We start from the raw sequence: 249057 nt of genomic DNA, 5'->3' as shown, positions 1-249057 counted from the left end.
AGAAAAATATTTGTATTGCTATTGATCCGATATGCATCTGCAACATTTAAATGTAAATTAAATGTTGTAATATCCACCAAGTATCTTCAAAGAGTTGGTGGATGTTGTTGCTGTGGGCAGGAAGGATGATCTCCAGTATCAATCATTCTTCTAAAGACAGTGTTGCTGTCATGACATGCTAACACTTCAATATCCCCGTTGCAGACACAATATCCCACAATCACAAGTCTTGGATGACACCATAAGTTGTTGTAATGACCTGGTAAATGAATCTCATCTGCCTCTACTGCTGCTCCCTTGTAAATATCTCTCTGGCTGTTTGGTTTTAAAGCTGGGCAGAAAGATGTTGGGTTTGGGGATATGATTCTTGCCCATTACAAACTATGGAAGACATTTTCTCTGCTCTGTATGAACAAAGTCTTCTTTTCAAGTCTCATGAGATTTGTTGTTGTAGTTAGTTCACTATTTGAGCTTTTGACATAATGATTAGCGTCTCCCGGTCTAAAAAATAAACCTAAAAAAGTATTGCCATGGATACGCATCATACCAACTGCCCAAAACTAAAAGAGAAAGAGCAAAAAACCTCCAACTGTATGTCATCCAAAACCAGAGGGGACAACTGTCCTAAGATGCAATGACTCAACAAAAAATAACCATGAACAAAAATCTACAGAAAGAATAAATCAGAGCCACCCTAACACTATATAACCCATCCCAATTCCAATATGGGGGGTAGGAAGGTGAGGAGGAGGATGATGGTGGAGGTTGGTTGGTCAGTGTGGTAGAGTTCTCAAACACTCACATCATTCCAAAGATGAAGGGAAACTCTGATGTCACAACTAGAGTCCTGCTTGTGATGTCATCAGCTCTGTATGTATCTAACAAACTTCTACATTCTTGTCATTGCTTGCTGCACTACTGACAAGTTCAGACGTTCGCAAAGCGCTTTCAAAGTTGAACATTGAGATCGTTTGCAGATCAAAAAGGATTTGAACAAACATTGTTTTTTCCAACATGTCGAACCAAAGGCCACATTCCTCCAACGGTGAGATGAGACCCCAGCATGGAGCATGGAGAGCTGGACAGAATCTGCAAGGCTGGACTGAGAACAGAACGCCTCCCATTGAGTTACAGAGAGAGATCCAGAGACTTGGCTCTCTTTTGGAAAAGGAGAGGGCAAGATGGTTTAAGGAGAACCAAAAGCTAGTCTACGTGCAAAGAGAACTGGAGAATACAAAAGCTGAGTTACAAGGGCAGAAAAGACTCAAGGAGATGAAGAGAGAACTACTGACAGGAGAAGAGTTTTCCGATTCACAGTCTCTCAGACGAGCTATAGTCACTTCTAGGGTGCACAGCGACATAAAACACAAGACGAAAAGGCTGCTGCAGAAGGAATTAGAGCAATTGAAGGTAGTTCATATTGTTGGTGAGGAAGCATTCAGGTCACAAATCCAGGCAGAAAAAGAGAAAAGTGACGTCCTCCAACAAGAGCTGGACCAAATCAAGACTCACTACGAGGAGCTTCAATGGAAACATGAAGCTGCAGGTGAGGGGAACCTGCAGGTCGACATGCAGATGTTTTATTAAGAAAAAAAATCAAGCCTGAGCAAAAGCTCCTTGAAAACCTGAGAGCTGAGAAGGACGATCTCCAAGAAAAAATGTCCAAGGAGATTGTCTGCCTGCAGGAAACAGAACCGTCTGTAGAGTGAGCTGATGCTGTATAAGATTCATACCAAGAATTAAACAGGAGGAATGAAGCAGATGTTTCTGCCCTGTGAGAGAAAGCAGAAGTTTATCAGTATGAGGTGAATTGTGAGAAAGAAGCCAATTTGGAAAGAGCCAAGAATGACCATCATCTTATCAATGCACTTAGAGCTGAAAAGAACAATCTGCATCAGAAAATGGCACTAGAGTTCCCTTTCCTGCAGCAGCGGAAAGAGCAGAGTTCACTGGAGCGTACTGGTTTTATCTGGGACACATGGAAGGTCGGGTGGATGCGCAAGGACGGAGGGAGTCGTAATCGCACCGCTGCGGGGCCAGCGAGTGCCAGTATCTAATGGCCCGATGAACCTAGGAGACGACTTTCTGGACATAGACTTGAGGGGAACGTCGTGTGTGGACAGCCATACCTTCTGTCCCACGGAGTACGTCGGTGCAGGAGTCCTTCACCGGTCAGCGAGCCTTTTATTAGTAGCGGATGTGTTGAGAGCGGTGATAGTATCCTTCCAGACCTTACGCACCTTGCGGATGTGATGTTGGACCGACGTGACCGAGGTGTCCGATTCGTCAGAAGGGAGCAGTGGCGGCTGGTAGCCCAGGACTATTTCAAAAAGTGAAAAACCAGTGGCAGCGGAAATGTGACTTATGTGCGTACTCTGCCCAGTGAAGGTGTTGGGCCCAGTCATTGGGGTTGGAGGAGGTGAGACATCGCAGGGTGGTCTCAAGCTCCTGGTTCATGCGTTCTGTCTGTCCATTGGTTTGGAGATGGTATCCGGAACTGAGGGCCACTTTAGCCCCCAAGGCGGAGCAGAACTGACGCCAGACCTGAGAAACAAACTGGGGCCCACGATCGGAAAGGATTTCCTGTGGAATCCCATGGCGTTTGAAAACATGTTTAAAGAGAAGCTTAGCGGTCTGAGCAGCGGTGGTTAATTTTCTGAGTGGGATGAGATGACAAGCCTTGGAGAAACGGTCAATTATAGTGAAGATGGTGGTCATACCTTTAGAGATGGGGAGTCCAGTAACAAAATCAACTGCGACGTGGGACCACGGACGTTTGGGTATGGGTAAAGGCTGTAACAGGCCTGCAGGAGGTTGGTTAGATGACTTGTTACGTGCGCAGACGGCGCAGGCAGACATATTCTTTGACGTCCTTGTGGATGGACTCCCACCAGAATCTGCGATTCATCAGTCCTATAGTGCGACTGATGCCGGGATGAGCCGAGAACTTGGAGGCATGAATCCAATGTAGAAAGCGGGAGCGGACTGCGGAGGGAACATAAAATTTACCTGGTGGGCAGGACTCCGGAGGAGGTTCAGCACGCTGTGCTTGGCGGATTATATCCTCCATCTCCCAGGTGACCACGCCTATGGTGCAGCTGGGAGGAAGGATGGAAGCGGGGGCATCCTCCGAGTCATCAGGGGAGTAGACTCGGGACAGCGCGTCAGGCTCGACATTCTTGGACCCTGGGCGATAGGAGATTGAGAGGTTAAACCGCGAGAAGAACAGGGACCAGCGTGACTGGCGCGGGTTAGATCTCTTGGCCGTCTGGAGGTAGGACAGGTTTTTGTGGTCTGTCCATACGATTATGGGGTATTCTGCTCCCTCAAGCCAATGACGCCACTCCTCCAGCGCCAGCTTGATGGCGAGCAACTATCTGCAACGTTATAATTCTTCTCGGCGGGGCAAAGCCTGCGGGAGAAGAAGGCCCAAGGATGCAGTTTATGGTCTTGGTTGGTCGTTTGGGATAGGACAGCACCAACCCCAGTATCAGAGGCATCAACCTCGACTACAAATTGCTTACTGGGGTCGGGCTGAATGAGAACAGGGGCTCTAGCGAACCGAGACTTGAGCTCCACAAAAGCTGCCTCGGCTTGTGGGGTCCAGCTAAAAACCCATTTAGTGGAGGTAAGAGCTGTCAGGGGGGGAAGCAGTCTGGCTGTAGTTCCGGATAAACCTTCTATAAAAGTTGGCGAAACCAAGGAAACGGAGCTGTTTTCGGGTCTCAGGCTGGGGCCAGTCCAGAACTGCCTTAACCTTATCCTCCGCTGCTCTTACCTGCCCGCTCTCGAGGACTAATCCCAGGAAGGTGACAGACGGAAGATGGAACTCGCACTTTTCTGCTTTAACATATAGTTTGTTCTCTAGTAGCCTTTGTAGCACCAGGCGGACATGCTTCTGGTGCTCAACGAGGGACTTGGAATATATTAATATGTCGTCTATATAATATAGACGAACACAAAAACGTTGATGAAATCTCTGAGGACATCATTTACTAGCGCTTGGAAAAAGGATGGTGCGTTGGATAACCCAAAGGGCATAACCAGATACTCGTAGTGGCCCATAGGGGTCTTAAACGCGGTTTTCCATTCATCACCTTCTCTAATCCGGAGCAGATGATAAGCGTTCCTGAGGTCTAACTTAGAGAAAATGGTTGCTCCCTGGACGGGCTCGAAAGCTGGGGAGAGCAGAGGTAGCGGGTACTTATTCTTAATGGTGATCTGGTTGAGTCCTCTATAATCAATGCAAGGTCTTAGGGAACCGTCCTTCTTTCTAACAAAGAAGAAGCCGGCCCCCAGCGGGGAGGAAGAGGTGCGTATGATGCCAGCAGTCAGAGACTGGTTGATGTAATCCTCCATAGTCTGTCGCTCGGCTCTGGAGATGTTATAAAGCCTACTGTTAGGTATGGGAGCCCCAGGCAGGAGGTCGATGGCGCAGTCGTAGGGTCTGTGAGGTGGCAGAGAGAGAGCCTTGTCTTTACTGAAAATCATTATTAGGTCGTGGTACTCACTAGGTATGTCGGAGACATCTGGGGGATCTCCATCTGCAGGGGTTGGACTCGAGCTCTGCACAGGAACGGCGGAACGGAGACATGTGGAGTGGCACCTGGTGGCCCAGGAACCAATCTTGCCCTCCACCCAATCAATTTGGGGGTTGTGAGTGAACAACCAGTTAAAGCCTAAGACTATGGGTGAGCTGGATGTAGGGAAAACATAGAAAATTATTTCTTCAGTGTGATTACCAGAAATTAGCAGGCGCAGAGGTTTGGTCCGGTGGGTGACTTGGGGTAGGTTCCTCCCATCCAAGGCTGAGACTCGTAGAGGGACAGGTAACAGTTCTACCTCGACAGAGAACTGGTGCACTACGTCAGTGCTAATCAAATTCTGTTCACACCCAGAGTCAATGAGAGCCGATAAGGACAGTGAGTCATGGTGGTGAAATGGGGTGACCGGTATGATGAGGCGGGGTTTAGTTGAAGTGGGTTCCGGCAGTTTCCCCGCTCTCACTGCCGGACCTGTGGGTTTAAACGAATGGGACAGTTTGCGATAATGTGATTAGGTTCCCTGCAGTAAAGGCAGAGCCTTGAGCGCATCCTCCTCTGGCGCTCCTCAGGTGTGAGTCTGGCGTTTCCCAGTTGCATGGGCTCGGGCTCGTGAGCGGGAGGAGGAGGAGGTAGCAACTGCTGGACGGTCGAGCGATTTCCGGCTCGGGAAACACGAGGAGGTGAGCCTTGGCGGATTCGTTCCCGTGCCCTGGCACGGATACGATTATCTAATCTTATGGCTAGGTTGATGAAATCGTTCAATAACTGTGGTTCGTCTAATGTGGCTAGCTCGTCCTTTATTTGCTCACTCAAACCGTGGAAAAAGGCACTTTTGAGTGCGGCGGCGTTCCAGCCTGAAGCGGCGGCTTTGATCCTGAAATCTATAGCGAAGTCAGAGACACTTTTCCTGCCCTGCTTGAGACCATGCAGTTCCCTGGAAGCTGCCGTCTTTTCGGTTTCTTGACAGAAAACCTGCTTAAATTCTGCTAGGAACTCAGGGTATGTACATCCATAATTGGATGCCTCGGAGAATCGGGCTTCAGCCCACTCTAGGGCTCGGCCCGTCAGCAGGGACAATAGATATGATATTTTAGCGTTGTCGTGGGGAAAACTCTGTGGCGAATGGTTAAATACTATTGTGCATTGAAGAATAAATCCCTGAATCTTGCTTAAGTCACCTGTAAACCTCTCGGGAGTTGCCGGTGTTATGCCCAGAAAAGCCCCCCTGCCCAAATTTGCACCCCCTGTCGCGGGAGCGCGCATCGCTCTAAGCTCTCGCATATTGACGAGGAAACGGATAAAAATATGACCGAAGAGGAAATTTTTAAGATATTTGTAACATTATCACGTTTCCTAACCATGTAATCCCTAATACGGTGGGTTTTATTTCGCAAATTATTTGAAATAAATACGGTTTTTACACTTTTATTGACACATATGAGTCGAACTTTTTTTCAGTCCGTGTCTGTTGTAAACGTTCTCCGCAAATGGTTTGAAATTCTCTGCTTTGTCTTTTGATATCATAATAGCTCAAAAGCATTACAACAGAGACCCATTATGTAGAACATTTTATATCATGCTTCACTTCTAGTCTGTTAATGTAGGAGGAAATGCAACTTAATTTATGAGCCTGAAAATATTGGCATCCGTCTTGTTGATATGAAACTTATAGCATTAGCTCAGAGAACAAGTGTAATTACGTAGAAGAGATTAAATCATTTCAACTCTTTATTTCCCCCAATTAGCACAGGGATGCATGTTTTGGCAATATAGATTTTGAGCCTGCCACAATATGCATCCCTTCTTTATTCCCCACAAATATTATCCTATCGATATAAAACATGTACCAGCAGTTCTTGGAACTACTCAGATTATGTAGAAAAAAATATTTCACTATTAACTCTTGAATTCTTTAAATTAGCACAGGGATGCATTTTTGGACAATATGGATTTCCAGCCTGCCAAAATATGCATCCCATATCTATTCCCCTCAAATATTATCCAATTGATTTAAAACTTATACCAGCATTTCTTGGAGCTACTCTCATTATGTAGAAATAGTTATTTCATTCTTAACTCTTGAATTCTTCAAATTAGCGCAGGGGTGCGTTTTGGGCAAATTTCCAGCCTGCCAAAATATGCACCCCTCTCTATTCCCTTCAAATATTATCCTATTGATTTAAAACTTATACCAGCATTTCTTGGAGCTACTCTCATTATGTAGAAATAGTTATTTCATTCTTAACTCTTTAATTCTTCAAATTAGCACAGGGGTGCGTTTTTGGGCAAATTTCCAGCCTGCCAAAATATGCACCCCTCTCTATTCCCTTCAAATATTATCCTATTGATTTAAAACTTATACCAGCATTTCTTGGAGCTACTCTCATTATGTAGAAATAGTTATTTCATTCTTAACTCTTTAATTCTTCAAATTAGCACAGGGGTGCGTTTTTGGGCAAATTTCCAGCCTGCCAAAATATGCACCCCTCTCTATTCCCTTCAAATATTATCCTATTGATTTAAAACTTATACCAGCATTTCTTGGAGCTACTCTCATTATGTAGAAATAGTTATTTCATTCTTAACTCTTTAATTCTTCAAATTAGCACAGGGGTGCGTTTTTGGGCAAATTTCCAGCCTGCCAAAATATGCACCCCTCTCTATTCCCTTCAAATATTATCCTATTGATTTAAAACTTATACCAGCATTTCTTGGAGCTACTCTCATTATGTAGAAATAGTTATTTCATTCTTAACTCTTTAATTCTTCAAATTAGCACAGGGGTGCGTTTTTGGGCAAATTTCCAGCCTGCCAAAATATGCACCCCTCTCTATTCCCTTCAAATATTATCCTATTGATTTAAAACTTATACCAGCATTTCTTGGAGCTACTCTCATTATGTAGAAATAGTTATTTCATTCTTAACTCTTTAATTCTTCAAATTAGCACAGGGGTGCGTTTTTGGGCAAATTTCCAGCCTGCCAAAATATGCACCCCTCTCTATTCCCTTCAAATATTATCCTATTGATTTAAAACTTATACCAGCATTTCTTGGAGCTACCCTCTGCAGCACAGACGAAGAGCGCAGAGAGAAAAAAAAGCGACAGAGCGGCGAATCAGAGGGAAAAAAAAGAAATTACAAAAAAACGTCATATTTTGGCAGGCTGGAAATCAATATTGCCCAAAAATGCATCCCTGTGCCAACTTTGAGAAATAAAGAGTTAAGAGTGAAATAACTTTTTCTACATAATGAGGGTAGCTCCAAGAACTGCTGTTATAAGTTTTAAATCAATAGGATAATATTTGAGGGGAATAGATAAGGGATGCATATTTTGGCAGGCTGGAAATTTTCCCAAAAACGCACCACTGTGCTAATTTGAAGAATTAGAGAGTTAAGAGTGAAATAACTTTTTCTACATAATGAGGGTAGCTCCAAGAACTGCTGTTATAAGTTTTAAATCAATAGGATAATATTTGAGGGGAATAGATAAGGGATGCATATTTTGGCAGGCTGGAAATTTGCCCAAAAACGCACCCCTGTGCTAATTTGAAGAATTAGAGAGTTAAGAGTGAAATAACTTTTTATACATAATGAGGGTAGCTCCAAGAACTGCTGTTATAAGTTTTAAATCAATAGGATAATATTTGAAGGGAATAGAGAGGGGTGCATATTTTGGCAGGCTGGAAATCCATATTGCCCAAAAATGCATCCCTGTGCTAACTTTGAGAAATAAAGAGTTAAGAATGAAATAACTATTTCTACATAATGAGAGTAGCTCCAAGAAATGCTGGTATAAGTTTTAAATCAATAGGATAATATTTGAAGGGAATAGAGAGGGGTGCATATTTTGGCAGGCTGGAAATTTGCCCAAAAACGCACCCCTGTGCTAATTTGAAGAATTAAAGAGTTAAGAATGAAATAACTATTTCTACATAATGAGAGTAGCTCCAAGAACTGCTGTTATAAGTTTTAAATCAATAGGATAATATTTGAGGGGAATAGATAAGGGATGCATATTTTGGCAGGCTGGAAATTTGCCCAAAAACGCACCCCTGTGCTAATTTGAAGAATTAGAGAGTTAAGAGTGAAATAACTTTTTATACATAATGAGGGTAGCTCCAAGAACTGCTGTTATAAGTTTTAAATCAATAGGATAATATTTGAAGGGAATAGAGAGGGGTGCATATTTTGGCAGGCTGGAAATCCATATTGCCCAAAAATGCATCCCTGTGCTAACTTTGAGAAATAAAGAGTTAAGAATGAAATAACTATTTCTACATAATGAGAGTAGCTCCAAGAAATGCTGGTATAAGTTTTAAATCAATAGGATAATATTTGAAGGGAATAGAGAGGGGTGCATATTTTGGCAGGCTGGAAATTTGCCCAAAAACGCACCCCTGTGCTAATTTGAAGAATTAAAGAGTTAAGAATGAAATAACTATTTCTACATAATGAGAGTAGCTCCAAGAAATGCTGGTATAAGTTTTAAATCAATAGGATAATATTTGAAGGGAATAGAGAGGGGTGCATATTTTGGCAGGCTGGAAATTTGCCCAAAAACGCACCCCTGTGCTAATTTGAAGAATTAAAGAGTTAAGAATGAAATAACTATTTCTACATAATGAGAGTAGCTCCAAGAAATGCTGGTATAAGTTTTAAATCAATAGGATAATATTTGAAGGGAATAGAGAGGGGTGCATATTTTGGCAGGCTGGAAATTTGCCCAAAAACGCACCCCTGCGCTAATTTGAAGAATTAAAGAGTTAAGAATGAAATAACTATTTCTACATAATGAGAGTAGCTCCAAGAAATGCTGGTATAAGTTTTAAATCAATTGGATAATATTTGAGGGGAATAGATATGGGATGCATATTTTGGCAGGCTGGAAATCCATATTGTCCAAAAATGCATCCCTGTGCTAATTTAAAGAATTCAAGAGTTAATAGTGAAATATTTTTTTCTACATAATTTGAGTAGTTCCAAGAACTGCTGGTACATGTTTTATATCGATAGGATAATATTTGTGGGGAATAAAGAAGGGATGCATATTGTGGCAGGCTCAAAATCTATATTGCCAAAACATGCATCCCTGTGCTAATTGGGGGAAATAAAGAGTTGAAATGATTTAATCTCTTCTACGTAATTACACTTGTTCTCTGAGCTAATGCTATAAGTTTCATATCAACAAGACGGATGCCAATATTTTCAGGCTCATAAATTAAGTTGCATTTCCTCCTACATTAACAGACTAGAAGTGAAGCATGATATAAAATGTTCTACATAATGGGTCTCTGTTGTAATGCTTTTGAGCTATTATGATATCAAAAGACAAAGCAGAGAATTTCAAACCATTTGCGGAGAACGTTTACAACAGACACGGACTGAAAAAAAGTTCGACTCATATGTGTCAATAAAAGTGTAAAAACCGTATTTATTTCAAATAATTTGCGAAATAAAACCCACCGTATTAGGGATTACATGGTTAGGAAACGTGATAATGTTACAAATATCTTAAAAATTTCCTCTTCGGTCATATTTTTATCCGTTTCCTCGTCAATATGCGAGAGCTTAGAGCGATGCGCGCTCCCGCGACAGGGGGTGCAAATTTGGGCAGGGGGGCTTTTCTGGGCATAACACCGGGCGGATTTCTGAAAACTCGGAGTGGCCAGGTGGATCCGGAGTCGCTGGTGGAGCCGACGAGGAAGTGGAGGAATGATTAGAACCCTGTTGAGCCGAGTTCTGTAGAAAAGTAGAAAGTTCAGTTAATTGCCGTTTAGTTTCGGCTTGGCGGTTTCCCAGCTCTCTCAGAGCTGCGTCGTGGGACTGAATTAATGCCTGTTGATCTGAAATCGCCCTTCTGATTGTGTCTGCCGAGGTCGTGAATGGGCCTGAGTGTTCTGTCATGTTGGTATTAATCTTTCGAACCCACATGCAAGAACACAACCAGAAGAGACGAAATAAAAGTACAATTATGGTTTATTGGAGTCAGGGGAAGAATGGAGAATACTGGAGCGGAGGACCAGGTCGTCTTACTGCCGATGAGAGGCACAAGGTTAGAAACTGAGCGGAGATTTGTTGTCCAGAAATAATCAGAGAATGCTTACTTGAGAAGGATGGAGTGATCGGCTTGGGTTTGTGCGAGTATGGCTCGTTAGAGAGCGGACAGTGATAATTAGCGGCCGGAGTTGCGGTGTAGGTTCCGGTTCTTGTAATCCTTTCTCTCCGGTTAGGTTCGGACGTGGGTCTCCTGACCCGGAACGCTCCGAAGGGGAATCCACCGGAGAAGGATCCACGAAGAGGGGAAGACGAACCCATGAGGGGTGGCGTCTGACCGGTAACACCGGTAGCGTCGGGGGAAGACACAGGAGGTAGGTGATCCACAGCGGGGAAACAGACTCACACAACACTCGGGATGAACTGGTCTCTTGGGAACAACGAAGAGACGGCTGGATAATCGAGGTAAGCTAACACTCAAGCGATGAGAAGGAGCGGAGCTGCTGCTTATATCCAGGATCCACGCCCTCTAAACGAGCTGCAGGTGTGCGCCCAGGTTGAACCCCGCCGCTTCCCAGGGGTAGCACATGGGTGACATCTCGTGGGTGTCCGAGGAATAGCGGCTCAGAGACCAGTGATAAAATAAAACTAAAACTAACGAAAACAAACCAAGAAACAAAAAAGGGGAAAAAAACACAGACCCTGACAAAGACAACAAGCAGAAATATTTAAAACACACTTCAGTAACAGTCGTTAGGGGCCGAGTTTGTCGACAAAAACAAGTACGATTATTTGACATCTTACTTTTCCCACTACTCAAATCATCCCAGTATCAAATTACACTGCTGCGACAAAGTACGAGTTTATTTTAAGGCTGTTTCTACATCTTTGCCAGGGTTCTCAGATTCTACACACATATGCAGGCCGGTCCGCGTTTGTGTGTAGTGGCTAAAACGCTAAGCTAGTGTCTTGATCTGTGGGCAGGCTTGGCGTTTCTCTGAGTGTATCTGAAGGTGACATGTAAATGTGTGGTGAGACATTGGAACAATGGTGTCATTGTGCATGCTGCACTTTGAGTGGAGAACTTTTTGGATGACAGACAGACGGCCTCACTCTCTGGTCATGAATTGCTCACAGAGTGACATGGTTTGTGTGTTATATAATGGGCTGTATGCTGGGTCCTCAAATGGTACATATGTGTTGTTTTGCATAGGGAGTCTGTAGTTAATGGTGGCCATGGTAAGCATCTTGGATCTCCTTTCTCTCCAGATCCCCACCTACGTTGTAGCATCTTCCCAGGTCTTGAGGTCTCTTTTAGACTCTTTTAGATATTATTTCCATGTTATTTTTATACCTTATCTTTTCCCCTCCTGATGTATGTATTGCTGTCATAAAACTTGGTAGAACTTGTTTCATGAGGCGTGACTTGTTTAATGTGACATTCCGCTAACGTCGAAAAAACGATTTCGCAATTGCAGTGTTTCCGCTAAATAAGAAACGCAATTGAAATCACACGTGAATAAATTTGTTCACACAATAAGTCATTAAAAAACATGCCGCGTCATCCTCCTCCTCCCATTTCCTGTCGCCTTGTTTGTCTTTTCCTGCAGTAGTAACATCCACTTGTTGATCACATAACCTGTGTGACGCAAAAAGAAAAATAGCATTTCTGTTGCATTTTTGTGAACTGCAGTAATTTTGATATGGCCACTAGAACCATTTCTTCCTAGCGCAAAAACATTATATCAATGGAAGAGTAGCTAGTGATGGTAGGAAGACCAGCCTCCTCCAGGATGTTTGTGTGTCTCTCCTCCCGGATAATCTTGATAACTTTCCAGAGATACCTCTGATGAAATGTCACAAATGCCTGAAGTCTTTCCAGGATGCTAGACCAGAAATTTTTTGACCTGGCAATGGGTATTTTGGTTTTCAAAAACCCTTTTCTTGAGTCATATTACATATTAGTAGAGCAAGTAAATCTCTTCATACAGATTGTATTCACCTGTATAGGGGTGTAGTATGGCATGTATTTCTGAAGATTGTGTGTATATTATTGTTTTTTGAGCATTGCTGATTGGATTTAGACTGAGAGTGCTCCAGGTAGATGTTTCCTTTTTGGAGCGATTGTCTGGTCTGCTTCTGATTGGCTGGTCTGTGCAGGTGTTGAGCTGAAGACGACATGCAGCCAAAACCTTGCCAACATCCAAGGGAAAGAAAAAGGATAATGAAGTGCTTGTTATCTATTTTTTGATCAATCTCTAGAGACTCAAAAAATACCTTGCAATATGATAACTGACAACTCTTTTTTTTTTTTACTTGCCTTTTGACCTTTTTTGCTCCTTCCACACTTCACATTTGAGAGTTTTGTCTCATGGCTTCAATTGTTTTACTGTTTTCCAATGAAAAATTGTTGTGACAATAATTTCTATATCAAACCAGAATGAAAGTCAAAATTACCCAATTCACCCAAACATGCAACACAAACATATCTATCAATGCCAAGAAAGCTGTTAGCACAGAGCTAAACAAGAAAACGTATCCAGCCCTTTGTGTGCAGGGTTTTCTTAAACACACCGCTGTTGAGTGTTATATGTCTACATCCAGCATGATTTGAATATAAAGATTTGAATAAAGGCAGCAACTGTCCATTTATCGAGATTGCTCAGTTCATTATTGTACGTGGAGCAGCGATGAGCAAGTCGACAGGCTGCTGCCAGGGCTTTCTACATTATGTGTTTGACTACGAAACGCCAAAAACTCTGATTATTCCCAGCATACGTGTTGGATTTGTCTTCAGGTTCACGCAGTTCTTGGTGCTGCTGTATGTGGTGGGGTAAGTCTGAAACTTAAAAAAAAAAAAACAATAGCCATACTTTTTATGATTTTATGAGCTTAACCATGGCTGCTGCCTGCTGCAGGTATGTGTGTGTGGTGCAGAAAGCGTACCAGGAGACAGACTCTGTCATCAGTACTGTCACGACTAAAGTGAAGGGCTTTGCCTTTACCAACATCTCCGACATGGAGCCTCGTTTTTGGGATGTGGTGGATTACAACATCCCCCCACAGGTATCTGGAATGTTCCGGGCTCTGCCTGAAGTTTTGCTACAAAATGACTGTGATTAGAGTCTGGGACCTCTGTCCAACAGGGAGATGGTTCATTCTTTGTGTTGACGAACGTGGTCATGACCCCCGGGCAAACCCAGTCACGCTGTGCTGAGGTAGGACTAGATGTTTAGAGTGTTTAAATGTATTAACAAGCAGAGCATGTTCTAACTGTGTCATTATCAGTAATGTGATGAAGGATACTGGGTTTTTCTCCCTCATTGCACTTCAGGTACTTTCATCTCTATAATCATGTGTACAGTGTTCTTCAAACTTTTGCATGATTTCCATGTAATTCATTTCTATTTGAACTGGTTGGCCTTTTTTGGTCATCAGGACTCAGTATATCAGGTCATGGAAATCCCAAGTATTAATGTTCTGCCAATCTGTGTTACCCTGTCAAACTTTCCCACCATCTCAACAATCTGGTGTTTGGTGTGAGTTCTATTGAAAACTGCTTTCACCACATGTATGAGTTTACAGATACTTAAGGCGAGAGCCATCGTACTCACATATATACTCTTTCCCTAAGTGTTTCTTGAGATAACGAGTATATTTCTCTTTTTTTTTTAGATTAACTCCTCATCTCAATAAAACCATTGGGAAATTAAGTTAACTGGAAACTCAAGATTAACTTAACTAGATAACGTTTTCTAGATAATGTTTTCTCTCGTTATCTCGAGAAAACAGGAAATTAACTTGCTATCTGGCAAAAACCATCAGAAAATGAACTTGTCTTCTCAAGAAAACAGGAAATGAACTCGTTACTTTGAGAAAACCATTGGGAAATGAACTCCTTATCTCAAGAAAACGGAAAATTAACTAGAGAAAACTGCAGGGAAAAGGTCATGTTATATTATGTTGCGGTGCAAAATCAACGTCAGCCTAGAGATCTGTCTTCTTATCCCCCCTTAGAGGAGACAGGCATGGAAAACCATAAATGAACTCTAATAAAGTAAAACAAAACTTTAGCATTATCTTTGTAAATTTCCTTTCCAGCTTCCAAACCCTTTCACTACCTGTGAGGACGACTGTGACTGTGTGGAGGGATACAATGATCCTCGGGGGAATGGTACGCCTCAGTCCCAAATATATCCTCATACACCAGCTTTAAAAAGCATCACATCATGCACCATGACGATCCTTTTCCCTCAGGTATACGGACAGGACTGTGTGAAAACTATTCCTCCATTGTCAAGACCTGTGAGGTTCTCTCCTGGTGTCCCCTGGAAATAGACACCAAACTGCCCAAGTGAGAGCCGACATAATACTGCAGGATTTATAGGACGGTTTACGGATTTTAAGACAAGGCTAACCGTGCCGTTTTCCCTGCCTAACAGGCGAGCACTTCTGGCGGAGGCTGAAAACTTCACTGTGCTGATCAAAAATAGCATCACCTACCCAAAGTTCAACTTTCACAAGTGAGCATGCTGCATCTGAATGTAGAAAGAGAAAAAGTCCTGCAGGAAGCGGTTTTATTGAGTGCGATTTTAGCAAAAATGCTTGTCTTCCCTCCTCCAGAAGAAACATACTGTCTCACATTAACTCCACGTATCTGAAGACGTGCGAGTTCAACCGCAAAACAGACCCCGACTGTCCCATCTTCCGCCTGAAGCACATCGTCTCTGAGGCCGGAGAGGACTTCCAGGACATGGCTGTGAAGGTACTAAGAATAATTACCACTGACAGTGGATTCAAATGTATTAATTCCCGCTAACTTTTCACTTTTTTATCATGCCACAAACTCTAATTTCAATGGATTTCAATGCAGTTTTCCATAATAGACCAAAACAAAGAAGTGCATAAGTATGAAAAGAAAGGAAAACAGACAAAAGTCTGAAAGACGACCTTGACACTTTGGGTAGAGATCCACCTTCCAGCGGGACCACAACCCTAAACATGCAGCCAGATCTGCAACGCAGTTATTTAAATCAAATTTGTGTTAGAATGTCCCAGTCAAAGTCTGGACATAAGTCCACTTCATAACATGTGGCAACACAAAGAAAAAAAACAGACTTGTTCCCTGATTCTCTCCATCCAGCGTCAGCCTCCAGATGTGCTGTGCTGGTAAATGCATCTGCTAAAGCTCTGCTGCTGTCACTGCAGCAAAAGACTAAGTGATTGTCTCTGTGTTTGTGTTTTTTATATACATTTAATTTTTTTACCACCAGGCTGTAAGGAAAAAATTTCCCTAAAGGAACAACAGTAAAGTGGTAGAAGTGTTTTTGATGCGTTGCATGTTTTAAAGGGCGGTGTCCTGGGTATTCTTATTGACTGGAGCTGCAACCTGGACTGGTGGGGAAGGAAGTGTTATCCCAAGTACACCTTCCGCAGGCTGGACAACAAACATCCAGACAACAATGTGGCCCCAGGGTACAACTTCAGGTGAATCTGGTTTCCATTGACACCTTTTTTTTTTTCCTGAAAAGAACAAACGTTGGGTAAACAAACTAATAAAACCCATTTCTTTAGATTTGCAAAGTACTACAGGACGGCAGAGGGAGAGGAAGTAAGAACGTTGATCAAAGCGTACGGGATCCGTTTTGACGTCATTGTGTTTGGAACTGTGAGGCTCAGTAGATTGTGAGATTAGAAGGACTCTTGAGTAACTTTGCTTCTGTTCACTTTCAACTGATTTGGATGAATTTGTGTTGCTGCAGGCGGGAAAATTTGGAATTGTACCAACCATAGTGAACCTGGGCGCAGCTTTGTCCTTTCTGAGTTTGGTGAGTGAAGATGTGTGTTGCTGCTCCCAGAAATGGATGACAAGCAGAATGTGAGCATCTTTATATGTCCCCATTAGGTTCCCATGGTTGCAGACTGGTTCATGTTGACCTGCATGAAGAAGAGAGATCTTTATAGCAGACAGAAATCAACCTATCTGGTTGAGGAATCTGAGGTCGAATCGGTGAGACATGTCCTCTCATACTTTAGTGTGCGCTTCCCAAACTTTTCAGCCTCTAACCATGAAAAAAGCAGTGATAGAAACATGGTGTGACTATTTCAGTTAGCTGGAGTATTTCATTTATCCTCCTGACTACCAGTAGTTCATTTTTGTCCTCTGTAGAGGACATTTCTAAACTTGAATATCTCCGACCCCCTGCATTCTGCTGAATTAATTCCTTTTGGTATCTGGAAAGGACATTTAGGGCTTTTCAATGATACCACATGTGGGACTTTTGTACGTACCTTTTTCTAATTCATAAACATGGCGTTCATCAGTAATAACACATTTTATGGGAAGAGACAAAGTAAGTGCATAAAACCTTTTATTACCTTACAAAGACTGTGGAATTAAAAAAAAAATGGTGATGGGACAATATTTTTTCCTGGTAGTCAGGAGGATTATTGTTCTTAAAATGGTTAAATAAGAACATGTACACATACTGAAAAATCTGTGGAACATCTTAAAGCGGCAGTATCAAGTAAAATCAACTTTTTTTAGCTTTACATCATGTTATAATGTTATTCCCTCATCAAAAACAAACCTGAAGTGTTGCTTTGATTCTTTCATGTTTGAGAAATCCTTTACTCTCCCATGGCAACCACTCTGAAAACACGTTGTGTAACTGAGTGTTGCCTTTTAGAAAAAAAACATAGAAATTTCTGAGTTTCAAAAGTCAGATTTTTTACTTTTGAAATAGAAATTTCCACAGTTTTTCTACAAAAGTTTCAAGATTAATTGATTAATTTCTAAATTTCTTTGGTGTAAATTTCTTCTCTTTTTTTTCTTCCTACAATGGCTGCTACAGAACCAGCTGCCATTATACCAGCTTCATTTTTAGCGTATTACTCTTGCTTTTGTTCACATAGTTAGAATTGTAAATATTCACACAATAATAATAATAATAATAATAATAATAATAATAATAATTTTAAGCTTCACCATGTGATGTTTTCCAACCACTAAATAAATAGTGGTTATGAGTGTTGATACTTAAAGTATGAATCACTTTTAACATCTGATTTATTTTCTTTCTTTCTTTTTCTGAATCCAGGCATCAATGAGCACAACGTATGGAACCCAGTAGCAGCCCAAAGTCAGCATGAGAATACATTTTCTTCACATAATTTCATTGTATCCCTAAAAATGTCACAAATAGACTGTTAGAAGCCTTAAATAAAACTGTTCACGTGTGTAAAGGGAAAGCTGGTGATTTTTGTGCTCCATCTCCCTCTTGACCCTGCAACAATAAAGCAAGAATAAATAAATGATGAAATGTTGTTTTCAAAAGATTCTTTAAAATCTTTTACATCTTTTTAAAACTGTGTTGCATTCAGAATTCAAATCAGGTTGTAGAGTGCCCCAAATATACTTCACATTCAGGTATTAATAAACAGAACTCAAAACCATTTTCTCTGTAAAGAAGATTCAGCAGTGTGTACATATTCATTTATTTATTTTTTTTATTTTGACGTATGTACATCTTTGTGTGTTTGAACAGAGCATATGAAAAGGTTTTATTATATGATTCAATTTTACTCTTCAGCCAAAGTTTTTTTTTCTTTTCTTTTTTTAAAATTAAGATAAGGATTTCACAATCTGCAGAGTCATTTATTAATCAGTAACATTGTTCTGATGTAATTCCTCCTGTCAGATGTAGTTGTTAAAATTTCAAGGCATGCCTCTACTGGTCAGGATCAAGAGTTCTCTGTTAATTAAAATAACATTAAAAAGGTCCAACATTTTACTCAATCTATCTTGATCACTTCTAAAGCAGCGTGACTAGAGGGCAAAATTTCTGGGATTCTACAGTAAACACATTGGGTACAAAAAACAAAATAAAGTAAATAATCAGAAAGCAGACATTACAGAAATTATGATAAATTAAAAATAGTCAATGACCTACAACGTTCATATGTGTTCACAGCTTTTGTGTTTGTACTCTTTGAGATAGTGGATAAATAGTTCAAATTTCTTAATCAAAACTGTAAAAAATAAAAAAAAAGTTTAAAGATGATGAAAACTTAAATTTGTGAGTATTAAAGTTCCCAAATGTAATAATTAGATTAATTGTCTGTTTTCTGTCCGCGTTCACATTCTTTCCATGAAATCCAAAAATTAAATGTTCATTATTATTTACCTACCTATTGGGGAGACTCCGCCGCACCGCACGGGGGCGGTATAATACTACCGGACAACACAAGAAGCTTCAGAGTAAGCTAGCAAACAGCTGGGAAGGGAGGCAGGAGAAAAAGGGAGAAGTAACGTCCTTCCTTCTCGTTGTTTCGCTTCTTTAGTTGATAATTGAATGTTTTTCTGGAAGTTCGTTTAGTAGCTGTCTTCAATTAGCAAGCAGCTAGCATGTCAGCGGTGTTACAGTGGGAGCTAAGCTAACAGCTGGGCAGCTCAGTTCTTGGAACTTGTTAGCATCGATGAGGGAAGCTAACCCCGCCTTCATAGTGGTAAACAAGGCTCCCCACCTCGTCCTGAGTTAGCTGGCCTCCTAACAACGACAGAAGCCTGCAGAATGACAGGTGAGACAAACACACCTGATAGCAACACTCTTTTATATGAACCAAGTTTTAGCTCTTTAATGGGCTCTTCAGTTTTTAAGGTTTTCTGGAGCCTTTTTTTTTGAAGGGAAACTAACACGGTTGCTTTTCTCAGAGGATGCCATCCTGCTGAATGTACCCGTTATTCGGCAGCTGTACCACTGGGACTGTGGCTTAGCCTGCTCCAGGATGGTTCTGAAGTAAGTTTTTTTTATTATGCTTTATACTTATTAGTCACTGAACACATCAGAGACCTAACGGAGCTGTCCTACTGGAAAAATGTTGAATGTAAAACTGAAACCGCCTCAGGGTTGCCAGTACTAACAAAGTCAGTCATTTTTCCGTGAAACCCGGGGTTTTGTCTGACAGGTACGTGCACCCCGTGAGTGATGAGGAGTTCCAGAGAACCTGCTGGGAGCTGCAGCTGACGGAGAGCGTGTGGACCATTGACCTGGCCTACCTCATGTGTCATCTAGGGGTCAAACACTGCTTTTGCACACAGACTCTTGGTGTAGATAAAGGCTTTAAAAATCAGGTATGCTCCAGAATCTGAGCGCACACTCTAATTTCTCTATAATCTGTGCACGAATGAATGTCTTCTGGTATGGTCCACAGTCTTTCTACAAGAAGCATTTCGATACAGAGGAAGACCGGGTGAACAGACTGTTCCTCAAGGCGGAAAGCAAAGGTGTGGTGGTGAAGAAATGGTGAGTTTTCTGTTTGTTATTCTCTCTTCAAGACCTTTGTATGTGACTTATTTATTTTTTACATATTTGTTAAAACTGTCACTGTGTTGTGTCTGACAGATAATCTTTGAAACAAATTGAGCTCCTCAGCTTTCTCCGAGAGCTAACTACAGAAATTCGGAAAGAACCAGTCAGAGGCAGGAGGAGGGTTTTAACAAGAATAACATTCAAGTATTGCTACATCTTCTCCCCCGTCAGCAGAGCCTACCATGAAAGCTGAGGTTAGTTAGCGTAGCCACTGATAACGGTGGAGAAAGTGTTTCTTTCTCCACCGTTAGCTGCACATTGAGCAGCTCATACATGAGCACTATTGACAGCGCTAAGACCCACCTCCAGACTGGTTGTTGTTGACTGGAAGCAGTGCATTTCTGTCAGAACATGGTGACATTTTAGCAAATGTAAAAAAATAAATAAAAAATTTAAAAAGTAGTAAAAATAAAATATGAGGGATAACAGCTAATTTCTTTTATTTATTTATTTGGATCCCTCAAAATGTAGAAGTTTGCCATATGAAAATGGCTATAAAATATTACATAAATGATGTGTTAAGTTGTTAAATCTGTCTATATTCATAGAGGAACCTGAAAAAGCATTTCTGATTCATCATCGTTTATTTGTGGTGCTTGTTAGAAAGCAGCCAGTGATGCTCAGCAAGATTTTCACTGTTATTCCAAAACAAATTTAAAATTACAGAGCTGATATTTTAAACTGTCTTATAGGAGGACTTATATGTGAGAAAATTCCCAACCCAGTGTGTTCTGTGACTAGATTGTTCAAAACAATTAAAACAAAAAAGTAAACTGTAGGTTTAATGTCACACCTCAAAGGAGTTACGAGTTTGTTTGTTTTTTCCTTCAGTAACCATATACACACCGAAGAGTGTTAGTACTGCTGCGTTTCTAGCTAGAAAATATCAGATTTTCAGTTTCCTATCTGGTTGTTCATCATATTCTGTTGAGTCTAAAGCTTCTCTCTCCATTCCCAGTTGCGCTGCCAATAGATCAAGTTTTGCTTTTATTTCTGTTTTTTTTCTAGTTCAGTAACCATTCAGGAAATCCAGTCTCATCTGGAGCAGGGTCACGTGGCCATCGTGCTGGTCAACGCCGTTGTCCTGACGTGCGAGTCGTGCTCTTCGCCCGTCAAATACTGCTGCTTCCTGCCTGTGGGGCAGAAGTGTTTCTGTAGGAAGCCGGAGTACCAGGGTCACTTTGTGGTCGTGTGTGGCTTCAACAGGACCTCCGGCTGCGTCTTCTACAACAACCCGGCATACAACGACCGTGAGTGACCTAGTTTGTCCAGTAGGGGACGGCGGTTTCACAGTTCAGAGTCGGTTCATGCTTAGTTTTCCCCAGACGTTGATAAGACTTACCAAAAACTGCTGCTTCCTCCTTGTGTGAAACGGTATAGAACAGTTTAACTTCTAAAATCCGACTTTTTTATTTTCTCAGGCGGCATTTAAGAAATGCTCATTTTCATTTTCATTCACCTTTTGCTACCCAGTTATGATTTGGTTAATAGAAAAATGAATGGACAGATCAGCTCTACACTGTAGTGATAAGTCAAGCAGAAAGGAGCCGAGCAAACATTCACTAGAGAAATGTTACTGCTTTTAGGCCAAAAAAGTTAGTTTTACTTTAAAATTTTATTGATATAATTGATTACTAAAATAATCATTAGTTGCAGCCCTCATATCATTATTCAAACTAACACCAACTCCTACTAAGACTTATTGTTTTTAACCTCCGTGTGTGTGTGTGTGTGTGTGTGTGTGTGTGTGTGTGTGTGTGTGTGTGTGTGTGTGTGTGTGTGTGTGTGTGTGTGTGTGTGTGTGTGTGTGTGTGTGTGTGTCTGTGTGTCTGTGTGTCATGTATTTAATATGTGTGGGGACCATTTTCCTGACACATTAGGTTTTGGGGACACACTGTTCCTTGTGGGGACCGCAGCCTGGTCCCCACAAGGGGAGATGCTGTTTTTGGGTTAGGAGTTGGGTTGAGGACTGAGGTGTAAACTGAATTTTGATTAGGGTTAGGTATGTAATGGTTAGGGTAAGGTTTAGGCTGGAGAAATGAATGGAAGTCAATGGAAGGTCCCCACAAAGAGCTTGACAAACGTGTGTGTGTGTTGTCCAGGTGTGTGTTGCACCAGCGTCGGTAACTTCGAGGAGGCCAGGCGGAGCTACGGAACAGATGAGGACATCCTCTTCATCTTCAAACAGAGCTGATGGACAACGATAACGACCTTGGCTCTTCATCATCAGCCTGACTGCAGCAGCTCCCAGGTCTAGTGGCGCCACCTCTGTTCTGCTGGCAGAACTTCAGCCAGCTTCTTTTTTTTTTCCCCTCACGCTTCACACCTCAACAGTTCACCCCACTGATGGATGTAAATGTTCACAAGCCAAAACCTCTTCATCTCAGATGGATTATTTTTCTACTCCGCTGCGTAAAACGACCAGGTGGAATTTTACCATTTTAATTTTGACACCTACAGCCGTTCTCACTCAGCGGTTCAGTCGAGCTGTTAAAACTCCTCAGAGTTTGGAGGAATTATGTGGGAAAAACAGGGCGTCAAATGTGAATTACCAGGGACTGACATGCACATTATTCAGGGCTTCTCTTCATGACTGACAGTATTGTGCATTTACTCTACTTGTTGTGTTTGTTATTGATGTGAAGCTGCTCACCTTTAACCCCCTCTGCCCTCCAGCCTCGCCTCTACCTGCCTTTTAGGAAGACCCCACCGCTCTCTTTTCATCCACAAGAGTGTAGGAACAGGGAAAACGGAGCGTGGCGGTGTATTGATCGTCTCAGGTATTCAACGCTCTGAAGCGTACCAGCACTGGATCAACACAGTGTGTTCTGTCTGCCGGACTCCGCGTGACACCCAGAGACAAAGGTTTGTCAGGTTCACCAACTTTACTGGAGAAACGACACGAGTCGAAGCGATTTGTCTCGGGTCGATGTCAATCGGTCGGATGGATTCTATTAACTCTAGGTGATTTTCCTCATTGCCTCTCAGTTTTATTTTATTTTTATTTTAAGTTGCGGTAATGTATATACATCTTTGCACTACATTGTTTTGTTTGGGGGTTTTTTCATACCAGACTCGATTGTGTTATTTAAAAGCGAATCTTTTTCTAGTGCTACAAAATGTCCGCGCCGTCTGCTTGTGCTCTCTGGTGAAAACAAACGGCACGTTTTAAAACCACAATCTTTATTTTTTTTAAAACATAGAACTGCATTTATTATGAGGTAATTAAAAGATTTCAACACATGCTGCATTCACTGTCTCTTAAGTGAGTCGATAAATATCTTAAAGGGGCGGTGTTATGTAAAATTCACTTTGATGGTTACGTCATCAAAAACATGCCTGGAGTGTTGCTGATTATTTCATGCATTTTGAGAAATCCTTTGATCTCCCGTGGCAACCAACCAGTCAGCTGGGCAAGACAGATGAATGACTTCCTGAAGGTGGAGCTTCAGGAAGAGCAGGACTTTTTAAAAGACAGAGGCTCAATTTCAAAGTCAAATTTCTTTTAAATCACATTTGACATTTATACATATTTTTTATAGCAACTGACGGTAGCAGTTACTTGGTTCTGCTATAAAATGACACTATATGCCTGGAAAACATAACACTGCCCCTTTAAAAATAATAATTTTTGCCTAACTAAAAGAATAAATTATGAAAAGATTTAAGTGTTTTTTTTAGTCCAACCTAAGTGGACCCTTTAATTTATTTATTACCAGCTTTCAGTTAATTTACCACACAGTTGCATATGTTGTAACCAGGGTGCCTTTACTTGCTATCAGAAGTGACTGCATTAAATCTTCAAGCAAATTTTTACTGAACAGTCACTTGTTCATAGAGGATGCTGCTCTGTGAGGAAATGCGTTCTACTCCTTTATTATTTTGGGTTTAAAGTCAGGTCTTACAGCCTCTCCCAGTTTTTCTGCGTACTCTGCATACCGCCCAGTCATCTGCAAAATAAAGTACAAGAATCAGAATCATGTCTTTAAATTTAAAGACATTTAGATTTATTACAGACAGATATACTCATAATGTCTTAGTGATACTTTTATTTTTCTTTTTTTTGTAGCGTAAGTGACCTTTAATAAAATGTTATGCTGGAAAAAGGCAGCCGGAAGACTCCGTCTCCATATGTGGCTCATCCACTTGCCTCCTACCCCACCTGCAGCCTGTATTGTTCATTTTGATGATTATGACTTTCATCTAATTTAAATCCAACACCTGGACGATCAGGAAATTAAAACATCACCAAAAGATTCTGATTAATAAAATCTTAAAGCCATGTTTTAGCTATGTTGAAAGCTGCTGATGGTTAATTACAATCTCTACAAATTGGGAAAATTACAAAATATCACTGCTAAAAAATCCCAAAAACTCCCTGTTGAGTGCTGCAACCAAGCATATAATTGAAAAGTTGGGTGGATGGATGAAGTGCGAAAGAAATGGGTATATAACTACAACCTCCAGAAAATTGGGATGCATCATGTACATGGATTGCCTATGAGGTAAGTTTGTCCAGGACTTTACAACCATTAGTGGTCTTCTGGAAGGAGGCTGGACTTCTCTTGTTTCTGATCAAATTTTGGATGAGATGTGAAACAGGAGAAGTTCATTTCCCTTCTGTTTTAGCTCTTGGGGTTGAAACGTCTGACATGACCAACGGTGCAAACCTCTACCAGTTTTTTTTTTTAGCTTGCTTCCCTCTCCTGAACAGTTTTGTGGCGATCAGGGTTCTGAATTTATCATATCGTTTATTATTTATCATGATAAATTTTGATTTAGATAAAATTCCAATAACTGAAGTTTAAAACACCGTAAACTTGTCATTATTGTCTGGATTGTTATATATTTTTTTACTATTTGTCCTCATTGTACAATAAAGGCGTATCATTAAATATCAATAAAATTGAAAGCATGATTGTTACGGTTTCCAGATTAGTGATATAAATCACACGTCCTAATGTGACCGGAATCCTAAGGAAGCGTATTAAACATGGGAATGTTTTTCAACCATATTTGTGTTTGTGAGGCTTTGACTGCTGTGTCACTTTTGTTATCACAATAGTACCACAGAATAACTATAAAACTTTTAAGTCCGTATCGCCCACTCCTAACTGAGATGCTGATTTCATTTTCCAGCAGATTCCAGCTCCGGGGTAAAGTTCTGATCACACAGCTACTGAGAGCACTGTAATATGTTTTTCTACAAGTGACGCCTCTCTATTAAAAGTTTATTTATTAGTGTGACATAATCAAATTGAGAAATTGAATTGTAAGTTCTTGTTAACTAAGCCATAATCATCAAAAATTAACAGGAAAAAAAGTCTGAAATACATCAATCTGAATGACCATTTTAACACGACTTTCACTTTTTGTCACTTCCTGCAGTGAATTATTAAACTAAAAATCGACAACTCTGAATGAGATTGAATGTTTACCTTAAAGCTCCATTTGTCGCTGACTTGTCTGTTGAGATTCAGATCCAGCTCCACCACCAGCAGACCGTCACGGGTCCTGGAGAGGCCTGGGGTGCGACTGCCGTCAGGACCAGCCACATAACTGGACCCATAGAAGTGACCAAAGTCATGGTGAGCTGGAAGAAAAAGCACAAGAGCTGTTGTTGTTACCATCTTATAAACGTTTCTTTTGTGGGGGGGGGGGTTTCACATTTTGTCAGGTTACAAACACAAACTTTACTGTATTTTAATGGGATTTTTATGTTTTAGGTTATGCTTTGGGTTGGTTTATGACATAAATTCAAACTAAATTATACTGAGTGGAATAAAACAAAATGTGAAAAGGTTAAAGGGATATAAATACTTTGGCTAGACTTGTGATAAAGTTTCAGCTTCCTGCTATAAGGTTACAACAAACATTCAAGGCAGCTGCTATAACTACTTCATGTTGCTGAAATGTTATGAAAAAACACAAAAACATAAATTTGAGAGAAGAACTGTGTACCTTTCTTTCCATCCCCAGATGTGAATTCACTTTTGAAGTGTTCCTGTTGAAAACATATTTTCCTACATGATTAAATCTGTTCTGCTGACTCCACATCAGCTGATGTTGCAGAAACTCACCGTCCCAACACGGTTGATGGCACACGTAAAGCAGTGATTGGCTATCGCTGCGTTCCTGGCCTCGATTGGCCACATGGGCTCACTGTGGAGGACAAACACAGCTTTCTGTACACAGAGGCAATCAGTGGCAACAACAAAGAACAAACTCAGCTTGCAAATGTCATTAAAGCTGCACAACAGGACTTGTATATATACTGTATATAAAATGTTTAAAAAATGTCTCTATATGTCACATTAGACAGATAATATGTGGAACAAAATCAAGCTAGTCCACCTCCTGCCTGAGCTGCTACTGCCGTCTGAAGAGATGCACCACTCCCAGTCAACAACCAATCAGAGCCAGGAGGCGGGTCTTAGCGCTGTCAATCTACGTTGTGTACTCAATGTGCTACTGACAGAGAAACAACTTGCCATCCCACTAATAAGTGAGAGATTACTCTGAAGAAAATCAACCAGTTTGAGACCTAACCTCAATGAAAATTTGTATTTGTAATTAAGTTACCATTTTTATGACATTTGTTTTTTCATACGTTTAAAATAAACATTTTATCTTCATTGACATCAAAACATGTGGGAAGGCTAAAATAGATGCTTGGAAGAACAACTCACAGAGCAGTAGAAACTTGTAGTCAAATAATTATTTAGAAATTTCCTTTTTTTTTCTCTCTCTCTCTCTCTCTTCCTGTTTCCTACCTGAGAGCTCCAACGGTGGCAGAGGGGTTGAAGATGATCTCCGCTCCGTTCATGCTATACATGAACCAGTTGAGTGGGTGGTGACGCCCGTAGCAGATGTTCACAGCGAGCTTCCCAAACTGCGTCTGGAACACCGTGTGGCCCGTGTCGCCCTCCATGTAGTACGTGGACTAAGGGTGAGGAGCGAAACTCAGTGTTCTGCTGCGCTCCACAGCTGCAGAGCAGCTCATGGTGTGCCTGCTGCTGCTGCTAACCTCATTAAAGTCTCCAACCCTGGGAATGTGGTTCTTCCGACTCTTTCCCAGCACGTTTCCTGAGTTGGAGATCACCACTGCTGTGTTCCACAAAGTGCTGTGCAGCTCCTCTCGCTCAAGAATTGGGGAGATAACCACCATGTTGTATTTTTTGGCCAGCTAGTGGGCAGGATGGGAAAGAGCAGTCAGGGTTGTGCGTCGTATTACCTTGGCGCCAGCGATGTTGGGTTATCTCACCTCCTGGCAGAACCGAGTGGTGTTCCCTTCCTCTGCAGACTCTGCAAACTCCGTCCACGGCTCTTTCTCCCGGGTGCAGAAAGCAAACGGCATGGCTGCGAACACAAAGACCTGGTTCATGTGTCATGAATGGGTTTACAAACACTTACTGGTCTATTAGAATAAAGTTAGTTCCAGTCGGTTAACTAATAACGTCCACTAAGACCTTCTTTTAGTGTTGTAGTCTGGCATCCAGCAGAGGGCGCCGCTGGTCATCCTTAGGCGGAGCCAGTGGATACAGGAATAAAGATGGCGGGGCCATACCAGAACGGGAAAGAGAAACAATCCAAACAGAATTCGGTGTGGGATCCAAATTACGTTTTATGAGGTTTTGTTTTGAAAAATATAAACACTTGCCTTAAGTTTACAACTAAACAGCGCCAATTTGGCCAAACTGCATGGATAATGCAGAAAAACTGATGGAAAAAACATACCACTAAGTGAGGTGAGTTTTCAGGGCTGTCATGAACCAACGCTGTTGAATTAAACTTTAATATAAAAAAATATATATATATGTTTGTTAAAACTGTCAACATGCCATGCCAGTATGGTATGAGACAGATAAGCCTTCTCCCAGTGCCAACCTGAAGCAACCAATCAGAGCCAGGAGTTGGGTCTTTCAATCCCCTCCTCGTCCCCTGGTTTCTCTGTCAGCACGACCACCTATGACCCTGTTTTCCTTTAACGGTAAGTTGTTTCTCCACCATTAACACATTTAGCAAAGAGAACATGAGGTTGATTGACAGCGCTAAGACCCTCCTCCTGGCTCTGATTGGTTGTTTTTGGTCGTGAGCGGTGCGTCTCTTCCCATGACTAGTTCAGGGAAGAAATTGATCTTATCACAAAATATCTGTCTTGTACCTTGCTGTCACGACATTGTGACAGTGAACAAATATGAAATAAACATTTTTGTAAAGTAAAAGTTACATACAGCTGTTTTAATGCTCTTCATGGAGCGAAGTCTTTAGCATTCCTTCAAGAGTAACCACAGATGGCACTTCTATGTGTTACACTTTATTATTGTCCTGTTATGCTGTTTAAATAAGTAAAAGCTTAAGAATGTCAGAAAACCACAATTTTTCTATTTATTCAGTCAGTGTTTAATACAGCTAGCACAAAATAATGTTTTGTTCTTTTTTTAAATTCAGAATATAAAATATGTTGCCCTTCATCAACAGTCAGCTCTGTTACAACAGAAAACTCAACCCTTTAAGAAAATTGCCATTTACTAATTAGTCATCAGTCAATCGATAAGCTCAATCAGCTTTAGATGAACTCGGTGATCAACAGCTTGCATCGCTGGCCATGAGTGTATCAACTGTGTGAACTCACTCCAGGTCTCCTGGAAGCAGATGATGTTAACGCCACACATGGCGGCTACCTCCACGATTTCCCCGATGCGACTGTGCATGGCGCCGACCTGCGAGCAGCAGAGAGGATTTCATGTGTGTAATCCAGCATATTCCACACCTGATCACTGAAAAACGGATCTTCCAGCCATGGCTGCGTCTGAATCTGAAACGTGTGGTGCTGACCTGGTCCAGGATCGGGGCGTCGGTGGGCAGGGCGATGCGGTGCTGAACCAGGCCCACTCGGACTCTTCTGGGCGGCCTCAGCTGCTCCTGCGCCGCGTCAAACTTGTAGCCTTTCAGCTCAAACTGGCGCTCGGCTGCAGCTCCCACAGCGCAGGATGGGAGAGCCAACTTTCTGTGAAAATATCAGATTCTTGCCTGAGCCCAGCAGGGAAGCACGGTGGCGGCAGCATCATGCTGCACAGAAAGGCTCTTGAGTTGGAATGGTTGATTGGAACATTAACCCAGGCTAAAGGAAAGGAGTTTCTTTGACGAAAACGTCACTTGAGCTCAGAGAAAAATGTTCTCCCTCTTGGCATCACAGAAATCTGACACGACTTGATGCCAGAAAAAACTTAGAAAAGACAAAGCTGGTTAGAAACACTTCCTAATTATTCTGATGGAGCTTGGTTGGATCTGCCAAGAAAACTGGGAAATTATACTTTTAAAGATGTCCAGTTGACAATAATGGAGCATAAAGGTACATAGAGGGTTTGCAGGTCCAATATGCCAAAAATATCACAAGTTAAACAAAACGTTGGGAGAACCAGGATAAGATTTGACTCGTACTTCATGAATCTACAGCTGACTTTAGGGACACGGCAATCGAAAGTGAATTCTGACGTTTAGGGTTGAATTTGAGCATTAAAAGAAAAAGCTGGACCAAATAATATTTTGTGGACATATTGTATTATTTTTAACTAACATAAAAGGTCTTAAAAACTCTTCATCCAGAGCATGATTTGTCTGACATGATGGAAGATTCACTGCAGTGTTATTTAAAAATAGTTGGGTTTTTTATTATTATTTTTAAAAACCCAAATTGAATCGTTCTGAAATAAAATGAGCGGCGCAGACAGATTTGGTACAGATGTGTTGAAAAGTCTTGAAAATGTTTGAAAAATCTCATTAAAATTCATTGGTGGAACAAATGTTACGAATAACCAGTGATTTGTATAGTGGATTATCTTTGATGCTGTGGGCTTGTTCTACTTTCATATATATATATATATAAAAAAAAAAAAATTCCCTTCTCACCCTCCGCGGGTGGTCTGTTTCATCCTCTGAGCTCGGGTCCTCTACCAGAGGCCTGGGAGCTTGAGGGTTCTGCGCAGTATCTTGGCTGTGCCTAGAACTGCACATTTCTGGACTGAGATGTCTGATGTTGTTCCTGGGATCTGTTTGAGCCACTGCTCCAGTTTCCAGTTCCTCCCTGAGGCCCTGGTATTTCTCCAATTTCTCATGCTCCTTTTTCCTGATGTTGTAATCACTTGGTATTGCTACATCCACCACAACGGCTTTCCTCTGTTCTTTATCCACCACCACAATGTCCGGTTGGTTCGCCATTACCATCTTGTCTGTCTGGATCTGGAAGTCCCACAGGATCTTAGCTCGGTCATTCTCCACCACCTTTGGGGGTCTTCCCCACTTTGATCTCGGGGCCTCCAGTCCATATTCTGCACAGATGTTCCTGTACACTACGCCCGCCACTTGGTTATGTCGTTCCATGTACGCTTTCCCTGCCATCATCTTGCACCCTGCTATTATGTGCTGGATATATATATATATATATATATATATATATATATATATATATATATATATATATATATATATATATATATGACACTATAGCTTATCCTGACTCGGCAGATGGAAAATACCATTAAATCAACACAAACAAGAGGTCTCACTTTGACATAAATTGCATTTGGTGCATTTTTGGTTGAAACGTCTGTTTTCTTCACTCTTTATACCCATTAGTGTGTAGAGGAGGCAGAAATTGTACTTGGCTCAGATTAAAGTTACTTCAAGTAATATTACTCAAGTAGGAGCCAAAACTGTGGTGGACTAAAAACTACTTTTTAAAAAAAGTTACTTTAGTAAATGTAACTAGCCGCCTCTGTTATGCTTCTTTCCTGTTGGTGGGAGAGGTACTAAGTAACTAGCAGGGAGATTTTGTTAAAACAATTATTATGCTAATATGGGGCTATTCCCTCTTAGTGATATTTTTTTAGAAGAAACTCACTGTGAAATTATGCAGCTTCAACAAAAGAGTTTTTGCACGTTTTTACCAACGGTGCCAACAAATGAGTTCATATCATTCGCCTACTTATGATTTAATATTATTTGAACGTTTTAAGTCTTCATTCTCCCTTTGTGTTGTTTCGCAGCTCTGATGGGCCTGACCAAAGTCCGGCCTGCAGAATAATAATTTACCAGCAACAAGCGGAAAGTTAAAATCACAGCTCTATTAGCAACATGAACAAAAATGCAATAAACGAAGAACTCACGGTGTGTCTCTCCCGAACAGGATACGTTTCACTTCCGCCAGCTCGGCCTCCGGAAGGTGGGACTCCAGAGATTTCTCCAGCGACTCAAACTCACATGCGGACATTTTTGCGACTTCTTTGCGCTTGCACCTCCTCGGCAGCGCCTCGTGTCCTGCGGTTACTGTCTCTGTTTGCTCGTGTTTCACTCGTTGCGCAGCTTATCTATGTTTCCCCAGCAGCAGCCTCTGACTGAGGGCAGCCGCCCGCAGCTGGTCATTGACCGGAGAACTGGAGGCGCGGACAGGGGCGTCTCTAGAAGGTTTTGGAAAGGGGTGGCAGGATGGGGGCCACTGATAATCTTGGTGTGGCTCAGCCAAAAATAAAAGCTAGAATATTTGGGTGTTTATTTACATTCGTTGCTATGATGAAACGGTTTATTTCTGTCTCTTTTTTTTTTTTTTTTTGCTTTAAAATAATAGTCTGAAAATTTATGTTCTTCAAATTGTGTTTAGCAGCATGTTGACAATAAATAATAATAATAAATCACAATATTCCTTCCTAAAACCTATATTATGGGCAATATTCTTTGTTTTCTTGATATGCAAAGCTGGTGCAGACATATTTAAAATGATTTAAAGCTGCAGTGAGAGAAAAAATGAGACGACCAGAAAAGTTTCCTCCCATTTCACAGACCTGCTCTACTTGCTGCTGGTCAGTCACATTACTCTGAATGGATGACACTGAGATTCACTGGACATTAGTCTCTTATTGTCATGACACGACAACAAGGAGACGCATCAACGTGGAGCCAGGCGTTCATTTTAACAGCAGCAGAAATTAAAAAGTATGCATAAATTGAGAGGGAGATCAGAAAACTTTCATATATTACAGTGATTGGACAGTGTGAGATGTGCTGAGTTTTGGAAAAACTCAGCACATCACACACTTCTTTGAATTCACCTCTTCTTTTTCTTCACAAAGCTCCAGTCTTGTAAGGAGAGTGAATCTAACAGTGAATCTAACAGAGTGAATCTTGAAAGCAAAATAGACATTAGACTTTGGTTGGTGTTAATATAAACGTCTTTCATCATCTAAATCGGTACATTACATGTTGGTTGACAGAGCCGATTACTGACAGTGGAAACATTTCTTTAACCTGTTGGCTTTGATTAATAACATGCTGTGAGATAGTTCACTTTTTGATGTGAAAACCAACAAGCTAAGGAACAATAAGGCATTCATTAAGTAGTCAAGGAAATGATAAATATTCAAGATTTCTTATTCCTGACAGTTGAGATGTTTTTACTCCTTTGTGTCCGCGCTCTTCTGACCTTTCTCTCTGTCTCCTTGTTGGGATTTGATAGTTTCTTCAGCAGTTCTGCAATAAAAAAAAACAGATGTCACAAAATTATTTGGCCAGCAGGGGGACCTAATGAGCCGCTAGTAGTTTTCATCACCTGTAAACTCAGGGTGGCTCTTGGTGTTGTTCAGGAGAGAGACATATCTGCAACCCCCCAATTCTTCACTTCCTTCTAGGAACAAAATGAAACCATAAACACCCATAGAAGTGAGCTGCTGCCCTTCTGCATCACGTGACTTCAAAAACAAACAGAAACGTGCAGTATTTCATTTCAGGATGAAACCTCTAATCCTAATTCTGTTTGTGTTCTCGATCTAATGCCGATGGAATCTGATAAGTCTGCTCAGACTTGATCCAGCTTTGAGAAAGCTTTGCAGATCTGAGCAGTTGTTCCTTTGAGGATGCGCTGATGGACGGAGCAGGCGAGGCGGACTCACGGCAGACCCGCAGGAGGACGTAGAGCCGCCTGGCTGCCAGCACGCTGCTGGCCGGGGCCCCGCTGTGCTGCAGCGGCTCCAGGTTCATCACGCGGCCCCCGCTGTCCATCAGCTCCACGCGCTCTGCGGAGGGAAGGTTCGGCTGAGGACCATCCGAAAATGTTTCAAATATTAAGTTCAGGTTAACGAAATATACGACTGTCAGGTACAGGTTTATGCGGACACGTTATAGCATCACCTGTAGTGATGCTGTAACTCCTCTTGATAGACTGAAATGACTTACCAACTGACTGTTAGGAGGGTGGGGGGGGGACACTTTTCATGGCTTCTTTATCCTGGTCCCTCTTCGTTTTTTTTTTGTGGCTTTTTTCCCATCTAGCATGCCTAGGTGGGCCCCATATGGGGAAAGGGGGGTAGACCATATGGGTTTGTCAGCGGGTTCCACGGTGGCCCTACATGGGTTTTCCCATGTAGGATCACAGCCTACATGGGCCCTAAATGGGAAAACCCATGTGGGCCCACCACCATGAGGGGCCCATGTAGGCTGTGATCCTACATGGGAAAACCCATGTAGGGCCACCGTGGAACCCGCTGACAAACCCATATGGGACCCATATGGTCTGCCCTCCTTTCTCCCATATGGGGCCCACCTAGGCATGCTGGCGGGGTTTTTTGTTTGTTTTCTGTCCCTGAGAGCTTTCTGCCTCTCCATCTGTAGCTCTCTGTCATATACAATGCTCTATTACCGTTGTAGTAAGAAACAGAAAGGAAAGTTTCGCAAAAAGAAAAAGAAATCTGAAATTTTGATACTAATCTCAGAAATTTTCTTGAAAAAGTATAGAATCAGGAATTTCTTGTTTCTTTCAAGAACATTTCTGAAATTATACTAACTTCTTTTTTTTTTTCAGGAAATGTCCGACTTTTCAAATTCAGAAATGTCCAGATTTTTTCTAGAAAATGTCTGCGATCCATCGCTCAGATGGAAGAATCTGTCAACAGGTCAGCTTCTGTTAGTTGCACTTTCAAAGTCCAGACACAAATCTCCTTGAAAACTTGTGTCAAGACTTAGAAATTGATGTTTTCAGACGCTCTCCACCCAAGCTTCCTGAGTTTCTGCTATTTTGCATTATTAGCAGAATTCAGTCTCTAGCAGTGCTGGTATAAACAAACTCCACAGACCTGGAGCTGTAACTGCAGTAAAATAAGATTCTGTTGACTCAGGGAACCAACCACAAATTTTCTAATATGTATAATTTTTCTTCATCATTTAACAGGTGTTTGTTTTACACATTAATCCCAACAGTATGCACTGAAGATTTTGGCTGTAACATGAGAAAATAGAAAAAGCCCAAAGAGTACAAAAACTACTGCCTGAATGAAAATGAAAGTTAAAAACAGAAGTTTATTTGGTTAAATGTTCATGTTAAATAGTTAAATTTAGAGCCATGACTGACCCGTTCAGTTACCTTTGAAGTCCAGACCACACTTTTCCTTCAGGTGATGAATGAAGTTGACCAGTTTACAGTTTAGGTTTAACATTTCCATCCTGCCGTCTGCCAAGATAAGCTCCTTCGTCAAACCACTTACAGCAGAAATCAACAATGGCTCAAAATGAGTGTAGGGAATGTTCTGACCTCCAAACAGGACAGTGACAAACATCCTCCAGCGCCGACTGTGTTTCGGCTCCACAGCTCCAACTCAACCAAGAGCTGAAATGTAACCCAGAGTCCAGGACGTTTGGAGAAACAGACACCAAATCCACACATAAGACCCTTCCCTCTTGTGGTGTCTACTTTTTATTTCCTACAAAGTCAGTGCTAAATTGAATGAATGTGCCAGCTAACCACACACACGCACACACTTCTTTGAATTCACCTCTTCTTTTTCTTCACAAAGCTCCAGTCTTGTAAATCAGGAGACAAAGACCTGCTGATGCTCGTGTCCATGGAGTCTCTAGAGAGTCTAGCTCTCTGCGTCTCACCAATGTTTACTGGACAGTGATGCCAAGACTGAGGGAAAAAATGGACTTTATAGTTTCACTGCTTGCTGGGTAAAGAGTCCGTATAGCATTACAACAGTCCTAAACTACGGCGTGTCTGGTGTAGATCACTTCCAGTTCCGAGGAACCAAACCTTTCTCCTGACCTGAGATGATCCTAGCACACAGATGCTGTTCAGCAGAAGGCCCAGCAGAGGCTATGCTTCCTCATCGTCTGCTCTGCCATGATTCAGTAAGTTCTGTGTTTGTACAGTCTGGTTTGGTTCATCCATAAAACATTCCAGGACCAGACTGCAGGACCAGGTGTACAGAGAGGATATTTTTCCCTTTCCTTCCTTCCAGAACTTGGGCCTACAGGGTGCTATTTGCAAAAACTAGTAAACGGAAGTCAATTGTTTCTGTTTGTGTGCGCAAAGTAAGGAGGTAATTCAGCCATTTGGTTCAGGCATGTTGGACCAGAGACGGATCTTAAAGCTGCATCATCGGCCCTATGGAGGCCCGGAGCTGAATACCAGCTCTATAGACTCCATAGACAATGACTGTGAAATCATGGTCAGTAAAGCAGGTCTGTACTTTTGGCAGAATGGGTCAGTATCATGTCCTACTTGAAAATGAAAATAATGCTTGTCAGCAGAGGGAAGCTCCACTCTTCCTCCAGATTCAGGTACCTTGGATTCTAAATAAACCGACAAAAATGTTTTTTTTGTTTGTGTTTTATTTTTATTTGAAAATAGGACTTTGGATTACTGTAAAATAATCCAGTCTCTATTCTCTTTAGTCCAGGTAAGACACTTTGCCTCTGGTTGGGGAGTGGCTTATGAAGAATCCCTCAGTTGGATCTGTGTCCCATGTTGTGGCTTTTGAACAAGGTGGATCCTGTTTTGGTCTTTTCTACACTTTAGCTTAGATGTTATTTTTCCCTGATACATAAAACCTCTAAAAAGAGGGTGTACTTTCTTTTTATCATGACTCGATGTCATCAGCATGGTATCGGTATCGGCCGATATTAGCTGTAGAATTGTGAAGACTTCACAAATTTGCAGTTTGAGTGTTGTCACTGTCTCAGAGAGAGCAGATGTCATGAATAAATTTGACATTAGACATGATGCAGGTTGAAGGCATTGCATCATTTTCAGCCTCCTTTTTAGCATTTGCATTTGGTAACAGGATAAATGGACAAAGATAACGGAGTACTTTAACTCCTCAGTAGAGAAAGTCATATAGTCTCAGTAAGAAAGTATAGGAATATATCGATTATCGGCCAAGTATATCGGCATATCGTATATCAAAATCCAATATTGTGCATCTCTACTCTACGTACCTTATGTTCATGCACCCTAACAAAAAGAAAGAACCACTAACCAGTTTATTTTGTATTCCTGTGTGTAAGGCTACTGTATTAATAAGTTTAATATTGACAATGTGGCGTTCTGATGCAAACTGTCAGATGATCCAGCTGAGGAGATTCTGCAGGTCAGCAGCAGAGCATGACGTCTCAAAGGACTTGATGAATGACTTATAGAAGAAAAAAGTCCTAAAGATCCCGGAGAAGCTTTCAAAAAGAAGAGGGAACCTGAACCCACAGGGGAGATGTGATAAAAGCTGGGAAAATAAAGAAGTCCAGAGATAGTTGGAGGCCCTAACTAACCGTTTCCCAGCATAGGCAAGCGAAGAGCTCTGACTCAGTTTGTTGGGCTTCCAAATCTGATATGAAACATGTTCCAGATAAAAGGCAGGAAAGCCTGGAGCTGCACTGAATAATGCGTGGGATCACTTTGGGGCCATTGTAGCGTTTAGTTACTCTTTTGTCAGAGCATCTATTTAAAGGCAGGACTTTTATGCAAACCTACACACAAGAACAATATAACAGTGGTTCTTCTGGAACAAACCCATCACGACGTGTTTGTTCAAGTTGCAAGACACTCAGAGTGTAACACATTCGAAATGCAATCGTTTATAATGATAAATTACTTTTTTTATTTTACATCTGAATAAATTTTTACAACACGTCAAAGCCTCATTGAGCAAACACTAACATCAGTTTCCATTTCAGCATTCCATTATCCCATTTCCCCCCCTTTGGCTTTAACCCTCCTGTTGTCCTCATTTTCTGTATATGAGGAAAACATATAGAGATCTCGGGTCATTTTGACCCGAGGACAAAATAAGGAGAAGGATACCAGTCTGAACTGTTGGAAACCCTGAGGTGCAAAATAAAACTGGACGTCTGTGACTCAGTGACAAATGTTGGCATTGATGAAGGCAAAAGTACAGAAAAGGTGAAATTCATGTGTAGCCCTATATATTCTTATTTCGTAAGTTTTGAAAAGCGATATTTTCCACAGACGGCTCGAGAAAGTTTAACAGCCCGGGTTGGGTCAGGTAGTTTAAACGAGACAAAGTGCATTTTCAACAACCACAACTTATTTGTAAAGTAAATACAAAAGCGTTTTGTCGGTCTCGTTTGCTAAAACGAACCTTTTCTGACTGCGAGAGGACCTTGAGGTTGAAGACGGATGTGTCAGCTGCTTCATCGATTTAAATCATTGTCCTCTGTGTTGGAGGCGAAGAGGCAGTTTGAGCGCTCCAGACCACAAGCGGTGCTTTATAGACTCTTCCCTCCGGCTTACATAAAAACAGTCAGTGTGTTTAATTTATCTCTGTGACATTTATTGCCTGTTATCCGTTATCACCGCTCCCATCTCCTCTCCAATCCCCGGAGGACATTTGATCGCTCGGCTCCTGAATTAGTTCCCCCTCATCCTTCCTGTGTATTTGTCAGGACACTCTTTGTGGCTCGCAAAAGCAATTCTTCCTGTTCTGGTTGGCGAAGAGCGGCGAAACCTGCGTCGAGCCGATGTTCCGTTTGCCTTTATCCTCCAGACTTTCTGCTCCCGCATGGCCATGCTCTCGTTCCCCAAAGCCCAGATGGCGGGTCAGTGGGATATCAGTCTGCCTGAGGGCTTGCAGTGTACACATCCCAGCTTGAGGACAATTGGAGATGATGACTGACAGAGGAAGGTGAGAGACCGCCACCAGGCCGCCCCCTACAGGAGAGATGCTAGTGGGGCGGCTGCTGAAGTCTTCACCGCTGCTGCTCCTGCTGAGCTCGGTAAAGAGGTCCAACTTGAGGCCGTTGGCCTTGAGTCTGATGGAGTCCGTGATGGTGGTGTGTGTGGAGTTGCGCTCACTGCCGCTGCTGTCCAGCACCGGATGCCAGCCCAGGATGTGGCGCCGGATGATTTTTCGGAAGGTCCGCCTGAACTCTTGGATGCGGTAGGCGTAGATGAAGGGGTTGATGACGGAGTTGGCGTGGGAAAGGATGATGGCCAAGTACATGATCCAAATAGGAGGGCGCTGGCACTCGGGGCAGAACAGGGTGAAGCAGTTGATGATGTGCAGAGGCAGCCAGCAGATGGCAAACAGCCCAACAATGATGGCCAGAGACTTGGCAGCCTGGATCTCCTTTTGCAAAGTGGAGCGCGACTTTTCTCCACGAAAGGCCTCCAATTCAATAAGCTTGAGCTGGTGGCGAGCTGCCATGAAGATGCACAGGTAGATGGCTAGCATCAGCAGGAGGGGGATTAGTACACAAGCAAAGAAGTTGAAGTAAACCATGTACTCCATGTTCACTACCGCCTCAAACAGGCACTTCATCTGGCCAGGTCGGCAGGTCTCGTTGTCGCTGTTGTTGGTCTCGGTACTGTTGGACAACTTGTGCCAGCCCATCATGGGGGTCAGACCAATGATGATTGACAGAGCCCAGCAAAAGGCGATGGTGCCTCGAGCCCGCTGGCTTGTCACCAAGCTGTTGTACCTGCAGAAAGAGAAAGTGCAAACATTAAGCATAAGTTTCAACTGTCTGGTCCTATGATGTCAACCAGCAGTGTGACAAGATCTCATGGCAGGACATGATGCATTGCTAAAAATTAGTCACACCTTTTTAAGATATTTAGCCTTTTATTCGGTTGGATTGTAACCAGGTTGTAAGTACAGCTTCAAAATGCAAACAAAAGAGATAAAAATAGATTTGGCACCAAACAGTGACGGAAACATCTGAAGACCATCTGTCATTTTCATAGATCACAATTCACACACCAGAGCACTTGGTGCAGACATGCAAACGTTTTCAACTTTTAACTCAATCAAAAAAAAGATTCCCATGAGAACATTTGAGCATTGTTTCAGAACTGCACACCGTACTCAATGCATCTCGCTAAGCAGGAGCTGGTCACTTCAATTAGAGAAATGTTCACTGATTTAAAAACTTTGGCTGAAGTGGCGCTTATAGTTCCAGTCTCCAGTGAAGTTGTAACCTTGTGGGCCTCAAGGATAAAATCAAAACAGTCATAAGAAGTTCAAAATGTCTGCGGCAAAAGTCCAAGGCCTTGTGACAACAGCTTTGAAAGTCTGAAAAGTTTGCTTAAATTTGGCTTCCACAACTTTTTCCACAAGGTATTCTCTCTCTCTCTCTCTCTCTCTCTCTCTCTCTCTCTCTCTCTCTCTCTCTCTCTCTCTCTCTCTGTCTCTTTCTATCTGTCTCTCTCTCATGATGCAATGACGGCAAAGGCAAAATGGCTTTCTATCTTTGAGGTAAGTGGCACAAGTAAGACTTCAAAAATTGGATGGAGTAAAACAGCTGACCCAAATGGTTTTAGAACAGAAAAGGAGGATTCGATGGGGTGTCCGTGGAGACAGAAGTAAACCTTTCATCCAGATTCCTAGTTGAAAATGTATATATTGTCAGATTTCTGACTGTTAAAAGTTGCTGGTCTTTGACTACCTCCTAAGACTCAACATTCAATATGACTGCAAATCAAACTTAGAGAAAGCTGGCGGTATGAAACATGTTCATTACAAAAACACAAAATCCTACCAAGTATTCTTGTCGAGTTTCTAGTGCAGATATCTTTACACACTTTAAATAAGAAAAACTTTTCAGCGAGATATAGGAGATTGTTTTAAGTCAATATTTCTTTGACATTAATAAAAAGTACTAGTTTCAGATATGTTTCACTTCTAACAAGTAGCTTGTCTTGCTGAAAATCTACTTGTAAGTTTGTTTTATTTTATTTAAAGTGTGCTAAGATGTTTGAACTAGAAACTAGACCAAAAATTGTTTTTTTTTTGCAGTGTTAGCATGTCAGACATAGCATTCCATAGCATTAGGCCGGTGACACACACACACTGCTCAACCTTAATCTGCCAATATATTCCTGCAGTCTTTAAATTCTACAGGAATCATCAGCCTGTGTAGCGCACCTAGCAACGCAACACCTAGCAACGGAACACTTAGCAACGCAACACCAAACCATAGCTCTTTTTCAGACATCCTTAACTTGAGTGTGAAATGTTTCTGAGTGTTGACAGAGTCAAAGACAAAGGCAACATTTGATTACACAACCACAGAAGTACCAGCCTTTCAAAAGAGACACACATTTTGAGTTAACTGTTGGATGCTAACGCTGCTACAGTTAGCATCTGCTTTGTAGCTTCCTGTCGGTGCTAAACGAAATATTTTTGTTTAAAAAATATAGAAAACTTCCCAAAATATAAACTAATTAGACGGGTTAAATTTGAAATGAATAATTTTACACATAATTGAGATTCATCAAACGTTTCTTTTACTGTCAGTTTGATAACACAAAAAGGAAGTGTATCTTTTTTTTTTTTTGTATTAAGGGCACTTGAAAATATAAGATAAAAAATAATTTTTCATGTGAAAGCTTACAGCTCACTCATATCAAAAAGACAACAATGGCTGGATTCATTGTTAAAGCCCTCAACAGAATAGCAGGCTGTGTGCCTCAAATAAAAGTTTCTTAAGGGATGATGTGAACAAACTGCAAAGTCATCCTATCTGAGGCTTAATTAAACACAGACATGGATAATATATAAACAGCACTTTTGCCTGATTTATTGTTTACTTATTCTTCCTGTATAAGCACCTCTTCTCCCGGAAACCAATCTAAGAGACAAAGATAAACTACAACGTTTTGCGGGATTCCTCAAAGGAAGGAGTCTATTTTGAGTTAGCCTGTTGTGCAGTGTGGGAGAGCAGCTGAGATTGTTTCTATCACATTCTTGAGATGTTAAAGTGCAAAAGGTTAATGCTGCAAAAACAAGCCCCCAGAGCCCCCCCGTCCCGCCAGGGATGCACAAAATAACACAGAGGAGCCCTCACGTAGAGCATCCTCAGCAGGAGGAAGAGGCTGTGTGAAAACAGTCTGTGTGAGTCAGTGGGACAGGAAGGCAGAGCGCTTCAATGCGTCGCTGAGGTCAGGCTGATTGTTTCAGGGTGACGCCACAGCATGAGGTAAGGCATGACCTCAGGGAGCTAAAAGGCTGGTAGCCACACCGATAGCGCAGAGCGGAGGGAAACACGGCAGGCAGGACGCCTGATCGGGTTTTTACAGTGGAGCCTAATCGCTGGGGGGGATTAGTGTCTGTATAAGCAATCATTGCAATATTTAACTGATTGCTCCAAGGGGACATGGTCCCACGGGAAACTCCAATTTTGGAGACACTTATACGGCCAAAACCCTCTGGTACAAATGGCTCATCTTTATATACAGGAATTAAATTTATACTCCAGCCGTGAGGCTTCTGCTGTTTGGAGTAAAGAAAGCCTTCAGAGGAACCAGAGAAACAAAAGGCTGTCAGGTTTAGATAAAACACTAAGTCTTCATCATTCCCAGACTATAGAAATAGTGGGGAAATTATTCTTTAAACAGAGAGAAATTTTTCTTTTTGGTTTTTAATTAAAGCAAGATTCCTTATCTGTCCTCATGTACCATTCCGCTCTAATAATCGGGTTGATTTTGCAGTAAAAATAAGAAAACTTTTAAATTATGTGAATTTTGACAACAGGAACATTTTCCACTGTCCTGGAACATTTTGAGCACCATCCATCCATCCATCAATTTTCTTTACACCCCTGTCCCTTAGTGGTGTCAGGAGGGTTGCTGGTGCCCATCTCCAGCTAACGTTCCGGGCGATAGGCGGGGTCACCCTGGACAGGTCACCAGTCTGTCGCAGGGCAACACAGAGACACACAGGACAAACAACCATGCACACACACACTCACACCTAGGGACAATTTGGAGAGACCAATTAACCTGACAGTTAATATTTTTGGACTGTGGGAGGAAGCCGGAGTACCCGGAGAAAACCCACGCATGCACAGGGAGAACATGCAAAGACCGGGGCCGGGAATCGAACCCAGAACCGTGTTGCTGCAAGGCTACAGCTCTACCAACTGCGCCACTGTGCAGCCCCATTTTGAGCACCATCTGTCTGAAATATACTTGACAGATTAAACATAAATTAAGTCCAGAAAAAGTCACTGAGTCGGATGTAAAACTTTATTTATATTGTTTGTTAAACTGCTTTGAGAGGCTTTACTCATCAAATATCTGTGAATGGATCAAATCAAGTACACATTTTCACAATTAAAATAATATGCTTAACTTAAAACTTACTCAGCAATTTGAGTATGTGCACACTTCTATGAGCCAGAATACAACAAATTATAACACGCTCTGCAGATAAACTGAGCATATTAATACATAATGCTGGGTTCAAAAAACAGCTGGCTGTAAGAGGGAAAGTTTTATGTTAATATCCAGAATATTGTTTACTTTTCGCTTAACTTGCTCATGAGAACTTCCTTATGATTCTCCAAACTGGGATCTCTGTGTCTGCTATCAGCTGGAGGTAAAACACTGACTTCTCATAAACAAACCTCTAACCCCCTTTAATAGAAACAAACAAACTACTCCATTGTTAATGACAGCTGACCAGAGGCTAGATTTCACAATTATCTAATAGAAAAAGAGCTACTTCTGTCACCAGGTAGGGTTTCAAATCTGGCACTATCAGTAAGTTTTGGGTTTTGATTTCATTTTTGTGAGAAAACTGTTTGTAAAAATCGCCAGATTTGATCTTGTCCCTTATGCAGGGATTTACAAGAGTTTGTGCTGATATTCCTCCTTATATTTTAGTAATGTATTAAAATTGAAGAAGTCTAGATGCATTATCATTGGTGAGGAAATACCAAAGTGCTCAGCTTCCTGTCTTGATTCAGCCGGTGTTGCATTAAATCATGTTGTGTCACGGCTGCTAAGCAACATAACGCCGAGGTGGAGGCTAGGCAGCTAGCTGAAGGCTACAGCTTCTCTGCAATGCTCTCTGCCTTCGCAGGACCCCTCTTCCGTAGACCGGGTCGTTTCTCAAGCCCATGAAAGAATAAGCTTGAAAGGATGCAGACCCTGAATTGGAACACAAAGCTCTAGTGGTCTGGAACACTCATTTTTATATATTTTTTTTTGCATCTCTTTTTTGTCTGCGTCTTTTCTTTGTTGTATTTGTTTTTCTCGTGTTTGCTGCGCGTTTGCACCGTAGTATTTTAACGATTCTGTATTTTAGTTCTGCTGGGGTCCATATGGTTATGTGTATTTGTTATAAGTTGCATTGTGATCCCTGTTATGTGTAGAGTGTTATGGGGTTCCCCAGTCTGACTCTGCTGACTTCCACTCACATGTGATGGACCTGTCATGTGGGCGAGGGATCAGGGGAGCGGGAGGACCAGGACCGATGCTGACCTGACAGAACACCGGAAGAGCGGAGAGTTCAGTGTGTTAGCAGTGAAGCTATTCAGTTGAGTGTAACGGTTTGTTAGAGGCGCAGCAGCTCGCTCTTGTTTCTAATAAAACCTGTTGGCGTCATTACAGTATTTACAGTACAACACTTTAAAAAGTAATTACAGGACTGAAAAGGTAAATGTCCAGTAAAATACTGGTAGCCTATCTACAGACGCCAGCTTTTTTTATTTTTTATTTATTTTTTTTTTACCGTTTTTCTGAAATAACAGTAAAAAAAAAAAAAAAAAAAAAAAAAACTACCTACCAGTATTTTTTTTATTTTTTATTTTTTTATCGTTCTTTCAGAAAAACGGTATTTTACCGTTCAAAAAACAGTAACCTACTGGCAGCTACAGACGCCAGTATTTGACCGTTCTTTCACAGTATCTATACTAGCGGTTCTCAACGTGGGCGGTACCGCCCCCCAGGGGGCGTTCAGAGGACGGCAGGGGGCGCTGGCGGACATTTTTACAAGAGGGGGGCGCTGGGATGCCTTTGGGGGGCGTTTGGTCGAAGGTAAACTTTACACCTTAAATCCACAACAATACCAGTTTAGACTTTGAGCAACTTGGTAAAACTGTATTGTGTAACATTAAATCATGCTTGGCTGCAACTGTATCGATGGCAGCTCTTCTTCTTCTATTCAGTGTTTGTAGCTTCATGGCGCAGCTCCGCTCCGCATCAGTTCAGCGTTACACCGGCTGATGACGCTGCTGTGATTCACTTTGTCTGGTATTTATGTAGGCTACATATGTTTTGGCAGTTCTGTGATCATGTCAAAGCAGCAATTTATATTAAAAAGTGTTTTATTTCCGTTTGAAAGCTGCCTGCTACCATGGAAGGACAACAGAAAATCGCTCTTATAAACATGTAATTACTAAAATCACGACTTTGTATCCCTCAAAAAAATGAACACATTTAAATAAATAAATCCTTCCATGGGTGATACCACGATAGAGAGCGTTCATTTTATAGCGTTAACACCGGTGCTGTAAGTGGTCCGACATGAACGATAGAACATTAGAACGACAGATAGATAGAACAACACAGCACTTTTAAATTTCAATAATCAGAATACCGAAATTGTTTCCGTTGTTTTAAAAGGTTTATGTCAGACTGCCTTTCCCGCATCGATGTTTCCCGACCGCCCTGCACTTTAGGGGGTAAAAAAAAAACAAAAAAAAAACGACGCGCACATTGCGCAAAATTCTGAAACGGGAGAAGCGGGCAAAACGTAGCGACAAATGGCATAAAAACAGAGAATCCGACGCTGAACAGTGAAAAATCAACACATGATGTGAAAAACATGACGATTAAGCGGCGCAGCAGGTGATGAATGAATATTACTGATGATCAATAAACAATAAAATAAATCTAGCAACAGGAAAGAAACTAAAGTGGACATAGAAATAAACCAAGAGAGGATAATACTAATCAAAGGAAACTAAATGGAAATGAATGAAGAACAAAATGCAAGAATAAACTAAGAAACTAAAGTAAATACAGAGGAATACGCTGGTATGGCAAGACCTTTCGAGCAATAATTAATACAGAGGAATGTATGGCAAGAATAAACTGACACTATTTCCAGATAAAAGGTAAAATAATATTGTTGAAGTGCCATGGGCAGGGGCGCAACTACACATTATTCAGGTGGATGCGAAAACATAAATCGGCACAACCCCACGAAGGAGCGTAGAAACATACGCTCCCCCCCAACCCCCCTCCTCCAGACGCCGATACGTTTAGGGCAAAACTCGCTACATTTACCCCGTTATGTGCGCGACGTGAAGGAGCGTAAGGGGCGCTGAAGTGTCCGGGAAAACATAATCGGTGCGCCGATTCAAAACATCTACAATAATGATAGTAACATTAATAATAAAATAATTGTCAGTGCAAGTAGCCTATACAAATTCTTTGTTGGGGGGGGGGGGGGGGGTGAGGGACCTGGATAAAGGCTTAGGGGGGCGCTGGGCCGAAAAAGGTTGAGAAACACTGATCTATACCGTACTTTGCATTGACGGTAAATTACTGTCAGGATTAATTACGGCACAGCTGCATTCACAGTAAACTTCTGGCGTCTATAGCTGCCAGTATTTGACTGTAAATTTACAGGACTATAGTTCTTTGAGTGTAGAAGCTAAACAGACACACTACACCGGTGACTAACCAACAGGATTGTCCTCTGGTGCGCAGCGCTCACCTGAGTGGTAACTTGATGGCGACGTAGCGGTCGATGGCGATGGCGAGCAGGCTGAAGATGGAGTTCTGGGTGAGGACCAGGACGAAGCACGCTATGAACAGGCAGCCGTAGAAGTAGGAGCAGAATCCCGTGCTGATGACGATGGCGAACGGGATGGCCAGGACTCCCACGGCGATGTCAGCTACGGCCAGCGACACCACGAAGCAGTTGGTGATGTTCTGGAGGTTGCTGTTGAGGAAAACTGCCCAGCAGACCAGCACGTTCCCCAGGACGGAGAACACGGCGATCAGCAGCTCCAGGACGATGTAGAGAATGCTCTCACTGGTGAGCATGGTGACACGGGACGAGAGGTCGCTGATGAGGAGGGAGGGAACCGCTCAACGTCCATAGCTGCAGCCTGCCGGATTCCGAACCCCCTCACCTCCACGGCTTACAGAAGCATCCAAAAGAAAAAGAAAAAAATCTCCAGCAAGGGCAAGTTCACATCTGGACAGCTGAAAAACTGATGTTTAATCCAGCTTCACACGAGGCTCTCTCTAATCCACATAAAAAAATCAATAAAAATAAAAAGTTCCTCTTCTGTCTCTGTTTCAACTCCTTCCCATCAGCGCGCTGCTTTTCCAGGAATCCTGGAAGGGCTGAGAGGCATCATGGGAACATCATGCTGCTGGAGATAAAAGATTGACAGAAAACAGAAAGAGGAAGTGCTGTTACTCTACAGGAAGTCACTTTAAATACTGATAATGAGCGTAAGGGCAAAAACAGACATCAAGTTCCCTGAAAATGAAATGAGCAGTATGCTGCTCATAAAGCATCAAAGCTAGCTGAATGTAAAACATTCATATATAACCACTAACAGCATTTCGGAAAACTTTTGATAGAACCAGTCTGACAACATGAAGTAGACCAAAGGCTCTGGAAAGACTCAAAACCAGATGAAAGTCTATCAGTCTGGAAAATCATCCAGAAGTGTTGGGACTCCAGAAACTACAATAAGAGCCATTCACAAGATTCACAGAAATGCTCTGATAAAAACGACTTAACTACTAACAGGAGCTCATCCATAGCTCGGCCAGAACGTCACAAACCCAGAGAAACATCCAAATGATCAATCAGACTCAGACTGGGTCAAACGTGCTGAAGCCAAAACCTCTGCAAAGAGAAAAGGATGCATCTGTCCATCAGACTTGTTGAAAAGTGTGTGTCCCTTTAAATTTGGTATCAAGCTAAGACAGAAGGACGCCATGCAGACAAACATGGTGGTCATACTGTGATGGTGTTGAGCTGCTTTGCTGCTTCAGGACTTGATGCAAAAGCAAACCAGGAACTACGTCTCTGACTCAAACCTAATACAAAAAAAACCTAAGGTTTTCAGTTGGACTAGTCAAAGTCTAGGCTTACACTGCTTCAAAACAACTCATATTAGAAAACACTCCAACATGGCTAAATTAAAGCAATTCTGCACACATGAAACATGAGATTTAATAGCGTAGTTGGGTTATTTTTTCCACATGTGATAAGATATCATTTGAAAAGTGAATTTTCTATTTACTCAGTTTATCTGCGTTCTAAAGGTTTTGTTTGATGATCTAAAAACGTTTAGCAAAATCAGAGGAACCACGGAGGGCAGCAGGTCCTGTGTGTGCAGACATAAATATGGTAAAATCTCAAATACGGTTTTTGAAACTAACTGTAGTTTTGACATTGACATCCAGAAACACATCGGTCTCCGTTAACAGCTCTGTTTGCATGCATGTTGCTGGGCTGGTGGTTTCTAGAGCAGCAACGTGAGAGCAGTTTGAATTAAAAAAACATCTATATTCAGTAAATATGAAGTTCTTTCTGGTCAATGACCATTTATGATATTAATTTTAGGTTTAAAATGACAACACTGACTTTAACCAATTCTGTTTTTTTTTAATTGGACCATTTCACATAAAAGTTATCTGATAAATAAATCAGGTTTGAATTCAGCAGAAGGTGAAAGAATAACAAGATTAAACAAGTTTACATCAAATTCCTAACATCAGAATATGATTTTAATTAAGCTAAATCCAAAATGTATCTGAATACTCTATGTTGTGTATGTAGCTGATTAATGCATTTATAGACCAACAATGGTGGGAATTATTTTTTGATGCATTTAAGTATTCGAAAAAATCTTATTTTTTGTGTACTGAACTATGTGAGTGATTCCTTTCGTGCATCTCTAACATTCATAAAGTATTGATAATAGTACAGTTTCTAATTGACATTTTACTATTCACTCACATACTTCAAAACAAGCATGAAAAATATTTAAAAATGAATTGTCGCACTTCTTCACACGTATTTAGAATTTCAAAATATCTTTGTCACATAATTGGATCATATTATTAGAGGAAATGACTAGAACAGTACCAAACTCACTTTTAAAGCTACAGTACATTCATTTTACAGATAGAGCAATATAAAATCATCTCCTCTTAAAATCTCTGCTAACCCAGTTGATGCAATGCAGGCTCAGAAAGTGGCAGGTAATTTTCCCCTTTTTTTTTCTTTTTTTTTTGCAGATTTTTCAGATTCGAAGCGAATATTTTCAGCTTTGTGAGTGCAGTGCAGTGTGATTTACATCGGCTCATACGGTTAGCTAACGCTTGTTTATGCAGATGGGGAAGTGATGGAGGTGACAGAGGGGAAGCTGCTTCCTGCTGCACAGACAAAGGCTCAGTCTGTTGGTCGAAACGCTGCAACGCGCTGCGAAAGGTTGCCACCGAGGAAAAATTCCCCAAGATAAATCAACATTTTGTTCAGTGAAATGATTGTAGAGATATGTGTTTCTACAGATAAATGTGTGTGATGCCACCTTCTCTGAAGATATTTTCAATATTAATTTGTAAACTAAGTTATTATCTCTGGACCTAAAGAGCCTAGACATCTAGAGTCAGCATACAGCTGCAGTGATTACAGCTGGAAACCAGAGATCAGGCTGAACTCTGACCTGATCCTTCAGGTTGCCTGATTCTTCAGGTCAGAGTTCAGAACCGGTGGGTATGTGAGGGCGGCCAAGACCAAGCAGAACCTCCATGTTGTCCAATAAGCATTGCAGAACCCTATAACATCTGAGCCTATCACTGGAACAAAAGGTAAAGCGGTCTTTACACCCAGGTGTTATCCTGTACCATGTCTCAACTATCAGCCAGACTGAGCTGGACTTTACACAGGTTGCCGTTAACAACAGCAGACAGCTGTGTTTAAAGTTGTGCTTTGCCATAAGGCACCATGATGATGAATGACATTACAACACAGTCAGTGGCTGCGTTTCCATTCACCCACTCCTTCAGAATTTTGTAATTTGGCATTTCAAAAATAAACTTGCTTAATGGAAACATGTTAATTAAAAAAAAACTCCCTCTTTAATAAAAAGTTTTGCTGCTATAATGAGGTGGGTTTTTGACCATCAAAATTGGCTTATTTTGCAAAAGTGTTTTTTTTAAATCATCTCACGAATCATGTGATCAACAACTGGATGTTGCCACTGGCGCAAACCACAAAGAAGAAGATGGGGAAGTAGTTGGAGGATGATGACGCTGCATTTTTGGTTTTTGGCTCATCACGTGAACAAACTTATTCGCCTGAGATTTTAATTGTGTTTCTTCTTTATTGGAACCACTGCAATTGTGAAATTGTGTCATTAGTTAAATGTTGACAAAGTTTTGCACATACGATGTAAATCGCACGGTGGCGCTGAAGAGAGAGAGAGGGTCCAAGCGAATGTTTTACGTTTTATGTTATTTGTCGAAAGTTTTCCTCCAGCTAAGGTGATCGCTTGGGTGCGTGGCCACATGTTGTTTACCAGATACTAGCAACAGGTTAACGTCATTCTGATCCACCGTCATTTTGAATGTCATTTTGCATAATTTTCCCGTCCTGATCACAAGAGTGTATTTGCTTCGATTGAGCCAGAGTCCTTTATCATAAGTTTTAAAAACAAATACGAAAACGCAAGTTAGGCTCATCGTGACTTATTAGCACCAGAACCTACTCAGTGCTGTTGGACTGGAGTCACTGCACCAATTTTGTTGTGGAGAGACACACTGTGTTGACAACCAGGACCTGCGATTGTTCCCAGATTGAACGTGTGTGAGAATCAGCACGGTTCTGATTCCGGGTGTGGAGGGTCTGTCAGAACAGCTGAAGAAGAGGAAACAACAGATCCTGAATGACTGACGCCCCATTCTGCATTTGATAACTACAACGTGGTCACATGACCTTTCCACAAAAAGTCTAGCTTGCCTAAAATAAATTCTGGGTGCATTTACAGTGGAGGCAGATAAGAGCATGCACCATTAATCACATTTCAGATGGCTGTGTGAACAGAACCCATTAGCTCAGCAGAGTCTGACAGCTGGTCACAGACATCCAGCTTCTGCTAATCAGAGTCTGGGAGGGGAAAAAAAACGTCTGATGCCACGCTGAGCTCGAAAGTTTGGGGGGGGGCATAACTTCCTTTAAAGATTAACAGACCTAATATCACCCCAAAAATCTAGAATAAATATGTCACTTAAAGGCTAATAGTGAAGTCAGAGAATTAAATGTCTCATCCAGCCCTTTAATATCCATGGCAACCATTTAGCTGTGCAAAATACCTAAGTGGATCTAGTGCTGCCTTTGAGGATGAAGCTCCTCAAGCTTCTGCCTCACAGAGCCTCACAGAGCATCTCCTGAGATGTGAGGAAACTTGGTCACCGGCAGTAGAAAAAGTAACTAAGCCTGTCAACAAAGATTTCATGGATAAGACACGTCTTGATGGAAAATCCGCTACTTATTTTACTATGTGACATGCAAATATGTTTTCCTACTTCTTAATAATGTGCTCTCATAACATTTTTTTTTTCTTTTTACTGTCAGTAAATTCACAGAGAAACAAAACTAACATTAAAATGAGAAACTCTTCATTGCTGTGTAAGTAAGCACAGTTATAAAGCAATAATCAACGGAGGATCAGGATATTTATTTCCCCACCACACAGCACTTGTGAGTAAAGTGAATTCATGGAGTCGTCCGGACGCTGACTTCTTCCCCATCTGTCAGAAAAAAATGACAAAACATTCAGCAGGGAACATTTACTAACTGTGTTTGTTTGTTCAGTTCCTGACTCGAGTGCGTGGGGACATTTGGTTTCCATCCGTCGGAGCAGGATTTTGCTCACATCTGCGTTAACGCGACTACGTTTCATGGATCCTCGATGGGTTCAGTTTGAAGCAAAGTGGCTGTTATCAGAATGCAGGATCTGAGTCATGGAGGATAATTAATAGAGGGCGTAATTAGACTCCTGGATATCTGCAAGCCGCCTGTTTCAGACAGTTGCTGTTTTTACAGAGCCGTTTCCCTCGGAGGGAAAGCTCCTTTAGGTTTTCAAAGATAACAGCTGCACTGGAACTCAAAGGTCTTTGCTCTCCCAGTCAGACTTTTCCCTCTGGGTTGGATAAGACATCATTTCTACAGACTTGTTATTTTGGAAGTTTGTTTATCCGTTTGTATTTTTATTCTTTTGGACTTGCAGACAAGATTCTTGTTGATTTTAGGTCTCTTATGGTATTAAGCAACATCACAATGGATTGAATGAAAGTACGTTCCAGCCTCAGCAGTGTGAAGCAAACAAAAAACTTTTTTTTTTAAATCTCAGAGGACAATAATGAGAGTTATGAATATCTGAAACGCCAGTGACAGTCCCATGACAGCGATGTTTCCTACCGAATTAAACTGACCTAAAATGGAGCTACAGAGTTCAGCGGAGACACTCCAGGGACTGTCACTGAGGCAGAGCTTACCCACCTGAAAGGTCCGAGTCTGGTACCACTAGGAGACCGCAAGCAATGACTTTAGAGCTCTCAGATTCACTGGCTTGATGTCTCTCAACCATAAAGATGAAGCAACCACTGACAAGGTGGAATAACTCTAAACGTAAAGTAAAATGATGTAAAGCGTGCTCAGTTGTCTTGTTGCTGAAATGTGCAATAGAAAAAAACTTGATGAAAATGGACATGTGTTCACATTAAAGGGTCATTTTTATGTGTTTTCCAGCCATATAGTGTCACTTTATAGCATAATCAAGTAACTATGTTACCTTCAGTTGTTATAAGAATGCTACATATATCAAATATGACTTTAAAGAAATTTGACTTCGTAATTTAACATCTTGAAATGATTAACCCTTTAGCAACGCTTTTACCAGAGTTTCACTGAGCAGTAGCTCCTATGATGAGCTCAGCTCCACCAGGCGTTTGCTAATTGCTGCTGGCTAGTCTGAAGAAGCTTCATCCTCAAAGGTACCACTCAGTCCACCCAGGCATTCTGCACAGCTGAGTGGTTGCCATGGTGATTCAAGGATGCACTTTCCACATTTTTTTTTTTTTTTTAGAGGGGGTTAATTATTGTTTATTTCACTGGTCCAGATAGAACAAAAGTGAACACGGGTCGCTGGGTTTGTGGTCCCACTTCCAATGAAAGAAAAAAAAAGTCAAAAAGGTCATCAATAAATAAATAAAATTTCTGCCTTACATTTTTCATTTGAAGATATCTTTGTAAAATAAAAAAACTAAATAATAAAATGTATCTCTGTTTATCTTTCTCCTGTTTTAAACGTGGGCATGGTGTCTGTGTGTCGGCTAGATGCCATCATGAAGACAGAAAAACAGAGAGCTGTTTATCAACCTTCAGGTGTTCTCCTGAATCGAAGGTCCATCAACCTACGTTTTACTTTGCAGAGAGGCGATCTGGCCGCCGTAATGTAACAGCCAAAAAAACTGCATTTTGTGGACTTTTTAAAAAATTTAAAAATGTTTCACATAACCCCCAATGTCTGGGATCGCTTCGTCTTGGGGATCTGGATGTATAAGCAACAGAAACGTGTGTAGGCAGGGCACCAATACTGGCATTAGCCCAGGCACCCATTATCTCCTAAATCCGGCCCTGGATCCGGTCACAGGATAAACATAGCAATAAACAAGACAAATATCTTCATAAAACACCTAATGAGTCTCAGCAATGACAAAGCCTAGTGCAATAAATGGAACCAATGAATGGCACAAGGGAGAGTAATAAATGAATTATAAAAGCGGATAAAACTGGAACTAGAAATGTTAGATAAAATAATATTTAAAAAACAACAATTATATTAACCGTAAAAAAATAAAAATACTGACTAAAACCACGTTCTGTTTTTATCCATTTTATGCTTTATTAAAGGAAACTGGCCAACAGCACGTCATGTTATATAAATTGATAAAGTAAAAAGTTCAGTCGCTGGTGTGTCCAAATATTTCTAGATTGGAGCCACTCCGGTTCCAGTCGCATGCGCACACATGCAGAGCCCGGAGCGCAGAGCAGCTGTGGCCCCTGAACAGATGCTCATCATCACTGCGGGCTTTACGGACTGAAGCGCCTCAAATTCCTGCGTGTTTTTCACCTCACAGGTGAGGCGGGGGAGAGAAAACCCCCCCAAAAAAACACGCACTACACGCATCTCCCGCAAACTTTCAGAGAGGACACATCATCACGCTGAGCTGCTTCTACATCCACATTCATAACCAGATCATTCAGCGTAGAGATAATATCTATAGAGCTAAATGACGGAAACATATTTTAATTTGACTTACCGGAGCTTCACCGCGTTCAGAGAGCAAATGGGAGACTCGCTTCAAAAGAAAATTAAAAAATAAAAATAAAAACTGTGAGAGGAGAGTTGCGGCTCAGAGTGACATGCAGCAGATGAGTCCAGGAAATAAATTAAATACCAAGAAGAAGAAGAAGAAGAAGAAGGAGAAGAAGAAGGAACGGTCCGTGTTTCCGCCTTCCTGTGTAGAAGTTGCTCTCGTGCCTCAGTGAATGTAGCGACTTAAAGATGAGAATAGCGCCTTTCCTCTGCTTTGTCTCTCACCCTCCCCTCCCTCACTAAAACATTTTTTGCAGAATTGTGGCCGTTTCCTCTCCGGGGGCGGATCACGTAGAAAGCATTGTAAAGATGATGGTAACCCCCCCCCACACACACACACACACACAACACACACACCTCCCACTACTACTGACCCAGCTGACACGCGCAGTGGCGCTGCTTCTCTCTACATTCAGGTGCATCTCAGTAAAAAGTTCATTTATTTTAGGAATCCAGCGCAAAAAGTGAAACTCACATCTTTATATTTATTCATTACAAATTTAGTTTCACTTTTTTTTTTCAATTACATGAGACTAAGAGAACATGATTTAAATGCATAAATGTTACTGACTGTGCAGAGTCACTCACCCTTCACCAAGAGAGTAAACCACAGTTGTGGTAAGTTTAGTGGAAGGAAAAACGTCTGTCTGAAAAAAAAAATCCATGTATAAACGTAGCTTTGAGATGATAAAAGCAAAACTCATGAACATCATCGCATGAACAAGCTTATTCACATGTGATTGTAACTTCAACTGGAGGTCAGACTTCTTATGAAGAGCACAGTCATTGGACACTGTTCCCTCACCTGAATGTGGGTCACAGGAGGTGGGGCATGCTGGAGAGTGCCTGATGGCCAGGAGTTTACCCACTGAGTCCGGCCGGGCACAGCCCAAAGAGGAGACGTGGGTTCCCCTCCCAACGGGCTCACCACTTGTTTGAGGGGCCAATGGAGTCGGGTGCAAGGTGTGGTGACTGAGGGTTGGATGATCCACTACCCGGCTCTCAGGACATGGAAATGCCTCCTGTCTGGTTGGGAAGGAGCCTGAGCTGGTATGTGAGGTTGTGAGGTTCCAGCTAGAAACATTCGGTCTCATCTCAACGCATGGTTCTGGCTCTGGAACCGGTCTCCTTGAGAGGAGACCAGTCTTCCACTCTGGAGTTGAGAAAATGAGGGAAAAATGGAGCCATAGATCGATAGGTGAATCGGAGCAGAGGCTGCAGGAGAGAGGAGCCAGCTGAGGTGGATAAGGCATCTGGCTAGGTCCCTCCTGGACGCCTCCCTGGTGAGGTGTTCCAGGCATGTCACACCAGGAGGAGGCCCCGGGGAAGACCCAGGAGCTGGAGGGACTATGTTTCTCAGCTGGGCTGGGAATGCCTTGGGATTCCCCTGGAGGAGCTGGAACAAGTGGCTGGGGAGAGGGAAGTTTGGACCTCTGTTCTTAGGCTGCTGCCCCCGCGACTCCGGATAAGCAGAAGAAGATGGATGGATGGCATTTAGATCGTTTTATGTCAATATTCTGTAACCACCATATTTCTTTACTTACTGTTGACCAGGAACTATTTTAGAAGGATAACAGCCCCTGGGCTGGAGCCAGTTTTGGTGCCCCATCAAAAAAAAATAAAAAATCAAACCTGATTTAAATGAAATAGGCATCACCAGGTTTAAAATGTCCCAAGTCACATGGCTCCATTTTGGTCCCATTATAAGTTTAGAGTTTTCAAATATTGTTGCCCTCCTAAAATAATGAGCCAGGTCTTTTTTAATTTTGCCCAAAAGTTATATATATATATATATATATATATATATATATAAAGGACTTCCTTTTTATTGCCAGAAGATGATTTGGGCAAAAAAGAAAAAAAAAAAGGAAAAAATAAAGGGAAATAAAAAAAAAACCATTTGGCAAAAAACAAAACACTTGTGCCGTTATTATAAAAAAAGTGACGATGTCAGAGTATTGTATACATAAATAAAAATGTAACGATATTAAAACAACACACCTCGTATGACTTTGGGAAGTGTGTTACCATGTTCTATGACTTTTATATACATTACATAGTAAAACATGCTAAATGTTTGGGGCCCTGGGGCCACAGCTCTTTCCAAATCCAGGACACTCTGACCCATCCCACGTTGGCAACAAATAAAACAGAATAAAGATGGCAAAAAAGTACTTTTCAACGTTCTTTTATAACTACAGGAGAAAAAGCAACATAAAACAACAACAGAACATTTTCTTACAGACTCAAAGTGTGCCCTTAATACTGTAGCTTAGTGGCTTTTACACTCGCACAAACACTCAGCTCTGATTCTTTCAGCTTTAACTTTCACAAATGTAATGTTCAGTAATACATGTACATGACCGGAAAGAAAAAAACAAATCAACAGAAGGCAACGTGGGAAACAAAGGAGGCAAAACTAGAGCAGGTTCAGTGGAAATCTCAAATGGATTCTTCAAGTAAACTAACACAACTGTAGTGTGACGACCTGTCAGGATCCACCTCCCTGTTCAGAACAATACGCCGTAAAGGGAATCATTAAAGTTCCCCGAGCCGTGCGACACGCCCATCACGGACGGCTGCTGCGTCGCGGGGAGCTGGAATGTGCTTCCTCGCTTTTGCCAGCTGTCTGCTCCCTCCTCAGCAGGCCTGGGCCTCAGAGTTCATCAATCACCCCACGTCGGCACATGCTGGACCTCGTTAAAAAAAAAAAGGAGTCCCAGCACCAATAAAGCGTGATCAGACACATTCTGCTTCAAGGAGGCTTCAAATCTCACAGATTCCTGTCAGGAGCAGTAAAACACCGGTGGTGGAATTAAAATACGTTGCAATAAACTTTAGAGTTTAGACTGATAATCAGCACCACGTTGTCTCACACACACACACACACACACACACACACACACACACACACACACACACACACACACACACACACACACACACACACACACACACACACACACACACACACACACACACACACACACACACTTCAACCCGACTCCCCCCACTCCTCCTCACTCATGAAAAAAAGCCAATTCCTTCCAACGCCAGTAAATAACTCACTCCATCTTGTACGTGGAGCAGAAGCAGCCATTGTTGAAGGCTCTTGTGCTATCTTTAAATCTCTGAATGTCTAAAGCAGATGTACGCTCCGCTGCGATGAGACCTGGCAAGCGCCGCAGCCTCCACATCCGACAGGCAAAAATAGTGCTTTTCCTTGTTGCTATTGATACCGCTGGCGAAGTCGGACTGAAACCATGTAGTCACCCTTTTTTTAATATCAGGGAGACAGATGAGTTGTTTTTATGATGGCGTATTAGAGATGTTGTAGATAGAAGTGACCTCTTCTCTTTTTTCTACCAAAAATCCCTAATTTTGAGATTGATCTCAGAAAATTTCTAGAAAGAAACCGTGGACATTTCTGAGTTTGTAGAAAGTTTTCAGGCAAGTTTGACTTTTCAAACTATGAAATTTCTAAGTTTTTCTAGAATAATAATCAGAAAAAAATATTTTTTCTAGCAAACTTTCAACTTTTCAAACAAATCTTTGTTTTTTTTGTTGTTTTTTTAAAAAAAGAAAATTTCTGAAATTAATCCCAAAAAAAATCCTCGTCTTTCAACTTTTCAAGCAGATTTTCTAGAAAATTTCAGTGATTAATCTAAACATTTTCTTGTTTTTTTCATAGCAAAATCTTCAGACATTTCCTTGCTTTTTCTAGAAATTTTCTGAGATTAATCTAAAAATTTCAGAGTTTTTCCTAGCAAACTTTTGACTTGTGCATCTCAGAAATGTCCTTGTTTTTTGTTTTTTTTTCCCTAGAAAATGTAAGAACTTTTATGGCGGAAATGTACACATCTTTTATCTTTTTCTATTTACGCAGGCCTTAATACTCAGTCACAGATTTCAACCTCAACACAACAAACGTCAGTTTCTTAATAAGGCGAAAGTCGAGGCCCAGCAGGTTTCAGGAACGTCCTTCAAAATCTGGTGTCCGACTGTCAGTAGCGCAGGCCTCGGCTAAACTCTTAAGGCAAGAACGTTAGTGTGGCATACAAAAAAAAAAAAAAAAAAAAAAAAGAAAAAAGCTTATCTCAGTGCAGCTACTTGCTGTGTGTGCAATAACTTCATAGATAGGTAAGACACTCAAGTAATGACTTCATGAAAACGCTGCAAATAAATAAAAGAATAACTGCATGTGAGGCACAGGCAGCACACAGCAGTCAGACGGCCTGACAAAACGGCTGCAGGCTGGATTTCGAGTGAATAAACGGCATTTACGCAGCATCACGAGTGTGGATTAGTTATGCTAAGAAAAGACACAAACATTAAAAAAACGAAGAAGAAAAAAAATCAGAATGGATTATACAGACACTTTGTTTCATTTAGAAGCACAAGAAACATCTTGTTCAGAGAAGAATTTGACATTTGGGCGGTTTAATCGCTATCCGGGATTAGATCAGTCTGCAGTGTGAGGTTACGGCCAGTTGATAACTTACACGACCTCTGCAGCTACAACACGACTCTGCCAAAGAGAAACACACAACCATCTGCAAAACTGCACCTCCATCGCTGACTTTACGAAGTCAGAGCCTCACATCAAGAAAAACTGTCCATCCCTCTCCATCTAGAACAAGCTGGGATTTCTCAGACTACAAAACAAAACATGTTATTAATCATTAGAGGCGCTGGTATGCAGATTTTTTAATTTCCTTTGGCTCGAGTCGGGCGTTTACGCCAAGCCTGGCGCCGAACCTCGCATTAAAAACACACAAACAAAACGCAGATAATCCCTTCCAACTATTAGGAAAGAAAAACGTGCATCAATCCAAACGACTCAAAGACTTTTCCCTCAAACTCGAGGCCTGATTTTTCCACAGAAGGCATTCTGCTGAGGACGGCACTCTGCTCACGCTTTGGTTCTGAAGAAACGACGCCGTGTGCCGAGTGAGAAGAGTGGAACCGCAACACAGACATTTTACACAGAAGTCAGGATATTTATGCAACTTTAAATGAATATGAATCAACTTTCACAGATCTATAAAGACAGAGTTAGTGTGGTTTAAACTGGGTGATGGAGCTGGAGAACCTAACGTCACTTTATCCTGGTTAAAATAGGCGAAAACAAAAACAATTACAAGTCTATGATACTTATTTGGCAACTTCACAAAGCGACACAGAGCTCATTTCCTGGTTTTCCTGCATTAAACTCACAGGCACTTTGTCCACTGAAACAAAGGCGTCTGCATCGAACTGTCATGTCTGGAAGACTTGGTGCAAAACAAGTCCAAAGTGTTTCCAAAAGGAATATTTTTTTTAAATTAGGCAACCAACCAGCCCTGCTGCGGGATGGTGTAAAAAAAAACAAAACAAAAAAAAAACACACATGAAACGTAAACTCTCTGCTTAATGTTCCGACCAAACGAAAGAAATGTTGAGAATTTCCGAGTGAATTTAGGTTGGAAAAACTTCCTCATAAACATCGCTGAAACAAAAACAACAGAAGCCGAAACAGAAGGCACTGACATTTTTCTTTTGCGGCTCCCGATCCACGGATCGTCTGGACTTGTCCCAGCAGATCGAGCGGATTCTGCTCAGATCCGGCTTCGACCGGTCACTTCTCATGGCTTACTAGTGTAACGGTAAACGTGTGATCGGGCCCCAGCTGCTTGAGCTCTAAGCTCAGCTAATAGCTAATAGCGTGCGGCGGGATTGGGCCGGTGAGGTGTAACAGATGCAGACGGAGTGGTCGCCGGGCGCATCGCCGCGGCTGTGATTGTGCTGCTGCAATTGTTAGGCGGGCGACGCGCTGCGGTCGGGAGTCAGGTCTCGAAGTACTTGTAGATGGCGGTGACGTATGTCATGACGCTCTGCCAGTCGGGCCGCTCCGTGTGGACCATGTCATTGATGTCCTGCAACAGACAAGGAGGCGCTTTGAAAAAGACGTAGGTGGACGGAAAGCGTGGCCCTTAAAGGCGACAGATCAAGACTAGAGATTAGTTTGGGGTTTGTTTTTGTTGCATTTAGTGGTTAAAACCATATCCGCCCTGCAGGCGAGGTTACCAGGCAACTAAGTTTTCTGTTGCACCTGTTTCCGTGCAACAGCAGCGTCTGGACGAGGATTTCTTTATCTCTAGGTAAAGCTTTCTCTCCACTTGTTAGAGAAGGATCTGCTAACTGAAAACTGTGGGTAGATCCATATCTCTAGAGGACTTCTTGCACTTTGTTGCAGCAGAATGCAAAGCAGAAACCATTTTCATCAACTTACAACAATGTTTATAGTTGAGAAATTGTTTCAAATCTAACTTTGGGGTCCGATGCTCAACTTGAACATCCAAAAGACAGAGGTGGAGAAATGAGGTCAATCATTTTAAAAGCGGAAGAGGATTAGGGCCACTAAAAAAAAAAAAAAAAATCTCAGAGTTCTGATTTTGTTTTCCTTTGAATTCTGATTATAATCGCAGAATAAGTTCTGTTTAAAAAAAAGAAATGTTTCAAGTCAATTCAGCAGCTTTTTTCTCTGTCGGATTGATATCAGAAACATATAAAGGCATCTCTTCTTTTTATAAAGATTACACACTGTCCCTGGGAAAAATACACCACACTAAAAAACAAAAAAAAGCTATGGGTGGATTTGCAGTAACAGTTCGTCTGCAGAGCTTACCAATGTGCATTTGATGCCGACGCTCTCTGCAGCCTGGAAAGCTAACGTGAAGTTTCTCCTCTGAGGAGAGAAAGGGAGACATCTTTAGGTCACAAGTACAAGTGTAGAAATGAAGCCGTGTACAGGGAGCGCTGCTTGCCTTGTCCTGGCTGCTGAGCTCCTGGTATGGGATGTGTGCGGGCAGGTAGGTGTGTAGCAAGGCGCAGAAGGCCAGGCCGTCATTCCAACTGCTGCTGAAGTTGGTGATGTCGATGTTCTGGGAAAAAGGCGCGGCAGTTAAACAGTGCCGCTTTCAGCGTTATTCTGGACACGTTATTCTCATAACTGGAAACGTTCAGGATTTATTGACAGAAAACAGCAACTCGATCTGAACGGCAAAGGCAGAATTCATCCGCCAACGATCATCGTCTCGACCTTAAAAAAAAAAACAAACAAAAAAAAAAACGGAAAAATAAAATCCTCCAGCAAACATTCGCTGACGTTCGGCGTGACCGCACGCTTCAATCTCCTCGACATCACAACCCATCACCCTCTGGCTCATTGGTGTTTTGTCAGTTTGTTACTTGCAGGATGTGCTTAATGTTGCACACTTCCTGGAGAGGACGCAGGAAGCCATGGTAACCGTGACCTGTGTCCCTTCAATGTGGAAGAAAACTACTCTTGTGACAACTTCCCAGGCATTTTCTGAGTCACATAATCAAACCTGTTTACTACTGAGGCAAACCTGCTGCCAGTTCTCCATCTATACCAACAAACAAAAATATCTTGGAAACACAATAATCACCTTTTCACTTTTTTATCAAATTACTACCAAGAAATGTCGATCTATTTTAGGTAGAGGCGCAAACAATTAATCGACTTACAATTAATTGTCGATTAATGGTTTATTAGATTGAAATTAGTTCCAATCGATTAACTATGGTCCGTTTAGACCTGTTTTTATTGTTGCAGTGTGGCCACCATCCAGCAGAGGGCGCCCCTGGTCATCCTTAAGCTGAGTCAGCTGATGTAGAAACAAAGATGGCGGGTCCATACCAGAACGGGAAGGAGAAACTGTTAATTCAGTCAGTATTTAATACAGCTGACACAAAATAATGTTAATGTTAAAATTGAATTAGTTTTTTTAAATTCAGTATATTATGAAAAATGTAATCTTATGTTATGCAAAGTCTATGGGTCCTCTTCATACAAGAGAAAACTCTGATTTTCATGAAAATGGCCTCCAATCAATTCAAGCAACTTTAGGTGAACTCATCAATCGATAACTTACATCTCTAATTTTACTGGGATTTTGTTTGTGAGAGACAAACAAAAAACCGTGGAGTGGATGAAGAAAAACTTAAAAAGCGCAACATGCATTTAGATTCAGACCTCTGAATCAACAACACGTTTTACTGCCATTACAGCTGCCAGAAGTACAACAAACAACTTTTCACATCTAGAATTAAGTTCCAGGTTTTTTTTTTTCTCCTCAAAACGCCGCCAAACTGTCAAGATGAAAGAAGAGTGTCAACTTTCAGCGATGTGTCGATTGCCACAGCTTTTGCATACATAGATGTTGATAAAAGTTCAAGTTAACAAAGATCCAGATTTAGAAACTATAAAACCAGTGACGTGGGGAAGTGACGTAATGGAAAGATGATAAGAGTCTGCCACAGATGCAAGAGAAAAGCACTGCATATCTTATTTTACTTGATCTCTTCTTTTTGTTAATAATCTTTTAATTTTTTGGCTGACAGCAGATACACACAAAAAGAAAGAGTCGTCACTGGTGGCTTTTTGGGCAGGAATAAGAATTTAGCTACCGAAGGTGCAATAACTTGACTTGTGTTTGGCTTCAAGCAGCTTTCTCTGGAGAAACCTGACAGTTTTCTCCAACATTCTCCTTGTAAGCAGACTATTTAACAACCTGTGGGGTTTGAGTTCAGTTGTGCTGTTTGTGAGTTTCCCCAAACCATCTGAACTTATTTATTTAATGCTGTTTTATGGTGTTTTCACTCCTGACAGTTTGGTAGAATTGGTTCGATTGGGGACATTTGTTCCATTATCAGTTGGTCTGATTCTCTTTAACATTGCACTGCGTCAAAAGACCAAGGACCTTTGGAAATACTGTTCCCCTCCTTGCCTGTGGTGGCGCTGCAGCAAAAACTACTGAAGGAAATGACATGAAAACCTCTGAAGAAGACACTGAGCGCAACTTCCTCCTTCACAAAATGTGAACAAAAATGGAGAAGCGTCACATTTCAGCGGTTGTAGGATTTGTCTGTTGTTGTTGGTTAAAGGCTATGAGCCAGCTCTCCGCCCAGAGCAAGAAATACACGTTTGTTTTGGTTGAATTTACCCAGAATTCCCTGTGCCGTAGTCCACGTCCTGGTTTTGACTCGGTCTCCGCACGGTCCGCTTGGCGTTCACATATACGTTGGTACTGCGCCAAAGTTCACTTCAACCGAACTGAGACCAAGGTTTTTAGGCAGAGTTCACTTTTTTGATCCGCATCAGAGTTCGACTACGCGTTCACACCTCCCCAAACGAACCAGACTTTAAAGGTAGACAAACTGGAGTTTGATTGAAGCGGAACAAACAGGGATGGTGTGAATGCACCCTCCGTTTAGATCAGGATGGTTCTCATACCTGATAACCTTCGGTCTTTTTTTGGCACCACTTGAGCAAAGCGTTTCTCTTGGAGCCTCCATACTCCCTGGCCAGTGCCGACAGCGGGTCCTTTCTCTCCTCTCTGTTAGAGAAACAGACAAGAGACTCATAAGCAGGGAAATGATTTCAAGGTCAAAAAGGGCAAACGTCTTCAGCTTTCCTTCGTTTTTTGTGATTTGGGTACAATGCTTCTGCACTTATCAGGTGATGTCACGCAGTCGAGGAACGTCTGAGACAGGACAGATACAGGAACTTCCTACAACCTTCTCGTTTAGCACAAAATGTGACGGTACCTCAGGCGGCTGCGGGTGGTGGGCGTGACGGAGGCGGTGGGGGACGAGGAGGAGAGGGAGAGGGGGGAGGAAGCAGAGCTCATGGCCATGAGGGAGGTGGAGGAGGCTCCATCCGACGCCGACATGTCCCTCTTCATCTCCTCACTGCTCCTCCGCGACACTACGGGACACAGATTACAGCTTGGATTCAAACGGATCTGCTCTGAAATGGCACATCAACTCTGACCAACGTCTCCAACCTGAGATGGCCTTGGTGGAGTCGATGTTGGAGACCCTCTGCAGGACGGGAGGCGGTCGGCTGGTCGGGGCTCCCCTGAGGAGGTGCTCAGCTGTGGGGACATGACAACATCGACACCGCTGAGCGACAGCATGACGAACTTCCTCCCAAAAAGTGGATGTAACCGGGGACATGGGGAGGATGGAGGGGGGTCAGCTAAGAGCCACATTCCAGTCCCTGTGAGTTCAGGGAATACCGACGCACGAGGCCGCCTCCCTCACCAAGAAAACAATAAATCACTGAAAGAGTAAACAAACATTGGAAACTATGGCCAAGATTGCACGTTCGCAGAAAACACTTGAGCTCGCTGCAGTTAAGAGTAGACAGAGTGGACGAAGGGGACAGAGTGGACGGAGGGGACAGAGTGGACGGAGTCGTCCCCTCTCATCGTCCGCCCTAATCCTTACAAATCCCGACTGAAGCCTCGGGAGAAAAGCGATCCCGTTTGTATCTTAGACAAGAGGGATCAAGCTATTCAGACTTGTTTCCATGACGACATACGACGTGACGCTACTTGACATCACAGTATTTAGTGCTTTTTCACATTTGCACCTGCAGCGCCTTGCAAAGGTATTCACACTCGTCACATTTTTTCACACTATCAGCTTAACAGCTAAACACTTATTCAGGTCTCGTTCATGGCTTTGTCTCGTTCACATCGAGTGAATAGTGAGCATGGACTGCCATTTGTAGTCGTACCATAGACTTTGATTAAGTCATTCAAGCATATAAACACAATTAGATTATAACTATTCTAGCTGCTGCGTTTTATTTTGTCACTTTTCTAAAATAATGACCCAAGTCATTTTTTGCTAAAAGTGATTTTTTTTGGGTCTAAATTATCTTTTGGCAAAAAAAAAAAAGAAAAAAAAAGAAGACACAGGCCATTATTTTAGGAAGCTAATTTAATGCATGCTAAACTCTTCAGCTTTTTATTGGATAAATGTTTAGAAAATGATGCATTGTTTTTCTTCCACTTCACAAGTGCAAAAAAAAACTTGAGAAGTCTTTTTTTTTTTTGCTGTATTGAAAAACTTAAATATTTTTTTGCTGTATCCTAAAAGTTTAAAAAATGTTTCTTGCTGCAACAAAAAAACTTAAATTGTGAAAAAGTTGAACAATTTTTGCCGCTCGTTTTGAAAGTGAAACTTGTATTTCAGTAATTCATTTCATGTCCTTTCCATAATTATGGGTCACAGATGGTTAAAAATCCAAAATTTAGAGTCTCAAAAACATTTGAATATTACATAAAATAAATTAACTACTGCAGAGTCTCTGAAGGTGTTGGTGTGGAGAAGAATTTTACATAAAAATGACTACAGGATGGAGAGCGTTTTTACCTGGTATGGTCATGTCTGTGTAGCTGGGTCTCTTGTCAGTCAACGATGAGAGTGGTTTGGTCGCCGCTATGGACCCAGCAATGGAGTGTCTCTGAAACAGCAACACATGCACTTTAGTAGATTTACAGGGTTGCCAAGAATAGAAGTGGACCGATTACAAAGATCAGATATCCATCCAGAATGAAGTAAATGTTAGAGCCATGAATAGGAAATATTTAACTTATTTGTATGATGGTTTGTTTTTTATTTCATCATATTTAGTTAAGAAGATTCATATTTGTTCAGGCCATTTTTATTGTGAAATTTTGTTTTATTTTGAAAGGCTTACTTCCTGTCGGACCGTATATTGTATTAGAAAAACTATTGACGGATTGATTAGACACAGACGGATTACCTATACATGGTGCAATACAGTTTTTGACTGTAAACTGTGTATTTTTTGGGAAAAATGAATTGTAAAACTGATTTAACGTCATTTTTGTATTTGCATTTTTTTTTACAGATGAAGAACTTTTTTGTTAAATTCACGGTTTGCAAGAGTCCTTTACTTCCAGTGTCTAAGAAATGACACAGATATTGGATCTGTTGCCATAACAGTAAAGATCACTGAAAGCTACAAAAAAAGCTGTGCTGTTCAAGTGAATCTTGCAAAGTCACATTTATCCACTTATCTTTATGTATATTTGAGTTTGTATGTAAAAAAATTTCACTCATGCAAATATGAAAAATCATAATTTCAAACTTTAGGATTTTTTTTTTAATCAGACCACTCCCACAGAGTCTGAATATGAGAAAATGAAATAAGACCCTGAAATAAAAACGTTAATAAATAATGACGTTTCTTAAATAAATACAAATAAGTCTATGAAATAATAAAAATAACAAAGTGTTGGAAAATAAAATGCCATAAATAATTGATAAAATAAACTTTTCCCAAATAGGACAAATTTATTTATTTATTTGGAGTATTTATTAATTATCAACCATATTTATTTACTTAATTTTGAATGAAATATTTATCATTTTTATTATTATTTAATATAATTTTTCATTATATAACCAAACACCAAACATGATTTACAAATTGTTTGCAGAGATAGAGTTTATATATTCAGTAACTAATAACTATATAATTGAAATAAAGGACCAGTCGGTATATTTGTGAAGCCGTAAAGAAGCTGTTGTAATGTCAACACTATAGTAATCCCATCTTTGTTTTCAGCACCTGCATGGGTGAAACAGCAGCAGCTGGAGGCGTCTTCATGGGGCTGGGGCTGAGGGGGGTCCGAGGTAACGGGGGAGCGGAAGCAGTCGGAGCGGAGGCAGTCAGACCGGAGGCAGTCAGAGCGGAGGCAGTCGGAGCGACGGCGGCGCCGTTAGAGGGCGGGCCTACAAAAACACATAGAGGATGGCAAAAAAAAAAAAAGAAAAAAAAAGAAAAATCTATGAAAGAAGAAAAAGATCAAAATAACTTATAGACATGACATAAGATTCCACCCCACCTCTCTTTGGCAGCAAAATGTCTCCAGAAGGGAGATGACTACCGTTAGGTTTAGTTGTCAATACAACACGCTAAATCTTAAATGTACGCCAAATATATAAAAGAAAAAGGGACGCAGAGCTTTGCTACTAATTGTCAACACTAAAAGAACAAGATAACAAGGTCAGGAAAAAGTTTTAATCATAAAAAAAAAAATAGTGATGCAGAGGAAAGTGGTCTGACTTTCATAACCGTTGTATGTAGATGTGATGTGGAACTCTGTGTGTCTCGGCTCGGTTAAAAAATAAAGAAAACTCTACGCCAACTCTGACAAATCATCAGTAGAAAAACTAATCCACCACTGCAGTGTTAGATTAGCCAAAAGCTGCAGTAGCTAATCTACCACAGCGACCACTTTTTAACAATCGTAAAATAAACATCAAGTCTATAACATAAAACCGACTGAATGTTCTGTTCTTTGTATAGGGGTTTTGAATCTTGAGACATATAGTGGCATTGTTGTGAGTTGCAATGGCAACGTTAGATGATTGTGTCGGTCGGACTAAATGAGGAAAACGGAGCAGGTTCAGTAGCCGCGGTACCTTGTGAGGCGCTGTCGAAGCTCTTGATGAGCGTCTTCACGGTGGGCGACGGCTCTGAGGAGGTGGACGACCTCCGACTCAGACCCATCCCCTGTCTGAGGGCCGCCAGGTCCCGCTCCACCGCATTCATGTAGTTGTACACTCGGCCTCTCTCCTCCTCTTGCCTGGAAAACCAACAGGGCTCAGCTCAATGCACACACACACACACACACACACACACACACAAGCACTTTGAAAAACAGAAGTGAATGTGACAAAGCAGTCAGACAGATATGATTACAATGGCCACTCCTAGAAAGATTTCATAGTGATGGCCAGACTGGGCCGGTAAAAATTTTACATAAAAATGATTATGGAAGATAATCAACAACATAAAAATGTATTTTTTTTTTAAATCTGACTGTTTTCTAATTCTGTGTCCATCTATGGGTCAAAACCCAAATAGATAACCAATGATTATTAGGTATATGTCATTTATGTGGTAAGCATGTGCAAATTATCACATGTGAATGTTGAAGAATTTTAATTAATACGAGTTGCAAGAGCATTTCATTTATTAATTTGAATTTTTCTGTGTTATAGGATTTGTAAACCTGCACTTAATCCACACTTGAAAGCCTGCCTCAGATTTATTTGGTAGATTTGAGTTTTAAGACTAGATATGCAAAAACATCATCAGGCAAAAAAAATTTTAATAAATCAGAGAAACAATCTGATACAGAAAAACAGCACTGAAATGAATTAAGCTAATTAATTTAAATTAAACAGATAATTTAACAGAGATTAAAGTCAGAATGTATTTTTTTTAGTGACCCTAATCCTAATGTTTATTTTTAATTTACTTATTTTATTTTATTTTCCTTTTAAGTCCTAATCAAAGAAAATCACTATTTGCCTCTCTATGACTTGAACATGGGGGTCAGCGGGTGGCCAACATTTTTCAAGAAGAGGCTCTGGCCCCCCCTGACCCCTTTTCTGTGAGCGCCACTACTTGATGGATCACTGTGAGGAGTTTTAGGTGCTGAGCTTGTCAGCCCGTTGGACTTACTTGCGGCTCTTGACCTCGTCCAGCTCCTTGCTCAGCTTCTCGTTCTTCTCCTGCGCCTCCTGCAGGCGGCGCCGCAGGTCTCCTATCTCCTCCTGCGCCTCGGACTTGATGTCATTAGCGATGACCACGGCTGTCTGCAGATCGGCCTGGAACTGGCGCCACTCCATCGACTCCTCCTGCACGCAACACACACGACAGGATAAAGGAGCCGAGCGCCGGAGTCAATATTTACACGATTCATGGAGCTCAGATGAATTCTCTTCACGTCTTTCTGTGTCAACGCTGAACAAAGCAGATGAGATCACAGTTCAAAGCTCCAGAGTGTTATCATTGAATCAAAACTGACTTTTTTTGATGTATTTTTATGAGCACTGGCACCAAGCTTCATTTACTTAATTAAGTTAATATTTCCACTAAAGTTAGCTGATATTATTAATGTATTTGAATATAAACAGTCTGATAACGCCCTAATGAATACGTTCACCAGGTGAAAAATATTTTATTGCTTCTTATTTGAGAGATTTAACTCCGTTTGTCCACAACTGCAGAAGTATTTCTGCCAGCATTTCAAGCTGTTAAATCAATACAATGTAAAACTGATATGTGAAACTTTCGCATCTCGTGAAGCATAAAAACCTTGGAAATGTTTTCCCAAAAAGCCATCGGGGAATAATTTGCTGTTTAAGGATCAAACTTTGTGTTTACCCTGAGTCTGCGATGAAGAGTCTTGATCTCTCTCTCCATGTCATGCTTCTGGTCTTGCAGCTTTTTCACAGAGTCTGAAATAAAAACAAAAACATACTTTTTACTAAAGCCTACAAGGACATCAGAAATGCTATCAAGTCCAATAGTTTTCAGAGCATATTTACAGTAAAAAGTTTTAAAGTCCATAAAATCAAGCTGGTGTGCATTTCTCACAGTATTCTCTAGATACCTACAGTCTGACGCGAGGCCACTTACTCTCCAGGTCCGAGATGATGAGGTTGTCATGGAGCTTCAGGGCTCGGTGCTGCTCCACTTCGTCCTCCAGCTCAAAGATGGTCTCCTTCATGTCGCCGATCTCCGTCTCCTTCTCCTGCAGCTCCACGCGCCGCTTCTCTAGAGCGCCCTCCTGCTCAGCGATCCGCCGCTGCGCCTGGTCCTGGAAGCCCCTGTACTCACTGTCCAGCTGCAGGAAGAGCAGAAGCCTTGGTCAAAAATACCTAAAAATCATTTTCATTGTGATATTCATACCTCTTGTTATTTTTTTTGTTTGTTTTTTTAAAATTTTTTCACTTTACAATCACAATCCCTAAAGTATTTTATTGGAATTTCATGTAATTAACTAATAGAAAGTAGTATTTATGTTATAAATAAAACACACACACACACAAATCCATAGATAACCGATTATAAAGTCTCTGAAAACAGAACTGCTGTTCAAACAACTATTAATAATTAGAAGAGAAATTACCATTTTAACTCATCATGCGATTAATTGATTATTTGCTTTCTGGCCCCTCCACTGTGGCGCTAATAAAACCAGATAAGATCGACCCCATATGTGTTCCCTGACCTTTAACCTCGAGCTCTCTAACCTTGCTGAAGGTCTCCTGCAGCCGGCCGAGCTCGCCGTGCGCCCGCTCCAGTTCCTCCTGCGTCTTGGCCGCCTTGGCCTCCGCCTCCTCCTTCCCCAGCCGCACGCCCTCCAGCAGCTGGCAGATGTCGTTCTTGTCGCCGGCCGTGTGCAGCGAGTACAGCTCCACCACCCGCTGCCTCTCCTGCTCCAGCTGCGCCCGGCAGCGGCCCAGCTCGGCCTGGTCACTGCTCACCGCCGCCTTGTACTCGTCCAGCGCCGCCTCCAGCGCCGCCCGGTCCTGCCGCTCCGACTCCACGATGCGTTCCATCTGGTGGTTGCGCTCCTTCAGCGCGCCGATCATCTCCTGCGCCTCGGCATTGTCCTGCTCGGCCATCTTGAGCGTGTTGGACAGGTGCTGCTGCACGCCCAGCAGCTGCTCCCTCTCGAAGCGGGCGTTGTCGGCCAGGTCGCCATAGCGCTGCTCCAGCTCCAGGTAGCGGCCGCTCTTGATGTCCTCCTCCAGCGTGTAGGCGACGTGGTGCTCGTCCAGCAGCGAGCGCAGGTACTCGATCTGCCTGCCGTACAGCTCCAGCTTGTCGCTCTGCTGGCACAGCGAGTCCATAAGGATGACCTTCTCCTCGCCGAGCCGCTCGTTCTCCCCGTTCAGCTCCTGGGTGATCTGCTGCAGGTCGGCCAGCTCCTGCAGCGTGGCCTGCAGCTCCTCCGCCGTGCTGTGCTGGTTCTCCTCCATCTGGTGGATGCGCTCCGTCAGGCAGGCCACCGACACCTCGCTGGTGTCGCCGCTGCTGCCTCTGCGCGAGCGCGCCACCACTGCACCCGGGGCGCACTCCGACTCGGACGAGGAGGACGCCCCCGAGGGGGCGTCCAGGGCGTCGTCGCTGGACGTGACGGCCTGGTAGACCTCGCTGGACTCACTGTCCAGGTTGTCTACTGAGCCGCCGTGCTGGTGACCCGTCAGCAGGTCCTCCAGGGAGCCGGGCGCCGAGCCCTCCACCGAGGACGTCAGCGCGCCGGCGCTGGCCGTGTCGCCGTGCGCGCCGCTGGCCGACAAGTCTGGGCTCAGGGAGGACGGATAGCTGAAGAGCTTGTCGGTTCCGTCCAGCCGCTGCTCCAGGGAGAAGCCCAGCGCGTTGAGCCGGTCCTTCAGCATGCGGTTCTCGCTCTTCAGCAGGTTCAGCTCCTCTCGGATGGTTCGGTTTTGCTCTTGCAGGAGGATCAGAGTGGACTCCACGTCAGCGGCAGTGATGGCCGACACCTGGGGCTTCTCTTTCTCCCCGGCCTCCTCTTCCTCCTGCTCCTGGGGTGTCGCCTCCTTCCCCCCCAGGCCCAACTGCGCCCTCATGTCCCTCAGCTCGCTGCGAAGGTGGAGGATCTCCACGTCTTTGCTGTTAGCCAGACCCACCAGATCTTTCACTTTGGCTTCCAGAGCGACCTTATCGCTGATCTGACCGTCTGATTTGGACTTGCTCATGCGGCCGTCTGATTCGGCCACCGTCTGGCTCCGGGAGCGTTTTCCTGAGGCTACATCCCCCGACACGCTGCCCAACACCGATTGCTTCTTAGCAGCTGAACCTCTTGAAGTCCGAAGGCGATCTCGTGAAGAATTTGGTTCCTTGGAAGCCGTTGATGTTGTACGCTTGGACAGAGACCCTTTGAAGATAGAAAGGAAAAGACGTGAAACTTGTACTACAGGCAATCAGAGGCAGGATTGTGCATTTCTGTGACTTTTTGCTGACGATGACTACCCAGGATTTCCCCAGTGATGGGGTCGCTAGGGGAGTCATTCAGGGGTCCGTTGTGTTTCTGGGTTAAAAAAAATCTTTCAAATTCACAGGAAATTTGAAAACCTGACTAGGTAATAATGAATTATCAGATGACATTATTGAAGGGGCAGTATTATGTGTTTTCCAGGCACATTGTTACATTTTATAGCTCAATCAAGCAACTACATTTATTTCAGTTATTATAAAAATGCTATATATATATACCAAACATGATTTGAAAGAAGTTTGACTTCCTAATTTAATGACTTGGAATTGGGTATCTGTCTCTTTAAGAAGCTCCAGTTCCTTCTGAAACTCCACCTTCAGGAAGTCATAACAACATGGCTCCTCTACCAACCCTTTAACAACGTTTTTACCAGCTTTAATCTGAGAAGCATTCATTATACTGGCCCTTGTATTGACTGTGGGATACCTGATGTAGTTTTTGGCTTGCTTTCTTGGTTGGTAGAGCTACTTCCAATGGAGCCAGTCTTCTTGGTCTTAGTGACGGGATTCCCTCCAGCCATGGCCGCTAAAAGATCATCATTGCTTTTCACCTGAAAGAACAAAACCAACACTGTCACACACAAAGAAAGAAAAAAATACAAAACAATGATGCTAAATGGAGACAAGTTTCACCTTATTCAGAGGTGCAGCAGTGACACTTTTTGCTGAGGACTTTCCGGCGCCGGCAGCCTCCGATTTCCCTCGTTCCCCGCTGACCTTACTCGCCGCTGGCCGGGCCGACTTCTTCATACTGAGTTCTCTGATGCCGACACATTTACAGCTCAAGCTGAAACAAAAGGAAAGTGGGAGGAGAGAGCTGGAGTCAAAGACTGCCTGGAGAGTGGCAGCTCTAGTTTTCCATCAGAAAGAAATTCTGACGAAATCCCCCACAGCTACGCCCACTGTTATTTACGATCTCCTCCCCCGAAATACGGAACTGGTAAAAGTGGTTATACCTGTACAAATGAATATATTTTCAAAAATGAGTAGAAATTGAGATGTGCAAAGTGTAATTGGTATTCAGCTCCTTTTACTCTGACACGTCTAGGATTGAAACAGTTAATTGGATTAATTATGATGAACAGATTATTGAAATAATCATCAATGAATTTAGCAACTAATTAATCAATAACTGTAGTACACAGAGAAAAAAAGGCCATTTGCTGAAAGAACAAAGCACTCAAAGCAGTAAATGAAATTACACACACACACACACACACACACACACACACACACACACACACACACACACACACACACACACACACACACGCGCTTGTTATTGCAGTTTAAGAAATAAACATTTTATTGCCTATCTAAAAGAGGATTTGTAGTAGTTTAATTATATATTTTAATGCATTGCAAAAAATGCTGAAATGAATAATTACCAGAATATGCCAATTTTTTATCTGGCTCGTTGTCAGAATGATCAACAGATCAATGAGTAAAATAATTGGTTGTTGCAGCCGTAGATCCTTCCAATTAAGAAACGGTGGTGGCAACATCATGCTGTGGGGTAGCTGTTTATCAGTAGTTTTCAGATTGTTGTTCTTTTAAAAGTTTTATAATCGCCACTTTCCTTCCACCTTGAAATGATTCTTTACTTTGTTTTGGCCTGTTAAGTAAAATCCTGACAATGGCCTTGAACTCTGTGGTTGTGACAAGCCTGCTGCAATTAATCGATAAGTTCGTTTTAACTTATCAATTAATGATAAATTAAAACGAACGAAAACAAAAATTTGAAATCATTTGAATAATTTTAAATTTTTCACTGTCGTCTCTTTCTACCAAAAACAGGATGAGAAACATCTCAACTAGCCCCCCTTTGTTGGAGGACAATTCTGTCTACAGTAGCGGTTCTCAACGTGGGCGGTACCGCCCCCCAGGGGGCGTTCAGAGGCCGGCAGGGGGCGCTGGCGGACATTTTTACAAAAGGGGGGCGCTGGCGGACATTTTTACAAAAGGGGGGTGCTGGGATGCCTTTGGGGGGCGTTTGGTCGAAGGTAAACTTTACACCTTAAATCCACAACAATACCAGTTTAGACTTTGAGCAACTTGGTAAAACTGTATTGTGTAACATTAAATCATGCTTGGCTGCAACTGTATCGATGGCAGCTCTTCTTCTTCTATTCAGTGTTTGTAGCTTCATGGCGCAGCTCCGCTCCGCATCAGTTCAGCGTTACACCGGCTGATGACGCTGCTGTGATTCACTTTGTCTGGTATTTATGTAGGCTACGTTTTGGCAGTTCTGTGATCATGTCAAAGCAGCAATTTATATTAAAAAGTGTTTTATTTCCGTTTGAAAGCTGCCTGCTACCATGGAAGGACAACAGAAAATCGCTCTTAATTACTAAAATCACGATACCTTCACTTTGTATCCCTCTGAAAAATGAACCCATTTAAATAAAGAAATCCCTCCATGGGTGATACCACGATAGAGATATCACCCATGTGTTAACGCTATCGTTAACATATGGGTGTTAACGATAGCGTTAACCGGGTGTTAACGCTAACGATAGCGTTAACACCGGTGCTGTAAGTGGTCCGACGTGAACCGGGTCTGATGGAACAACGGTACCACAGCACTTTAAAATTTCAATAATCAGAATGCCGTAATTGTTTCCGTTGTTTTAAAAGTTTTATGTCAGTCTGCCTTTTCACCAAAGATATGTTTCCCGACCGCCCTGCATCTTAGGGAGTTAAAAAAAAAAAAAAAAAAAACGACGCGCACATTGCGCAAAACTCTGAAACGTGAGAAGCGGGCAAAACGTAGCGACAAAAGGCATAAAAACAGAGAATCCGACGCTGAACCGTGAAAAATCAACACATGATGTGAAAAACATGACGATTAAGCGGCGCAGCAGGTGATGAATGAATATTACTGATGATCAATAAACAATAAAATAAATCTAGCAACAGGAAAGAAACTAAAGTGAACATAGCAATAAACCAAGAGAGGATAATACTAATGAAATGAAACTAAATGGAAATGAATGAAAAACAAAATGCAAGAATAAACTAAGAAACTAAAGTAAATACGGAGAAATAAACTGGTATGGCAAGACCTTTCGAGCAATAATTAATACAGAGGAATGTATGGCAAAAATAAACAGACATTATTTCCAGATAAAAGGTAAAATAATATTGTTGAAGTGCCATGGGCAGGGGCGCAACTACACATTATTCAGGTAGATGCGAAAACATAAATCGGCACAACCCCACGAAGGAGCGTAGAAACATACGCTCCCCCCCAACCCCCCTCCTCCAGACGCCGATACGTTTAGGGCAAAACTCGCTACATTTACCCCGTTATGTGTGCGACGTGAAGGAGCGTAAGGGGCGCTGAAGTGTCCGGGAAAACATAATCGGTGCGCCGATTCAAAACATCTACAATAATGATAGTAACATTAATAATAAAATAATTGTCAGTGCAAAGTAGCCTACAAATTTTTTGGTGGGGGGCGGTGAGGGACCTGGATAAGGGCTAGGGGGGCGCTGGGCCGAAAAAGGTTGAGAAACACTGGTCTACAGAGACTTCAAAATTAATTTGTTTTATTGTTTTGTTTGTTTATTTTGGATATTTAATATGTCTTCAAGCTCCAGTGTTAATTGTTCATTAGAATTTAAAGTTTTTTTATCACAAAATTATTACATCATTGAAATTATAGTACTTTAGAAATTATCTCAAAACAATAACGTTATGGTTTATCACTGTAACTTTATTATTATTTATCGTCCAGCAGAACGTGTCATCACAACAGGCCTTATTGTAACATCACTGACTTTACTTAAACCAGCAGCGTTTTATTTCAGTCACTCCAGTGATTATCTGAAGCTGGTGATATAAACTGCTTCCATTCAAATCTAATCATTTAATGTTTGTGGGCCGAGCAGAATTATCTTAATTAGTTTGCCTTTATAGGAGGATGATTTGTTGTCTGACAGCTGCAGGAGACTTCCCCAGACCTCCACCAGATGGCTCTCGTGTGTTTGTCAAGTTGATTCAGTTCAGACTGTCAGCTGCATTACCAATCACACAGAGTAAAGGAACCTCCAAGTAGTTACTGTTCAAAATGTCGGAAGAAGTCAGATTGAAACCTAGCTGTTTCAAAGAAAAGAAAAAGAGGGAGTAAAGCATTTCTCTGGTGTGTCTTCTAAAAGATCAGCAGAACCAAATAAGGAAATCCAGATTCCTCCACAGATCAAACGGAACGCTGAAAGCAGCGAGGCTGGCAGCGAGTTTAAGAAGGCAAAAACAAAAAACCCCCGACTGATTTTCATCTGACAGCCAAGGAGTGAGGAATTTATCCATGTCATTATTTTGAAACCTTTAGAAGCTGAAATGCTCCTAATGACAGTTTGAACTGGGCAAATCGAGCAATTAGGCTTCATTAGAAATGTGCTATAGTTTAGCAACACATGATTCGAATCAAACGCCTGGACGGAGGGCTTTTCATTTCTCCAATAAACCCAGTTTATCTGGCGGTGAGCAAGGTGCTGATTTTGGCTGGAGCTGTTCAACATGTGCAACAAAAAAACCCCCACAAAAAACAAAAACAAAAAAAAAACTGAAACGCTGAAAGTTATTCTCGGTTGCTGATGTCACAAAAGGAACAAAAGTAAACCAGGACACAACAGAAGACAAAGAAGATCAACGTAAAATGTTTCAGCGTTCCCTCAAGATGAAAAGCTGAGCTGAAATGATTTATTTAACGGAGGAAACTCAGCTACCATCTACATGTGAGTCAGTGCTGCTGTTTCCCCCTCAACAAAAATTGTTTGTTTGGACAGAAATATAAATGAGACAAGCACTAAATCAGAAAGACAGGAAGCTGGCCCACTTATCCCAGCGAGGCCACCAATGTTGTGGCAATTCTGCGAATCAACCCTTTTTACTGAATGCAGGAATGAATCTGCCATTTTCTTGCCAACTTTCTCTCCCAACAGATTCAGAAATAATTTTAGCAGATAAAAGCACCTTTCTTAAAAACCACAAGCAGTGATGGATTTCAGATGTGTCTCCGAAGTCCAGGTGCTTCCTGCTTTTAATACTCAAAACTATTCAGTCATAAGAGTTGTTCTTTTGTGGAGGGCTCTTTTAGACATATAGCTGAAGATTTCAACACTCACTTGAATGATTTAACAAAAAATACCAGGAAAGAATATTATGCTTCAGAGAACCTCGTGTTGGGAGACTGGTCATCCCTTGTCTTTATCCCCAATTACTATATTTGGGCCGTTATGGACAAATGACTGCCGGCTCCATTTCTGTTTGTAGAAATGAAGTGAAGGATTTGTTGGGTGAGACCAGGAGGAGATATTCAGGAAAAACAATTACAACGCTGGCAAATTCCAGTCTTAAGACTTTAGAAAGATCAACAGCTGAAACACTGCAGCCCTGGCTTTCAGTGAGGACTTGAGAGTCAAGTTTGCTGTAATCTTTTACAATCTTGGGATTCAAGCCAAAAAAGCGTTCCTCACAATAAAGGGTTAAAACTACAACAGAAAGCTTATAAAATAGATCTACAAAGTCTTAGAAACAAAGGAAATCATGACGTCCATTTATTTTACTCTAAATCAAAAAAGAAAATAAGGTAGGAAAAAGTGAGCCGGACACATCTAATGTAAAATGCAGCTGCTACAGTAGCTTTTCCTCATAGCCTCTTGGTTCACAACACAGCCAGTCATCATCATTGTCATGTTTGTTTCTTTACAGCCTCCTCTGTCTTTGTGCGTCTAATTGCTCCACTTGTGTTTACAGTTATGCTTCTACGCCTGCAATTATCTTCAAGTTCATTCGCAAGTTTGGCAGAAAAGCGAGGTACTGACATGTGCACTGAACAAGGAGCCAGTTCTCTGAATAGCTGAATGTGTGTCAAGGCAGATGTCTGAAATGGAGAGCTGTTAGCTGGAGCGCGGCCCTTTTGATTTGGCCTGAAAAGACGTGGGAGCGATCGCTGGGGACCAACAGAGCAGATAAATGAGGCGCAGTGAGCAGGCGTTTCCCTTCCCACACTGCAAAACGCTCCGCTCTCTCTCTCTCTACCCTGCAGGGCTAGGCCATCGACACAAAGCTTTGCATGGAAAAATATTTATTTATGCAAGTATGTGTAAATGCACAACCACATGCATGTACTGAGGAATCTACCAGTCTGATATTCGTGATTACTTAAACGTCAAAAGGTCCCCAACTATCAACTAAGGATGCACCGATCCACTTTTTTCACTTCCGATACCAATACTGATATCTGAGGTTTGAAAGACATTGCTGAACTGACTTAAGCAATTTTTTTTAAACACCAACATAAATGTACTGAATTACAAATTAATTTGATAACACTGCACCAGTACAGCAAACTTACATTCACCAATAGAGACAAAAGCTCGGTCAAACATGTAAAAACAACACAACTTTAATTTGTTCAGCAAACCATCATCCTCCTACCACTTCCTGTCATCTTCTTTGTCGTTTTCTCCAGTAGTAACATCTGGCTGTTGATCATGTCATGCGAAAAAAGTTGCAGTTTTGTGAAATGCAGCTATTTAGATATGACTGAAAAAATGAATTAATTGTAGTGCAAAAACTTTTAATCAAAAAACGTACTTTTATTTTCAAAATTGCAGCGATTCCATTGAGCGAATTCATTTTCATACTTTCAATTTGTGCAATTTTACGGCTAATGTAAAAATAAGTAATAATAAAAAAAAACAGGTCAACTACCTTGGTCAAACATAAGAAATAAACTGCAACAAACATTCTTTCAAATGGTTCAGAAAGTGCAATTAGAAATTCTAAATATAATGTCAAAATAAATAATAAAGCATAGTCGCTCAGAGCACAAAGCATAGAATTCGACTGAATAGATCTGCTCTTATGAATCGGACACAGTCACCAATACCAGATCTAGAATTTCTGACAATATTGGTACCGATACAGATATTAATATCAGATTGGTGCATCTCTACTATCGACTAACATGATTTTATTTCCGTAGTAGGATTAGTTGCATGCGCTAAAGGTGGGTAACCAGTAAGCTATCTAAAGGCCAGTGTTTGTGGTCAGAAGAACACACGCACGCACGCACGCACGCACGGACGCACACACTTGACCTAATTTAGATCAATAGTACCTGATCCAAGTATTAATGAATGCGATGGACCCGGTTCAAGACTTCCAAAGCAACAAGAGAGAGCACTGTTCTCTTACAGACAGCTGAACAAAAGCATGGGACTGGGGGAAAAGAGGGAATAAAACAGCCCAGGAGGAGGAGGTGGGAGTAGTGTTCATGCTTTCACTGCGGGAGGCATGCCCTGGCCATAACATCAGCTTCCTGTGGTGGCGTCTCCCTCCCCGAAAAAATAAAAAAATTAAATAATTCAAGCTTCAATTCTACAGGGGCGACTGCACAAGGACAAGAAGGCACCGGTCTGCCTGAGACAGAGCAGACGTCCAAGACTGAATTTACATGCCGTTATTAACAGGAGGGGCTGGAATGTCATGTTTCTACTTGCAACGTAGCCTCGAGTCACGAGACAGCCGCTGGTGTTTTACTGCCTTACGGCTGGAGCTTAAGGACGTCTGGGGAATATGAAAAGTATTCACATTTCACAACTTTCATGTTTCGAAATGATGCACGATCACCAAAATGTTTCACAAATAAAATCTGAAGAGTGCAGTGTGTATTTGCATTCAGACCCTCTAACCCTGACACCCTTTAATGAAATCATGTGAAATCATAATACAAGGATTGTATTATTCAGAGAAGCAGCCAAGAGCTCCATGGTAATTGTGGAGGAGATGCAGAAATCTATAGCTCAGGTGGGAGAATTTAAAGCACATCTTTCAGTACATTCCAAAAAAAAAAAAATCTTGCAAATTTATCAAAGAATGGCTTGAGATGAATACAGTAGTGTTTAAACGTTATCTTCTGCAAGTGTAGTCCAAGTGTGTATTGTGGAGAGCAAATAATTTAAAGTATAAATTATTTATACTTTAAGCACTGCAAAGGAACTGGATAGTAGGAGAGGGTTTCTGCAATAAGTTTCATCTCTACATCAGGTAGGCGTCTATAGGCCACCAATAAGACACCGTTGAGTTTTCTGAGGTACCAGTGAAACCTTTGCATTGGCAACATAAACATTAGAAGAACCACAGCAAACAGTTAGCCGTCAAGCTAACAGCATATCACCTAAATGCATAGACATGTTCTTCACCAATGCATTCGTTATGTGTAAAGGCAACAGGGTCACTCTTCATAGGGAAAAGCTGTTTAAGGAGAAGCTGTTTAAGATGAAGGATATAACCTCACTAGCTAGTTAGATAGCTCTACTGTGAGGCAGGAGTTAAACTTCCTGTTTAGTTTTATACTTTCTAAATAAAAGCACGAAGCAAGACACGTAGACAAAAAACCCTTATAAACTTATTCTGTATATGTGATAATTACAGCCAATCTAAGTATTAACTAAAATGAAAGCTTACATAAAGACGCGTGGTTCGACTTTAGGCAAAGCAAGCAACAAACTTCGAATAAAGTTGAAGCTAAAGCTGCTTTCACAGCAGAGGTCAACAAAGAGTTCAACCTACCAGTCCGCACTCAAGTTCTAAAAGCATAAATATGCACATGGAGAAGCTAAGTGACAGCGGCGCACACTTATTTTGAAGTTCTTAAGCGTTAGCTTCAAAATAAATTGGCTACCTTGACAGCTGAATTAAGAGCCACACCAATAGATAGAACGACTTTCTTTCTTAAAACAAAAATATACGAACATGGAAATGTAGTGTTTTTGTGACGTTTGTTGCATTTTACAGAAGGGACGTGGCTGTTTTTTTGAGCGAGTTACGGAGAACTTTAGGTTGTTAATGCTAACATTATGCTAACAGTGTTAGCATAGCCTGGGTGAAAAAGACAGCCTTCTTGTTAGCAAACTGACCAAAACAAAGACCCTACCTTTGGTTCTCCTATTTCTTCCAACTTAACGAATTGATTAAAGCCCGACGAAGATCCATTTGCAGCTGGAGCTGACAGTCCACGGATCCCACCGCTTGTGAAGGCAGCATCGGTGCTTCGGCTCTTCTTTCTTTCAGGAGGATCCTCTCTCCGCCTGCCTGCCTCCTTCCCTCCCTCCGGGTCCCTGGTTTCATCCGCTCAGCATCACACTGCACAGGACGGACTCTCAAACATCATCATGAAATCTGACACAGTGCTTTTGTAATAGTTAAAACAATTGAGCCACTTACCAAGAAATGTTCAACCAACCAACTAAAATAAGAATAATAATACTTAGAACTAGAACAACTACAGTAAAATTTATTTTAAAGTGTTAAAAAAAATTCCATAACTGAGGAAAAGGGTTGATGAAGGCATTCTGGACACTTGAAAACTTTATGTAATAAAAATAAAAAATAAATTATATATATATATATATATATATATATATATATATATACATTTCATTTACAATCTGAAACGATACAATTTCACATAAAAATTAAGGAAATTTGTGTTTTTCTGTTTCTTTGTTGTAATAATTTTTGTGATGACATTAACTAGCATTAGAAAGGCAGTTCCAACAGTTTTTGGAGAAGGCAGCGGTAGGTTTGTGGCAGCATCTCCTTCTCAAAATATATTTGTCATCATTAAGGGCTAAAAAAATATAATTCCAGAAACATAGAGATGTAAATCTGCAACCAGAAGTAGTCCCTTATCTCTACTATTGGTGACCGAACTCTATCCACCAGAATGCCACTGCCCTGACCAGCAGAGTGGGGTTCATCAGAGACAAACTCCAGTACTTGAGAGTGGATAGGACGGAATAGCCGGTCTGTAATCCTGACCTCAGCCCCACTGAACACTGGTGAGATCAGCTCGGCAGTGCTGTTCATGCCAGACTGACCAACATAACCACAACTGGCTTACTTGCAAACAAATGCTGATTGAGGAATGAGAATTTCAAACTCTAGAATTGCACCAGTCATGGTGGCAGCATGTTGGAGTAGCTCTGTTAGTTCTTATTTGTTGACTTTTCTTAATGATTTGTTTTTCTTTGATGAATTGCATGTTTCTCCATTTGTTCTCTCTAGTTTTGGATGCTGTGTAGCTGGAAGGATTTTTGGCCTAACTTTTTTTTTTTTCCACTTTCAGACAATTATGATGCGCAGCTGTGGCAACACTGTATTGTTTTTTACAACGAAAGGCAGTTGATTAGGATGTCAAAATCCCAAATATTATGAACTATAACCTCAAATCTCATTGAAGGCAAAAATGAATCTTTATGGATGCAGAGCAGGACCAAAGAGCAGAGAGAAGAACGTTCAAACCATGTCTTCCATCAGTCATAATGGGCAAAGATCATTATTAAAGAGCAGCAGCAAAAGCAAATGAGGTGGATTAGCAGTGCTCCCCAATAACTGATGGTGTCATCTAAGAAGTTAATGTGGAATATTGTACTTTAATAATTCAGCAGCATTTTACTTGGGGGTGAGAAGGGGAGGTCTTGAGGACATCCATTCATTAAAGTTAAATGCATCAAATATTTTTGAAAACTTTGTACTGGGATTTTAAGATGGTGGGAAAGCTGACAAACCGTTCAGGAGGAAAAGGTTGACACTTAGGTGGTTTTTTTATGAGTTCACCCAGATATTTTACACAACACGTGGATGCATTTATTGATTTAGACACCTGCAAAATAAAAAAAGTTTTGAAGATTTTATTTACATAAATCAAATATATGGTACAAGGAAATCCTAAGCATCACTAAGAATTATTGCTTGTTTAACATGAATCAAAAGCTTTTAAGATTACAGTTTGTGTTTGACTAGTTGTAAAGATTTTAATTTTTTTCCCCCACAGACTTCTGAGAGAACTGCTAGTGAGGCTGGGTGTGAGTGAAGTGCTGCGCTTCGATTGTCCTACAGATAAACAGTGTTTTCAGAAAATGCCGTTATTTCTACAACTGTGGCAGACTATGAAGGAGGAATGCAACACAAGAAGTTCAGCTTGCTGACACAATCTAAAAAAAAAAAAGAAAGGTGAACAGTTCTGAAATGCAGGTCATTGACATTACACACAGCATAGTATACATTCCATGTTAGGCAGGGTAAAGAGTTAGGGTAGATTTCCTAGAATGACTTTCCTTTCAAAAAAACAAAAAGAAAAAACCCCCCAAAAACACTCATAGCCACCCTGTAGCTCATCTGGGAAAACAAACCAAGAAACAAAAATTCACAGAAAACAAAAAACGTCGACCGGTTGACTCAACATGCCTGCATGTTGAGTGCTGCCTACAGCTTTAGTCTCTGTACAAAATTTAGACGGTGTAAACATAAGGAGGACAGAAAAGCTAAATTGGTCATCAGAATGGGAAGGTTGGCACAGGTGAATTTAAACTGTTTGGATGGGTGGGGGTGTAGGGAAGATATATATAGATATATATAGATATATACACACAAGAAAAATATGTCTCTTCATCAAACCATCCACAGCCAGAAATAAATCTTATAAAAATCCAGAAACAGCAAAAAAAAAAAAAAAAAAGAAAAAGAAAAAAACTCCAGTGTGAATATGGAGATAATGTGCACACAGACAGAAGAGGGCATCAGAAGAACAAAGCACAGGAAATATTGCTTCTTCAGACTTAAATTAAAATAAAAAAATAAAGGAATGATATATTCCACGTATAGATGTTTAAGGGAAGTCTTTTTTATGACACAGCAGGTTGACGTAAACAGACCACAAGCTTAGCTCCCAAAGAAATGGCTTTGACTGCGGTGGTTGTTTCCAGTTTTAACAGAGGATGATGGCGCCTCCTGGTGGCTAACGGAAGTAGGGGCATTCTTCCTCAGAGCGGGGTAGTTACGGCCCAGGTTTGTCGTGTTCCTGTCATACTTCCGTAGAGAAGAGGAGGCTTTGCCGCTTGCTGTCGGGGGCAGGAATGCTCTCCAGCTGGAGGAAATAAAGTAGGACCTGAACCTTCAAAAAGAAACACAAGGAGACGGTCACGCAAATATTCCTAACCGTACGGTGACATGGTTTGATGTTTCGGAATGGGCTTTACCTGAGCCATGACCTCAAGAGACCAGCTGTCGTTCATGGAGATGGGCTGGGAGCTGGATGGGAGTTTACTGTCTTTTTCCGAAGGTCGAAGCAAAGTGGGACCGAAAACAGTAGCCAGGTTGTGCAACGACATCTTGTTGATGCTCTCGTTTTCAGCCACCCTGTACAAACAAAGCCATCATCGGGTTTAGAGACACAAACACATCCCAGTTTGTAATTCCATTGGTTTTCAAAGTAATTAGTAATTTTTTTTTATTAAAAAAAAGACAAAAAGAGTTAAAAAGAAAGAAATAATTAAATAAAACCCACTTTTCTGACAACAAATTGCCTTTTGAGTCACTAAAACAAGATGTTACCACTTTATCTGAATGACGACACTGTTAAGGTACATCTGTCACACTCTGTCTGAAAAATCTATGGATTGTTTTCTTGACAATTATTTAAAATGAGAATATGTTGATTCAATCAAACAATCAATTTTATTTATACCACTAGGTAGATTTGGTTTCAGTGAGGTGAGTCAGCCTTCTTGCCAGACAGAAACCTTTACATCGACACAACAATAAAAATAAATATAACATACTTTAAAAATTAAACTTTAAAATATTAAAAAGCATAAAAAAACCCTCAAAATACAGAATCTTTATTAGGACAATATAAAAAAAATAAAAATAGTACTAGCAACACAAAAAATAACCCAAATGAGGCACGTTTGCTACACTCATCAAAAACAGTCACTTCTGGAATCACTGTTGTTTGTGAGCATAAAGTTTATCAGGTTACTTTCTTTCCAGCAGTTTTAACCTTTTATGTAACCCCCATACAAAATATCTATTAATGTCTGCAAAATGACTGCTCATGTTAGTGCGGTGCAGTTAAATCTTCATTTAAAAATCATGATCTGATTATGGGGGGAAAAAAAGGTGAGACACGCTAATGTAAAGTAGGATATTTATGATGAACATGGAGGCATTTGTCTGCACTTCAGAGTAACAATTCAATTACATTCACATTCAAAAATACTTTATTGACCCTAAAGGCAAATGCTTGTCAAAAATGGGGCAGAAGTCCCATGCTTATTTATTTATTAGGTTTATTTGGTGTTTATTTGGTAATACAACAGAGCCTCTCCTAGTAACCCTAAGTAGTTTGCTAAAAAAAAAAAGGCTCCTTCACATTTTTGTTGTAAATAAAAGTGATTATACTGGCATGTATTCTTTAGTACAGATTGAGGAATAAGTAAAGACACAGAAGATAAGGCTTAATTTTCAGTCATTTATTTACCTCTTCAGGTGATCCAGCAGAAAGATGAATGTCACCAGATTTGGCTCTGGCAGCGACAGCAGCAGGTTGAGCATGCAGCTCTCCTTAGCCACGCTGTCTGAGAGAGCTGCAAGACAGAAGCAAAGGTGGATTCGCTGCCGTCAGAACACAAACTTATCTAAGAGCGACAAAACGAGAGTGGTGAAAACGTAACAAGGTGACGACTGACCAATCCCTCCGGCAAAGTTGGGATACAGCTCGTCGGTGAAGAGAGGCTCCGGAAGCTCGCGGAAATACAGCTTCAGTGTTCCAGCGATGGCGTTCACGTCCATCTCCCTCATCATCACGCACACGTCCTTATTGTCTGCGGAACGCACAAGAAAAGCTGCAACTTGACCTACTTACAATTCGTTGTAGTGTAAAAGAATACTTCTTCTTATCCCGCCACAATGTCTGTATGACAAATCAAACTAACTTGAGTCAAAAGCGGCTTTCAAGGCCTGGATGTCGGTAGCAACACCGGACACTCTGTATATCCCCACTTCGTCCATCCCACGTCTCTCGATCTCCTCCACACACTGGCGAACGATGAGCGGGACTTTGGAGCGTTCCCGCCTAATCACAACAGAGATGTACGAAAAACCCAAAGCTTTACGAGGCAGATTATAAAAATATAGCAAATGTCTTTTAATTTGTGTATGTTGAGTCACTGACGTGGAAGATCAGCTGACGGATTGGATGAATTTATCCTTAAAGTGAAGATTATCAGTTTGTTTTTAATTTGCCTCGTCAAAATTTTGTGTTTGTTTCTGTGTTTTATGTAATGTCCTTTTGTGAAACCTCAAAATTGTTGAGGAGACAAAAGACAAAATTTGAATTTTGTCTTTTGTAAAAGACAAATTGCTTGTGTCTTAAAGTCTTTTTTTGTGATGTTTGTAAAAGTATGATTTACTGTAACATTTGACGTGTGGACCCCAGGAAGACTAGTCTCTACTGTAGTAGAGTCTGATGGGGATCCTCTCAAATATACAAACTGAAAATCATCTGAACATCATATTAGAAACCTACTTTGTGACTACGTGGATTTTCACTCCGAAGACTCCAGACTGTTTCCGTGACGGCATTCGCTTCAAGCTGAACTCCCTGCTGGTGAACCTCATCGACAGCTTCACCTCGATCTACATCGGGTCGGAGACAGAAGCAGCTGATGACAATTTGGTAACATGAGATTAACCGCCTGAAAGCAGACCTGAGTAACTTCCACTGATCTCCATTCACAGAGGCCACAGAAAATCAGTAAGACCATCAATTTTTATATAAGGAGTCATTTCTTATAATAAACCCTAATTTAATTTACCGTAGCTTCTTATAGCTAACTGTAACAACGCCTTGGTTACTGGTCAAACATTGCTGCTATGTCAAGATATTTCCCTCTTAGCTACTTCAAGGTTATTCTAAGCAATCTCAAGATTTAAATCATGACGATTTAAAATAACATGATTTTATTATTACTGCAATTGTCTAAATTGCAGTAATAATAAGGCCCACATTCAAAGTCAACTCCAGCTTTGCCTAATCCTCATCTGGAATGCAACTTACCCCATTCATGGCAATCACTGTCCTCTGCCAGTCTTTATTCTGCAGAGTTTGAGGATCCAGCTACGAAAAGAGGAACAAAACGGATTTATTCTATGAGATTAGGATTAGCTCATTTTAAATTAAATTCTGATCAAAATTCAAATTCAGTTTGTGAATGGTGTGATAAACCCTGAAACGTGACATTTGTCTTAAAAGTGATGCATAAATAATTAAAAAAACTCCTGCATTGGTTTCACTAGATCTCACTGCTGCATTCAACATAGCTGGTCATTACATACTGACTATCAGATAAATTGGCAGAGTTGTCTAATGTTGTGCTAAACTGGTTCATATGTTAACTGGTGAACTGGGACTACTTTGTGCCATTTAGTAATTGTAAATCTGAGCAAACAAAGATCCTATTTGGGATTCCTCAAGGCTCCAGTCTCGGAACGTTAACATTCAAAATATGCATTATCCTTGACATAACTCTGGTTATGGAGTACTACATCATAATAAATAAATTTATGAGTCTTTACAAAGTTTTTAACCTTGTGTTACCAAGAGCAGTACGGTAGAGGAAGCAAAGATTAAATATTCCTTCAATTTTAAAGATCTCTCAGATCTTTAATATTTTTTGAAATTTCTTTTTTGATGTGATGCTCAGTCCCTTTACATTCCTCTTTAAACATTTTGTAAAATCTTGTGCATAAATAGTACAATGCAGACGCAGTAATCTTGCCCTTTTCTTCGCTGGCAGAGGATTTCAAAGTATACAGAGGTTTTAGAAAGTGTGTTTGGTTCGAAGACATTTTCTGTCAAAATGTTCCTTCAGTTTAAAATCATGTTTCATGAAATGCAAGAGCAGAAGATGGACCAACTACAGTTGTTTTGTGGAGTAGAGTTATTCTACGAATTAGTGCTGACCAGATAGCCAGATTAATTAATCAGTTGCTTTAACAGTTGTTGTTACTCTATCTAGAGTAAAACAGCAAAAAGGTGTAATGTTAGGTGCAAAAAAAAAAACCCACGCAAACTCTAGGAAAAACATACATGGAAGTAATTCTATATTTTCCTTTGGCCTATGGATCAAGATTAAGATAAATGCATTGTGCAAATAAAATTATGACTGTCATAATCAATATGTTGTATAGTTTTTTACACCAGTATGAAAAAGGTTTGAACAAAATTGATTAGCTCATGTTACACAAAAAAAAAAAAAATCTTGTATTAATAATGTGGTACAATGGAACCAATCACTCAATCTCACAACGATCCATGCATTGATATGGCATGGGTCGCCCTGGGGTGTAATTTAGCCATGGGAATGTAAATGATGAGTAATCAGGAGAATCGCTAATGAGAGACCATCATGTCTCTGTTGCTAAGCTCTCTGCCTGCGCAATGTGGCAGATGTTCTTTCACCCAAGAAACCTTCAAATCTCATTTCAATAATCCGTTGCCCACAGAAAAAAAATCTATTCACTTACATAACATAAAAAAAAAAAAAATCAATCAGTGGCGATACAGAGCTCTCGGCTCAACCTCAAAGATAATCAAACCCAGGAAATAAAAAAAACACAACGTTGATGAAGGTCAAACAGGAAATAACTAGTCACCCTCCACAGTAATAATATACCCCACCTCCAGATGTTTACCTTTGGTTTGAGCAAACTATTGCGGACCCTGTCCCACAGGCGCGCCCCTGAACCAGGGGGTTTCCTCACCGCCGGGTCTCCCTCATTTTCAAATCTACCGATAGCCCAGTCCAAGCTTTCCTCTTTGTTCAGATTACTCTCGCGCAACTTTTCTGGCATTGCCGTTTTACGCTTAGTCTCCAACTGACCAACAAGAAAGCGGTACTTCCCTAAAAAACTCAACTAGTCCGTAAACCGTAGCGCTAACAGGAGCAGAAAGGCCTTAATCCCTGAATAACAAGCCATCGATTTGGTCTTGATGAACTGCAATTGTCTTCCTGGATTCTTGACACGACTTTCAGTGGCATCCTCTTGTCCAGCTGGCGTTGGACTCTTGCTTCTTTCAGCAAAGCAACACACAGCTGAGCAGCCTGGCCAACAACGCTCGCCTCTGTGTCGTTCTACTTCCCAGATGGATTTGTAGGATTAAGGAGGAGAATCCCCTCCCACCCCTTCTTACCAACGTGCTTTCGCCTGCTGCTGTGAAGACTTCTGGCTGGAGAAATCTCAGGTAGCTGAACAGGATCCTCTTAGAACAAGCGCGTATTAGTATGAGTGACCTTTGACCCTTGAGCACGTGCCCCATCTCTAAGAGATCTAAAGAACTGCAGTCTTAGCTTATGATTGCAAAGTGACAAAATGTAAAAATGTTCAACAGGTTTGAACAATTTTGCCAAAGAACTGTAGATGCAATCAAGTTAGGGCAAAAAAGGCCCTTTATTGAATTGTTTATCATTTATCATGATGGGTTTTTTTTCATGTTAAGTATTTTGAGCTATCATTTTCACAATTAATGTTTAAAATCCCCCAATCTCCGTACTGTAGACATTGTTATTTTTACTGTTTTCTTCACTGTTTGTTCAATGAGTATATCAATACATTGGGTAATATGATCAAGTGCAGTTGCTGTGTGCAGGTTATAGTGATGTAAATCACAATTCTTTGACTGGTGTCCTAAAGAAGCGTGTTACAAATGGGAATGTTGTTTTAAGAGCAGCTTTTGCATTTGCGGTTCTAAGATTGCAGTGAAAAAGAAGCAATAAATAGTTTTTATCATCACTTTTACTGTTGTCCTAATAGTACCACAAAATATGGTAATGAAAAGTTCCTTTTCGCCCTGCGTCCCGCGTAGGCTCCTCCCCCTGGAGGCTCTCCTGTGGTTTGATCCACCTGTCCCCAGCAGGAAAATCCCTTCGTCGGCTGATCAACAAGCATCCACTATCTCTTCCTTCAGCAGAGCGATGCCAGCAGCTACAATTGGTCGGCCCAAAGTCTTATCCAGCCTCTGTCACAACACCCAATCAGGAGGCCGAGCGCCGCTGACCCGGCATCAGCCTCTTTACTCACTTCTTCTAAAGCAGCAAAAGGCCCTTGAAGGGGGGATTAGCCGACAAAGACACCAACGTAGAGCAACTGCCATCTCTAGACTGGAGCAGGGTCATCCACAGTGCGGACCGGGGGCCATTTTGCAGCCCCTCTGGATGATTTTGTGCGGTCCCCCGACCACAGTTTAAATATAACCTATAACCACAGGCGGTTAATACAGATGGACAATTTTTTTTTTACTACTTTTAGATCGACAGATTTAACAGAAGTAAAAAAATGTTTGGTACAACAAGTTTCTTATTCATTGACCAGATGACAAAAGTTTCAGTGTGAGAAGAAGCTGTACAGAAATAATATTTATTCCTCTGGAGTTAATGCTGCCAATGAGGTACATCTTATTTGTTTTGTTTGTATTTTATTATGTAATTCCTATCTGTATTTGGTGAACTAACATAAGGTTTTGTTTCCTCTCTTAGTTATGACAGCATTTTTTTCAGCATTGTTAAGGCATGTTGTCCAAAATAAATGTCTGTTGATACCCAAAAACGATGCTGAGCCTTGACGGAACCTGAGAGAAGTAACGCTGTATATTTATTCTTATCTCAAAAGTTTTCAATACTGTTTATTTATTAGGATCCCGATTCAGTTTCCACAGTAGTGGTTACTAATCTTCTGGGAATCCAGCTGAGAAAACACAAAAATATTCATACAACACCCAAGATCAGTTCATATAATCTGCGCAAGATTAATCAGAAATCACATTTTACAAATTACACACATAAACCTAGGTTTAAAAAAAAAGATAAAAATAAAAATAGGATTTCAGTGATCTTTTAAAAAAAAATTTGCTTTTTAAATCTCTTATCTTTTAAGGTAATTTATTCAATTCCTAAATTGATTTATATACAACAGACTTTGGTACAAAAAGTTTGTCTTCTCGCAGTTTACAATCTGCTTTGTCTGGTAAAATGATTATTTATCTGATCAGAATAAATAAACTTTTTATGAAATGATTAAGGTCTTCATGTTAATATGACTTTGTTTATACATATGAGTAAATCAACTTATGATTCCTGACGTCTCCAAAAATCCAACTGGAAGAAACCAGCGCAGTCTGAATCCCCAGCTACACCCCAAGTACATCGCTGAAACTGCTTCCTGTAACTCGCATCACGCTCTCCTACCTTTATTTGTCCTTTGGCCACAATCTTATCCGTCATCTCTCCCTCCTCTTTGCTCTGCTTGGTTTTGGCGCAGCACTTCTCGTAGCACAGCAGCCTCAGGGTCTGAGAACCCTCCAACTCGATCTCAAACTCCTTACAGTGGAAACAGTACAAATCAAATTATGTAAACCTTATCCCCTTTCATGATGCTTATGTAAATGACTGATCTAGCTATGCATTTCTGAAAAGCAGCCTCACCTCGTTCCAGTTAGGCTCTGTGGAGTCTCTGTGCACACGGGTCTTGGCTTTGTTGACAAAGTAGCCGTAGGAGTCCACCTCCAGCGAGCAGTACAGATCTAAAAGCAGAACAGCGTCAAAATGAAACTAAAGCACTAAGGATCTCTGTTACTCATCTGGCTGAGACACACACTACACCACGTGTGTCAAACTCAAGGCGCAGGGGGCCAAATCTGCCCCACCATAATGTTTTATGTGGGCCTCTATCCTCTATAGGGATGCTTAAGTTACAGATGGAAATATCTCAGTAGTTAGTGATTCAATTCAGAAATGATTTCTAGCTCCAAAATCTATTTTTCTATTAAAACGGTCTAGAGATTCTTTTTAAATTATGTCATCGACAAGAGGAAAAGACAGTGTAAACAAACAGAACATTAACTTAAAGAGGAAGTATTACGTGTTTCCCAGCCACATAGTGCCATTTTATAGCCATGGCACTATAAAATGCCATGGCTATAAAATGGTAACATAGTTACCTTCACTAATGAAGGTAACTATGTTAGTTATAAAAAGGCTGCATATACCGAATATGATTTAAAAGAACATTTACTTCCTAATTTAACACCTTGAAATTGGGACTGTGTCTCCTTAAGAAACTCCTGCTCTTTCTTAAACTCCGCCTTCAGGAAGTGGCCACAACATGGCTCCTCTATTAACCCTTTGACAACATTTTTACCAACGTTTCACTGAGAAGTAGCTCCTATAATGAACTCAAATGATGTGCCATCCCACCAGGAGTTTGCTAATTGCTGGACAACATGGTTGAAAAACGTATCACGATATGTGCATTTCATATTAAATATGAAATGCAAATATCACACAGTTGATATCACTGTGTCATATCAACAATTATCAAATTGTTGATATCAATAATTGTTTTTTTGTTTTAAATATCTGAAACACTGCCAAACTTCTATCATCACCTTTCTTGTTCTATCCAGTTTTCACTTCACATTGTTGTTTTTCATTTTTAAGCAGTTATGATAACTTGAAACTGCTGCCGTGCAAGTTACTTAACAGATTGTTGCTAGGCAACCAAAGAGTGATTGAGTTCGTTGATGCCACCAACTTTGCTTAGCTAGTCATGAGAAATTGAACAGATAAAACCTTTCTACTTTCTACATCCCCCAGAACGCAGTTCTGGATTACTGTTCAGTGAATGTTCTATATATTGAGTATTGAATATTATATCCAATGTATTATCTATTCATACTGATACATTCTGGCATAACACATGATCTTGACATGACCCAAAATAAAATACGTTTGCTGCCTCTGTGCTACACTGTTTCAGGGAAGTGTCTCTGAGGCAGCATGATGCCTCTGGACGAACAACAATCTCTGTTCCTGTCTTGTTTTTACGCGTCTACTCTCAGTCTCACTGTCTCTGTAGATCAAGGTTTGTGTCAAACAGCATCTCTGACACAAACACTTTACATCACCAATAGCCTTTGTGATATAAAGTGTAAAGCGGGGCAGTTATGTGAGAGGCCACAGACATATCTAAGGCAGCTTGTACACAGCGTTCCTGACTAATCCCACTTGTTCCTCTCCCAGCTGGCAGCTGCACAGAGAGCAACACGGAAAGCAAAAATCATCAGGGATCATGATCTCTGATCAAATACACAAGATAAGGACTGCTTACTTAAGCTTTGTTTGAGTCCAGTGGCAGAGTGGACGATGACGTTCAGGAAGCCGTACAAACCAGAGGATTCGTCATCTGTGCAGGAGGAGTTTAAGTCAACGACAGAAATACAAAACGTTGTTTATTCAAATAAACTGGATGAAAAGCGGCAAAGTGGGTACCTCACCTTCCTTATTCATGGTCATTGGGATAGAGTGAACAGTTTGGAGCTTCACACATGAGTTTGTGAGCATCTGCAGCTCCAGAGAGGTCAAGGAGAAGCTCTTAAAGCCTGAAAGACGCCATTTTGGGGCGAGAGAGAGAAGTGAGATCACAGCTGCTAAAGACAAAGGGGGAAAAAAAGTTTGAAAAACAGAATGAAACTTACACTTCTTCTGCTGCTCGCGAATTATCTCCCTCCACTCTGCCCGCTCGTAATCAGAGGAGATCAGAAATGTGAATCCCTGAAAGACAAAAAGCAGGAGAAATAATTGTCACGGCTCCATTCTGTAATTCTTAGCCTTCAACAACAGAGGGCAGCAGAAGCCAAACTTAAAAAGTTGTCACCTGAAATCATTATCAGATAAACACAATGGTGTTTTAAAACCCAGTCAGTTGCTGCTTTCCTTACAAATGCAGCTACTGACTGTAGAATATAAACTTTGTCTATATTCTTCTAATGTTGAAAAAAATAACATTTCGAAATTGCGGTGTTTCCATTAAATAAGAAATGAAAATATAAATGAACTTGTTCGCACAAGTCATTAAAAATCGTGGTGGCAGCAGAAATAAACAGTCAAATGATATATATTCATAATTCAGCCACAGCTGTAAGCCAGTCAGAGGAGACCTTGACGTCTTATTTAGGCATTGGAGCTACAAGCCCCGCCTACTTGGAAGTAGCTACTAATGAGCTTTTTGGGGAAATTGTAGTCAGAAATTTTACAGTAGAGCTGAGGATTCATCACGTTGGAATGACACACGACTTTTATGAATTGTGTGATGCAGTGAGAGCTCTGGTGGAGCCAGCTGCACATTGTCCAAAAACCCCCCAAAACAAACCGTCATCCTCCTTCCACTTCCTGTCGTCTTCTTCAACATTTCTGCCAGTAGACTCGTGTGTTGCAAAAAGATTTGTTCCTGTTGCAGCTTTGTGAAATTCAACTTTGCGCAAAAATTTTTTTTATCAAAAAAAAGTTTGTTTTAATTGGTGCAAAGTCATGGTTAGTGGGTTAGTAGTTAGTGTGACTCACTTTGCCGTTTCTGTTGGCCACTCTGAACGCCATGTTGGGGGACATGAGCAGCAGCAGTGACTCTTGCTCAGACAACTTCTTCTTCAGCCGCTCTATAACTTTGGCTCCTTTCGTCGTCCTCTACAGATAACAAAAAAAAAGGAATAGAGTTATCTAGACAGGGTCACAGACTTGATGCTTTGCTCTAGTCACTGGGTGCTGTTTAAGTTCTTCATGCTATTTTTGAATGCTTTGTTCCTGTTGGTGTTTTTATTGTTTTTGGGTTGAATTATCCTCACCCTCTCTCTCTGGATTTCATTCTTGATCTGGGAAATCTTGATCTTCATCGCATCAATCTCCTCGTCCTGGACCAGAGGGATGGGACTGGACTCACAGTCATCAATGGTTTGGAAGGTCACGTCGGCCAGCGGGATGTACCATTTGCAGTCATACTGTTGCCCTTTTCTTTAAGACAACAAACATATTAAAACTTCTCAAGGCTCTCCATCAAGGTAATGTGTTTCTATGTCTCATTAAATGTGTTTTGAACTAATGCCTCAGTTATAATCTTACACTTTCCAATGCAAAAAAAATTGAAATAATAATGACAAAGCTTATATTAGGATTTTGGAAGGAAAAAAAACAGAAAATCACTTATCTTGATTAGGACCGATTAATCTTTAGCAACTTAGGCTTTTTAATATGAGAGATGCATTAAAAGATGCACTTAAACAAGTCAATTTCTTTTCAAAAACAAAGAAAATAGACATTTTATTTCTAAAAAACCAATAACACACCATTTCTTTGATGAACACTTGACTGTTTGTAGCAAAGAAAGAATTTGCAGCAAAAAAAAATCTTCTAACAACACGTGGATCATTCCTTTCTGCTCGACTTAACATCAGTAGTACAGTGTAGAGCTGATCTGGTGATTATTTTTTGGGATTAACTGATTAATAATTGGTGCTTTACATGGTTGTTGTTTTTTTCTTGTTTTGTTTTTTTTAACAGGATTTGAGCCAGGTGGAGCTAAAACGATGTCACTTGAAGAGTTCTGGGTCAATGTTTTTCTTGTTGAACTTAAATGTAACGTGTATACTTTTGTAAAGTTGTGGCTTAGTTACTGCTTTGGCTGTTGTTCTTTCAGCAAAGTGCCTTTTTCTTTATTGAGTCTGTATACTCCAGTTAATTCATCAATAACAAAATCAGTTGATTACTTCTAGACTCCATTCTTAGCATTTAACCCGATTAATCGTTTCAGGCCTGATTATGAGCGTCTCTGAGCATGACTCACCCTGCAGCCTGTTTCTTCAGCTTGGTGCAGAGCAGCAGGTCGGTGAAGAGGAAGACGTGACGGAGTTTCCTGGACCCTTCCACCAGCTCCACCATGAAGCGATCCCTCAGCAGCTGCCGGTTCTGCCACAGAAAAACACCAAATCAGTCGTGGACAACAAACCTCCATGTGTTTCAACAGAATTTTGAGTGAGAAAGGGACACAGATTGTTCATAACTGTGAAATAAAATGCAGGACAGAGGAAACAGGTTTATGTTTTTTTGCAAGAAAAATGGGGTGAAGGTTGTGATTGGAATAGCTAAAAAATAGCTCAATTTTCAAGCCTGGCCACAGATTCTCAAGTGGATTTAGATCTGAACTTTGACTGGAATAATCTGGCAGATTAGTGCAGAAGTAGAAAAATATGGTTTTCTGACTATTCCAACATCAGAACAGAAATTAACCCTTTGAAATTGGGCCTCTGTATCTTGAAAAATGTGTGTTCTTTCTGAAACACCGCCTTCAGGAAGTCATCACAACATGGCTTCTCTTTCAATCCTTCAACAACGTTTTTACCAGCATTCTAAGAAGTAGCTCCTATAATGAGCTCAGCTGATACGACATTCTAACAGGCGTTTGCCATTTGCTGCTGGCTAGTCTGAAGGTAGCCAAGTGGAGAATATGCGTGGGAGTGGGGCCCTGTGGGGAGGAAGAGTAGGAACTTTTAAACTGCAGTTCTAAGGAGGAGCTGCGTACCGAAGGTGGAGCTAGGTCCAACTAGGGGTTTTGCACAGCTGAATGGTTGCCATGGGAGATAAAAGGAATTCTCAAACATTCATGAACAAATCAAGTCAACACTCCCGGTATGTTTTTGAGCAGTGAATAACATTACAACATGACAGAAAGCTCAAGTTGATTTTACATGATACTGCCCCTTTGTAAGGAGAGTCTGTATTCAATGACAGACTTAAGTATTTAACATTCTATTCAAAGTCAAACCAAACAGTCTGAGGTTCAAGGCGGATGTGATGGAATTGAGCTTTTATCCTGCAAGAGCGTGCACCTAAATTCTTCCAGTGCCCTCTGACCCCTGTGCTGAGGCACTGCTCATGCGAGTGCGCCTCCCCACACCAACAACAACTGCAGAAAAACAGGGAAAGCTCTGCGGCATGTTTTTCCTTTGCCGTGCTCCGCACGTTCCAGCTCAACTCGGCCTCATTCCAAACACTATGGTGAGAGAATCAAGCGCATCCAGCGGCAGAGTCCTGCTTTTAAAGTGCCGCGCCAGGGTTACTTCCGCTTATTGTTTTTGGGGACGCAAACGTGACCGCAAGTCAATAATAATTCCGAAGGAAAAAAAAACAATTAGGAGCCATCGCTGCACGAGATGTCAAGCTTTAAACACTGAGTGTCTGTTTTGTTTTTTGTTTTTTCTGCACAAGTAATGAGACACCGAGCGCTGGGGAATGCACAAGAGGAAAAGTTAAATAAACTCTTATGGTTTTAATGGTTGGGGTAATTACAGGCACTTACAGTGCAAAAACATTAGCAGAGATACAAACTTAGCCAACAGCTCGTCATTTGCCACAACCACCTCATAATTTTCAAGCAAATTGTCAAGGCTTGGCTTGTTATCAGTAAATCTCTTGGTAGTGTTTCAGGCTTCCTTAGACAACATGCAAAAGACTTTTCTTAGGAACTTTAAATCCTATTCTTCTGGGCAGGACAAGTTCCCAGGAAAGAACAGAGGAAGTTCCCAATCAGACCATCTGAATCCAAGCAATAAGATGTGTGCTCCACAAAAGGGAGTGGAAAAGGCAGTCAGGAAACACAGACAAGTCAGCACGCCCACCCAGTGCAAAAGGTTGCTCCGTCCGACAGCCTGTGGTCGATAAGGCAACATGCTGGTGATTTCTGGGAAGCACATTTGACACCACAGCAGGGAAGGATGGGAGTGAGCGCGGCGCGAAGAACGGCTGATTTTTCTGGTTGTGCGACACAGAGACCTCTTAGCCTCCAGTGTTTGTGCTGCTTCCTGAACGGTCTGCTTGTTTTCGCAACAGGCGTTCAGACCAGTGAGTCAGCAGCGGCCTGACTCACCCTGCTGTCTTACTGTGCCTTCCAGACACCTTGTGCTCTCAGCTTTTTTACCGTCAACTGTCAGGGCAGGGAGGAAATTATAGGTGTGATCCTGAAATCCACAAGGAGGATTTATCTTTTTTTTTATTCTTATTTTTTCCAAATAAAATGCGGGACGGTAAACCTGAAAGTCACATGGGGAATTATTACACATCTCCTCCCCCCCTCTAATGGGTCTGTCTTTTTCTGGATGTGCTATCCTGACATGATACATTTACAGTAGAAATCAGACAGTTTCACGTTTAGCTCAGTGAGGATTAAATGAAGTGGACTTTCATCATTTGGGAAAGTCCATATGATGATGTCATCATATTAATTTATAATATTACAGTTAAAAGGAGGAACAGCTGTTGATCCATTTTAAGGTGCCATCGTTTTTTAATTTAATGCATGGGGATGAATGTCTTTCTGCTTCACATCCAGGGGCACGGTAAGGGGGGAAAGTTAGGACAATTCCAACGGTCCCTGACCAATAGGGGGCCACCATAAAATAGTATTTTCTTTCTTCATAGAAATAGGGGAAAAAAATGGGGCCCTGTCAATTACAAAATTAATTGTGTCATGTTTTTTTAAATTGTTTTTAGAAGTAAATGTTACCACTCCCAGACCAAAAAGCACACGTCCATATTTGCACTGAACACCCCTTTGATCTGCATAAAATGGTTCGTTCCTGCTTAGCGCTTGACGGTGTTCAGCAAAAGTTAGAAGACAAGGACGACTGCTGTAGTTACTATGCTGCCTATAAAAATTATAAAGTGAGGTTTTCAAAGAGAGAGAGAGAAAAAAGACAAGAGTGTCAATTTTTAGCCCCGTTTTTCTCCAACAGAGGTGAGTAGACTGAGAGATTATCAACCATTTAGCATAGTTAGCTTAGCTACAGACTTACTGTTTGCCTCCATTTCTCTAGCATTTAATGAACGAAAGGAAACAAATTACCAACATATCCATATATTTAACTTGTACCTTTTACCACACTTAACAACAGATGAATCAGTCAGCAGCAGTTCTAACCCTGATACCAGCATAACCCCTCTCCTATCCCAGTGAAAAAGGTGAGCAACATTGTGTTCAGTGATGAGCTAGTTAGCTTCATTCCATCGAGTGATAGGGTTTTCTCTCACTTTGCCCTTTTTAGAATTATACAACTAAAACAACATATTTAGTACTGACAAATTCAAACAATCTTTATAAAATAATAATAAAAAAAACAGACTCCTGTCTGGACTGAAGCCAGTCCTACCTTGACTTGCATTTAAATTACAGAAATATATTCCCACATAGATTATTTATGCTGTAGTTATATACGTCGCACTTGTCTATAAGCCACACTTTTGGGGGATTTTTGTGATTGGCAGTTGAAGCCAATATGACTTCATCACATCTGCAGAAAAGAAATCCTTTTTGCAGATACGATCCTAATGCAACCAAAATGGATCCCATCAACACCTTGACTGCCCCTAGAAATTTGTGACAAAGGGCAACCTTTGGAGAGTTCAACTCTCACCGGATATTACTCTTTTTATGTTTCTCCAATCCAAACGGTTTGCAAATTCAACTTTTAAAGAAATTACCTTTTTTGAGGACAATTTACATTGGTCAATAACCCCAATTTACATGATTTTAGAAATTTGGGGGGGGGGAGCCGGAGCACCCGGAGAAAACCCCCTCTAACACAAGAAGAACATACAAACGTCCTTAGAAAGAGGTACTTGGTTAAGAACTAAGATCTCTTTTAGGTGAAGATGCAGCGCTAACCACTGCATCACCATGTTGGTTCAAGATATGAGATGTATTTTGAGGTTTTGGAAATGGTTCAGGACTGACATGAACAATTCAGTCTTTCCTTCATTTTCTTTTTCTCTTGTCCACTGATCATTGCTTCAGATGGTTGGCCCCAAAGACTTCAACTCATTCACCTTTAATACAACTATACTATATACACAACAGTAAACTGTTCTTCTAAAACCAGGACTGGTTCTCTAAAACAATCACCTTGCTTTTCTCACCACAAATACATTTTTTTGTTTGTTTCTACAATCTGAACCGTTCGCAAATTAAATTTTCTAGTAATGAATACTGCCTTTCTTGAGGACAGTTTACATTGGTTAATCACCCTAATTTATATGGTTTTGGAAATCTAGGGGGAACCGGAGCACCCGGAGAAAACCCACACTAACACTGGGAAAACATACAAACTCCCACAGAAAGAGGCACTTGGTTAAGAACTAAGTTCTTTTTTAGGTGAAGATGCCGCCCATTTTCTTTTTTCTTTTTTTGTCTAAAATATGAGATGTGTTTTGAGGTCTTGGAAACAGTTCAGAACTTACCTGGACACTTTTTGCTAATTGCTTGTTTTAGAGGTTTTCTTGTTTCTCTTCAATTTTTGTTGCTTCTTGAGGCTCAAAGTGTGTCGCATTGTTTTCCACACTGAAGATGTTTCTTCAGAGACGCCTCCACTGGTTCAGGATCTTGGCTTTCCCTTTTCTCTGACAGAGTTTACACACACAGGTCTGTCACTTCCATGGTTTCGGGATCAAGGATGCTTGAATCTCTCAGCATCTCATTTACAAAGTCAACATCTGCTTCATACCTCCCGTTTAATTCTTGGTATGAAATCTTATACAGCTCCAGCTCACTCTGCAGACGGTTCTCTGTTTCCTGCAGGCAGGCAATCTCCTTGGACATTTTTTCTAGGAGATCGTCCTTCTCAGCTCTCAGGTTTTCATGTAGCTTTTGCTCGTGCTTGATTTTTTTCTTCTTAAAACATCTGCATGTCGACCTACAGGTTCCCCTCACCTGCAGCTTCATGTTTCCATTGAAGCTCCTTGTAGTGAGTCTTGATTTGGTCCAGCTCTTGCTGGAGGACGTCACTTTTCTCTTTTTCTGCCTGGATTTTTGACCTGAATGCTTCCTCACCAACAATATGAACTACCTTCAATTGCTCAAATTCCTTCTGCAGCAGCCTTTTCGTCTTGTGTTTTATGTCGCTGTTTACCCTGGAAGTGATTATAGCTCGTCTGAGAGACTCTGAATCGGAAAACTCTTCTCCTGTCAGTAGTTCTCTCTTCATCTCCTTGAGTCTTTTCCGTCCTTGTAACTCAGCTTTTGTATTCTCCAGTTCTCTTTGCACGTAGACTAGCTTTTGGTTCTCCTCAAACCATCTTGCTCTCTCCTTTTCCAAAAGAGAGCCACGTCTCTGGATCTCTCTCTGTAACTCAATGGGAAGCTTTCTGTTCTCAGTCCAGCCTTGCAGATTTTGTCCAGCTCTCCATGCTCCATGCTGGGGTCTCATCTGACCGTTGGAGGAATGTGGCCTTTGGTTCGACATGTTGGGCAAAACAATGTTTGTTAAAATCCGTTTTGATCCGCAAACGATCTCAATGTTCAACTTTGAAAGAGCTTTGCGAACGTCTGACCTTGTCAGTAGTGCAGCAAGCAATGACAAGAATGTAGAAGTTTGTTACATACATACAGAGCTGATGACATCACAAGCAGGACTCTAGTTGTGACATCACAGAGTTTCCCTTCATCTTTGGAATGATGATGTGAGTGTTTGAGAACTCTACCACACTGACCAACCAACCTCCACCATCCTCCTCCTCCTCACCTTTCTACCCCCCATACTGGAATTGGGATGGGTTATATAGTGTTAGGGTGGCTCTGATTTATTCTTTCTGTAGATTTTTGTTCATGGTTATTTTTTATTGAGGCATTGCATCTTAGGACAGTTGTCCCCTCTGGTTTTGGATGACATACAGTTGGAGGTTTTTTGCTCTTTCTCTTTTAGTTTTGGGCAGTTGGTATGATGCGCATCTAAGGCAAGACTTTTTTACATTTATTTTTACGACTGGGATATGTTAAACATTATTTCAAAAGCTCAAATAGTGAACTAAATACTGCCACCTGTACTACAAGTGCAAATCTCATGATCTCTGATTAACTGATTAACTTTTAAACTCAGCTTTCGGAATTATAGAAGCAACATCTCAAGACGTGGCCAGTTGCTGGGTTAGTTCTGATGTTTTGTGGGGGGTTTTATGTTGGGTTGACTGAGATTAAATGGTAGTCTTACAATAAGAAGAAAGATCTCGGGGGCGCTGTGGAACCGCGAGCCAAGATGGCAGCTTAAAGTGGATGCTCCGTCTGGCCTGCATCAAAACTTTGAAAAAACCCAGGATTAGAAACATAAACTGGATCCGAAAATGTCAAAATCGACCACTCTCAAGAACAGTGATATTTTCACACGAAAACGAGGTTCCCAAAAACCAGCTAAAGCTGATATTTTGGTAACAGATCAAGACAAAGATGAAACTACTAGCACTAATAGCATGTGTGACTTTAGCACGGTGCTAGCTGAACTTCAGTTGTTGCATTCAGAGTTAGGTGGATATGAAATCAAACTGGACAGCATAGATAACCGTATGGGTGAAATGACGAAGTCCATCGCCTCTTTGGAGAAAATGTTGCCGCTAATGCTACTCGACTGGAGGAGGCTGAAAACAGAATCATTTTGGCGGAGGAACTTTTAGAAACTAGTACGACTAATCTTGCCAAAGCCCTTAAGTGAATATCCTTCTTGGAAGCCAAGACCGACGACCCGGAGAATCGAGGCCGAAGGAAGAACATGCGTCTTTTTGGCCTCCGGGAGAGCGCTGAGGGTCATCGGCCATTGCTGGACTTAATACAGGAGATGCTGCTGCACTGGCTGGAGACTGATAGATCATTCACCATTGAGAGGGGCCACCGCACCCTGACACCTCCAAAACTGAACCAGCACAAAGCCGTCCTCATCCGTTTCCTGAATTTCCAAGATCGCGATTTTGTTTTCCTTTTTTTCATTCAGGATCTTTCAGCAGAGACCATCCGACAGCGAGCCGAGTTCGATAACATCAGGAAAGCTTTTGCTGAAAAAGGAATGTTTCGTGGGTTTCAGACTAATACATTGGAAAATGAGGATCCTCCACAACGGGAAGATACAGCTGTTTTCATCTCCTAAAGAAGCCGGGGATTTCATCCGCACACACGTTGGATAGGACTGACTCTTAGTGAGCGGTTCAGTTCCTGAACTACAGTATATTAGCTGCTCATAATTGATAGCTACACTTCTATACCTCAGCTGACATAATTATCCAGTTTATCTTTGACGTATCTATAAGTCACAGGCAGCTACGGAGTGAATTTCTTTCTCTTTTCTTTATTGTTATGCAAGACATTTACATTTGTTAGTATAAAGCTTTTACAAATACTTGTGTACTTGCCGGCTGTGTATGTCACATTAATACGAAATATTTTTGGTTAAGCGCCTACTCTCATAAGAGGGAATATATATGGCTACATATGGGTTTGCTGACACCACTGTTGCTTTTGAAGTTGGGTTTCATAGTGAAGTTGCTCCCCTTATTAGTGGATTAGCATAAACTCCAATTTATTAGTCTGAGTTAGGGAGGGAGGACTTTGAGTGTTATGTGTCATTTTCAGGGTTTTCTTTTCTCATTTAGTTATTTTATTCAAATATATGTATGTTATGTAATAGGAGGAGATTTTAGACTTAAATACTAACAATGACCAAATGAAGCAGAGTGAATTGTTGCGTTTGAAAACTGAATATAATAAATTATCTTATGTGGTTAAAGCAATCTTATGACCAAGGAGAGAAAGTTGTTAAACTCTTGGCATGGAGAATTAAGAGAAAATACAAAGTGAAAGAGCAATTAATAGTATTAAGACCTCCTCTGGTCTTCCTCTGGTCTTATCCTCCTCCTCACAGAAGAGACAAAAAAGGAGTTGGACATAAATTTAACAATTGAAGAAATTTCACAGACCACACAGAGCATCAATAGTGGAAAAGCTCCTGGGCTTGATGGCTTCCCCATTGAATTCTACAAAACTTTCAAAGACAAACTTATAGTCCCTCTCTTCAACATGTATGAAGAAGCATTTAGAATTGAAGTTCTCCCACCCACTGAGAAAAGCAATGATCACATTGATCTTAAAACCTGTTAAACATCCTTAAGAATGGTCTTCATTTAGACCAATGATGGGGGTAGACACTAAAATATTTTGTAAAGTCTTAGCAAAAAGATTCAACCCCTTCATCTCACATTTAGTTCATAACGATCAAAACGGCTTTGTACCAAAACGTTAAAGGTTTCACAATATAAGAAGAATTCTAAACATAATTCATGAGAAACTCACCTCTCCCTTTTTAACGGTCATGGACTGCCTGCGTGGGGTGATCTCTTCATTAATACTGGACAAAAAGTTCTGAGAGATGCGGAGGGCATCCTGTAACAACGGGTAATCTGGATGACCGGAGGGCGTGTGCTTCAGCAGGTCCTAAAGGCCAAAACAGAAAAATTGAAGGAATTCAGTTTTGAAAAGGATTCCCCCGTGCAAAATTGTGGTTTCAATTACTGACTTACATGGAGAACAAGAGTGCTGCGCGTCACCTTGTCCACAGGTTTGTAGAGGAGAGCTATGGATGAAGAGTCATCACAGTGAACAAAAAAAAAAAAAATGGATTCCAGTACCAGGAAAGTTGATATTTCATCTAACTCATTACTCACTTTCCAGAGAATATTTAGCAGACTGGTCTTTGCATTCCTTTGTGCTTTTAACCTTGAGATTCTGAGATAAGAGGGAGAACAAAAAAACAAACACCTTGATTAATCCATAGCGAGCTTGACTGACTGCAGCTGCTGAAAACGACTAGAGAAAACTGCCCCGTCATCACTTGTCTCAGGCAGCAAAGCCCCGAACGCCACGGCCCCGCTGCACATACCTCAGATATCTGTGCAAACTGTGCGTTGGCCTGGCAGCACTTGTCTGCTGTATCCACGGCAACCTTATAGTTGTCCACGAAGGCCCGGTACACCCCGAGCTGGCTGGCCTGCGGTGAACACAGAGAGAGACTCGCACGTTACTAAAGGGCACTGGTGAGCGCAGCACACCATGCGTCGCTTAGCCGACCCAGCTGATTCTGATTCAGCGTTGCCTGCCATTTATAAACCCCTTTACATGTGTGCCTTTAATCTTTTGTCTTCGCCGAGGTAGCTCAACCTCCTACGGAGCCCTGAGCACTCCTTTACTGCTCGTAATGTGGCGAAGCGGCTCTTTAATCTGGCCGGGGGACGCCTCCAGGAAGTCTACTCGGATCAGACGTGAGTTTCAACGAGATCCACACAAAAAAGTTACAATTAGAGCCAGAGACCATCACCTTTCCACTCGGCAAGTTTTCTGCTCTTTAAGCAATCATTAGCGATCAAAGTTATGACATTTAAGCAGAGCTGTAATTAGTTTGTTGAAAGTTGCTCACGTGCTAAACGGTGGTCTCTTTGATGGAAAACCCACACGCTATGCCGGGCTTCTCCTTACTTGACGCAGAGTGTTCTTACAAGGTTAAAATCACATGGGTTTTTTCGGGGGGAGGGGCGGTTGGAGCTGTAAGTAAATGTTGATCAAATGCAACTAAAAAAAGGATGATTGTTGCAAAAATTTACTCATACCAGCCATTTTCCCACCAGCTTCCTTTATTTCTGTTTTTGTTTTTTTTATCGTTAGCCTCAACTTCCTTCAAGTTGGATCAAAGTGAGTGGAAAAACACGTTTTGCATGTCGAAGCATTGTCAAGACACGTTGACTTATCTCCTGGATGTCATCAACCATGGCAAAAAAATAAATATAAGGCGCTACTTCCTCTGACTTTTACAAGGACTCAAGAGAGCAACACAACTGATTCTGGTGTAGTGAAATCAAAACCAAACCAGTGTACCAGCTTCTGGAAGAGGTCGCCCACACACTGCTGGTGGCTCCAGTCTTGGACTCGGGGCAGCAGAGCGTCATAGAAGTCCTTGTGGATCTCGTGGAGCTCAGGCACGTTGAAGAAGATGGTCTCTATCTCCTGGATGGTCAGCATGGGCTGGGAGGTGGTGGCTGCCGCCTTCAGAGGCTTCATGGGCTACAAGAGGCAACCACAAGCTATCAGATCTAAACAATTTAAATTTCAATTGACGAAACTCTAAAATACTGTACTTCAAATCACTCATTTATTAACTTTTTGAAGCTTTGACTGATATGTGTTTTTGTTTCTTTGAATGCAGAAAATATTTATGATACATTTCTTATTGCTCATGTACTAAGCAATAATAATTTATGCTTCAGTATTTTCTGAAGCATAAATTATATTCTAAATGATTTCTGTCAATTTTATTTTATTAATCTAATAGCAGTGCAAAATGTGTTCTGGTTTTTGCAAGCAGGCTAATTTTCTGGAAACATTGTCATGAGAATTTTTATTTTACACCGTTCATTTTTCTACTTGATTTTTATCTTCAATTAAATAATTGCTCTTGTGATTTGTAATTATTGTGTTTTTTTTGTTTTTTTTCTCCCAAACTTGAAATACATTTTAGGGGAAAATCTGTTCATTTTAAATGTTAAATCTGTGCTGTTGATATCCAGCAGGGTAAAAAATAACTTTTTAGACAAACAAATATTGGTATTTTCAGAGCAAGTAGAATGTAACTGAACATTTTTTTTCTTCCATAATTAGACTTTCGGTCTTGTTCAGACAGTGATCCCATGTCTGGATCTGCCCAGGCGTGGATCGTCTCACACAAGAGTTGCAGCCCAAATTAGATTCATCTTGCACAATTCCTTCTAGGTATTTAAATGTTTTAAGTCAGTGATTAATCAAACAGACAATAGATGCCTAATATATTTCTTTAAAAAGCTAAAACAAATACCTAAAAAGGCATTATGCTGTGAAAACGGAACTGACAACTCAAAGATTCCTTCTGTTTTCACTGGGATGTGCTAAATCCTGAAAGAAATTACTTCAGACAGACACAATGTGAGTAAATATAACATTCAGATTACAGCAGATGATTTTATTTACTAATAAATAAAAAAAACATCCATATTATCATGGCCCTATGTGAAAAAGTTACCATACCCTCCTCCACTGGTTAAGCCATGTGATTAGCCACATTTTAATCTTCAGTTTCCCAAGCCACACGTTGGCCTGTTTTACTTCTAAACCTGTTTGAACAAGAAATCCGTTATATGGAAACTTGTTTGACAACATGGAGTGAGCTAAAAAGGAAACACATCACATCCTGATCTAAAGAAATTCAAGAACTGATAAGGAAAAAAGGGTCTTATTTCCAAATGGTTACAAAGCCATTTCTTTGTAACTTTGGGAGCAGTAGGGAGGCCTTCCTTGGAATGGCTGGTTGCCATGGTTACTCCAATGAGGCATTGATACTCATCCAGGAAGTTACAAAAACCCCACAACAGGTTAGAGTTCACGATTCAATCAGTTATAAAAACACATTAGACCTGTTGTTGTCCACTAAGGACACTAAAACCACATTTTAGTTATAGGCTGAGCCAGACATTAAAAAGGGTTTACAGGGGCGGTAGCCCAGGTGGCTCAAAAAACGTTTTTTGTGTATACATTTAATGTTTTACAAATATTACACCTCACATTAAAGTCATGGGCTTGTTTCATATTGAGTTTTTTTTTATTTTGGATTTTTATTCATTTAAACTACACTCAAATATTTGAAAATTGGAGCCATCTGCTAGCCATCATCACACAATTTTTTTTTTTTTAGAATTGTGTGATTTTTTCTTTAATTCTGACTTATGAATGGAAAAGTAAAAAAAAAACCTTAGCTATATGCCTTTTACCTGAGCACCTTAAATATTTGTCATGTTTATAGAAACAATCACATTAAGGCAGCAGAAAATGATTCAAAAATCTAAAAAGCGCATTATATCAATTATCTAAACTGTGTCTAATTATTCTTATCTCTTAGTACTTATTAGAACATTTTAACAATTAATTATTAATTTAAGCTTAAAAATGTATTATTCTCTCCGTAGTTTCAACAGCTAGTGACAAGTCGTGACCAATCATTCTGAAAATCTGACCGGACAATATTTGGCTGCATCTCCAGTGGATATTATGGTTGTTTCAGAATGTGATCAATGACATCTCAGCATAAAGAGTCGTTACATACAATCAGCAGGGCCTCCAGGTGGCTGAGGTACGTTTCCTCGCTGGCCAGGATCCCAGACAGAACCCACTTCCTCATCTCCTGCCCCTTTTCCTGTTCCAGCTCCACCTGATACAAACATGAAATGGTGGGGAAGGAAAAAAAACAAAACCTTGTGAGATATGAAAGCATTTTTAATTTTCAATCAAGATGAATAATAACAACAACTTGAAATGCAAAATAAGCTTTAAAAGCTTGCTCACAAGCAGAAAACCTTAACTAGCTGTTGGGCAATGTGGGAACTGGATTCGTGATCGCACTCTGTAGGAGTTTTACATTCCAGGAGGCCAGCAGACACTCCTCACCTCTTAAAAAAGACAAATGTTTGTTTTCCCTCTCTCCACAAGGGGTTGTTTGAAGCGGGTCAAAGATATCGCTCATTTCAGTTGGAATAACTCTTTCAGTAATAACTCTGTTGTTGTGTGTACTGGAATGAAAAAGAAGCCCAGCCCCCTCCTCCCCCACCCGCCACCATCATTTAGGCTTTGAAAATCACATCAGAAGAGAAGAATACCTCAGATATGAGAGGAACAGAGCAAAAAAATGGGGAGGGATGTTAGTTTTTTTATTTATTTATTTTTTTCCCCAACATCTGTTTGGCTACAGTGTGTTTGCTGACTATGTGCGGCCTTTTCACCGACGCCCCGCTTCACAATGAAAAGCATTCCCCCATCTGGCAGCTACATGCTGCTCTGCATTTAATTGGTGGCATGTGGGTGCATCGGCTGGCACTTTTTTTTTTATTTCTGCTTTTATACAGCAGCTCAGCTATTAAACAGAGAATACTGCAATGTAAACATATATGAAGTACTTTCATTGCCATTTTAATTTGCCATTCTGACACCTTTTAATTCAGCAATTAAATCTGATGTAAGCAAATTTATTTGGACCGCGTCAGAAATAACCCATTAGATGTGATTTAACTGAGCTTGCTGCAGCAATTGTGACAAACTAAATGGATCCATTTATGATCAGACAGATTTGTTCATATCATTCACCAAAAATGAATCTGAAATAACACAAAGAATCAACTTTTACATATATCTATATTTACTTAAATTTAAGCAAATCTCATAATAAAATTAGTTAGTAAGTTACAGACATCTTAAAGGTGTAGTGTGGGTTCAACAAGGTGCAATGTTGATACCTCTTGAACCTTTTTACATTTTCTACAACCAGAAATGTTGCAGGTTTTAACAGATTCATTCTGAAAAATCCAACACAAAGCAGGAGTGAGCATGTATCATACTGCTCATCCTTTATTGTGGATTGTGATTCCTTATCTTATCTAAAAAATTTTGATTTATCATCATTGATTTATCATGATAAATTTCAGTTATTGATGGTAAATAAAAAAAAAACAAAACTGGCGGTATGATGGGAAATGTTATTTTTGATATTTTCTCCATGTTTGATGAGAACATCAATAAATATAAGCACATTAACAAAAAAAGACTAAATGATGTTACTGTGTGAGCAGTTTCTTAAAGTGGTGTCCTAAAGAATCCTGTTGTAAACTTTAATATTTTTCAAAAACGATAATTGTGTTTGTGCCATTATGAATGCTGTGTCACGCAGTCACAGCCAAGAGGCTACTTTAAAGTCATAATTAGGGTTTAAAATCATAATCTTCATTGCTATCACAGTAGCAATGATGGCAATGGCAGAGTCACAGTGGAAGAGTTTAGTTTAAAGCATAGTGTGTTAACACAAGGGATGCACGATATATCGGCATTAACATTGGTTTTGGCCAATGTTAGCCATTTATTGACATATCGGTATCAGTTCAATAAGTTAAACTGGGCCGATACAACTGATGTTTATTTCCATATTGCTGATGTTCGTGTATGAGTTTCAGGAGTTAGAGGGGGATGATTGTGAGACAAATGCACGCCACACTTTTCAGATTTTTATTTTTGGACCATATGAAAAGCATGTCTTCTTTTTTTTCCCCACTTGCCATTCAAGTACTACTTTCTGTGTCAAATAAAAATCCATGTAAAACCTTTTATTTGTGATAATACTGTGACAACATTTGCAGTAATGTTTATTCTACAGGTTAATTTCTTAAAAACTGTCAAGCCCTAAATAAAAATTAATAATAAATAAACAAAAGAATGTTTATGGAGGGCCTATTTCAGCTTTTTCTCTTTGAATATTTAATCTGAGAACCTGCTGGGTGATTGGTGTAAAAGTTGTGGGAAATGGTCAAGCAGACAACAAGACACATCATAAACCGTTTGAAAGATAGCATACTTTTAAGCAAAAAAAAAAGAAAAAAAAGAAGAAGAAACGGTTAACATAGACAGCAGAAAAAGCAAAGCAACAACTTTTATGCTCAGTAGGAAGAAGCGCAGATAATGACTATTGTGGACTGGAGCGTGGACAGAGGACACCGAAGGACAATGCAGCGACAAAGAGGGGGAAGCGGGGGAGCAAGAGATGACGGGAATGTGTCAGAGTTGTCGATCACAAAAACTTTACCGACTGCGTGGACTCCAGAGAACCGGACGACTGCGTGTCCCGGCTGTTCCGGTTCTTGGAGCGGAGCCGCGGCGAGGAGGACGGCGAGCCGCTGAAGGACAGAGTCTCGTGGCGAGGCGGGTGCTCCTCGGAATGCTCCAGGTCGTAGCCATAAGATGGAGGGTTTTCCATGTCTAGGGGAAAATGGGCAGACAAAGCACAATAGTCACATGATGAGCTGGAGATGCTGCTAGGTCATGGAGTTAACACAGACACACATTATTATGGGCAAGGCATCAAGCCGGAGCACCACTTCCAGCTGGAATGAGAATCGTAAAGTCACTGCAGGATGACATCTGTCCTGAACCTGGAATATTTGCCCATTCTTCTTTGGAAAACGGCTCAGTCAAATGAGACAGAGAGTGTTGGAGGAACAATTCTCTGTGCTTCTACAGTTTTTTTTAACTCATTCTACTGCAGCTCTGACCAAATGTTTAAGGTTGTGGTCTTGAAGGTGAACCTCCATCCAAGCCTCAAGTATTTATTAACCTCTAACAGGTTTTCATCCAGCTTTGTCCTGCATATAGCACCTTCCATATCCCCTTCACCTCTGACCAGGTGAAAACAAAGCATCCACAGAGCATGATGCTGGTGCCTTCATGTTTCCCTGGGGCTGCAAATTTCTTGTGACACAAAAAAGATAAATTAATGTTGGTCTCATTTGCGAGGCTAACCTATTTGTGGCATGAAAACAAGTAGGTTAGCCTATACAAATGAAATTAATTCATAAGTCATAATTCAATTTCAGCATTTTGAGACACTCACAATTTTGAGATTAAAATGAATAATTTATGTCATTAAAAGTCATAATTATGAGATTAAAGTTATAATTTTCAGAATCAAAGTTCCAACTTTGAGATAAAATGTCACAATTTTGACTTTCTATCTTAAAATTATGACTTTGAAAGTCAAAATTGTAGTTTTGAATCTCATAATTATAACTTTTACTCCATGATTCAAAGGTCCCATAATAAAAATAATAAATTTGAAAATTATGACTTCTAAACCCGTGATTTTAATCTTAAAACTGGAAATGATGACTTTAAAGCGCATACTTATGGGCTTCCATACATTTGACCAGAGCTCCTTGTTCCACATGCTTGCTGCGTTACCATGTGACTTATGGCTGCTTTGGGTGGTCCGGTTAGCTTTGTGTGACTTTACAAAACCATGCAATGGTCCTGTCACTGTTGTAATTTGCCATGAAGATATGAAGTGCACTAAATTCACATTCATGTGTGGCAGATGTTAGCATGTACAACATTGAAACTCCCTAATTACTGATAATATCAATATTTGTGTTATTTATTTTTCAGATTTCACCCTAAAGAATGAGGTAAACTGAGCTGTGTGCAGAAAAATCGAGTTAAAATACAAAAAAAGTGAAGAAAACTCCTCACCTGGACTACAGTAGTCATTATGATGTGAACAGCTGACGATAAACTCTCAGCATTAAGCTCTTCTGTTTTCATATTAAATCCTTTGTTAACCTCCATAAACCTGCGACCGACTTAAATCCAGCCTGTCCCAGTGAGCAAGGTGAAGCCAATGGGTGGATAAACAAGTGAAAAGGCAAGGCAAACACACGTGCCCTGCTGGATATACACACAGACCCCCTTCATCCACGTTTTTTTTGTTTTTTTTGTGAACAAACGAGATCTTCTATCTTGGTGTGATATTTACTCATAATTCACATATTTAGAGAAGTCTCAAAACTCACACAACAACAGATTTCTTTCGGAATCCTGTTTAAAAAAAATAAAAAATAGGCTAAATGCAGAGCCGAGTGTGGGTCGTGTTGCAACACAAACGCTTGCAGCCAGCCTGGGCTGGAAAAACATGTTGGGGATATACGTGACACTTGTCAGTGGGTCTTTCTAAGATGAGCAGCCTTCTGCATACTGTAATTACCGTCAGACACTCCGACTCACCAACATGTATAATCATCATCGCCTTGTTGTCAAGGACTTGGCAGCTCACTTATAGAATAGAAAAGCATCTAAAACCGTAGTCCAAAGAAAGAGGACGTCTGTCGTACTGTTGGACAGAGTATTTTAAGGAGGCCGCAAATTTGGTTCACCGCAGCACAAAAACAGGAAAATAAAGGATTACGGAAACAGGAGGAAGACGGAGCCATGTCACCCTGGAGAACCCTGCAAAAACACAGAATCCTACCGAGTATTTTTGGTCTAGTGCAAACGTCTTTTGTACACTTGAAATGAGACCATCTTATGAAATTAACTTATAAGTACCTTTTCAGCAGGAAATACAAGTTTGTTTCGAGTCAATAATTCCTTAATATTGATGGAAAATTAGTAGCTCCATTGGCAGATTATTTCATGAATAACAGGAAAAAATTTCTTGTCCCGTAAAGGAAATGATCTGCCAATGGAACTAGAACTTTTTCATCAATATTAAGAAATGATTGACTTAAACAAACTCGTATTTCTTGTTGAACAGTTGCTTATAAGTTAGTTTCATCTTATTTTGAGTGTATTAAGATATAGAAACTAGACTAAAAGTACTCAGAGAGATTTCGTGTTTTTGCTGTGAATCCAAAAGGACGAAAGTCAACAAACACCCAACCTCATGAGGCAAAGGTGGAAAAAAAAACCCCACCAATGTAGTTCAAGCAGCTTCCTAGTCAATACCAGCAGCACATCCTCCTCTAGGTAACTGTCAGAACCTCTTTAGTACCAGAAGTACATCCGGAGGAGGATTTCAAAGCGTGTTCTTACACCCCGGAACCTGGTCGTTTCTTTCTCACATGGAAACAGGTTTCAAACACGGCGCTCACTTGGCTGCGGCCGGTGTGAGAAAGCCGACATCACAATAGACCCTCAGCCAGAGCAGTTGTTGTAGCGATCACAAGGACGCCTACTGAGGAAATGTCCAGGCAGGTCTGCCCGGAAAATTCAGTAATTCATTTTGCTCCAGAGAGGAAACAGGCTTTCTACACAAGGTCATCTCTGCACAAACAGCCCCTCACTCCTGCTCCTAACACATCCCCTCCTGAAGTCACGGCCATTATGTGTTTACAGAGCACCCCCCTACACACACACATGCACGCACACACATACTTTGAAGGGCATGCGTAGCTTAACTACAGTAATAAATGGCTTTTGAAGCAGTTTAACACGCTGTTTTACAACTTTCCCCCCAGTACGCCTCAGACAGCAGTAGCTGGTTGTGGTTTCAGAGCAATCTCTCACAAAACTATTCTCAGTCGTCTTTACTGCCAACTCAAAGGGTGATCCACAAGGTTATGTATTTGGAACAATCTTATGAGCGCTGACAAACATAGTCTCTTCTTGACAAGAGGTTGTTGTTTCTGCACAGAATTTACTCATGAATTTGGTTTGAATCTAATGTTGCTAACATTCAATCTCAAACCCAAAATTTGACACCAGTTCTAAACGGTGCCGAGAGAAATTTGATGTTTTTAAATCTAAGAAATCTTGATGGTGGTAATATTAATATTACATCACAAGCATGCAATACCTTAATAATCTAAACAGGATTGTTGGGATACTAAGATCAAGTCAAAAATGAGACGCTAATTTAAGATTAGCCTAATTTTGTTTAGCAATATACATAAACTCAAAAAGAAATTGATTAAACTGATTTTTTTCTCTCTCATGTCTGCCTCCCATCTCCTCCTATGACATAGTGAACTACTTAGCGAACAGTAAGTGGTGCGTACACCATGGAGGAGCTTTGCGGTCTGTAATCCATGGACGCACACAATTACTGTTTCAAAAGATTTGTAAAGGCTCTCCAAACTCTTCAGGTGAGTAACAAAGTTCTGGTGACTGGCAGAGTAAGAAAATGCAGTAACACAAGTAGGCTACATGTTCGCCTTAGCTTGCAGATAAAAGCTACATTAGTTAAGCTAATTTTGCTAGTAAGTACTACAGTAAATATCACTGATATTTATGGTAGTATTACACAGAGGAGGGTGGAGTACTGAAAATTTGTAGTTGAGTAGCAGTTGTAATGTACTCATATTGTTTCTGATTTAGACAGGAACGAGGTGAGAGCTAATTCTAAGCTTGTGTCATAGCGACTCCATCGCAACTATCACGACAGTTAGTTACAGATACCTACCAAGATGGCTGTCAGCTACAAAGGTCCTGGAAGTGTGTCGCCACATGAGAACTGTGTATACAATATACACACCTGCTCATCTCATTTTAGTCCTTGCATTCTAATGAAGGTTAAAGAGAATGCAGCGTTGCTTCCTGGTGTTTCAGATTTGTGTTTCCTCGACCTAAAATGCTTCCTTTCTATTTTACATAACAGGCTCATCTGCCTTCAATGGATTTGCTGTAAATCAGTCAACACATACATACAGAATAAAGCCAATATAATGTTCACAGATATAATCCCCTTTAGAGGATTAAAGAATTGAACAGCTCCTTAACACCGCGGTGGACCCACTGTAACAGGACAGCCCTCCGTTTGCGTGACCTCAAAGTATTAGGCGAAAAGCTGGTGGGTGGTGAAGATGGCTGTGATAACCGTGACATGTCTGCCCAAATACCCAACTATGCGCAGCTTAAAATCCTTTCAAGCTCTGCAATCGAAACGTAATAAATACATTCTAATGACGTTACATAAGACTTAACAGCTGTGGGTTTGAGCCGTGCAGAGCGGGGGATCACAGAGGAGCCGCTTTTGCTTTGGACCGTCACTGAACTCTAATTCTGTTTTTCAAGAATTTAATTTAAACCTATTCCAATGAATCAGGTATATATTGCAACATCTGATTTTCCTTTTGTTTACCTTACTGACACCCAGACTTAAAAATAGACGCAGAGAAATATACAAACCCCTCTGCCAAACAAAGTGGGTCCGAACTCTCGAGCCTTGCTTCTGAGAACAATTAGTCACCGTGAAGTACTTTTCCTTCCTGCAGCATGTGAACAAGAGACCCGTTCAGAACAGCAACAAAAGTCCTGTAGGACCCTCATGACAAAGCAAAGCCACGGTGAAGCCCTGATCCTAATCCATACAGATGAATTACGATAAAACAGATAGAGGGGCAGCGACAGATGTGCAGCAGAGATAAAGTTGCCAGTACCACAGCTTCTCCATCACCCTAAATAATTAAGTAACCCTTTTTTACTAAAACACGGCCTTTGAGAGACTCAAATTTTCTGTTTTTACTCGTATTAAAACCAACAGCTTGTGCTTAGCTTTAAAATGAGATTAGCATGAAAGCTGTTTCAGACCACAGCAGCGATCTGAAGGTTATTACAGTTAACTAAAACTAACCAAATAACCAAAACTGAAATAGTGAAAACATTTTCGCTAACTGAAATAAATAAAAACGGTAATTAATGGGGGAAAACTAACTGGAACTATATCAAGTTTTTAAAACTAACTAAACATACTGAAATTACAGATAGGATGTTACATCAATTATTTCAGTATGTTTTAGTTAGTTTTATAAACGCACAATGCCGTTAGTTTTTTTCCCCATTAATTATCGTTTTCACTTATTTCAGTGAACACAAATGTTTTCTCAATTTCAGTTTTTGTCATAACATTCGTTTTAGTTAATTATAATCATCTTGGTCAGCAGTCAGCAAATTACGATAATCCATACTCCCCTTGGCGGTGCTCATAGTCCACACAAAAAACCCCACAATAATTCAACAATAATTGAATAACTTCTTTTAAAACAGTATTTTTTGTTGAGTATTCATAACCCAATCGATGTATATTCACAATACTTTGACTTTTTTAATTTTGCACCTAAAAATTAAGTAACGTATGAAAAACTAAAACTACTAATAAAAACCAAACAATATTTAACTAATAATTGCTAAAAACTAGCAGAAAACCTCTTAAAAACTCAAACTAAGTAAATTAGACAAAAAGTTGCACGAAAATAAAACTAAACTATAATGAAAAACCCAAAACTATTATAACCCTGGTGTAGGATCTGCTGATGAATGCTGGAGGACAAGAGAGTCAAAAGCTGCAGTATAATATCTGCTCACTGATTTAACATAGACCACAGGGGGAAAATATCAATTTTGTTCGACTAATGGCATCAATTTCAGACACCAGTTCCCAAGAGTAACAACCCAACGGAGCAAAAAGGTCGATGGATTGAGCCCAGCTGGAACCAGAATAGCAGCATCTATGTTCCCCCCACCCGGCCCGGTTCACCAATAGGAAAACCAGAATGCAGCCCAAACTCGTGAGAGAACAGAGACGAGTGCGACGCAAACTCCTCACTCCCCGCTGTGGACATATTGACCGTCCCGTGCAGAGGACAAGCTGGCTGATGGACGGAAATTTGATCACAAGTCCCTATGAATAAACAAGGTCTGATTTATGCAGCTCAGAAAAGGCCTGAAAATGAAATTTAAGCCTTCAGAACTCACAGGAGAGAAGAAATGTCCAGTGAAGGACGCCGTCTCCGTCTGAAAAGTAGAACACTTTCATATAATAACCTGCAGAAGGCTCAGTAAGAGCCACGGCTTTATGAGTCCGGAAAATGGATTCTCATCTGGATTGTGGCAGACGGGAACAGCGGGAAAATCATGTCGGAGACACAGAAAACATGAAGCAAGGTGCTCAAAATATTACATTTCAGCCTAAATGCAAAGCACTTTGGAGGAAATAACAACACAGCACATCATTCTGAAACCCCCATCCTCCCTCCCCCTCACCTCCAGTGGTGTTAACATCAGCTGTAAAGATGCCTTTCCTCAGAGAAGCTGGTGAGAGTTTATGGAAATATGGATGGAGCTGAAGAATCCTTGGGGGAAAAAAAAACCTACTAAAACTTCCAAAAGACCTCAAGACTTAGTGGAATGATTTAGATCAAGCAACATTTTTGTGTTAAAATGGTCTAGTCAAAGTCTAGACTTAAATCCAACAACAAATCTTTGGCAGAAGTTGGAAAATATCAGATACTAATGTCTTCAAACTATAACTTTTGCTTTTTAGTAACATAGGATTATAAAAAATGTTTATCAAAATATAAATTTCTGTATTTATCCGTCTTCTGCTGTGGAAAAGAAAAAAACCATCTCAGGAATGATCCACATGACCTAAAGTTGTTCTGATCAGGATATTCTGCATGGACTATGCTGGAGTGTTCTCACACCTGGTAGCTCTGTGGACTCAGTTTGATTGTGGATAAAAGTTGCAACATGTGTTACATTTTCGGTTTTGTGGCTCTCTTTCACACTGCATTGTGTTAAATGAAACAAACTATTTAAAAAAAAAAAGAAAAAGCTGATCCCCTCCTCTCCTCTGGTGGCGCTGCTCCAAGAATCTTTGAAGGAAATGACACAAAAACCTCTCAAGAAGACATGAGAGCAACTTCCTTCTTCACAAAATGTTAACAAAAATGGAGTAGCGTCAGATTTTAGCAGTTGTCTCTTCTGACTTTGACAAAAAAGCCACAAGTCACTTCTCCCGGTAGCACTAGACTCTCTTGTTTGTTTTCGTTATATTTACCCAGAATGCCTTGCTTTGTCCACTTCCTGCTTTTAGAGTAGTCTCCGGTGAACTTAGCGTTCACATTTTGCACCAGAGTTCACTTCAACCGAACAAAAGTTTGCTTTTATGATTTAAAAAAAAGCAAACTTCCCAAAATAAACTTTTTAGACAAATAAACTGGAGTTGGATTAAAACGGTTGGTGAGAATGCTCCCTTGACTTTTACATGTAAACTTTGTAAAAGCTAATTTTGCCTCCTCCTGTAACCAGGCCTTCTGACATGCCAAATCCAGACACAAGCTGTGTGTCTTCAGGCAGAGTGTAACAATGTTGCACCCTGTGGCTTACGTAAGGCATCGGCTGAACTACAAGGCCCTCTGCACCAGAGTTCTGCTGAGGTCCACCAGCACATGGTTCAGATTCACTGTGAGAAAACCTAAAATTATCACCAGCCATTGAGCGGTGAGGATCAGAACTGAGCAGCAGCCCAGCTCCGTGCAGCTACTAATCAGGGTACATTGAAATAGCTCAGGGTGGTCAGACTTCAGCTCATAACACACCACATTAAAAGAAAACAGTGCCTGATAGCCGCTGCAATCTGGAAAAATAAACAGAAGTGTGCAAAAGGAATGTCATAAACAGGAATCAATCTTACTGAACTCACTTTCTGAATTCATCATTTGCATTAGAAGCGGCACAGTTACGTCAAACATTTTGTTTAAATTCTAATCGACAGATGACATCGCTGTTTTGACGTGAGCGGAGACAAGAAGAAATCGGCGACCTCTTGGTTCACTGAAATATTCATGTGAATGTCTAAGAGGGATTAAATATTAGTGAACGAAGCTCACCTGATGTGCTTCAATGTGATTGACTCTGTTATAATCTGCCTGGAGACAGAGAATTTAACGCAGTGTTTCATTTACCAGAGCACCGGGCCAGGACTGGATTAATGAAAACATTTCAGATTTACTTTGCTTAAGAATACAAGACTCCACAAAATCTGTGCAAAGGTTTCTGGATGTTATATGAGCTTCATTAAGTCAGGAGTTCACTTGTTAATAGAGATCCGACATTGACATTGGAAATCGGTCCAATATCATCCAAAGAAATAAGTATCTGATTGTATTAGCCTGCAGCTAAAATCTCCGACCAATTGGTTATTAATTTATGGGTCCGCTAGAAGACCCCTTATGATGGACAAACTTTGGACTTGGTTTTTCCTCGCCCAGACGCGTGTCACCGGGGCCCCACTTTGGAGGTGGGGCACGATGGCGAGCGCCTGGTGGCCGGGCTTTTACCCATGGAGCCCGGCCGGGCTCAGCCCGAAGAGGAGACGTGGGTCCCCCTTCCGATGGGCTCACCACCTGTCGGAGGGGCCAAAGGGATTGGGTGCATTGTGCTTCGGGCGGCAGCAGAGGGACCCTGGCGGTCTGATCCTCGGCTGCAGAAGCTGGCTCTTGGGACGTGGAACGTCACCTCTCTGGTGGGGAAGGAACCGGAGCTAGTGTGCGAGGCTGAGAGGTTCCGGCTAGAAATAGTTGACCTCACCTCGACACATGGCTCTGGTTGTGGAACTAGTCTCCTTGAAAGGATGCCTCCTGGACGCCTCCCTGGTGAGGTGTTCCGGGCACGTCCCACCGGGAGGAGGCCTCGGGGAAGACCCAGGGCACGGTGGAGGGATTATGTCTCTCAACTGGCCTGGGAACGCCTTGGGATTCCCCCCGAGGAGCTGGAAGAAGTTTTCTGGGGAGAGGGAAGTCTGGGCCTCCCTTTTGAAGCTGCTGCCCCTGCGACCCGACCCCGGATAAGCGGAAGAAAATGTATGTATGGATGTATGGATGGATCCGTTATTCTCAAGCCTGTTATTGACTATTGTTCTCTGTTTGAGTAACATCACTTGATCAAACCCTTTCTAACATTTCACACTACAGAGCATCTTTGGTCAGAGGCCTCTTCAGACTCAGTGCAGTGCAGGCTGCTGCAGATCATCACCATCTTCAATAAGTCTTTGAAGAATCTTAATGAATAACTTACAACAACATTTAATTTCCCTTTGGGATAAATTAAAGTCTTTTTGAATTTGAATCTGAATAAGTAATAAGAGCATTTATGTTTTGTGCTGATATCATATCGGTTCAATATGGGTAATCGGCCAATACTCAAAACTGCAAGTTATCAGTTTATTTGAAATTGATGTATTTCCATTAAGCAAATGGAGACGCAGCCATCTTCCATTGTTTGGAAGATGGAGCAAAACACAGGAAGATGTTAGAGGCTGTGTGAGGCTTGCAGCCGGGGTAGAGGTTCAGGTAACTACAGTGAACTGTGAGCTAAATACACATACACACCACACTTTTCAGATTTTTGTTTGTAAACAAAGTGGGAGAACCATGCATCGTATGTCTCTGATTTCTTGATTATGCGCTGCATTGTGCCAGTCAGTCGCATAAAATCACAACAGAAGACATTTAACTTTGCGCTCGTGATGAAATGTCAAAAAGTTTATAAAATTTCAAAAACAATAATAAGTTAGCATATCTAGCAGAATACATTTCTGTTTGTATTCATTGCCAACTGAGTTGCTTTGAGTTCAAAGTTTAGCCAAAAATATAAAACTCGTAGCATCACACAAACAAACAAGCTCCACAGGTCAGGCTCCCTACAATGGAGGTGAACTCATAGAGCACTTAACATTTCATTAACCACTTCCCCCCACACCCCACAAGCAGCTGAGACATTCCATAAACACTTGGACTGCCAGCCTGCAGCACAGAGGGCCCTTTGAGCAAGGGGACCGAGGGAGGGGAGCCCAGCCCGCAGGTCCAGAGGGCCGAGGCTGAGCACGAGGGACTGGAGCCCTGCAGTCCTCCGAAAACATGCCACACATTTGTTTTCCCTCCAGATCATCTACGGAGAGTCGTACGTTACGCTGCGTATGTGAACGGTGTGAGATGAACAGCATCGTTCAGAATCAAGAGTCCCAACGAGCATTTCTGTTGTGCTTTCTGATCAACAACGGGAACACAAAGACTATTCATGCCTTCCACTGCCAGAGCAGCTGGGGAGGCCTGGTCTGGTGTACTGATGAGCTGCCAGCTTCTGAGCACTGAAAAGGAGAACAGGTGCCTTACTTTCACACAAATGCAGAGTTGCCCTGTTGGACTTCCTCTTGTACGCCCACGTTTACTTTAGGAAAGGGAGAGGCTGAATTCTTTGGCTCCCCACCCTCTGACCCCCCGCCCCGACCGCTGGAGCTCAGGCGTTCACATCCAGGTAACAACGACAGGTCTGTCTGGGCTTCCACGAGGGACATCAAATATCCACGAGTCTGCAGTTAACTGGGTTTGATGGCGCAAGTCTTGCTGAGGCGGCAAATTGAGCCAGCCTCCGGTCTGAAGCAGACAGACAGTGTCCCAGACAGACGCGCTTACAGGCCAAACCCGCGCAGCATACTGACCAAGGCGCTCCCGGATAAATGCATCCGAAAAGACAAATTGGTGTTTTTATTTTATTTTTTGTGGGGATTATTATTAACCTAATGGGAGGTTTTGCATCCCATTTTTTCCGACTGCATCTTTTACGCATTATATTAAAGCTGCAGTAACGTTTGTGAAATTTTTATTTTATTTAATTATTTAAATTATTTTTTATTTTTCTACGCCGTTAACATATTGAGCAGCAAGTACATTAGATTGATTGACAGCGTTAAGACCTGCCTTTTGGCTCTGATTGGTTGCTTTTGGTCAGGAGTCGTGCATTTCTTCAGATGGTAACAGCAGCTCAGGGAGGGGCTGGAGGAGATAGATCTTTTAACATCTCATTTGTCTTATGTTATAGAGTCTCAACATGAAGATAGTTTTAACAAATATGCACAAAACCCCCCCACATTTTTTATAAAAGTTACAAACGTACAGCTTTAACCCTGAGAGAGCCGAGACCCTTCCTCAGCCGCGGCAGAACTCCTTAAGAGCCACAGCCACGACTGTGTCGTGATGATAATTAATTATGGCAAAAATAACCCATCAGAGGGATGGCCTCTTTAAAGGTCTACCGCCAATCAGCAGCTACATTCACAGCTGGGGTTGGCAATTGACCTAGATAACCAGAAAGCAGGAGACAACGCTCATTTCTACCATTCTCAGGGTAAAAGTCTGCTGAAGTGTGTCAGTTCCACAGTCGGGCCATTTTGGGAAGACAAGAGGAAAATAAAGTCAAGAGACACCAGGACAAGCATGGCTTTGTCTGCAGCAACAGGAAGACGTAGCCAACGGTAAAAAAACAAAAAACAATCACACGTTTTTGATGAAGACAGAAAAAGCCCCCACACCAGATGCGCAGTGAATCATCTGCGCATCAGGAAGCCATGTCACTTCTGTCTGGTGCAGTGTGGATTATCAACAGCAAAAACCCTCATCTAGTCATCTGTGTTTACTATTAACATCAGTTTAAAGGGGCAGTATTATGTATTTTCTGGGCACATAGTGCCAATTTGTAGCACAATCAAGTAACTATGATAAGTTCAGTTATCACTTCATAATTTAACACCTTGAAATTGGACCGCTGTCTCTTTAAAAACTTCTGCCCTTTTCTGAAACTCTGCCTTAAGGAAGTCATCACAACATGGCTCCTCTATTAACCCTTTAACAACATTTTTACCAGAGTTCCACTGAGAAGTAGCTCCTATAATGAGCTCAGCAGATACGTAGTTCCACCAGGTATTTTCCAATTGCACCTGGCTAGTCTGAAGGAGCTGAGAGGGGGATTCATGGGAGATGGCTGCTCTGTGAGGTGGGAGCTCGGAAACTTGTGGACCGCAGCTACAAGGAGGAGCTGCGTCTCGAAGGCGGGGCTAGGTCCCTCCAGGTGTTTTGCCCCAGAGTAAAGGATTAAAGGATTTCTCAAATATGCATGAACAAATTAAAGCAACACTCCAGGTGTGTTTTTGATGATGGAATGACATTTTAACATGACGCAAATCTCAAAAAAGTTGTTTTTAAATAATTCTCTTCCTTTAAACTAAATGAAGTTTAGAATATTCCAGGAGTACACCTCACGTTTTCTGTTTTTGTTACATTACAACAAACATGAACGCATTCCGCTGTAATTTTACATGACAGACCAACATTAAACTGGACATTTTTGGAAAGTGGAAGAAAAACAATACATGGTTTTAATGGGGTTTTTTCTCCAAAATAAAACAAAATAACATAAAAAAAATTGTAGGGATTCAGTCCCCCTGAGTCAGTGCCTTGACCTGAGTTAGACTGGCTGGAGGCTGCAAGCCTAATCTTTTCCCGTGGACTTTTACTCGTCCGTTTTAACACATGACTATGCTCTGGTTCCATGTTAAGGTTTGTTTTCTTCCAGGAAGCTGAACGTCTGCTCCAGCCTCAACTCTTTCGCAGTTTAGCAGCATGTTTTCTTCCTACACCACACTATTTATCTCCATCTTCCCATCAACTCTGACCAGCTGTCATGTGCATCCACCACCCATACTTTTGCTTTATGGAGGGATTGTCCAGCACTGGTTTTCCACCACACATCCAGTTTTAGATGAGGAGCAGAAACATAAATATTGTCTCATGTGCCTTTGTGTTCTATAAAGTCTAGATTTGTAGAGAGTTTGACTTAACAGATGTGATTTCAGCAGAACCCTAACCTATTTGTGTGTTTTGGAATATTTAAAGCTGTACCCGTCACAATAAACAATACGTGAATTAATCATATGATGAATTAAAATAAGCACAATAACTTCCATTTGGACAACAATCATCAGAGAGATTGCTGCAAAGCCGCCATTTTGAGAAACGTTGCAAACATTTGACACCCAGTATGAAGTAGTTAGCCTGCACTTCCTGGCATTTTTTCCTGTTTTCTCTGTCTAAGCTGAATGACTATTACGTTTTGAAATACAATTGTTAATTGTTGCTCCATTCGTTTTGGTTTATTTTGAATATTTAAAATGTCTTCCAGTTTAAGTGTTATATGTTCTTTAGAAATGTAAATTTGTTTGATCTTTCAGTGGGTGCACTCGCATTATTATTATTAATCCATTTTTAGTATTATATTAGTTGAGAATGACAATGTTTATCATTTATTGCAACAATTCCTACGACAGGTCCAGCAAAATTTGTTATTGTGACAGGTGATTCGCAGCTTATTTCACTGTTTGCAACTGTCCAATATATGAGACTTAAAAGCATGATTACAGCACTGAGAGTTTATTTTGCATCATTTAACGATAAGTGCAACCAAAATCAACTATTCCAAATGCTGCTTACAAAGCCACGAAGCCACAAACAAAGAGCAGTTTCTCCAAAAAAACAAACAAACAAAAAGAAAAACCTAACCTCCAGCCTGAATCCTAATCCAGCAGTGTGCACCCTAATGTTGTTACAAAATCACAAAGTAAATCCAGACTTCTGGTAATCCACAGAGCAAGGTCCACATGAGACAGCTGTGCCATTATGTCACAAACCCGGAACAAAAGCTGCGAGGCCGGGATGCGAGACAGGGCAACTCAGTGTGTGTGTGTGTGCGTGTGTGTGTGGGGAAGAGTACGACACATCACAGAAAGTGTGGAAGCAGAGATTTTTTTTTTAACACAGGGAAGGTCGACTAACTGGTGACAGGATGAGCCGTTGCCTGCTGTAACAGCTGTGAGCGTTCAGTCCCACTGCTGACCATAGAAATGGTAGACAAAAGAAAACTATCACAGCCACTCAATGCCAGATGTATTTCACACTCCTCATCACTATGACAACTGAGAGAAGTTTGCTTTATAGACCAATCAAGTTAATTTTGTGCAAACTTTCCTCCTCCTTCTACAGTATTTGAAATGAAATGTCTAATAAACGATCTCAACATAGTCACGCAAGCATCACGCTAGTTTACACTTAATGCTGATTATGTCACTGAATATCTACCCTGTTGGTCACATGTTCTGAGTCAAGAAGCTTTAGGCTGACCAAAAAAAAAACCACTATCTTGCTCATCTGTTTAACCCAATCCTCAGTGGATCGCTTTCACACTGAAACAGTCACTTACCCATTTCCGTCTTCTAATATAAGCAAGGCGGTGCCCAGATCACATCCACAGTGGGCAGTGGGTGGCTTCAGCCAGTGACAACACATCCGTGTGAAATTCTCACCTTAAAGATGCTAACCAGAGGTGTTTTCTTTCTAACAGCAAAAAAAAAAAAGCCTGAGCATTTGGAGGATGGCTTTTGGATTGATGGATTCCTACGTAGACACAAAACAACCAGAAAATCTGACTAAGTGAGGGTGTTGGACTTCAGCTAAATGTCTGGCTTAAACAAACTTTTTCAAAGGAGGGAAACCTTCCATCAAGACTAAAAAGCCACTTTCCTTATCGCGATTAACACGGTTATATTGTTACCGTGCCAATACCTCCCCTTAATGACTGATTCCTCTATTGTGTTCACACATCTCACCAGGAAACGTTACCAGAGACCTCAGCGATGGAGGTAGATGCTCCGACTCCAAAAGACAAGAAAAGAACCACAAGATTATCTCCATTTATGTTTCAAAAGGATAACCTTCTCTGATGCCCTGTGCTAACTTGAAAGCACAGGGCATCAGATAAGCTCTATTGGTTGATGTAGTTAGTTCTAAACAAAACATGGAGGAAGTTCTTGCTTTGATGCAGTTCATGACCAGGGAAGTGAAATTTGGAGGCATCAGTATTTGACAAATAAAAAAAGTTTGGTTCAAATCTCTGGCATATTAACTGAAGAATCACAAGGACCTAAAGTCACTTCTGCTCCATTATCATCTTCTGCTAATAGACCCACTGTAGTACAGAGATAAGGCTCTGACTGGCTCTGATTAGTGATCAGCAGGTCAATTATGGAAAAATTTTCCTCCTCCCAACACATTAAGGCAAGAGTTCCTATCATATTTGGTTTGAAGTTTATTTTTAATAGTATTTAATAGTAGGGTGCACCGATTACCGATCTTTACAAAGTCCGACCTGCTGAATCCGATTTTGTCCGATACCCATTTTTTTTGTCTGAATGTAGCTAAATATAGCAAGAAAGTTGCTGACTTGGCAGCATTGGGGTGGCTATTGTTAACCACAAACATGCAGACCTGAGCTGGTGGGCATGTCTGTCAGTCAAACGTTCTCTCAAAGCAAAGCAAAAGAGAACATCGGCTGATTTTTAGACCTTTTCAAAGGTAGCAAGATTGGTGGAAAAGTGGCTTCACATACAAGTATCGGCTGATCACCAATGTCCCAACATTAAGGAAATTGGGGCAGATTTATTGGTGCACCCCTATCTAATAATTCAATCAAAATCATCATCAGCAGGCCAGACTATGAGGAATACCAGATTCCATATTAGGCAGGTGAGGCCTGATTGATGCATTTCTACTTTTGTGTTTTAACTTCTGAGAACTAAAAAAGTCAGAGAATGTGTGTGTGTTCTGCAGCGACCTACCGAGATCTCCTTGAACACTGTTGTCATGGGAGGTCCTGCTGGATGTGGTGGAGTCCCCATCACTGGGCCACATGTGGCCCCTCTTACGGACCCCGACGATGGAGGGGACGCCATGCTGCTTCAGACATTTCTGGGACAGAGGGGTAGGCGGGCTGCCACTGTCGATGGACAGCTGGGAGTATTGGGAGGGAGAGCGGCTCTTCTCCCTGAACATAGGGTAGGTGGTCGGGCTGGGAGACACTTGGCTGGACTGGCCGGAGGAGAAGTCCTCCTCGCTGGAGGTCAGGTTCTCGTTGGAGCTGCAGTCCGGTGTGTAGCCGCCCCCGACATCGTCAAAGCTCCCGGGAGAGTAGGAGCGCCTTGGCCAGGTGAGGTGAGGATCCTCGTCCATGCTGCGGTCCCTTATGTGGATCACCCGAGTGTCCCCTTCACCCATCATTCCTCCGACGTACACGCTGGTGTACGGCTGGCACTCCACCGGCTGTCTGTCCGACCTCCCCTCAGCGGACCTGATTGCCCCATCTGTCAGGAAGTGTGGGCTGACCTCTGGGTCGTCAGGAGACCCATTGAAGCTCCCTTCAGTGGACCTGCCTCTCTGAACAGGCTTGGCAAGGTCCCCCGCAGAAGACAGGTTGCCCGGCAGGGAATGCAGGGACCTCTTCCGCTCCATCTGCATGGCCTGGCTGCCCAGGGTGCTGATCTTATCCGAGACCTCCTTGTCGTTCACCCTGACCAGGCCTCGCTCGTGGTGGTACTCCATGTTCACATAGAAGGGCTTGTCCTGGCTCACTATCACGGACAACCCCTTGCTGTCTCCGGCTGTGTGAGAGTTGGCTCTCCTGATGCGCTCGAAGTTGGACCTCAGGGCCGCCACAGACCCTGTGCCAACTGGGAAGTCAGGGGGCTCGGAGTCCTGGCGAACAGGTGACATCCTTTCTTTCTGTTTCGCCAAACACAAACCATCCACCACCTCCTCTGGATGTCCAGTGTTCCTCTGAGTCTTGCAGGAGCCTCTCTGCTTCTGCTCATCTGTCAGTGCCTCTTCAGTGTAGGACCTCCTGTTTTCTGACCCACCGCTGGACAGATCTCTGTCATTTGTTGATGGCATCTTTTTAAACCCCCATCTCTGTCCATCGTAGGATTTCCTTTCTTTAGCCAGAAGAGTCTGAAGGTAGATCATCCGAAAACGCTCTTTATTGACTTCTTTCTCCAAGTGCCGGATGGAGGACTTGCATTTGTCCAGCTCCTGTTCAATATGCCCCAGCGAGCCAAGGTCCATTTTAGGCGGATCAGACTCAGGGAACTGGGCTCTCCATGCCTCCACAAACCCCAACGGTTCCACCATTGTGAAGACTCGTATATAAACGCCTCAATCTACCAATAACAGAGAGAAACGCCAATCTACAGCTTCTACTGGGCCAGAGTGTTTACAACTCACAGCTTCCATAGTTTAGCAGCACATTAAGAAAAAGATAAAGTCATGCAGAAATCACGGGTGCGATCTCATTACCGCCAAGTCCAACACATGTGAGTTTCTCCCAGTTTTCTAGCTCGATCCCGAGAGGAGGCAGTGCGGTCTCTGGAGATCTTCTGTCTGCCTCTGGGTCTGGTGTCAGACTGACTCGCAGCTCTCTGCTGTTTGGTCGCAGCTCAAAGAGGAGGGGCCACTGAAAGCCCGTTCAGATTTATGCCTCAAACACATAAAAGACGAGCTTTAATCGCCATGGGCTGTTTTCTAACTGTGAACAGTTAGAGCTAAGGGGCAAAACACGTTGGGAGCATGTCAAGTCAAGTTAAAATAGTAAATTTGACTCGGCTTGCGTTAAACAGGAGAAACACTTAAAGTGAAAAGTGGCTTCGAATGGCCACAGTCCAGGTCAGGTGGGTAGAGAAAGAAAAAACGAACCTTTCATGTTCCTCAAACTAAATATGTCTCTGGGTCGTTCTAATCTTTTCCTCTTTTCCAGTAGCTCCAGACATGTGAGTTTAGTCAGCAGCCGTGCACTTTCAGTTGTGTGTTGTGAAAACTCCGCTTAATCCCCGCTACCGTTTATATCTGTCCAGTGTGGCTGTCTCGTGAACACATCGCCACCTTACGGTTCAATCTGAGTCAACTGCTGCGTTAAAATGCAATCCCAACTTTTCAGTTTTCACGCTCGAAATGGTTTGTAGAATAATTATGTTTATGTATAAACGACGCTTAAAATGCTGTACGGTTAGAGGCATCCGATTCGGCACTCGAATTAAGGGCTATTTCATTACTCTTAGTGAATCTGAAAAACCTTTCATTTGGTCTAGTCAGGTGAGCTCCAGAAAGTTATCAATGGAGTGGACAAATGGGGGATTCTTTTACTCTTGGGGTAGCACAACAAAACTAAAAGTCATAAAAGAAGTGAACGGGAGTTAGATAAATGTATAAATAAGTACAAACTGACTATTACGTTTGCGCTTTCTGGATTTTGGAGCATTCAAGCTGGGCCCACGGGGAAAAAAGCTGTAAGATACCCTAATTTTTGCTTCCGAAATTACAAACCACGGTTAGGTAAATACTAAGCGGGTTTAGTATGAATTAATAGTTCGAGTTCGAAGAAGGTCAAAGATAGTGAGTTGTAAGCGTAGCTGCGACTTCGATGTTATCTTCAGGATCATATTGATGTTTAGTGTAAGATTTCAACACTCAAATACATCCGAAATATTCTATTTCTGTGCCTTGCTATATATTTTGTAAATAAATAAATAAATTATTAATAATAATAATAATAATAATAATAATACATGTTTTTAAATACATTTTGTTTGGCATTAAGTCAAAGAGATAATAGAAAACCCAATTTTATTGAACTAACCAATACGGCACTTCCTGTTAGCAACCAAGTCATGACGCCTGTACGGTATCCATGGAGCATATGACAACAGTTTGTGCTATTTTTTATTGACTTAGCAATTCGGAAACGCGTGAAAAGGACCAAAAAAATCTGATTTGTTAGTCGGTGCCGACGTTACCAGAAAACCTTTAAATAATCTTTTGTGTTGGTCAGGCCAGCTAGGCTAACTTTGTTATCGACAGGGGGCTTTTTTACGTTAGCGTTAGCTGGTTAGCTCGCTAATCCACACCACGAAGAGCTCATCTAACTAGGAATCACACATCAAAACTCCAACTATGAGCGAACAACTGAAATTCATCGTTCAACAACTGAACATGGAGCCATTCAGGAAAAATTTTAACCTCATCACATTTGATTCTCTAGAGCCTATGCAGCTACTGCAGATTTTAAACGATGTTCTGGCTGAAATAGACCCGAAGGTAAACGGACTGTGTAACGTTTGTGTCCGTTTGTGAATTAATCGTTTATATTTAACATCTTTGATTGGTCTTATTATTTATGTAGCAAGCCATGGATATCCGAGAAGAAATGCCTGAACAAACGGTGAAGAGGATGTCATCACTGCTGGGGATGCTGAAATACAAACCTCCTGGGAACCTCTCTGACGTGTGAGCGTTGTTACCATCAATCCATATTAATCATTATTTGCGCCTTGGAAAATTATTCATACCTCTAGAACTTCTTAACACTTTTTTTTATCAAGTTGCAACTTGTAGTTTGTGAAGCATAAATAAAAGAATATGTGATTCTTAGATAAGATTTATTTATTTATTTACAAGAACATCTGGAAACTATTGCATATATCAGTGCCAGCTTTACTCTGATATAGCTCTAAATAAATTAAATCAAATTGTTAAAGTCTACACTCACTTCAGTGAAGATGCCCAACATTTTCAGTCTCAATTTGTGCAAAGACTTGCTTTTACAAAGACAAACATGAGACTGGGAAAAATGTTTAGGCAATTGCAGAAAAAGGTAGTCCTGCAAAGTCCTAACACATTGGACTGAGTAAAAAACACAACACATTTTTAATTTGTAACAACATATTTTTAAAGTCTTGTATCATTTTCCTTCCACCTTCCAATGAAGCACTATTTTCTATTGGTCTACCATGTAAAACCCCCAAGGAAATACTACATAAATGTTTGTTCAAGGGTGTGAATACTTTTGCAAGGCACTTTTATGTTTTTTTTCATTTGGTGTTATCTTAAAATGTTAATAGTACAATAAAAAAAATATATATGGCTTGACAATATGGCTGAAAAACATACATAAGCATTTCATATCAGTTGATATTGATAACTATTAGTTTTTGTGTGTGTGTTAATATATGAAATACTGCCCAATTGTTGGTGTGAACTTTCCTATTTTATCCAGTTTTTACTCCACATAATTTATTCTGCAGCAGTTATGAGGCAACATGAAATTGCTGCTGCACAAGTCAAGAAGTGAGAGAATTAGTCGATGCCACCAACTTTGCTTAGCTCTCTGTGAGGAGTTGTGCAGTTAAAACCTTTCCTCTGCCTACATCCCCCAGAATGTAGTGCAGTTCTGGATCAGAGTTCAGTGAATATTCTGCATATATAATATGGAATATTCTATTGATCAAGTGTCTATTGGATATATTGATTTATTGTTCAGCCCTACTAAAAACTGAACTAAAACAAACAACAACAAAAAATTCTAACAATTATTCTAACAAGTTAGAATAATTATTGCTTATCACAATCTGTCAACAGGCGTTATTGCTGTAATCATGTGACATTAGAGAATTTGTTATTGGTCTTTTTTTTTTTTTGTCAATTAAATCCAAACCTATATTTTACATTTTCATTTCCTTGCATGTGATATAATAAGAATCTTATTTTTTTCATGTCTGCCTTTGCAATTTGTCCCCTTTAGTTGTTCATAATCCATGTTACACCCTTATATATACTGAGCACATTTCTATTTGCGCCTTTACAATAGATGGAATTCGGACCATAGCTTTTATTATTTCATGTTTTATCTTTGATTTAATGCAGTAAGGCTTTTCCCTTCCTTATACAGAAGCAGCTTCAGACAGGGTCTTGTGACTGGCAGCAAACCTGTGGTTCATCCAATCCTCCACTGGTTACTGCAGAAGGTCCCGGAGCTGAAGAAGAGGGCTTACCTGGCCCGTTTTCTGGTGAAGCTGGAGGTGCCCGCTGAGTTTTTGCAGGATGATATCATCAACGACACCTATCATCAGGTGTGTTGTGCAGCTCCGTAGCAGTCACCATGTCATTTTTTGTGTTTTGGAGACGCAAGTGGATCTAAAGCAAACAGTCTGTGTTCACAGTATGAAGAGCTGGTGGAAGGATTTAAGACATACCATAAGGAGTGTGAGCATCTGAGGAATTCAGGCTTCTCCACGGCGGAAATCAGAAGGGTAAAAAAAAAAAAATCCTGTTGACAGTTTATTAATAGCGCTTGATGTTAAGCTGTGCTGTGTAAAAAAAAATTGAGGAAAACAAGAGGGTTTTTTTAATCTGCTGAATGTAAAGTATTAACACCAGTTGAACTTTGACAAACAATAATCCCAATCGTCAATGTATTTTGTTGGGACGTCATGTGATTTCCCCACTAAAAGTAGTGCATTGCAACTAACAATTATTTTAGTAATCGATTACTCTGTTTATTATTTTGACGATTCATCAATTAAGCAGAGAAAAATTGCACGTTATGCAGATTTTTTTAATGTAAGCCTTTTTTATGCATTATTAGAAATGCATTAAAATATGAATTTCTGAAGAATTAATGACTTTTTTTTAACAAGAAACATAACATTTTACAGACTAAAATGTAACAACGCAGCATTCCTCTAGTGAACACCTGATCATTTGTAGTGAAGGATGCATCTGGAGCAGGACAAAAATACTTCCTAATATCAACATTTGAGAACTCAAGCTGTTTCTGCTTGACTTAGAATCAGCGCAGGGCGAGCTGTTGATTCATTTTTGGATTCATTGTTTAATCGCTGGATTGCAAAAGGTGCTAAAAGAAGTTTTTTAAACATTTTTGAACCAGGTGAATCTAAATCTGTGCCACATGAGGAGGTTTGGGTTAAATATGTTTACAGATGAAGCTTCTTTTATCTTAAATTTAAAAAAATATATATATATTTTTTGTACAGTTTTGGCTTGATTACTGCTCTGAGTGTGTTGTTCTTCAAGCAAATGGCTTTTTTTGTTTTTATACTCCAGGTAACAATTAACATATTACTAAATTGGTTGACAATTATTTCAATTGTCAACCAATCTGATTAATCGTTTTAGCCCTACATAGTAATGGAATAGAAGGAAGAAGATTCACTGATTTTTAAGTGTTTTGGAGATAAAAATCTAAAAAGTGTGGCTTGAATTTGCGTTTAGTACCACTAAGTATTTCGCAAAGCAACATTGTAACTTACAAGTTTTCCATTGCAACATGAAATATGAAAAAGTTCAACTTGTGTCCATACTTTTAAACAGACTGTGAACCAGTGACATTAATTCCACTAATGCTTGCTTCAGTAGATTCACTGACATGATTTTTTTTGGTTTCTGCTTCAACAGGATATCAGTGCCATGGAGGAAGAAAAAGATCAACTCCTTAAACGTGTGGAGAGGCTGAAGAGGAGGGTAAGGCAGACTGTTTGCTTTAGTAAAGTCTGGAAGGCTTTAGATTCATCTCCGAATAACAACATCACCTCAGACATAGTATATTATCAGCTCCTATTTTGGACTCAAGAGGCTTCTGACAAGCTGTTTAACTGTTTTAACGAGACCGAGAAGTAATGAGGTGTTGAGTTAACTTGTCTTGCTTACGGACTCTGCCAGAAAGGTGAAATCTGACTCTGACAGAGGTGCCGATTTGTGTCATGAACATTGTCGCCTCCATAACTTGCTGCTCCCACTAGGTGGAGTCAGTGTCCAACCATCAGCGAATGTTGGAGCAGGCCAGGCAGCTGCGAGTGGAGAAGGAGAGAGAGGAGTCACTCACTCATCAGAAGCAAGAGCAGAAGAACCAGGTGAAGCCTTTAGATCACTTTAAGTTTATCTACACTTTAAATATATCTGCATGGGACAACACAGATGTGCAGCATAGTGTTTGTTTCAGTAGTTGTACTCTAAAGGAATGAAGAGGAGGGTAAGGCAGACTGTTTGCCTTACCCACATACCACGTACATAATTAATTTAAGATTAAATCATTGGAAACAGCGTCCATTCCAGAGGTTTACAAGTTTTACAAACCGAGCAACTTATGTTAATTACTTTCAGTTGAGAGAGAAAGAGAGAATTTATTAGCAGTAAATTTGCTGATCTTTAATTTAATTTCCCTATATGCCAAAAATTAACTTCTACAGCTTCTTTAATCTACATGTGTCTTTAATGCGTTTTTAGGTATGTATATACATTTAGGACATTTCTTAGCTTATGTGTGACAACTATAAATAACTGTTCCCTTTTTTAGTGGACACCTGATAGAGGTTAGGGGTGTATCGTTTATCATTTATCTTGAAAATGTTGTAACATGACAGGAATTTTGATCAGTCACGATCAATTTCAACTCCCAGTTATTGGGAGTACATAAAAACAAAACAAAGTTGATTCTTGTATTATCGCAAATGTTATTTTTTGCTGTTTATTCCACAAAACCCTCAGTTGATATCAATAAAGTGTTTGCAGTTCAGTGATATAAATCTCAATTTTCTTTTTAGGTAAGTGGTGTCCTGGAGAAGCCCGTTGTAAATGTAATTAATGTATCTTGGAGACTTAACAAACAGTCACTCTACTTAGGGGTTTAAAAGCACTCCGTGGTCAGCAGTTGTGAAAACGACTCCAATTCAACAGTATTTAATGCAGCCAACTTTCAGGTTAGATGTTACAGTTTCTGCTCGGGTTCTGACTGTTTTCTGACAGCATCAGAATCCGTTGTAATAGGGAACCAAGCAACTCTCACTTTTCACCACACATTCAGTTTATGTTTTACTGATTAGGAATTAAAATGTTATTTTGAGGACACTTCCTGTCACATTACTGAAACTCTGTAACCTTGTCTGTACTTTGTTTTCTCACACGATGTCATTTGACTAATAAAACCCCCCCCAAAAACTTCAAGTTATTGCTGCACAAGTTAAAATACTTTTACAGCACCTGCAGTTAAAATTTTCTCACAATTTGGCCAGACACGAAGAACAACAAAATCAAACTTGTACCAGATAAAATCTCCTCATAAATAGCAACCAGTTTCTTTGTGATTTAAACAGTAAAAATATTAAGAAAGAAAAAGTCTGTCCTTGTGTTCTCTTCCACTGGGTCTCTAATAAGTATCCGCACATTAATTCAATCTAGACTTAGATTACATTTCCAGATAAAACATTGTTAACTTTGTTATCTGTATCTGTTGATATATATATATAAATATATATATATTTTTTTTTGCTTCAGAATAATTTGTTTCAAAGTTACATATATGCTTCAAAGAGCAGCGAAAAAGCCAGCTGGAATTTATTTACGTTTTGTTCTCTCAAGATTTTTAGGTTATGTGGCTCCAGAACGTGACATACTCCCCTTAAAGTAAAATACTATAATAGTTCCATAATACTCACACAGAGGTCCAACCATGCTCTCTTCTCATATGCAGTAGATTTATACGCAAGTCATAATATTTAAAATATCGTTTATCTGAGAGCCTGTTGTGTTTTGCCTTCGCAGTGGACTGATTTATTTGGAATTTGAAAGGGGAAAATGCATCCAGTTCATTCAGCAGCATCCTACCTATCGTTCATTGTTTTTGTGTGATCAGCTGTTTCAGGCCGAGCAGAGACTCCTGAGGTTACAGCAACAGTTGAAGGATTTGCGTCAAGCAGCAGCGGACGCCCACCCAGAGAGTGAGTAGCCCCGTGACCCCGCCGCCTCCGGGAGCTGGGCGGGGTGTATGAGGACAGACGGGTGTCTCTCAGCTAACATGTTTGCTGAGAGACAAACATGTTGTCTCTCAGCAAATTATATTGATTATATTGATATTTGATGTGCTATAATAGATCCTATTTAGCTGCTATGTTGACTTTTTCTGGCCTTTTTAAGCTGCAGGAGAGATTTACACATTCACAGTTTCTAAACTGCAGATGAAGATCAGGCTGCTTTGTTAAAATAACTTAGCAGGAATCCTGCATGTGCATCTTTACAAACAATTGTCATTGACGAAACATTTGTCAATGAATTTAGTAATCGATTAATCGCTAACTGGAGTATACAGACATATAATTGGCTGAAAGAGCAATATACTCAGAGCAATAATCAAACCAAAATTGTACAAAAAAATGTATATATTTTGCATTTGATTTGGAAAAACTTTTGTCGGTAAATGAAAAAAGCCCAAGTCTCTTCTCGCAACATAGCTTTAACTTCACCTGGTTCAAATTCAGTAAAAACAAAAACTCCTATTGAGCGACCTTTGACCCCAACCCTAATCCAAAATATGGGTTAGCTCTACCCTGTGCCGATGTTAAGTCAAGCTGAAAGCATTTAGTTTCAGAGGTATTTTTTTAGTTGTCCCTTGCTACAAATGATCACGTGTTCACTAAGGGAATGTAATTTTAGTCAACAACATGTTTATTTTCTTCATTTGAAATTAACTATTTGTTTATTCACATCTTTTACTGTTGAGTTGAGTTTGACTTTATTTGAACGCAGTGTTACAAAAGAATAAAGTATTGTATTTTATTTCTAATATTGCATAAAAATTGAAAATCAGGTTAACATCCAAAAAATAATGTAGAGATGAACAATTATTTTTGCGATCGATTAATATTTTGATTATTCTAACGATTATTCTGATGATTAATCAATAACTAAAACAGTCGTTTTGTTGCAGCGCTTTTATTTTTGACTTTATGTTATTTAATCAGTACGGTTGTTTGCTAGTGAACGCTGCATTCCAAGTTTCCCTCAATTAAATATATACTAGTCAGTCCCAGTGACCGTTTCACCAACGGTTTATGCCCATGTGCTTTCTGGGTTAAAATCAATCGAGAAAAGCAACCTCCCACCCCCCCAAACAGTTTCAACCTTCAAACATTCCCCCCTGCCCCGGCAGCACAGGTGATAAACGTGTAACACTTCTTCTGTTACAAACTGACTCCGGCCCCCCACCAGAGAAGGGAAAAGTTATGGGGACCACTGCTCTAAAGTATTAAAAATAAAACCTCTGTGTCTTTCAGGCTTGATGAAGCGACTTGAAGAAGAAATAAAGATCAACTCCTACATGGTCACCGAAAAACTTCCCAAGGAGCTGGAGGGCCTGAGGCGCACAGTGCAGTACATGCAGAAAGTGTCGTCAGAGCCTGCAATGGGCCAGGCTGACCTCCAGGAAATGGAGGGCAAGGTCTGCATGTGATTTCTAATGGCTTCAACGTGCGGATGTAGTCAATACTCAACTTTCTTTAACGTTCACTGTCACAGATTAAAGAAGTCGACTCTCAGATAAACCAGCTGATTGAAAAGAAGATGATGAGAAATGACCCCATGGACGACAAACTCACCCTCTATAGGCAACAGGTGCTGGTTGACAACACTTTTTAGATGTCTTTTATTTTTGGCCTATTTTGTTCCAGTAGATTGTTACTTTACAGTTAAATGTCATAAAATATCCCATCTGTAAAGGTTCTCTTCAGAAAAAAATATCAGTTATTCATATGCTTTTAAAATTTTATATATTATACACTGAGTTACAAAAAAATATTTTTTGGAAGCTGTCTATTTTTTTTATTGAATTAGGACTATTTTGTACCACTGAATCCAAAAATAACATTTTTTTCAATCAGGCCAGGTTTTTATTCTAATTTAATTTAGAGAAATTTGATTTTGACTAAATTGATTACATATTTGTGACATCATCAGTTAATTTCTGTTAATAATTCTCACAAAAAAAAGGTTTTGGGATAATAAAAATACTTGTTTTCTAAATTGAATGAATAATAAACACTGATCAGGGTAAGTACATGTGAAGTGAATGTTACGTCTCCGTCTCTTTTCTGTCCTGATGGAGTCTCTCCTCCTGCTCATCTCTCATTGATCCAGATCATCAGGAAACCGATCCAGATGTGAGAACAAGTCATGCATTTTGACCCTTATGTTGCTCCATAGTTCATAAAGTTGACCTGATTGAGCAAAACCAATGTGATTTTTGGATTCAGCTCATCAAAATGACCCTAAAACAGTTTTTAAAAAACAGACAATTTTTTGGCTGATGACCATTGTTATTAGTAAAATATCTAATAATGTTTATTTCTTTGTTTCTTTTTGTTTTCAGTGTTGTGACAACTATCAGATCATTTCAAAATTAAATATATTCTTTTCAGTTACAGCATAACAAAATCATTTCCTATACTGTGCCTTTAATCTATTCTTGTAGTGTTAGAGCTTATGCTATAGCTAGCTTGTATTGTAGGCCTGTTTTCCCTCCAAATAAAGCCAGTCAGGACACCTCTACTGAATGAAAATATCTAATACAGTAGATTTTGCCCCTTCATTACTTCAGGTCTTCGTAGTTTTGGTTGATTCGTATGTGTTTTTATTAGCTTGGAGACATAACAAACTGGTTTCCTTCATAAGGATTTAAAAGCACTGTGTGGTAGTCCCAGTCTCCTTTCACAACAGGAAAATACAGTGTACAACAGAGACTATATTTAATAAAACTTATATCTTATTAACATTCAGGTTCCAATATTGCAATTTCTGCTCAGCCTCTGACCTGTACAGTTATTCTGATCTCAATCAGACCTACACAATCACAGACATGATTGTGTAGGTCTAATTTTTTATCCACATAAATTGCCAGTGTTTAACTCCAAACATATAATCTGTTACACCACATGAATTCTTCTGGTTCATCTAGTTAATTTTCTCACAAAAAGTTGTCCTCTGAAAGTCCAGTCAAGCTAAAGCTACAGAAAGTGTTTTCTTACCTGATGAACATTGCTCTTAGAAACAACACTTGTAGTCAGTTTACTCCCTACTTGACCTGCACAGGTTGTTTTTTCCCTTAAATTCAAGAATTCGATTGTTTCCATATCTGTGTTTACTTCCACTGAGCTCATGTTTCCTGAGTAGCTCATGTTTTGTTTCAAAAAAACAAGCTGGTCATATCCTTTTTTGTGTGTCAACCACAAGCTACCATGCAACCTACTTAACTGCCCAAAGGTGGTTTTGACAACAGCAATAGAGAGTGACAGGCTTGAACGCAGCATCACCATCAGAAGGCTCTTTCTGTTTCTGAAAAGTCCATTTTGAATTACTTATCTGCCAAGGAAACCGATGGAAAAATGAAATCTTGCTTATTTTTGTCATTATTTTTATCATTATTTTTATTTTTTTTTAGTGCAGGGATTGTTTGGGAACAAATTGACCCAGAGTTTGAAAAGTCTCTAAACAAAAACCTCTGTTTGACTCCATGTAAACTCCTTGTTATGTTTGTTTATCCGATGCAACATGTCTCTTATAGGCCTCTATCATCATTCGGAAGAAGGAGTCAAAGGCAGAGGAGCTCCAGGAAGCGAGGGAGGAGCTGGCCGCCGCGGAGAAGGAGCTGAAGCAGAGGAGCAGCCAGGGACAAGGCTCAAACGGGGAAGAAGTCATCCGCGGTGACGAGGTAACGGTTCTGTCGGTTGCAGCCGTCACAGAGATTGGGCATCTCTGAGTTTCAGCGAAGCTGCATTGATGCTTCCAGGCTGGACGTCTGGGAATGTTTCTGTCAGAAACCGAAAGGCGAAAAGGACATTTCGCTTTCAGCTTTATCAAAGTGCGTTGAAGATTAGTAAAGCACTGAAAACTCGAGAGGCTATTTCTGTCCTTATCCAAACACAGACAGGCTCACTGTCTAACATTACTTATCCCTTTCTTTTTTTCCCACTCTTCCCCCACATTCCCATGTGAGCCATAAATAGAACACAAAAGGGAGAATATCCAGAACAAGGAACTGTGCTGGACAAACTTCCTGAGAGTTGGCCTTTTTCCTTTATCTCCACTCTAACAAATCTTCTGTCAAAGTCATCTCTGACAAGTGAAGCGGAGCTTGGTTACAGAAACATTAGTCTTTATTTATATTTTATGTTCAGGATGTACCCGCTAACCCCTCCTGTTGCACAGCTTGATAGCAGGGTCTCTTTTAAACTTTCATGACAAGTCTGTCCGAAAGTCTTTGCGCACAGTTAAAGAGCTGACCGTACGTGGTTCTGTGTTAGTGGAGAAATGCTGATGGTTTTTAGTGGGGCAGCGTTTGACACGTACGTGGCTGCGGGATGAGAACTGTGATTTCTGCAGAGGTGAGTTTCAAAACTTGGCTTTACAAGGAAAGCAACAGTAAAACATTTACTGTTGCACATCAGTTATAGAAACAGTGAAATATCAGTGGAAAAATTACTTTGAGCATGTTTATTCTCCTCAGGAAGAGGAGGGGAAAGTTGTCCACGTAGCAAAAAATCCTTTTGTGACAGAAAAAATTAGATTAGATCTTCTAGAAAATGTAGGGCTTTTTCTTAAAGCTGCAGTATGTAACTTTTATTAAAAATATATATGTTTTTTACATATTTGTTCAAACTCTCACCATGTCGTTACAGTTTTTTATGAGACAGATAATCTGTAAAAAGATTGATCTCCTCCACCTCCTCCCTTAGCCACTGTTGATTTTCTTTTAAAGAAATGCTAAGCTCCCAACCAAAATCAACCAATCAGAGGCGGGAGGGGGAGTTTAGCACTGACTGTCATACTTATGTGAGTGCTGGTAAATGTGCTAATGGCAGAGAAACTACTTATTGTCACAGAAAAACTGTTCATCTGCTCTCATTGGTGAGATTTGTGGTTGTAGTACAGGTGGCAGTAGTTAGTTCACTATTTGAGCTTTTGAGATAATGATTAGCGTCTCCCAGTTGGAAAAAAAAAACTAAAAAAGTATTGCCATGGATACGCATCATACCAACTGCCCAAAACTAAAAGAGAGAGCAAAAAACTTCCAACTGTATGTCATCCAAAACCAGAGGGGACAACTGTCCTAAGATGCAATGCCTCAACAAAAAATAATCATGAACAAAAATCTACAGAAAGAATAAATCAGAGCCACCCTAACACTATATAACCCATCCCAATTCCAATATGGGGGCTAGGAAGGTGAGGAGGAGGATGATGGGGGGAGGTTGGTTGGTCAGTGTGGTAGAGTTCTCAAACACTCACATCATCATTCCAAAGATGAAGGGAAACTCTGTGACGTCACAACTGGAGTCCTGCTTGTGATGTCATCAGCTATGTAACAAACTTCTACATTCTTGTCATTGCTTGCTGCACTACTTACAAGTTCAGATGTTCGCAAACCACTTTCAAATTTGAACATTGAGATCGTTTGCAGATCAAAACGGATTTTAACAAACATTGTTTTGTCCAACATGTCGAACCAAAGGCCACATTCCTCCAACTGTGAGATGAGACCCCAGCATGGAGCATGGAGAGCTGGACAGTATCTGCAAGGCTGGACTGAGAACAGAAAGCTTCCCATTGAGTTACAGAGAGAAATCCAGAGACTTGGCTCTTTTTTGGAAAAGGAGAGAGCAAGATGGTTTGAGGAGAACCAAAAGCTAGTCTACGTGCAAAGAGAACTGGAGAATACAAAAGCTGAGTTACAAGGGCAGAAAAGACTCAAGGAGATGAAGAGAGAACTACTGACAGGAGAAGAGTTTTCCGATTCAGAGTCTCTCAGACGAGCTATAATCACTTCCAGGGTGCACAGCGACATAAAACACAAGACGAAAAGGCTGCTGCAGAAGGAATTAGAGCAATTGAAGGTAGTTCATATTGTTGGTGAGGAAGCATTCAGATCACAAATCCAGACAGAAAAAGAGAAAAGTGACGTCCTCCAACAAGAGCTGGACCAAATCAAGACTCACTACAAGGAGCTTCAATGGAAACATGAAGCTGCAGGTGAGGGGAACCTGTAGGTCGACATGCAGATGTTTTGTTAAGAAAAAATCAAACATGAGATAAAGCTCCTTGAAAACCTGAGAGCTGAGAAGGACGATCTCCAAGAAAAAATGTCCAAGGAGATTGTCTGCCTGCGGGAAACAGAACCGTCTGCAGAGTGAGCTGATGCTCTATAAGATTTCATACCAAGAATTAAACAGGAGGAATGAAGCAGATGTTTCTGCCCTGTGAGAGAAAGCAGAAGTTTATCAGTATGAGGTGAATTGTGAGAAAGAAGCTAATTTTGTAAAGAGCCAAGAACGACCATCATCTTATCAATGCACTTAGAGCTGAAAAGAACAATCTGCATCAGAAAATGGCACTAGAGTTCTCTTTCCTGCAGCAGCAATCTACAAACTCCCCTTGATTTCCAAAAACCATGTAAATTAGGGTGAATGACCAATGTAGATTGTCCTCAAGAAAGGTAGTATTAATTTCTAGAAAATTTAATTTACGAACAGTTCAGATCAGAGAAACAAACAAAAAAAGAGCCATTTGTGGTGATAAAAGCAAGGTGATTGTTTTAGAGGACCAGTCCTGATCCTCTAAAACCAGGACTGATTTTAGAGGACTGTCTGGACTAACTTCAGTACAGACAGGAGGCTTTTTTTAAAATTATTTTATAAAAATTGTTTGAATTTCTGTCAGTAATATATATGTTTGTTGTGTAATTCTAAAAAGGGCAAAGTGAGAGAAAACCCTATCACTCGATGGAATGAAGCTACCTAGCTCGTCACTGAACACAATGTTGCTCACCTTTTTCACTGGGACAGGAGAGGGGTTATGCTGGTATCGGGGTTAGAACTGCTGCTGACTGGCTCATCTGTGTGGTAAAAGGTACAAGTACAAGCCAAGGATATGTTAGTAATTTTTTTCCAATTATTTTTTTTTTTGGGGTATGGCCTGGGAACGCCTTACCCCAAGGCGTTCCCAGGCCATCCAAGAGACATAGCCCCTCCAGCTTTTCCTGGGTCTTCCCCGAGGCCTCCTCCCGGTGGGACGTGCCCAGAACACCTCACCAGGGGAGGCATCCTGACCAGATGCCCGAGCCACCTCAACTGGCTCCTCTCGACGTGGAGGAGCAGCGGCTCTACTCTGAGTCACTCCCGGATGACCAAGCTTCTCACCCTATCTCTAAGGGAGAGCCCAGCCACCCTGCGGAGGAAACCCATTTCGGCCGCTTGTATCCGTGATCTCGTTCTTTCGGTCATGACCCAAAGCTCATGACCATAAATGAGGGTGGGAACGTAGATCGACCGGTAAATCGAGAGCTTCGCTTTTTGACTCAGCTCTCTCTTCACCACGACGGACCGGTACAGCGCCCGCTTCACGGCAGACGCTGCTCCAATCCGCCAGTCAATCTCCCTCTCCCTTCTTCCCTCATTCGTGAGCAAGATCCCCAGATACTTAAACTCCTCCACTTGAGGCAGGACGACCCCCCTGATCCAGATAAGGCACTCTACCCTTTTCCAGCTCAAGACCATGGCCTCGGATTTGGAGGCACTGAGCCTCATCCCGGCCTCTTCACACTCGGCTGCAAACCGCTCCAGTGAGAGCTGCAGATCACAATCTGATGAAGCCAACAGTACCACATCATCCGCAAAAAGCAGAGATGCGATTCTAAGGCCACCAAAACGGATCCCCTCAACACCTCTGCTGCGCCTAGAAATTCTGTCCATGAAGGTAATGGACAGAAGGGAGGCCCAGACTTCCTTTTCCCCAGCCACTTCTTCCAGCTCCTCCAGGGGAACCCCAAGGGTTCCCAGGCCAGCCGAGAGACATAGTCCCTCCACCGTGTCCTGGGTCTTCCCCGAGGCCTAACACAATTTCAACTAATGTGTGAAAAATATTGTTTTTATGAAAGTTACTTCCTGCAGCTTTAATAAGTCAGCTATCTTTTGCAAGGACACACATTCATATTTCACAATCAGTAGACTGAAATGGGCAGATTAAAACTAACTTGGACTACAAGTGGAAGCTGTTTGTAGAGACAAAGAGTTCCTTGAAGCGTTGCATGAATGAAGTTGGTGGAAAATGTTTGGTCAGACTCTGCTTATCAGACTGCTGTGTCACTTTGGGAAATCAGCCGTGGTGGAGATGATCACTTTATCAGAGGTATTTTCCATTCTGACGACTGTGTGCCATCACATTCCTCCAGCCAACTGCATGGACCCTATGAGGGCCAAGGCTGCATCTGTTCAGTGATGTTTGACCAGTAACAGGAAGCTAGTCTCAAACGAGATGCATCGTCAGCTGTTTAAATCTGTGTCACAATGTTTTTTATAGTAAAATGGAGAACCTGAAAGGTATGGAATCTGATCAAAAATATTCTATTCTGTATTAGTGGAGTGGTTTGCCAAATCCCTTTTCACACTTTTGTGACTTTACAAACACACACTTAACTTTTTCTTTATAAAGAAGCAATATTATGTAAAATAATTTTTTTTTTAGTTTTACATCATGTTACAAAGTTATTCCCTGCTGAGATCATCATACAAGCTACTTCACAGTGCAACGCTGGTTTAAAAAAAACCAAAAAAAACTGTTAAATGGTTTACAGAGGAGCCATGTTGTGAGGACTTTTTGAAAGCGGAGCTTTTTAAAGAGACAGAGGACCAGTTTTAAGGAGTTAAATTAGGAATTTGAATTTCTTTTAAGTCACATTTGGTATGGAAGCCATTTTTGTAACAACTGAAGTTAACATAGTTACTTGATTGTGCTATAAAACAGCAATATATGTCTGGAAAACACATAATACCGCCCCTTTAATCTTATGTAAAATAAAAATCTGAAAGGTGTGGTGTGCATTTGTAATTAGCCCCCTTAACTCTGATAACTGTTAGCATCACCTAATTAGTTAACAAGGTTCAGCTGTGTGTACAGACTGTTGTACACACAGGTTGTTGCTAGGTAACCATAGTGAGTAATTTAGTTGATGCCACCCACCTGTATTAGCTCGCTGTGGGAAGTTGCAACTAAAGCTTTTAATCTTCCTCCATCCCCCAGAATGCTGTGTGGTTGGGGATCGGAGTTCAGTGAAATTATTAAACATTCTTTCAGACGTATTATGTGTTGATGTTGATCACGTGTCTATCAAGACACGTATTGTTTGTTATTGATTTTTTTTTCCCAACCCTAGATCAAAGGCCCACTCAAAGTCCTGACCTAATGCCGACATAGAATCTATGGCAGGGCATTCACAGCTGTTCATCAGAAGTGACTGACCCTGAGCTATTTTACAACGAATAACCCAAAAAAAGAAAAATGCGAGTCTTTACAAGTGCGAAGCTGCAGGAGACATGCGTGCATGCGTAGACGTTCCTGTAAATGTTTTCACGGGACACCGTGGGTGTGAATGAGCCGCATGTCCGAGTTACGACCACCAGCTGAGCTGCAGTCCAGTTTCACAGCAGTTGTTGTGTTTGGGGACACAATGTCGTGCGGACACCATGCTGGATTAGTCCGCCGCGCTAACCCCTCTCACCGCCCGCGTCTGCCCTTGACGTCCCAAAATACGCAAAAGAATAAACGTGCATGCACAACTGCACGCAGCCGGCCATTCCTCTCACACACACACACAGTTCTGGCTACATGGATGCCCACGGGACTCAAAGCACATTCTGTGATTTCTGGGGCTGTTCTCCCGTGTCTGTGGTCATTTATAGCTGCTCTTCATTGTGGAGGAGTTTCAGTGCGTCCCGGCAGACTGCGGCTTGGAGACTGACCGAATATCCACTCCAAACATGTTGTTTCGTTTGATGGAGATTTTTGCTGTCCTCGGGTGACCGTAAACCTCCAGAACGTGAGACGGATCCCCCCCGCTCCTTCTGCCCCTCTGTAGTTCTCTAATCCCTTCAGTTCCTCCTGAGGCCTTCCACTATCTCAGCTGTTGTCAGCTTCATCCTGTATTTTCCATACAGACAGTGGATGTTTCTGGTAGTGTTGCCATATTCATTCTTTTTATATTCTTAGAGTTGGGCTTATCACAATAATGAATAAATCAATTAACCGCACAATAAATTAAAATGAGCTCGATAATTTCCAGTTGAACAACAATCGTCCCCTAATATGTTTTGAAATGCAATTTTAGTTACAGAGACTCATAATCATAATCCGTTTGAATTATTGATTTTTTGGTTGTTTTTCCAGTTCCAGTGTTAAATATTCTTCAGAAATAAAATGTTTACGTGTTTATCTATAAGTGGGTATTCTTGCATTAATATGCAATTATTGTTATTATTATTATTATTATTATTATTATTAGTTGAAAATGTTCTCCAAATGACAAAATTATCATTTGTTGCAATAATCCATCCATCCATCCATTTTCTTTACCTTTGTTCCTTAGTGGGGTCAGGAGGGTTGCTGGTGCCCATCTCCAGCTATCGTTCCGGGCGAGAGGCGGGGTCATTTGTTGCAATAATTTCTGAGACAATTTTACCTTCTGCAATATTTGTTGTGACGGTCCTGCTCAACGTTTATTTTTCTTCTACAGCTTTGAAATGTTTGAAGTGTTGTTGATGTACTGCACTGCATTAAGACAATTATTTAAGATTTTTTTTCTTAAGTATTTCTTTTTCTTTCTTTCTTTTTTAGCTGAAACGCTTAGTGGCAAAATTGCGCAGCAAAGGAACAACCTACAAGAAGAAGAGGCAGGAACTTGCTGAGCTGAGAGCCGAATATGGAGTCCTCCAGCGGACAGATGAGCTTCTCAGACAGAGACACGACACCGTCCAGCAGAAACTGGTAACTCCGGCTGCAGCTAACGATTATCGTGGTCATCCATTATTCTATTGATTGTTTTGATGATTAATCGATTTATCGGATAAAAAAAAAAGCACATTCTAAAGATTTTAATCTTAACTGCCTAAGGCTTTTTGTACATAAGAATCAAAAAATGCAAATAAACAAATAATTAAATGACTATTTTATATAAGAAAATAAACATTTGTACAATAACACAACATTCTTTCAGTGAATGCTTGATCATTTGGAGCAAAAAATGCATCTGCAGGTAAAAAATATACTCCTAACACCAACATGTCAAAAACTCAGACCTTTCTGCTTAACTTAGAATCAATAGGGCTGATCTGTTGATTATTTTTTAGATTAACCATTTAATAAACGTTTTTTTTTTTTTTTTTTTTTTTTTTTTTTTAGGGAATTTGAATCTTGTCACTTGAGGAGTTTAGAGCATATTTCCAGATTAAGGGTTTTGCAGTTTTGGCTTCTGAGTATGTTGTTCTTTTAGCAGATAACTTGTTTTCATTTTATATACTTCAGTTAACGATTAATGGATTACTAAATTAGCTGATGATTATTTCAATAATTGATTCATCACAATTAATCTGATTGATCATTTCATCCTCACTGGGGGCCAAACTTATTCTAGAACAGCCTTCATAAAAATGTGTATCTGAACAGGATAAAGGAGAATAAGTACCTATATTTTGTCTTTTAGAAATGGCCCACACTTTAGAAAAATGTCTAATTCATTAGAAACTATTGGCTTCTCTCTTACAACTTTCTCTCAATCTGTTATTTTTTTTTGTCTCTGTACTGAGGGCTAACCTTGAACTGTTGCTTTGTTTGACCAGCTGAATTAGCCAAAATGCTAAAGAGCCAGATGGCATCCTCCCTGCTGCTTTCCTTGTTCTCCTATAGATCAGAAAAGCCTCCTTAACCAATCCCTCTGCCTTGCATTATTCAGACTGTGTGCTTCTCCAGGTGCGCCGTTTTCTCTCCATTCACAGCTTGTTTTTACAGTGAAGTGACAGAAGCTTCGTGGAAATGGCTTCACACCTTCACGCGGTCAGATTACCTGACTTGTTGACGGCCCGTCTGACGCAGGCCGAGCTGCTATTTCTGACAGCTGCATCTGCTGCTCTTCCTCTGTCTGCATCCCACATTAGGATTTGTTAAAGCAAGTTTTCCCTTCTGATCACATGGCAAGCTGACAACATGTCCTCTTCTTCACAGGGACTGGATCTTCTTTTTTTTTCTCAACTGGATTCTTGTTGCATTCCACAACCTTTTTTTTATTAGGCACCACATTAAGTCGTTAACTGGAGCAGACAGACTCAATAAAAGGCCACTCGCTAAAAGAACAACAGAGTCAAATCAGTAATTAAGCAAAACTGTACAAAATATAAATACATTTTACATTTAAGAGAAAAAAAACTTTTCTTGTCTGTAGATATGTTCCACCCAGAACTCCTCAAGTGGCAAAGATTTTGCTTCCCTCTGTTTAAATTCATATTTTAAAATCTGTTTAATCGTCAGAATCATCGATAGAATAATCTATTATTCCATTTGTTATTGCTTGTTGCAGCCCTAAAATTGCAACTGACTGTTATTTCTGCGTGATATTAGTGATTTTATTAGGACCTTTTTAAAAATGCTTCCCTACTCTGTGTGTCGCAGCAAACTGTGGAGGCCCAGAAGGGCATCTCCGGATACAGCGACACTCAGGAGGAGCTGGAGAGGGTCTCAGCCATCAAGAGCGACCTGGACGAGAAGAAGGGCCGCACTCTGGACGACATGTCTGAAATGGTGAGTATGCAAAGTGCTCACCGGTGGGAACCAGTTGGCTCACTGTAGCACAAAACAGGAGAGGACACAGATGGAGACTGGCAGTTTCAGTTTCTCTATTTATTTGGAGAATGCTGTTTTTTTGTTGTTGTTTTTTTTGTTTCTTTTTACGGTACAGATTCCACTCTTTGGTGAAGAAAAAAGTCATTGTTGTTGTCAAAGGTTTCTTGAGTGACCCTCAGCTGTCTTATTAAAATTGAGACATTTCCACATAAACTCCTCCCTAAACCAAATAACGGAATTGTAAATTACATTAGACACAAAAGCTATCATTCTGGCCTTATTAATATCAAAAGTCATTCAAAAACAAATACTTTATCATAATTTAAGGACAGCATATACATTTTAAAGTGTGATACAGTTACTATAATAATAGATAATACTATAGATAATCAGAGGTGGAACAAAATCACTAGTGTTCAGGTTTGTCACTTTGGAGGAAAACTAAAGAATAAACATGTCATATGTTTGAGCTTTGAGTTCTGGCTGCCATTTTTTCAGACTAAAGCAGACAGTAAAGCTAACATAAAGGGAAAGTAAATGTGGGGGATTGTTTATTTCAGCCCTCTTTTATTCTCCTACTCACAGTTACAAAGGTATTCATACCCTTTGAACTTGTTCGCATTTTCTCAACGTCACTATGTTATATTAAGATTTCATGTGATACAAAGTTGTGCAGAAATAAAAATGTGAAAGGAACATTTTCAAAAGGTAGTAGTGCTTGAGGGCTTTGCTCGAAATAAGCAGTTTCACTTTATTACTACGGTTGTGACTTGTTAGACTGGAACCAACATCATCATCGTCACTTTTTAAATTTTTTCTTTTTCTTTTTTTTTTTACCGCGCAGATAGAATTGATACCATGTGAGTAGCACATATAGAACTAACAAAATAAACAGCTGGATATTTGGCTGCTTCAGCTCCAGAGCTGTGGTGTAGTGGTGCATGCTGGCTCAATGTGTAAGTGTTTCATGTTTCGACTTGTCACAACAAGCTAGAGGGCAACTTCTATGTAGACCACTGGAGTTTTTCCTCACATTAGATACAGACATCAGCAATAAAAAGATGCTACACTGACTTAAAATCCTATTTTAATTTAAATGGGACTTACCTTCAGCAGCAGTTTCTTTAGCATCGTTATGAAGAAGTGTTTGGTTCTTAAAGTGAGTCCGAAATAATTCAGAACTCTGACTGATTCAGATTCAAAGTAATCTTTTGTTGCTTGTTTTTTTATATTTTTTACTGAAAATGTCTTTGCTGCACTGAGCATTTCACTAATTATTTCTGGAAGACTTTTATTTAGGGGCCTCTCTTCCTTCTAAGCACATCAGCACCACTGATAGCATTTCAACAAAAATTAAGAGAAATCTGAGAGATTTATGAGAGTTTCATTATCCAACCTCAACAGCGATCAGTTATCGTTATAATTTACTGAGATGTATTTGTGAACAAACAGAGCTCAAACTCAAAGATTAAACTGCGAGCATTAGATTGTAACTATGGTAACAAAACAATCTAACTATGAAGATTGTTCTTTGGACTGTTACAAACTAACCTTTCTAGCTCCTTAAAACCTTAAATTTAAATGTTAAGCAATTTAAAATCTTTTAATTTATTTATGCATACTATTAAATGAAATTCAGCAACATTTATATTCTCAATAAACAATTGTTACATTTCTATATCTGTGGTCTGTGTTAAAATATTAGCATTTATGGGGCCCAATCGGGCCTGGGGGTCCTTAAGGAGTGGCTGACTTAATTTGGATTTAGCAGAAGTGCAAATAATTCACATTTATTTTAATTGTATTTTTTATATTTGTTGTTTTTGAGATTCTATAGATGTGGATTTAAATAGCATGTCACTGACAATGTCTTCCTGTAACATATGTAGTTACCCACTAATATTACATTTCCTGTCAATTTAACATCTTTAAATACAAAAACACGGTGGGCCGCATCAGCGCCCCGACCAGGCTATTGCTAAGCCCGGTGGCTTAGCAAGTTTTCTGGGGGAAACCCTGTCGTGAGTTTAAAGAATCCTAATTACCCTCAATCAGTCAGGAACAGCTGTTTTCATTCATTCAGAAGGTGATAAACAGCAGACTGAGGTGAAAACTCCTCTGAGTAAGGTACAGAAAATCCCGTTTGACCTTTTTAAAAGCCTGATTTTGGCAGAGACTTTCTGTTTTGTGGTTAGATGAAATGAAAAATGAATTGCTTAGCCAAAACAAGGTTGCCACAATTTGACGTAAACAAAGAAAAAGCATTAAACTCCAAGATCATCATCCAGACTGTCAATGTTCTGTAGTTATTTTTTAGCCAAACGGTCCTATTGAAAGGTTAAGGACCTCATAATAAAAGATGTTTCAGAATAACAATGGCCTCAAACACACAGCTCCTGTGGTGAAGGAATAGCCTGACAACAAACATATTAACATATTATTCTCCTCTTACATCGGTCCATATGGATTTGACAGTGTGTGGCTTTGCGACTGCAGGGTGTCCACGCACCCTTAAAAAGTCTTAAATTCATTTACCTAAACTTAAGGCCTTCAAATGTCTTAAATTCATGTGAAAAATGTAAGTTAACCTGAAATACGTCAATCACAGGTCTTACATTTTTTGTTATGGCAGGACTATTTAATTTAGAATATTTGATGTAGTTTACTTGAATGTCAGGCAAATGTTTGAGCTGCACAGTGCGTTGTGTGACTTGAGGCAGTAAAGGCTAACCAGCTGCTAATGTACCCTTACGAGCTAGCTAACTAGTTGCCTTTTTTTGCATGTATGGTTAAGTGTGAATTTATTGCTAGTTGGCTGGATGTCGTTTGTGTTTGCCACTGGCTCACTTCAGATGCCAACCCGTACGATGCTACGTTCATTCTGTGCTAAAAAGCTTGGACTATTACTACATAAGTTGTGAAATTTTCTTTTGCATATTTAGAGGTCTTAAATTTCATTCATAATGGTCTTTAAAAGATCTTAAAAGGCCTTCAATTTGAGTTATGCTGCTCTTTCCCCCTCCCTTCTCTCTTTGCCTATTTTTTTAATATGTCTTCCTTTAAGATTTATCACGTTTTCCGTGCAGTAATGCAGTCTGCGTTGTTGCCACGTGCTTTTTTCAGGTGAAGAAGTTGAACTCGATGATTGTGGAGAAGAAATCCGCTCTCGCACCAATTATTAAAGAGCTGAGGTCACTGAGACAGCGGCGAGCGGTGAGTGTCAGGAAAACCTCGAGGTTCTGCTGCCGTAACCATTCAGTCACTCCTTTATGTGCAACGGATTCCGACAAAAAGCTTCAACTAAAATAGACCGTCGCTGACAGCTCCCCTGGGTGACTAACAGGATATGAATGGGACGTAATAATTTCATCCAACCAAGATGTGTGACCGTCCAGAACCACAACGCATCAGGATTTTTCATTTAACGCTGTTAGTGTGGACTGGAATGTCTCGGAGCAAAATCTGTCATTAACGTAAAAACAAATGCAGGGATTTTAACGCCGTCCCATGCAAACAAATTGGGGTTTATCTCATATTGTGTGTTATCCTGAATAAAGTCCATTAGGGACGATTTACATAGTCCTTGAATAACATACACAATGGGAAAGCCCCCCCACATTGCTGAGCGGGAGCAGAGGATTAGATTTTCCTACATGTGTTCCCAGAATTGCTCTTTCATCTTACTGGCTAATGTCTGCTAATACAGGAAGACAGAAATAGATTTAGTTAGAGCCTGTTGGACATGAAACAGCTAAAATACCAGCTGAGACATTATCCTGCACTTCTCAGTTTTCCTGCCATTTACTTGATGGTAATGTTTTTGGTTTTTATTCCTTCTTTTCTTTTGCCCAATCCATGGGAATGCATTCATATCAGGAGCTGAATCAAGAGTATGAGGAGAAGAAGGCCCAGTATGAAAGTTGTGCTGCTGGTTTGGAGAGCAACAGATCCAAACTAGAACAGGTAGAGTTCATTTTAGTGATTTTTGTTCATGCTTCTTATGGTTAATGCGAGAATTAAATGTTTTTTGTCCTTTTTGCTTATGATGAAAATTGTCTTTATTTATCAAATCACAGGAGGTGAAAGCGCTGAGGGAGGAGATGGCCCAGAACGAAAACCGATACCATTACATCAACTCTATGTCAGAGGCTAGTGATTTTGCTAAATAATTGCTTATTGCTGAAGAAAAACATCTGTTTGCCACATTGGCTTTGTTATTCCTTAAACAAATACAGAAAGATTTAAAGGAGCAGTATTATGTAAAATCGATTTTTTTATTTTTTTTGCTTTATATTATGGTATAATATTATTCGTTCATAATGAACATACCAGGAGTGTTTATTTGATTCTATCATGCATGTCTGAGCAATCCTTTAATCACCATGGTAACTATTAATTGTGCAAAACACCTGGGTCAGCCTAGCTCCACTTTCAAGAACAAAGCTCCTCCTCAGAGCTGCAGTTTCAAAACGTCCGCCTCACAGAGCAGCCCTCCGCTGTGACTCTCCCACTCAGCTCCTTCAGACTAGCCAACAGCAATTAGCAAACACCAGCTGTGCTCATTATAGGATTTATATCTCAGTGAAATGCTGGTAAAATGCTGTTAAACGGTTAACACATTAGGCATGTTGTGCTGACTTCCTGAAGGCAGAGTTTCAGAAAGAGCAGGTGTTTTCTAAAGAGACAGGCCCAGTTTCAAGGTGTTAAATTATGAAGTCAAATTTCTTTTAAGCCATATTTGGTATATACAGCATTTTTATAACAATCAAGTAACAATTACTGGATTGTACTATAGAATGGCCGGAAAATACATAATGCTGCCCTATTAAATGTTACTTTTCCATCTACAGCGGAAACATTTTCCAAGAGACCTGTGGCGGTGGGTGTTTGGTTACAAAACACCCACCGCCACAATTAAAACGGTGATCTTTGCATCTCTGTCATCTGCAGATCATTGAGATGCAAATTCAGCGCGCTGCTGAAGAGATGAAGGCCTATGTGTCATCTGATCCACAGGAGAAGAAGAAGACCATCAGGTGAACCTGTCGGGCTTGGCCTGCCAGCTGCTCACCAGAACCACATCCGTTTTTCTTTACCTAAGACTCTTATTACATAAGCATTAATCTGCTGACAGTTTCTGCTGCCTATACAGAAGAAAGTCAGATTACCACACCTTTCAGAATAAAGATAAACTGACATGACTCACATTTTCTAAACAAAAATGCACCGGGTGAAAAGTGACTTTTCTCACCCCATCCGTTTGTTTTTTTTTTCTGCTGCTTTGTTGCAGGGAAGTGTACATGAAGAACATTGCAGAACAGGAATTACTTGGCAAGGTGAGAGGAGACGATCTAAGCGCTGACTAAGATGAAGCAGAGGATCTGTTCTTGGAAATGTTTTCTTATTCTGCCAGAAACAGTCTGAAGGCTGACAGATTGGAAACGAAGGTTTATTGGAAGCTCACACAGCTGGAGTCTTACAGGTTCAGGTTACAGATATTTTCATGTGTAGAATTTTACCTTTTATTTAGGGCTGGGCGATATATCAATTAACTGAATTTTTGAAGATTTAAATTTTGGAAAATCTGGATTTTTTTTTTTTGTATTATTTATTATTTTTTTCCATTAATGCACTCCTTGGATTTCCATAGTTTAGCGTGACATCAGCCTGTCCAGGGCGGCCATCTTGTTTAACAAGCGTGTTTTACAGCGTCAGTGAATTCAAGTGACAGGTCATCACTACGGTGGAATATTAGCGATGATATGATTTATTTATGTTTTTTTACTTTATGGCTTTTATTTATCTATTTATTTTTCTCTTTTTATTTCAGAAGCTGCGTGAGGAGCAGAAGGTCGTGAGGGAGAACCACAGCGCCAACATGGAGCAGATGAAGATGTGGCGGGACCTGGAGCAGCTGATGGAGTGCAAGAGGCAGTGCTTCATAAAGGCTCAGAACCAGGTTTCTATTGGTCAGGTCATTCAGGAGGGAGGCGAGGACAGGCTGGTCCTCTGAAGACGTGATGCTCCCACGCTGTCTATTTGCTACGCTAGATGAAGCTTTGCATCCTTCAGCCTCCTGTAACACGGCCAAAACATTGTGAAGATTGGATTGTTTCCAGAATGGGCCAAGTTAATTCTCCCTCTCTTAAATGTTTTGGACCAGAGATGTTGAGCTTCACTTGACAGTTTATATTTTGAGACCTCTGACCTCTGGCAATGACCACATCTTAAAGGACACAGATCTCTGGTCAAGGGGTTTCTCTTTTGTCAATCCCTTTTTACATGCCTTTAAGGATACTCTTTCAGTCAAACGTGTCCAAACATATCGGCGAACAAAGTGGTACACTTGGGGTGTGACAGCGGTCATCTATTTTTGGCAGCACAAAGCATGACCATGTGCAGGGACTGTATGGGGTCCAGTTTTGGATTTCACAGGGACCATCAGGACCACTGGGGGGGGATAAGAGATTCCTGTGTTTGTTAAATTATTTGCCCATTTCTAATTGTTGATAACATTGACCGACATTCAAGTTATCGATCCTTAGTTCCTAACTGTGTTTTATATGTGTTTGACTGCATTAAAGTTTGCAGTTCTGAAAATGTTTGCCCACTATCCACAGTTTTTACTCTCGAGAGGAGATCGAGTATCTGATGTTTTGTTGTCCAACTTCTATTATGACTAATGGAGAAATCCTATAACCTTTGGAGTGTTTGAGTGCCTCACGGTGTTCACAGCACTCCAACTATCTGCATGGAGGCTTCAGGGTTGCACTCTGCCTGCCACAGAAACTTAATCTGCTGCTGACAGCGTTAGAGGCTCTCCAATCCAATAGATGAGGTGTGCGTTCATGTCCGACCGGGCATCGCCACGCTGTTGTTGCTCCGCCACATCGAAACTTTTTGCCGCCTTATTAAGACATGTTAACAGCTGATGTACGCCAGACCTGAAAAACATCCAGCAGCTGAATGAAGAGCCGAGACAAAGCTGAGATATTGACCTAATGCTCTGCTAGATGTTCAACAAATTGACAGCTTTAACAGTTTTTGTTGATAACTTGGATTTATAGATCCTGCCAAATAATACTCTCTGTTAAGATCACGTTACGTAATCCTGAGCTAATGATCTTTCTGTGGTCTGAGCTGCTGTTTGTCTGTTCAGTGACTGTCTCTGACATGACTTCAACGTTCAACCTAATGTTTATGTTCTGCACAGCGACCATGAGCTCATTCCAATTTTAAAGAGGCAGTATTGAGCCGTTCAACACAATCGAGTAACTATGTTGACTTCATTTGTTATGAAAATGCTTTATATATAAAATATGACTCAAAAAAATTTGACTTCATTAACACCTTGAAATTGAGCCTCTGTCTCTTTAAATACTCCTGCTCTTTCATCGTGTTGTGATGACTTCAGAAAGTCATCACAACGTGGTTCCTCTGTTAATCCTTTAACGTTTTTACCACCGTTTCGCTGATAAGTAGCTCCTATAATAAGCTCAGAAGATACACAGTTCCACCAAGTGTTTGCTAATTGCTGCTGGCTAGTCTGAAGGAACTGAGTTGGAAAGTTATATTGCTCTGTGAGGCGGAAGCTTGGGAACTGCAGCTCTGAGGAGGAGTTGCGCCTTGAAGGCGGGGCTAGGTCCACACAGGCGTTTTGAACAGCTGAATGGTTGCCACGGAGATTCAAGAATTTCTCAGTCAGGCATGAAAGAATCAAGGCAACACTCCAGGCGTGTTTTCATTAGGGAATAGCACAATAACATGCTGTAAAGCTAAAAACAAAAGTTGATTTTCAATATCTTCTTTATTAACCAAAAATAAATACTCTCCTTTTAACTCATCACAAGCTCCATGTGAGGTAAAGTGTGGAAGTAAAAGACATGTGCTCTATTTGTGTTTCTCTAAAATGATTTAAATCAATCAGATTTTACATAAGCCCTGCAAAACCGATAAAACTATTTAAAGGAATATTAAATATTACTTATTTAGCCATTTAAAAGTCTCAGAGAACATCATTAACCGAGGAAAACAAAAATTATTATAGGCAATTAAACATTTAAATTTAGAAACCACAATCTGTCGTTTCTTTTAGATTTTAAGTTAAAAGAAAATGTCAAACTTTTAAAGTAAGACACTGGAAATAAGTTGTTTACAGCCAAAAAATAAAACAAAAAACTCCACAGCGGCACAAAATAAAAAAAGATGCTTGTACCATCAACATTTCTATTGAACTTTTTTGTATTTTTTTTTTGCAAATAGCTAATAAAAATCTTTCTTAGGTCTATATTACATGTCAGAACTCTTCTCAGTTTTGTAATACTGCTATTGTTAGAAGTATAACTACTTATACTCCCATTATTTTCCAAAAATAACGGGAGAGGTTTAGATGCAGGTTTAGACCACTGGCCTAGTCAAAGTAGAGACCTAAATCCAACCGAGAATTCATGGTAAGATTCTCAATTTGACGTATGACATGTACAGAAAAATGTCAGCAATTTATCATTTTGCTGTCGATTCGCACTTTTATGATACCGTATTGGCCTATTTGATAAAATCAAAAGTGACAAAAATGCGGTAAAGTACAGGATTTTCTGCAAAGTGTTATCTACCAGATCATGATAAAGATAATAAAAAAAACACTTGCACAAGATTTGTTTGGCTTAAGTATTTGCATATTTTGTTCCAGGGAAAGACACACGTGAACATTTTTCCAGTTGTTCAACTGGTTATTTGCTTTTTATTACTTCCATGCAAAACTCGAGCCTGAGCGTGTAATCCTAACAATTAGAGTCGGCAGCGGTAAATAAACACGATATTCCAGCCTCGCGCTTCCCAGCGACTTCCTGGGTTCTTTCATCTGCCCCTGATTTGAACGCAGCTGCCAGCGTTCCTCCAATGATAGGAGTCCACATGCAGCACAGGGAAGAGAGACAGCAGAGAGGCGCCTCGCTTTCATAAAAGCAGACTGAGAAGACCGAGTGGAAGCACAGAGAGCTGCGCCACGGTGAGGCAGGAAACGGCACCGGGAGGACTGGACCGAATGCAGTCCCGAACACAGAGCACTGCCGCAGACACGTCCCCACCAACAGCGGAGACCAGCGGAGCCTCACACTAACCTTCACCCGGACAAGAAGGAGAAGTTCGGCTCACCTTTAATAGAAAAAAAAAGAAAAAGGAAAAAAGAAAGAAACCGTCATTCGCGTGCAGATAATCTTAACAGGGAGCCGGGGGAACACGTTACACTGCCGACGGTAGCTAACCGAGAGTGAATGTACGGCTCTCAGTTGGCACACTCATTATTTCTCCGAAAAGTACTGACAGCTTCCAAGAGCCACCGAGTCTCCTCAGACTAATTCAGGTGAAGCTCAGTTGGAAGGATCCTTCCGCCATGGAGAACTCTCACACGAAGACTGTAGAAGAAGTTTACAGTTATTTCTGCGTCAATGAGAGCACAGGACTTTCCCTGGACGAGGTGAAGCGGCAGAAGGAGAAATGGGGCCTAAACGGTAGGAACAGCTTTAGTTCCCATAGCCTGCCGCTGAGGCTGGTTGCTGCCGTGAATGAGACACGTTTTATGCATGCTACTGTAACGTGAACGCGGCGTGCTCCGTGTTCTGTAGAGGGGTAAAAGTCAGCTACATCATCGGTGATACCCGGTGCTCTGTAAAGGGATTTTGGCTGACGTCACCAGTGCTGACCTCCAGGGTTTCCCATCATTTCCATAGTAACAAATTAGTCATTACTGAGAGGGTGGCTTATGTAAGGTATCATCAATTTTTGTGTGTGGTGTGTAAACAGGTTGCGCCTGTTAACCAGAGCCAAATTATGGTGTCGGTGGCATGGATAAAGTCAGTTTAATTTATTTACACAGCGCCAATTCACAACGAATGTCGTCTTGGGGCATTTTACAAAAAACACAATTTAAATTTAATCACACACAAGTCATCTATCAGTACAGTAAGCTCAGTTAATTATTCAAAGTAGTTTAAGAAAGTTTCTATCTAAGGACAACGCATCATCTCTTGTGGCTGGAGATCTGGCAGGCATACGCCCGGGGTCACTGAAGTGACCCTCACGTGTCAGAGTTAATCTCTGTTGTTCCAGACTTTAACAGCTGCTTTATAATAATATCACCTGGGGGTCACATAGAGCATTCTCCCCTTCTCCTAAATCCCTCCTGACCTTTACGCAAATGGAAAATCTGAATACCTTTTACCTTAATGTTTTACACTAAGTGATTTAAAATCAGATGTTACTAGAAAGTTAGCAATGACTGCAGTAAAACTGCTTGTACAGATATCGTTTTACCCAAAAAATGAACGAAACAACTTCTTTCTCTCCTTTTTTTTTTTCCTGCTTGGATCAACCCGCACATCTACACACAGAGTTACCAGCAGAAGAAGGTACTTGATCTTGTCTCTGACATTTGTTCTTGATAAGTTCGTAGGAACTTATCAGTTCGTAGGAACTGATAAGTTTGTAACTGTACTCTCCTGTCTGCAGGGAAATCTTTATGGGAGCTCGTCCTGGAACAGTTTGAAGATCTGCTCGTTCGAATCCTGCTGTTAGCTGCATGCATATCTTTTGTAAGTCTACACCGGGGTTTCATTACACATTTTAAATCAGATGTAATACTTCCTTCATACTAACTTCAACCAAATATTTACATTAAGCTCCAGCTGCTGCTGGGGGTTTGCATCCAGTGTGATGAATGCAAGTGCGGCGCATGGCGCTGAAGTGTGAACGTCTTCGGTTTGCATAGCTGTGCCGGCGGGTTACGCTTACTTAGGAAGGAGCTAAATAGCTGAGATGGCTCGCAGCTCATCTGAGGAATGGTGACAACAGCGGTAGCAGCACTGAGTCACTGTCACCCCACTCCTCTGATCCGTAAGACTAATGAGACGCCAAGCAGAACCGCTTCGGAATGACTCAAGCTGATCTCGTCTGGGCTGCTGCTGACTTTCAGTGTTTAATAGCGAGTGGACAGTAGTTATGTAATGACATCTTCACAAAGTGTAAAAACTGGGGTTTTTTTGTACTTTCAAAGGAACTTGGATTGCATAAAGGAATGTTTTCCCAAGCAGAAATGAACTGCTGAAGGGGCAGAATGATGTATTTTCCAGGCGCATTTTACCACTTTATAGCATAATCAAGTAACTGTTAACTTCAGTTGTTATAAAAATGCTATATAGAAGTATGACTTGAAAGACATTTTACTTCAAAATTTACAAAGTAAATTGAAATTGGGCCTCTGCCTCTTTAAGATGCTCTTTCTGAAACTCCGCCTTCAGGAAGTCATTTCAACATGGCTCCTCTATTAACCCTTTCACAACGTTTTTACCAGCGTTTCCCTGAGAAGTAGCTCATATAATGAACTCACCTGATGTGAAGTCCCACCAGGTGGTTGCTAATTACTGGTGGCTAGTCTGAAGGAGTTGAGTGGGTGAGTTATAAGGGAGGGCTGCTCTGAAACAGCAGCTCAGAGGGGGAGATTCATCCTTGAAGGCGGAGCTAGGTTCATCCAGACGTTTTGCACAGCTAAATGGTTGCCACGGGAGATTCAAAAGATTTCTCAAACATGCATGAAAGAATCAGATCAACGATCCAGGTATGTTTTTCATGAGGGAATAACGTAACAAAGCTCAAAAATGTCGTTTTTACATAATACTGCCCCTTTAATACTGCAGCGATTATTTGTGATTATTTGTCCAGATGAACAATTAGCAGAGCTGCGTAGCAATAGACGAACCTCTGCGTTTGCCTGTGGGCAGATATGCAGCTCGCCGCGTCTGTCAGGTGATACAGAGGTGTTGGTGGCTGCTGTCTGACAGGGGAACAGAGCACCACGCCAGACCAAATTTGGACTTTCACTACTCAGGGAGGGCTTTCCATTCAGCTAATGCACACCTCCATGTGCACTTCACCTCAGACCAGTTTAGACACTTTGACCATCATCAGCCCACTCCTGTAGCAGCTTCCCTGAATCGTCCCTTGAAAAGTTTTCAGTCTTTTTACTATGACTTTGTTTTGCTGTGAAAATGAAGGATAGCTGGAAACGATTACATATTTTCTGAATATTTTGTAAGTTTGTAGATTAATCGGATAGTTACTTTGTGGATTTGTTGATCAGGAGATGGTTGCTGATTGTTATGGAAGAGTGACTACTACAATCTCCTCAACGGTTTCTGTTTTATGGCAACTATTATATTTATAGAGTAGTTATAGTTACATAGTTACATACTCAGCTACAGCAGATGTATTTGTTTCAGGCATTTAGAAATAAAATTGCACAGTTTAATACATAAAGAGTATATTACATGACCTAATAACTTTAATTGGATCGAAACAAGAACCAGTTATTCCTGATAGAGCTAAAATATTGAATCAATCAAACTTCATTTGTGTAGCCTTTTTCAGAAATGTAATGCAAACTGCTGAACAGAAATTAAGAACAATCAGAAATAAAAAATTCCCTGTTTGATCAAAATAAGTGGAAAAAACGTGAAATACTTTGTAAAATGATAGTGAGGAAATGCAGAGGAAACATGAGAACCAAATAAAATCGTATCAGAAATTCAGTTTTCCAGGATAATACATAAACTGTAAACACATAAACGTATGAAATGTAAATTAATAGCAAAAAATATATGTAAATCAAATACATAAGAATATAAAATTTGATAGACTTACTAAATAAATAAAACAGGCAATGCAATATGGCAACAGCTTAGAAAATGTAAACTCAAAGCCAGATTTAATAAATAAGTTTAAGGTTTGCATTAAAGTATTAGCTAAACCTCAGCTTAAATGCTAACATAACATTGTTCCCGCCAGCCTGGATGATGAACTAAGACCACTTTGTGTGATACTTTTAAAATCACAAAAAGCACATTTACAAGTACAAAAACTCACCTAATGCATCATCTTAAGTTTCATGACATAATGAAATTACAAAGGGCTGTTTGGATGCTACATTTGAGATGACGGGATAGTTACACGCTCATGTAGAGTGTTGGGGAGATTACGCAATGGTACAGAAAGGAAAGTGGAACAGCCTTTACTCAGCCAGCTGACGAGCAGTGCACAGCACCACCAGGGGGAGAGGTCTTGAACAGCCAAACCAGCTGAGAAAAAAAAACACGACTCATTCCAGCAGTTTTTAGCATCTCTGTCAACACTATTGTGGCAAACTGTTCCAGTTTCAAAAGCAAATCGTTTCACTGCCTTCTTCCAGCTGTTTGGAGGAAACGGACTCATGTCTAGTTTTACTGCCGGCTGTTCTCTGTTGGGCGCGTGGCGAAGACAGACATCTTTTGTAAACTTTTAGGCTCTAAATTTTCACTTCCTGAGCAGTAAGATACATAGTTCTTTGTAAAATTGATTGTTTCATTACATTATGGAAAATGAGCTAATAGCTTGTGACGCACAGGATACTTTTAGAGCCGTTTCTTTTACAGGAACACCTAATTAAGTCATTACGACCCGATGACACACAACACTCTGCTGCAGGTTTTAATGGGCTTAATGAGCTTGCAGGTCAACACACTTGGGCTTTTTTTTTTTTTTTTGTTCTTTTCAGGCAGATTTATGCCTGTATCGTGTATAAAGCTTGTAGTATTAGGGTCAGAATTAGTGAAAGTCTCCAAAAACCTTTTCAGCTAATTTCAGGTAATTGTGTTTTCAGGTCCTGGCGTGGTTCGAGGAGGGAGAAGAAACAATCACAGCGTTTGTGGAGCCTTTTGTAATTTTACTTATTCTCATCGCCAACGCCATCGTCGGAGTGTGGCAGGTGAGACAACGCATCAGACACTGGGAAGCTGTTTAAATAGCTGCGTTTCTATTCACCACATGATTGCATTATTTCTAAAATAAGTTTGGTTAATGGAAACGTCAGTTTGAAATAAAGCATTTTTGTCGATAAAAAGATTTAGTGGGATGAGATGGGGTTTTTTAAACTGGTTAACTTTGCAAAACTGCAAAAACAAACAAACACTTTTTGTTCCCATCACACGAGTCAAATAATTAATAACCGGATGCTGCCACTGACGCATAACACAAAGAAAAAGACGACAGGAAGTAGTTGGAGGATGATATCAGCGGCATAATTTTTAATGACTTATATGCAACTTATATGAGAGAGTTTACTGTCTACCTTCAAACATTGAAAAGTCAGGTGTATCTGTGAAATGGAGTTATCATAATCAGCCAAATTCTAAACTGGTGAAAGTAATTAAAGATTTATATGATCAAGGGTGCAAATATAATTCTGTTGCAGAACATCTTAACACAAGAAATGATAGTCTGCATCTTTTAGTTAGATTTTACCGGCACTGTAGATGAACACTGTGTACTGGAAGTTATTTTTGTCTCAAAGAAAGGCTTCACATTGAAGAATAATAAAAAAAAAAAACTGTGTGGGCTGGCCATTCTGAGTGATGTTTGCCTGGCTATATAATGATGAACATTCTGGTGAAGGGAAACTGGGAAAAGACTAAAAGAAAAGGTTTATAGAAAACTGAAATGTGACCAACTAAAATGCATAATGAACACAAACATGCTGTAGCTCACAAATGTATTCATATTCCCAAAAATTTATCCAGATTTTTTTCACGTTACAATCTCACTTAAATATTTTTTAAGTGAGATTATTAATATGAATTATTCAAATTTGATCTAAAATAAAAATGAGAAAAACAAAACAGAATAAATAGCTGCGAGTATTCTCAGTTTTGCACATTTACATTTACTCAGAGTGGAGGGGAAGCTTCTGTGAACATCAGTTTTCAAGGTTTGTTAACAGACAAATCTGCTTTGATCTAAACCATTCCAGCTCTGGCTCTATGTTTAGTTGAACCAACTACTCAGCATCTGGTTTTTTACAAGTCTTCTTTAAGAAATGTTGCTGTATTTAGCTCCATCCATCAACTCTGACCAGATTTCTTGGTCTTCATGATGCTGTTTGTTCACCAATATTCTCTAACTAACCTGTGGGGCCTTCATAAAACATCTGGATTAATATTAAAAGTAAGTTACATACAGTGTGGACTCTGTTTACTCATCAACAAAATCTAGATAAGTTTGTACTGACACAGTTTTCAGATGCCTTAGTGGTAAAAATGTTTAAAAACTTCACAATTATGAACTACCATGTTGGTCTATCCAAGTGAAATAAACTGAAGTTTGTGAAGAAGTCCTACAGATATGAATACTTTTGCTTGGCACCTCAGCTGCTGATGTGGCTTGCATCAGTGCCAAATACAGATGTCGGACCAAACTCTTGTCTTCCTCACCAGGAACGCAATGCTGAGGACGCCATCGAGGCTCTGAAAGAGTACGAGCCGGAGATGGGGAAGGTGTACCGGCAGGACAGGAAGACGGTGCAGAGGATCAAGGCCAGAGACATTGTACCGGGCGACATTGTGGAAGTGGCTGGTAGGTTTCACTGCATTCTACTTTCTACTTAAACTCATTTGACTTCATGTCTTGCCTATTTATTGATATATTATGGAAAAGATTTAAAGAAGCAGTACTATGTAAAATAAACTTTTTTGAGCTTTACATTATGTTATAATTTTATTCCCTCATCAAAAACACACCTGCAGTGTTGTCTTGATTCTTTCATGCATGTTTGAGAAATCCTTGACTCTCTCTTGGTAACATAGTTACTTAATTTTGCTACAAAATGGCACTATGTGGGTGGAAAACGCATAATACTGCCCCTTTAAAACTACTTGAGACCAAAACCACTTTTAAATATTTCATATTATAAACTTTTTCTGGATATTTAGACAGAAACCTTTTGTTTTCTTAGGAGAGTTTCGGAACGTATTTCTCTCTGCTGCAGATAAGTCCTATAATTGCTCGAAGGTCACGATTTACATTTAGCAACAAACTCACGTCTGTCCAACACTAAGAGCCACTGCAGAGGTGACTCACCCTCCAAATGTGATGTACTTTGAGATATTTCTATTAACCCATTGTCTCTAAGCGATGGGTAAAACAAAAAATTAACACTCCCTTGTCCTTTTTGTTTGTATTTCTCCACACACACGCCTATTTTAAATTCATCTCCTGCATCCTCCCGACGGATCCGCTGTGAGATTTTTCCCCACTGTGCTGTCAATGAATTGAGCGCCGGAGTAATTCTTCCTGGCAAGGTCCAGTCAGCGTATTTCAGCAGCTAGAAAATCCTCAGGATGTACAGCTCTGGTTCTGAAAGTGCCCACTCACTTATATAATTCTGCAGAGGGATGAGTGGAAACCGGCATGCCGAGAAATGTCCTTAGAAACAGCGGCTCCATCTCGTACTCAGTATGACCCTAAGTCGATGAAGCGATGGTCACAGTTTGTGTGGATAACGGAAGGTTTTATTTTTAGCCATCATTGGCTGTTTAGATTATGGAATGCTGTATTTATAGAGGCAGTGACAGTCATGAAAATGACAGGTGCCTGGTCCCACCCTGAGCCTCTCCTGATCATGGAACATAGCAACAGAGGGACTTCATGCTAACCTTGACAGGGACAAATGGAGTCACTCCTGGTCTTAATCTCTGGGATTTTCTCTGTTAAAAAGAAGCTGACCGCTTAAATGTTTGGTTCAAACTTAAAGAGAGACATAGAGAGTAGGCAATGGTGGCAACGATTGTAGGTGAATAAATGTGTAAAGGGCGTTGGGCTCCTCTGGACTTGATGGAGCACTATACAAGTACAGGTCATTTAGCATTTCCATCTACAGGTTTGAAGCAAATCAACCAGCAATGACGGTAAGAGTTCACTCAGCAATCGGTGGATCGATGGTTCGATCTGTCTACCCTCGTCGTTTCTGTCCCTGGAGAAGACGATTCACCCACCTTGCCTGCTATGTTAGTCAGAAAGGCCCATGGGGCAAAATGGCAGTCTGCCTTCTGTCTGCCTGCTTCAGGGCAGCTGTAGCTATGATCCAGTAGCTCTCCATCATCAGCATGTGAATGTTCCCTTTGAGATTTCAGCTTGAGATATGAAGAGGATTATAAATAAAATCGATTGTCATTATGAAAAACAATGTAGAAATTTCTCTCGAGTTTCCTGCCTGTGGTAAAGCTCAAACCCACTATTGTGAAAATTTGCTTTTTGGCAAATGTGTTTCCATCTCCCCTTTTGCGCATTAATTTTCTGTTTGGAAAATCCAAAAACGACCTGAGACAAATGTAAAGTTTTTCAAATATTGCCGTTTCTGTCCATCTTTTCTAATGCAATACTTCAAAATGTGCATAAAAACATTGATGGAAAGAGAGCCAGTAGCTGTTGACCATAAAATTCCACAAGTTAGAATAATGAAAATAAATATAATTGCATAACACACCAATTTCGGAAAAAAATCTAACTTTTTTCCAGAACATGTTGCTGCGGTAAAATTAGGTGGTTTTTCAGCAGTATCGAAATTTATGTATTTCGCAAAATTTAGTGGAAACACTTTTTTTGCATTTCTTATTAAATGGAAGCCCTGCACGTGGAACATTTTTATTTTTTTTAAACATTAGCTTAATATTTACAATGTTTTGCGGACATTTGTAGCTAGTAGTGAGAAGCGCCCTCCCCTCCTGCAGAAAGCTCTTGATGAAAGCAGCGGGATGCCGCTCTGTCAGCAGCACGGGGCTTTCTTAAAAAGAGCATCCCAGCAGGCAGCAAAGAGCGGACATTTTATCCCGCGGTCGGGACAAACTTGTCAGCTGTACATGCATTAAAAATCCTCCTCATATCTCTTACAATGGCTCCCGTCCTACTATTCCCACCTGCCCTCCCCTAGCCGAGCTTCAAAGTGACCCGTGCCATGTGGAGGCGGAGTGTGATGATGATGCAGAAGCTGGCCGGGTGGCTGAGACGGGGGACACAGAGATGAGTTCTCTGTGGTTTCCTCCTCTGTGGGAAGAACAGCCAGAAAGCGCGTCCTGCATCTCCCAGCTGCTGCTTTCAGCATTTCCATTTTCTCATGCATGAACACAGGCTCACTGTTACAGTTTTCATTCAGACCTTGATAAACGTCAGCCCATTTAATTTATTTATGCAACAAAATCAGTGATTGTATTCTCTGCATTTATTTTTTTTTTATATATCAGTAGTAGGGATTATTTAAAGATTTGCCATAAATAATAGTTTATGGTTTTATGACACGGCTAATAAAGTTAGTTTACAAGCTCTGTTTGGATTTAAGTCCTTGTCATAACAGTGCACTCTTGTCAGCTGGCAGTTTACTGTTTGGTTTTGAGGGCTTGCAAATTTGGATGTTCTTGTTGTGGAGTTCGCTTGTATGTGTGTGTGTGAGAGGAACGCTCCTGTTCTACCGGACAGAGAGATGGAGAGAGAGCGATGACCTTATAGGGAAGCACTTCTGCAGATAACCGTCCCACCCCGCTGGGCTCTGTGCTCTGCAGCTACTGTACCCATCAGCACCCGCCGCTGAGATTCCAGACACCATGGAGAGTATGTGGCATTTACTGGGGTCTGGCAAGTGTCCGTTGTCACCGAGGGACTGTCTTTTGGCCAAAGGTTCTCACTTGTCAGCAAGACAGAAGCGCTCTCATTTAGCCCGACCGGGGAGACGGACAGGCACACAACCTCAGGGGGTCAGAGGCGCAGAGCTTCTCATCTGGCTCTGACCGATCTGCAGAACCGCAGCTTGGTTCAGTAGGATTGTGTGTAGTGTGGATAGAAAATTTCATCATGTGTTTAACGTTTACTGTAAATGCAAAGTGTTACAGAAATGTTATGTCGTTAACGGCAGTAATCCTCTGGCGTTTAGATGTATACAGATTCTTTACCATAACCAGTCCGCTGGCGCACGAGTCTTGTTAGCTCTTTGTACCGTGGTGACTGCTGGGAATCTGTGCTATGCTCTCCAGTGACGGGCGAGATGCTGAGATGTCAGTCTGAAGAGAGGAGGCACACACTTGGAACATGAGAGGAATGCAGTCCTCCAGCCTGCTGTTAGCGCGTCTGTACTTTCACCGATCGAAGTGTCTTCATGTTGGCACTTTAATGCAGCTGATTCATCTTCCACACACCACTTTAAATGTTTAGTAGGGATCTTATGCAAATCTGAGTATTTTTGCAAACAAAAATCTAGAGTGTGGATTGCTTTGCTCTTCAGCTCCTTTCACAGAGATATCCTTAATAACATCCAGATTCCTTCAGAAAATCACCTAATTAGGAAATACTCTAACCAAGTATCATTTCTTGCATCCTAATTGTGTAGGACTTAACCGATTAATCGGATCAATCATAACAAATCGATTATTGAAGTAATCATCAACTAATTTAGTAATCAATTAAACATTAATTGGAGTGTACAGACTAAAAAGCAGCAATTTGATGAAACAACACACACCAAAAATGTGCAAAAAATATGTACATTTTGCATTTAAGATAAAAAAAAAATGTAGATATGTTCTACAAAAACCTTTCAATGATATAATTACAGCTTCACCTGGTTCAAATTCTATAATAGAAAAAAAGTCTTATAAATCACATTTTGCTTTTTTATCAGTTAATTAAAAAATTAGTCAGTGGATCAGCCCTGTAGTGTATTGATGCCAAGTCAAGCAGAAAGCGCTCAGGTTTTTACATGTTGATGTTGCTGTGTTGTTACATTTTTGGCAATAGGATGTTTTTTCATACTTAAAGAAAATAATTGTATTGTTTATTTTTTATAGTTTATAAAAAATAAACTATACTGTCTAACCAGTATAGTGGAGATCAGTGACAAAGTGTGTGTACTGTGTTAAATGTATTTTTGATTTCAGACAAGCAGCTCCCATGAGGGCACCAGAAAAATTGGTACAATCAATCGTAACGTATTTCAATAAAAATGTGTGAAGAATTTTAAAAGCTATGGATTAAGCAATACAACAGTAACTAATCTGCTCTCAAAAATGATTAATCTGGTTGCCCCTGGTAATAGAAACAGCATTATGTTGCATCATGTGGCGGCTATTTGTTGCTGTTTTATGACAAAAAACTGAAATCCTGAGAAAACAATGTAGAGACGATGCTTTTATAAGAGAACTAACCCCTTGTTAAAGCTGACGCATTTACATTAGAAACAGGGAGCCAAGAAACCAGCGACCTGTTAAATATTGATTTATCTTTCCCATCAGCAAACTGTTAACTAAACATCATGCTTCTGCTAGCGCTGTTGCCAGGGGAAACGAACACTGGTGTCCAGAGCCGAGGCCGAACGGTCACAGTGAAACGAACTTGCAAAACGACACGTTTGCAGACACGTTTAGGTTTCCTCGCTTTGACTTGTCATTTGCATTTCTCAAGCACTGTTGATTTCTGAGTTTGAATCGCGCCTTTTGCACACACATAAATGGAGCCGATGACTTAGTCAGTGGGAGATGTGTTGGGAAGCCTGTTGATGGGAAATGGCCCACTCAACTTGACAGCCTTTGTTCAGCCGCCATCGACACATGGAGCCTCCAGGCTGTCTCTGAGGAAGCCTGGACCGCTGTCACCCCTAACATACAACAGGTGCAGCTGCCACTCAAAGCTGGACGCCTTCAGTCTCAGCCTCACCTGCTATTTAAAGGTCTGTTTAAAAAGCACCTTGGGGAGTCGCAACGGGCTTAATGCATCACCAGGTGTGAACTCAGTTCAACGTATCTGCAATTGCTGGAGTCAGAGATGCATTTACAAGCAGATATAAACCAGCACAAGATGCTTGGACAGCAACCAAAGAGGATGTTGACATAGAAGGACAAAGGATATACAAATGCGTCATGAATGCAGGTCTGCAGTGGGACGTTCTGGACACTTCTGTCTTTTAATAGAGTCACAGATTTTTAACAAGGTGCATGCAATCAAAAAAAAAAAGAAGTAGGACTTGTCACTTCCTACTTCTTTGGTCATCTGTGTGAGATGTATTTACATTTTGTTCCTGTGATATAAAACATTAAAGATGAAAAAATAGCCACAGATAAAGCCTGATTCACTGTATTTCTTTTTCTTTCCACTCATTCTGTTCACTCTCTCCATCAAAACAGCACATCATTCCATTTGTGTCCCTCAAGTTAATTCTTTCTTTTTAAAGGTAGTGTATTAAATAAAATCAACTTTTTTGAGCTTTACATCATCTTATGATGTAAAATATACCTGGCATGTTGCCTTGATTCTTTCATGTGTGTTTGAGAAATCCTTTATTCTCCCATTCAGCTGGTTGTCACAGGAGATGCCTCCTCTCTGCTCATTCAGACTAGCCAGCAGCAATTAGCAAACACCTGGTGGAACTGTGCATCTGCTGAGCTCAAAACGTTAAAGGGTTAATAGAATAAACATGTGGTGATGACTTCCTGAAGGTGGAGTTTCAGAAAGAGCAGGAGGTTCTTAAAGAGACAGAGGGCCAATTTCAAGGCATTAAATTACGAAGTTAAATTTCTTTTAAGTTGCATTTGATATATATTGTGATTTTACAATGACTAAAGGTAACGTAGTCACTTAATCGTGCTATAAAATGATACCATGTGACTGCAAAACATGTAATACTGCCACTTTAAATAAAACCTGGTTGTTAAAGATGGTACCCACAGCAAACAAATGTGAGGCTAAAAAATGCGTGACTAGCATTTTGATTTTAAATATTACCCTCTCTGCCTCCTGGCAATGAATAGTATATGTTGATCGATATGTAAGGCGCAGTCTAGTCACAATCGTTAAAAGTGGCACTGAAGAAAGGAATGCTGATCTAACTAAACAACTGTGCCAGACTCTGCTATGTAACAGTGTTCATACTCAGTGTTTCTTTTACACCCGCTTGTTGTTCTAGTGTTGTTTTATAGCAGCTCAGCCTGTTGTAGCATTTGAGGACTAAGATAGAGTAAACACTGCATATTGCCACTTAAAAATTATCTGTTCTAAATTACCTACTGTAAATATTCCTTTTATGTAGAGAGAACATGGTTTGAAAAAGTGTTCTGCCTGAAAGATTTTTTGTATTTATAGTAAAAAAAAATTTTATTTTAGTTTATAAAATGACAAAATTTGCACGTATTGTCCGTTTGATGTCAGCATTTTAAAGTATTGAATCAGATTTCATGATTAGAACTTGAGTAATCTTTTTACTAAGTACTTTTATGCTCTTACTTGATTAGTTTCATGGAAAGTTACTTTTTATTTTACTTGAGTAAAAGTAATGTAGTGCTGCTTTACTTTGGCTCCTCTTTTAACCCTTTAACAATTTTTTTTTACCAGCATTGCACTTAGAAGTAGCTTGTATAAAGAACTCAGTTCTACCAGGTATTTGCTAATTGCTGCTGGCTGGTCTGAAGGAGCTGAGTGGGGAAGGCTGCTCTGTGAGGTGAAAGCTTGGAAACTGCAACTCTGAGAAGAAGCTGCATCTAGAAGGTGGTGCTAGGTGCAACCAGGTGTTCTGCCATGGAGATTAAAAGAACATTTTACATACTACTGCCCCTTTAAAAAAAGTTAACTTGAGGGAAACACAAGGAATGATGTGTTGTCTTGATGGCAAATGAGTTAGAGGCGAGAGTCTCAGCTCCCTTTGTTTTGATATCTTTATAAAATTTGATATTTGGCAAGCTCTTGTTGTTTCCTTGATTCTTACTCTACTATTGTTGTAGGATGTTTTGTGATACTCTGACACAGTTCCTAGGTCTATGTGTGGATTTTGCCTGTGGAACTGTGCCATACCATTTCCCCATTTTCCACGCCTTTTATGTACCATTAGGATGTTGAATTGGGTCACAGCAATTCCGTCGCATCAAGATGAGCCTTTTCCTTTGAGACTGACCTTTTATGACTCACAAGTTCTTCATTTCCTCCTTTTTTCTCTCTCTCTGATTCTTCCTTTCTTCTCCTGACAGTGATTGCTGCACTGTTTTCCTGTTGGGTGGCACAGCAAACATTTTGTAATGAGCTGCACTTTATCATTCCAGTTTACAGCAAAGCTAAGTAACTGCCTTCACAGCATAGGCATCTCATTTATTCAGCCTTCATTTGGCCAAGACACACAAAGACAACCCTTACCACAAAAGCGATGAGGAGCTAATCAACTGCTGATAAAATGTATCACTGCTATGCAAATGCTGCAGCCGCAGTCCTCTATGAATCAGTTTAATGCCATTGTTCTTATTATGTTTCTCTCTTATTTGTTTGTGTATTCTCTCTAACTGGGCCATGTCTGGTTGTAGTTGGAGACAAAGTGCCTGCCGACATCCGCATCTGTTCAATCAAGTCAACGACTCTGAGGGTAGACCAGTCCATCCTGACAGGTGAGGCTCACAACATGGCAGACGCCAAACACTTTTTATTCAGTTCTACCTCACAGCGCTGTTGCTTTTATTACTTCTGTTTTGTTTGACCTTTTGCATCTCTATGAAGTGATTAAAGAGTAGTTCACTGTCTGCTTGGCGACAGACCAGTTCCCTGACAACCTTTAGGAAAAACGCCACATTCTTGTGGTATTAGCACAAAAATTTAAAATAAATATATAAAATCGAGTGACGATCTAATTTTTTTTTTGTAGAGTTAATCACATTTTAGTCAAAAGCCATGCATCAACAAAGTGAGCAACATTTTCAATTGAAGAAACCCTTTTTTGTTCTGTGTTTTCCTCGTAGGTGAATCTGTGTCTGTCATCAAGCACACCGACCCCGTCCCGGATCCTCGAGCCGTTAATCAAGACAAAAAGAACATGCTCTTTTCTGTAAGACAAATTCTACTCTACTTTCTTCTAGGGCTGAACGATGCAGCTGAAATCATATTAAAAGCGTTTATATCAGTCGATATTGATAATTATTGGTTTGTTTTTTGTTTTAAATATGCGTGGCCTTTCCTGTTTTAGTCACAGTTTTCCTTTGTTATGAGGCTCAATGGCAAACATGAATCTGCTGCTGTGCATGCTACTCAACAGGTTGTTGCTAGGCAACCAAAGAAGTGTGCGAGTTAGTTTAGTTTGTCATGAGAGCTTGAGCGGCTGAAGCCTTTCCTCTGCCTACGTCCCCCAGAATGCAGTGTGGTTCAGACGTATTATCTATTGATATTGTTCATGTGTCTGTCACATATGTTGCTATTAATTTATTGTCAAGTCTTACTTTCTTTCAAACATTTTAAAAACTTTGTAGTACATATATAGATTGTTTTGTCATTTCAAAGTGTGTGTAACGCTAACAGGTGTGTGTGTGATCTGCCGTTTTAGGGCACCAACATCGCCGCCGGGAAGGCCGTGGGTGTTGTCGTGGCCACGGGCGTCAACACAGAGATCGGGAAGATTCGCGACGAGATGGCGGCCACAGAGCAGGAGAAGACGCCGCTGCAGCAGAAGCTGGACGAGTTCGGCCAGCAGCTCTCCAAGGTCATCTCCCTCATCTGCATCGCCGTGTGGATCATTAACATCGGCCACTTCAACGACCCCGTCCACGGCGGCTCCTGGATCCGCGGGGCGGTCTACTACTTCAAGATCGCCGTGGCACTGGCCGTCGCTGCCATCCCCGAGGGCCTCCCCGCCGTGATCACCACCTGCCTCGCCCTGGGCACCCGCCGCATGGCCAAGAAGAACGCCATCGTCCGCAGCCTGCCCTCTGTGGAGACCCTGGGCTGCACCTCCGTCATCTGTTCGGACAAAACCGGCACTTTGACCACCAACCAGATGTCTGTCTGCAGGGTGAGGCTCACACAAACACACATACACTGACACACTCCCTCTCTTGGTGCATTACTAAGCAGCTCTGTGATCGCTGTCTTTTCATCTTTTTACTTCCTGCCTGCAGCCTGAGGATTTTGTCAGAATTAAGACTGTTTTCCTTATGATCAGGTATCCAGGGTTTTAACAAGCGGATAATGTGATGCTGCTCCTCTTATCTACACACAGCTGACGACTTGCAGAGCTGTTGTTGCATAACTGACCTTGCGTCACAAAGCAGCAAGCCGGCCAGCCTGTGGTTGCTGTTTATCGCTCTGTATTAATCAGCAACACCAAGCAGCTTCTTGACCATGCATTATGGAAAAGGACATTTTGGCTGTCAGTAATGTTTAATCCTTTTCTTTGCATTTTTTATATCACACCAGGGTTTCCCCCAGAAAACTTGCTAAACCCGGTGGTCGGGGCGCCGAGGCGGTCCACCGTGTTTTCGTATTAAAAGATGTTAAGTAGACAATAGAAGTAAATATATCCCAGGGTTATTATATGTTATGGGAAAACATCGTCAGTGAACTGCTATATAAACCCACAACTAGTCTTAAAAATAACTAATCAAAAAATACAATTAAAATGAATATCAATTATGTCCACTTCTGTTAAATCCAAATTAAGTCAGAGGCTCCATCAGGACCCCCAGAGCTTCAGGGACCCCATAAATGCTAATATTTTAACATAAACCACAGATATAAATGTAGCATTTGTTTATTGAGATTATCATTGCTGCTAAATTTGACATAATGGTTTCAGCATATATAAATTTAAAGACTTTAAATGATTTAACATTTATATGTAAGATTTTAAGGAGCTGGCAAGTTTTCTTTGTAGAAGTTCAAAGAACAATATTCATAGTCAGATTGGTTTGTTACCACAGCTACAATCTGATGCTGAGTTTAATCTTTGAGTTTCAGCTCCGTTTGTTCACAAATAAAAATTAGTAAACTGCAGTTATAACTTATTGCTTTTTAGGTTTGCCAGTTAAACTACTCCCCCTCTCCTAGATTTCACTAAATCTAACACAGAAGCTGTTAGAGGTGCTGATGTTTTTAGCAACAAAAGGGGCCCCTAAGTCATATTCTGCTCCAGGCCTCATACACCCTTGGACCGGCCCTGCACGATGAGGTAATCCGCTGCACTGCGCAACAAATGGGAAATTTAATTCAATGCTGCTAATGTGACTCTAGTAGCTCTTTCATTTCGTGTCTGTTGAGTTTTTAACAAGGGGACACAGAAACTATTTTGGTTGGTCGAGTTTCTGGACGAGTTTTTCAGATGTCCGGTGGCCGCGCACATTGACTCTGACTAAGTGGACAAAGCATTTGATAAGGTTTGGTGCTTAGTGTAACCGGAAAATGTATATAATAAATAATATAAAATAAGCGTGATGCGTGCTGCGGGAGAGCACAATCTTCACGGGTTGAACTGCACTGAGTGATTAGCACTGGGTCGTTACCACTAACGCACGGCTACGGGAACACAGACCTAAACTTTACAGGAAGACGGGCACGCGGGCAGCGTGTTGAGATGTAAACGCTGCATATTGTTTGTTCACAAATATACATCATTCTCACCTCAAAGAACCTCTGAAAACGCGACAAGTTATTCCTGCGGTTCAGGTAGAGCTGCACAACCAGAGCTAACGCTGTGGGTTTAAACTCTTACCTTAATCAATAAGTCCTCATAACTAATCATAATTCCTCACAGGGGGTTGATGTAAATATCAACCCCCTGTGAGGGTTGATGGACACAGCGGTCAGCCTGTGTCCAGTTCTAGTGAAAGGAGTAGCGGGGGCTTTAGACATCCAGCTGCAGCACGCGAGGCAACGTGCAGAGGCCAGCGGTGTGATTGGTCCGGCTTTAAATGCATAAACTATAAACATATCTTTTAGGAATAAATCGGCTCTGATAGTGAAACGCTCGGAGCAACAGAAACACTTGCAATCCGGCTTAAAAAAAGAGGCAATTTTTTTTATTTATTTTATTTTCCTAAAAAACAAAACAAAACAAAAAAAAACAAGAAAGTTTTAGACTGGTGGTGGAGTTAGTAAAGCATGGCGGGCCGCCAGGCCTATAATACACTTGGGGAAATACACTTGGGGAAACCCTGCACACTTTTGTCCTGTAGGTTGCTGTTGGCCTGTCACAATAACACATTTGTCCCAGAAATTATTGCAGTAAACGATAATATTGTTGTTTTGAGACCATTTTCAAATATGGTATCAATAATTTCATAACAGTGCAAATTTTCTCTCTCAGACTGATAAAGTGTAACTGTGAAACATATTATAAATATCCAAAATGAAACACAATCATAACCATAGAAAAATGGATTTTCATGTCTGCAAACAAAACTGCCCTTCAAAACATATTAATAATCAGAACAGAAATGATCTCATTTTAATTTACCATGCAATTTGTAATTACTTATTGTGACAAACAATTACATGGGAAGTGCATGATCAAATTAGAAAGATGTTAGATCTGAACCTTCAGATTATGATTTTGATGGGATTCATTTTTTCTCTTTTCCTATCAACTATAGACACATAAAAGAGAACAAATGTGGATAAACTGAAACTGACTAAAATAATAGGTTGATTTGGTCAAACAAGTAAACAAAAACTGCAACAAATCTTCTTTCAAATGGTTCAGAAAGTACAATTATGAGTTCTAAATATAGTTGTCACCGATCTAGAAGGTTTTTATCCAGTATAGGAATCAATAGAGCTGTTGGTATCTCTATCAAGCGTCTCTGCTTACAGTGCATCTGCTTCACCAAATCTAACCTGGTGACTAGGTTAAGATAGTTTTTGGATTTCATGTTTAGTTGATGCAGTAAGAAAGAATATCTGATCTGTTTGAGTTGCAAACCTCCAGGTCTGCCTGGCACTGTGACTTCTTCCTTCTGGACAAAGACAGCTTTACTCTTTACTCAGGCCTCCCGGCAGTCTCTTTTGTTTACTTCTGTGAAGAAACACTTATTTCTGCCTCCCGGCCCAGAGCTACCAAAGACACACTTTGTAGCACTGCAGGCAGCTCGCTGTTCGAACGATGCTGCCCCCTGCTGTCCCAATGAAGAAACAGACAGCTCTGATCAGTCTTTATAATTTCAACTTCTCTGATTCTCAGATGTTCATACTCAACAAAGCAGAAGGAGAAAGCTGCTCTCTGTCAGAATTCACCATCACAGGTTCAACCTACGCACCTGAAGGAGAAGTGTGAGTGTAACGAACAAATACAAGTGACAAATCAACTTTTTACAGTGTAAAAAAAGCATATTTTAGACTAATACGGCTCTTCACAGTTACCAAGATGGCAAACCAGTGAAATCCTCCCAGTTTGAGGCTCTGGTGGAACTGGCCACCATCTGTGCGCTGTGTAATGACTCCTCCCTGGACTTCAATGAGGTCGGAACAGCTTGCTTTTTGAGATGATTAAAAACTAATGATAAACACATTTCATTTTCAGAAGGACAAAGGGAGAAATGAGTAACCTGGATTGTGTTTGAACGATCAGGTGAAGGGTGTGTACGAGAAGGTGGGCGAGGCCACAGAGACGGCGCTGACCTGTCTGGTGGAGAAGATGAACGTCTTCGACACAGAAGTCCACAACCTGTCAAAGATCGACAGAGCCAACGCTTGCAACTCGGTGAGTGGCAGCCGCCCACGGCTCCCAGTCAGCAGGTTTTTCTCACTGACCATGCCTTTCATCGCCTCAGGTGATCAAACAGCTGATGAAGAAGGAGTGCACCCTCGAGTTCTCCCGGGACAGAAAGTCCATGTCTGTCTACTGCACCCCCAACAAGTCCCGCTCCGCCGTTGGCAAGATGTTCGTGAAGGTAGAGAGGAAGGAAAAAAGTGCTGAGAGTCTGTCTGCGGCATTGGGTTCAGTGGGAATAATTAATATCCCCGTTCTGCTTCCCAGGGGGCCCCGGAGGGCGTCATCGACAGATGCACTCACGTCCGAGTGGGCAACACTAAAGTCCCCCTCACTCAAGGCATCAAGGAAAAGATCATGTCCGTTATTCGCGAGTATGGGACAGGTCGGGACACGCTGAGGTGTCTGGCTCTGGCCACACGAGACAGCCCCCCTAAAACAGAGGACATGGTCCTGTCCGACATCGCCAAATTCTCAGAGTATGAGGTGAAAATTTTCACTCATTAGCTTTTTGAATGGGGCGACTGAAAATAATGGTGGAGTACCTCAAGGTTTTTTGTTGGGACCTTTTGCTTCTTAGCTTATTCAATGATGATTTTCCAGAATGTCGCCCATCAAATGTAACCTGCCAGATATATGCAGATGATGTTGTTTTGTATACCATAGCAACAATGGACAGCGGCTATGTGTAAAGTTAATGATTGGTTGCAGAGATTTAATTTATGTCTTAATTCATCCAAAACTTAAAAAAACTGACAGTAATTCTAGTATTCAAAAAAACAGAAGCACTTCCTTCCAGCATTTAGTCCACCCCAGTATTTCCATCCAGCAGTGCCTGTGTCCGGCTGGGAGGCCCCTTAGTTAATAATGAATGAGTCAGCTGTCTTCATACATATGTGTACTAAAATAATCATTAGTTGTTGCCCTACTGTTAAGCAAATATGTATGGATCTTAAGGTTGTTTTATACATTTCTTTGCCGTAGTGTTATTTTGTGGCTGTTTTGTTCTTTAGCATCACCCTGCCAATAGGACTGGAGATGGAAATTAGCCACCTGGCTATGATCTCATGCATTTACATGTCAGTGTTTGTTGATGCGCATTGTCCCATCTAAATCCTCTGACGTTCGTCTCCCTTCCCGCCTCCCCAGTCCGACCTCACCTTCGTCGGCTGTGTGGGCATGTTGGACCCGCCCAGGCAGGAGGTGGCCGCCTCTATTAAGTTGTGCCGCCAGGCCGGCATCCGGGTCATCATGATCACGGGCGACAACAAGGGCACAGCCGTGGCCATTTGCCGACGCATCGGCATCCTGATGGAAGATGATGACATAGAGCACATGGCCTTCACTGGGCGGGAGTTTGACGAACTGACCCCCTACGCCCAGCGGGAGGCTGTGACCAAGGCTCGGTGCTTTGCCCGCGTCGAGCCCTCCCACAAGTCCAAGATCGTTGAGTTCCTGCAAGGATTCGATGAAATAACCGCCATGGTAAGCCGCCATAGGAAGGAAGTCACCAGCTTTGTTGATATTCTGCTGATATCGAAAAAACACAATTTTGCAATTGCGGTGTTTCGATTATATAAAACACGCAATTAAAATCGTACGTAAACGGGCCTATCACGGTATCAAAGTTTGCTGGACGATACATTGTTCCAGAATTTATTGCAATAATATCGTCGTTTTGAGAGCATTTTCAAGTAACAAAATGGTAATCATATCATCGTGCAATAACACATTCTCAAAGATAAATAAACTTTCAGTTCTAATCAACATCTAACACTGGAAATGGAAGGTATTTTAAATATCTAAAATAGATAAATAAAATAACAGAAACCATAAATAAAGAGTTATGAAGTCTCTGCGAATTGTCCTTCAACAAAAGGGCTAGTTGAGACCAAAACACCAGACTTGGTAGAACGAGAGGAAAGAGAAAAATGATAAATCATGCAAATGCAAATATTGAGCTTTATCATGCAATTAATTGATTTATTGATTATTGTGATAGACCTACCCTTGAATAAGTTAGCTCACACGAAAAGACATTAAAAAACACGCCGCTCCATCATCCTCCAACTATTTCCTGTCATCTTCTTGGTGGTTTGCACCAGTGGCGACATCTGCTTCTTCATCACGTGACTTGTGTGACACAAAAAAGTGTTTCCATTGAAGTTTTGTGAAATAAACCAATTTTGATACGGCTGAAAAAATACCTCATCCGAGCATTAAAACTTTTTATCAAAAAAACCTGAATTTTTGAAATCAGCACGTTTCCTTTAAGCAAATTTATTTTCGAAATGTCAAATTGAGTAATTATATGGTGAATGAAAACGCAGCTCCTACAGTACCTCACTGTGCCTTGTTTGCCTCCAGACGGGGGACGGAGTGAACGACGCGCCTGCTCTGAAGAAGGCAGAGATCGGCATCGCCATGGGTTCCGGCACGGCCGTGGCCAAGTCGGCCTCAGAGATGGTCCTGGCAGATGACAACTTCTCCTCCATAGTGGCCGCTGTGGAAGAGGGCCGAGCCATCTACAATAACATGAAGCAGTTTATCAGATACCTTATCTCCTCCAACGTGGGTGAGGTTGTCTGGTGAGTTTCCTCTGGTGCCCTGCAGCTACTGATGTTCTCTCATTTTTCAGTGCTCTGTTTAGAAAGAGAAATAGCTTCTATTAAATAAAAGCTAGGTGTTGCTTTGGAAACAAATTCATCCCTCGCGTATCTCCTCATATTTTGTTATGCTACAGCCATAAACTTTAGTGGATGTTATGTCTTAGTCCAAAACATTGTGGTGCTAAATTGTGAGCTAGAGAGAATATTGTACATAGTTTACTGTTGTAGCCCATTTTTACCTTTTTCAGACTGAAAGTTTTGCTCATTTAAAATGATTCAGCTGGAGCTTCTGTTAAAGCTCCAGCTGGTAAATTTTATTAAAAAAATTTTTTTTCCATATTTGATAAAACTGTCACTATTTCCTCATAAAATATATGACAGATAATGTGTGAAAATAAGTTTAACAAAAGCATATTTTTATGAAAGTTACCAGTGCAGCTTTAACAGGATTTTTTGCTAGTTTTGTCGCCGATTTTCAATAGGATTTAGTGCTGAACCTTGACTGAGTCATTTCATTAACACATGGATGTACTTTGGTTTGAATCATTCCTTGTTAACTCTGTATGTTTAGATCCATTGCTCTACAGGAAGGAGAAGCCCCACTCAATTTGAGATCTTTTGCATTCCCTCACAGGTTTTCTATCAGGATTACCCTAAAAATACACCAGCTTGTCTTTTGTATCTTGTGGCAAACTTTGGACAGGACTCCTTTAAACACTGGGTTAGGGGTATCAGAGTAAAGAGTACTGGAAACAAATACATTCCACATTTTTAAAGAATTTTTTTTGTTCAATTAACGTGAAAAGCCATGTATCATTTTCCTTACCGTCACTAACTCTATTTTGTACTACTTTGTGTTGGTTATCACATAAAATTGTAACATAATACATTGAAGTTAGTTTTTTTGTAACTTGACCAAGGCTCAGGGAATCAGGGTAAATGTGAAGTAATTAGATATCTGATATCAATATCTGTATTGGTCCTGATGTTGAAAACAATTCTAGAGCTGGTATTAGTGACAATGTGCCAGATCAACAAGGGCAGATCTATTCAGTCTGATTCTATGTTTTATGCTCTAAGCGACATCATACTTTATTATTTATTTTACATTATATTTAGAATTCCTAATTGAACTTTCAGAACCATTTGAAAGAAGATTTGTTAGTTTATTTTGACATGTTTGACCAATGTCAGTTTGTTTAAAAAAAATGTATCATTAATTTTACAATGGCTGCTCTACTCCTAACTGCACTGACTGCATAAATTTAAGTTGTTTTTACTAGCTTCACTACTATGCTAGTAGTGAAGCTACTAGCATATTTAAGTATGCTGTTCTGGTAAATAAAATAAAAATGAATTTGTAATTGAGTACTCACATTTATGTCTGTTTAAAAAAAAGAAACGTTTTAAGTCAGTTCAGCTCGGAATCGGTCGATACTAAACCTCTGATATCGGTATAAGAAGTGAAAAACGTTTATCGGTGCATTCCGAGAAGCAGTGGTTCATCCTTGAGTGCAGAGTAGTTCCAGTTTTCTGACGGCGTTTCTTCTCCTGTCAGCATCTTCCTGACCGCCGCTCTGGGTTTCCCCGAGGCTCTGATCCCAGTTCAGCTGCTGTGGGTCAATCTGGTGACAGACGGCCTCCCCGCCACCGCGCTGGGCTTCAACCCCCCGGATCTGGACATCATGGAGAAGCCGCCCCGTAACGCCAAGGAGCCGCTGATCTCTGGCTGGCTCTTCTTCAGATACCTGGCTATTGGAGGTTAGTTGATGAAACCAGAAAGAAGCTGTCACCTCTGCTGCTACGTTCTTTTTAGTTTTATTAATCTTTATGTTCTGTGTGACGAGAAGGTTTTTTCTGTCTCTGCTCCCAGGTTATGTGGGCGCTGCCACTGTGGGAGCTGCTGCCTGGTGGTTTGCAGTGTCAGAGGACGGCCCACAGCTCACGCTCTACCAGCTGGTAAATGTCCCAACAGTAGCTGTTTCCACTCACCATAAAATTCTGCAGATTGAAATTAGGAAAATAAATTTGCTGAAAGGAAACATGCCTTTCAGCAAACACATGAGGTGGTGAAAAACCACCTCATGCATTAGGATGAGGTGGTTTTTCAACTGTATTGAAATAATTTTTACGCATCATCACACAGTTCATAAAAAGTTGTGTATCATTTTGTAAAACCCAAAATGCTGCATACGTTGCCGTTTGTTTGGGGACCAAAATTGCGGTGTTTGTTACATTTCCAGCTGATGCTGTTCTCTTTCACACTCCACTGTGTCAAACGAACCAAACTCTTTGTTTCCCGTCTCGCCTGTGGTGGCGCTGCACCAAGAACAACTGAAGGACATGACACAAAAATCCCTGAAGAAGACACTGAGCGCAACTGCCATCTTTGCAAAAAGTAAACAAAAATGAAGTAGAGTCAGATTTTACAGCTGTAGGATTTTTTCAGAGATCAGCTCAAATGATCTCTGCCACGCCTGAAAACCGCATTTAGGTTTTCAGGCGGACCAGAGTTTGCATTTTTGGTCTGCCTCAGAGGTTGATTGGGTGTTCACACCTCCCTAAACAAACTGGAGTTTGATTAAAGCGGTCTAAACAGGACTGGTGTGAACACACCCTAAGACGCCGACGTCTCCTCTGATAGATGATGAGCGCTGAATTATGAAAATATATCATATAACTGTTTACATCCATCACTGCCATTGTCTTTTAATGACTTGTCTTGTGAACAAGCTTACTCGGATGTGATTTTTAATTTCATTTCTTAATAGACACACAGCAATTGCAAAATTGTGGGGTCTTTGGACAGCGAAATATTGACAAAGATTTACAGACATTTGTAATGGAAACGCAGCTGCTATGACGTTTTCAAGTTCTTGCACCTTCATCCCCATTTTTCCTCTTTCCACAGAGCCACTTCCTGCAGTGCAGCCCTGACAACCCCGAATTCGAAGGCTTGGACTGCCACGTGTTCGAGTCGCCGTATCCGATGACCATGGCTCTCTCCGTGCTCGTCACCATCGAGATGTGCAACGCTCTAAACAGGTGGCTCCACTTTTTTCTTTGTCATTAGAGAAGGAGCATTTGCTGTCAGGAGGAGGAGTACCTGCTGTGTCACTGAAACAAACCATTTGCATTCTGTCCTCGCTGCAGTCTGTCAGAGAACCAGTCCCTGCTGCGGATGCCTCCCTGGGAGAACATTTGGCTGCTGGGGGCCATCTGTCTCTCCATGTCCCTCCACTTCCTCATCCTCTATGTGGAGCCTCTCCCCGTGAGTTTACTCTGTGATAAAATTCTTGTGTCAACATTTTAAGCAGGCAGTTTATTCCCAAACACAGGTGGAGTCATTGTGGGACCCTCTAGTAGTACTGTTATTACAGTAAAGTTAATTCAATTTTAAGCTAAAGAGAAAGGAACTTTATACAGAAGAGAATTAGGGGCACTGAAAAAAATGAATTCTGACTTTTTTAAAATACTTAGATTAGATTAGAAAGTCAGAATTCCTTCTTTTTTGTGGCCCTATTCCTCTTTTGTAACTTTAGTTTAAAAGGGATTGTTTGGAATCTAGCCTTTGTCGATAATTAGTATAAATCCAGGTTAGTTGGTTAGTTAAATGAGTGTAAGTTAATTATTACTTTCTATGTAACATACTTAAAACCGAGTATGTACCGGGTGTATCTTAATTGCTAAATGTCTATATTTCTTATACATTTTTGGCTTAGTTATTGCTCCTACTCTTAAATGCACTTTTTTCAGTCTGCATAGTTAATTAATTATTATTGATTAAGTCAGGAGTAGGTTTACGATTATTCCAGAAATCAATTAATCACGGGCTAGTTCGATTAATTGTTTTAGCCCTACATCAATGCTGACATGTTTGGCCAGTTCGTAAGACGTTTTTAAAATAAGATGAGAAGTGGAAGCTCCTTTATGTAATTGTGTACCACTACGCCCCCTATTGGCCACCACTGTGCAGTCATCCCACCACGACTACGTGATTTCTTGCCAACCATTGTTTCCGTACTGCACCCAGGTCATCTTCCAGATCACGCCCCTGGACACCACCCAGTGGATGATGGTGCTGAAGATCTCGCTGCCCGTCATCCTGCTGGACGAGCTGCTGAAGTTCGCCGCTCGGAACTACCTGGAGCTGGGTAAACAGCTGGAGAAGCCGTCCCGCGGAGGCTGCCCCCTGTCTGCATGCGCTGAGGGCGTCTCCTGGCCCTTCGTGGCCGTCGCCCTGCCCCTGGTGCTGTGGATCTACAGCACAGACACTAACGTGTCCGCCATGTTGTGGCCCTGACTGACTCCGGCACACTACCCCTCCTGCACACCAGTGTGAAGTGGACGTTAACACACACCTAACAGTTACATTAACTCTGAATAACTCGTTGTAAACATCCGCACCTGCTCTGACCACTGTCAAATATGTTCTACTTACATTTCCACTGATACATTTATTATTTTTTTTATTTTGTTTTTGGGGGGAGAGGGGTTGGTATTTAGTCATATTTTAATGACTGATATTACATCTGTTATTTTCCTACCAGGCTTCTCCCATCTTCGAGCGCCATAGTGACCAGTTAGAGAAGCCTGTGATGTTGGAGCTTTGTGTTTTAGCTGTACAGAGAATTTACACTATTTTCTATTAATATTTTGTAATTTTTAGGGAGGGAACAAAGAGTCTCGGACGTGTGATTGTAACACCAGAAAAGTGCAGAGCTGAAAGGAGGGGAAAGTCTTGCAATATATGAATCTCAGTTATTATTGAACTCTGTACACCTTCATTATTTTTCTGCACCAGGCAGAGCGCAGCTACCTCAATGCTGTTATTATAACCAGAAGTATCCATTTTGTCTAAACACCATTTCAAAGGTTATCACTAAAAGTGTTGAGGTATGTACCACTTTGTTTTGCTCACACATTTAAATTTTTTTTTTACACACATATATATATATATATATATATATATATATATATATATATATATATATATATATATATATGTTTAGATTTATTTTTCTGTTCTTTTTTATGGGGAAAAGGACAAAAATGTGTTACAAATTTATTTCACAGCAATTTTTGATACAGCCTGTTGTTAAATATACAGACGCAGACCATACAGTTGCTACCCGTGGTAAAGATGTTTAAAGGGGCAGTATGATGTGAAATCAACTTTTTTGAGCTTTACATCAGATTTTATTATTCAAAAACCCACCTGTAATGTTGCTTTAATTCTCTCATGCATGTTTGAGGAATATTTTAATCTCCCGTGGCAACCATTCTGGTTTGCAAAATGCCTAGCCTCATCTCAACTCCTTCAGACTAGCCAGCAGCAATTAGCAAACACCTGGTGGAACTGCATGTCTGCTGAGCTCATCATAGGAGCTACTTCTCCGAGCAGCACTGATAGAAAACGTTGTTAAAGGGTTCATAAAGTGTTAATAGAGAAACACTGTTGTGATGACGTGCCGGAAAGAGCAGGAGATTCTTAAAGAGACAGGCCCAGTTTCAAGGTGTTAATTGGCAAAGTCAAATTTTGTGAAATGTCATTGCTAGGAAATGATGCTGTATGTCTGGAAAGTATATAACACTGCCCCTTTCAAAAGCCTGAAAATGAATTCATTTCATTTGAGTACATTTATTCAATGGGATATCATGTTAAGAAATATTTTTTGGCAAAGTTCCACTTACCAATCCCTTCAGAATAAATCTATCCGAGGCATTATTTTAATTTACACTTGATGTTTTTTTTAGTTATGTAAATACATTAATTTACAATACATTAAAATACATGCACCGATTTGCAGTTTTTTGGCCAATCACCAATCTTCAAAAAGACTGACCTGACAGTGCTGGTTTTGGCTGATACCAATTTTTTTCAGCATTGTTGCTAAATATAGTGACACAGTGGTGTATTTCTTTTAGCCAATGGGCTGGATCAGGATACTTGCTTTGACTGGCCACCACAAACGTGTGAGCAGGATGGTTAAGCGGTAACAAGTGGGATGTTGGAGTCGTGTGCGGACCGGCGGGGTCACACTGACCCCACGTATGCTTTTACAACCTATTTTTCTTTTGTGTGTCGTTTCGGGAACTGACGGTCTGACGGACAGTCCGACTGTGACATCTACCACAAGAGAGTTAAAGAACTTCCCGCTGAACAAATGTACTCAAATTAAAGGTTCGATTTTTCGGAAAATGCCCGACACCTTCCACGCTGCTACATTAAAAGTAAAATTTATTAGATTGTTTTTCCACACCTCCTCACCAAAGTACCAACACTTAATTCTGTCTGTATATACTTGAAAACTTTTTTTCTCATTATCTTCAGCTTTTCTTTAGATTCTGCCTTTATTCCTACTGTTATGATTTTAATACGCGAGTATCCCGCACATACTGTACTTGAATGTGTAAAAGGAAAAAAAAGTCTCATGAGCATAGCACAACGTGAACATTTTAAGAAAAAAAGACAAAAAAAAGGACTCATAAGGCTGAAACAGCTGATGTATATCTGTACATAACATACAAGTAGAGTATGTATATTTTATTTGTCGATGTCATAAAGCAGCGACACTAGAGTCTCCTTCTAGTGGGGACGATTAGCACCTCTCTGCATGCCTACTTCACTCCAGCGCTGGTTGTGGGTTTGTTTGTGTTTCTTTTTGTTTTGTTTTGGTTTTAGATCCACAGTCGGGAGTTTTACCCGCAGAGTGAGAACTCTAATCAGCATGCCGACTACCAGCTCATCCTCAGAAAAAAAAAAACCCGTCTGTTTGTTACTGCTGTATGTATATTAAGGTTGAACAAGTACAGAGAGAGAGTGAAAACTGAGATTGTATTGTGAAATGCCATCAGTGCCACCAAGTGCCAGTGGCACACTGACCGGAAACATGTTTCCAGGCTCAGTGTCGCTGGCGCTGGTTGTTTTTGATTGTAGACTGGCAGAAACAAGTGCCCATATATTAATACAGGATATAACTTTGATACATTTGTTTTTGTGTGTGTGTGTTTTTGTCGTGACCTGCATTGGGTCCCATCCTATCTGAGCTTCCCACACATGATTTCTGCCGTCTGACTCTTCCTTTTCTTCTTGTTTCCTTTCACAGGAAAGGCCAAATAAACCCTCCTCTTTGCTTTTTATTATTTTTATTTTTTTGTTTATCTTTACAGAAACTTTGGGTTTGGTTTTTGTAGTGTGCATGTGTGTTTTGGGGGCAGCGCGTCTTTACAAAGAGCTGCCTGCAGCTGTGACATGAAGTCCAAGGCTGTAAACGAACGTCGGTCAGAAAGCAGTCGGCCCCGTCTTCCTGCATGAGGAGCCTCAGATGAAACATTTCTCCCTCCATCTTTGGAAGCTGGTAGAATACACTGTATAGGTCATTCGTTTCTTCATGCTGCATGTCAGCTGCTTCATCAGAACCTTCTAATCAACAGTGTATAGTGTTAGTAAATCAATCAATTAGACATTTGTCAGATTAATACAAATGTTATAAAGCTTAAGAGAAATCTGTTTTTTTTTCTAAGGAAATACTTTTATGGGACATTTAACAAAACAAAAACTGTTTAATTTTGGGCGTTTTTTTTTTTCTTTTTTTTCTTCGCTTTGCACTGATACGTGCAATGTGTTTGGAGGATTTTCTTTTTTTTGCCATATCTGGGAAGGGTGGCTGTGGAGTGATGCATAATGTTTTACTGTAAGTACGTCAGGCACTGGCGTTTCGTTGCCAAACTGCTGTACTGTATTTTCAGATAATTGTACTATGTATCACATGAACCGTTTCAGGTAAATAAAAAAAATTACTGTCATACATGAGGAATTTACTCCCGTTTGTCCTGGTTACTTTGAAACTTTGCTTTCCGTTAATGAGGATCGACAAATTACAGCTTCACACAGAAAGACTCCAGGCTGGGATTTGAACCCAGCACAGCAGCAACGCAACCAGCTGATATCAGAATCCTGAAATACACAGGTGGGGACAAGCAGCACTGCCTCAACATTTTTACTCAAATAAAAACGTAGCCGTCCAGTAAAAAAACATTCCTGAAAAGACTGCTTAAGTACTGAGTAACTGATGATGTCATCAGATGATAAAACATGTCATGTGCAAGACTAAAATTAAAAGTAAATAAGACATACAAATAACAATTACAAAATGTCAAATTCAACCAGAATTTGTTTTATCAATCTATCATTTACTACAGTATATATATATATATATATATATATATATATATATATATATACACACTGCTCAAAAAAATAAAGGGAACATTTAAACACTTAAGTGTTCCCTTCCTTTATTTTTTTTGAGCAGTATATATATATATATATATATATATATATATATGTGCGTGTCAGAGGGTAAAGTACTTCCAGTGACAATAAATAGTGTTTACTGTGTTTTCTTCATTCCCAAATGGCTCAACAGGTTCAGCAAATAAAAAAATATTCTAACAAAGCTTGTGTACAAACAAGAGGCCTCACTTCTACATAAATTCTAAATTTGTGTCCGTGTCTGGTGCATTTTGGTCAAAACAAGCTTGGTTTTCATTCAGTGAAGTTAGTCACAGTGGGTCGAGCAGCCAGAAATTTTACTCAAACATAAAAATCCAGCACAGTATAAATATTCCTAAAAGTACTTTCTTTTTCCCACATAGTTGCTCAAATAAATGTACCAGTAAGTAGTTATGCACCTCTATTTAAATAAAAGCATAATTAAGAAGAAGGAATGAGAGCTAAGATTAACACTTTCTTCCCAATTCAGTCATTCAATTTGAACTGGTTACTTATAGAATCAATAGTTAAAGCTGTTTCATCTGGCAAGCAGCAATAAAGCAAGCTTCATGAATGGTGTCCTCATGTTAGCATGATGTTAGAATACAAATCTGTCTGGAACGGTAAATGAAAAATAGAGTAAAAGGTTTTTCTAAATCAAAAACTATGATTAATGAGACCAGACTTTCATTTGGTGCCTGGTTCTGAGTCTTTCATCCAATCATTCCCTCTTTACCACACTGTGAGAAGAATCTCGTGTAGCTCCCAGTGCTGCGATGCTAGCTGCTTTGCTAACCTCAGTTAGCAAACCTCAGCACTGAGATCTCAAATTGACAAAAAGGTGAAAAGGTCTTTGAGCTGAATCAAGAACTCCTGCTAGGTTTTACTCCAGACAGATTTTAGCTTTCATGAGATCCAACACAAGAAACAAGGCTGTTAAATGCATGCCAGAATCTTTACAAGGTTTATTATACATTTATTAAAATATGTACAAAAATATAAACATTTCACTTATATGCTTGTTAAGGGAAACTTTACAATGTAATCAGCTGACCATGGGTTTATTTTCCTCTTTTTCTTAGTACAGTCAACACACACAAAGCATGTTATGGCAAAACCCATAAAATATTTGAAATGAATATTAGACAAAAAAACAAACCAACAAACAAACAAGTATAAAAAGAAGCCAAAATACTGTCACAAAGTCCAGGCATTTTCATGTCTTGGTGTGGCACAGTGGACATCAGGTCAGACTCAAATTAGAACATACACGTCTATCGCTTAACGACCTGAACACGCTTCTGAATAGAGAGCAGACTGCAGTTTAATAGTTAGATTTTGTTTTGTACAGTACAAAAAAGCAAACATATAATCATTTAGAGACTAAAAAGACAAGATGTCACTCGTTTTTTCTTTACATTTCTCGCTACAAACTGAAGGATCTACTGATTTTCTGGGTGCTTTTATTAAACCGCTGCAGTGACTGGAAAGGGTAAATAAAGCTCAAGTAGCCTCTGACTGAAGCTGGTGAAGTTGGCAGAACGAATGGAGAAACAGGTTTGGCTTGAGCTCTGCATTAAGCAGAATCTGAGTAGCAGCTCTATAAAGTAAAATACAGCAACAGAAACCTCAGAGTTTAAAGGTTGCTCAGTGTTTTATTCTCTGCAAACTGCTTCAACCAGGGTCTTCTAAGAAATCAGCAGCTGCATCACCTCCAGGGTGCCACCAGGGGGCGGGGTGGGAGTTTAACTTCCTCAGCGGCTGAAGGCTTCTGGTGTGCTAACTGAGGGCCCCTCTCTGTGACCCTGGGGTCACTGCATCCCGAACCACTGCTCCTGGTCGGCCCACTGAGCCGCTTCGCTGTCACTGCCCTCCAGATCGCCGTCCTCCCCGCTGCCCTCCATGTCGTCGCCGTCCAGCTCCACCGTAGCGTCCGTCGGGCTCTCCTCCTTCTCCATTTTCTGCATGCCCTCCAATGACTTCTGGTCATTAGGATCCAAGCTGGAAGGACAACACTAAGAGTTAAAAATACACAGCTCTGAGTTTTAATATCTGGATGGAGTACATTAAACGAAGGTGAACATGCTAATGATAGTATTTTAGCTAAATGAGATATTACAGCTAAACCAGGGGCCACCAACGCGGTGCCCCGTTGGTGGCACCGCGTTGGTCCCCCGTCGCCCGCGGCCCCAGTTCTAAAAATAGCCATTCTCATTAGGGAGCATTGCCAAATAAATTATTTAATATTTTTACATTGAAGTAGTAAAATTTGTTTATGTTCAGAATAAAAAAAACAACTAATTATTTAAAAAAATTTAAATGTACATTTTTATGCATAAAACTCTTCTGTGGTTAAAGTTCAGAATATGCGCCTGCAGGATGTTATCGGAGGGCCGCAGCGCCTGCTGCTCCCTCTCTGCCTAGCTTAGAGTGGGAGCAGCTCTTAGGTCTTTTTTTAACTTGAAGTTTAAAAAAAATGAATAATTTCTGAAATTTTAATTATCGAACCCTCTTTACAATTACAATTGTGGAGAAAAAATATATATCAAGCGTCAAACATCTTGTACGTAGAGCACATCTGAGTCTGTAGGGGTCAAAGAGCACCCAGCGCTTAAATCTCATTGGTCAGTTTGCTTTTGTTTATTTGGCGGCTCGGCGTTTTTTCTGTAAGCTAAAACTGAATGAGCAGTTTGAACCTCCCGCAGTTCTAGGAGCGGTTCGGATTCCGGTTGAGCTTTTCACCGTGTTCGGTTCTGACGGGTCGCCGGTTATGAGTTTTTTGATGTTTCCCGAACTGGACAGTTAGCGGGTCACCCGTTAGCTGACATCTGCTGCTCCTACTTAGCGTCGCTCTAACACTGTGTGTTAAACAATTTAATCTAGTTGAAACGTTTTCCAAAAGAGTAAAAACTAAGTAAACAATGTTGCTTCACCTTCTCCTCCTCTGCACGTCTGACACCTGAACCTGGATCAACATCCTCCTCTTTCCATGGATCACAGGTCGGCTCCGCTTCCATGTATTTCTTAGTATTTAGCATCGTTTGTGTTAAAAAGGCTTCGCTGCTTTAGTGGTTTAAGTTTGCGCTGGTTTTGTGCGACGCGCACATGATGCGCATTGGAGAGATGCTCACTTACAGGTCAGGTGCAGGGATACTTTTGTGCTACCTTATAATCTGTCGGACATTTTTTTCTCTGCACAATTTGCTAATAATAAAGAGGACAATAAAAATATACAATAACTTTTCTTTTTATATCTAATGGAAAATCTCAGTGCGTCCAGCAGCTGCAATAATCCAGACTGTCAGTCACTTGTGGGAAATTTAGAATCACAGAGAAAAGCTAAGAAAGGGAATCAAACTTAAAACTGAACTAAGAACTTCTGATCACATAATAGCAATTAACCATAGCTGCCATGGTAATAATTACTGATAACTATTGTGAATAGTCCCCAACATTAATATTATTAGACGGCATGTAATCATATGTATTATTGTTATAAAGGCTGAGCCAAGAAAAGTAGCCCTTCGTGTTGCTCTGGAGCCGTGAAGTAGCTCCCAGGCTCAAAAAGGTTGGTGACCCCTGAAAACTTAGCATACTGAAAGGTGCAGGTCAATGTTAGCCAAAATGATAGCGATAACCCCCATGTTGTTGCATCATTTTAGCTAACGTTAGCATTTTTTTGGTAATTTTAGCTCATACGCTACTGTTTGCAGGCCACATGGAGGACATTACTGCAAGTCAAGATGATAATGATAGCCCACATGCTACTGACAGCATGTTAGCTAACCAGACATTTTTACCCAATTCTGCACATTTCTTTTGCTTTTTATCGTTTCAAGCTCAAAGTTGAGGCCTGCGAGACCAAACTCTTCAACACAGCTTGAGATTCGGGTTGGACAACCACACACACTTCGTCAGGCCCCTTTACATTTCTTCAGGAATGTTCTAGTTGGTTACTGTGTCTTTAATTGTGTGAAGCACTTTGAACTGTCTTGTTGATGAAATGTGCTACACAAAGGGGATAAAAAAATAAAAAAATTTACCTCAAAGCGATGCTGTACTGGTCCATGGCCTCTTGATAATCATTGACTGCCACCAGGAAATCTCCCAGCATTCTGTGCAGGACGCAGTCGCTTTGATTGGCCAGCGCATTCCGCAGGAGCGCGATCCCTTCTTCGTATTTCTGTTCCCGATCTTCACAAACAGAGAATTATTCCATTAGTGTGCAGATGACGACCCTGTCATGTTCTAAACTGACTTGGTGTCCTACGTGTAATCTAAGGTTTGTGTAGCAACCGGGACGCACTGAGCAGCTCGGCCTTCTTCACCACAGCCTTGGTGTAGTCGGGCCTCTGAGCGAGGGCCTTGTCCAGCAGAGCTTTGGCTTTCTCCTGAGTCACCGGGTCTTCCAGGCACACCGTGGCCAGGATGGTCAGAGTCTGTGCGTTGGCCCCCAGAGTCTTATAGATATTGTTCGCCATTCCCATCGCTTCTCGAATCCCATTGGACGCCAGGTAGCAGTCGATCAGACCTGAAGGTGTTGAACAAATGCAGATCAGAAATACTCTCCGGACCGTCAGACAGGAGTTATACAAACAAGCCGTACCTTCATAGCAGTCCAGCCTGCAAGGCGCCAACCGCATGGCCTCTCTGAAGTGGATGATGGCTTCCTGAACTCGGCCCATGTTCCTCAGTGCTGCCCCCTTCAAGAGGAGGGCCTGGACGCTGTTGCTGTTCAGCTGGATGGCTTTGGCCCCCAAGTAGAGGGCTCTGGAGTAGCGCTTGCTGTAAAAGCTGTGGCAGCTGAACAACACACACACACACACACACACATTTAAAAACCTTACACCAGTCGAGCAGAAAACACCGTCACCAAATGAGGCTGACGATGTCTTAAATCAACATCCTTGTTGCGTCCAAAGACTCACCCAGAGATCACCCAGGGTTCAGCGTGTTGGTCAGAAATATTAAACAACCGTCCTCCCAGGACTTCCACGTCTTCCAGGTGTCCCTCCCGGGCCATCAGGTAGCCGTAAACATCCATACCTGCAGGTCCGAAGAAGAAGCAACTAACGATCGTTTCAAATAATCGATTATTCTGACAATTAATTGGATACAATTTTTTTTGGCACATTCTCCAGATTTTTCATTTAAGCCTTTTTTTTCCTAAATGAAATATTAGAAAGACATTAATAGATGCAAGTAAACAATTCAATTCATTTTTAAAACAGAAAAACATCTCAACACAGCGTTCCAGTAGTGAACCTTTAACCATTTACAGCAAAAGGACGCAGCTAAAACACAATATTTCTACTTGACTTAACATGAATACAGTGTTGGCCTATTGACTATTTTTGAATTAACCAATTAATAAATGGATAGCAAAAGGTGTGTTTTTTTTCTTACAGGTGTTGCTATAATGATGCCATTGAGGAATTTTGGGTAGAACATATTTATAGAAAAAGTGTCTTAAATGCAAACTATAGATATTTTCAGACATTTTTGGCTTAATTACTGCTCTGTATACTTCAGTTAATGATTAATCAATTACTAAATTAGTTGACAATTATCTCTAGTCGATTAATTGTCTGAGCTGTTTGTGAATAAAATCAAAATGTAATGCTTCACACCTTTGATGAGGTACGGGTCCAGCATCTGAGCTTGTTCAAATTTAAGAATGGCGTTCTTGGTGTCGCCTGCCCTGAAATAGACGTCGGCCAGGCTCACCAGGAGGTCCACGTTGTCCCGCAGCAGCGACTTCTTCTCCAGAGAGCTGAAGGAGAGCGGCCGGACGGTTTATTTTAGGGAAGCGGAGGGAAGGCGGCCAGCTGGGAGGAAACATCAAACCCGTTCTCACCAGATAGTGTTGATGGCTCTCTGGTTGTCCCCGGCGTGGATGAAGGCGTACGCTTTGATCCACACAGAGAGCCAGTCCAGGTTGGGGAGATTCTGGATCACATCCATGGTCATGGAGGCGACCTCCGCTCCTTTCACCGACAGAGAGAGAAGACCTGGAGGAGAGAGAGAGAATTTCAAACATCCCACACAATTTTAAAAAAAGGAATACATTTGTTCACATGACAAGACAGTAAAATAAATAAATAAATAAATAAATAAACATGGGGCGCCGTCGTCCTCCAACTACTTCCTGTCATCTTTGTGGTTTGCACCAGTGACAACGTCCGGTTGATGATCATGTGAGACGTGCGATGCAAAAGAACTGTTTGCATTGCAGTTTTGTAAAAATAAACCAATTTTGACATGGATTTTTTTTTTTTTAAATTGTTTTGAAACTCGTTTCCATCAAGGAAATGTCAGTGAGTCTGTGTTTGTGAATATCTGTGCGTACCGATTATGGCGTCCAAGGCGAGCGGACACTGTCTGAGCACCTCTTTGTAGCTCGTCACGGCCGAGCGTTCCTGACCGGCTTTCCTGTACAGGTTAGCCAGCATCATGTTGATCTGGGTACAGAAAAAAACAAAACAAAACAAAAAAAAACAGAATCACAACAATATCAGACACTATTCCACAAAAACGTTAAAGCAAAAATACACTCAGTTTATTATTTGTTCATATCATGAGCTCTGCGGCATTTCCTATTATGCAACTGCATTTCTGACAACAACGGTGTTTAGATAATACGCTGCTTTTGTCAGTAGATCCAGCTGAGCTTTAGATGATAAGCTCAAGTCCAGGTTTCTGTCACACAAATATCTGGACTCATGCTGCTCTGCCCGTCGCTGCGTTTCCGTTACAAATGTGTCGATATTTGTCGATCTTCCACAAATGCCAAGAAAATAAAAAACTATTTCACAATTGCGACGTTTCCATTAAATAAGAAGCTCGATTGAAAGAGACAGAGACGTGGTCCTGGATGGGATTCTGCTTGTTCACAGCTGATTCTCCATTCAAAAAGGAACAACTCTACCTTTGGAGTCCTTTGTCTTGACGGGATCCCGTCCAGAACAGCGATGGCGTCTTTATCCAGTTTCAGTATGGTGTAGCATTCAGCTATCTTGTACTTTACCTCGATTTCTGACGGCAAACTCTGAAAGAAATAAAAAAAATGCAACTAAGATTCTGTTGAACGTCACAGCAGCCGGTACGGCTGTTATAATTTAATTAAGAAGTCAAAATACGAGATGTATAAATGCAGCATGTTCCATGACAGAAAGGTTCTTTTAAAAGCTCAAAAGAATAAAACGGCGCAAATCCGCTGAACTCCTTTCACCATTCTTGTTATGTGAATGCCAGGCTTATAATACACTGGAGGAAACCCTGAACAAGACACAATAAGGTGCCAACAAAACAAAACTAACCTGTGCCTGGATGTTGGCAGCAGCTCCACCAGTCGAGGTTCGAACTTTGGATGTTTTGTTGAGCACCTTCTTCTGCTGCAGAGCCATGCTGTATTTGCAGGCAGCATTGCGGTATTCCTTATCATGGAAGATGGCATCAGCATGATAAACCAACAGCTGGTACTTCTGGGCCGGTGAGAACAGCTCTCTGGAATTATACACCCGCAGATTACTTTAGCAATGAATCAAAACAATGCACTAGAATCAATGTTAAACAATTAAAACCGACTATGAATTTATATGGCATAGGAGAAAAGCAACCAATTTGGTATATGCAAGATGCTGCCAGCATAATAAATACAGTAGCAAAGAGTAAAAGTTATTTTTATTGTTTTACTGCTGTCTTGGTAAATAATTGTTCCAATCAGTTAACGTTTAAATAATCCACCGTAAAATATGAGGACTAAAGGAGGAATATGGAAAAATATCAACGGAAAAAAAGTTAAACGACCACGGATGTTTTAACTGCTGGAAACATCGTTACATTTCAGAGTCTACATACGACTACATCTTGGGACCTACATGTGCATCCGTGATTTAGAATCATTTCTCGACCTAATTTCGTGAGGTTATAATCAAAACACAGCTCTGTGAAAGATATAATCATTACTGTTAACCGTCGTTGACTAGTTAGAGTTAGACTGTCACCACCAAGGAGAGAAAACATGACAATATTAGTGTTGAAGCACACTTATCAGGAACTAGACGGGCCCCACATTGATATTACTGACTGATATTACTCACGGGTTATTATTACTCATCGTCAGCAACAAACTGCTCAATATGCGGACATTGGAGTAAAGGCCGGCTGCAGCCATATCCCGAACATGATCCACTACATTCATTTTGGAGAAAAGCAAGGGCTTGTTGAACCTTTCCGTGTCCAGTTTAAAGTTTCAATCAGCAAACAGCTAAAGGTGGCTAGCATCGGATGTATTAAATATGGCGCCGCTCAGTCTTCCTTCCGTCTACTGCTGCCTTCTGGTACACCTCAGTAGCTCGTCTTTTTCTACAGCCGCAAAAATAATACATAACGTCCTAAGTATTTTGTTGACTGCAGTTTGCAAACTATTTTTGTTGACTTTACTTTACTACCGTTTTCTTAAAGTTTTAAGGTTTTGTGTTTTTATTAATGCTTTAGTAACGGAGTTGAGGTTTTCTGTGATCGTTCCGATAGATTTGAAAGCATCTTAAAATTGTTAGATTTTTGAGCGAAAGACATTAGGTAAAATATGTAAAACGCTCCGAAAGAAATTCGATATAATTTTTTGTATCCTATTTTTATTATGTATGATATCTATGTTTATTTGGTAACATGTCTAAAAAAAATTTATTCCAAAATACACGTTTAGTTGTGAGTACAAAATAAGTGAATTTTAACTCCTCACGAGAATATAATTATATATTTTACTAACTCTGCATATTTTATCCCGTGTTGAGTTAAAATTCCCTTATTTTTGTACCCAGCAATAAATGCAAACAGCCAAAAATACAATGATGAACAATGCTAATCCCTTTGTCAAAAAATGCACTATGTGTCATACTAATCAAGAGTGGGAAAGTTTAAGAGAGCTGGTTTAGGGTGTGTAGAAAACACGCTCTCAGACAAGAACTTGTACATTTTTGAGAAAACATTGTTTTCTGGGCATATAAAGATGCGCATGCGCACACTTCCCATCCAGCAGATGAATGTTGTGTCTAAATAGCCAGCAGTTGGCAGCGCAGCGCCTCGTTTCTGTCCCAGTTTTAGCTCTGGTTTTCCGAAGGTGTTTGTCTACAGACAGTGTTTTCCCTCGGTTCCGTTCGCGTACCATGACCGAACAATCAGCATTACTTCTTCGAAAACAATTAGCAGGTAATATAACCATTAGTCTTGACGACGAAACAAAGGTTATGTGTGTAACCGCTACGCTAACGTTAGCTTTTCTGTAAGCTACAAGGAACGCTGTTTACGCCATAGGACTGAGCTCGGGGAGCTAACACAGCAGCATGAAGGGTGCCTTTATCAATACACCTCAGCGTGTTGCTAAGCTGCTTTGGTTAGCTAATCACTTTTACGATTCAACACATAAATTTAGAACTAAAAATGACAAAATAACCACCTAAACTAGTACATACTCGTACCGAGAACCCTGCTAGCTGCTAGCTAGTTTGGTATTAGTTGTCAGATAGAACAAAGGAATAATCAATCCAAGAACATCTCATGCCTTGATCACTAATGAGGCTAATTATAGTTGCAAGTAGTCCGATCCTTGTATCGGGGTACAAGTTACTACATCTGTAAACAATTAGTAGAAATCGATACACACTCTTATTTTACATATTTAAGGTCATATTCCATATATTAGTCTGTGAGGCTGTTAAATGTATTAGTTTGACGCTTGGTATTCTTGTAACCAGTTTATTTGGAAGGGCATGTGATTTTTTTTTTATGATGATGCCGAACATTTGGATGTCTGCTGAAATGGAGCTGGGTAACATCTATAGAAAAAAACATCTACATTTCTTATCATTTATCAGGCTGTTTAAACTCTGTTTCAAATATAGGGTACTCAGGGCAAGGTTTATAGATCAATAGGATACTGATTTAATTTCTGGTTGGGGGTGGAGGGCTATTTTTGCTATATTTTTGCAGAACTTACAGAAATGGGGTTTAATTCAAGCTAACATCAGTTTTAAGGGCTGATGTATTTTTCCCTCATTGCCCAATACTTCAAGATATACTTTCATTGTGCACCGATTTATCTGTGCCAGTTTCCTAATTTTGGGAGATTGGTGATTGGCGGATCGTTACACGTGAAGCCGATCTTAGCCATCAATGTTATCAACTTCAGGAAAGGCCTAAAAACCAACCACTGTGCTTTCCTTTTCTCCCGTGAGAGAGGTTTGACAAACCGGCCAACCAGGTCATGTCTGCACATTTACAGTTAACAATAGTCACCCCATTGTTGCCAATTTGGCAACTTTCTTGATATTTTGAGCAACATTTCAGACAAAAAGTTGGTATCGACCAAAGTCGGAATCGGTATGTTAGGCTTTTTAAAAGATCGGTAATCGGCCAGAAAACTGCAATCAGTGCACCCCTAAATTTTACTGTATCAATCAATGAGTTGACGATCTCTTCACTATTGTTCACATTTGTATATTACTTCAACACTGATTATCATTTTTAATATTTCTTAATATTTGGCGGATGTTTGATGGTCATTCTCTTCCTTCAACGTTCCCTTTGAGACCTGACTTACCAAATTTAATTTTAAGTAGTTTTGATCCTTTTAATGAGGCAAAAAAATCTGTTTTGTTCATATCTGACCTACTGGTAATCTAGCAGTCAAGTAAAGTCTTTAGCCAAATTATCATGGCATCCATATTTAGCATTCACAAGCTGAATATCATTTTGAAAGAGTTTGGTGTGGTGTGAAATTAATACTCAGCTCTGATAAAATCCTCTTTTTAAACTTTTGTAGTAAAGCCATACAAGTTTACTGTTATCTTTTTGCAGACTCTTTTCATAACATAACTTTTCCATGTCCTGCCAGAGCTCAACAAGAACCCAGTGGAGGGCTTTTCAGCTGGTCTGATAGACGATGACGACATATACAAGTGGGAAGTTGTGATAATTGGTCCACAAGATACTCTTTTGTAAGTGAGAAAATATTTAAAAAGGGGGGAAAGAGATATGATTATTTTACATTTCTTTTTTTCCTTTCGTTTTGCAGTGAAGGAGGATTTTTCAAGGCATACCTAACCTTTCCCTATGATTATCCGCTACGGCCACCAAAGATGAAATTCATCACAGAAATTTGGCATCCAAATGGTAAAGACATCTCTCAAGATATTATTGTGTGGTTTGTGACTAAAGATCCAAACTGTTTTCCTTATTTAAAGCTGCACTGTGTAACGCTTATTGTTTTTATTTCATATTTGTTGAAATTGTCACCATCTTGAGACAGTATGGTATTAGACAAGTAATATGTTGAAAACAAATCTAGCTCCTCAGTCTTCTACCATGTCTAGATGGAAACAACCAATCAGAGCCATGAGGCGGGTCTTAGCTCTGCTCATCCCCCTTTATCCTGCCCCCTTTGCTCTCTGCTGCTCTGCAGTTGGCAGATCCTGTTGTGAATCCTTAGGTTAGGTAGCTTGCCTACAAATGACGGCGTATAAACGGTTTTCATCGAACTGTAAGTTGTTTCTGTACCATTAGCACATTTAGCAGCGAGTGCACAAGGATGATTGATGGCACTGAGACACTCCTCCTGGCTCCGATTGGTTGTTTTTGGTCGGGAGCGGTGCATTTCTTTAGACGGAAAGGAGGAGGTGGAGGGGATCGACGTTTTCACAGATTGTCCATTTCATGTTATACTGTCACGACATGGTGACAGTTTTAACAAATGCATAAAAAAAGATATTTTAAAATAAAAGTTACATACTACAGCTTTAACAGTTCTCATCTCTTGCTCCCTCGCAGTTGCAAAGAACGGGGACGTTTGCATCTCAATTCTGCACGAGCCAGGAGAAGACAAGTTTGGTTACGAAAAGCCAGAAGAGCGCTGGCTTCCAATCCACACCGTAGAGACAATCATGATCAGCGTTATCTCCATGCTTGCAGACCCAAACAGCGATTCACCAGCTAACGTGGATGCTGCGGTGAGTCGCGCTACGTTTCCTTCCCCCTATCCCCCGCATCGGTATTTGTCTTCAAAATCTCACGATCTCTGTCGTTAAGGAGGACTGATGCGTTGTTGTTTCAATAATGCAATGTTGCTCCCACAGAAAGAATGGAGGGAGGATCCTAATGGAGAATTCAAGAAGAAGGTGGCTCGCTGCGTAAGGAAAAGTCAAGAGATGGCGTTCGATTAGGGGGTCTGCTGTAAATTCCAGGGTGAGCGAACTGTTTAGCACGACTCTTGCATAAACCATGAAATCGAAAAGTAATAATCTCTTAACAATTGCTTCTGTGCAGTTAAAGGAAATGCCTTCAGCGGGAAAACTTCAGCAAAAAGGCTTTTGCACCCTTTGTTTTGCCAGTCAAAGGATTCGGTTGGGCCCCAACCACGTTTCTGTGAACGGTCTGCCAGATGAGCCAATTTGAGAACACTACCAGCGAAATTATCCTGTTTCCTACCTGGAATTGTATATTTAATTTAATTTATTTTGGGAAAAAGAAAAAAGAATGATGTAAGATATGTCACTACTGTAAATGAACTTGCTTTTTTATCTGCTGCTGAACAGTTTCTACTTTATACCAGGTTTCTTATGCAATTTAGATTGTGTAGACCGAAAACAAAAGCCTGTCCTCATTAAGCCGCCCATTCGTCCTCCTTTCACCAACCCCGGCCCGATTGTCTTCTACCCGACACATTTTGTTAGTGGGTGTGGTTTATTTTCTTCCAACCCATCGTCAAATCACCGTTGCCTTTTTGTTTGGCGTCACTTTTTCACAGTTGGGTATTTGTTTAAAGAAACAGGAGAAGTTTTCGTGCGACCTTTGGGGTTTTTACGTGTTTCCTGAGAAACTGCCTCCCGATGGTGTTTTTCTTCTAATACCGGCGCGTGTTAGAGATGTTCAAAGCCATGCCCCTCCAATGTGCATAGTCCGTTTAGATAGCTCTATTGTTGTTCATTCTTTGCTGGGATTTTTTTTTGTACAACCTACACATTTATTTGAGTTGTTCTTTTTAATGATATGTTAACTCAGTGAGGTGTAGCAGATGGTACAGGAAGGTTTGTGCCAACTTCTCAGGATCAGGCTTCATGAAGGTGTCGATTGGCAGTCAGTAAGGTGGATCCCTAGAATCGTCCGTGAGTGATCGTAAACTCAGATTTGAAAAAATCATGGCCAGATTTAAAAAAAAAACAAACAAACAAAGAAGCTTAGATTGTGAATATTCTACATGTGGTGAACTGGTTCTTACCTCATGTTTGACTCACAGCTAATTTGAGCGGGTTTATGGTCGAGTTCTTGATCGGTTGAGGAAAGGCTCATGATTTTAGAGGCTCCATTGTTCCTTTGGATTAGTGGTTGTGTTTTTCCATGGCGCTTTTGGTTTTATTAGTGTTCAGATTAAATCACATTCACCTCTGGATTTAGATTGTTGAATAAATCTCTTTTCCTTTCTTCTGTCTAAAGTTTCTGTTGTCATCATGGAACATTGTTGGGTTCCATGATTGGAGATGTTAAAATCCAGTAAAATTTAGACATGTTCTCCATATTTCACTAAGCACAACCTAGAAAAGAAAAACTTCAAAAAGCATATTCTGGTTGGTAACAGACTGATAGCCATGATTAACATCCGCTGTGAGGAACACTTCAGACAGCTGACCAGACGTCAATGAGTTAAGGTTATGTTTAAAATAGGAAACCTCTGTTGGTGCGCTCTGGCCACTCGTGACATGTACAGTTCATACGTATATGCAGACATAATGGTCACATCACTGCTGTCGACATTACCATTTTCACTTGAGAACCTTTCCGACCCACCATGACCTCCTCTGACCGGTGTTCACTGTATTGGCGCGGATGTGGTGCGTTTTGAAACGTCATTAAGCAATACCCTCTGAAAATGGTAATGTGTCCAGGTAATCCACCGAGGGCGCCGCCATTTGTTTCTTGTAGGTTTCTGTTCTATTTTTTTTTCTTTCTTTCTTTCTTTTTTAGTGTTTTGTTCCATTTTGTGTCAATGCAATGTATATTGGACATGTTGCTCAATAAAGTGTTTAAACCGAGTGGCCCGTGTGGTACTTTTTTGCTTCACATTAGCAATGCGAACACATCTGGGGGTGAAAGCATGTCAGACCTCCACTTGATTATTGGAAGCTAGTTAAAGAGTCACGTTTCAGGAGCAGATATCGACGGCCTCTGACGGGAATTGTTAGAATTGTTTCTTATGATGAGGAAGCAAGTTGCATTTGTGAGGCACCTGGAAAAAGAAACGTCTGTTTAAAAACCAAGTCTGGTGGCATTTTGATAAGGTGGCCAAGTAGCAGCAACATCTTCCCTGAGTTGATGTAAGTTCTCTAGCATTTGAAACCGATTTCTCATTAAGTTCATTTGCATCTCTGCTGAATCTTAACAGATGTGCAGAGAGTGAGTCAAATATGTATTTGTAGAATGACTTAAAATGTGACGCTCAAACCTCCAAGTCACAAAGGACTAACTAGTCTGCTGTATCCCCACATGTAAACTGTTTAGATAAAAATGGAAGAGTTTAACTGGTGTATTGATATATTTAGAGTTTTATTAAAGTTAAAATCACTTAAAACGGTATTTAAATTATTTTTATTTTATTTAAATTGTATATCTAAATGATTAATTATTCCTGTATTTGCAGGAATATATTTCCATAATGTAATTTTTCAGGACATTCTAAGATTTTGAGATTTACCTGTACATGGAGGCCTATACTTCTCAGGGTTTTACTCAAACATCGTTTTCTTTCACTTCAAAATTGTATAATGTGAAATACCAATAAAAGTTATGTTGAGTTCCAGAAGCATGAATGGTGCTGTTTTCAGATCTATAACCTCTACAAAGAATATCGTGACAATCCTGCATTTTGATGTCTTGAGAAATTGAACTACTCTTCTGCCTTTGCTTTATCAACTGTATTGGTGATTCAGAGCTGTCTCCATTCTTCTGTTCCAAAAATTATGAACAGATGACAAATACTAGAATTTAACACACTTTGTTTATGATGCATAATAGTGGGTGTTGTTATTAATTTATGTTAATAAAGCCCATAAATTTATGCCACAGATTTCCCTGGTCTCTTACAATGTTATTCAGTTTAAAATTATGCTACGTGCTAAATATAAACTGACCGAACGTGTTGAAGTAATGCTAAGATGTAGAGTTAATGATGTGTGTTTAATCTAAAATATGAGCGTCTTCTGCATTCACTGTCGTTATTGGGTTTGTGGCTACATTGAGTACATTTTTCAGTTAGTTTTTCAAATTAGGCTGCCTACGGAGCACATTCTGTGATTCACGCGCCTCTTTCTTTACGTCTTCACGCTTTTAGAAATAGTTAGCCAGTTAGCTTATCTGTTCGTAAATATGAACTGCGTCATTGAAGGGAACTCTGTGAAAGGTTGTAATAACAAGGAAAAATGTTAATTAATTATTTTTTTAAACTTACTTCAACAGGAATTTTCATAAATTTTATTTAAGAATTAGCTGGCGAAGTTGAACTTAACTTTACTAAAGTTGTATCTTACTCACGTATCTGAAAATTGCAGTTGCTGCGGGTCGTTAAAGACAGAAAAGGCGATAAAATTGTGATTTTTTTTTCTAAATATGTATGGGAGTGTGGTGCTGCTGCTAACTATAAACTGCGTTGGCGTTTGTTTCACAGCCCTTGGTAAGGCTATCCATGCGCTGTCACGGATTGGAAATGAGCTTTGGCTGGACCCCATGGTGAAAGGGGTGAGAAATACTAACTAAAACTAGGTTAAAACTTTAGAGGTTTTACTTAATATATTTCTAAAAAGTGTATGGGGGAGTTTTACATAATGCAGTATACATTCCCTGGACCATTTCTGACCAGTTTTCCTTTTAGGTTATTTTAGATGAGTTTCACATTTTGTCCTCATCATGTTGTCTTTGTCTCTCGTTCCAAAGCTGGCACTGAGATCAGTAAATTCTGCTCATTCTGCATATGGCTGCTTCCTGTTCTCGCCCATGTTCTTCCAGCAGTACAGCTTGGAATCAGCATCAAAGCAGGGCAGCGATGCAATCAAATGCAAACTGGTTATGAAGGTAAATCCAGCCTGCTTAATAATAGTTTGTGATTTGTGAAAATACTAAAAGAGTTATTTTAATGTTTCCTTACCATTTCCACGACTTTAAAAGAAGCTGTTGTTCCTAGACAAGTCAAACGAGGACTGTTTTTATTTGCCAACACCTATTCCTTTGTAATGTTTTTTTTGTGTGTGTGTAGCTTTTAACCCATAAAATTGTGTGAATACAAATGTCACTGTCTTTTTAGGATTCCCAGCCTGGGTAGAAGGGGGAAAAGTTAGGACAATTAGATGAGCCCCTGACTGACAGGGGGCAAATAGTTTTTTTTCCTTCATCATATAAATAGGGGGGGGGGAACGGGGCCTTGTCAATTACAAATTTAATTGTATCATGTTTTTAAAATTGTTTTTTGAAGTAAAAATTAAATGTTACCATTCCCAGACCAAAAAGCACAGTCCATATTTGCACTGAACACGCCCTGGATCTGCATGAAATGGTTCGTTCCTGCTTAGCGCTTGACGGTGTTCAGCAAAAGTTAGAACAAGACAAGAACGACTGCTGCAGTTACTATGCTGCCAAGAAAAATTATAGTCAGGTTTTCAAAGAGAGAGAGAGAAAAAAAACAAGTGTCAATTTGTAGCCCCGTTTTTCTCCAAGAGAGGTGAGTAGACTGTGAGAGATTATCAACCATTTAGCATAATTAGCATAACTACAGACTCATCCGTCCGTCCGTCCGTCCATCCATCCATCCATCCATCCATCCATCCATCCATCCATCCATCCATGAATCATTATTCGTTCGTTGCGGGGATAGCAGCTTCAGAAGGGAGGCCCAGACTTAACCTCTGCCTAGCCACTTCTTCCAGCTCCTCCGGGGGAACCCCAAGGCATTCCCAGGCCAGCCGAGAGACCTCCAGCGCGTCCTGGGTCTTCCCCGAGGCCTCCTCCCGGTGGGACGTGCCCGGAACACCTCACCAGGAAGGCGTCTCTCTTTTCACCACGACGGACCAGTACAGCGCCCGCTTCACGGCAGACGCTGCCCCAATTCGCCTGTCGATCTCCCGCTCCCTTCTTCCCTCATGTGTGAACAAAATCCCCAGATACTTAAACTCCTCCACTTGAGGCAGGACGACCCCCCTGACCCAGAGAAGGCACTCTACCCTTTTCCGGCTCAAGACCAAGGCCTCGGATTTGGAGGCACTGAGCCTCATCCCGGCCGCTTCACACTCGGCCTCGAACCCTCGGCGACGGACCCTTCTCTCCAGGACCCCTGAATAGACCTTAACAGGGAGGCTTAAGAGTGTGACCCCCTGTAATTGGAGCACACCCTCCGGTCCCCCTTTTTAAACAAGGGGACCACCACCCCAGTCTGCAAATCCAGGGGAACTGCCCCTGATGTCCATGTGATATTGCAGAGTCGCGTGAGCCAACACAACCCTACAACGTCCAGAGCACTCTCCAGTACCCCTTCTCAGGACTCCAAAAAGGGTGGGTAATCTGAACTGCTGTTCGGCCCGTAAGCACAGACAACAGTCAGAACCCGTCCCCTCACCCGTAGGCGGAGGGAGGCTAACCTCTCGTTCACCAGGGTAAACCCCAACGTACAGGCACCGAGATGGGGGGCAACAAGTATGCCCACTCCTGCCCGGTGCCTCTCACCGTGGGCAACTCCAGAGTGGAAGTACGTCCAGCCCCTCTCAAGGAGACTGGTTCCAGAACCAGAGCCATGCGTCAAGGTGAGACTATTTCTAGCCCCAACCTCTCAGCCTCGCACACTAGCTCCGGTTCCTTCCCCACCAGAGAGGTGACGTTCCACGTCCCAAGAGCCAGCTTCTACAGCCGGGGATCAGACTGCCAGGGTCCCCTCCCTCGGCTGCCGCCCGTTACACACTGCACCCGACCCCTTTGGCCCCTCCGACAGGTGGTGAGCCCATTGGAAGAGGGACCCACGTCTCCTCTTCGGGCTGAGCCCGGCCGGGCTCCGTGGGTAAAAGCCCGGCCACCAGGCGCTCGCCATCGTGCCCCACCTCCAGGCCTGGCTCCAGAGTGGGGCCCCGGTGACCCGCGTCTGGGCGAGGGAACTCTAGATCCAAGGTTGTTGTGCATCATAAGGGGTCTATGGGCTGCGCTTTGTCTGGTTCCTCACCTAGGTCCTGTCTGCCTTGGGTGACCCTACCAGGGGCATAAAGCCCCAGACAGCATAGCTCCTAGGATCATTGGGACACTCAAACCCCTCCACCACGATAAGGTGTTGGCCTGGGGAGAGGTACAGACTACTGTTTGCCTCCATTTCTCTAGCATTTAATGAACGAAAGGGAAAAAAATTACCAACATATCCATATATTTAACATATCCATATATTTAACTTGTACCTGTCCCTTTTACCACACTTAACAGATGAAATCCTTTTTGCAGACGCGATCCTAAGGCCACCAAAATGGATCCCATCAACACCTTGACGGCTCCTAGAAATTTGAGACAAAGGGCAACCTTTGAAGAGTTCAACTCTCACTGGATATTACTCTTTTTATGTTTCTCCAATCCAAACGGTTTGCAAATTCACCTTTTCCAGAAATTAGTGCTACATTTTTTGAGGACAATTTACATTGATCAGTCACCCTAATTTACATGATTTTGGAAATTTTGGGGGAACCGGAGCATCCGGAGAAAACCCCCACTAACACTGGGAGAACATACAAATGTCCACATAAAGAGGTGCTTGGTTAAGAACAAAGATCTCTTTTCTGTGAAGATGCAGCACTAACCACTGCATCACCGTACTGCCCTGTTTTTCTTTTTGTCTAAAACATGAGATGTATTTTGAGGTCTTGAAACGGTTCAGAACTTACCTGGACACTTTTTGCTAGTTGTTTGTTTTAGAGGTTTTGTTGCTTCTCTTCTGTTTTTGTTGCTTCTTGAGGCTCAAAGACTGTCCTTCTCGGCTCCAAGTTCGCTGATAATCTTTTGGTCCCTCATCATTTTCAGTAAGTGAGCTTTCATCTCTTTATCTACCTCCTGCTTAAATATTTCTGCTTTCTGTCTTAAAGCAGAAACATCTCCTTCATATGTAATTTTAAGTTCCTGGTAAGAAACTTTAGCCTGCTCCAGTTCACTTTGGAGATGTTTTATGGTCTCTGTGGATTGCTGCTGCAGGAAAGGGAACTCTAGTGCCATTTTCTGTTGCAGATTGTTCTTTTCAGCTCTAAGTGCATTGATAAGATGATGGTCATTCTTGGTTCTTTCCAAATTAGCTTCTTTCTCACAATTCACCTCATGCTGATAAACTTCTGCTTTCTCTCACAGGGCAGGAACATCTGCTTCATTCCTCCTGTTTAATTCTTGGTATGAATCTTATACAGCACCAGCTCACTCTGCAGACGGTTCTCTGTTTCCTGCAGGCAGACAATCTCCTTGGACATTTTTTCTTGGAGATCGTCCTTCTCAGCTCTCAGGTTTTCAAGGAGCTTTTTCTCATGTTTGATTTTTTCTTCATAAAACATCTGCATGTCTACCTGCAGGTTCCCCTCACCTGCAGCTTCATGTTACCATTTAAGCTCCTCGTAGTGAGTCTTGATTTGGAGGACGTCACTTTTCTCTTTTTCTGCCTGGATTTGTGACCTGAATGCTTCCTCACCAACAATATGAACTACCTTCAATTGCTCAAATTCCTTCTGCAGCAGCCTTTTCGTCTTGTGTTTTATGTCGCTGTTTACCCTGGAAGTGATTATAGCTCATCTGAGAGACTCTGAATCAGAAAACTCTTCTCCTGTCAGTAGTTCTCTCTTCATCTCCTTGAGTCTTTTCTGCCCTTGTAACTCAGCTTTTGTATTCTCCAGTTCTCTTTGCACGTAGACTAGCTTTTGGTTCTCCTCAAACCATCTTGCTCTCTCCTTTTCCAAAAGAGAGCCAAGTCTCTGGATCTCTCTCTGTAACTCAATGGGAAGCTTTCTGTTCTCAGTCCAGCCTTGCAGATTCTGTCCAGCTCTCCATGCTCCATGCTGGGGTCTCATCTCACCGTTGGAGGAATTTAGCCTTTGATTCGACATGTTTGGAAAAAACAATGTTTGTTAAAATCCGTTTTGATCTGCAAACGATCTCAATGTTCAACTTTGAAAGAGCTTTGCGAACGTCTGAACTTGTCAGTAGTGCAGCAAGCAATGACAAGAATGTAGAAGTTTGTTACATACATACAGAGCTGATGACATCACAAGCAGGACTCTAGTTGTGACGTCACAGAGTTTTCCTTCATCTTTGGAATGATGTGAGTGTTTGAGAACTCTACCACACTGACCAACCAACCTCCACCATCATCCTCCTCCTCACCTTCCTACCCCCCATATTGGAATTGGGATGGGTTATATAGTGTTAGGGTGGCTCTGATTTATTCTTTCTGTAGATTTTTGTTCATGGTTATTTTTTGTTGAGTCATAGCATCTTAGGACAGTTGTCCCCACTGGTTTTGGATGACATACAGTTGGAGGTTTTTTGCTCTTTCTCTTTTAGTTTAGGACAGTTGGTATGATGCGTATCCATGGCAATACTTTTTTAGGTTTATTTTTATGTTTGGGAGACGCTAATCATTATCTCAAAAGCTCAAATAGTGAACTAACTACTGCCATCTGTACTACAACCACAGATCTCATGAGACTTGAAAAGAAGACTTTGTTCATGCAGAGCAGAGAAAATGTCTTCCATAGTTTGTAATGGACAAGAATCATATCCCCAAACCCAACATCTTTCTGCCCAGCTTTCAAACCAAACAGCCAGAGAGATATTTACAAGGGAGCAGCAGTAGAGGCAGATTAGATTGATTTACCAGTTCATTACAACAACTTATGGTGTCATCCAAGACTTGTGATTGTGGGATATTGTGTCTGCAATAGGGATATTGAAGTGTTAGCATGTCATGACAGCAACACTGTCTTTAGAAGAATGATTGATACTGGAGATGATCCTTCCTGCCCACAGCCACAACATCCACCAACTCTTTGAAGATACTTGGTGGATATTACAACATTTAATTTCCATTTAAATGTTGCAGATGCATATTGGATCACTAGCAATACAAATATTTTTCTAATTCTGACATGTATCAAGTAGTTCTCACTAAATTCTGCTACTCATTTCTGCAGTCACAGGAATATGGGAAAAGTTTAAAAATAGTGGCACATTTTTGTCTTTAAATCTCCTTATTAACTCATTTATCAGCTATTTACCAGAGAGTCAGGGAATAGGTGTGGAGGGAGCTCTATAAGACAGACAGGCTGCACAATGAGGCTTAGTAAGTTGTCTCTCAAACATCCAGCTGGTGTCAGAGGGCGTGATAAAAGCTGATGAGAATTTTCTGCTTTGTGTTCGGCCAAAGAGATCATTTTACACTGATAAGCAACTTAGAATAAGTAATGGCAGCTCATGATTTAGGAAAAACTTACAAACAAGAGTAATAATTATCATTTTTGGAGCGTATTATATTACGTAGATTATATTAGCTTAGCATAAAGATCTTGAAATGTAATGTGTCAATCATGATTGGCCTTGTTTGGACCTGTGACGTTTATCTGTTCATTGAACCTTGAAGAGCAAATATTCAGTATAGTGAGTCAAAGTGGGCTTATTTATAACAACCTCATCAGAAACTACTAGTTACCGTTGGTTACACTGTCTCTGTTGGTTCATAGAGAGACATGTTTTCTAAAGGGGCCCAATTAAAGTTTTTGTCATGGGGCCCAAGATTCCTGGCGGTGCCCTTGTTCCCAGCACTTTAAATGGGGTCTTCCTGGCATTTATTTTTAAGGAATAAATGCCAGACAAGCTTATTCTGTATATGTCATAACAATTTTGCAGTACTGTAACCAAGAAGATGAAAATTTGAACTCCTCTTGTTTGTTTTTAAGTCGGTGCTGCCACTGTTTCGCTGTCTGACCTCCATTGAACGCAGTGTGGAACGATGTCACATATCAGTCAGCACTGCCACCGACCGAGTAATAATCCAGTTTTTCTGCAGACATGGTAGGAAACACTGTGTTTGGGACAATCTAATTCTACACAAATAAAAGAAAACATATCCGTATTTGTTTTATATCTATAAACAGAATTCAAAAGGTGTGTTGAACCTGTTCCTTTTGCTGCACATGACGTGTTGCATGTTGTGGACACCTGGTGGCAGTGTGCTCCTTTCACCTTGTGTCTGCCGTTCTAGGTATCATTAAAACCCACAACATACATTTCCAGGAAAGTGAGGCTCTGCAGGCTGTGTTTGACTCTCATCTCTGTCCCAATGTGCTGAAGGCTCCTGCCAGGTTAGCACTGGATAATTTATCAGTTTGTCCCTTTGGATCCATTCATCAGTCCATGGCTGCAGGCCAAGTTTATACCTAGCTCTCTATTACAGACTTTATACTTCTTTTTACTTTGAAATCAGCACAGAAGATTTGACATTAATACATCTGTGACTAAACTAATTCAAAACCATTAACATTTGTTTTAATCCTCTCATTTTCATTAGGTTCCTATGATTTTGTTTTTCATTAGACCCTTTTATTGGTCAGTGTAATAGAAAACACTTTTTTCTATTACCACCTGTTGGTAATCTGAATATGTCCTAAAATACACTTGAAACTGCTTAAAGCACACACAGTTTGGAAATTGGCAATGAGTCGATTGAACAGAAGCCATGTGATTTTTGCATCTGTTTTGTTCTTTGCTCCTGCAGGCTTCTGGTGGACATGGTGGTGCACTTTCCCCTGTTTCAGGAAGAAATCACTCTGTCCATCACTCCAATGAAAGTCACTCTCAGAAACTACCAGAAGGGCGGAAAAGGTGTGCTGACTTTGTCATGTCGTTTACTTTAAATTTAAAAATTGACAGAATGTGATGAAAGTTGCAACAGTTTTGGCATGATGCATCTCCTTATTATATATATATATATATATATATATATCCAGAGTTTATCTGAACTTCTACTTACTAATTTATAATTTTCTTTTTCCTTGTAGAAGACGTATATCTTGAAAAAATAAGCTAATTTTTCTTATCCTAAATGAAGATCCATGTTTTTCTTGCCGCCACCCAGAATGAGCAGGACAGTAAGGAAAGTCAAACTACCTAAGTTCACCGTTAAGAGAACCAGAGCAAGGAATGGCATCTTGGGTTACCACATCTCCATGACGACCATTAGACTCCATTTACATGCCAACTGGTTGTTTTGGGAGGCTCACCACACCACGAAAAAGGCTTTTCAGTCCTACCATGACAAACATAAACATTTGGCATTCTCTTAGCATGAATCAGGTGCTTTGGTCAAAAGAAAGTATGACTGAGTGTTTCTGTAGCAAACACTCCAAGTGGGTTTGATGTGAAACAAAGGATGACGTTGTGGGTTAAATGAAGTAACGACTGACAGCAAGTGGTAACAATAGTAGTCAGGGATGATTTTGATCGGAAATGTTCAGTGTAGCATTATGCTACTGGAATGAAAGAGTAGTTTAAAGGGGCAGTACAATGTGCTTTCTACCTACATAGTGTCATTTTTATAGTACAATCAAGTAGTTAGCTTCAGTTGTTATAAAAAATGCTATATGTCAAACATGACTTAAAAGAAATTTGACTTTGTAATTTAACGCCTTGAAATTGGACCTCTGTCTCTTTAAGAAACTCCTGCTCTTTCTGAAACTCCGCCTTTAGGAAGTCATCACCACATGGCTGCTCTATTAACTATTTAATGACATTTTTACCAGCGTTTCCCTCAGAAGTAGCTCTTATGATGAGCTCAGCAAATACGCAGTTCCACCAGGTGTTTGCTAATTACTGCTGGCTAGTCTGAAGGAGCTGAGTGGGGGAGGGCTGCTCTGCTCTGTGAGGCAGAAGCCTGGAAGCTTGGAAACTGCAGCTTGGAGGTGGAGCTTCATTCTTGAAGGCGGAGCTAGGTCCAATCAGGCGTTTTGCACAACTGAATGGTTGTCATGGGAGATTATAGGATTCCTCAAACATGCATGAAAAAAATCACTCCAACTATGTCTATGATGAGGGAATAACTTTACACTAAGATGTAAATCTAAAAAAAAAGAAAAGCTGCTCCTTTAAGTTCTCTGAAGTTTTAAATAGTTTTTTATAAGCGTCCATCGAGACAAAGTTACATGGGCAAGCTGTTCCACAGACAGAAAGTTCCTGCCTCCTTCAGTTTCTTCAGATGTAACTGAAGGAGTTGGACGTATTTGTGTGACAGGTCCCATGAAGACGACGTACACAGAGATGTCCTTACACCCAAACGAGTTTGACTACTTCCAGATGGGGCTGGACTCTGACATAACCTTCTGTCTGAAGGAGCTGAGGGTAAGTGAGCTATTTTAGTACCATCTTTATTTTGTCACCTGAGTATGTCGTGTGTAGCTTGGATCTGTGTGTTTATGTGGTGCATAGTGACAGCATGTGTGTGTCTGGCTCATCAGGGGCTTTTCTGTGTCAGAGGTGATAGTTCTAGTGTCCTTGGCGCCAAATTGTGAATTTATTGCAAATTTTTCTCAAAAGTGATTAAAAAAAACATTATCTTAAGAGATATTAACTCAAACCTGCAGGTGGCAGTATTTCTTGCTTCAAGATGTAGACGGTGATTGAGTAGCAAAATGTCCCATTTACTGTGTTACGTAGTTTTAGCTCAAACAGAGACGCTATAGTGACGCACCACTTCACTGAAACATGACAAATGGAATCAGTTACACAATCCAGTTCTTCAATCCAAACCGACTAAACTCAAGTTGTTGACTCAGTAATGTGAGTTAACTATAAAACACAGAATCTAGGAGATGCCTGTCATTTCCTAAACAGGAAAATCTAGAAAGACAGCTTGGTCTGTCATAGTTGTTTTTTTGTTTTTTATTATGAATGAGTAACTGTTCATGTTTCATTTGAGAATTTGAAGGGACGTTCTTTGTTCTGGTCCAGTTAGCGAGGCCTGACCTGCATTACCCTTCGTCACTCTTGTCCCCTAATGTCTTGGAATGTTTGTTGAACCTCCCGCTGGGAGTCTCTCCTCGTTATCCAGCCTCGACATCTTCTGGAGTCTGGAAAACTGAAAACTGACCCGAGTCTGAGTTAGTCACAATTTCAAGAGTTGATGCTTTTTCTTTGTCTGTTATTGCAACAGTCATGGCATGCACTCAGAGGAGCGTGTTTGAGTCGATTATTCTGTTTTTTCAGGGAATATTGTCCTTTGCGGAGTCTCGCAGCCTTCCAGTGTCTATTTACCTCGATGTAGCAGGAAAGTAAGTCTCATCATGCTGTTTAGATTAATTTGCAACCATATCTGAAGATACGGAGGCATTACTAGGCCATTTCAAAAACCTCTTTGTCTCCGACTGCTGGGTCTGGGCATTTCAGCAGTTTTCTTACTGTTTGATTGATTGTGGTAAAGTTGTCCCTGTCTGCAGGCCTGTGTGCTTCTCTGTGGAGGACATGGTCCTTGAGGCCACCGTGCTGCTGGCTACTGTGACGGACTCTGACAGCAGGGACCATTCTCAACCAACCGAACCCCCGACCCCAAAAACACCCAGGTAACAGGTATAGTGTCAGTAAAACCACTGACTGAACAACCCAGCATCCATCAGATTTGTGTTTTTGGCATTATTCTGACCAGATTCTGTCCTCATCACAACTGCGCCGCTTGCTGGTTTTCAAAATCTGTTGGTCCTAGAGAACATACAGTAATCGCATAACTGACCATGCACCTTGAACTTTATCTTTTAGGGTATAAGAGCAAAAGGGGGCTGAATACAAATGCATGACACACTTTCCAGAGTATTTTAAGAACTTTTTTTTTGTCTACTCTTCATCATTACTACAACCCTATATTGATGTAGCAATAACATTATGTTCAAGTTTGTGATTGCAATGTGATAAAATGTGACTTTGAAGGGTTTGAACACTTTTGCCAGATTCTGTAAATCAATCTTCACTCTTTGACTTTATCTGACCTTCACTCTTGGCGTTCCACCGAGTCTCGTCGCCCTCATTGGCTGTTTTTAGCCCCCTAATAGGGTGTGGCGTTACTGCAGCCGGTCTAGAGTCTGTGAGTGAGAAACTAGGCCAAGCGTAGGTTAGAAGCCTGAAAGTGAGATGCTCTGTAATCCGCTCAGCTCCTCTACGCTCGCCCGCTCTGCCGGTGTCACCGGCTCGCCTCACTCTTTTCTAACTCCAGCTGGTTGTTATTACACAACATCTAATTCAGGTCTTGTACAACGGCGAATTAGGGCCATCGGACATAAGACAACAAAAAAAAAGGAAGAGTAAATTTCTGCCAACAAACTCAGAAGTTTTGAGATCAACTTTAGAAATTTTTTAGAAAAAAAAAGGAAATTTCTGAGTTTGAACAGTAGAAAATTTACAATATATATATATTTTTTTGACTTGGATATTTTCAGATATTAAAATAATTTTTTTCTAGAAAATTTCATGAGTTTTTCTAGCAAATTTGGGTAAATGTGTCTAAATCGATATTGACGGATTATTCAGGAACAATATCGCAGTTACAAGTCTCACAATGCGGAGGGTTGTTTTATTTCTTGCACTATTTAAACTGCTGTACTTCAGCACAGTCAGGGGTCAGTGACTGGTTTCTTGTCAGCCTTTACTCTGTCATTAACTTGTTGGACATCTTCCCAATATTCCACATACCTCGTCACACATTTCCAGTTTAACAAGCGCCTGTCCTCAGCAGGCTCAGTGAGGATCCACATGCTCATGAGTCAGACTTCACTGACACACAATGGTTCTCTGTAAAAGCAATTATTTAGCAGTTAAGCAGCATAAGACAGACTGTTTAGTAAGAGTTAAATGTATCCTGTGGTGTTTTCAGGTGCCCAGCTCAGTCTGTGGCTGTGTCTCAGGGACCAGGCAGCAGGAGTCACACCGTTCCTGATGAGCTGATTCCATCCAGCTGCGGCAGCCCTGTAATCAGCTGTCCCGGTTCAATGAGCCTCCCTGAGATCAGGGAGCCGACCTGCCTCAGCGTAGAGAGCCAGGAATGTAGCAGCTCCTCCTCAAGCCCTGCATCCACTAAGGTGACAAGCTCTTCCTGTTTGATTAGATTTCAATTTGTTCTGATATTTTTCTTTTTACTTGGACCATAATGGAGACGTTTGACTTATGGCTGTATTTCCTCACCTCTGTTCAATTTTCTCTCCTACATTTACTCTGATGCTTTGCTTTATTCCTCTGTCACAGAGAAGTCAAACTCTTTTTTTTTAAGGGCCACATCAAGATCAAGAAAGTCTTTAAAGGGGAGGTATTATGTGTTTTCCAGCCACATAGTGCCATTTTATAGTAGTCAAGTAACTATGTTACCCTCACTTGTTATAAAAATGGCGTATATATCAAATATGACTTAAAAGAGGTGTTCCTGACTTAACGCCTTGAAATTGGGCCTCTGTCTCTTTAAGAAACTCCTGCTCTTTCTGAAGCTCAGCCTGGCTAATCACCATTAGCCAAAATGGCTAATCTATTAACATCTTAACATTTTTACCAGTGTTTCACTGAGAAGTAGCTCCTATAATCAGCTCAGCAGATGCTCAGTTCCACCAGGTGTTTGCTAATTCCTGCAGCTCTGAGGAGCTACGTGTCGCCAAGTCCACCAAGGCGTTTTGAACAGCTGAGTAGTTGCCATGGAGATGAAAGGATTTCTTAAATATGCATGAAAGAATCAAAGCAACACTCCAAGTATGTTTTTGATGAGGGAATAACTGTATAACATGATGTATCTCAAAAAAGATTTTTACATGAAACTACCCCTTTAAAGGGCCGGCTGTGGCGTAATGTGTTGATAAAAAACACTTCATAAAACTGTTAAAATATGAATAAGTATGAATATGTCCCTGCATTCAAAGATAACTTATTTGAAATTGAATAACATATTTTCATGTAATTTGGCCGTATACATATGAAACTGAAGTGATTTTATTCTATTATAAGGTTCTATTTGTAGAGTACTACATAAACTCTTTTGTTGTTTGACATGCTCCATCACAAGTTCAGTATTAATCCACACACCCATTTTAAAAATGTTTTTTTCTTTCATAGTTCTATAATCGTAAAATTAGTCACTAAGCAATGGCTGGCCAACGACTTTGAATGTGCAGAGCTTAACCTGAAGCTTAAGAAAAGCTGCATTTGCAGCTAATTTGTTTGGAAGATCAGAGAAGGAAATTGTAGAGGCTCCTTCATGTTTTCAAACTTTAATGACACAAAGTCAGAACTTGTAGCGTTTCTGGTCCTAAAACGTCAAAGCTCTGACAGATGCAAATCAGGGTAACTTGGGGACATGCAAGGCCCAAACCACTGACTTCCCTCTCTTGCTCTTATGTAAAGTTGTGGCTAGGAGCCTTTTTTTTTTTTTTTTTTTACATGCCTCTCGTCATTGGAACGTGCTCTCTGCAGCTCCTATATGCAAACTATGGCTGTCAATATATTTAAACATCTACGATCCAATCAAACTGCTATACTGACTGGCAAAATGTGGTAAAAGCCTGGATTTATTATTTTTTTTTTAGTGTTTTTGTAATGCAAGTGGCAGAATTAGTTTTGTACAGCTTCTAAAGCTGTTTTGTACAACCGTTAGCTGTTACCAGCTAACGGTTCTATTTTCCCCATCAGGTCTGTTCCCTGCTGTTCAACGCCTTGTCCTCTCAGCAAGACGGAGATGGTTGTGCTGCCCAGCAGCCTGTCCTGGCATGTTACAGCGATGAGGAAGAAAACACTGACTACCACCCGAGAAGCCCTTCACAGTGAGAGATTACACAAGTCATTCTTCTGAACTTGTGATTTCTGCTCGAAACAAGGCAATGCTTTCACAGAGTCAGAACGCTGAACTGAGTATCAATCTGCCGCTTAAGATATTTAGCGTTAAATTAAAAGTTTCTACTAAGCTTCTTTTCGGGTACCTGATGTCGTAGACATGGCAACCGCTCTTAGTTTTGTCTGTGGTGACATGTTAGCATAAAGCTGCCACACCCGCCGGTATTGGCAAACCAGCCACCTGTGGAATGTTGGAGGATGTTGGACAAAATGTTTCCTGGATTTGATGTTATCCTGTTGATCCACAGCAACAGCCAGCAGGTTTACTAAAAAAAATACTAGCAAACGAACAACTTTTGTAAACAGAATGCAGCGGAAACATTATAAATAAATATCATCTTTATTTAAATATTTTACAGATTTCAAATTTTTCCCCACGGAACTCAGATCTGCATTTAACTGTACAGCGTATATACACTCTCCGGTCGACCGAGTGTGTTTGAAAGATGAGACTAAGAGGAAAAGCGTTGGTGCAGGTGTGAGTCACGAGCCAGACGACTGGGAGAACTGAACAGCTTGAGCCGACGCTGCGGAGATTTTCCAACAGTTATACTTTCACAATTGGATCCACGTCTGCCGTCATCTTACTACACCCGATTCTGCAGCCCTTATCAGCCCCGGTGTATGGGGAGGGGAAATAACAAAAAAAAAACTTGTTTCATTAGTGCAAATTGTAAACAAATGACAAAGAAATTCACAGGGATGGTTTTCTGAAGCGGGGATCATCACTAGTCCCAACATCCTGACCTAAACACAGTGGTAGATTTTAAGAAAACAAAACAAAAAAAGAATATCTTTAGACAGCAGAGCTGTTTCATCTCTATGGCTACTTTACAGTTTCAGGGCTCTGTGCTCAGTTGGGTGACTAAGAGGACATGTCTGCCAGTATCAACATCTCCTGATACAAGGCACGTCATAATAACATCTCAACCTTACAGTGACATCTTACTAAGTGTAGGTAGAAAGTCGCAGAAACACACCTAGTGCAAACTTTTGTGGCATAATGGAAACACGACGACCATCGCTACTAAAACCTACAGCAGAGGGGAAGAGGGGGAAACTGAACCACAACAATCACACCGAACAAAGTTACAAAAAATACTTTTTTTTGGTCACCCGACCAACTTCAGTTTTTTTTTTTTTTTTTAGCTGTGTGCGTTTAAGGCTGCCAGACCCATTTAGTCCAGTGGATGTGGAGTTAGTCCGGCGCCTTGACATCCAACTCGACACCAGTCATCCGTCACACTCGCATCCATACACACTTCACACAAAATTACTGTCAAGACTTCACCAGCAGCTGTAAAATTAAAGGGAGGACATCGGTTTGACAAATAATGTGCGTCGCGTGCGTCCAAAGAGGCTTTCCGACTACAAATTCTCCGTCCCACTCAGTAACGAAACATGCGCTGGACTCCAATCGCACCAGTAAGAAAAAGGCAGCTGCTGCTCGTCGATGTGAAATCTTTAAAGATGAGCCCGCCGACAGGTGTGTCATTGTCACATAAGCTGGGGTTTTTTGTAGACTCTGAACACACCGTCTTGTTTAACTTTTGCTCCGTGCTCCTAGAAAACACTCCAGAACTTTCCATGAAGGTCCTGAAGCATCTACAAACTGCAGCTTGGTTATTGAGCCCTAAAGCTGCCATTCCCTTCTGTATGCCTGAGAACCTTTTATTCCCTTATGGCAGCCGTTGGCTACATCCTAGCCTGGACTTTCTCCTCACCCCAGCCTCCCATCAGGAAAGAGACAGACTTGACCTCACACTGGATGCTTCATCTCCAACCAATGACTACTGATCCTTGGCAATGGGATTAGCAAGTGAGCAGTGGAAAACTACAAAGATGCCAACAGTCCAACTGAGACAGCAGTGTGTTTTAGGCCTCTCGTTTGCATAATTTGACCTCTCGCTGGCGGTACTTTTTATGGGAGAACAAAAAGGGCGTTGGGGCGGCTCTTCAGCAGAGTGGATCCTGTAGATGTGGAGGAAGTATCAGATGTCAAACCTACATCCTGGCCAGCAGGAATTGAAGCAGTTCATCACTTCCAGAGGCAGATTAGCGACGTCCCGGCTCGCAGGTTCTAGTCCGTGTATTCTGCCACGATGGACAACAGCACTGTGATGTCGTCTGGCTTTCCTCCTGCACAAATAAACAGGATGGTGGTAGAAAAAATGTCTAAGCCATCACAGAGGGCAAATGTTAACGTTGTGTGACATTTCTCTGGAAAAGACACGACTCATGTTGCACGTAGAAATCAGCAGAGGACCAAAATTGGCCAATTTCAGTTTGACTGCCCCTGACTGGTGAAAGTAAACGTACAATACTAAGTAGTGTCAACAACACTCTTCAGTGTGAATGTGAAAAGTGTTATTTTTAGCTTTGGCGAGATGTTTTAAGTAAATAACTTTTCTACAATGTAGTGATAAACTGTGGTTCATTTAGACTGGGGGGTCCAAAGTAAAATCAAAAATTCCTGTCCCATCCTACTCCTGGTAAAATGCCTCAGACTTCTGTACTGCTCCAATTTTTCTTTTTCATTTAGTCTGTAGGCAGTACACCGACTTTAATTTGATCTTCTCATTCCTTACAGGAAGGTAAGGTTGTTTTGAAGCGATCTGATTGGTTGACACGAGTTTTATTGCCCGACTCATGAAATATAATAACCCAACCAATACCGTCTCCAAGCAGTCTTACTGCAACATTGCACACACTGAAATTGTGTAGTCGGTAGCAATGCTGTATATAGTGTAGCTTTAAACTACAGTATAGTTTAAAGCTACACTGCTTTAAAAGAAACCTACCTCTGACATTCAGTCCGTTGTCGCATGCAAACTGTGCAAAAGGTGACATGTAGTTGGGGTCATATGCCAGTACATGAGCTTGCTCTGCGATGCTGCGGGCCGTCTGCTGAATGCTCTCATAGTTTGAGTTCTGAGGAAGCATTAAACAAACAAAAAGGAGAAAAAAAAAGTGAGCATGAAGTTTTTCTTCTGGATCCAGACTCGGCAGCAGCAGCAGCAGCAGCCATGTTCGTCACTTACCTTCAGCTTTTTCAGCTCTTGGAGGATCATATAATCAGGCATGTTGTCGAACAGCCCATCGGTGGCGGTGAGGATTATGTCACCTAGCTGCACGTCAAAGGAGGAGCTGTCAGCAGATTCTGGGCTGTAAGCACAGATTCAGACAAGGAATACCGTCAGTTTAGTCTTTACTCTTTAGTTTCATACAGAGTACTACAAACTAGTTTTAGTTTATTTACACCTGAAACATAGCTCGTCTTCTATTCTGGAAATAGGGTTAGGGTTATCCAGTTGCGTCACATGTAATTACACAGATTCACCTCAGTTATGAAAACATAATCTCACTTTAAAAGTAAAATGTATCCAAGGATCTTAGAAAGAACAGCGTGGTCTGGTACAAAATTAAGTGCTTTGATTGCCAGAGTGGCAGAGAGACTTCCAGTCTCATGTTCGCTTCTTGGCAGATGCCCCCACTCTGCTGCAAACCCGCCACACAGTTATGAATATGATTCAATATAAAAGGTGTCTGGACTGCATCAGGACACAGTGAGACATAGCTCCCAGGAAAAACCTGCCCTGTGCTGCATTATCTATGAAGTGGGGGTGACAAAAAGCCTCAGAAGGGGATGGTGGGATATTCAGTGTTGGTAGCAATGGATGGATATGAAAAAGGAAAGAAAAAACCCTGATTATTCTCATTTTACAAATACTCTCTAAGGCCAAGTCAGTTTCCATGAAGCCAGAAAGAACAAACCACATTAACTCGATCCTCATCTTCAACTGTATGCAGATAAAATCATCATGAAGCAGAAACCATAACAGTGTGCACAGTTTCCCCATCGAAGGAAAAATGGTTGATATAAACGTCCCAGTTTAATATGCAAAGTCTGACTTTAATTCAGTGGATCTTCATGCTCACGCATGACCTGCTGCTGTTACTCAACTAGATGTTTGATCTACTGTTGTATCCTGTAATCTGCTGATTAAATCTTCAGTAAGAAGACTGAAATTCCCAGATCATAGGACAATCCCCTCATTTCCTTCCCTCAAGTGATTTTGGTAAAAAAATGAATAAAAAACTAAGATATTGGTAATAAATGACTTGGATCATTATTTTAGGAAGGTGATGATATATGTAGAATATTCACTGAACTCTGATCCAGAACCGCATAGCATTCTGGGGGATGTAGGCAGAGGAAAGACTTGAGCCACTGAACCGCTCAGTACCAGACAAGCAAGGTGAGTGACATCAACTTACTCACTCTCTGGCTACCTAGCAACAACTTGTTAAGTAACACGCACAGCAGCAGTCTAAAAGCGTCAAAACTGCTTAAAATTAATAATAAAAAATAAATAAAAATGGCATGGAGTGAAAACTGGAAAGGTCACGCCACTAGTGAGAATATTTCAAATATTTAAAACTAATCAACAATTAACGATGGATTGATGGGAAACGCTTATCAGTTTTTCAGCCGTATCATCCAGGCCCAGCAGAACAAAAAGACGGGCAGAAACTAAATCCAGCTCCATTAGAGTCCCTGAAAGCCACGCAGCCCACCTTTATATGTGCTTCACGTTTTGCCAGTTTTCTAAGAATCACCTTTAAAGAGTCTTAAAAATAATCTGGGGGATCAAAGATGAACAAGTGAAACAGGAGCTGAATCTGCTGGCAGCAGGACCGACTCTGGACTCTTCGTTTTGCCCGTCATCGGCCCACACAGACTTTGACCTGGGTAAGAGGGAAAGCTTGGCAAACATCCTGATCTCCGCTGACGTCTGCAGCGCTGCTGCTTGGCACGCCACAGCAACGAGACCCGGCAGCACGTGGCCCCTGACCCGCCGCTACAGAGCTACATGTGGGACACACAGGCTAGACTGAAAAGCTCTGCAGAGCGGTTGAGTTGAGATAATCTCTTTTGTTGCGTTTGCAACGCAGACTGCCTAGTAGTTAGGGGGGTGTCGAAGGCCGCGCTGCAGCAGCTGTGCAGAAAAGTCCCAACAAGTCTTGAAAAAGTGCCGACGCCTTATAGTTCTCTCGCTTTTTACAAATCCACGTTAAAATGCAGCATTAAAACAACATGGTGCTGCAACCAGTAAGGGAAGGGAAAACTAGGGGTTAAAAACTAAATGGAAACAACATTTTGCAAAAAGATTTCCCACGGCATTATTCACTGAGCAGAGTGATTTTCTCGTTAGCAAAACTGCTAAGCTGAAGTTTCGGTTCTCCAAGTAAAAAACCAAAATCCAGAGTAACAAGTGCAAACCTATGATTCTCATCAACCCCTCAAAGTCCAGATCAGAGACATAGATGAAGTCTCAATTTTCAGTTCTACTATTAATATTAATGCAGAGAAAATCTGTGCTGACTGTGTTCAACAGTTTTTATGTAAGGGAAACTATGGTTAAATTATGATCGACAAAAAAAAACATCACGATGTAGTATAAAACGATCTTTTATCCACTTTGTTTTTACAAAACAAAAACGTTTAGAGTTCCTCATCAGTCAGTCTCACTGTAGATCGTTGTGAGTAGCACATAAGGTGAGGTGCAGCTTGTGCTGGGCGGCTCACCTGTCGCTGAGCACGGCTCCCTCTGCCCCGGGAGGAGCGATGGACAGCTGGAAGGGTGTGTTGAAGTAGTGCTGCTGTTCGTCTGAGCGGTGGACCACCTCCCCGCCCCGGACCACCAGGAAACCCGAGTCTCCCAGGTTGGCTGTGTGCAGCTGGTGACTCTGCCTGTCCAACACCACGATGCAGGCGGTGCTGCTACCTACAGACACAATCACACACAAAGTCACTTCTTTAGAATTTACAAACAAAAATGTTGACCAGCATTGTGACCGCTCCTAAGAGATGAAAACAAACTACTGGCTGTAGGTCAGGTCTGTCCAAACTGTGGCCCTTGAAATGATTTTGATCGGCCCTCTGACCACAAATCAAGATTGGTAAAATAGGGTAAGAATATAGAAAATTATGAAATAATCTTTTTCCATTTAGTAAGGCAACAGTGAGGTATTTTTTGTGCGTTTTTGATCTCTAAGGATTTATAGATTTCATAATAAATAGTGTTTATTATTGAGTAGGTGAAACAAAAAAGAAAGTCACAATAAACTTATTTTTGCATTGTAAATTGAATGAATTTTGTGTCCCGCAAGAAGTTTAAATTTGCCAGTTTTGGTCCCACGGGGAAATTTTTTTTTACCATCACTACAGAATCATACGGAGCCGTCTTGAGGCATTGAAGATCAAAAGTTATCAAAAGATTTTTTCCCTCATCAAAGGTGAATACAAACTTTTTTTCCAGCACAATTGAACTGTACCACAAGAACTTATTTAGTGTATACCTTTAGGAGACAAATTAACTCACCCTGAAATTCACCTTTTTTTTCATATATATACACAGGTCCTTCTCAAAAAATTAGCATATTGTGATAAAGTTAATTATTTTCCATAATGTAATGATAAAAATTAAACCGTCATATATTTTAGATTCATTGCACAAACACTGAAATATTTCAGGTCTTTTATTGTTTTAATACTGATGATTTTGCCATACAGCTCATGAAAACCCAAAATTCCTGTCTCAAGAAATTAGCATATCATGAAAAGGTTCTCTGAACGAGCAGTTAACCTGATCATCTGAATCAACAAAGTAACTCTAAACACCTGCAAAAGATTCCTGAGGCTTTTAAAAACTCCCAGCCTGGTTCATTACTCAAAACCGCAATCATGGGTCAGACTGCTGACCTGACTGCTGTCCAGAAGGCCATCACTGACACCCTCAAGCAAGAGGGTAAGACACAGAAAGAAATTTCTGAACGAATAGGCTGTTCCCAGAGTGTTGTATCAACGGACCCTGAGGAAGATTGTGGAGAAGGGCCGATTCCAGACCTTGGGGGACCTGTGGAAGCAGTGGACTGAGTCTGGAGTAGAAACATCCAGAGCCACTGTGCACAGGCGTGTGCAGGAAATGGGCTACAGGTGCTGCATTCCCCAGATCAAAGGTCAAGACACTTTTGAACCAGAAACAGTGGTAGAAGCGCCTGACCTGGGCTACAGAGAAGCAGCACTGGACTGTTGCTCAGTGGTCCAAAGTACTTTTTTCGGATGAAAGCAAATTTTGCATGTCATTCGGAAATCAAGGTGCCAGAGTCTGGAGGAAGACTGGGGAGAAGGAAATGCCGAAAGGCCAAAAGTCCAGTGTCAAGTAGCCACAGTCAATGATGGTCTGGGGAGCCATGTCAGCTGCTGGTGTTGGTCCACTGTGTTTTATCAAGGGCAGGGTCAATGCAGCAGCTATCAGGAGATTTTGGAGCACTTCATGCTTCCATCTGCTGAAAGGCTTTATGGAGATGATTTCATTTTTCAGCACGACCTGGCACCTGCCCACAGTGCCAAAACCACTGGTATTACTGACCATGGTGTTACTATGCTCAATTGACCTGCCAACTCTCCTGACCTGAACTCCATAGAGAATCTGTGGGATATTGTGAAGAGAAAGTTGAGAGACCAAGACCCAAAACTCTGGATGAGCTTAAGGCTATCGAAGCATCCTGGGCTCCATAACACCTCAGCAGAGCCACAGGCTGATGGCCTCCATGCCACCACACATTGAAGGCTGCAAAAGGATTCCTGACCAAGTATTGAGTGCACAACTGAACATAATTATTTGAAGGTTGACTTTTTTGGTATTAAAACACATTTCTTTTATTGGTCGGATGAAATGCTAATTTTTTGAGACAGGAATTTTGGGTTTTCATGAACTGTATGCCAAAATCATCAGTATTAAAACAATAAAAGACCTGAAATATTTCAGCTGGTGTGCAATGAATCTAAAATATATGACAGTTTAATTTTTATCATTACATTATGGAAAATAATGAACTTTATCACAATATGCAAATTTTTTTAGAAGGACCTATATATATATATATATATATATATATATATAAACTGCCCTTGGTAAACTCCCCTCTGAGGGAGAGATGAAAAGGAGGAAACCTGAGCTGTTGGAGCAGGCTGACAACGTGAGGCCACACCCTGCTGGTGATTCATCCAGAACACCAAAATATTCTCTCTGGGATCAACCTTCAAACTCCTCCAGCCTTTACACGCTCTGACTCAGTCCTCTGCCTCTCTGCAGCTAAACAATTACACACGCCATTCCTCCGGCCGTGCAAAGGACAGTACAATCCAAACTTTTGTTTTCCCCAGCTCTGCTGCTGGGTTCTCATTGGAAAACTACCAACGTTTGCAGAGACAAAGATCCGTTCCCTCGTCATGCTCCTTCTCTGATGTTAGATCGCGTGCGCTGGAGTTTGTTTTGAGGCAACACCATGGAGGAGGAAAGGGATACTGGCTGGGACATTCCTAGGACTTCTTAAAGGGATCTGGCTGTTGTGAGTCATAATGCAAAAATCCCAGCCCAGCCAGCAATAAACAAAACAGATGAAAACCGCCTAGGCCCGGATAATGTAGCTCAGATCTAAACCACATGGAAATGTGCCGTTTTCACTGTAAGGCGGAGCGTGTCTGCACACAGTCTAAACCCCCGTCAACTGATGCCAATGGTTTCCTGTTTCTACATGGTGGGGTTTGTCCTTATTCTGTAGAATAATAAAAAAGGCAATACAAGACAACATATCGTCCAAGATACCAAAATAAATGTTTTTTCCTGCTCACCCAGTAGAGGCACTTTGTTCTGTAGTAGCTCGTAGTAGCTGGTCGTAAGGACTCCCACGGGGCTGCTGGGGACAAATCGTCCTTCCTTCACCAGCCTCTCGCACGTCTTCATCAGCGTACTGGAAAACTGCGACGGGTCCACACCGTAGTCTCTCCAGCCACCAACTCCGTCTGCTACACCTAAAAAAAAAAGGCAAACAGGTGAGACGGTTATGTAATCCAAACAAGCACTGAAATGCAAGAAAATAAAAATAGATGTTTGGATAGAGTCAGATTTGTGAGGCAGTTAACATTTATGACATTTTTAAATTATTTCTGCTCAGGCTCAGTGAAAGTCCACAGCTGTGGATAGATTATACAGAGTTTACTGAAAATATAGCAAGTTTTTCATTGCGTGTCTATCAGCTTTGCACATCTAAAGACATTCTGACCCAATCTCCACCCACGTTCATATCAAGCACTCGCAGCATAATTCTGCCACCACCATGTTTCATCATGTGTGGTCATTGCGATGTATAGTTTTGCGACACATTATAAAATCGAAACCATCATTTTACTTCTACTTCACTTGGTATGTTGTGCGATCACACAAAAGATGAAAATCAAAACATCTCGGCTTGTGGTAGTAATGTGAAAAAAGTTCAACAGGCATGAATACTTTTGAGCAGAGATGCAATTAAATTACTCAAATTTTAGTTTATTTATTAGGACTTCTTCCTGAAGATGTTGTGCGCATTTGGGTTTTATAGTTTTGCCTTGTAAGAGCTTTATGGTAGGAATCCAAGATTTGCTCAAAAAGGAAGGTTTCTGGGCTCAAAACACCAGAATCTGTTCTGCTGACCATACAAGGACAGTCCCACTGCATCTTCCCACCCAGAGTCAGATAATAGAGACGAGCCTGCAACTTTAAAAAACAAAAAAAGAAGCAGCAAGCCGGTCCAAAAACAATGTGATTTTGTGTTGAAGGTGTTCCAATTTGCAAGTTAAATGTGGTAACCTGATTTACTCTGCGGGTGTCAGCACATACAATCAGCTTACGTGGTAGGAGTCCCACAAGACTTAAATGACAGGTTGCCCACACAGATCAAGGTTTCTGTGTCTCAGTGCTGATTCCACAAACAGCCGGTTTGGATTTTCTTGCTGTTCAGGTTTCACACAAATTGACCCAGTCTTTATCAATAAGAAAAGTGAAACATTTCAACCTGTAGTTACAAGCTGTTAAGTGAAGAATGATGCTGCGTGCGTAACAATAGAGCAAACAAAAGAGCAGACGCTTACCCAAAACATCGGCGGACCTGTGCCGGGCGATGAAACACGCGTCGTCCCCATAACACATCCCTTTCTTCAGAATGCCTCTGCGGAAGTCTTTGCCGAAGCCGCAGCTCGCCGTCACCAGGCTGTAGTCGCGGCTGTCTGTCTGAGAAAGCCCGCCGATGACAGCTCTGGCAACAAGTCTACCGTAAGACAGCACGGACAACATCACCTACGCACCAGCTCCGTACGAAACAAACCGGCCAAGCTAGCAGCTGAGCTAGCTTAGCGTCGATGTAAGCACGCAATGTTTGACAGGCGAATCAGGCTGGAGAACTGCTGCTGCCGCCACCGAAAACAACCACCGCGCATAAAGACGAATTGCCGCCGACAGTAGATGTAGTCCCCCGAAGCTGTTTTTTTTGGGGGGGGTGGTGTGCTGTAAGCAGAAAGAAATTCAAAGAAATTGGTTTCTTCCTCTGTTGAAGCCCTGCGAGGGTTGGTTGTGAGCGGCCATGCTGCCACTTTGCCTCCGAGACACTGCGTAAGAGAGACTGTGGAGCAGCTGCTGTGTGGCCTCAGACCGCACGGTCTTGTGACTGCTCTGACGTCAGAGGTTATTACCAAATCAACGTTTCCTAATATGGAAACACAACGTTCTGTCCTTTATCGAACTCAGGCAGAAGATGTACACCAAATATAACACTGGAAATCGATGACTTAAAAAAAAAAAAAAAGTAATTTAAGCATAAAAATATTCAATTAAAAACTTGAAAAACTTAATCTTTTTTTTAAATTAAAATAATTTGGCAGAATATTTTTCTCCTTTCTCAATGTTCAAAACCCGCAAAACGTATTTTGATGGTCACAGTACGTTACAATATACAACTTCTCTTTGTATTTTCTGTTTATTAGGTTTAAGAGGAATAAAAGCCTTAGAAACAAACAACATTCAGTTATCAATTTCCATCCTAAAACACACCAGTTTATTAGAAAGATTTAGACATTACAATAGTGCTTGTTTATTGTTTTTAATTTAGCACAAGACTCATTTAAAAATGTGATGCAGTGTAGTCAATTCTCTATGAAATTATGAGTAAATTAACTGTAAATAAAGATTACAGACATAAAACTTGTGTCTGTGACTTTCCTCAAACTTTTTATAAGCCATTATTACAGGTGAATGAAATGACAAAGGAAAGACATAAAATAAACTTGGAAAAAAAACAAAGTGTGCACAGCTTCAAACAAGGCATTCCTGTGCATAAGTAGCCATATTATTACATTTTTCCTGATTGAACAGTCATATGTGGCAAAGACTAGCTGCAAAATGGAGTGCAAAACACCTGAGGTTTTTCCATGGTGACATATCAATTTACCCCTGTGGACAGGAAAACAATAAAATATCTTTGCTTTCATCAAGTAGGAGTGGATATCTTTGCGGTATTGGCAGCGTGAAAAATAACCAATCCTTTGAATGCAGAAGATGAAAGCAGACCAGGAAGAATGCATCTCTGGCCATTTGGTCCCCCCAGCAGTGTGGCCCCTCATTTCTTGGCTTGCTTGGTGACCATGTTGCGGGGGGGAGTCACAGGACGGCTGCCATTTGGCTTCTTCTTCTCAGCTGGTTTTAAAATCTGCAGGAAAAAACAACGCAGAAACCTTTTCAGAAAATAACTCTGCAAATCACCATTTAAATACTACTCCCAGAGTTTCCTAGGTTCAGCACTACGATCCTCCTCCTATCTCTGATTGGTTGTTTCTAGTTGAAACTGCGAGAAGGCAGAGAACCTTGATTTTTTTCATAGATTATTTGTCTCATTCAGTACCATCATGACATAGTGACAGTTTCAACAGATACATAAAAAACATTTTAAATTACATACCGCAGCTTTAATGAGGTGGCAACAAACAGCAATAAGATTCTATAATTTCTTTTTCTTCAGTTTTTCCAAACATGAGTCAAATACTTTAATTATGTGATACAATACAGTGTGTGACTAATGAGACAAAAACCGTCAAATTTCACATAATGACACCACAGTTCAATGTTTGACAGTCATATTGGATTTTGATTGGTACCCTGACTTCAAAATGCCATCCTGTTTAGTTCCGCCCCTCCACCCCAACAAGGAATTCTGATTTACATAGAATGGAGCAGAGCTCAATATCAGTAAATATTATGAATCCATTTTTCTGTTGCTTTTATGGACGCGCTTTTACTGCTGGAGTCCAAAAAGAGAGAGAGAGAAAAAATAATAATAATTTGCCTTTGATGGTTTATGCAGTAAAAAAGCCAGATACCTGAAAGGAGCACATGAGAGTCTCATCAACGCTCATCATGGCACCAGCGTTGTCGAACTCCCCGCAATAATTCGGTGCAGAGAACAATGTGACGAGTTGCCTCTTTGCGAAAAATTCGTAGCCATCCTCAACAACCTGCAAAAAAGTAAAAAATTTAAATAAATAAATAAAATCAGAGATACGACTGACAAGACTAAAAGTTCTACCCTATAAGAACGTAAAAACTGAATCATGTAACTTGTGGATGGTGATAAGTTTAGTCCGGAGCTCAAGCTGCCAACATTAACAGAAACAGTTACACTGAGTTGGTCATATGACGACAAACACAATTGGTCCATTTTTCATATCAATCCAATTTCATGGAAATTTTTCAATAATGTTAAAAATAGATTAGTTTTATGTTAAAGAGAAGCATGATACATTAGTAATTAGTTGTTATAATCTCACTGTATGCAGTGTCAACATGATTGGGGATTGTTAGGACTACAATTAAGATTAGGAAGTTAAATAAGTGCCAAGAAACCACTCTTTGCCAAAACAGAAGAGGAAGTCATATGCAACTTTTTAAAATCAAACCATCTTGTTGAAATGGTAACAGTAAATATTAGAGGTGTGCCGATCGATCGGCCACCGATCATAATCGGCCGATTTCCGTGAACAAGTGTATGATCGGTGATCGCCGATCACGGTCTCTTGTTGCCGATCACACAAATCGATCACCTGCATCTCATTTTGCATCCTGCCTGTGCCGCTGGTCTCCTCTTTACTTCACACTGCGCAAACGCACAGCAACAAATCCTAAGCGATGTGAAACTATAACGCACTGAGTGAATGGGGAAGTTTGTGTGTTGCGGCGGAAAATTGAAGCACGTGGGGTGAAGCAGGTCAAAATGCATCAACACGACGAATCTAATATGGCATAAAAACAATGCCATACTTGACGGAGTTTGGCTACATCGAGGCTCACTGCAGTAAAAAAAAAAAGACGATCAGATAGCAGGTAAAGCAGCGCACAGCTACAAACACTCACCCAGATTAGCATGACGGTCAGAAATCTAAACAAATAACCCGCAAAATTATTTAAGTCTTTGAGCTGCGATGTAAGACGCTGGTTCTGCTCTCGCTGTAGAACCGTCGCTACAGGTAGTAATATTTCGCATACGGAGCCGCTTCTGCTCCACCTGGTAGTGACTCTCACACCGGACCTCTGTTTGAAGCTGCAGCATCTAACGTAAAAAAATACATTTTACATACGTGTTAAAACTTTCGCTGTCCTAACGTGAGACAGAATCTCTGAAAAAATAATCGATCTCCTCCCTGTTCTGCATAATTACTCCGCTCAGTCAGAAACAGCCAATCAGAACTAGCAGTAATCAGCTAGCCGCCATGCTATCAAGAAGTTTTCATTCAGTAACTCTGGATTGTTTATTGTAATGGAACCTGTATTTGCCTATTAATGTTTTATACTTTTAATTTTTTTGGCAATATTGAGAGGTTTTATTTTGGCTCTTTGCATTATTTAACCTCTTCAGAGCCTTCATATGTCATCAGTCTGTTAAAGATAGTATTACCGATAGCAGTACAATTTGCACAATGCCTGTTTTGTTTAGTTTTCTTCTTGGAAAAAGTTATTAAAAACAAGTTTTTGTCTAAATTAAGGTGAATTCATGGTTCCTTTTTCTTCATAATGTAACCGGTAGTGTTTATGATAAAAAAAATATATATATATATTATGTGATCGGAATTGGTATCGGCAGGAAAAAACCTGATCGGAACATCTCTAGTAAATTTTTTATTTTTTTCCTGTAAGAACAATAAATATATGAGGTCTAAGATGGCAATGAACCCAAAGTAAAACAACATTAACATAAGCTGCGTCTTCATTACAAACGTGCACAAAACTTTGTCAATATTCTACTAATTGTGTTCTGTCACTAATGTCAAAAGAACACAATTTCACAATTGCGTTGTTTCCAATAAGAAACACAATTAAAAATTACATGTGAATAAGTTTATTCATGTGATTAGTTATTAAAAGTCCTGCCACGCCATCATCCTCCAACTACTTCCTGTTGTCTTCTTCATGGTTTACATCAGTGGCAGCAGCTCGTTGATCATGTGACTCACATGATGTGAAAAAAGTGTTAATTTTGAGAAATAAACCTATTTCGATATAATAAAAAATATCTACCTCATTGAAAATGTTTTTTTTTTAATTATTGTGGTTCCGTTAAGCAAATTTATTTTGAAAACGTCAAGTTGCGCAATTATATGGTTAATAGAAACACAGCTATTGTTTATTTACAGCAAGTCATTTAGCCATGTAACATTCACCAACATTAAGGACTATTTCATGTTTTGCCAATATCATGCAGCCCTAGTAAATTTATGAATAGTTACTTATTGACTTCTATCTTTAGATGGTGACCAACGAACGCCCTGTTTTTTTTTTTGTCTTTTTGTTTCGTTTTTTGAGGTTTTCCTGAAACCTACACATTTCAGTATTTTTAATCGATTTTATTTTAAAACCAAGAAAGAAAAAAAAACATTTTGCTGTACTGGGACAAAAAAAAAAAAAAAAATTAGGCCAAAGTATACGAAAACAAAACGACTGGGAACACGAGTTCAGTCTGTACAGTACACCTGCCAACTCCCTGCGCTGGATGCGATGTCCTTGTACAAATGCGCTCTCACACAATCTCGTTTCTGTTTGATAAAGACAGGGGGCGCTGGAGTTACCTGGTGAGCGCGGCAGATCAGATCCAGGTCGTGCTTGTGCAGGAACTTGGCTACCACTTCGGAGCCGAAGGTAAAGGAGACGCCCCTGTCGTTCTCCCCCCAGCCCAAAACGTCCTTGTCCGGGTCTGACCACAGCAAGTCGCACAGCAGGCCCTGGTCAGGCACGTCAGTGGGACGCATGATGCGTCTGATCTGCTCCATGGACTGAAGGTCGGGTGACAGTCCTTGATGCAAAAAGAGGGCAGCGATACCAATAAACAAACAAATACAGGGGCCACAACCTGTTACATGTGGGTCAGTCCAAACGGAACGACAAACTGCAGAGGGAGCGTTTCACAAAGACAAATAAGAGCAGCTTACGTCAAAGACGCATCAAGTTTTCTAATACGCCACCGTTGTGAAAATAATGCACACAAAAAACATAACACTGTGTACAGAGAACTAGTGAAAACAAGAACCTACCTCCATGGCAGCAAAAGATCTTCTCGTCCACAATTGCAGCAATAGGGAGGCAGTTAAAACAATCTGTGAAGGTCTTCCAGAGCTTGATGTTGTACCTTCGTTTACCTAAAATATGACGACAACAAAGGATGTTTTAATTTGTCGTGTAATAAACATACAATAGAGCAGGGGTGGGCAATCCTGGTCCTGGAGGGCCGGTGACCTGCAACTCTTAGATGTCTCCCTGGCCCAACAAGCTTGAATCCAACAGCTGAATGACCTCCTAAGTGCAGTCTAGTTCTCAAGAGTCCTGTTAATGACCTCATTATTTGTCTCAGGTGTGTTGAAGAAGAGATGCATCTAAAAGTTGCAGGAGACGGGCCCTCCAGGCCTGGAGATGCCCACCCCTGCACTAGAGAAACAGCCAGAGGTGGAAACCTATCAGATGTTTCCTTGGGTTCGGACTAAACTATGATGACAGGTTAAACACAGAAAAATCAGATTTTTCCCCCATGCTTATTAAATGCATCATAACTAATTTCTCCCACTAGTTTCAATCATAATTTATTCAACCGATGGCCTGTTTTTTAATTTCAGTTAGAAAAAACTAAATAAGAATAAAAAACAGAGACAGACAATGAAACGCCTTCATTGTCTGCTGGTACTTGTGGCACATTTGTCTTTTATGGGTTATAATCGTTTTGCGATGGGATATGGGTGTAAGAGGACGGACGGATGGATTGGTCAGTTAAAGCCAGATAAGTGCATCTCTTTCATATAGTTAGAATATAAGAGATGCTTTTATAGCATGACAAAAAAATGTGAATAACCAATACTCCAAAATTATGTAAAGGTTTTAATAAGACTAAAAACAAGAGATATGTCATCGCAAACTTTCGTATTTATTTTTGTTATTAAAGCTTATTAAAACCTTTATATAATTTTGGAGTTTATGTAGTTCTTCAGAACCCAGCGCTCATTTACTTTTTTTCTCCCCTCTATTTTACATTTTCTCCTTTTGTAGTCTTACACGAGTCAATGTCCCTCAAACAGCCTGCAGCCTGCCAGAGAAATTGTGTGCCATCGCCTGAATCCTATTTAGCTGCTAAATTCTCTTTGAACACAAAACAGTAAAACACATCTCAAATTCGGCTCAATTAAAACAATACTCACACTCATCGTAGAAACCATATATTCTGTTGATTGAAGCACATTCGTGGTTTCCCCTCAGCAGGAAGAAGTTCTCCGGGTATTTGATTTTGTAGGCCAGAAGAAGACAGATTGTTTCAAGAGACTGCTTCCCCCTGTCCACATAGTCACCCAGGAACAGGTAGTTGCTCTCTGGAGGGAAGCCCCCATACTCAAAAAGCCTCAGGAGGTCATAGTATTGCCCATGGATGTCACCTGCCAGACAGAGGCGTGGGGAGGGGGGAATAAATTTATTGGATATAATTAATGTTTTGGCATCAGAATCGTATTCTGCCATGCGATTTCGTTGCCGTTTAAGATTCGGACTTAACGACACACAATTTTCGCTCACCACAAATTTTGAGGGGGGCCTCCAGCTCCAACAGAATGGGTTGACTGAGAAAGATCTCCCTGGACTTCAGGCACAGTCCACGGATCTCGTTCTCCTGCAGTTGCACATTCTTGCCAGGCTTTGCTCCTCGGACTGTGCCCAGACAACAACAAACAACAATCAGCAAAGATAACAACTTAGCACACTCACTGCCAAGTCAGCAACACCTAGCGCAGAATCTGGATGGGCAGGTTGGGTGGAACAGGTGAGCAGCAACCTGTGTATCCAAACGTAAGGCAAGACTTCATAGTAGTATTTACAAAGAGTGGCTAATTTTAAGAATTAACGTAAAAAAATAACATTAAAAAAAAGCCGGTGTTCCGGTGTCTGTCAGACTAATGTCATTTAAGCGACACTGAAACTAACTGGGGGTAAAGTTCACAAATTGAGCATAAGTCACTTTATGGCACCTCATAAATACGAGTATTGTGCATTTTTCTTCGTAAACCGTAACTCAATACAGACAATACGCTTAGCGGCCGATGAAAACCTAATCAGGTCACACATCTAAGGGTCAGAAAGTGACGTTACACCGGTATGCGCAATGTCTGTGTGCAAGAACAGTGTGTTTTTCTTTACCTTTGGGAATACTGAGATTCCTACTCATTAAACGCGTTTAGTGATAACTTGTGGTTATTCCCTATGAGGAATAAATGCAAGGAAAAGATATCTAAAGATGAGAAAATGAACCTAGCTTCCCATTTGCATCTGTTATTGTCACAATAGCATCGAAATTGCCATTGTATTTTATTTGAGATCGTACTTACCTTCTAAAAGACGTTGAATAATACTGTCTATGTTGAGCTTGTCAACATCAGCCATTTTCTGCTTCTATAAAAAATCGATTTGGTAAGATCTCGGCGTTGGTACACTTGCGAAAGCTAGCTCGTTAGCTACCCTAGCATTAGCTACAGCCTATTAGCTTAGCTCCGTAAATTTTCCGACTGAGCGTAAAAAATGTTACCGAGACCCTGTTCAGCTTGTAGGTACGTTGTCAATTTTTTTTTTTTTTTAAACGCTACTTTTAAATTTACGGATCCCCGTTTTCATAAAAAAAACGAAACACAGCCACGGCTTTTGTTTTTTAAAAACCCGGGGCATAAAAAATAAACGCCAAGCGAACTAGCTGTTAGCTAGCGATGGTGTCTCTGTTTTCGCTCTGCCGCACCTTGAAGAGCTAACCAGCAAGCTCCTGGGAGGATGGGGCCGCCAGCTGCGCCACTGCTGCCCTCTACCGCTCCGGGTGGAGAAAAAGCATCCGGAGTTACAAACTGGACAACTTAAGACAAATTCTTTTCACATTTTTGAATTTACATAGACTAAAACTGATGTCTCCATTCTTAGTTTCCTTTTTTCAAGATGAGAACATTTCTAGCTTGAAAAGTGCAGTTATACCTAGACTGAGTCTTTTTGGATTTTCAGACATTTACAGTGCCTTGTGAAATAATTTTATACTCCTTGATTTGTTTTTCCTCATTTTGTTTCATTTCAAGCAACTTTTAAAAAAAATAATAACCTTTCTGCAGCACTTTATGTTAATCTATCACATAAAATACCTACAAAAACAAATTTTGTGTTTCGGTCAAGACTATTCTTGACCGAAACACACTTGAACACACTTGAATAAGTGTGTTGAATAAGTGGCCTTCCAAAGGCCACTTATTCAAGTGGCCTTTGGAAGGAATGGAGTTTGAAAAAAACAACTATTAATTTTCAACTGGGATGATAAGAAATCAATCTGATTCCTAAAGTGTGTTTATCATGCTCATATTGATGAAGACTTTGACTTGACTCATTGATATTTTCAGCAGGAAATTATACTGTTATAGCCAGAGGGGATAAATAGAACAGAATAGAAATAGCATTAATATCCCACAGAGGAAATTCAATCTGCAGAATCAGATACAAAGTTCCAAAGGTTATATTTCTTTTCCATGATTCATACGCCAACTATTGTTTGATAGTTCTCATAAGCAAATGAAATATCAAATATTTTTGCAATTATTCTAGATTCCTCTATTGGAGGAATCACAATCAAAAGCAGCAGCTGAAGCTAAAACATATAAACGGACCCGTATTCCCTCCAATAGTAAATGTCATAAATAATGATTTCTAGTCCAGACTGCTTGAGATTACCTAGTTTATTATGTCCTTTCGGCTGCAGACGGGCCTGTATGTAGCTTAATGTTGAGTTTGAAAGCTCAAGGAAGGACCCCCTGAACAGACATTTTATTGTCTTTGAAATGAGCTCTGTATGAACTCAGCTTAAAGCAGCCGGCGGCCACTTCCTGTTTAATGAGTCGAAGCTTCTCATTCTAGCTAATAAACCTTCTCACGGAAACCTTTTAAGGATACATAGCTTAGCCTTCAATGCCCTCCGTTATATTTAGGCGCTCAAAAGAAGTTTGCAGTGACATTAGAACTCGGGATGCTGCTGGTGGTTCCACTGCCTCTTTTTACTGCTGCACTGTCAGCACGGGATTAAAACTTAAATGACTGCACGCAGCTATAATTAGATGTCATCACTGACAATGTGTTCCAGCTGCAACAATAGGAAGCCGAACCACACATACAGTCATGGCCAAAAGTTTTGAGAATAATTCAAATGTTAATTTTTACAAAGTCTACTGCTTCAGTTTTTATAATGGCAATTTGCATATACTCCAGAATGTTATAGAGTGATCAGCTTTACAGCAATTAATTGCAAAGTCAATACTTGCCTAGAAAATGAACTTTATCCCCCAAAACACATTTCAACTTCATTGCAGCCCTGCCTTAAAAGGACCAGCTAACATCGTTTCAGTGATTGCTCCATTAACGCAGGTGTGGTGTTGATGAGGACAGGGCTGGAGATCAATCTGTCATGAATAAGAATGACACCACTGGACACTTTAAAAAGAGGCTGGTGCTTGGCTTCATTGTTTCTCTTCTGTGAACCATGGTTATCTCTAAAGAAACACGTGCAGTCATTGCACTGCACAAAAATGGCCTAACAGGGAAGAGTATCGCAGCTAGAAAGATTGCACCTCAGTCAACAATCTATCGCATCATCAAGAACTTCAAGGAGAGAGGTTCCATTGTTGCTAAAAAGGCTCCAGGGCGCCCAAGAAAGACCAGCAAGTGCCAGAACCGTCTCTTAAAAGTGTTACAGCTGCGGGATGGATTGGGCTACCAGCAGTGCAGAGCTTGCTCAGGAATGGCAGCAGGCAGGTGTGAGTGCATCTGCACGCACTGTGAGGCGGAGACTCTTGGAGCAAGGCCTGGTCTCAAGGAGGGCAGCAAAGAAGCCACTTCTCTCCAGGAAAAACATCAGGGACAGACTGATATTCTGCAGAAGGTACAGGGAGTGGACTGCTGAGGATTGGGGTAAAGTCATTTTCTCTGATGAATCCCCTTTCCGATTGTTTGGGACATCTGGTTCGGAGAAGACGAGGTGAGCGCTACCACCAGTCTTGTCTCATGCCAACTGTAAAGCATCCTGAAACCATTCATGTGTGGGGTTGCTTCTCAGCCCAGGGAGTCTGCTCTCTTACAGTCTTGCCTAAAAACACAGCCATGAATAAAGAATGGTACCAGAATGTCCTCCAAGAGCAGCTTCTCCCAACCGTCCAAGAGCAGTTTGGTGATGAACAATGCCTTTTGCAGCATGATGGAGCACCTTGCCATAAAGCAAAGGTGGTAACTAACTGGCTCAGGAAACAAAACGGAGATTTTGGGTCCATGGCCTGGAAACTCCCCAGATCTTAATCTCATTGAAAACTTGTGGTCAATCATCAAGAGACAGGTGGACACACAAAAACCTAGGAGTTCTGACAAAATGCAAGCATTGATTGTGTAAGAATGGACTGCTATCAGTCAGGATTTGGTCCAGAAGTTGAGAGCATGCCAGGGAGAATTGCAGAGGTCCTGAAGAAGAGGGGTCAACACTGCAAATATTGACTTGCTGCATTAACTCATTCTGTCAATGAAAGCTTTTGTTACTCATAATATGATTGCAATTGTATTTCTGTATGTGATAACATCTGACATACACACATGAAAACCAGAGGGCAGAAAATCATGTGAAAATACTGTATTTGTCTCATTCTCAAAACTTTTGGCCATGCCTGTACGTCTCTAAAACGGGAAACTGGGAGATGTGGGGCTGGCACGCGCGTCATGGTGCATACCACAGTTATATTTGGTGTTAGCTGGACCCTCGTGAATGCTTTCTATTGTGTTGATGCATATTGAACCTTCCCTCTTTATTCATCCACTTAAAATACATTTTAGATATATATATTTTTACATGGATTGTTCTAGTCACAATTTATAAATGGTTAAAAATATACCAAGGAACAATATATACAAACGCGTACTTTTCAGAAGTATTTAAATGCCTATAGGAATACTTATGCTAAATAACAACACAAACCACACAGGATATGTTAAAGGCCAACACAAAGAGTTGCACATTTTTAAAGTGGATGGGAAATGATTCACATCAAATCTGTTTAAAAGTGGGGAAATTGTGATGTACAGTACTTTGCACCCGCACCTATAAAATCCAGTGTAAGCAGTTTCTTTCTAAAGTAACCTCATGAATGGTCTTTCTGTGCACACAGGGCCGAATTTATGTGGGCCCCGGGGCTAAAGTCAGTTTTGGTGCCCTGTCAGCTACAGAACAATTATTTTACTGGTGAAAATTACATTACAATAGGCAGGCACCATGACAGAGGTGGGTGACTTAGTTTTATCACAATATTTAGTGATAATGATAAAAATGACAAGAACTATTGCTACTTTTTTTTAAGGTAACTGCATGGCTTACACAGCGATCATAGCCCCACAAATAGAGTTCTTGAAAAACTCACCTCTTTGCAATATGCTTCTTTAGGACACTACTCACATAAAAAAGTGTGATTTGTATGCATCACATTAAACTACATATATTTTCTAATTTATTGATATTTATTGGTGGTTTCATTGAACAAACACTGGAGAAAATAGTAATAATCCAGACAATATAGACTTTTTTTTTTACATTAATTAGAATTTATCGTGACAATGATAAATCAAAATTCTTATGACAAGAAATTTATCGCAATAAATGATAAACGATGTGATAAATGCTCACCCCTAGTACATGATTGTTGAACTTTAATTAGGACAGTTAGCGAAACCGAGACCAAATTTCTTTTTCAACTTTTTTATTCAGATGTTGATTTGTGTGCTGACATAACTGGACACCAGCTGGATCTGTGAGGCTGACTCCATCTATTCCTGGTCCTTCTCTTCACCATGTGTTATGATGTGGACCAGGTTCTTGTAGTCTAGGTTCCCTGCTACATCGGGAGGAAATGCTACAAACATCTGTTCCATCTGTGGGCAGAAAATGAAGATTAAAAACTGATTGTTTTCTTTTTAAAAGTTCAGTCGAGTTTAAACTGCTCAAAAAGTCGCAGGATGATAGACCGAGGTAGAGCACCGACCTCTTCAGCTGAGAATCTATCCGCCTGAGTTGTCAACATCTCCGTCACGCTGCGAAAGCGAGCAGGGAAGGTGAGTAAATCAGGCGGCAGCTTCGTCTCAAATGTTAGCCTCATACTAATACTCACTAATCTTTCTTTAGTGTTCCTGTTCCCTCAGGGTCAAAGACTTTGAAAGCATTCAGGATGGTCTCCTCTGGGTCAGCACCTGACGAAAATGTAAATAGTTTTTTGTAGGATAAAAAAAAAAAATACAACCAACAACTTTATTTGCATGAATGATGATGATCTTGGATTACCTTTTAGTTTCTCCCCAAACATGGTGAGAAAGACTGTAAAGTTGACCGGACCCGGAGCCTCCTTCAGCATATCGTCAATCTCTTCCTGTTTGACGTTTAACCGACCTGAGGTAAGACAGAGGTCAGAGGTCAGGGTGGAGTGAAGCGTGGGGCTTATTTTTTTCACGATTTATTTTTTTTACTCATGTTTAATCGCGTTTATGTAATAAAAAAAATATAAAATATTTAATGGATAAGCTAAAAAGTTAGTTCACTGAGACCATTGCAAAGAATCATATAAATGGACACACTTCTAAGATACAGGTTGTGAAGTTACACAGTAAAAAATTAAGAGCAATATTTTGGTTTGTTTAGTGAGTCATAAAGAAAAATATATGGGTGTTAATTTTCAAAATCATATATTCATCACTTTGTATGAATAACAAATGCTAGTCATACATCTGTAGATGTCAGCATTCTAAAGGGAATTATTTATTAGCTAAATATTTAGTTTACGAACTATATATTTAGCTAGGAAACTTTAGCTTGCAAACTATATTTAGTTCCCAAATAAATATTTAAGTCTGAGCTAAATATTTAGTTTTCAAACTATGTTTGGTTCCAAATAAAATATTTATTTTGCTAACTAAATAGTTAGTTTCACACCAAATATTTATTTCCCAAACAAAATATTTATTTCCAAACTGAACTTTGAAAAATGAACTCCCGCATTTTTTTTTTACCTCTCTATGACAGGTTAAATAAACCTAAATATTACTGTTATTTTTTTTTTAACTCCGTAACTTTACAAACGGCGCCCCACACACCCCGTTTTCTCTCACCTAAAGCTGCAAAAGTGTCCCTCAGGTCGTTCTTGTCTATGAATCCGTCTCTGTTTTGATCCATGATGGTGAAAGCCTGCAGGGGATTCAGAAACACCCGGCGTGACTCCAGTGTGCACAGCAAGCGGTCCCTGCGGGGTGCAGAGCTCGGGTTCTGCTCACCTCTTTGAACTCCTGGATCTGGGCCTGCTCAAACATGGAGAACACGTTGGAGCTCGCTCCCTCCGCTCTCTTCTTGGCTTTCTTTGGAGACTGCAGGGTTTGACCACAACACCAAGATTAAACCCAAAACTACCTCCGACCACAAGCAGCAGCAGCAGGACAGGTAAATATTTTACGACCGCAACTAAGATGTGGCTAACAGGTGCAGGCTAGCAAGTTTGGACTTTCGCATTAGCAGTCTCGCTAAGCTCGCTAAAGCTGGATATGGACACAGGCTTAAATTGTCGGCCCAACACAGAAACTTTCTCTACCACAAGTCTTATCACAGTTCAAGTTGATACTTTTATTCACAGTAGAGCATAAACATAAACACATCAGCCTCCTCACGGCACACTATGAATGAGAACGACCAAATTTAGTTAAATTCTAGCTAAGATGATCAAAAGTTAAAAACAAACAAAACAAAACATGCTTGACTAACCAAATTTACGCTTGCAAACTAATGTGCCTGTTTGCAATTTAAATGTATTAAATGGTGAAGTTATTGCCACTTTTGAAAAAAGATTTATTATTGCTGACAATTTTACCAAAAGGAGCGTTATTACAGATCCTTCCTCCCAGGATAGACTTTCTAAGCTTCCCTGCTCCCAACAAACTCATGTTTACATGTATGCAGTGGGGAAATTTCTTATAATTTGAGTATGCTACTTTTAACAACTTTTTTCTCTTAATGTTAAGCTTCGTATTGCTTTCTTCTTCTTCTTTTTTTATTTTTTACCATAGTTTAATTATGTATTTATCCATTTGCTTTAAACTTGCTGCAGGTAAACCTGAATGTCCCCACAGTGAGATCATAAAGGATATTTCTATCCATCACTCAACCTTTCACCACTGGACTATATATGTCAATTCTGGGCAATATGACCTAATTTGCTCATTGCTTTTGGGTTTTGTGTTCCATCCCAGGATTACCAGCAGCCCCCCACCCCCCTCATCAAGACCTCCCTTCTAAAAACTTTCTAGATTCGCCCCTGCACCAGGTTGCCTTCTTTAACTTGACCCACTGTTGTTTTTTTACTGTCAACTGTGCCTTTAAGACAAGCCAGTGACGAGTGAGAGGCCGTAGGGGCACTTCCAGTGGGGCAGACATTTACTTAAGAAGGATTACAGACTCTGTCAGTTGGTTGTGGAAATATTATTTACTGTCTTGTGAGGAAGGGGGGCGTGCGGGGGTCTAGTCCACTGCCTGCACTTCCATAGTTCCAGGATCACACGAGGGATTATTCCACAGGGTCTGGATGATGACAGGATGCTACTCTGAGTCCTGTTTGATCAGAAAACCCTCACAGGGAGGGATTATGTTGAGCTGTTTACATGACTGCCAAGGAACTGTTAAAAAAAAAAAAAAAGCGTTGTGAAGGAATGCAGCGCCATGACATAATTTTGGATTCGCATGCCTCTCGACAGCTGAGGTCTAATGCTTGCTGTGGATTAGCTCTGGGGCGCTCGGATATCCCTCAGACAGGACCTCTGGCGCCCCAAAATTGTTGCCTTGCCTTGCTTTTTTTAAATTTTTTTTTTAAGATGGTTAAATGTGAAATGATGCATAGTTTGCTGGTGGGCACCAATTTTGACCAACAAAATTGATGCTTGCCTGTTTATCTCTTCTCCTAAGTGTCCTCTGTACAACACTATAATTGAATTTTGAAGGACATTAAACTCTTGCAGTTAATTAAATAAAAAAAAACATACTAGTTTGATAATGCATTGCATGTATTTACAGTATTAAATACTGTTGAGGCAAAACCTTTGATTATAACTGTTAAATGTCATAAGACTTGATAAAGTTTCCACGTCGAAGCAGGAATTCAAATTTATCTTCAGTTTTCAGTGGTTTGGTGACAGAAGTCAAACTCTGGTTTTTAGCCCTGAGGCAGACAATGCTAACAGATGGCAAATTGCCGCTTTTGTTGTCGGGGAAAACTTTATATACCACTTTTTTTTTCTTTTTTTTAATCTTTGGATAAAATGTTTTCAGGAGTGCTTTATTGCTTAATCACAACTTTTTTTTTGTTTCTCTTAAACATAAGTGACAAATTAAAAGAGTAAAATAGCCTTAATACTTCAAATATGACTACAGGATTTAAGTACTTTCTTACTTAAGCTTCTACTGATTATAGTCTAGCTACACAAAAAGCGTGCCAATTTTAACACCAACAAATATTGGTTAAGCTCTTTTTTTTACATTTTTTTAAATCAATGTCTTCTTTAACACCACTCCTCTCTTCTTTTGAATATGTTTTCCATCTCATCACATCTTTTGTCTGTTTCTTCTGTTTTTTTTTTCTTTTCGTCTCCAAACTTCTCCTGTCTTTTGTTCGAGGTATCACTGATCTGGCAGGTCTGGCCTCTTCCCCAGACAGCCAGCGAAGCAATGCTGACTAAATGTGCATCTACTCACCATGTTTCCTTGTGGCTAGCTGATGACCAAGCCGTGTCCTTGCTGCTCTGTGACGGAGCAGCACGCTGAACAATGGATAGATATGCTGACCGCTTTCCCCTCTGATATATAACGGTGCATGCTTATGGACTATAAATACTCCATGCCTTGTTTAGGCAGCGGTGCAGGTAAGGAGGACTATTCTCTCCCTGACATCGGCCTCCATTGTCTGAGTTCATGAGATTTAGGGATAATAGCCAAACGCACATACCCCCATTACTGAGACCCCAGAATAACAACAGGACATAGCTCTGGCCCGGGAAGGACAGTTGTGTTTTGTGACTGACAGCTGCACTTGATGGAGTCCATCATCCAGCTGTCTGTCCTGTTAGTGGTCCGCAGTGGGCCCGGAAGGGGCTCTGCTTCTCAGTAGCCTGCTAAACGGAACTGTTAGCTAAAGCTCGCTGAGCCCCAATAACACCAGGTCATAAACAGCATGCTGCACTGTGGGAAACGTTAGCTGGGAACATTATTCACTTCATTATTTGCCTCATCATATGTCATTTCTGTTTTTTCGCTATTCGTTTTAGACCGGGGGTGTCGATCTCGTTTTCATTTCGTGCCACATCGAGATCACAAATGTCCTCCGGAAAGTTTTGATAAAACAGCCTGTTAGCTGAATAAATAGCTGCCTCTGCATCCGATGAGAACTTCTTAAAGTTAAATAATACTCAAGACCTTTTCTCATTGATGTAACACAGATAAAAAATTGCTTTATTTAATATTTAAAAACTAACTGATAACTTGAAGGTAATATGAGTCTCTTTGAACCTGCCACAGTAGCTTTTAATACCTTTGCCCAATAATAACGATTAATGTTTTCTTTATAGCTGTTAATAATAAATTTCATTGAAGTTTCACATCAAAAGACATTTATTAGATCTATTTTTTAGTCTTTAGGTATGAAACTGTTTTTTTTTCTAAATCTTATTCCACAAACGTCAACATTACACAAAACAATTTATCTATATGTTTACAAATTTGAAAAAAAAGTTTGACATTTTCTTTATTTTCAAACTCAAAAATAGAAATTAAAACAGTATTTATCATAAATTAAACGTATGTATCTCAAGCCAGTGAAACAAAAGAAGTTTTGTTTCACTGGCTTGTAAAGGTTGTGGATTACTGTTCTAGAATCTAGAGGGCCACATAAAAACTTATGGTGGGCCAGATTTGGCCCCAGGGACTTGAGTTTGACACACGTTTAAGACCATTAAAAATAAAAAGAAATAGTAAAAATCACTTGTCCCTTACCAGGTGTAAATCTTACGTGATTGTAACAGTGAATCGTTGAGTTTAAGCTACAAGCAACACAGACTATTAGTAGTTGCATTTTTACCCTTATACAGTCATAGAGAAGAAAAGAACCAAAGGCAGAAGCCAAGAGTAATTCTAATACAAAAAATAGGGGTGTATTACATTTTTTACTGTTTCTTAACCTACTACAAATCATTTTTTTAAAGACAGTGTTGCTGTCATGATATGCTAACACTTCAATATCCCCGTTGCAGACACAATATTCCACAATCACAAGTCTAGGATGACACCTTAAGTTGTTGTAATGAACTGGTCAATGAATCTCATCTGCCTCTACTGCTGCTCCCTTGTAAATATCTGTCTGGCTGTTTGGTTTGAAGAAAGATGTTGGGTTTGGGGATATGATTCTTGCCCATTACAAACTATGGAAGACATTTTCTCTGCTCTGCATGAACAAAGTCTTCTTTTCAAGTTTCATGAGATTTGTGGTTGTAGTTAGTTCACTATTTGAGCTTTTGAGATAATGATTAGCATCTCCCAGTCATAAAAATAAACCTAAAAAAGTATTGCCATGGATACGCATCATACCAACTGCCCAAAACTAAAAGAGAACAAAAAACCTCCAACTGTATGTCATCCAAAACCAGAGGGGACAACTGTCCTAAGATGCAATGCCTCAACAAAAAATAACCATGAATAAAAATCTACAGAAAGAATAAATCAGAGCCACCCTAACACTATATAACCCATCCCAATTCCAATATGGGGGGTAGGAAGGTGAGGAGGAGGATGATGGTGGAGGTTGGTTGGTCAGTGTGGTAGAGTCCTCAAACACTCACATCATCATTCCAAAGATGAAGGAAAACTCTGTGATGTCACAACTAGAGTCCTGCTTGTGATGTCATCAGCTCTGTATGTATGTAACAAACTTCTACATTCTTGTCATTGCTTGCTGCACTACTTACAAGTTCAGACGTTCGCAAAGCGCTTTCAAAATTGAACATTGAGATCGTTTGCAGATCAAAACGGATTTGAATATTGTTTTTTCCAACATGTCGGACCAAAGGCCACATTCCTCCAACGGTGAGATGAGACCCCAGCATGGAGCATGGAGAGCTGGACAGAATCTGCAAGGCTGGACTGAGAACAGAAAGCCTCCCATTGAGTTACAGAGAGAGATCCAGAGACTTGGCTCTCTTTTGGAAAAGGAGAACCAAAAGCTAGTCTACATGCAAAGAGAACTGGAGAATACAAAAGCTGAGTTACAAGGGCAGAAAAGACTCAAGGAGATGAAGAGAGAACTACTGACCACTCTGAATTGGAAGAGTTTTCCGATTCAGAGTCTCTCAGACGAGCTATAATCTCTTCCAGGGTGCAAGGCGACATAAAACACAAGACGAAAAGGCTGCTGCAGAAGGAATTAGAGCAATTGAAGGTAGCTCATATTGTTGGTGAGGAAGCATTCAGGTCACAAGTCCAGGTAGAAAAAGAGAAAAGTGACGCCCTCCAACAAGAGCTGGACCAAATCAAGACTCACTACGAGGAGCTTCAATAGAAACATGAAGCTGCAGGTGAGGGGAACCTGCAGGTCGACACGCAGATGTTTTATGAAGAAAAAATCCAGCATGAGCAAAAGCTACATGAAAACCTGAAAGCTGAGAAGGAAGATCTCCAAGAAAAAATGTCCAAGGAGACTGAAACAGAGAACCGTCTGCAGAGTGAGCTGGTGCTGTATAAGATTCATGCCAAGAATTAAACAGGAGGTATGAAGCAGATGTTTCTGCCCTGTGAGAGAAAGCAGAAGTTTATCAGTATGAGGTGAATTGTGAGAAAGTAGATAATTTGGAAAGAGCCAAGAATGACCATCATCTTATCAATGCACTTAGAGCTGGAAAGAACAATCTGCATCAGAAAATGGCACTAGAGTTCTTTTTGCTGCAGCAACAATTCACAGAGACCATAAAACATCTCCAAAGTGAAGTGGAGCAGGCTAAAGTTTTCATTCATTCATTCATTCATTCATTCATTCATTCATTCATTTTCTTCCGCTTATCCGGGGTCAGGTCGCGGGGGCAGCAGGTTCAGAAGGGAGGCCCAGACTTCCCTCTCCCCAAGCACTTCTTCCAGCTCCTCCGGAGGAATCCCAAGGCGTTCCCAGGCCAGCCCAGAGTCATGGTCCCTCCAGCGTGTCCTGGGTCTTCCCCGAGGCCTCCTCCCGGTGGGACGTGCCCGGAACACCTCACCAGGGAGGAGGCATCCTGACCAGATGCCCGAGCCACCTCAACTGGCTCCTCTCGACGTGGAGGAGCAGCGGCTCTACTCTGAGTCCCTCCCAGATGACCGAGCTTCTCACCCTATCTCTAAGGGAGAGCCCAGCCACCCTGCGGAGGAAACCCATTTCGGCCACTTGTACCCGTGATCTCGTTCTTTCGGTCATGACCCAAAGCTCATGACCATAGATGAGGGTGGGAACGTAGATCGACCGGTAAATCGAGAGCTTCGCTTTTTGGCTCAGCTCTCTCTTCACCACGACGGACCGGTAGAACGACCGCTTCACGGCAGACGCTGCCCCAATCCGCCAGTCGATCTCCTGCTCCCTTCTTCCCTCATTCGTGAACAAGATCCCCAGATACTTAAATTCCTCCACTTGAGGCAGGACGACTTCCCTGACCCGGAGAAGGCACTCTACCCTTTTCCGGCTCAAGACCATGGCCTCGGATTTTGAGGCACTGAGCCTCATCCCGGCCGCTTCACTCTCAGCTGTGAACCGCTCCAGTGAGAGCTGCAGATCACGTTCCAATGAAGCCAACAGGACCACATCATCCGCAAAAAGCAGAGATGCGATCCTAAGGCCACCAAAACGGATCCCGTCAACACCTCGGCTGCGCCTAGAAATTCTGTCTATAAAATTAATGAACAGAATCGGTGACAAAGGACAGCCTTGGCGGAGTCCAACTCTCACCGGAAACGAGCCCGACTTACTGCCGGCAATGCAGACCAGACTCTGACACCTGACAGCCCGTATCAAAGGGCCCGGTACCCCATACTCCCGGAGTACCCCCCACAAGGCCTCCCGAGGGACACGGTCGAACGCCTTCTCCAAGTCCACAAAACACATGTAGACTGGTTGGGCGAACTCCCATGCACCCTCCAGGACCCTGCTGAGGGTGTAGAGCTGGTCCAGTGTTCCACGACCAGGACGAAAACCACACTGCTCTTCCTGAATCCAAGGTTCGACTATCCGACGGACCCTCTTCTCCAGGACCCCTGAATAGACCTTACCAGGGAGGCTTAAGAGTGTGACCCCCCTGTAATTGGAGCACACCCTCCGGTCCCCCTTTTTAAACAGGGGGACCACCACCCCAGTCTGCCAATCCAGGGGAACTGCCCCCGATGTCCATGCGATATTGCAGAGTCGCGTGAGCCAACACAACCCTGCAACATCCAGAGCCTTAAGGAACTCCGGGCGGATCTCATCCACCCCCGGGGCCCTGCCACCGAGGAGCTTTTTGACCACCTCGGCGACCTCGTCCCCAGAGATTGGAGAGCCCAACCCAGAGTCCCCAGGCTCAGCTTCCTCAACAGAAGGCATGTTGGTGGGATTGAGGAGGTCTTCGAAGTATTCCACCCACCGGCCCACAACGTCCCGAGTTGAGGTCAGCAGCACACCATCCCCACTATAAACTGTTGGTGCTGCACTGCTTCCCCCTCCTGAGACGCCGGATGGTGGACCAGAATCGCCTCGAAGCCGTACGGAAGTCTGTCTCCATGGCCTCTCCAAACTCCTCCCACGCCCGAGTTTTTGCCTCAGCGACCACTCGAGCCGCATGCCGTTTCGCCCGCCGGTATCCATCAGCTGCTTCTGGAGTCCCACAGGCCAAAAAGGCCCGATAGGACTCCTTCTTCAGCTTGACAGGATCCCTCACCGAAGGTGTCCACCAACGGGTTCGAGGGTTGCCGCCGCGACAGGCACCAACAACCTTGCGGCCGCAGCTCCGATAGGCCGCCTCGGCAATGGAGGTACGGAACATGGTCCACTCAGACTCAATGTCCCCCACCTCCCTAAGGACGTGCTCGAAGTTCTGCCGGAGATAGGAGTTGAAGCTCCGTCTCACAGGGGACTCCGCCAGACATTCCCAGCAGACCCTCACTACACGTTTGGGCCTGCCAGGTCTGACCGGCTTCCTCCCCCACTACCGGAGCCAACTCACCACCAGGTAGTGGTCAGTGGACAGCTCTAAGTTCTTACCAGGTTCTTACTAAGTTCTTACTAAGTTCTTACCAGGAACTTAAAATTACATATGAAGGAGATGTTTCTGCTTTAAGACAACAAGCAGAAATATTTAAGCAGGAGATAAAGAGAAGAAAGCTCACTCACAGAAAATGATGAGGGACCAAAATATTATCAGCGAACTTGGAGCCGAGAAGGACAGTCTCCAAAAGCAACTCACTGTCCTCCAACAACGGTACTGTAGCTGTGAGGTTAATTATAAAACAGAGCTGTAAAATCTGAAAACGGAGCTCCAAGACAGAGATGAACTAGGACCTCCAAGAAGAAAAGTGGCCAGGCATCAAGAACCAAACGGGAAAACTACACTATCCCTGTAAAAACCACTTATGACCCTGCGTCCATGGATCTGGAACATCTTTTAGAGAATATTGAATTTCCTGATGCATCTCCCAAGGAGATACATGACTTTGTAAACGAGATGCTGAGAGATTCAAGCATCCTTGATCCCGAAGCCATGGAAGTGACAGACCTGTGTGTGGAAACTCTGTCAGAGAAAAGGGAAAGCCAAGATCCTGAACCAGTGGAGGCGTCTCTGAAGAAACATCTTCATAACATAAAAAGAGTAATATCCGTTGAGAGTTGAACTCTCAACTGACATTGAGAGTTCAATGTCTCTCCCTGATGGGAGGGCTCCTAGGTGTTGATACACCTAGGAGCCGTCAAGGTGTTGATGGAATCCATTTTGGTGGCCTTAGGATCGCGTCTGCAAAAAGGATTTTGCCTGTTAAGTGTGGTAAAAGGTACAGGTACAAGTTAAATATATGGATATGTTGGTAATTTTGTTTTCCTTTTGTTCATTAAATGCTAGAGAAATGGAGGCAAACAGTAGTGTGTAGCTAAGCTAACTACAGTCATATGAAAAAGTTTGGGCACCCCTATTAATCTTAATCATTTTTATTTCTAGATATTTGGATGTTTGCAACAGCTATTTCAGTTTGATATATCTAATAACTGATGGACACAGTAATATTTCAGTATTGAAATGAGGTTTTATTGTACTAACAGAAAATATGCAATATGCATCAAAACAAAATTTGACAGGTGCAAAAATTTGGGTACCCTTATCATTTTATTGATTTGAATACTCCTAACTACTTTTCACTGACTTACTGAAGCACAAAGTTGGTTTGGTAACCTCATTAAGCTTTGAACTTCATAGCCAGGTGTAGCCTATCATGAGAAAAGGTATTTAATGTGGCCAAATCCAAGTTGTTCTCCTATTTGAATCTCCTCTGAAGAGTGGCATTATGGGCACCTCAAAACAACTCTCAAATGATCTGAAAACTAAGATTGTTCAACATAGTTGTTTAGGGGAAGGATACAAAAAGTTGTCTCAGAGATTTAACTTGTCAGTTTCCACTGTGAGGAACATACTAAGGAAATGGAAGACCACTGGGACAGTTCTTGTTAAGCCCAGAAGTGGCAGGCCAAAAAAATTTCAGAGAGGCAGAGAAGAAGAATGGTGAGAACTGTCAAGGACGACCCACAGACCACCTCCAAAGACCTGCAGCATCATCTTGCTGCAGATGGTGTCACTGTCCATCGTTCAACAATTCAGCGCACTTTGCACAAGGAGAAGCTGTATGGGAGAGTGATGCGAAAGAAGACGTTTCTGCAAGCACACCACAAACAGAGCCGCTTGAGGTATGCAAAAGCACATTTGGACAAGCCAGCTTCATTTTGGAATAAGGTCCTGTGGACTGATGAAACAAAGATTGAGTTGTTTGGTCATAAAAAAGAAAAGCCGTTATGGATGGCGGCAAAAAAACACAGCTTTCTAAGAAAAACACTTGCTACCCACTGTAAAATTTGGTGGAGGTTCCATCATGCTTTGGGGCTGTGTAGCCAGTGCCGGCACTGGGAATCTTGTTAAAGTTGAAGGTCGCATGGATTCCACTCAATATCAACAGATTCTTGAGAATAATGTTCAAGAATCAGTTACAAAGTTGAAGTTACGCCGGGGATGGATATTTCAGCAAGACAATGATCCAAAACACCGCTCCAAATCTACTCAGGCATTCATGCAGAGGAGCAATTACAATGTTCTGGAATGGCCATCCCAGTCCCCAGACCTGAATATCATTGAACATCTGTGGGATGATTTGAAGTGGGCTGTCCATGCTCGGCGACCATCAAACTTAACTGAACTGGAATTGTTTTGTAAAGAGGAATGGTCAAAAATACCTTCATCCAGGATCCAGGAACTCATTAAAAGCTACAGGAAGCGACTAGAGACTGTTATTTTTGCAAAAGGAGGATCTACTAAATATTAATGTCACTTTTCTGTTGAGGTGCCCATATTTTTGCACCTGTCAAATTTTGT

At 41.0% G+C, this 249057-nt stretch overlaps 15 protein-coding genes and 2 long non-coding RNA genes across 30 annotated transcripts; 7 read left to right on the top strand and 10 right to left on the bottom strand.

The window, feature by feature from the left end:
• Window positions 1–10787: 10787 nt before the first annotated feature.
• p2rx4b (purinergic receptor P2X, ligand-gated ion channel, 4b) lies at window positions 10788–17790 on the top strand. Of its 4 annotated transcripts, none has more exons than XM_008417232.3 (12): window positions 10788–13372; window positions 13458–13605; window positions 13686–13757; window positions 14641–14713; window positions 14797–14893; window positions 14982–15062; window positions 15163–15304; window positions 15890–16026; window positions 16114–16207; window positions 16302–16367; window positions 16445–16549; window positions 17640–17790. In XM_008417232.3, exons 1-12 carry the CDS (start codon window positions 13230–13232, stop codon window positions 17670–17672), a joined length of 1191 nt encoding a protein of 396 aa, XP_008415454.2. In that variant the 5' UTR covers window positions 10788–13229; the 3' UTR covers window positions 17673–17790. The 4 variants fall into 4 exon arrangements, with proteins under 4 accessions (XP_008415454.2, XP_008415453.2, XP_081467434.1 ...); XM_008417231.3 differs by having other exon boundaries at window positions 15136–15304; XM_081611308.1 differs by lacking the exon at window positions 17640–17790 and having other exon boundaries at window positions 15136–15304; window positions 16114–16170; window positions 16445–16534.
• A 974-nt stretch (window positions 17791–18764) lies between these two features.
• On the top strand, window positions 18765–23153 carry gucd1 (guanylyl cyclase domain containing 1). 2 transcript variants are annotated; one of them, XR_534356.3, is made up of 7 exons: window positions 18765–19119; window positions 19253–19337; window positions 19507–19672; window positions 19753–19844; window positions 20919–21160; window positions 22013–22161; window positions 22587–23153. XR_534356.3 is itself a non-coding variant. In XM_008417234.3 (6 exons), exons 1-6 carry the CDS (start codon window positions 19113–19115, stop codon window positions 22102–22104), a joined length of 684 nt encoding a protein of 227 aa, XP_008415456.1. In that variant the 5' UTR covers window positions 18765–19112; the 3' UTR covers window positions 22105–23153. The 2 variants fall into 2 exon arrangements, 1 of the variants encoding a protein (XP_008415456.1); XM_008417234.3 differs by having other exon boundaries at window positions 22013–23153.
• Window positions 23154–23581: 428 nt separating this feature from the next.
• Window positions 23582–31603, bottom strand: upb1 (ureidopropionase, beta). Its single transcript, XM_008417235.3, has 10 exons — window positions 31079–31603; window positions 28749–28920; window positions 28546–28633; window positions 27175–27269; window positions 26938–27096; window positions 26684–26853; window positions 25991–26072; window positions 25872–25914; window positions 25349–25503; window positions 23582–23860 (listed from the first exon to the last, which is right to left on the bottom strand). The coding sequence occupies exons 1-10, from the start codon at window positions 31180–31182 to the stop codon at window positions 23777–23779; spliced, it is 1152 nt and encodes a 383-aa protein (XP_008415457.1). The 5' UTR covers window positions 31183–31603; the 3' UTR covers window positions 23582–23776.
• Window positions 31604–31734: 131 nt separating this feature from the next.
• Window positions 31735–34794, bottom strand: c8h22orf15 (chromosome 8 C22orf15 homolog). 2 transcript variants are annotated; one of them, XM_017306925.2, is made up of 5 exons: window positions 34489–34794; window positions 34321–34407; window positions 32855–32977; window positions 32515–32586; window positions 31735–32435 (listed from the first exon to the last, which is right to left on the bottom strand). In XM_017306925.2, the coding sequence occupies exons 1-5, from the start codon at window positions 34511–34513 to the stop codon at window positions 32326–32328; spliced, it is 417 nt and encodes a 138-aa protein (XP_017162414.1). In that variant the 5' UTR covers window positions 34514–34794; the 3' UTR covers window positions 31735–32325. The 2 variants fall into 2 exon arrangements, with proteins under 2 accessions (XP_017162414.1, XP_017162412.1); XM_017306923.2 differs by having other exon boundaries at window positions 32515–32589; window positions 34489–34787.
• Window positions 34795–35437: 643 nt separating this feature from the next.
• Window positions 35438–55159, bottom strand: adora2aa (adenosine A2a receptor a). Of its 4 annotated transcripts, XM_081611307.1 has the most exons (4): window positions 53338–55159; window positions 45698–46364; window positions 43392–43455; window positions 38551–38669 (listed from the first exon to the last, which is right to left on the bottom strand). In XM_081611307.1, the coding sequence occupies exons 2-3, from the start codon at window positions 46027–46029 to the stop codon at window positions 43422–43424; spliced, it is 366 nt and encodes a 121-aa protein (XP_081467433.1). In that variant the 5' UTR covers window positions 46030–46364; window positions 53338–55159; the 3' UTR covers window positions 38551–38669; window positions 43392–43421. The 4 variants fall into 4 exon arrangements, with proteins under 4 accessions (XP_081467432.1, XP_008415459.1, XP_008415460.1 ...); XM_081611306.1 differs by lacking the exon at window positions 53338–55159 and having other exon boundaries at window positions 35438–38669; window positions 45698–45715; XM_008417237.3 differs by lacking the exon at window positions 43392–43455 and having other exon boundaries at window positions 36788–38669; window positions 53338–55153.
• Window positions 55160–55565: 406 nt separating this feature from the next.
• specc1la (sperm antigen with calponin homology and coiled-coil domains 1-like a) lies at window positions 55566–80384 on the bottom strand. The gene is made up of 16 exons (XM_008417240.3): window positions 80049–80384; window positions 71734–71887; window positions 71528–71651; window positions 69330–70981; window positions 68713–68920; window positions 68458–68531; window positions 67753–67928; window positions 66705–66868; window positions 65848–66011; window positions 64623–64713; window positions 63245–63334; window positions 63006–63165; window positions 62692–62794; window positions 60200–60316; window positions 60061–60120; window positions 55566–59308 (listed from the first exon to the last, which is right to left on the bottom strand). The coding sequence occupies exons 2-16, from the start codon at window positions 71848–71850 to the stop codon at window positions 59219–59221; spliced, it is 3390 nt and encodes a 1129-aa protein (XP_008415462.2). The 5' UTR covers window positions 71851–71887; window positions 80049–80384; the 3' UTR covers window positions 55566–59218.
• A 1408-nt stretch (window positions 80385–81792) lies between these two features.
• Window positions 81793–126919, bottom strand: si:dkey-91m11.5 (BCR activator of RhoGEF and GTPase). 3 transcript variants are annotated; one of them, XM_081611303.1, is made up of 23 exons: window positions 125256–126919; window positions 109290–109462; window positions 106770–106874; window positions 104516–104701; window positions 103527–103634; window positions 103312–103372; window positions 103168–103220; window positions 102941–103081; window positions 94628–94749; window positions 93633–93798; window positions 93355–93474; window positions 92490–92565; window positions 92289–92393; window positions 92123–92197; window positions 90439–90536; window positions 90202–90333; window positions 86016–86075; window positions 85485–85594; window positions 84892–85031; window positions 84646–84780; window positions 84438–84543; window positions 83155–83314; window positions 81793–83069 (listed from the first exon to the last, which is right to left on the bottom strand). In XM_081611303.1, exons 1-23 carry the CDS (start codon window positions 126598–126600, stop codon window positions 82980–82982), a joined length of 3867 nt encoding a protein of 1288 aa, XP_081467429.1. In that variant the 5' UTR covers window positions 126601–126919; the 3' UTR covers window positions 81793–82979. The 3 variants fall into 3 exon arrangements, with proteins under 3 accessions (XP_081467429.1, XP_081467430.1, XP_081467431.1); XM_081611304.1 differs by lacking the exons at window positions 106770–106874; window positions 109290–109462; window positions 125256–126919 and adding an exon at window positions 105489–106743; XM_081611305.1 differs by lacking the exons at window positions 90202–90333; window positions 90439–90536; window positions 92123–92197; ... (11 more) ...; window positions 109290–109462; window positions 125256–126919 and adding an exon at window positions 87653–89818.
• LOC145553006 (uncharacterized) lies at window positions 103590–104521 on the top strand. Its single transcript, XR_014089177.1, has 3 exons — window positions 103590–103680; window positions 103799–103905; window positions 104306–104521. It is a non-coding gene; the product is annotated as an uncharacterized LOC145553006 (long non-coding RNA).
• A 79-nt stretch (window positions 126920–126998) lies between the features above and the next one.
• On the top strand, window positions 126999–153345 carry ift81 (intraflagellar transport 81 homolog). 2 transcript variants are annotated; one of them, XM_008417251.3, is made up of 19 exons: window positions 126999–127136; window positions 128504–128559; window positions 128645–128748; window positions 130190–130370; window positions 130461–130550; window positions 131716–131781; window positions 132060–132170; window positions 133949–134033; window positions 135366–135529; window positions 135607–135702; window positions 137648–137794; window positions 144748–144897; window positions 146575–146703; window positions 149869–149958; window positions 150622–150708; window positions 150822–150893; window positions 151696–151781; window positions 152036–152081; window positions 152576–153345. In XM_008417251.3, exons 2-19 carry the CDS (start codon window positions 128509–128511, stop codon window positions 152756–152758), a joined length of 1938 nt encoding a protein of 645 aa, XP_008415473.1. In that variant the 5' UTR covers window positions 126999–127136; window positions 128504–128508; the 3' UTR covers window positions 152759–153345. The 2 variants fall into 2 exon arrangements, with proteins under 2 accessions (XP_008415473.1, XP_008415471.1); XM_008417249.3 differs by lacking the exon at window positions 126999–127136 and having other exon boundaries at window positions 128103–128559.
• Window positions 131903–137251, bottom strand: LOC145553005 (uncharacterized). The gene is made up of 2 exons (XR_014089176.1): window positions 137112–137251; window positions 131903–132107 (listed from the first exon to the last, which is right to left on the bottom strand). It is a non-coding gene; the product is annotated as an uncharacterized LOC145553005 (long non-coding RNA).
• A 2241-nt stretch (window positions 153346–155586) lies between the features above and the next one.
• atp2a2a (ATPase sarcoplasmic/endoplasmic reticulum Ca2+ transporting 2a) lies at window positions 155587–185510 on the top strand. 2 transcript variants are annotated; one of them, XM_008417247.3, is made up of 21 exons: window positions 155588–156254; window positions 157134–157151; window positions 157252–157334; window positions 160433–160537; window positions 162042–162180; window positions 169929–170009; window positions 170358–170443; window positions 170936–171400; window positions 174563–174651; window positions 174738–174840; window positions 174950–175081; window positions 175152–175271; window positions 175358–175576; window positions 176240–176575; window positions 177458–177678; window positions 179258–179460; window positions 179573–179658; window positions 180611–180744; window positions 180853–180970; window positions 181733–181853; window positions 184809–185510. In XM_008417247.3, the coding sequence occupies exons 1-21, from the start codon at window positions 156137–156139 to the stop codon at window positions 184820–184822; spliced, it is 2991 nt and encodes a 996-aa protein (XP_008415469.2). In that variant the 5' UTR covers window positions 155588–156136; the 3' UTR covers window positions 184823–185510. The 2 variants fall into 2 exon arrangements, with proteins under 2 accessions (XP_008415470.1, XP_008415469.2); XM_008417248.3 differs by having other exon boundaries at window positions 155587–156254; window positions 181733–185510.
• A 1408-nt stretch (window positions 185511–186918) lies between these two features.
• anapc7 (anaphase promoting complex subunit 7) lies at window positions 186919–194317 on the bottom strand. The gene is made up of 11 exons (XM_008417244.3): window positions 194080–194317; window positions 193297–193483; window positions 192906–193025; window positions 192327–192438; window positions 191835–191988; window positions 191608–191750; window positions 190906–191023; window positions 190584–190780; window positions 190284–190508; window positions 190021–190171; window positions 186919–187978 (listed from the first exon to the last, which is right to left on the bottom strand). Exons 1-11 carry the CDS (start codon window positions 194178–194180, stop codon window positions 187789–187791), a joined length of 1698 nt encoding a protein of 565 aa, XP_008415466.3. The 5' UTR covers window positions 194181–194317; the 3' UTR covers window positions 186919–187788.
• Window positions 194318–195007: 690 nt separating this feature from the next.
• On the top strand, window positions 195008–200064 carry LOC103469522 (ubiquitin-conjugating enzyme E2 G1-like). The gene is made up of 6 exons (XM_008417243.3): window positions 195008–195190; window positions 196875–196977; window positions 197055–197152; window positions 197807–197985; window positions 198112–198220; window positions 198302–200064. Exons 1-5 carry the CDS (start codon window positions 195025–195027, stop codon window positions 198196–198198), a joined length of 633 nt encoding a protein of 210 aa, XP_008415465.1. The 5' UTR covers window positions 195008–195024; the 3' UTR covers window positions 198199–198220; window positions 198302–200064.
• Window positions 200065–201109: 1045 nt separating this feature from the next.
• rad9b (RAD9 checkpoint clamp component B) lies at window positions 201110–215270 on the top strand. 2 transcript variants are annotated; one of them, XM_081611301.1, is made up of 11 exons: window positions 201110–201428; window positions 201693–201763; window positions 201959–202096; window positions 207973–208087; window positions 208278–208377; window positions 208791–208897; window positions 210303–210409; window positions 211274–211338; window positions 211504–211626; window positions 212928–213132; window positions 214686–215270. In XM_081611301.1, the coding sequence occupies exons 1-11, from the start codon at window positions 201395–201397 to the stop codon at window positions 214878–214880; spliced, it is 1260 nt and encodes a 419-aa protein (XP_081467427.1). In that variant the 5' UTR covers window positions 201110–201394; the 3' UTR covers window positions 214881–215270. The 2 variants fall into 2 exon arrangements, with proteins under 2 accessions (XP_081467427.1, XP_008415464.1); XM_008417242.3 differs by having other exon boundaries at window positions 201134–201428; window positions 214721–215270.
• pptc7a (protein phosphatase targeting COQ7 a) lies at window positions 215243–225443 on the bottom strand. Its single transcript, XM_008417252.3, has 6 exons — window positions 224901–225443; window positions 223623–223802; window positions 220512–220710; window positions 217963–218086; window positions 217723–217852; window positions 215243–217060 (listed from the first exon to the last, which is right to left on the bottom strand). Exons 1-6 carry the CDS (start codon window positions 225100–225102, stop codon window positions 217002–217004), a joined length of 894 nt encoding a protein of 297 aa, XP_008415474.1. The 5' UTR covers window positions 225103–225443; the 3' UTR covers window positions 215243–217001.
• Window positions 225444–225836: 393 nt separating this feature from the next.
• LOC103469528 (protein phosphatase 1, catalytic subunit, gamma isozyme) lies at window positions 225837–233112 on the bottom strand. The gene is made up of 7 exons (XM_008417254.3): window positions 232704–233112; window positions 231898–232029; window positions 231531–231761; window positions 230379–230483; window positions 229917–230140; window positions 227178–227312; window positions 225837–226510 (listed from the first exon to the last, which is right to left on the bottom strand). The coding sequence occupies exons 1-7, from the start codon at window positions 232756–232758 to the stop codon at window positions 226421–226423; spliced, it is 972 nt and encodes a 323-aa protein (XP_008415476.1). The 5' UTR covers window positions 232759–233112; the 3' UTR covers window positions 225837–226420.
• A 3996-nt stretch (window positions 233113–237108) lies between these two features.
• Window positions 237109–241274, bottom strand: myl2b (myosin, light chain 2b, regulatory, cardiac, slow). The gene is made up of 7 exons (XM_008417262.2): window positions 241148–241274; window positions 238687–238776; window positions 238525–238600; window positions 237704–237808; window positions 237534–237612; window positions 237408–237456; window positions 237109–237297 (listed from the first exon to the last, which is right to left on the bottom strand). Exons 1-7 carry the CDS (start codon window positions 241148–241150, stop codon window positions 237193–237195), a joined length of 507 nt encoding a protein of 168 aa, XP_008415484.1. The 5' UTR covers window positions 241151–241274; the 3' UTR covers window positions 237109–237192.
• Between the last annotated feature and the right edge of the window lie 7783 nt (window positions 241275–249057).

The sequence above is a fragment of the Poecilia reticulata genome, chromosome 9 (assembly GCF_904066995.2).
Source record: "Poecilia reticulata chromosome 9, P_reticulata-male-v2, whole genome shotgun sequence".
NCBI lineage: Eukaryota > Metazoa > Chordata > Actinopteri > Cyprinodontiformes > Poeciliidae > Poecilia > Poecilia reticulata.
This window is presented reverse-complemented; position numbering and strand designations above follow the sequence as displayed.

Bases quoted from the DNA above. Each gene is read 5' to 3' on its own strand.
- myl2b (XM_008417262.2), bottom strand. The intron at 237,457-237,533 runs GTGAGTATTAGT...TCGCTTTCGCAG, and splicing joins GGAACACTAAAGAAAGATTA to CGTGACGGAGATGTTGACAA. The intron at 237,298-237,407 runs GTCGGTGCTCTA...TTCTGCCCACAG, and splicing joins ATAGATTCTCAGCTGAAGAG to ATGGAACAGATGTTTGTAGC.
- ift81 (XM_008417249.3), top strand. From the start codon at position 128,416: ATGAGCGAACAACTGAAATTCATCGTTCAACAACTGAACATGGAGCCA. The intron at 131,782-132,059 runs GTAAGGCAGACT...TGCTCCCACTAG, and splicing joins TGGAGAGGCTGAAGAGGAGG to GTGGAGTCAGTGTCCAACCA. The intron at 134,034-135,365 runs GTGAGTAGCCCC...TGTGTCTTTCAG, and splicing joins AGCGGACGCCCACCCAGAGA to GCTTGATGAAGCGACTTGAA.
- c8h22orf15 (XM_017306923.2), bottom strand. From the start codon at position 34,513: ATGTTTGTCACTGTCCTGTTTGGAG. The intron at 32,978-34,320 runs GTAACTGAACGG...TTCCCTCCGCAG, and splicing joins GTGTGGTCTGGACTTCAAAG to AGCGCGTGGAGCTGATGGAC. The intron at 32,436-32,514 runs GTGATGAAAACT...TTTTTATTGCAG, and splicing joins GAGCCACCCTGAGTTTACAG to AACTGCTGAAGAAACTATCA.
- si:dkey-91m11.5 (XM_081611303.1), bottom strand. From the start codon at position 126,600: ATGGTGGAACCGTTGGGGTTTGTGGAGGCATGGAGAGCCCAGTTCCCT. The intron at 85,595-86,015 runs GTAAGTTGCATT...GACCCGATGTAG, and splicing joins CAGTGATTGCCATGAATGGG to ATCGAGGTGAAGCTGTCGAT. The intron at 83,070-83,154 runs GTAAAGCCCATT...TTCTTTTTGAAG, and splicing joins CTCTTGAGGTCATGGCTCAG to GTTCAGGTCCTACTTTATTT.
- rad9b (XM_081611301.1), top strand. From the start codon at position 201,395: ATGAACTGCGTCATTGAAGGGAACTCTGTGAAAG. The intron at 208,378-208,790 runs GTTAGCACTGGA...TTGCTCCTGCAG, and splicing joins GTGCTGAAGGCTCCTGCCAG to GCTTCTGGTGGACATGGTGG. The intron at 210,410-211,273 runs GTAAGTGAGCTA...CTGTTTTTTCAG, and splicing joins TCTGTCTGAAGGAGCTGAGG to GGAATATTGTCCTTTGCGGA.
- anapc7 (XM_008417244.3), bottom strand. From the start codon at position 194,180: ATGAATGTAGTGGATCATGTTCGGGATATGGCTGCAGCCGGCCTTTAC. The intron at 190,509-190,583 runs GTACGGCTTGTT...CAACACCTTCAG, and splicing joins CAGGCTGGACTGCTATGAAG to GTCTGATCGACTGCTACCTG. The intron at 190,172-190,283 runs GTGCGTCCCGGT...CTGTTTGTGAAG, and splicing joins GAAGAAGGCCGAGCTGCTCA to ATCGGGAACAGAAATACGAA.
- LOC103469522 (XM_008417243.3), top strand. From the start codon at position 195,025: ATGTTGTGTCTAAATAGCCAGCAGTTGGCAGCGCAGCGCCTCGTTTCT. The intron at 196,978-197,054 runs GTAAGTGAGAAA...TTCGTTTTGCAG, and splicing joins GGTCCACAAGATACTCTTTT to TGAAGGAGGATTTTTCAAGG. The intron at 197,153-197,806 runs GTAAAGACATCT...GCTCCCTCGCAG, and splicing joins AGAAATTTGGCATCCAAATG to TTGCAAAGAACGGGGACGTT.
- adora2aa (XM_008417237.3), bottom strand. From the start codon at position 46,029: ATGCTCACCAGTGAGAGCATTCTCTACATCGTCCTGGAGCTGCTGATC. The intron at 38,670-45,697 runs GTGAGCGCTGCG...CTCTTTCTGCAG, and splicing joins GCCATCAAGTTACCACTCAG to GTACAACAGCTTGGTGACAA.
- p2rx4b (XM_008417231.3), top strand. From the start codon at position 13,230: ATGAGCAAGTCGACAGGCTGCTGCCAGGGCTTTCTACATTATGTGTTT. The intron at 14,894-14,981 runs GTGAGAGCCGAC...CCTGCCTAACAG, and splicing joins ATAGACACCAAACTGCCCAA to GCGAGCACTTCTGGCGGAGG. The intron at 16,550-17,639 runs GTGAGACATGTC...TTCTGAATCCAG, and splicing joins AGGAATCTGAGGTCGAATCG to GCATCAATGAGCACAACGTA.
- specc1la (XM_008417240.3), bottom strand. From the start codon at position 71,850: ATGAAGAAGTCGGCCCGGCCAGCGGCGAGTAAGGTCAGCGGGGAACGA. The intron at 68,532-68,712 runs GTAAGTGGCCTC...TTTTTATTTCAG, and splicing joins CATCATCTCGGACCTGGAGA to ACTCTGTGAAAAAGCTGCAA. The intron at 66,012-66,704 runs GTACCGCGGCTA...GTGTTTTTGTAG, and splicing joins CTTCGACAGCGCCTCACAAG to GCCCGCCCTCTAACGGCGCC.
- LOC103469528 (XM_008417254.3), bottom strand. From the start codon at position 232,758: ATGGCTGATGTTGACAAGCTCAACATAGACAGTATTATTCAACGTCTT. The intron at 231,762-231,897 runs GTGAGCGAAAAT...TCTGTCTGGCAG, and splicing joins GGCCCCCCTCAAAATTTGTG to GTGACATCCATGGGCAATAC. The intron at 227,313-229,916 runs GTAACTCCAGCG...ACTTTTTTGCAG, and splicing joins TGATCTGCCGCGCTCACCAG to GTTGTTGAGGATGGCTACGA.
- gucd1 (XM_008417234.3), top strand. The intron at 19,845-20,918 runs GTGAGTTTTCTG...TTTTTTTTCTAG, and splicing joins GGTGTGGTGGTGAAGAAATG to TTCAGTAACCATTCAGGAAA. The intron at 21,161-22,012 runs GTGAGTGACCTA...TGTGTTGTCCAG, and splicing joins CAACCCGGCATACAACGACC to GTGTGTGTTGCACCAGCGTC.
- pptc7a (XM_008417252.3), bottom strand. From the start codon at position 225,102: ATGTTGTCCGTGCTGTCTTACGGTAGACTTGTTGCCAGAGCTGTCATC. The intron at 223,803-224,900 runs GTAAGCGTCTGC...TTTTTTTTTTAG, and splicing joins CAGGTCCGCCGATGTTTTGG to GTGTAGCAGACGGAGTTGGT. The intron at 218,087-220,511 runs GTGAGCCGCCCA...CTGTGCTTACAG, and splicing joins GGAGCCGTGCTCAGCGACAG to CCCAGAATCTGCTGACAGCT.
- atp2a2a (XM_008417248.3), top strand. From the start codon at position 156,137: ATGGAGAACTCTCACACGAAGACTGTAGAAGAAGTTTACAGTTATTTC. The intron at 160,538-162,041 runs GTGAGACAACGC...CTTCCTCACCAG, and splicing joins CCATCGTCGGAGTGTGGCAG to GAACGCAATGCTGAGGACGC. The intron at 171,401-174,562 runs GTGAGGCTCACA...TCTGATTCTCAG, and splicing joins ACCAGATGTCTGTCTGCAGG to ATGTTCATACTCAACAAAGC.
- upb1 (XM_008417235.3), bottom strand. From the start codon at position 31,182: ATGTCCGCATGTGAGTTTGAGTCGCTGGAGAAATCTCTGGAGTCCCAC. The intron at 28,921-31,078 runs GTGAGTTCTTCG...ATATTTTCACAG, and splicing joins CTGTTCGGGAGAGACACACC to AAAGTTGGCTCTCCCATCCT. The intron at 25,915-25,990 runs GTGAGTTTCTGC...TGTTTTCAACAG, and splicing joins CCATCAACCGTGTTGGGACG to GAACACTTCAAAAGTGAATT.